The 285158-nt window shown below is 43.9% G+C and overlaps 3 protein-coding genes and 1 non-coding gene across 16 annotated transcripts; all 4 read left to right on the top strand.

Moving 5' to 3' along the window:
* Positions 1-358: 358 nt before the first annotated feature.
* Positions 359-49776, top strand: STRIP2 (striatin interacting protein 2). Of its 5 annotated transcripts, XM_057733601.1 has the most exons (23): positions 359-514; positions 6038-6107; positions 11791-11865; positions 12877-13011; positions 14398-14518; positions 15279-15347; positions 15544-15650; positions 16384-16511; positions 17408-17611; positions 18824-19059; positions 19320-19385; positions 20072-20135; positions 20995-21066; positions 23798-23872; positions 24556-24653; positions 25116-25242; positions 27790-27890; positions 31220-31286; positions 39843-39947; positions 40771-40975; positions 42984-43062; positions 47679-47818; positions 48926-49776. In XM_057733601.1, exons 1-22 carry the CDS (start codon positions 386-388, stop codon positions 47752-47754), a joined length of 2409 nt encoding a protein of 802 aa, XP_057589584.1. In that variant the 5' UTR covers positions 359-385; the 3' UTR covers positions 47755-47818; positions 48926-49776. The 5 variants fall into 5 exon arrangements, with proteins under 5 accessions (XP_057589584.1, XP_057589582.1, XP_057589583.1 ...); XM_057733599.1 differs by lacking the exons at positions 47679-47818; positions 48926-49776 and adding an exon at positions 47509-47570 and having other exon boundaries at positions 42984-43186; XM_057733600.1 differs by lacking the exons at positions 47679-47818; positions 48926-49776 and having other exon boundaries at positions 12882-13011; positions 42984-45393.
* A 1295-nt stretch (positions 49777-51071) lies between these two features.
* On the top strand, positions 51072-60302 carry SMKR1 (small lysine rich protein 1). Of its 2 annotated transcripts, XR_009053329.1 has the most exons (4): positions 51072-51385; positions 57773-58104; positions 58650-58848; positions 59338-60302. XR_009053329.1 is itself a non-coding variant. In XM_057733249.1 (2 exons), the coding sequence occupies exons 1-2, from the start codon at positions 51383-51385 to the stop codon at positions 57965-57967; spliced, it is 198 nt and encodes a 65-aa protein (XP_057589232.1). In that variant the 5' UTR covers positions 51072-51382; the 3' UTR covers positions 57968-58409. The 2 variants fall into 2 exon arrangements, 1 of the variants encoding a protein (XP_057589232.1); XM_057733249.1 differs by lacking the exons at positions 58650-58848; positions 59338-60302 and having other exon boundaries at positions 57773-58409.
* Positions 60303-95644: 35342 nt separating this feature from the next.
* On the top strand, positions 95645-95717 carry TRNAG-CCC (transfer RNA glycine (anticodon CCC)). The gene has a single exon. It is a non-coding gene; the product is annotated as a tRNA-Gly (tRNA).
* Positions 95718-102843: 7126 nt separating this feature from the next.
* On the top strand, positions 102844-223299 carry NRF1 (nuclear respiratory factor 1). Of its 8 annotated transcripts, none has more exons than XM_057731596.1 (14): positions 102859-102960; positions 139559-139635; positions 146273-146501; positions 153566-153680; positions 156562-156688; positions 168253-168393; positions 180919-181077; positions 181897-182094; positions 182690-182791; positions 188670-188827; positions 191447-191542; positions 195829-195953; positions 219174-219215; positions 221330-223299. In XM_057731596.1, exons 3-14 carry the CDS (start codon positions 146279-146281, stop codon positions 221491-221493), a joined length of 1650 nt encoding a protein of 549 aa, XP_057587579.1. In that variant the 5' UTR covers positions 102859-102960; positions 139559-139635; positions 146273-146278; the 3' UTR covers positions 221494-223299. The 8 variants fall into 8 exon arrangements, with proteins under 8 accessions (XP_057587578.1, XP_057587579.1, XP_057587577.1 ...); XM_057731594.1 differs by having other exon boundaries at positions 146270-146501; XM_057731595.1 differs by lacking the exon at positions 139559-139635 and having other exon boundaries at positions 102844-102960; positions 146270-146501.
* Positions 223300-285158: the final 61859 nt, after the last annotated feature.

Here is a 285158-nt window from a genome sequence, read left to right as displayed (position 1 = left end):
GACTAGAGCTCCCCGAAAAGGTCGCTATTTGGGAGGGGGTGAGCGCTGAGGGACACCAAGAGAAGCAGAGCTCAAGGCCCAGGATTTGGGAGGTGGAGCCAGGAGCCGACCCAGGAGTGTCAGGCTACCAGCATCGCCGCAGGACCGGGGAAAAAAAGGGGGGGGGGGAGTCCCTTGAATGAGCCCCCTCCTCCTCCAAGTCCCGCTCTGAGGAGTCGAGCAGCCAATCGCGCCGCAGGGTGGGGCTGCGGAGCACGGTCTCAGCCAATAGCTGTGGAGGGGGCGGGGCCGGCCCCCGGGCGCGCGGCGGCTCTGGGGTAGCCCCGGGCAGAGAGCGGTGAGCGGTTGAGGGGAGCGGCTGAGGGGAGCAGCTGACGGGAGCCGCATGGAGGACCCCGTGGCTCCCGGGGCCGGGAGCCCGCCCGCGAATGGCAACGGCAACGGCGGCGGCAAAGGGAAGCCGGCGGCGCCTAAGGGCCGGGAAGCGTTCAGAAGCCAGCGGCGGGAGTCGGAGGTGAGGAGCCCGGAGAGCTTTCAGTTGGGGCCGGGAGACGCCCGGCGCGGGAAGCGTTGGCTGAGGTGCTGCGGCCGCGTCCCCCTCCGCCGCCCGGAGCCCCCGGCGCGCCCCGGGCCACCCCTCAGAGCGGCTGCCTGTGGGGCCCGCCGCAGCCTGAACTCCAGGCTCTGCAGCCCCTGACCCTCTCCGCCCGTCTGCTGCCGCAGGTCGGGGGCTTTCTAGCCCTCTGGCCTCCCCGCCGGGGGCGCGAAGACAGCGCGTGATATCCAGCGTCCCGGACACTTTCAAATATTATATCTCATTTAATCGGGGTACCCCCTGAAGTGGGAATTCGTGAGGCCGATTCACAGAGGAGGGAACAGGCGCCGAGAGATGCAGTGACTGGCCTGAAGGGTGGGAGGCCGGAGCCCAGCGGCAGTGAAGAGGGGCCGGAGTGGGAGGCAGCCGCCCTCCCCCCCTCCCCCACCCCCCGAGGCTCCCCGAGCGGATCAGAGGAGCCGCGTGACTTTGGCCCCTTCCCCTTCCCACCGTGTGCGGCAGGCCCTGGAGGGAGCACTTTCTAAAGACATCAGGACCCCTCCCCGTAAGGGTTAAGGATACAGGAGTCAGGCGGGGCAGTACCGGAGCGAGTGGATGGACCCCCACCAGGATACAAACCCACAGATAGGAGTATGAATGTTCCCTCCTCTTCAAAGAAATCCTAACTAGGAGGATGAAAGGAGTGAATTAACATCACCCCTCCAACCCCCTCATCCCGCCAGTTCCCATCAACTAGCCAAGAGCAGAGCTGGATCTGAGCGGGGAATCAGGAGAACAGACCATAGAATGTCAGATGTGGAAGGGTCTGTAGAAATCATCTGGTTTTAGCCCCTCCTTTTACAGAAGTGGGAGACAGAAGCAGCTTGCTCAGGATCCTACATCTGGCATCGTGGCTAGGAAGGAATACCAGGCTTTGGGGTCGGTCAGACCAGGTTTTGAGGTTTTGAATCCCAGCCCTACAGTTTATGCTCTGTGTGACTTTTGGCACATTGCCAGCCTCTGAGCTCCAGTTTCTTCATCTGTAAAATAAGGTTAATACTACCTACCTCAGAAGGTTGTGATAAAGTCAAAATGAGATAATTGAATGTGAAATGTTTGATTCAGTGCAGGCACAGTACATGTAGTTGGCTAGCACATAGTAGCTCTTAGTACTATATTATAATCATCCTCAAGGGACAGAACTGATACTAGAAGACAGATCTTAGGCATCCCAGTCCACGGTTTACCATTTGAATTGTATTTCAGTTCCAAAGGCATTTCCTGTATGCTTTCCATTTTGACACAGACAAGTAGGAATCCATTCCATCTTATAAAAGAGAGAAGTGGAGGAGGTAAAAAGACTGGCCCAAAGTCACACCACCTTTCAGAGGCAGAGCTCAGCCCTCCTGCCATACTAGATCAGGGTTTTATGCACCATGTCATCTCCCTTCCTGCCTCAGTACGAATCTGGCCTTTTAGGTCACCCTGTGCCTCCTTCCCCCATAGAGACATTGTTCCTGTTCAAATGTTTTTTTCTGGGGGGAGGGGGATGAGTCTTTTAATAATTCAACAATTATTGAGTCCTTTCTATATGCCCAGCACTGTTTTAGGTGCTAAGGATACAGCAGTAAAAACGACAAGGTCTTTGCCCTGTGGAGCTAACATTCTAGTGGGGGTGGAGAAACAGATAATGTGGGAGTGAATAAAATAATTTCAGAATGATATGTTCTATGGGTAAATTAAAACCCCTCTTGAACCAGAAGGCCTTTTCCCTGTCTATCAAGTCTTCCTTCAGGAAAAGGCTCTGATAGTACTTTACTCCTGCCGGTGAGTTCAGTATAGAGGGGCTCAGAGCTTTCCACCTGCACCGCAGTTTACCGCCTGATTGTCTGCAGCTGCACTTTTTATGTAGACATGAACAACTGCAGTGATCCTCTCCATTTGAGCTCATTGCCTGCCCAAAGGCTGGCTGGAAACATTAGCTTTCCTTCACCTTCCACTGCAGCAGGAGAGCTGCTCTTACCTGTCAGTACATACCCTACCACTGCAACACCCAGGTGCTAGACTCTCTGCTTGACTTTTTCAGATAGATGACTTTCTGCTCTTCCATCCCTCTCTCCTTTCGCATTCCTATGAATGCAGTCCTGGGAAAGATGATGTTTTTCCTGTCTAGGGCTTCAAGACTTACTGGAAGAGAATGACTGTTGGCACATGTCAAGAGAGCCTCATACATCACTGTGTTTATAGAGGCACCATTGACCTACCCTCTCCTGATGGCTTAGTGTATGGATATCCTAATCTTAAAAGGAAGCTAGAGAATGATGTTTGCTTAATAAAAAGATTCTTTTTTTAAAATTAATTAATTAATTGGCTGTGTTGGGTCTTCATTGCTGTACTTAGGCTTTCTCTAGTTGCAGAGAGTAGGGGCTCTAAGTATGCAGGCTTCAGTAGTTGCGGCTCTTGGGCTCTAGAGCTCAGGCTCAGTAGTTGTAGCACGCGGGCTTAGTTGCTCCGCAGCATGTGGGATCTTCTCAGCCCAGGGATTGAACACCCGTGTCCCCTGCATTGGCAGGTGGATTCTTAACCACTGTGCCACCAGAGAAGCCCAATAAAAAGATTCTTAACCTAACTAAAGGATTTACCTCAGACCCCTCACAGCCAGATTCCTTGGTTCAATTGGTTCCCAAAGTCCTTGCCAGAGTTTAACTAGTTTGTAGCAAAATGAGAAAAATTCAAGGCTTTGAAGTGTAGTTCATAAAATGTAGTTCAGTACATTAAAGGATGTATGTAATTTAAAAATTACATACCTACAAAATTTAAATGTTTTTCAAGCTGTAGGGAGTAACCTGTGAGTTGAGACCAACATTTTTTTAAAGAAATAGATTAATAGGAAGTACTGGTACATCACATATGGTAATGGTAAATATTATTTTGTTAAACTTTTGCACCTGTTTTGTGTGTTGAGATATGATGTAAAAATTTTTCTTATACTTTGACTTACAGTCAAAAAAGCTTGAAAAACACTGCTTTTTTGTCTTTTCCATTTTGGGGGTATTAAACTGTTTTTTTTTAAATATATATTTAAGAGATTTTTAAAGTTTCTACTTAGCAAAATAAAACATCAGCAACCTTATGTCATTCTCCACCATGCACCTTTTTGTTTTCTTACTGGTCTCTGTAATCCAGAAGTTTGGGAATCTTTGCTATAGTGAATTTAAACATGAATCACCTTTTTGGCAGTGTAAACTGATAAAGTGGTTTTGGAAAACAACTTGTCATGTACAAAAAGCCATACAAATATTCCTAAGGTTTGATGCATTCATTCCCTTTATAAGAATGTGTCCTTAGAGAAGATCCTAAATATGAAAAAGTTTATAAGTGTATCACAGCTTCATGTATATAGTAAAGAAAAATTAAAAACAAATGTACAGCAATAGAGAATTGGTTAAGCCAATAGATATCTGTCCACTTAGCTATTTACTTATTTACTTATTTATTCATTTTTAACTAATTTTTTTGCGGGGCCCATGCTTCATGTTTTGCGGGATCTCAGTTCCCTGACCAGGGATTGAACCCCGGCCGAGGCAGTGAAAGCCCAGAATCCTAACCACTAGGCCACCAGGGAACTCTCCACTTAGCTGTTTAAAGTCACAGTTATAATAATATGAGAAAGGGACGTCCCTGGTGATCCAGTGGCTAAGACTCCACGCTCCCAATACAGGAGGCCCATGTTTGATCCCAGTCAGGGAACTAGATCCCACATGCATGCCACAACTAAGAGTTCTCATACCACAACTAATGATTCCACATGCCACAACTAAAAACCCCACACACAGCAACTAAAGATCATGCACGTGGTGACTAAGACCCAGCACAGTCAAAATAAACAAATGAATATTAATTTTTTAAAAAAGCAAACCTTTATCTTTAAAAAATAATATGAGAAAAATGCCTTTATAATATATTAAAATCGTAAGTAGAGTATGTAAAATTCTAAGTAGAGTAACCATCTACATAGTGCTACCAAGTACTGGGTGGTATGCTAAGTGCTTTTCCTATATTAACTCACTTAGTCCTTACAATGACCCTATGAATTATCCTCATTTCACAAATGAGAAAACTGAGTACGTCATTTTCCAACAATTCCCTGATACCAATTCAGTACTGACACTACCTGTAGTTACCACAAGACGGCTCCCACTTAAGATGCCAGCCACAGTGGGACCCCCAGACTACCTGCACTTCTGCCGGGCCAACTACAGATTCAGGGGTTACCATGACTGTCCCTCTCAGGTTCGTTAATTTGCTAGAGCAACTCACAGAACTCAGAAAAGTGGTATGTTTATAGCTACAATTTTATTATAAAGGATACAACTCAGAAACAACAAAATGAAGAGAGGCATAAGACAAGCTATGGAGGTGGAGTGGTGCAGAATTTCCACGCCCTCTCTGGGGCATTTACTCTCATAGCACATTGGTGTGCCCAAATCATGTTTCAGGATTTTTATATGGAGTTTCCTTACCTAGGCATGGTTGGTCAAACCATTGGCCGTTTGATTCAACACAGTCTCCAGCCTCCTCCCTTCCCTGGAGCCCCATTTTTGAAACTCACTCTAAGTCATTAGCATAAACTCAAGTATGGTTAACAGGGGCTCCTCATGGATAACAGACACTCCTATCACTCAGGAAATGCCAAGGGTTTTAGGAGTTCTGTGCCAGGAAGGTGGGTGAGGGGGCAAAGACCAAATATAGTTTTTATACCACACTGAGGCACAAAGAGGTTGAGTAACTTGTTCACACATAATATATGACAGAGTATGTGACAAGAGCTGAGATTCAAAATTTTTTAAATTCATATTCATTAATATATTGGGGTAGGAAATACCCCAAAATGCTTTAAAGAGATTAAGGGGTAGGATTATATTAAAAATACTTTTAAAAGGGTTTTATAAATTTATACATACAACATCATAGGAAATCTAGCCTTTAATACAATTTGAAGTAGAAATGCTACCTTGTTTGACAGTCCTAAAATTGTGGAATATTGGAGCTGAAGGACCTCTTTGTAGATGAACTATGATCCACAGATTGAGATACTACAAAATCACACAATGGGTTAATGACAGAGCTGAGGTCAGAATCCAATTTATTTCTTTTGTTTTCGTCTGTCTTGTTTTTCTAGAGATCAGCTAGATGTTCTTCAGGTCTGTGTCTATGTAGAGCAGATATGGGCACAGATTGTGGCTTTCTTATGTCTTCATGATGCTGGTTCTTTGCCCAGAGTTTCAGATTCTATATAAGAATCTTCAGCCCAGCCCTGCACTGAGCCTCTAATTTTGGTTTGGAGGAGGGTACTTCTTGGATGAAAGGCCCAGATGGGACTCTCCTAGTTGCCTTCTTCATCTAACCTTGGCCTCCAAGAGAAGAAGAAGATGAAATGAGAGTAGAATCTGCTTTTGTCAACCCTTTTCCTAAGTTACCACAAAGATTTCTCCATTACAGGGCTCTGTGGACTGCCCTACCCTGGAATTTGAGTACGGAGATGCAGATGGGCACGCAGCAGAGTTGTCAGGTATGAGATAGATGAGTCTGTAGAGAGTGGAAGGATGGCCAGGAGGAGAGGGAAGATGCCTGTGATCTCCCCTGGCAGCTTGTCTGTTCTCAGCAAGACTGTTCTCCACCTTCCCACTTCTCTCCACCGTCCAATAGTAAATATCTCTGTGTTTGCTTTCACATTTCTTCCTGTGAATGCTTCTTGGCTATGTATGGTATTCTCCATCTTTCATTCTATCACTCTTTTCTCCTCACCCTCCTTTATTCTCTTTTGGTGCACTCTCAAATCTGTTTTCTCTCCACCTTCTCCCCATTTCTCCTTTCTTTCTCTTCCCATATTCACCTATATCTTTGTGTGCCCCCTTCTTTCTGCCACCCACTCCATTTCTTTCCCATTCCATCTATCTCTCCTTTTCTTTTCTACATCCATCTCATCCCCTTCCCCTAATACCTGACCCTTATTAAAGTCTCAGCAATGTCTGAAGAAAAACTCTGTAGACAACTGGCCAGCTGAGCAAGGATGGACATGTCACCTATATCCATCAGAGCAGAGCTCTGCTTGGATGTTTCTGAGCTGGGGTTAAGTGATCCCATTCTTCTTTCAGTGCTGGGCTGCTTTCCTCTGTCTGGATTTTTAGCTTAGGCTAAACGTGATCTCCCTGCATTAAGGGCCTCCATGTTACACGTGCTACAAATGCCAGTTATTAATAAACAAGCTTTGGGTGGAAATGGTGTGAAAGTTAAATATTCTTTTGTATGGAAGTGACACTTTAAGACATGCTTTTTCAGAGAAAAGAGATAAACACTTTTAAAGTAGTTCTTGTGAATAAGCATAGGGAATAAATTTTGTGATGAGTGACAGAAATGGAGAGCTAAGTTTAATAACCAACAAAGGATTAGAATCCAGAATATGAGTACACACATACACACACACATATAGAGAGAGAAAGAAATGAACATCCCAAGAGAGACTGTGGATAAATGGTCAAAGAGTATGAATAGGAATTCACAGAGTAGAAAACCATATGGTCAATAAATATATGAAAATATATTCAATTACGTTAGTAAATGGGGAATTGAAATGTTGAGATATTGTTCAACAATCATCACATGCAAAATTTAAAAGCCTGCGGTTGAACAAATAAAAATAAAAAAATAAAAGCCTGCAGTTGTTGAGAGTGCAGAGAAATGAGTACTTTTTTTTTTTAATTTATTTATTTATTTTTTATTTTATTTATTTACTGTTTTTGGGGGGTACACCAGGTTCAATCATCTGTTTTTATACACATATCCCCGTATTCCCTCCCTTCCTTGACTCCCCCCCACTCAAGTCCCCCCCACCCTCCCCGCCCCAGTCCTCTAAGGCATCTTCCATCCTCGAGTTGGACTCCCTTTGTTATACAACAACTTCCCACTGACTATTTTACAGTTGGTAGTATATATATGTCTGTGCTACTCTCTCGCTTCGTCTCAGTTTCCCCTTCACCCCCCGCCCCCTCCCATACCTCGAGTTCTCCAGTCCATTCTCTGTATCTGCATCCTTGTTCTTGTCACTGAGTTCATCAGTACCATTTTTAGATTCTGTATACGTGAGTTAGCATACAATATTTGTCCTTCTCTTTCTGACTTACTTCACTCTGTATGACAGATTGTAGTTCTATCCACCTCATTACATATAGCTCCATCTCATCCCTTTTTATAGCTGAGTAATATTCCATTGTATATATATGCCACATCTTCTGTATCCATTCATTTGTTGATGGGCATTTAGGTTGCTTCCATGTCCTGGCTATTGTAAATAGTGCTGCAATAAACATTATGGTACAAGTTTCTTTTGGGATTATGGTTTTCTTTGGGTATATGCCCAGGAGTGGGATTACTGGATCATATGGTAGTTCTATTTGTAGTTTTTTAAGGAACCTCCAAATTGTTTTCCATAGTGGCTGTACCAACTTACATTCCCACCAGCAGTGCAGGAGAGTTCCCTTTTCTCCACACCCTCTCCAACATTTGTGGTTTCCAGATTTTGTGATGATGGCCATTCTGACTGGTGTGAGGTGATACTTCATTGTGGCTTTGACTTGCATTTCTCTGATGATGAGTGATGTTGAGCATCTTTTCATGTGTGTGTTGGCCATCTGTATGTCTTCTTTGGAGAAATGTCTATTTAGGTCTTCTGCCCATTTGTGGATTGGGTTATTTGCTTTTTTGGTGTTAAGCTTCATGAGCTGCTTGTATATTTTGGAGGTTAATCCTTTGTACATTGTTTCATAGGCAATTATTTTTTCCCATTCTGAGGGTTGCCTTTTACTCTTGTTTATGGTTTCTTTCTCTGTGCAAAAGCTTTTAAGTTTCATGAGGTCCCATTTGTTTATTCTTGATTTTATTTCCATGATTCTAGGAGGTGGGTCAAAAAGGATCTTGCTTTGATGGATGTCATAGAGTGTTCTGCCTATATTTTCCTCTAGGAGTTTTATAGTGTCTGGCCTTACATGTAGGTCTTTAATCCATTTGGAGTTTATTTTTGTGTATGGTGTTAGGAAGTGTTCTAATTTCATTCTTTGACATGTTGCTGTCCAGTTTTCCCAGCACCACTTATTGAAGAGGCTGTCTTGTTTCCATTGTATACTCGTGCCTCCTTTGTCAAAGATAAGGTGCCCATATGTGTTTGGGCTTACTTCTGAGTTCTCTATTCTATTCCATTGATCTTCCTTTCTATTTTTGTGCCAGTACCATACTGTCTTGATCACTGTGGCCTTGTAGTATAGTTTGAAGTCAGGAAGCCTGATTCCACCAACTCCATTTTTCCTTCTCAAGATTGCTTTGGCTATTCGGGGTCTTTTGTGTTTCCATACAAATCGTAAGATTTCTTGCTCTAGTTCTGTGAAAAATGCCATTGGTAATTTGATCGGGATTGCATTGAATCTGTAAATTGCTTTGGGTAGTACAGACATTTTCACGATGTTGATTCTTCCAGTCCAGGAACATGGTATGTCCCTCCATCTGTTTGTGTCGTCTTTGATTTCTTTCATCAATGTCTTAAAGTTTTCTGCATACAGATCTTTTGCCTCCTTAGGCAGGTTTATTCCTAGGTATTTTATTCTTTTTGTTGCAGTGGTGAATGGGAGAGTTTCCTTAATTTCTCTTTCTGCTCTTCCGTTGTTAGTGTATAGGAATGCAAGAGATTTCTGTGCATTAAATTTGTATCCTGCTACTTTACTAAACTCTTCAATTAGTGCTAGCAGTTTTCTGGTAGAGTCTTTAGGGTTTTCTATATATAATATCATGTCATCTGCAAAGAGTGACAATTTTACTTCTTTTCCAATTTGTATTCCTTTTATTTCTTTTTCTTCTCTGATTGCTGTGGCTAAAACTTCCAAAGCTATGTTGAATAATAGTGGTGAGAGTGGGCACCCTTGTCTTGTTCCTGTTCTTAGAGGGAATTCTTCCAGTTTTTCCCCATTGAGAACGATGTTGGCTTTTGGTTTTTCATATATGGCTTTTATTATGCTGAGGTAATTTCCTTCTATGCCCATTTTCTGGAGAGCTTTTATCATAAATGGATGTTGAACTTTGTCAAAAGCTTTTTCTGCATCTATTGAAATGATCATATGGTTTTTATCCTTCAATTTGTTGATATGATGTATCACGTTGATTGATTTGCGTATATTGAAGAATCCTTGCCTCCCAGGGATAAACCCCACTTGATCATGGTGTATGATTTTTTTAATGTGCTGTTAGAGTCTGTTAGCTAGTATTTTGTTGAGGATTTTTGCAATGAGTACTTTTTATACATTGCTTGTCATGAGGGAACAGAGTATAAAGTTGGAAAGCAGTTTGGTTTTATCTAGCAAAGTTGGGTTCACATATATTTTAACCCAACAACTCTAGATGTACACTTTAAAGAAACTCTTGGCCCCAAGAAAACACTTACAAAGATGTTTCTTGTCACCACTGTGAACAATTGAAAAGGGGGAATAGATAATCTGTAGTATATCAATATATTAGGCTACTGCATAGTCATTAAAATAATTGATCTATATCAGTATGCTTCAATGTCAGTAAATAAAGACATGTTAAAGGGGAGAAGAAACAGTGACAAAATAATTTATACATGCATCAAAAAAACTGCTTAAATAGACAAGTCTAAGAGGATGTTTCTAAGAAGCCTAGTTGCACACTTGATTGAGAACTGTGTCAGTTAAGTGAATGGATGTGTTCATCACACTGCTTTTCATGTAAACTATTGCAAAACATAAAAAATGCTACTAAGAAAAAATAATTTATATAATATGATACTGCTTGGATAAAAGATTTAAAAACAGAACGATATCATGTGTTGTTTACAGGCACATACATATGTACTAGAAGTATAAAAATAGGCATGTGAAGCATACATACCAATTTCATCATAGTGGTTACCTCTAGAAAGGAAAATAAGACTGGGGCAGAAGAAGGGGCTCTACATGTCTGAAGCAAATATGACAAGTGTTAACATTTGCTTAATCTGAGTAGAAGATAAACGCGCTGTCTTTTATGTATTCTATATTTACCTGTAATACATGAAAGTTCATGATCTAAAATTTAAAAGTAGGACAAAAGCAAAGTTCAGTACCTAAGAGTCTTGCTCCCTTTTTTAACTGGGTTTGTACTCTACTCTTAAAATATACATATCTACACAACTCACTAATGACTGAAGAATTTAACAATCAGAACTTGGATTTGTTTCTGGTCACTCCAGGATGCTGGAACTCACAACTCAAAAGCCCTGGCTCTCAGACAAGGTATTTATTTCTTGACCATTAGACAGCTGGCTAGAACATTAGTGAATTTCTCTTGCTTTGTGAATTATCTGTGACCTAGTTACATTTCCAGCAAGGTCTTAGTTAGGAAACAGAGTTATGAGGAAGCACCTATTGACTTAATGACTTCACTTCTTCATCCTCTGTAAGATGAGGGTACTGGTGTAATTCCGGAGTGAGTGTGTGTGTGTGCGCACGCACACACACGTGCGTAGGAAAGGGCATTTTTATTTCTCACAAGCTGTCTGCATTTTGTATTGAGAGGCTACTGTCAGCAAAGTTAGATTTTCCTGGGCACAGGCGGTCCTTTGGCAATCGAAGCTGCTTCTACATGGTTTGATGTTGCCTCTGCCCCGGTGGCCGTAGGCAGGAACGTAAACTTCTATACTCTTCGAGGAAACTCAGCAGGGAGGGAATGAACTGGCTCCAACCCCAAAGAGCCATCTAATGCATACTCTGCAGCCCTCCCCCTGGCTCCTGGAATAGCACGAGGATCTTGCCTCTAAATCAGGAGTTGTGTTGCCCTCTTTCTCCCTAGAGACAGGATAGTCCCATTCTGGGTTGACAAGCAGAAGGAATTGCAGCCCTAAGAAACAGGAGTGATGACATTAAGCCCTTTCTGTTCCAACCCTCCTCCTGGCCCTCACCAAATGTTGAAGGCTGCCTTCTCTGCTGTAGCAGCCAGCTGGCAGGAGGAGGACAGGTTTGATGGTTTAATCACCCAGGGACACAAGTGGCTATTTTTAACTGCTCCGAAAAGGAGGAAGCTGGCTCTGGATTGAATTGGACACAGGAATGTGTTGGAAGCTTTAGCTCTTTCATGCCACCCTCTCCACACCAGACCCCTTCTATAAGGATCTGCTAAATGTTTGTGACTCTGTCCTATCTTTCCTGCCACAGAATTGTACAGCTACACTGAAAACCCGGAGTTCACCACTAACAGGAGGTGCTTTGAAGAAGATTTCAAGACCCAAGGTGATCCCAGATCCTTATTCATAGAGATCTACTTTTTCTCTCCATGATATCCAAGCCTGATCTAGAAAAAGCCTAAAACAAAGTATGATCCTTCTTAGTCTTCTCCATAGCCATATAACTTCTCTATTCCTTTTTGCATATGGGACACAGAGTTTCCTATATCTCAAGTGGAGAGGTCATGGAGTGGAAGCAAGAGAAGCCTGAACTGGGTCCCTTTCCCTGATGTCAAGGTCTTAGAGAGCAGAGGAATGGGGAGGTGGGGCTGGACTGGTTCCCTGCTGTCTGGTAACCCTGTGCCCAGCCTAGCCTTTGACCTTAGTGTTTAATCCCTGTCTCCAACTCTGCCTCACTCCTCATAGCATCTGGTAATAATTTCATGTGCCCACACTGTGATCCACTCAGACCTCCATTTCCTTACTTGGTCAGTGGCATTTCAGTGTTCAGTTCAGCAAATGTGTGGTGAGTACCCATTTTGTGCCGGAGACGCAGGAGGCAGGGGTGAAGGTGAATTTACAGTATCTTTAAACAGATGATAGTAAGATAGCAGAGGGGAGGTGTGTATGTCACAAAACTAGCTGAGGCCAAGAGGAAATGGGAAGTGTCATTAGAGAAGTAAAAAGTATCATGGGGGACAAAGCTTCCGGCTGGAGCATTAGTGGGAAAGAGGTGATTTTGTATTGCACCTGTAATGATGAATAGGAATTGGATACGTAGGGAAATAGAGGGAACTCCTTGAGGAAAGGCAGAGAGAACAGTATAGGCTGGGGGTGGGGGGCTATGTGGGGAATGGAGGGGATGTGGAGGAAGATGAGGCTATAGAGTGGGTTTAGGCCGGAACATTTGGGTTTTTTACTTTTCCCATCCCTTATTCTTTCTCAGCTAAATAAGGAAAGCTTTTGAGGAGAAGAATTTGTTGGGGGACTGAGATCAGAGGTACAAATGCTATCAGGAGCCTTTCCAGGAAGGGGAGGCAACAGCTGACACTAGATCTGTATGGCCTTCTGTCCCCAGTGCAGGGTAAGGAGTGGCTGGAGTTGGAGGAAGATGCCCAGAAGGCCTATGTGATGGGACTCCTGGACCGGCTGGAGGTGGTCAGTAGGGAACGGCGACTGAAGGTGGCCCGAGCTGTTCTCTACCTGGCCCAAGGTGAGTGGCCACCTTTGCCAACTTGAGAGGGGTGAAGACTAGAGAGAGGGATGGTGTTATCCAGACTAGGATGAGGCAAGCCATGCTGGGAAAGCAAGGTCCCTGCCTCTCGAGGACAGATCTTGTCATGTGCTAGGAGTAACCTTGTGCTTATGTGAAAGGTGAGGAGGTGATGGTAGGTACTGTTCTGGATCCCTTGGAATCAGCCTTTATCTTTCCAGGCATGCCAGGATTTCTTATAGGATTCTTTTTTCCCTTAACCTGGACTGTAATTATATGTGGAGACTAGCAAGAGGGTCATCACTGTGGCCAGAGCTGACAGTGTTCCACGAGCTGAGCATGCAAGTTTCTTTTAGTAGATGTGGCCTGGCCCTGACACTGAGGGGAGGCGGGGCAGGGGCGGGGCATGCCACCAATTTACACATGGACCCTCTGCATTGTTTCTCACTGGCATTTAGAAGGTTCAAGCCAACATAGCAGCAGGAGTGGATGCTGTGAGTAATTTGAAGATGATCAGAACTCAGTGAGAATAACTGCGGAAAGCTTCCCAGAAGAGATCTATTAGCCAGGTGTTGGAAAGAGAAATGAGATAGCCTAGCTGGAGTTGTAAAAGAAAACCTTGAGGTCATAAATAAGAGGACTATTGGCAGAACCAACTAGTTGGGAGCTAAAAAACTGTAAAAGAAAAATCATCAATGGGGAGGAAAGAGAGTGGACATCTGGCGAAGGGAAAACTATAGCAAACAAGGCAGTGCCCAAGAGTATCTCTTGGGTCTGGTGTCTGGTCAAGTTCCAGCTGCCAGTGCCTTCATCTTTTTGTCTGAGCGCTTTCTGTGCAGCCCATATAGGGCAGGCAGGAAGTGCTAGGGAATTAATGTGCTCCCCTAGTCCAGCAGCACTCCTCAGCGACTGCCAGGAGTTAGTGGATGAACAGCCCGACTACCTCACCCTTGTTGGGTGGGATGATTCTGAGTTGTTCGTTTTGTAATGTTTTCCAGAGCTTCTCCCCACTTGGGATTGAGCTCTTGGCTGCATTCTCTTCCCTATGTCACTTCCCCACTTCTCTACTACTGCCTGGGATCAGTAGTAGTTCCTGGGATCGACTCCCAAATAAACTACTTGCATTTGAATCCTTATCTGTGGATCTGCTTCTCAGGAAACTCAAACAAGACAGGCCAGTGATGAGCCCATTGGACCTAACCCTGGAGACTGCTTCTCCTCTCCCCTGCCTCATTCCAGGAAGTTCTGGGGGGCTCTTGCCCCACCTTTGTCAACCTAATTGTTGGGCAGAGTGTTGGAATATAGTCTTAAAATCATGGGGCAGGGTGGAAAGAACTGGGATAACCCCCTCCCCCTCAACCCCTATGGCACTGTCTGGTCCTTTAGGCACTTTTGGGGAATGTGATTCAGAGGTCGATGTGCTCCACTGGTCCAGGTACAACTGCTTCCTGCTCTATCAGATGGGGACCTTCTCGGCCTTCCTGGAGCTACTCCACATGGAAATCGAGTGAGAAGCCTTAGGGGAGGGCTGGCGACCCCCTTCCTTGAAGGGTGCTTCATGTCCTGTGCTGGTTCCCTCAGTGTAGAGCCCTCTCTGGAAGCTGGGTCTATTCACACCTCATCCAAAGCTCGCTGACAGTTCTCCTCCATCCAGTCATGGTCTCTGATAATCTGTCCTCCTCCCTGAAGTTGGGCTCATCAGCAGCTTCTGCCCCACTTATACCTTCAATCCTGGGCTTCAGAGGCCTATCCTGTGTTGCTTTTTTATCCAAACACCTTTTCAGCTCAGCCTAACTCTGGAATCCATGAAGGAAACTGTTCCACCTGAGAACATGACCCAAGAGGGATGGGACCAATTCCTGTTGCTGTGCACAGTTCTTTCCCTCTAGCTCTAGAGGGGGCCTTATCTTCTGCTACCGCTATAGTGACCCCTCATATTATCTCATGCCTATCACCCAGGGGGCGAATTCTGTTTATTATTCACCAGGTATTGCTTAGCATCTATTTTGTGTCCAGCACAGTACTAGACATGGTGGGGATTTTAAGAGGAGCGAATATCATAGACCCTGCCCTTGCCTATCTTCACCCCAGATAAGGGTTTGCCTAGGTGGCAGGAAAATTCTATGGGCTTCTCTACCTTAGACCAATTTCTTTAGCTACATAGCCAGGGAATGGCAGGTACTCATGTTTGTGTATATGATAAGTGTGGAACACAGGGAGTAAAGAGGCCTTATAGGTTCCCATTTTTTCCCTTGTGCCTGTGGCAGCAACAGCCAGGCCTGTAGCAGTGCTCTTCGGAAACCAGCCATCTCCATTGCTGACAGCACAGAGCTCCGGTGAGTGGGGCTACCCATGGGGTTGGAACAGGGGATCGTTAGCAATGGGTTACCTTTGCCCAAATTTCAGATGCACCCAGACCACTAGAAGTTGTTAATCCACTGGGTTGGGCCCCCACCAAGACCATCCCTGAGGTCTCACACTACAGGTTGGGAACTGCCTTGGGAACCTCTTGTGACCCTTCTATAACCTCAGGGTGCTGCTGAGTGTCATGTACCTAATGGTGGAAAATATCCGCCTGGAGCGAGAGACAGACTCCTACGGGTGGAGGACAGCCCGGGAGACCTTCCGCACCGAATTGAGTAAGAAGTGGCACTTGAGGTGCCTGTGGCAGAGGGGAAGCGTAGCATCTGCCTAGGAGAGACAGACAGTTGGTTTTTTCTTCTTCTTCTTCTTCTTCCTCTTCTTCTTCTTTTTTTTTTTAGAATTAACATCCCTTCTTTTAGGACAGAGATACTTTGCGGTGGGTATGAAGGCCTGGCTTAATTGCCCCTGTGTCTGTGAGCTAGGCCCAGTCCTAAGTCATCTCTATATCTTGGTTGTCTTGGCTATAAATGGGAACAGTCATCCCTCTCCCATTCCATCACAAATCCCACATGGGAAAATGAGCTGACTTACCTTGAAAATATGAGTTGGTGTTGTCATCAGTCAGGGATAAGATATGAAGGCCTGTGGGATTTTAAAAAATATACTGTATTTGTTGATGTGGGCAAGTGAGTTGTGAATACAAAGTGCATTGAATTCCTCAGCCAGGAAGCATCTTTATTGCCATTTATCTTTATTACTGTTACTTCTAATTTGACATCCACCTCCAAGCTTGGGGAACTATGCCATTTTAACTCCATGACCTCTCTTATCCTGCCCTTGGGGGGTTCACTCTGGTGGCTCTCTAAACCTCCTTCTAAGGACCAAGTACTCAAATTCTTTTGGGGGAGATGAGTGCCTTCCTCAGTGTGTCCAGAAACAGGGTTACAGGGACTGGGTTTCAGCTGCTTCATCCTCACTTTCTCACTTGCCTCTCTCCACACCCCCCAGGCTTCTCCACGCATAATCAGGAGCCTTTTGCCCTTCTGCTTTTCTCTATGGTCACCAAGTTCTGCAGCGGCCTGGCTCCCCACTTCCCCATAAAGAAGGTCCTGCTTCTGCTCTGGAAAGTAGTCATGGTGAGTGGCTGATTCACCCCTCTCCCATCTCATCAGATTCACAGTGCCCTCTGCCACCTCAGTTTCTTCTAGCCTGATCCCAGGAGGCTGGAACTAGACAGAAGAATAGGGCAGCTGTTAGCCAGTGGAGGGGCAATAAGGCTGTCCTAGAGAGATCAGATATTCTGTTTCAGAGCAGGTTACCTATTGCTGTTGGACTGATGGGAGATGCCACTTTTTGGGTTGGGGTGTCATTGCACATTCCCCTGATAGAGCTAATGTTTCATGGAAAGAACCCTGGTTGAGAGTTGGGAGATCTGGCCTCCTCTGATACTGAAGGACCTCGAGCAATTCTCTGTGTCTCAGCTGTAAAATGTGGGGTTTAGTGCCTGCTGTCCATCCAGAGAAACAGAGGACTTGCTTTTAAAAAATGAAGTCCTCCTAAGTGTATGTTTACAGTTTTGTTACTAATTATTCAACCCAATCTTTCCTCTCCGGCTCCCACCCCACAGGACTGGCTGAACAACATACCCTCCAGGGCAGGCCTTGGGTGATCCTGGGGGTTTATAGTATCTAGATGTGCTCCTTTAAAGGGAGTACATTTTTCTGTTGTTGTTTTTTTTTCAGTGGAGGCCCCCAGTAGTCCCTTTACTAATTTCTGGTGATGTTTCCAGCCTAGGTCAGTAAATAATGCTTTATCCTGACCCCTGAGCTCTGAGGGATAGTAACCACCTCTGAGACTGGGGATAGTAACCACATTTTTTGCCTCTTCCTGTTTTATTAATTCCTAATTAAGGAGGGGGTCTAAGGGGACTGGAGGTTGTGGCTCTTCCTCTCCATCCGTGCTTCCCTGACCTTGCTCTCTCTGACTTCTCTCCCTTCCTCCCTGCTCTGCCCCTTTCCTGTTAAACCCTTAGTTTACCCTCGGTGGATTTGAGCATCTGCAGGCTCTCAAAGTACAGAAGCGGGCAGAATTGGGCCTGCCTCCACTGGCTGAGGACAGTATCCAGGTGGTGAAGAGCATGCGTGCTGCCTCCCCACCCTCTTACACTCTCGACCTGGGGGAGTCTCAGCTGGCACCGCCACCCTCCAAACTGCGAGGCCGCCGTGGTTCTCGAAGGGTATGGACTAAAGCAGACAGTAGTGTTGTGACACTGACTAGCCAAAAATCAAGATTCTAAGCAGCTCTGGATATGGTAGGAAGGAGCAGTAAATGACTCAGCTATCCTGCCCCTGATTGGCCCTGTGACCAACCTGAAATCTTTGGCCTCTGTCCCTGAGCCCTGATAGGGTCCTAGGCTGTCAAGTTGTAACATTGTAATGTCCCATCATAGATCCATGTCTTGCTAAGGATCGCTGGCCTAGACCTCAGTGCATGGAGTTCCCTAACATCCTGAGCAACAGGGCATAGATACCTGATTGAGGCACTTTATCATTTTCTTCGCAGTAAGAAGATTTACTCTGAGCCAGCCATGCTCTCATCTGGCCTTGGAACCAGAGCCTTACATTTACAAGACGACTGGTTAGGGTTCTAGATATAGTCTGCCTCTCTAGAAAGGTCACAATGACAAGCTGTACTGAGACCTGACCATGCTCCCATGAACTTACCTGCCTGATGTACCTGAGTTCACCAACTACAGGTGACAGTTTCAGACTGTCACACTCAGTAATCTAGTCTACATTATTTGGAATGTGATTTTTTTAACCTTTATTTCTTGTTTTATAAAGTAATGCTTACTCATAATAGAAAATTTAGAACAAATATAAAAATGTGAAGAAGGGAGAAAAAAAAGTCACCCACAATCTTAACAACCAGAGGCAGTCACTGTTAACTTTTTGGCCTATTTCTGTCCAATCTTTTTTTCTTTCTGTGACAAGATTTAAAATTCCAAACTCGCTTCCCTCTGCTTAGCAGCAAGCTTCTGTCCTCCTCTTCCTCAGTTAGCCAGCTGGTGTATGCTCACAGAAGGCAAACTAATTGAATGTTCACCAAGGTAGAGCATAATTAGGAAGGAAAGTGCTGGCCAAAAAAAAAAAAAAGAAGGCATCAGTGCTTTCTGAGAGCTAAGTAACTATGACTTTGGGATTATCTATGCTCTGTTTCCCAGCTGTTGGCATGGTTGTGTGAGAGCTGCTTGTCCTGGAATTGGGCCTTTTGGGACAGTAGGGTTGAGATGGGAAGGGAAGGTTCTCACGAGAGGTGGGCTCTTAATCCATATTCCCTGAAGTCTAACAGCCTGTGGGTTGGGGGTGGTCTCAGACAAGGATGTCCAGGGTGAGATCTCTGCATACCTTCCCTCTCTCTTTCTACCCACTCTCCCCAAACCCCCCAGCAACTCCTTACTAAGCAGGACAGCTTGGACATCTACAATGAAAGAGATCTCTTTAAGACTGAGGAACCAGCCGCAGAGGAGGAAGAGGAGTCTGCTGGCGATGGAGAACGCACCTTGGATGGAGAGTTAGACTTGCTAGAGCAGGACCCTCTAGTACCACCTCCACCCTCACAGGCACCCCTCTCTGCTGAGCGGGTGGCCTTTCCCAAGGGCCTACCGTGGGCCCCAAAGGTCAGGTAGGTTTGATAACACCAGGGACCCTGAGCTTTGGGGTTTCAGGCACTGGAGGCCCAGGGTGGAGTGGTCTATGTATTCAAGGCTCAATAAGCTGGGCTGGGACTCAGAACTCCTGGGTTTGAAGTTCCCTCTGTTGGCTGCTGTCTTCCCCTACTGTTCCAGTTCTCCAGCTGGAGGGGTAGGAGGCCAGTAAGGTTCTCTCTCTCAAGGTTTGCTTTTCTTCCCTTCTCTGGGATTTGTCTCTCCACCATCCTCTCAGACAGAAGGACATAGAGCACTTTTTGGAGATGAGCAGGAACAAGTTCATCGGATTCACGCTGGGGCAGTAAGTGACTGGATACTCAGAACTGGCTATAGAGTGGTTTTTAGGGGGCCGGAGGAGCAGGTAGCTTAGAGTGAGAGATGTTGCCTGGTTGTGGTGATACAACCAGAGCCATGGACAGCTCCCAGTGACTGCTTTGGGTTCTTGCCATGGAGTTTTTTCCTTCCAGTTTCCTAGAACTTTTATGTTCTCATCCAGGTGTAGGACCTTGAGCAACAAGTTATTTCCCTCTTGAGCATCAATTTCCTCATCAAAGTGTTATTAGATGGTCCCTGCAAACCCTTCTCTAATGGACCAGAATTCTGTGAAGAAGCGACATGGTTGGAATAGATCTAGTCTTTCCCCATTTCCCCACTCTCATGAATCCTCACTGGTTGCTACAAAAGCTGAGAAACCATTGTTAACTACTGTTTTACTGTCAAAAGTGTTGTTGGGCAACATGCCCTTTCAAGTAGGAACCTACTCCCAGACAAAGTGAGACCCAAAAGACTATACAAAAATCCTAATTTTCAGGGACACTTCTCTGTACCATTATTCTTTTTGTGTCCTGAAGCAATGATGGAGGACCTGGTAGCTTGCAGTGAAAGATCCAGGGTACCAGATGGTGAAAGTGGCATGGTCCACGTGACTCCAGTGGTAATTCTCTATACTTTTGACCCTTATGATCTGGTGTGTCTTGCACTTCACAGGGACACTGATACCTTGGTTGGATTACCCAGGCCCATCCATGAGAGTGTGAAGACCCTCAAGCAGGTGACCAGGGTGGGCTCTCAGTCTTCAGGGAGAGGGAGCCATCAAGGCAGGTTGGATGACTGGGGTCCTTGGTGGTGTTCTTCCACCAGACACACTCTTAACCTGTTACTCTGTACTCCCTCTGCAGGCGTTTTGGCCAAAGAGGTAAAAAATCAGGTCTCTCCCTACCTACTCAGTGTTCTACATTTAGATAGATGAAAAAGTTCTCCTTTCTTCCTCTCATTCTTTTTCCCTTCTCCCACCCTTCTCTCTCTTGCCACTTATCACTTCTTTTCCTCTCACTTCTCTCTCCTTAGAGGCTCGCTAACTTCCACAGGCCCAGGATTGAGTCTGCTCTGTATCCAAAGTGTGTGTAAGCACGAGTAACAGTAGTCATTCCTTGCACAGACCTTGAGCCCTACCCCACCCCATCACATCGCTCCATACATACATGGAGCAAGGGCCTATTGTTAGCTGCCCCTTGCACTTTATTTTTTTTAAGGCCGCACCATGCGGCATGCGGGGTCTTAGTTCCCCGACCAGGGATCGAACCCACGCCCCCTGCACTGGGAGCGTGAAGTCATAGCCACTGGACTGCCAGGGAAGTCCCTCGCCTTGCGCTTTGGTTGAAGGTAAATACTAAGGTGTTCGCTGCCCTTCAGATATGGAAATATGGAATAAACAATACTGTATTGAAGCACTTTGCTGATGCTCATGATGCAAAGGTAAATAAGACTTCTGCCTTCAAAGAGTGTGTGGTTTATTTGGGGTGACAGACCCATAAACAGGACATTTCCTTGTCATTGGGGAAGTTAAGCAAGAAGCTGGTACACATGTGATCGAGGCCCTCAGCCCCTTGTTGATGTCTTATGTTTCCTAGCACAAGTACATCTCCATCGCAGATGTTCAGATCAAGAATGAGGAGGAGCTGGAGAAGTGCCCCATGTCTTTGGTGAGTCAAGGGGAATCCTGCACAGGAGGAAATCTGTCTGCAGTGCTGTCACAGAACATGTGTGCATGCTGTTGGACTCTTACTGTATGCTAGGCAAAGCAAGGTCTCTACTTTCACGATACATTAAAGTTGGAGAAAAACAAGGAAACAAGAAGACTTTCAGAGAATGGTAGATATAGTTAAGAAAATTTAAATAGGATGACATATGTAGTAGACTACTTTATATTGGGCAGTCAGGGTATGTAGACCTCTGAGAAGGTGACAGTTAACCAAAATCTGAGGTACAAGAAGGAGCTGGCCGTAAGAACATCAGGGGAAAGAGCGTTCCAGGCAGAGGGAACAGCCTTATTAATAAGGTGAGAGCAAGCTCAGAGTGTTAGAGGTAGTACATGAAGGCTGGTATGGCTAGAGAACAGCGGGAAGGGGGAGGGTTGTCTGGGATGGAGTCTGAGAGGTGGCCTGGAGCCACTTTACATAGGACATTTAAGCAAAGATAGGGAGCTTGAAGTTGATTCACATGACAAAGGGAAGCCTTTGGAGATTTTAAACAGGGGAGTGACATGATCTGATTTATCTTTTTATAATAAAAACCATTGGCTCTTTTGTAAAGACTGGATGAAGAAAGAGTGAAAGCAGGGAGGTTGGGAAGCTCTTAAAATAGTCAAGGTGAGAGATGATGGTGTTTTAGACTGGAGTAGAAAGTGTGGAGATAGGGAGAAGTGGATGAATTTGGTTTATATTGTGGAGGTATAGCTGGCAGGAGTTGCAGTTCGATTGGATGTGAATAGAGAGACATAAAGGGCAATCATGAATAAATACCATTTGTCAAGATGAGTTCTGGTTGTTTTTGCTCATTTGTTTGTTTTTTACCCTGTTTTTATTTTTCTTTTCTTTTCCTTTTCTTTTCTTTTCTTTTCTTTTCTTTTCTTTTCTTTTCTTTTCTTTTCTTTTCTTTTCTTTTCTTTTCTTTTCTTTTCTTTTCTTTTCGGCCATGCTGCACAGCTTGCAGTATCTTAGTTCCCTCACCAGGGATTGAACCCCGGGCCTGAGGAGGGAGTAGAGATGGAGAAGAGAATGGAACCCAGGACAGAGCCCTGGGACACACCAGTGTGTCGAGGATGGGATGAGTCAGGAAAGGAGCTAGAAAAAAACACTCAGTGAGGTGGGAGGAAATCCAGGAGATTGTGATGCCATAAAAGCTTAGAAAAGAAAGTCTTTCAAGAAGAAGGGGGTGATCAGCTGGGTCAGGTGTTGCTGATAAATGAAGCTTGATAAGACCCGAGGTGCCCATTGGCTTTGGCAACATGGAGATGACTGGTGACCTTGATAAGAGCAACCTCAAGTGAACTGGTGGGGCTGGAAGCCTAGTTAGAGTGTATTGACAAAGGAATGTAAAGAAAGGAGGTAGACTTAGTCAACATAGAAAAACCACATAGAGGTTTTGTTGTGAAAAGGAAAGTAGAAATGGGATGGTAGCTGAAGGAGGATGTGGGGTCAGGGGAATGCTTTATAGCTAGGAGATACTGGAGTATGTTTATGTCCTAAAAGGGATGATCCAGGAGAAAGGAGATAATTACAGAACTGATACATTCAGTAAAACAAAAGGGTGTGAGCACTGGTGGAGGGTAGCCTTTGATAGGAGCACAGGTGGTTCATCCATCACGTCAAGAAGGAAGGTAGAGACTCTCCAGTAGATTTGGTGTGAAGAAAACGAGGCTGTGCCTGTCTGATTGCTTCTATTTTGTCCATGAAGTGAGAGGTAGGGTCAGCACCTGTTGAGGGGCTGTGGGATGAAGGAATTGCTTTGAAGAGAGAGGAGAAGGTATGAAATAGGCCTTTTAGAGAGCAGGAAGGCAAACATGCAGGATTTCTGGGGTAATTATTCCTTTAAGCAGCAGCTGAGTTGTGTGGGATAGAAGGGTCCTGGTTATTCCTCCTCGCCTCAGGGCCTCATGGCAGTGACTCTTGTCCTGTAATAGAGCCACCTGGGAGGGGGAAGGACTTGAGCACCAGAGGCCCCTGTCTCCCCACTCTGATAAAGGGCTTAGATGGGGTCATCACAAGGACAGAGTTGTACATGAGGGGGCTGGTCAGAAAGGAGGAAGGGATGTTGCAGAGGGTAATGGAGAAGGAAAGTTTCCACCTAAAATCTTCCCTGCTAGTACTCCTTCCTGCCTCTCCAGGCCTTTATTAACCCTCTCTATTGAGTCACCTACCTCTCCTTTCTGGCTTTGGAGCATCCCAGAGCTCTCAGATGGCCTCAGATTGACACCGTAGGAAGCGCCTCTGTGAGGGGTGTCAGTTCCAGTGTCCCAGGCATCCCTGTGGCCTGAGTTAAGCCCATGTATGTCCAGCAAAGCAGCAGTCTGAGCCAACTCTTCGGTGGGAGTTCTGACTCCTGACCTAGCAAGTGGCTAGGAAAGAATTCTGGATTGATTCCAGATAATGGGACAACCAAAATCTTCTCAGGGCTGGAAGAGCCCTCAGAGGTCATCCAGACCAGCCCACTGATCCTAGGAAGAGGAAATTAGGTCTCAGAGAGGGAAAGTCACTTACTCAAGGTCATACAAGGAATCATTAACACAACTAGGTTAGATCTGATCTAACTCCCAGCTGTGTTAGATCTAGGTCTGACTCCCACCTCTTTCCCTGCCACCGTCTACAACCAAGGAAACATAGGTTTTGGTCAACTGAAAAATGGCCTGGGCAAACTATATGCTTCTTGCCATAGGGGGAAGAGGTAGTACCAGAGACGCCGTGTGAAATCCTCTACCAGGGCATGCTGTATAGCCTCCCCCAGTACATGGTAAGGAGATGGCTGGCTAGAGCTGCCCTTCTCAGCTACGAGGAATAGATAGCTGAGAACCCTTTTAAGCTGAGCTGTCATTTGAGCTTGCTTCCTGAGCCTTCACCCTTAAGGCAAGGCATTCTCTAACACTTTAGAATTCTGAACTTTCCTTGGGGCTCCTCCCAGAGGAAGGAGGACTTGGCTGTGCTCCCAAGTCCTTCTGTGGGAGGGGTGGAGAATGAGGTGCGACCCATGCAGGATGCATTGGGGGCCCTGCTCCTAAGGAAGTGCCTTGGCCCCTCTGAGTCTGCCGTGGCCTCTGGTGCCCTAGTTGGCCTCAGGCTGCAATGGTGAGGATGCTGATGGTCTGAGGTAGAGGAAGGAAAAGGGTGGGGGAGGGAGATCTTGCTTATACCTCCCCCGTAATTTCTAGGCATTGCCCCTCCCACTCTGTTCCTTCCATTCTCCTTGGAAAGAGCAGTCTTGAAGCAGAACGGCCCCTAAGCTCCCTTCTGGCTCCTTAGCTTCACAGACAAGCCTGTCAGGACTGGGCACCTATTTGCGCTGCTGGAGGCTGGGGAGATTTGGTTATTGAGGGAAGAACTTAGCGAAAGGCTTTAAAACATTTCTCTTAGGGCTGTTGAGTTGTGGAAGAATAGCCTTGTTGAATGGGGTGGATTTCCTCATTCTCTACTTCCCAGATTGCTCTACTTAAGATTCTACTGGCTGCAGCCCCCACCTCCAAGGCTAAGACAGACTCTATCAATATCCTGGCAGATGTCCTGCCTGAAGAAATGCCGTGAGTGCTTCAACTGGGGCAGCTACTAGATATTAGCTATCTTGTCTGCAGGGTCTCTCTGGTCCCCACCTTACCTTGTTAACACTTACGGGGATTATCTCCAAAGAGATTTCCTCTCTGCCACCAGTAGCCCCTTTCCACTGCAATGCTCTGCTGTGCTCTTTTTAGCTCAGAATTGAGAGTCTGGAGGGTATTATCAGTGCCAGTGACTGGCTGCATATGTATGTGGGTGGACATTGCCAAGGGAGGAGCTTGCCAAAGGAAAGAGAGAAACAAAGAGATCAGAGGAGCTTTTCTCCAGACAGACTCATAAGTGGGAACTCTGGAGGTTTCCCTAGCACAGTTCAGGCTTCTCAAGTTCTGGCTCTCTTGTTTATATTGTATCTGACCCAAATACCTGGGTCCTTGTAGGCCTCGCTCTAAGGCCACCCTCTGCACTGACTTTTCCTCTCCGTGTTGTAGCATCACTGTTCTCCAGAGCATGAAGTTGGGCATCGATGTGAACAGGCATAAGGAGATCATTGTAAAGAGTATCTCTGCCCTGCTCCTGCTACTCCTCAAACACTTCAAACTGAACCATATCTACCAGGTGAGCAGCTTAGAGCGCTTCTCCACACGTCTCAGGTGTCCTCCAGGGCCTGTCTCCTGAAGGAGGGATGCAAAGGCCTTTGAGGTCCAACTGAGCATCTTTCAGCCTTTTCTTTGTTTCACAGAATCCAGATACCTGTTGCACAAGCTTGAGGTGGGATGTGCGGAATTGTCCTAGAAAGTTGCAAATGTCTGTTTCCTTTGAACATTATCTAGGGGTGTAGGTAGGAATCCCTAGCTTCTTGGGAATATGCCCCGCCAGCTCTGAAGCAATGGAAGACAAGATTCAAGCATGCCACAAAAAGGGGAGGGAGGAGTGCTGCGCATAACTTTTCTGTATGTGAAGCACTTTTCTAACATTTGAGATGTAATTCTACATAAGGCACACTTCTGGCTCTTGAGGGCTTTGAAGTTTTGTGAAGGATACAGATGTATAAATAGCCAATTATGGAGTGATAAGTGCTGTGATACATTACAATGCATGTAAGCATTGGCTGCTATGGAAACACCTAATCCAATCTGAGGTGGAGAAAATGTAACTTCTAACCTGAGTCCTAAAGAAACAGATGTTAGCCAGGATGCAGGAGTTGTCAGGGAAGGATGGCAGGAAGCATTTCAAGCAGAAAAGCTAATTTCTGAAAGTCCAGAGGGGAGAAAGCAAAGTACCTTTGGAAACTAATTAAATGTTGCTGGGGTTCTGCCTGGGGTGGAGGGAGATGGGAAGGCCTGGTGATACATGGAGCTGGAAAGGACGGCAGGGAGCAGATCATAGTACCTACGCCAGCGCACGGTTACTGAGCACTTAGCAATGTGGCCAGCACTCTGCTAAGTTATTGTGGGATCTCACTTACTTCTCTCAACCCTACGAGGTGGGTCTCATTTTATTCCACTGAGGCTAAAAAAGGTTAAGAACCTGCTTCCCCATGAAAGCATCGTTTGCCGTGCTAAGGAGTTTGAACTTGGTGCTATGGGTGTTGCCAGGATGTGGAGAAGATGGAGGCTGTGAACGGATGTTCTCTGTGGTGAGACACGGAGAGGAGAGGGAGGCTTCTCATTCCTGCACAGTGGTTCTGCCCCACTTTTCTCCTAAGAAGTCAGAACCAAGCTTGCTTGTAGAAGAGCAGGACCTCAGAGTGCAGGGAAGCCCCTGGAGGGCTGTGTCCATGGCAGGTTTGACCGTACAACCAGGATATTTCTCCACTTCAGTACATTCAGACACATCTTTGGGTGTGTTAGGGTGCCCCAAGCACTCACACTTCTCCTGCCAGTGTTTGCTGAGCAGCAGCAGGGCTGGGAAGAGTAGGGATGGATGAGAAATAGTGTTCCTAGCAGAAAGAGAGCTGTGTTGTGTGTGTGTGTGTGTGTGTGCGCGCGCGCGTGCGTGCACTTCTGTCTGCTTCTCTTGGTGGGCAGTATGTAGATCAGCAGTCAGACAGGTGAGTGGCTTGATGGGTCTTGCCAGTACGTGTCAGTGCATCCTGACAAGGCTGCAGACGTGTCTTAAACTGAAAAATGTTTTCCATCACTTGATAGTAGGTATGTATTGGCTTCTCCATCTGAGGCTTTGGAAAATGCCCCAGGTCAGCTGCCAGGGAGAAGATATTTGAGCAGAAGAGAGAAGTGGGCAACACAAACTGACTCCCCACCTCTAACCACACATCTGGGCGAAGGGCAGCTTAGCTGGCTGCCATGGCTGTTTCTCAGTGATCAGGAAGAGCTAAGAGATTTAAAACACTACAATTTTCTGCTTTTCAACCCAGTTTCTACACTTCCCAGCAGTCTAGGTTCTGGATCTGGAGACAAATTGTGTCTGATGTTCCTCAGTGTATCATGGGCAAAGTCCAGTTGACACAACTCCATGGCACTGCCGCAATAGGTCTTCCTGGATCTGAACTCTGTCCAGATTCAAGAGAGCAAAATGGAGCCCTATGTTCTGGTGTTTGGCCCATCAAAAAGATCTTGGACTTATTCTCAGTGCAGTGTCTGTTGACTGAAGGACTCTTGTTGATTCATTTATTAAAATACTGATGTTTTAAGCATGGGGGTAATACAGTGAACCAGATTCGCGCTGGAGCCCACATTGCAGTGGTTCATTTGGTTACTGTGCGCTGTATCCATCCTGACTGAGTGATGCCAGCAGTTGCCGGGCTGCACCTGTTCCTGCTGTATCAATCACAGTTGAAACCCTATGAGCCAGAGCTTTGGTATGGAAGACAACTCCCTAAGGGAGCCTTCCTTTCCTGTAGAGCTTAGGAACAAATCTCACAATTCTTTCTGTTTGTCTGGAGTGGGATTTTCTTTCTGGCTTGTTTATGTTTTGTGCTTTTGGTCAGGCGCTTGCAACATACACACACTACAGATTGTCCCTTTCTATGTAGGATGGGCTGGCTGAAGATGGTTCTCCCCACTTCCCAGACAGAAAGACTGATAACACAAGTGGACAGTGGATATTCTTAGGAATGGATATTAGAATTGTACTTGCCTTTTTTTTTAGACCTTCTATTCTCCCCCAAATAAGCATCCTTTCTGCTTTGATCTTTTAATTCAGTTTGAATATGTATCACAACATTTGGTATTTGCCAACTGCATTCCATTGATCCTGAAATTCTTCAATCAAAATATCTTGTCCTACATCACTGCCAAAAACAGGTAAGGACTCTCTGGACAGGTCTATTTCAAAGGGCTATTTGGGATGGTTGAGAAATTACAACTTCTCTGAGCCGCCTTTCTGTTCTCCTGGTGTCTCTGGTCCTTTCTGTCTTAAAGCTGTCACTGTCAAATTTAACTTCCTTGAAGTGTTACTTGTGGGGTGTATGGTTTGGCCTCTTCACACAGATATTTGTATTTTAATAGTTTTGAAAACTGAAAATGCCATGACTCAAAGAAATGAAACTGCAATGATGAAATTTCAGCCCTGTGGCAGAAGGATCCAGAAAATATTTTTTGTGAAGCATCCTACTTGTTTGGTCAGCTCTGATTTTAGTATAAATCATAAGTTGGATCAATTACTCTACTTTGTAAAGTATTATACAGAATTTGTAATTAAAGATAGCTTCTTACTTAGATCAATTTGTATTTTAAAAAAATATAGGATTTTCACATCCATTATTTCATTTAATCTCCTCATTAGTACTGAGACATATCACAAGTTTTATTCCTGTTTCACCAATGAGGAAACAAATTCAGAGAGGTTAATTGACTTACTTGAGGATAACATGCTAGTGAGACCCCTTAAGTAAGCAGCAGAGGCAGGGTTAAAACATAAATTGCTTTCTGATCATAATTGCTATGGATTGCTCCAGCCAAGTGGGAACTTGTGGGTTAACAGAGTAGATCCTTGTTCCTTAGTTTGCTACTTACACAAAAACTAGAAGCACGATAATCAGTAGAATTAACCAGAAGTGCTTTACCAGAGTCAAAGTTCCTAAAGCAGAAGAAGGCTGACCTGACACTTGAGGTGACTCGAGAGGGGCTAGGAGATGTTGCCCTCCCAGTCTGTCAGCACTGCCAGAAACTTCACCCTTGAGAGGCAGCCTACTCATATGTAGTTTAAAACATGCACACAGAACCTGAAGTCACAGGACTTGGATTCCTGACCTGGATCTGCTACTTGCTAGCTGTGTCATCTCAAGTGTAAGACACTTTCTTTTCTCTGAGACACAGTATTTTCATCTTTGAAATGAGAATGATACTTACTCTAACTATATCATCGAATTTTTATAAGCATTAGTTTAGACAGACATATATGAGAGTGCTTTACTTTTCCTATTTGGAGGAAGCATTAGAGAATGGGTTTTTCATAACTATGGTGAGACTTGCGTACAGACCCCCTTAAAAATGGCACTTAAGGGAATTCCCTGGCCAATGGTTAGGACTCTGTGCTTTCACTCCGAGGGCCCAAGTTTGATCCCTGGTCAGGAAACTAAGATCCCACAAGTCACGTGGCACAACCCGCAAAAAAAAGGCACTTAAAACATGCTAGTTGGGCTATTTGGGTTACCAGGGAAAATGAAAGTGTAGGTCAGGCTGAGTAAGGGCCACAGCTTCATGAAGGCACCTTCGTGTATCAGGTAGCCCTCTTAGTGATAAGTAACCGAAATGAGCCGGACCTGGCTCACACAGGATGGGAATTTGTTAGGAGAAAATGGACGGTCTATCATCTTGAGGAACCTAGGACAGAAATGTAGTTCTGCGCCTCAGGGTTGGTCTATAGCATAGGGAGCCCAGGAAGCCCTCCACCTCCATCTGTGGCCACCAAGCCTCTGTATCTCCACTCCGGTTTTTCCTCTCTCATTGACAAATAGTTTTGTCTGCTTCCTAGACCACTTAGTGAAATATGCCCACATGTGCTAAACATATTCCTATGCCACTTCAGAGACTGAATTGGCTCTCAATCCCGTTCACATTCCCAGGGTTCGAGGTCCACCCATGGATCAATCAACTGTGGCTGGGGAGTGGGATTCAGGAACTAAATACCGCCTGCAGCATGGGCCTAGAAGCAGGATGCAGACAATCCAGTAGGTGTCCATCAGGTTCAGTTTGGAGTTGGAAGAGCAGTAGTGCCAAGCTATGCCATTTGCTAAGGTTGGCCTGGATACAGTGGTCCTCTCATGCATTACCTATAAGCTTTACTGTTGTATGATCTCAAGAACTTGAGCACCTACAGCTCATTACTGCACAGTTTCCTCATGGCTCTTACAATCTAGATATGCTAGAAACTTGTAACTTTATTTTATGCCCCCTTAGGCTAGAATTCAGTACAGTGAGATTGGAACAAATCCATCTTTGATTTGCCACCCTCATTTCCTGGTTGCCGGTACATACTTTGCCATGGGGCTTTGTCACTGGGAGGTGGGTAGATAAGTAGATGAGCCTGCCAAGCATGTTTATCCTAATGGAGCAGTACAACCTGGGAGAATCCAGTAGGTAGATCCACTGCCCTCTCCTCTCCTCCCCTGATTCCCATAGGTTATATTTGTGGGTTTCTTGGACAAAGGTCAACATTTCTAGCCAAATAAGTTGTTGCATTTTGCTTGAATAGAAGTTTTGACTTTGAAATGTAGAGACAGGAAGGAGGGAACCCCATTTTCCTCTTTACAGCCTATGCTTTGCCAACATCCTTTACCCATTTCCGACTACTCTAGATCGGAGGGATTGTGTTTAAAACCTCATGGAATGCCGGAACCAGAAGGAGCATTAGAGATTAGCTACTCTAAATTCTGCATTGTACCAGTGAAGAAGGGAGATGAGGAGAGAAAGAAAGCTGTCATTTGAAATGACCGTGTCCCTGTCATCATGTGGTGCTTTATTTCCCCTGCTGACTCATGCCTGCTTCCCTGGGCTCACCGCAGGGCCTCCAGCTCCCTCGCAGTCCCCCACTGTCTGTTTTGGGGGCAGATGCTGTTACCATTCTTGAGCTACCAGATTGGCCCCACTGCAGGAAGCTGCCTCTGTCTCAAGCTTCCTCTAAGAGTGGCTTCTGTGATCATTCCCCAGAGCTCCTGGGTTTCAGAAACATCTGGTAAGAGACACAGGAGAGGTCTTCATTTCATTCTCACATCCACAGGTTGTTATTATTGGGATGAGTTTGGGCAGCATCTCTGGGAGCACAATTAGGTACATGCATACACACAAATTTACACTTAAACACAGAAATACAAGTGCACACAAACTTATGTATTCCTTTAAAGAAAGGAGGAGAAAGGTGGCTATACCGAGGCTCTCTTTCTGATTCCTCTTGCCTCTGCCAGGTGGGGGCCAGCCTGAAAGACTTTTGTTGGTTCCTCTCATGGCTATGAGGAAAGGAGACTGGATCTGGAGTTTCCTGGCACCAGCACCCTCAGTTTCAGCTGAAGTCACTCAGCAATTTTGGAAATAGATGGGGCCTGCTGAAGAGAAATACCTCCTGCCCTTTCAGATATAGCCATTGCTGCCATTGCCATTTACCTAAAGCCTGTCCTTATCTCTGCCTCTTGCAGCATCTCGGTCCTGGGTTACCCATGTTGTACCATCCAGGATTTGCCGGAGCTTACTACGGAGAGTCTGGTAAGCCAGTGGGGATTTGGTAGCCTTTGAAATTGCCAGGTGGCAGAGGTTAGCATTTCCTTTCTTTTCTTCTCTAGCCCCCCAATGGCCTCATTTGGGAGTCTCAGGTCAATAAAGGCATATTGGCAAGAGCACAGAGGTAGTAAGGGTTTAGAGCTATGACCCAGTTGAGAAAGATTTGGAAAAGCTGAGCATAGCATTTTGTAGAGAAAAGGGTCACTGAAAAACACTAAGGAGGAGAGGGAATTTAAAAAGATAGCCTAAAAGAATTATGTCTTCTTTCTGCTGTGCTGCAGGCTATTCTCATTTTCATATAAGTTATAAAACCCAGCGATGTGTACTTCAGAAACTACCTTGCCTAGGTTTCTCTGAGGCAAAATTCGGTATGGCCACAGAACCCAGAAAGTTCCTCATGCTGGAAACAGTTCTAGGCAAATGAGAAAAGGCCCACAGTTATTCTGAATCCCATGAAACTGACTGATGAACAGCATGTTAAAATCAAGTCTCTACCTCATCATGTATTGCTACAGCTCTTTAGATATACCTCAGCCGATACCCTTACCCTGTTGCACTGTAATTGTTTATGTTTCTTCATTTGACTGAACACTCCTTGAAGGAAGAGATAGTATCATCTTCATTTTATATCCCCAGAGTCTAGCACCATGTTCAGCATGGGAAGGAGCTTAACAAATGATCAGGTGATGGCACCCATGTGTGCCCCAACCCCTTGTTTCCCAACTTTAATACCTGCAAAATGTTACATCAGAAAAGTTTATTGTGCAAAAGTAGAATGGTACCTTTTATGGCACAAGTTTTACAGAACCATAGGATTCATGGCTGGAGGGGACCTGAGAGCCATTTGGCCCAACCCCCAATTTCAAAGATGAGAAACCTGAGGGCCCAGTGGATGAAGTGACTTGTCAGGTCCGCTCCTCATAGGTGACAGACCCTGAGTTAGCAAAAGACCCAGGTCCTAAGACACCAAGTCTAGCACCTTTTTAAGCACTGGGGCAGAGATTCCCTGTCTTACTTAGGTGTGGTCTCAGCAGCCAAGGAAGCTGGGAGCTTCTTACCTCTGCAGAGGGGGGTAATAAGTTGTCTAACCCTGTTTATGATGTTATTCAATCTTTAAAACAACTGTATGAGGTCGGTATTAGTGTTTTATAGACAGAGAAATTAAGTAGCTGCCAAAACTAATAGTTGAAAGTAGCAGAGCCAGGGTGGAGACATGCCACCCTGCCATCCAGAGTTGGAACGAGCAATGCACTTTCCACAGAAACGGTGGTACACAGATAGCATCAAAGCTCTGCTATTAGTAGTGTATTTCCAAACATAAAGTCAGCTTTTATGACCTGAATCAATTTCTTGATATAATCCTGTAAGTAGGAATTGATGAGAACTATACTTTCATATCTCTTCTGATTAACCTTTTGGGATATGAACATAAAATTATTGAAATAATTGTTATGCCTCTGAGAAGACTATTGTTATCTAAGAGTGGGTAAAAGCGTGTATCTATTAATGAAAAACATTCCTGTCCTTTCTGCAAAGCAACAGTGGCACCTGGTGGTTTCATTTGGTAATCACAGATTTTTTTATTTTTTACTTGAACTAGAAGTACTTCCATGAGCTCAGTCATGGACTTAACTAGGAAGTTTACTCCACATAGATCCTTGATATGGTGGTTTGTTTATCTAAACTGATGGCTTCTGCACTCAGAAAGAACTAGTGTTTATATGAGTAAGATTTATCTCTTCTTCAGGCTCAGTGAATTAATTGTAAGCACAGAAAATGTACTGGCATTTTAAGTGTATAGGATTTTCTTTAAAAAACATTTCAAGGTTTTTTTTCTGAATTTAAAATCGATATATACTATTGCAGAAAATTGGGGACATACAGAAAAATGTGGGAAAGAAAATAAAAATACAAATATGCTAATTATACTCCCTACATGCAGCCACTGCTAATATTTTGCTACAATTAACCATACATATTTATATATTCACTCATTTATATACACACATATTATTCAAGAAAATAAAGACTTTACATGTTTCAGTTCACATAGTAAGAATTAAATGTTCACAATATGATTTTATTAAACATTCTTAGAACATAATTTTTAATAGCTACACATAATATTCCACTACTTAATTTTTTTTAAAATGGTTGTTTTCTACTATTGTTGGACATTTATTTCAGTGTTCTTCATATAACTCCAAAATGAACATCCTTGCACGTGAATCTTTGACCTCATCTCTGATTATTTCCTTAAGATGGAGTCCTAGAAGTGGAATTACTTGGCTAAGGTAGTCTTGATTCATATTTTCTCAGTTTTCTAAATTTGAACTGAGTTCAACTTCATTTGGAACTCCAACGACACATATTATGGACATGAAATAAAGGCAAAGTTAATGGCACATTAATTTCTAAAGTCTTCTCATTTTGTCAAAATATTTAGCTCTACAATAGGCCATCTTTACTTATGTACTGAACAGTTTCCTCACTCACCTGGTGCAGGAAGGCTTACAATTTCTAGATCTCCAAAAGTCTATATTCAAATTCAATCCACTAAATTAGGGGAAAAAATAAAATAAAATTCCAAACATAAGGGAAGGATGGTGAATGTATGATTGTGTGGAAGTTAGGTATGGTCTTTGGAAGAAGGTTGCTACAGAAGGCAGTGGGTGGGCCTCAACAAGCTTTGTAGGATGCTCAGCATCTGGGTGGTTGTTTAGAGCAATGGTATGAAAAATAAGAAGTGCAACATGATGGTTTAGGGGTGGGATATATTAGATCTTTTATATGTATTAATATCCTTTTTCTTTATGTGTACTTTATTTTTTTAATATATTTATTTATTTATTTATTTATTTATTTATTTATTTATTTATTTATTTTATTGGCTGTGTTGGGTCTTCATTGCTGCACATGGGCTTTCTCTAGTTGCAGAGAGTGGGAGCTACTCTTCATTGTGGTGCGCGGGCTTCTCATTGCAGTGGCCTCTCTTGTTGCAGAGCACGGGCTCTAGGCACGTGGGCTTCGGTAGTTGCGGCACATGGGCTCAATAGTTGTGGCTCATGGGCTCTAGAGTGCAGGCTCAATAGTTGTGGCACACGGGCTTAGTTGCTCCGCGGCATGTGGGATCTTCTTGGGGCAGGGATCGAACCCATGTCCCCTGCATTGGCAGGAGGATTCTTACCCACTGCGCCACCTAGGAAGTCCTTATGTGTACTTTATAACATACATCATGTTATTATAACAATGCATTTATAATTTCTAAATAAACATACATTGTATTTTGGAGTCATTGACTATCAAAGCTGGAAGTTTCTTAGTCAGTATCTTTGCCCAGTCTTACCCTCTACTGATAAGGAAACAGGTGGAGTGAAGTGTTGCCCAAAGCAGAGGGTCAGAATTTGCATGAGCTAGCCATTTGCAAAGAAATATTTGGCATTTCCTTTTAGATCTAGGCAAGTGAAATTATTAATTCCTTTTTTTTTTAGTTTTATTGAGATATAATTGACATACATTAGTGTTTAAGGCATACAGCATAATTATTTGACCTCTGGATATCATGACATGCTTACCACAATAAGTTTAGTTTACATCCATCATCTCACATAGATACAGATATCTATATACGTGTATTTCCTTGTGATGAGAACTCTTTGGATATACTCTCTTAACAACTTTCTTGTATAACAGACAGCAGTGTTAACTGTAGTCGTCATGCTGTACATTACATCCCTAGTTTCTACTTATAACTGGAAGTTTGTGCCCTATTAAAAATTGAGATGTAGTTAATGTGATGTACAATATTATATGTTACAGTATACAACATTTTGTATACATATATACAACATTGTATGTTACAGGTATCCAACTGATTCACAGTTTTTAAAGGTTATATACTGCATTTAGGGAATTCCCTGGTGGTCCAGTGGTCGGGACTCCTCACTTTTTCCTGCAGAGGGCCCGGGCCCCATCCCCAGTCTGGGAACCAAGATCCCACAAGCTGTGCAGCACGGCCAAAAAAAAAAAAAGTTATACACCATTTATAGTTATAAAATATTGGTTATATTCCCTGTTTGTTAAGTTAATTCCTAAAAGGTAGTTCATTGCAAAATTCCTCAAATTTGGGTTTGATTTGTATTCAGAAATACCTACAAAAACATGTACATATCACTTAAATTTATGTACCTGATCCTTTCATCTATCTTTATTAGTTTTTATTACTTCCTAATCTAGATATTCCAGAAGATTTTTGTTATTGTTTTGATTTTTGTTTTCTTTATGTTCAGATATTAAGGTCTCTAGCATTCCTTTTAAGGCATTATTTAACCAATGATTTGTGACTTCCTAAATAAAGTCTTTGTTTTGACATTCACTATAACTGTTTAAAACCAATAATGCCTTTAGCATTATTGTTTCTCTATCCTAGATAAAATGTGAACGTATCATAAGGTATACATCCATTTTCCACAAGGTATTTATACAGAGGAAGGACCACGGATAAATGTGATTTTTTTGCATTTTGTCAATTTTCCTAGTTGTCACCCTTTCTGTAATGGGTGCTAGAAGAGATTAGAATCTCTGGGGTGATTTTCTTAAACTCACATGCCCAGGTCCTTCCCCAGGGCACAAGTAGTTTGCTAAAGCTCCCCAAATGACTTTGAAATTTTCTTTTCTCCTTCCTCCATACCTCCTCACATCACTTTTGAGAATCATAACTCTTATGATAACTAGATCTAGGTCCTTAATCTAGCAGTAATTTAATTGTCAGAAATCCATATGATAAAGGGACTTCCCTGGTGGTCCAGTGGTTAAGACTGTGCTTCCACCACAGGGAGCATGGGTTCTATCCCCAGTCAGGGAACTAAGACCCTACATGCCACGTGCCATGGAGCACGGCCAAAATGTAAAAAAAAAATCTATATGATAAAGAAATTACTCTAAAACAATGTGGGAAAAGAAAATCTAAGCTAAAAATATGATTTCGTTTTCAGTTAGATGAACCATAATGAAAAATTAAAAGAATCACTTACCAGGAAATGGCTATTATTGTGAATTTTCAATCACTGAGTATTACAACTTAGCAGATGTTTTTGCAAATGGATTCAAATAAATGCAGGGCTGACATGGCATGAAAAAATCTGAGTTTTTAATATAGAAATGGCAGACAGACCTGGCTTTGCCACTATAGCTCTAATTGATTTTAGACATTAGATGAGCATCAACTTTCCTTAGACTATAAAATTCTAGATTCATTGTAGAACAACTAAGTTAATATTAATAATTTCAATTTCTCAGTGAGGAGCTGGTTTTCAATCTGAAAGTAGTGTCATCACTTAGGGACTTTAAAAAGCTGTTGAGAAGGTTTGAGATGTCTTAGATTTAACACTTAGCAGCACTTCTTTAAAGGCTCAGTCGCTCCCCTTTAAGGCAGGAAAGCTCACTATTTTGTTGTTGTTCTTGGTTTTGGGTTGTTTTTTTTTTAATGTTTATTTATTTGGCTGCGCTGGGTCTTAGTCGCAGCACAAGGGATCTATATTGCCACATGCGGGATCTTTAGTTGCAGCATGCAGGAGTCTTTTAGTTGTGGCATTTGGGATCTAGTTCCATGACCAGGGATTGAACCTGGGCCCCCTGCATTGGAACCTCGGAGTCTTAACCACCAGAGAAGTCCCTGTTCTTGCTTGTTTGAAGTAAGAATTATAATAGGACATAAGAGCTTCCCTACCATTAGGTCTGGAAGAAGCTAAGAAAGTAGGGGATCAAACCCAATTGTCTTTCAGGAATTTGTGTCTAGGATTTCATAAGTGTAATCAGAAGATGAACAGTAAATAACGACAAGGTGTTAGAATTCAGTGAGTACTGGAAGTCTAGGTTCAAGTCCTGGTTGGGGCACTAACCATGTGACCTTGGCCAAACCACCTTCCTCTTTCTGGCCCTCAGGTTTTGCTTCTATGGATAACAGAATTGGACTAGAACAGCTAAGTCTCTTCCAGTGCTCAGATTCTAACCCATCTGATTTCCTCAGTACAAGAGGAAGAAACACTCTGTTCGTTCTTTCCACAGTCATCTGAGTTAATTATCCACTTAATTGTCTTAAGCCTGGGTTTTTATTTGGCTTGGCTCACTCAACTGAGGAATGGCTGAATCTTTGAGAACAGAACCCTTGTAGTGCCTTAGATGTGCTCTGAAAGGGTAGGATATGGTTGCTGAACTGAATCTTCAGACCAAAGGTGTATGCAAACAAATATTGATTTGTGAGAGTGGAACATGGGCAAATGTTTTCTTTTTTAATTTTAGCTCGTTGAAAGTATGTAAAGGTCTTAACTTTTGATACTATTAAGTACCAGGAACAAGAGAATATAGCCAAGTGCTGCTGTTCACAAAATATATCCCCTTGCAGAATTTTGCATCTTACTTGATATGCTGAGTCCTGCAAAAAAAAAAAAAAGAGAGAGAGAGAGAGGAAGGAAGGGAGGGAGGAAGGAAGAAGGTGACCTGCCTTAAGTGACATAAAAAGAAAAAATCCTCAAGACTGGCAAATCTGAAAAGGCACCCATGGACCTAAAGGCTTTCTGGGAAAAAGATTATTTGTTGAGTTGGAAGAAGGGAGAAGGCTTAAGCAGGACTCCAGCAAAGAAGATGAGAAGCCTGGGCTCAGCTCTCCAGGGAGAGCCACTGACCAGCGTGTATGCTTTCATTGCCCACTCCAGGAAACATCTTGTGATGCTAGAAGTGAGGCTAGTTATAGACATCAGGGAAGCATTATCAGAAAGAAAGGAGAGCAAGGCCCTGGGCAGGTGAGACTACCTTCAGCAGGGAACTGGGGCAGTTCTTGGGACTCTTGAGACTCAGCTCTGAAGGCAGCCACAATCAGCATTCTCTCACTCAGAACTTTAACTTCTAAGCCAGCTGGAGAAAGTAAGCCACAGAATTATTGAATGGTCAGAGATAAAAGAATCTTAAAGGTTATCTTAGTTCAACCTCTTACAGGAAACAGGGAAATTACATGCCTAAGATGCTACAACCAGGGCTGAAGCCATAACCCAGGTGTCCTGGTGCCTACTCCAGTGCTGCTTCTACAAGACCATGCTGCTATTCCCATATTCCATAAGGAATGCAAGGCTTTTTATTCTGCTACCATATTAGAAGTCAGGATAAAGGAAGCTCACAGCAGAAATATACTTACTTCTCCTATATGCTTTTTGTTTCCCCTGGTTCTTTTTAAAAAATAAACATTTAAAAGTCTGTCTCCTCTGTTAGCCACACAAGATGTAACATCTATAAAACCTGATCTGTTTTGGGCAAGCCAGATTAGCTAATGCACTAGGGTGGAAACTCCCATGGAAGTTTCTTTTAGAACAAAACAGATAGCTTTCCTGGAACTAGTTCTAAACACAATACTGAACATTTACTAGAGGAAGGAGAACATTATTATTATTATTTTTGGCCATGCCGCGTGGCTTGTGAGATCTTAGTTCCCTGACCAGGGATCAATCCCTGCTGAGTCCTAACCACTGGACTGCCAGGGACTCCCCAGGAAAACATTATTTCTAAACAATGTTTTTGAAAAGTTTCCCTGCAACTTTTTGATCCTCAGTCTTATTTATTTCTTAGGAGAGCCTAATATTCTCAAAGGTTTTGGCTGTTCGTTCCACAGTTGATGTATGTCTGCCTTGCTTCCTTCAAATTAATTTGAGAGGGAAGGAGGTAATCTTCCATTCACCAGAAAGCAGTTCACTTCTATACATCTCCCGCTCCTACATTCTCCTCTTACATTGTAGACGAGGAATTTCCAAGATGTTAGTTTGACCACCATGTGTGTTAATTCATTTATATAGCTTCTGACACCAATATATATTTACACGCCCCCAAACCCATAAAGACTCTTATTTTTGTCCCTGAAAGATGTTTCTACGAGTAGTTACCTGTTTCTGATCTAACATCCATCTGTTATCTCTGGTTGGGAGCTCACAAGCTATCAAGAAACATTCAAGAGAAACACCTGGTTCGAATTAACCATCTGCCATTTTTCCTTCCATTCTAGAGAATTAAGCAATTTACTGCAATATGGTTTGATAAAGGAGGGTGGAGGTTGATTTTTTAAAAAATTGATTGTAACAAATATCAGATCCATCCAATACAGTTTGAAATCTACCAGAGTAACTCCTAGCAATTTTACCCCAAACATAGCTTACTTAAGTGCAGAGTATATAGGGGTAAAATTCTGTCATCTCATTTCTGATCCTAAAGCAGAAAGCTACACAAGAAAGCTTGCTTAAATGAAGTTCCTATTTTCGTGAATCATCTTTCTAACCAGTACTTGCTCTAGGTACAGAGTCTTCCAGGATTGGCAGCTGTGTGTTTTCAGACGAAGGATATTGCATGCCTTCAGGCCTCAGTATGTAAAGAGCAGGATGGGAAGGAGGTAGCATTTCATATGGAAGGCCTCACCTAAACTGACCAACAGTGACTTCCAGATTTCTGCGGGAAGGAAAGCCTTATAAGTATTGAGATAATGATGGGCTTGCCTTATTACAGGAAGCTGGAGACAACAACCAGTTCTGCTGGAGGAACCTCTTTTCCTGCATCAACCTTCTGAGGCTGCTCAATAAACTGACCAAATGGAAGCATTCCAGAACCATGGTGAGTGGAGCTTCAGATCGTGGTGTCCACCTAACTGGATTCTTTTTATCTTTAGTAAATATGGACTTCCTGCTTTGTGAGCTCTATAGATAGACACTGAATGCTCCGTAAGACTTAGCTCCTCCTAATTCTGGGCACTTATTCTATGATGATTATTTTCCGGTCCATTTCTTTTCAGGGAGCTGAATATGGACCCTCCCTCAGGGCAGCTCTGGTAGGGAAGTTAGCATTGTTTTTAGATTATAGTCTTGCATCCCAAATGATACAAGTCTAAGATTATTCACTGCAGCATTAGTTGTAATCGTGAGAGATTAGAAACAACATAAATGCTGATTAACACCAACTGGTTAAATGATTTATGTACATCCTTAGAAGATTAATACAACCATTAAAAAGAATAAGACAGTTCTATACTGCTGTGGAATAATTTTCAAGATATATTGTTAAATAAAAATCAAGGTATGGAACAATGTGAAAGGGTATGTAGTTGTCATCATTTTTCTTAATAAAAGTAATCTCCACATACATAGGATTAGCTTCAGAAGATAACTGGTAACAGTGGAAATGGGATGTGTGGCTGACAAAATTTTTTTGCACTTTGAATATTAGAAATTTTGAATTGTGAAATAAAAATGGAGTACTTCCTTTCTGTTCTTAAAGGCTAAGTCTCAGTGGAGCCTGGACCATAGATTTCTCAAAGCTCCCCAGAGTAGTCTGAGTTTAGTCAGGTTTGGCTTAATTTGTCTGTGAGTTTAGGAAATTCCAAGAAACTTTAGGTCCTTATCTGTCTTTCTTCACTCCTACCCCCTCTTTAAATGGGCAGATGCTGGTAGTGTTTAAATCTGCTCCAATCTTAAAGCGGGCCCTCAAGGTCAAACAGGCCATGCTACAACTTTATGTGCTGAAGCTGCTAAAAATACAGACCAAGTACCTGGGGCGACAGTGGAGAAAAAGCAACATGAAAACTATGTCAGCCATTTATCAGAAAGTACGGCACCGCATGAATGATGACTGGGCTTATGGGAATGGTGAGTATTCTCAGAGCTTTTCACCTCTAGGAGTTGCCCGGGGTTTAAATACAACTAAATAAACATCTCTACTCTTTTGGTATGAATTGTTACATATTTTAGATGAGAAAATATGTGATTATAGTCAGGTGCTGATATAACAAATGTTAAGGCACTGCCTCAAATTCCAAAACATATCCTGTCCCATGTAAACTGTGAAAATCCATTTTATAAAACAAGTTAATTGAGGGATAATTACCCCTTTTTGAAACATTCCTTTAAGTAACAGGCTTGTCTGAGAGATTTTTAAAATTAAAATAACCTTCTATTATTACAAGGCAGTTAGAAAATACAAGGAAGCAAACATTTTACTGTATTACCATATTTATGCCACCTTTGTACCATCCAGATTGCCACAAAAATCTTATTGTATATCCTTACAGATTTTTTCCTCAACATATAAACATACATTTTATTTAAATAAAAGCAAATTGTGTATGCTATTTTTTAATCTCCTCTTTTTACTTAACATTATCTCCACCTCTGCATATCAGTACATTTTCATTTTATCTAATAACTAAGTCCATGTTCAGAGTTTCTCAGTTGCCCCAAAATGTTCTTTAAAGCTATTTTTTCCAAGTCATAATCCAACCCAGGACCACAAATTTCACCTGACTTTTATATCCTTTTATTTGTTTTGAATCTAGCAGGTTTGGTGTTTTGTTTTATTTTTTTCTGTAACAGTGACGTAATTGAAGAACGAGGCCAGTTGTCCTGCAGAATATCTCCTTCTGGATTTGTCTGCTTGCTTCTTTGTGGTTTCATTTACCTTATTTCCCTATCTCTGATATTACCTGTAAACGGAAAGGTAGATCTAAAGTTTTGATTAATTCAATTTAAATCTTTTTGGCTATAGTACATTCTAGGTAATGTACTGCAGTGAACCGCATATTGCTTCACATCAGGAGACGTTATATATCTGACTGACCTACCAGGATATTATAGGCTTACCAGAGTTGGAAGAATTTATTTTGGAGAGCTGTAGTGGGATTTGACCATTATTTGCATAATTGTGTTTAAGAGTTCTTGGTTAGATGACTAATGATTTGTCTTTGCTGGGATTTGTCACCTGCCTGAATTTAGAGGATGCTGCACTAAAGAGTTCAGAGAACTAAGGGCAGCAGATGATCAGCAGATAACAAGCCAGTATGCAACTTCTATAAGACATAAAGCACAATTAACTATTTAAATTCTTGTAGATTTTTAAAACATGGAAATTTTTTATACTGTAACTGGCACGTCTGTTGCTGCTACCATCATGAGTCCAAACCCAAACTGCACCTGTTGAGTGTGGGACATAAGAGATCTGGGAAATATGTACCTCTGACCCTTAAATAAATGTCTAAATAGGATAAACAGAAGGAAAGCAGATTGTTTTCTGTTTTTACTTCCATGGAAGCCTTCACCTCATAATCTTAACATAAGCTGCATATAGATTTATCATGTGCTGGGGGAGGTTCCAGGGAATCAGGAAAGTCTTCAGTAATTGGTCCATTCTGATTCTTCTTGCTGTGCCCCTTCCTGCCTCTTACTATTCCTTGAAAACTGTGATTTCGTTCAAATGGGAGACTCCCATTGCCAAGGAAAGTTGCATAAAGGGAACTGAGTTGCTGTTTTGGAAAATATAATACATATAACTAGTAAGAAAGTGAAATAATGAAAAGGAAATACAATAAAAAGAAGTCTACTTCCTTCAGGGCCCTCATTTCCTTCTCAGTGGTAATCACTGTTAACCATTTTCTAGAATCTTCCAAAGATAGTCTCTGCATACACAAGCATATGTATGTGGGCATGTGTGTATTTTTTAAACCTGACTGACAGCATATATACTTACTTTGTACATTGCTCTTTACAAAAAAGGAAATTCTGAGTGGTTCCATTGTTGGTATCCCATAGACCATGCTCTGTGCTAAGAGAAGCCATGTCCTGAGTTTTAAACATCTTTTTCTTTCTAATCCTCCCAACACAGACATCGATGCCAGGCCGTGGGACTTCCAGGCAGAAGAATGCACTTTGAGGGCCAACATTGAGGCTTTTAACAGCCGCCGGTATGACAGACCCCAGGACTCTGAGTTTTCACCTGTGGATAACTGCTTGCAGAGTGTGCTGGGGCAGAGGTTGGATCTGCCTGAGGATTTCCACTATTCATATGAGCTCTGGCTGGAGAGAGAGGTGTTTTCACAGCCCATCTGTTGGGAGGAGCTGCTTCAGAATCACTGACTGAGCTCTTGTCAACAAGCATGTGATAGATGGGGGTTGGCTCCAATAAATGGTGCTCTGCCTACCCTGTGCACTCAGCCTTTGTTTCCAGCTCTAGGAGAGCTCGTCCAGGGTAGAGCTGGCCCAGCCTTAGGACATCCAGTGTAGTTCAGGACTATTCTAGGGGAGGTTAGGCCTGGAGATAGTACAAGGCTGGGATCCTGGGTGATAAAAAATTGATCTACTTGCCCTGGGGTCATTTGGGTGCCCAGTTGCCTTTGAAATCTCCTGCTGGATCAGTCCTGGACAGGCTCTTTTGTGGGACTGCTCCCTGCTTTAGTCTTGCCTAGAAGCAGGCTAGCCTTCGCTGGCCCCAAGAGTGAGAATAAGTTTATTACGGCATTTGACTGATGGCATTCCTTGTAGGTAATGGGAAGTGCAGGTCATAAAATAGGGAGCACATTCTCTTCTTGCTCACCCTGAATTACTAGAGGTTTGGCAAACCCAACTTTGAAATTGAGTTTGTATTTTAAATTTAAAATTTTGACACTCACCTCTTTCTAAAATCATTAGCTCTAAGATGATGTTTAGAGCACCTGCATCTTCTTTGTGAAGGATGATGATTTACTGTTGCCTAAATACTGCATGTTATAGAAAGGTATATTGTGTGAAGTGTTTTTTCTTTGTTCCTTAAGAGAGCTATGTTCAGTGTGAAAATTATTTCCTTGTGTACTCTGTATAGGGCCTGGAGTGCTCTGCCACAACCCATATGAAACAGGCCTCCTCTAAGGATGTTTCGTGTTTTTCTGAAACTATTTCAGTCTTAAAATGACTGAGAACATTGCAGATCCTTTTCATCCAATTCATTTTTAAATGACAAGTTAACTACAGAAGATTTTATTTACTGAGATGGCATGTCCATTTGTGCTCGTGATCGATTTATTTTTTAATTGAATAGAACAGCAAGAGCATCACAGCTTACCACTTTTCTTTTTCTCCAGTGTTGATCAATGATTTCTTTCCCTTTTTACTGCTAGCAGTTTCAAAGTGTCATGTGGATATTTAGCAATACTGTTTCCATCTAAAAGTATTACACATTTCTTTGAAAATATAAGCGTTGATGTACCAGCCTCTTTAAATTTCTCTCTATTATAGCAGAATCACATGCTTCCCAACCGAAACATGGTTTTTAGAAAAGTTTCTGATTCAGTCAGGATCATCTTATTTATCTTCTGTCCTCAAAATTATGGCATCTACAGTTTCAAGCTTTTTTACTTTAAATGCCCCTGCCCTGAAACATGGACACTACTGAATCTTTTTTATGACAGCACCAGGCCACTTTAATTTTGCCAGGAGGTATAGTCAAAATCGACTTATTTACTCCATCCTTTGTCAACCACAGTCTCTTTTGGAAGTCATGATAGATTGCTAATGATTTCCAAAGGAACTATACCAAAACTCTGATTATGGCTTGGATTTCACCTCTTTGTACTTTACGGGTAGCAGAATTTCTGTTTTTATGGTGAGGTCATGAAGAATGTAAGTATGTAATGGATGAAACTTAAAATAGTCTGTAAATTTTGTCTGAGTAAGACAGCAGTCCTCATTGCAATTAAAAAAAATTTATTGAGCATATCATTATTGAATCCTGTTAATCTATGATTTTAATGTGATTTAAGTGAAAAGACAACTTTCAAGGAAAGAACAATTATCAATCTATTTTGAATAAAGAGTATATAGTATTTAATTTAATCAAAACCAGATGTTACCTTTTTAAAAATATGCACGTGAATTCTTTCTGAGGCATAGATGTATGCTAAGCTTTAACATTTCATACTTTTTTATAAATCTTCTCTAAGGGAAGATTAATTCTCAGTGCAGATGGAAAAACTGAGGCACCAAGGATAAATGATTAGTTTCAAATCACATCATTTTTCTACTGACTTGCTGGAACTAACATTCAGGTACTGATAGCCAGCCCCATATGTTACAGTAACTGATTTGAATCTCCCAATGTGAGAATACATATGTGTGGTTAGGAATAAATTCAGAGTAACGAACCTCCAGTGGTGATTACTGTTAGAACATAGAAGAACATTATTTGAGTGATTTATAAAGTAGGAGATTTTTGTGACTATTTCGTAAAGTTTGTGTTGATTGTCGATAACACTGTTTATCTATTGAAGCACTTTAATAAAAACAACTAAACTGGAGTTAGAAATTTGGTCTTCAATTTCTTCAACACAAGAGAATCTTAAAGACCTTAGATCTATAAAGAAAGGATATAATTAAAGGGGTGAATATATAAAATCTTGTATTAGTATTCCCTGGGGGGTAGACTAATATAAACAACTGCGAAACCTCAGTGACTTATGACAAATCTTTTTCTCTTGTTCTTGGTTCTGGCAAGCAGCTGCAGCTCTACTCGACTGAAGTTGACTTGCTAGATTAGCTCTGCTCTGTGTGTTGTCTTATTCTGGCACGAGGCTGATGGAATAGCCCCTACCCAGGGTATACTGTTCTCATAGTGAAGAGAAGGGCAAAAGACCAAACCATATCATGCAAACACATTCAAAGCCCCTGCCTGGATGTGGCACAAGTCAAATTGCTCATATTCCACTGGCAAAAAGCAATTCACATGGATGAGCCTAACAATGGACCAGAGAAGCATACTACCTATAGAGAGGCAAGTTGCAGCCAGACATAAGGGTAGACAGTGAGTCACAGCAGCTTCCCAGGGAGCTCTTAAGATTGGTGGTGGGGCTTTCTGAGAGATTTTTTTTTTTTTTCAGCCATGTTGTGCAGCTTGCAGTATCTCAGTTCCCCAACCAGGGATCGAACCCAAGCCAGGGCAGTGAAAGTCCAGAACCCTAACCACTAGGCAATGTGGGAACTCCCTAGAGAGTGTACTTGAGAATATCACCAGCTTTCCAGTGCATATTTGAAACCACTCATTTCAGTGCTGATATTTGCAGTGTGGCTTTCTAGACCTTCCTTGTTCATAGGTCTCCAGCTCTTCCACCTAACAATTATTAATCATTGTTATATAAAGACAAGTGTTTTGATGGTTTCTGTTTTTCTTCAAGTAGTGGTTCCTCTAGTCCTTCTTGAGATGACCCATATTTACAATAAAACTAGCAGAGATTAAGAATGCACCTGTGGGGAACTCCCTGGTGGTCCAGTGTTTAGGACTCGGTGCTTTCACTGCCAGGGCCTGGGTTCAATCCCTGGTTGAGGAACTGAGATCCCACAAGCCGCGCAACACGGCCAAAAAAAAGAATGCACCTGTGATTTTGGAACAAAACTGACGCTGGTTCATACAATAATCAAACTCACAACTTTGATTTCATTGGATGCTATATTTGATGAGCTCTGAAACCACCTAAATATCCTTAACTTAGTTACGTCTTTTGCTGTATTCATAGGTTCCAGGGATGAGGGCATGGATATACCTTTTGGAGGGCCACCATTCAACCCACTAAAACTCATCAGACACTAACAAACAGCAATATTGATTCATTTACTCTATCAGTATTAGAGGTGTAAGGCAGACCCAGGGAAGTTATTTTTATTTAGAAAATACTTGCAGCTATTGATGTAGTCAAAGGAGATTCAAGTAAAGAGTTTTAGGCTTGGGTAGAGGATATGACATGAGGGAACATGTGTAAAACTAAAGAATATATTTATGAATTGGTATTTTTGTTAAGAAGATACACGTAAAAAATTCAAATAATTTTCAAAGTACATAATGAAAAATGTAATCTCTCAACCCAGATTTCTTGTCTCGTTCCCCAGAAATAATTACTGTCAATATTTTTTTCTATTTTTATTCTTTCAGAAAATTCCCATGATAATACCCATTTTTTCCTCTTTGACATTTTTTTACAAACATCATTTATCCTGGAGATGTTTTTCTATATGAATATTCTCTTTTATGACTATAATACACTGCTTTCAGACATTTTCCAGCTAGGAGGAAATATTAGAAGAAAGGGTATGGATGGGAAGAATAGGGTGTGTGGGTGCATATGTGCATGTGTGTATGTTGTGGTGGGGATGAGGTGAAGGGAGACTCCCTCAGTTCTCATAGCAATAGGCCAAAGCATTCTGAAATATTATTTCCTACCAGCAGTTCTTCGGGCCAGTCAGACTCCCAGATCCTGTAAATGGAATGAGACTGTGCCTGAGTGGGCTATGGGGAGATGTTCGGCCTGTTTGCTCCTTTAGTGATTAGGCAGATTTAAATTTCAAAAAGCAAGAATTTTAAATTTTTTATATATACTTTTATTTTATAGAAAAGAAAATAACCAGTCTTTCTAAGGAAATGCAAGAGTACAAAAGTCACTGCACCTCTGCTCAAACACCTTTGGTAGCATTGACTTTTTTACTAAATAAGATAGCGCCATCTGTCCCCTTGCCTCCAAATGGAAACATTACTTTGAACATTCTGTAACTTTTTGTTCAGATGCTTAAGGGAGCTGACGGGACAAAGATCCTCCATGTGGATGCTTGTGAAAATATGTTTTTGCTGCAAGATGTGAGATATTTTGCCCAGAAAGGCTGTACAGCATAAGGGCTCAGACTGACAGTGCTGGACCCAACTTGGTGAGTTATTATATGCAGGCTCTGCCTCCATGACAAGTTATTTCATCTCTCATGCCTCGGATTCCCCATCTATAAATGGGGATAATAATACTACCTACTTCCTAGAGTTGTAAGGATTAAACGTATCAATATAATAGTGCTTAGAATAATGCTTGTTAAACATGTATTCAATAATTGCTGGTTATTCCCACCTCATTCCCCTCCCTATTAAAGAATCCCCCAGCAAGAATAATAAATTCTCTAGCTCAGGGATTAGCAAACTATAGCCCATGTGCCAAGTCTGGCCCACCAGTAGTTTTATACAGCCTGTGAGCTAAGAATGGTTTTTATTACATTCTTAAATGGTTGGGGGGGAATTCCATAGATGAAAAATAGTTTATGACACATTAAAAGTCTATGAAATTCAAATTTTAGTTTCCATAATAGTTTTATTGGAACACGGCCACGCTCATTTGTTTACATGTTGTCTATAACGTTTCATCCTACATCAGCAGATTGAGTAGTTGGAAAATGAGGACATGAGGCCTGAAAAGCCTAAAATATTTACTGAGTTTGCCAACCCCTGCTCTAGATAGTTTCCTGAGTCTGCCCCCCTTGGTCTAACTGCACCCCAAGGTTCTCAATGCTGGGGCCCTAGTGACTGACCAGAGATTATGTACAAAAAACATTCTACTTTTTCTGTAACCACCTCTTCAAAATTAGGGCTACAGTGGGTGAAGTGAATGCAGTGCTATGCTGTTAAACTTGAGATAAAAAGAAAAAGAGAAGGAAGGGAGGGAGGGGAAGGGAAGGGAAGGAAAGAAAGGAAAGAAGGGAAGGAGGAAGAGACCACCAGAATAGAAAGGAAGAAATAGGAATTCATAAATGTAACTTCTAAAAAAGATAGTAGTAGAATATTTTAAGTTTGAATATTCTAAGAATGCACACTTTAATTCTGGTAATTTTTGTTTAAAGAAGAGCACAGTTAATGTTACTATTTATAAAGAAGACATAAGGATGTGTACTCATAAACATAAAATTAATACTTTTCCAATGTGAATTTGAATAGTTATCTAAATTTAACATCATTTTCCAATTTACACAGAAAAATTTGTTTGGTTCTTGTAGAATAAACGGACCTTGGACTTCCCTGGTGGCGCAGTGGTTAAGAATACGCCTGCCAATGCAGGGGACACGGGTTCAAGCCCTGCTCCAGGAAGATTCCACATGCCTCAGAGCAACTAAGCCCGTGTGCCACAACTACTGAGCCTGTGCTCTAGAGCCCGGGAGCCACAACTACTGAACCCATGTGCTGCAACTACTGAAGTCCTCGCCTAGAGCCCATGCTCCGCAACAAGAGGAGCCACTGCAATGAGAAGCCTGCGCACTGCAACGAAGAGCAGCAACGAAGAGCAGCCCCCACTCACTGCAACTAGAGGAGGACCACATGCAGCAACGAAGACCCAAGGCAGCCATTTTAAAAAAACAAAACAAAACAAAACAAAAAAACGGATCTTACTTCCTAAACATTAAGTGATTCTTAAGTGGACTGGTATTTAAGAAAAATGGTTATGTTATGTTGTCAATGACATTTTTCTTTGATTCTAACAGTAACCTGTATTTTTTGTTATAAGGAAGTTTGCCTTTCAGCCCCACCCCTCCGCAGCCCTCCTCGCCTCCCTGCAGGTCAGTGCTAAGGCTTTCTCCAGTGCAAAGGCTGACGACCCATTTGGTCAATGGAAAATGGTGCTGCCATTGAAGTTGTTCCCACTGTCACTAGACCATTCATTTTATGCTCCACCTGTCCACTGTCAAATCATGCTTTCTTGTGCTTTATATCTTTTTTCTCAAACCTCCCACCTGGAACTCACGAAAAGCAGGACCAGAACAGATTTGGGAATGAGCCCGACAGGATTAAGAGAGGGGCCAGCAGAGGAGAATGCACAGGCAGAGGGCAGAAGAATCTGCCATATCAAGGGCATAGGTACTCAAAAAAACTACCACACAAAACTAGTTGGAACTTAGGTTTGCTTTGTTGATGAAGGATTAGAAAAAGCAAATATATGAGAACCTGGTACACAAATACTCCCCTTTGGAAGCCAGATCATCAATCAAAAGAAGGAAAACAAACCAAAAAAAACACCCTACCCTTGGTGGTAGAGCCTTTCAGGACCCACCTCTGCTTCTGGATCCAGACTCCTTCTCCTGCCCTGGGTCTGCAAGTCCTGTGCCCTGACCTTGGCATAGCTGACTCCTCCTTATCGCCCAAATCTCAGTTAAGCCTCAGAGAGACCTTCCCCATTCACCAATCTAAAAGAGTAGTCAGCCATCATCACCCCAGTTTAATACACCCAATGTAATACATCCTGCTGCACCCACCATTTTTAATGTCTGCCACGTCCCCCATTTGACGCCTCCCCGCCAAAAAAAGAACTTTGCTGCATTCAGGGCTGAATTCCAAGGGCCCAAAACTGAGTGGCAGGCACATGATAGATGCCTAATAACTTGAATAAAAAGGAATGAGTCATTAAAATAATGAGGGTCCTGCTCCTTCTCTCCTCTTCAGGGAGAAGGATATCAGGATCAACTCAAGGTTGGAAGCAGAACTGCATCTACTGTATCCTTTCTTGTTTAATCCCACGCCGGGTATGAGAACATCTTTCAGGCGCTTTTAAAGAACATCTTGTACTATTGGTATTATTACAGGCTCTTTTACAACCATTTCCCCATATTATTTTCACTTCGACCGTCAAAGCCTTTATCTCATTTTCCCAAAAAAGGTCATGGAGTCTTGGATAACAACTTCTCCAAGGTCAGCCAGTGAGTGGCCGAGTCCGCCCACTCCAAGGCCAGTACCGTACACGTGGAGCACCGCCCGCCCGCCCGGCTCCGGCCGGGAGCTTGCCTGCGCCCTCCTCGGTCGGCCAAGCCAGCCTTCCCCGCGCAGAGCCCGTTTTCCGGGAGCTCGCAACCTGAGCCGCAGTCGCGCGAGGTGAAACGACCCAGCCAGATCGGCGCTGTCAGTAGGGCCAGTAGCGCGCGGCGGCCGCCAGCAGGAAGGCGCGCGCGGGCTCTGCGGGCAGGCTGGGCGGCGGGGCTCGGCGCAAAGGCTGGGCGCCAGGCCCCGGTATCCTGGCAACAGGTAAACGCTGCGCGGCCCCGTCACCCCACGCCGCGCGCCACCTGGCGTTTGTGCGCGCGGCCCTCCCGCGCCCGCGATTCCTGCGCGCTAGGCGGTGAGGCGCCCTCGAGCCCGGGCGCGCTGCCGGCAACCTCCGTGCAGAGGACGCCCCAGCCCGGCGCGGCGGCGGCTCCGTGGCTCACTGCCCCCTCCCGCGCCGGGCTCCTTGAGCGCCTCGGCCTCCTCGCGCCGCCCGGCGCCGCGGGCACGGGCTCCTGAGAAGCGTGGCGAGGCCCCGGGCCTGCGGCGGTTCGCGGGCGAGTGCGGAGGCGGCAGCCCGGTGAGCCGCAGGAATGGGCGCGGGGGCGCCGCCCCCCAGCGATGCGGAGAACTGGGGTCTCTCTCTCTCTTTCAGGATTGGAAACGCACGCCACACTCACCTGCTCAACTGAGAAAGCATTACCATGGTAACACACGTCTTATTTCAGTGTAAGAGGTTCCGAGGCTCTTGTTAAATTAGTTTAATACCGTTTGCCTCGTCGAGGCACGCTTGCTGAGATGTGTTGCCCGGGCCACGAGATTGGCGCCTTCATCTCCTCACGTTGGTGGTGGTGTCCAACCCAGGGATCTGAACGCTTTTGGTAAACAGGACGGGGGAGAGGGGTTTCCTAGATGGTCTGTGGCCGCCCAAGGGGATAGCAACCGCAGAATCAAGCTGAGCCCTTTGTGTGTGTGTGTGTGTGTGTGTGTGTGTGTGTGTGTGTGTGTGTGTGTGTGTGTGTTTTGTTTGGTCGAAGTCCGTTGATTCTGTTGAGCAACTTTCACACCCAGAAAATGCCCAGGACACCAGTACATGCCAGTGGTGACTGGCCAGGCACTAGCTTGTGCTGCCCCCGCCTAGGGCCCCAGGTGGGATTCTTTTCTGTGGATTAAGGAAATAGAAAATGAGCCCTGGTGGGACTCGGAGTGCCCGCTCTAGAGAGTGATTCTTCCTTTCAACCTCAGTTTGAGAAAAGGCTTTGGAAGGAGATCTGTTGTGCAGGGAGTTCTTAACGTTTATGCCCAGGAAATCTGGCAACATCCTCACTTACATCTGAACTCCAAGTCGTTAGCTGACAGCTCTATCTTAAAACAAACCTCGCTGAAACGCCAAACCTCCATTTCCAACTTCCTGCTGGATCTCTCCACCAGCGAGCCTTTTCAAACTGTGTTCAAAATCCAGCTCTTTTAACCACCACCATCTCTGCACGTCCCAAAGGCACCTTCATTCTCCTGGCCACAAACTCGAAAGCATTCCTGTTCCCCGGTCCTCATCCAGCCTCTTGTGACCTGCGTGCCACTGTTGGTCAGGCCCTCCTTATTACCACCTGCCTGTTCTTGCAGTAGCACCCTATCACTGTTCAGGGGCTGTCCATCTCCTTTGTCCTTCCCTGCCAGTTTGGTCATCCCAGAATGACTATGACCTTGTAGCTCCCATCCCAGGTCCTCATAGGCTTCCACTGTCTGCTGCACTAGGTCCTGCTCTGCTTGAGCTTGGCGCTGGGAGCCCTTGGTAAAGGGGCCTCAACCTCTTGAGCTTTATCTACCATATTATCTTCTCAGCTTTAAAAAAACAAACAAAACCAAATCCCACATAGACACACATTCTTCCGGAAGTCTCCTGCATCTTCCCCATCTCGAACTATCAATCTACTTAAAGACTGACCCGTCTCTAAAGTACCTCGTGCTCCCCTGTTGCTTCCTAAGTGCCCATAGCCCTCTGCACCTTACTGTGCTTTGCTTGTTTCTTGGAAAGTCTTTCTCCTCACCCCCATTAGACTGTAGTGTAGAAATGTGTTTGGTAAACCTGTGTTTCTTCCAGTGTGTTGCATGTAAAAGCACTAAATAAATATCTAAACATCTTTTTTTTAAGAACTTTTATTCAGGTACAGTTAACAGACAATAAACTGCATGTATTTAGAGTGTACAATTTGGTATCCCAATCTCCCAATTCATTCCCCCCCAACCCTCCCCTCTTTCCCCACTTGGTGTCCATATGTTTGTTCTCTACATCTGTGTCTCTGTTTCTGCCTTGCAAATGGGTTGATTTGTACCTAAATAAATATCTCTTGATTTAAATTCAGAGCCATTCCCTGGTTACTTCACATGGTTGACACTTCCATTTTCTTTCAGAGGCCAGGAAACTGAAGCAGAATGGTTTAATAAGTAAAGCCATTTAAGCTGATGGCTTCTGACTGCTCCTTGGATAAACGTTAAACACCTTAGCTTACAAAGGCTGCAGGCCAGAGCTATACCCAGCCCACTTTTCCAGCCTCAACTCCTCTCTCTGACCCCATGGTTGTTGCTTATGGGCCAGTCACATTGACTTTTTTTTTTTTTTTGTCCCTTTAACTTGAAAGGTTATTTACTCTGCCTGGTAATTCCCTACCCTTCACCCCATAGGCCATTCTTCAGGAATCCTTCCTTCATGTCCCAGACTAGGTCACTCCCCACCTATCCCATGTCATCATAATGCCATGTACCCTGGGCCTTACTTCACAGCCTGGTGAGTAAAATGTGTTTGCAATTTTCCCCCTCACTGGACTGTAATTCTCTTGAGGGCAGGAGCCCAGATCTGCTTTGCTCTCCATCTGATATGAGGCCTCATGCACAGGAAGTATTTGTTAAAGAGTTGTCAAATGAATTAAGGAGGCATCTTAAAATCTGGAGAAGGAGAAATATACATTTGCTTTCCCCGAGTTGCATTTTATTCACTCAGCATCTTTTATTCACCCCTACAATTGGTCTAGGTCCTGGAAATTCAGTGAACTCATAGACAAAACCTCTGGTTAAGGAAACGTACAATAAATACACAAACAAAAAAGTATTATGAGATAGTGAAGAGTGCTTAGGGTAAGGAGATAGAAAGTGACACTGCTGGGAGGGTTGTTGGGAGGTTGTCTGTACCTCCTCCCCCTTTGCCTGAGACAGTCCCATTTAGTGTTTGTTGAAGTGTCTTGTTTGGGGCAATAAATTATATGGTCACCCTAGTTGTAGACAGAATATAGGCATGATGTCTGGGAGGCTTTTCTGAAGAGGTGGTATTTGAGCAGAGGCTAGCACAAAGATAAGAAACAAATTTTGCCGACTGTAAAGATCTGCAGGAAGAGGAGGGATCAGGGAGGAAGCTTGGTGAGTTTGGGAACTAGAAAGAAGGAATGGTCTTCATTAAAGAGTCTGGAGTTTTAAGTCAGGAGCTAGTGTTCTGAGCTCAGGAATAGCCAAGAGCCATGGAGCTGTGTTCAACCAACCCAACCAGCTCAGAAACTGAAAAATTTCCCTCCTGTACAATAATCTCTTAACAGGTTTATTGAGGTATAATTGATATACAATAGATTGTACTGTTTGATAAGTTTGGCATAGTATACACCTGTTAAGCCACCACCACATTCAAGAAGCATGATTTACAAATATTTTCTCCAAATCTGTGACTTTGTTTTTCATTCTCCTAACAATATTCTTTGAAGAGCACAAGTTTTAATTTTGATGTTGAGTTTATCAATTTGTTCTTTTACAAACATCATTTGGATGTCAGGAAATCTTTGTCTAACCCAAGGTTACAAAGGTTTTTCTCCATATTTTCTTCTATAAGTTTTATAGTTTTGGGTTTTATGCTTAGGTCTGTGAGCCATTTTGAGCTAATTTCTGCATATGGTGCAAATGTGGATCGAAGTTCATTTTTTTGCAAATGGATATTCATTGTTCCAGCACCATTTATTGAAAAGATTGTCCGTGTTCCACTGAATTGCTTTGGCACTTTTGTTGAAAATCAGTTGAATTGGTTGTTTGTATGCGTGTGGATCTATTCTGGACTCTTTATCCTGTTAATCTATTTGTCTGTCTTAACACCAGTACCATACTGTCTGGATCCTGTAGCTTTAAAATAATTCTGGAAATAAGGTAGTATTAGTCCTTCAACTTTGTTCTTCTCATTCAAAGTCCTTTGCATTTTCATATGAATTTTAGAATCTTCTATGAAAAGATGAGAACTTTGAATAAAAATGTCAAACCTCTATGTAATATCCTTTGAATTTCCATATGAATTTTAGAATCAGTTTGCCGATATCTACAAAAAGATGAGAACTTTGAATAAAAATGTCAAACTTTTGTGTGAATCTTAGTTCTCAAACCATTTTAGAGATTAAAACACACACTTTTTTTTTTTTTTTTTGGCGATTATTCCAGGTAAGTCAGGTGTGTTTGACATGCACAAAAGTATAAAATCAGAAAGGAAGCCAAGACTCAAAATCTTTAAGAGCTTATGGCAGTGCACATGCCACACCCCAAGGGGATGCTTTATCAGGAGATGCAGTTATCATATGGGGCTCCATATTGTTTCTGTTCATTTGGGTTTCCTCACAGAAGCTGGCCACTGTGTTGCAAGATATATCTCATCTTCATTCCTAGGTTCTGTATCTAGGAATGTCCTCCATTTCACTTAACAAAACTATATTTTTGTGTTTTTAACACATTGACTATGTTTCTCTGTGTTTATCTTGGGACATTTTTAAAGTGAGATGCTATGAACAGGACATCTGTTTTACACAAACATTTAGCCCTTGCAGGCATCCTTGATAACTTATACACTCCTTTCCCCTGCCTGGAAGAGACACTTTTTTAATAATACATTCCTATCTGTTATTTTCTGTATGGGTAGGTCATAGGACATAGAGAATTCCACTTAGCTTTGTGCAGCTCTAGCAAAGTTTCAGAGATAGTTTATTCCCAGGTTATGATGGTATCTATTAACCAGCAGCATGTTTGTGGCAAGAGCCTGGTAGATGCTGGTTTGCACTGTGACCTTGCTAAGCCTTTGCATTTCCATTTCTAAGACAGGAATAATACCTCCCTCCCTTGAAACACAAGCTCTGAGGATTAGCACTGATAAAAGTAATGGCAACATCCTTTACTGAGTGCTTGCTTCATGTTAGATACTGGGTAGGTGCCTTACATTCATGTCTCACTTAATCCTCGCGACTGCTTAATGAGGTAGAGACTATCATATAACAGGTGCCAAAATATGTATTTGATCCTAATTATCTAATATGTTTAATTTTTATTAGGAAAATTTCCAAACATGCACAAAAATAAAATAGTAAAATGAATCTCTATATAGCCGTATCTCAGATTCAGAAATTATAAGCGTTTTGCCACCTTTGCTTCATCTCTCTTTATTTGGGAGGGGAGAGGGGAGGAGGAAGGTGCAGTATTTTAAGGCAAATTTCAGGTTTTTTTCATTTCATTCCTACAGATTTTAGTGTGCATCTCTGAAGTGTGTGAACATTTTCTTCTGTGACTCAATGCCATTATCACACCTAACAGAATTAATAATTACTTGGTATTGTCAAATTTCCTTAATTGCCTAAAAGAAGTCTTTTCTTTTTAATTGAAGTATAGTTGATTTACAATGTTGTGCCAATCTCTGCTGTACAGCAAAGTGACTCAGTTAAGCACATATATACATTCTTTTTTTATATTTTCCATTATGGTTTATTGAGTATAGTTCAATATAGTATAGGATATTGAGTATAGTTCCCTGTGCTATACAGTAGGACCTTGTTGTTTATCCATTCTAAATGTAATTGTTTCCATCTACCAACCCCAAACTCCCAGCCCATCCCTCTCCTTCTCCCTCCCTTGGCAACCACAAGTCTGTTCTCTATGTCTTTGAGTCTGCATCTGTTTTGTAGATAGATTCATTTGTGCTGTATTTTGGATTCCACATATAAGTGATATCACATGATATTTGTCTTTCTCGTTCTGACTTACTTCACTTAGTATGATAATCTCTAGTTGCATAAAAAAAGTCTTTTTATGGGTTGTTTGTTCTAATCAAAATGTAAAAAAGGTCCACAAGTGAGTTGCATTAGATTGGGGTTTTTTTGTTGTTGCTTTTGTTTATTTGCTTTGTTTTGTTTTGTTTTAAACCCCCGGTGGGTTTTTTTTATAATGTTTTATTGGGCTTTATTTATTTATTTTAATTTATTTATTTGTTGACTTTGTTGGGTCGTCGTTGCTGCACATGGGCTTTCTCTAGTTGCGGTGAGCGGGGGGCTGCTCTTCATTGTGGTGTGCGGGCTTCTCAGTGCGGTGGCTTCTCGTTGTGGAGCCCGGGCTCTAGGTGCGTGGGCTTCAGTAGTTGCGGCACACAGGCTCAATAGTTGCGGCTCACGGGTTCTATCGCGCAGGCTCAATAGTTGTAGCACATGGGCTTAGTTGCTCCGTGGCATGTGGGATCTTCCTGGGGCAGGGCTTGAACCCGTGTCCCCTGCATTGGCAGGCGGATTCATAACCACTGCACTACGAGGGAAGTCCCTGTTTTGTTTTTTAAAGAAGGGAAACAGGAGAATGCTGCTTCTCTGCTCAGAGTGTCCCCTTTGGGGAGGTGTGTGAGAGTTGGGGGAGACGTGAACGATGAGAATTCTCCTTCATGCCAGCCTTCCCTTCCCCCTACACATGTCCCTCGGAGCCCTCTCTCCCTGCCCTGGCTCATCTCATTGTAGTTCACCCTCAGATTGAATGACACAATCCGCAACGTCTGAGTCTTAAGTCGTGCCTCAGTTTCTCAGCCTTGCTCTCCCAATCTCTGGGTGCTTGAATCAGGTTGGGGCTCTTTAAACTGAGGGTCTTGATAGGCATTTGTTGAATCAGACTGCATATGACTTCTCTTCCCACTCCATGCAGAAGTTTTAGTTACTACAGTTTTTTCCTTTTAGGAATTTTTTGTCTTAAGCTCGGTAGGAATTGTTGAAAATTATATATATCAAGATTATAAAAACTAATTTTTGCCCCGTATATATACTTGTCTTTGAAAGCCAGGTAAAGGGAAAAGAAAAGGCCGGGGCAAGTCCCATGGGAAGAAGCAGAAGAAACCGGAAGTGGACATCCTCAGCCCCGCGGCTATGCTGAACCTCTACTACATTGCCCACAACGTCGCCGACTGCCTGCACCTGCGTGGCTTCCGCTGGCCAGGCGCTACCAAGTCAAAGAAGGGGAAAAACAAGACTTAAGCGAGAGCGTTTCCCAGCTTCTCTCTGCCACAGTGAACAGAACTTGGGGAAGAGAAATCAGGCTAATACCACTGTTGCAAGCAGAATAGACTTTACTGAAGACAATTTGAGATACAAGCTAAGTGTGCTTTTCTAAGGTAGTTAATGATAAACACATTTTGCTTTCTCAGCTAAACCCGGGAATGTGAGCCACTTTGGTTTTTCAGAAGTTAAGGGGTAAACAAAAAGTCCGAGTAATTCCCACACAGAGTGGTGGAATTGATAGGACTTTTAAAAATTATTATAATTCTGGGTCAGAATTAAACCTCGCTCTCCAAAGGCAGTTCTAGCTTGCATGTGTTTTCTTTACCAAAGGGGGTCTGTTATTTAGAGAAGACATGGCAGAAAGCACGGAATTTGCTTATGTGTCCCTCTTTTGGGCACAGTTTCCATTCCTCATCTTTTTCCGGAAAAATAATAAATATTTTGTTTCTATCATTTTCTTCTCAGAGGTCTGACTCTTGTCTGATTTGAATTAGCCACAGACACCATGGAGACCAGGGTTGTCAGTCCTGCTCTGACCTTGCGAGGGTGCTCGGACAGCGTCAGTGGTTGGGCGCAGGGAGGAGGGGACAAATCAGCCCTCAACCCTCCCTCCTTTCTCTTTCACACGACTCTTCTTCGTCTTTTTCTCTGCATTTAGATCTTCCCACCTTCTGCACCTTTCTTTTAAACTTGGCTGACCCTGAGTTTTGGAGTTGGTGCTGGAAATGTGCCTTGGGCGTTCTGCTGATGATATTCTGGGATCTCCCCAGCCTGTGTGGAGACACTTAAGAGAGAAAACTGCAGTTGGTTCTGCTCGGCCCCAAATGTGAAACTTGGAAGGAAAGGCGTTTTTAAGTGTAAGCACCATCTCTGAATCACGTAGCCTCCCGTCCCTGCCTCCTGCTCTGTCTTCCTGGGACGTCTTGCCACCTCCCCTGGCGCTGACACCTGCACTGTTGTCTCCATTCACAATTCTGAGCTCGAAACTGATTCCTTTAGGCAGCACCTGTCCAGAGACGACCTAGTTTGTTTGAATTACTTATAACGATGTCACAGGCTGCCTTTTGAGGATCTCAAAGTTTCCAAAGCTTGCTAAGGAAGGCTGCAACCCAGGACTCAGGATTTCATAAATATCAGAGAAAAAAGGCAATCCCTTGAATCTTTCTACCAGAGATGTGAGGTGCTTGGAACCCACATGAGTCTGCTGGGGATGACACAGTCTGGCTGTACCGTCTGTGCGGATTCAGTGTGAGCCCTTGGCTGGTTGCCAGAGGAGCCCTGGCTCAGCTTGGGTGAAACTTGGTGTTCCTCTTAACCTGAAGGGACCTTTTCTCTTCTGTCTACAGGCCTGGGAAACAGGGCCACCTTCCCACTCTGCTGAGATTGCTGGGCTGGATCCGAGCAGTTTCTGTTTGTGCACGCACCAACTCTAGTCCAGTCCTTCTCAAACCTGGGGGTGCACCATGGTCACCTGAGGACTCCTGAAAGCACAGATTGCTGGGCCCTACCCAGCAGGAAGGGTGGGGTTCAAGAATTTGTGTTTCTGCTAACCTCCCAGGTTGTGCTGCTGCCGGACCAGACCCTTGGAGAAGCACTGCTCTAGTTCATGCTGCCTCACCAGATGCTGAACGACTTGATGAATCTTTGAACTTATAGGATGTCTAAGGCCCTCCTCTGCCTTACCTGGGTTCAGGAGCTCATGTCTGAGCTGTTATGTTTATTGGAACGTTGGGGAGGTGGCACCTGCATTGCTGTCTTCTGATCTTATCCGCAGCAGAATAGCATTGCTGAGGGGAGGACAGACATGCCAGTGAGCAGACTTTTACAGGCTTAGGAGATCACCTGGAGGTGGCAATGCCTTCTTCTTTTGAGATGGTTAAATGATGAGCAGAAAGGACCTTAAGCATTGGAATAAGGAAGTACCAACCTGATTGGATGGGGTGCTGTGTTCTCGGGGTCTCCACCCAGGTTTTAGCAGAGTGGCTAAAGGCTATTAGTATTGTCCTCATTGCAGCAGTGGGGTTCTGAGAAGCTATTAGGAATTCTGAGTTAAATAGCTATGGTGGTGGTGTAGTGAGTGCATGACATGAACTATCACGCAAGCCATGTAAAAGTTGTGGCACGTTTTATTTCAAGAGAAGTTCAATTTTTTTGGTGAAACACTCCATTTAAAACTTTCTTCAACAAAAGTATCTCATTTTAACAATTTATTGAGTATGTCCTATGCTTGGCACTAGGAGGATAAGACAGGGTTCCTACCCTTCAGGTGCTCCCAGCCTGGTGAAAGGGGCCGACACCCAGGTTCCGTTGTGATAGCAGCTACATTTCTATTTCAACTTCAATAAAGCATGTTCATCATACAGTTTATGAAGGTGATTAAGAGGAGGGTGGGACTGCCTTTATAGGACACTTGAAAGGCCTCTGATGATAAAATAGGTCCTTGAACCCTGCTGTTTTTATGCCCCATAAACCCAAATCAGTCAGAATCCTGATCCTTCCTGTGGATGAGGGTTCCAAGGGGAGTGTGTAAAAGGAGTCGTGATGGGAAAGTCCACACACAGGCCACACGTGGTCTGTGTGAAGCAAGATTCCTTGCTGTGAGGCTACTGGAGCTTTTTGTGAGGAAGACTCTGTTCAAGTGTGAGGGGGGAGGCAGCACCCTGTGAACAATGACTACAGGAACACGCAAAATGTCCACAGAGCAGGGAGGAAGATTTGGCAATGCATGTGGAGAGAGGACTTTTTTTTTTTTTGGACGCACCATGCAACTTGCGGGATCTTAGTTCCCCAACTAGGGACTGAACACAAGACCTCAGCAGTGAAAGCACAGAGTCCTAACCACTGGACCACCAGGGAATTCCTGAGAGAGGACATTTTTTAGACTGCAAGTGCCCCTTGCAGAATCGATTAATTAATAAGGACTATAACAGATGTTGGCAAGGATGTGGAGAAAATGTGACCCTTGTCCGTTGCTGCTGGAAATGTAAAATGGTGCAGCTGCTGTAGAAAACAATTTGGCAGTTCCTTAAAATGTTATAAGTAGAGTTACCATAAACCTTATACCCAGCAATTCCACTCCTAGGAATATGCCCAAGAGAATTGAAAATATACCTTCACACAAAAACTTGTGTATGAACATTCACAGCAGCATTATACATCCTAGTCCCAAAGTGAAAACAAGCCAAGTGTCTTATCAACAATGGTTCAACTAAATGCGGGAGGGGGAGAGGGAAATAGTGACTGCTAATGGGTAGGAGTTCCTCTTCGGGGTGATAAAAGTGTTCTGAAATTGACAGTGGTGATGGTTGCACAACCTTGTGAACATACTAAAAACCACTGAGTTGTACACTTTAAAATAGTGAATTCTATGGTATGTGAATTATATCTCATTTTAACAAGCAGATGACAGCTAGCTAACAAAGGTCCAAAAAGCCTGGGAGATAAGGAGGTGAGGGTGGGTACCAGATGCCAGAACAGGTGCCCAGGACAGTGGCCTTTTCTCCATCCTCTTGTTGTTCTCTGTTTCATCCTTCAACAACATGTTTTCAGCAGCCCCGTCTGGCAGGCACGGGACTCAGGGCTAAAAGGGAGACCACGGCTCTAGTCCCAGCCACTTATCCAGTCTCATCCTTCACCTCCTCTTCCCCTTCATGGGGAATCAGAGGCTTTCAGGGCTGAATAGGTCCCTTCAACCTTCTGCCCCCTCTACCCTCACATAGTCCTCAGGGAAGATTGCATGTTTGGACTTAATTCCACCAGGCTTCTGAATGCCTTCACTTCCATTTTTGGGTGTAGAGCTTATTTGATTTTCCCTTTAATAACGTACACAGGGAACACTCTGGAAGAACAAATGTCACAAAGAGGGTAATTAGATTCACCCCAATTAACCCATCTGGAGATAAGCTCTGCCAACATTTTGGCATACTTGGTATATTCTTGGGCTTTTTCCTACGTGGTGATATGAATGTATCTCCATATGTGTATTTTTGTTTTAGGGCAGGTCTTTCTCCTTTATTTTCATGCTCTCCCTCTCTGCCAGCTCTTTTCCCTCAGCCTAGAAAAGGAAGGACTCCTCCACCTTAAAAAGCAGAGATGGGGACTCACTGAAGTCTGGGAACGGGGTTTGAAAGGAGATGCCTCTAATTGTAAGAATGGCACAGTTGTTCAGTCATTTAATGAATGTTCACGGAGGACCTGCTATGTGCCAGGCACTGGGGTGACAGTGATCAGGCCAACAGACATGTGATGGAGCTCAGCCTTGAGGTGGACGGGGGTGAGTAGTCGCTGGGTAGTGCTATGATGATGTGGACCAGCATTGTCTGAAAACTTCCTGCAATGAAGGGAATGTTCTGTATTCTTGCTTTCGTGCTCTCCAACACTGTGGCCACCCCCACATGTGGCTCTTGAGCGTGGGAAATGTGGCCAGTGCAGACTGAAGAGCTGGATATCTTATTTGATTTACTTGGAGTTCATTTAAATTTAAATAGCCTCATGTAATCAGTGGCCATTGGGTTGGACAACGCAGAATTACATATGGAGGGATTTGACCTAGTGGAGTAGGGAGAGAAGACAAGTACATGTTACCAAGGAAGTGATGCTGGAGTTGAGACTGGGAGAGGCGGTGTCAGGGAGAGCTGGTGAAGCCCTAGTGATCTTGTATTCTGGCTGTTGTTTTCTTTTTCTTAAAGAGGGCCCTAGAAAACCTGGATCTGCCCCAGGAAGGCATTAATTAGGATTAAATTAGGCAGGGGGCAGAGCCTGTGCAAAGGCAGGGGCAGGAAGTGAACAAGAGCACAGAGGCCGAGGGGACATGAGATGAGAACCTGCGGGTCCAACAGGACCCTTGGGGCCAGGATTTAGGTCGGAGTATGGGAGCTCAGCAGCTGGCGGTAATCCTCACTCCTGTGCCGCTGTAGTGCTTCTGCCAGCTGCTGACCCCTGTCCCCGCAACCCGGGGCTGCGTGTGTCTTTTCTCCACCTCCTAAGTTCTGCTTACTCCAAGTTTCTGTTTTTCTGCAACCTCAGCTTGTCGTGAGCCCTGTGACTGCAGCTCTACCCTGTGGTCTCGCTATGCTTCCTGCAAGCATCAGCTTCCTAAGGGCCTTGTTTTTGGGGTCTTTATAGGTGAGAGAATCAGAGACCTCGTCTTACCATAGACCAGGCTCTGTGGTAGCAGCTGGTGGACGAGCTGTTGGGGGTGGGAGCCTCCTGCTGGTCGCACCTCTGTGCCAGAGGATGGTGTAGGTGTGTTGCTCAGGTGCTATAAGCAGGACATGTAGGGTGCCTCTTCATGGTGGGACTGACAGTGTGGTGAACAGGAGTGCTTCTTTCCCTCCAGCTGTAAACCATCCTTGTATAGACAAGATCCTGGAAAGAACCTGCTCACACTTTTTTCTTCACTTCCTTACCTTTGTATCACACATTTTTCCTCTCTCACTTTTTTTTGACATCAACTTTGTATTTTTTTTAAATTGCAAGCTTATGAAAAGGTTGAAAGAAAGTGCAGTGACACCCAGTCCCTTTGCCTAGACCAGGGTTCTCAACCTTGGCACTATTCTCATTTTGGGCTGCTAGATAATTCATTGTGGGAGCCTGTCCTGTGCGTTGTGGGATATTTAGCAGTATCCCTGGTCTTTACCTACCAGATGCTGGCAGTACCCCTTCAACTGAGACAAACACAAATGTTTCCAGACATCGTCAAATCTGGGGGGCAAAGTCGTCCCCAATTGAGAACCATTGACCTAGATTCAGGAACTAACGTTTTGTCACATCTACACACACACACTCTGTGTATATATGTGTATATATATATATACATATAATAAGTGTATATATTATATACATATATAATACAAATACACACATGTAAACAAACATGGATATCTGTATATATTTCTTATATACAAATAATCAGAGTAAGTAAATGTCACAAACTAAGTTGTGGATCTCTATATAAAACATATGCATATTATACATATAATGTATATGTAGTAGATATGCGTTTACGTGTATTTTACATAGCAAATGTGGCAAAACGTTAAAATATATAAAAGTGTGTGTGTGTGTATATATATATACACTTTTCTTTCCTGAACTATTTTAAAGTTAGTTGCATACATCATTATCCTCCATTCCTAAATACTTTAGCTCCTGAGGATATTCTCATTTATAACAATAGGATTTTCATGGTCAAGAAATTGATGTCAATACAATATTAGTCTGTATTTTTTTCCTAATTATCCGAGTTAGCTGTATTATTTTTTGATCAGTGATCTAATCAAGGATCACATATTGTGTTTAGCTGTCCTGTCTCTGTGGTCTCTGTTAATCTAAAACAGTTTCTTCCCTTTTAGGAGAGGGAGTCTTTTATGACATTGACTTTTTTTTTTTGGCCGCGCCCCACATTGCAGGGTCTCAGTTCCCCAACCAGTGATTGAACCTGGGCTACTGACAGTGAAAGCCCAGAATCCTAACTACTAGGCCACCAGAGAACTCCTTGATGTTGACATTTTAAAAGTCTAGACCCAGTTATTTTTTTGGTTTGATTTTTTTTGGTTTGGTTTGGTTTGGTTTTTTTGATCACACTGCTCAGCATATGGAATCTTATTTCCCCAACCAGGGATCAAACCAGTGCCCCCTGCAGTGAAAGTGTGTAGTCTTAACCATTGGACCACTGGGGAATTCCCTAGACCCAGTTGTTTTGTGGAATGTCCTCTTTTCAACCCATTACATTCAGGCTTCTGCCTCTACTGCTCCAGCGAAATTGCTTGATAAATGTCATGGTTCCATAATTTTAAAATTCCAAGGACTGCAAACCCTACCACTAAGAATGAGGCAGGGAGGAGAGAGACTCACCACCAATTAACAATGAAGTGCCATCAGTTGTATGACACATTGTGTTCAAATGCGAAAAAAAAAATGTATCTTTGAATGGATGGAATTTGGTAATTTCCAAGGCCAGTGTCCTGTTTGTGTCCACTCCCTTCTTCTCAAGACTCTTCTATCCGGGCTTCTTTGACACTGTCCCTCCCGGCTCTTCTTCTAGCTCTGCCTGTGCTTCTGTATGTGTTTTACTTCTCCTCTTCCTGTGGACCCTATTTGTATGTCAGTTCTCCCCTTGCCGCCCCACATTGTCTGGGCTCTCTACCACTTCCACCTCCTTCCCACCCCCTACCTCCCACCCTCCGTGACTGCACTAGGGTTGGGCACCTGGCTGTAAAACATGAGCTAGGTGAATCAGACCGTCTCCCTAAGGGACGTGAGATGGCGCGCAACACTCAGCGAGATGCTTTGCAGGCACTCGGGAGTTGTGGACCAGAGAGCTGTTGGCCAGGGGTGTGGGTTTAGACGTATTCAACTTCAGTGCAAGCGCATGGTTGGGATCGAGAGCCTGTCAGGATGAGAGATGAAAGATAAAGAAGGAGCGGCGGGTTAGGAACCTTGCGGACAACCTCCTTTGATTTAGGAGCAGAAGAAAGAAGAGGAACTGTCACAGATGGTGTCGGAGAATGAGAAGGGAGAGGAAACCGGGAAGAAGGGGGGGCGGGGGGCGGTCTATGGGGCTGCACGCTGCAGAGAGGTCAGAGAGGATGGGGAATGCGAACAGGGACTGTGAACTGTTGGACAAGGGGTCCTCTAGGTCTCAGGCTCCTCTATAAAACCGGAGATGAGAGTAAATGTACAAGAGAGGAACGGGGGCTGCCGTGGCGCACAAACCAAAACCTGCGGCCGTCAGAGTCGCTGGGTGCGCCCCGCCCAGCAGGCTGTGGCCCGCGTCTCCTCATCGCCCCCTGGTGGTGGGAGGGTGCAGCGTGTGTCCCTGAGCCGCGACGTGCCGCGACGACGCCTGCTGGCTTGCAACAGGGTCGCAGCAGGGGCCGGAGGCTCCTGGAGGCTGGACCCTCGCGCAGATAGAGCCACCGCGGCTGCGTTTGTGGACTGCGTTTTGTCTTGCAGGTCAGGGCCAGCTAGGGATTGATTTTCTCCTCACCTGACATTTACTACACGCAAATCCTGTGTTGGCCGCTGCTTTTTAAGAATACGGTTAAGATCACATCACTTTTCTGCTTCAGACATTCCCCTGGCTACGCTGTCACTCTTGGGATAAGACCAACCTTCCCACCGCGGCCCAAAGCCCCCGCGTGTCAGGCCCCTGCCTCCCGGCCTCCCAGCAGCCCCCTGCCTTGTTCTCTGCATCCCTGCTGCTCAAGCTCCCTTCTACCTTAGGGATTTTGCTCCCGCTGTTCTCTCTCCCTTTCACCCAGGTAACCCCTGTCAGCCTTTAGAGCCCAGCCTTACATCCTCCAGGAGAAGTGTCCCTGACCCTGCGCCAAGTTAGGTCATGTGCTGTACACACTCCTCAGGGCCCTGTGCTTCTCTGCACTTTTACAATTGAATGGTTAATTGTACAATTCATTGCTTAATGGTTACCTTCCCTCCTGGGAGGTAGGTCTCTGATAGCGGGGCTCGGCAGCTTATTGATGGGTTTCTTGTTCTCAGTTATACTGACAGCACCTTGGCACATAAATATTTGTTGAAGGATTTTTCTAACAAGCTAATTATGCTACGGTAACAAACTCCCGGTCTCTGTGGCTTAAAACAACAAAGGTTCTTATTAAGGCTGCAGTTCATTCTTTCTTTCTCCTTTGGGCTCCGTGCCCACTGAGGGCAGGCTGAGGGCCTGTTCCTATCATCCTCACTCAGGGATCCAGGCTTACGCAGCAGCCATCGCGTGGTGCGTCACAGGCTGCCAGGTGGCAGGAAGTGGAAATTGCACGTAGGCCCTTAAAGTTCCTGCCTTGAAGTGATCCAGGTTGCTTCTCTCATTTTATTGGCCAAAGCAAGTCACGTGGCCACATGTACCTTTTAGGCAGTGGGGAAATGCAATGCCCAACACTTCCCAGAGGAAAACCAGAAATATTTGCTGAAGGGCACTAGTAACTATGTATCAGTGCGTTACTTTTATTTTTTTTTGGCTGCGTTGGGTCTTCCTTGGGGTGCGCAGGCTTCTCTTGTTGCCCAGCATGGGCTCTAGGCACTCGGGCTTCAGTAGTAGAAGCACACGGGCTCAGTAATTGTGGTGCTCAGGCCCTAGAGTGTAGGGGCTTCAGTAGTTGTCAAGCATGGGCTCTAAGGTGCATGGGCTTCAGCAGTTGTGGCTCAGGCTTAGTTGCTTTGCGGCATGTGGGATCTTTCCAGATCAGGGCTTAAACCCGTGTCCCCTGCATTGGCAGGAGGATTTTTTTTTTCTTTTAATAAATTTTTCTTTTTTTTTCTTTTCCTAGAATTTACTTATTGGCTGTGTTGGGTCTTCATTGCTGGGCGTGGGCTTTCTCCAGTTGCGGCAAGCGGGGGCCACTCTTCATTGCGGTACACAGGCCTCTCACTGCGGTGGCCTCTCATTGCAGAGCACGGGCTCTGGGTGCATGGGCCTCAACAGTTGTGGCACGTGGGCTCAATAGCCATGGCCCGCAGGCCCCAGAGCAAAGGTTCAGCAGTTGTGGCATATGGGCTTAGTTGCTCCGTGGCATGTGGGATCTTCCTGGAACAGGGCTTGAACCTGTGACCCCTGCATTTGCAGGCAGATTCTCAACCACTGTGCCACCAGGGAAGTCCCTAGTGCGTTATTTTTGTAAGAAATAGAAAGGACTCGGGAAACAATTTAAAATGAAATAAGGCTGAGAAACAAGTGGTACTGAGAGTCTGATTAAAGAAGAAATGCATCCTGAATATGCTGCATCTGTGTGCTCAGGTTTTGTTTATTGAGCTGCCCGTAGAGGGGTCCAAAGCTTTAAGGACACCTGAGTAAGCAGTTTTCAGTCTCAAAATTCTTCTCTCTGCTACCATTTTCTTCTGTACCTCCAGCTTCTAGAGAAACTGTTCAAATGACTCTTCAATTGTTCATTTTGATTGTTTAAATTTATCAAAGTGAAATCCATAATCCAGCAATTACATTTGTATTGCGACTGTGTGCTTCCTGATTTCCTGTGCAAAAAAGAAAGATTTTTTCAGTTGCAAAAAAATCCTTCCAGCTCAACCTTCCCATTTGTTCAAAGGCAGAACAATCACAATGAAAGAAGCCCAGGAAGTGTGAGCTACTGCTCTGTGCTGTCTTCTTCTCTGGCTTCCCAAGGTCACGGAGCCTTAGCAGTGACCATCCCAGGAATCCCCTCTACCACCTGCCGCCACTGCTGCCACAGCCGGCTCCCGCCCTCAGAGCAGTGAGGGCCAAAGTCTCCTGGTTTGTTTCTCTGAGCTCTCCTTCTTCCTCCGTGGCTGCAGAAAGGCCTATCCACTCTGCCACATCACAGACTTTCACACCCCTGAAGACAGCTCCTTGAGGAGTGGGAAACCTGTTCTTCTCCAGGTGCTGCAAGGCTTGCGAGACCAGGGACTGAACCCGTGTCCTTGGCAGTGAAAGGGCTGAGTCCTAACTACTGGGCTGCCAGGGAGTTCCCATCAACCACTTTTACTTGACATGACCCCTCTTGGTCACCCTCTCCCAGGTGCCACCAGTTCTCCTTTGCCCCTGTCGTTAAGATGGGGCACCCACATCCTTCCAGGCCAAGGGGACATGAGGCTTTTGGAACAGATTCTTTTTTCATTTAAATAGCTCAAGGCATGGTGTAGTCACCATGGAAAATTTTGGCGATTCCTCAAAAAGTTAAACATAGAATTACCATATGATCCAGCAATTCCACCTCTAGGTATACACCCAAAAGAATTGTAAGCAGGGAGCCAGACAGACACTTGTACACCCGTGTTCACAGCAGCATTATTCACAATAGACAAAAGACGGAAACAACCCAAGTGTCCATCAACAGGGGAACGGATCAACAACATGTGGTTTATACATATAATGGAAGTTTAGCCTGGAAAAGGAATGACATTCTGACACAGGCTACAACGTGGATGAATGTTGAGGACATTGTGCCAACCAGACACAAAAGAACAAATATGGTATAATTCACTTACATGAATTATCTAGAATAGGTACATTTATAGAGCTAGAATAGTAGAATAGTAGTTACCAGGGGCTGAGGGGAGGGCAGAATGGGAAGCTGTTGTTTAAGGGCTACGGAGTTTCTGTTTGGGATGATAAAGTTCTAAATGGATAGAGGTGGTGGTTGTACAACATTTTGAATGTATTTATTTATTTATCCACGCCAGCTTGCGGGATCTCAGTTCCCCAACCAGGGATCGAACCCGTGTCCATCCCCCCTGCCAAAGGAAGCTTGGGGTCCTAACTGCTGGACCACCAGGGGATTCCCATGAATGTATTTAATGCCACTGACGTGTAGACTTAGAAATGGTAATGGAATGTTAATAAAATGATAAATGTAACATATATTTTATCACATTAAAAAGGAAAAACTTTCCCTTTTTGCTGTAGATCTCTGGTACAGGTGGGAGGGGAGGGTATATGCAAGGCAGACCCCCCACAAAAAGCTTTTTCTTTCCAGTTGGGCATGGTGGCAGCAGGTGTGATCCCCCTCCAGGACCGACCCCTCACCTGGCTTGCTCCCTCTGCCCGCAGCCTTCTTGCTCATCTTCTTGTGATGTGGAGAGAACAGTGCTCTCTCTGTCCTCCTGCACAGCTTGCTCTCCAGGCCCTGAACCACACTAGTTGCCACCGGACCACCCTTCCCTTTACCTGGCACCCACCTCCACCCACTTCTCTCAGAAAACTCTCCCCCCCTTGCCTTCCCTGGTTCGGAGTCTGCACTTCCTACCTGCTAGTTTTCACCTTGGATCTGTTGCTTTCTGAGAAGCCTCCTCCAGTTATTTCAACCTTGTGTTTTCTCTCCCTGCTTAGGACATGAAGTGGGTTAATAAGTGAAGAGGAGACACTGTGAATGAGTGGTCAGGCTCGCCGCAGTCTCAGGGCAAGGAGAGTGCAGACTGAGGGCCGCTGCCCTCACAGGGGTCCCTCAGACCACGTCTTCTTGGTCCCTAGCTTCTGGGGCAACAATCACCGTTATATTTTGCCACACGGTAACGCATCTGGGTCCACCCTTTGGCTATGAGAGTTGAACCGCCCAGAGCCATTTGGTCTCTTCTTGGTCTCCCTATGCCCTTCACCTTGACCTCTTCAGCCGTCTGTGGGCTTCTGTTCTGTAAGATTGCTGAGCTCCATCCATACCGCTGAAGTCAACCTCTGAGAGCCCACCAAGGGGTGACGGCAGCCTGTTGCTATGTTGCTACAGTACAGCCAGGTTGTGTGTGTGTGTGTGTACCACCACCACATGGGCACAGATGGAAACCACTGTCCAATCAGGAATGATATGGAGGGTGAAGATGTGGCTACTTGTTGACATTGAGACAATGAAAGGAGGGGAAGGGGTTATTGTGCGAGCAGTGGTAGGACAAAGAAAGTCTTTGCCCAGCTTTGCTTTGTTTGACAGATCAGCTCAAGTTCCCCTTCTGGTTTCAGACTCTGGTCAAAATGAAGTGGCTTTTCTTTTTTTCTTCTTCTTCTTCTTTTTTTTTTTTCTCTTTTTTGGCTGCACTGTGTGGCATGTAGGATCTTAGTTCCCTAACCAGGGATCGAACCCTTGCCCCCTGCGTTGGGAGCGAGGAGTCTTAACCACTGGATCACCAGGGAAGTCCCTATAGATTCATTTTGAATACTTTTCTTAGAATAAATTCCCATGAGTGGGAATATTGGGTTAGAAATTGAAATCCTTTTATGGAGCCTCCTGGTTTTTTAGGGGCCACCTTGTTTCCCAGAGGATCAGGAATTGATTCACAGGGCAGTGATTCTCACACTCGTAGATGAGCCTAGTTTGCTTCTGCCAGGGCAAGAGAGGCAATGTGGTAACACAGAAAGATGGAACGCAGGGAGTGACCAGTTACAACAGGGTCTCTGTGCCGCTGGTGTACAGCTGGCCACAGATTGAGGATGTCTTTGTAGAGCGTAGGGTTGCTTGAGTTGGTAATCAAGTGCATGGATTGTGGAGCAAGACACTTATAATCAAATCCCAGCTCCTCTGGGTAGTTAGTGTGTGACTTGGGTCAAGTTGTCTAATATCTGTGACTCTGTTTTCTCATTCATTAAATGAAAGATTAAAAACAGAATTTATGGCATAGGGTATTATGAGGATTAAATGAGATAATACATGTCACATGTTTCAACCTGTGCCTAGCATGTGGTAAGCACACGATACATTAGTTATATCAACAGGACTAATTAAAGAATGTGTCATTGACACAGCCTGCTATTCAGACTGTGGGGTTGGTTTCTTCCTCCCTTCATGTTTGTACCCACACACAAATCCTCCGAAATGACTTAAAGTTCTCAGCTGAAGCTTAATTCTGTACATCAGAATGGAAAGCTTAAATTCAAACCAATTAACAGATAGGACTGTGCAGAGAGTTCTGAAGATTCATGTGTTACGTCCTTGAACTCAAAGGGCTTACATTTTCCACACATTCAGCTATGAAAGAAAGGATAAATGCGCAGACCTTGGGTCTGAAATAGCAGGGAACACCTGGTCAGTTGGCACTGCCTGGTCACCAGTGGGTCGCCAGGTCGGGCTTGGGAAAGTAGAGCGAAGCATGGCTCAGGGAATTACAATCATGACAAATCTGCCTTCAAGGCTGGGGGTAGGAATATGCATTTAGAACTCATCTATTCACTTAAGAGTGACAATTAATAGAGCAACTGACTCTTTAAACAAGCAAGCACGTAGCTCTTCTTTAAAATACAATTCAGAGAACAAAGAAAGTGAACGTCTAGCGGTTCCTAGGGTCCACTGACTAAGGGTGGCATCCTTCCATCAGTAAACGACCTGAGCTCTGCTGAGGCTGTCCCTGTGGACGTGGGTTTTGTTTTTCACAAGACACAAACATAAGCACCACAAGATTCGCTGTGTTTGAAACCATTCCTGTTCTCATGGTAACTGATGGTCCATCAGCCCTGAAATATATAAAAGGCACCAGGGCAGCACGAAGATGTTACTACGACAACTGGATTTTAAAGTATACATTTTTAAAGGAGTGTGGGAGGGTATAATTTCACTTCACTTTCTTCAAGAAAGCCTGGGTAGGATGAGTCAGGCATTGCAGAAAGCGGGGTGCCCTGGGGCCTCAAGTCTGAGCTTGCTCCCTCACAGCTGGGAGACCGGGGCTGAGAGCCTGTCGGCTCCAGAACTCTGTGAAATCACCTCAGCAAAACGTTGCTCTCTCATCAGAAATTATACAAAGATGTCTTTGTGTTGGGAGCAGGCAGGATTAAGGAGAGTTACAGGAGGTGAACTCTAGATTTTCAGTCTTCATGGAATTTGTTGAGAAGAGATGACCAGGGAAAAATCAGCTTATTTTTTAAAATGTCCATTCTTAAAGGAATAAATAAGTAAATGGCCCATTCTCCGCAGTTTGGAATGTACAGGTGCTACCAGGAACTTGAAAAGGATGTGATATTTCCATTTTCCTCTGAGGATGTGGATTTATTTCTCATCCTGGGCCTAACAGAGCTGCAACTGGGTCTTTGTCCTGTGTTCACTGAATACATGTGACTTCAGTACTGGGGCTCAAGCAGGTCTGTGGACCAAGCAACAGGGTGCCGGCTTCTCATGCTCTGTTTTCCAGGGGCCTCGGAGTCCACTTCTGGCCTAAGCGCTGAGGCTCACCCAGCCTGGCCAGGTCCCTGCTCGCCTGGAGTGACCGGGCGTTGGCCCCGGCATCTGCCCCCGCTCCCTGAGACACCTCCTTGACACAGTTACTTCTAGTCTGGCTATCTCTCTACCCTGTACTGAGTGCCACCCCAGTACCAGCCACAAGAAGGTCTTGGAGGAGCCAGGAGATCTGCGTTTTGTTGCCAGAGGGGTCTCTGAGGCAGGAGTTGTGGAACACAGAGCCAGAAGCCAAAGTAGAGAAGCTGTTGTAAGAGGATTCTCTCGAGCACAGAGGGGCGAAGTAATTTACCCACAGTCACACAGCAGTACCTGAGGACCGGGTGAAATTCAAGTCAGGTCTGGCTGCCACCAGAGCTCTAGTCCACCCCCTACTGCATCCTGTAGAAAAGGGGGACAGTGCAAGTTTCCCCCAGCTGCAGGCTGAACACAGGAAGCTGGGTGCATGCTACTTTCAGGTCCCTATTTTGGCTCTCATGCCCTACCCCACTGGGTGGGGAACTTGGAGAGCTTACAGCCCCCGCAAAGACTCACAAGTGCTCTGCCACATTCTGACGTTCTGCTTTTTATGATATTTGACACCTTGGGGCCTTGTAGACCTGGGGGTGGTGGGGAAACTGCCCCTCCCAAGGTTAGCTACTTTCTAGAAAGCGCGAATAGCTTGCCTGTGAGCACATCTTTGATACCGCCCCCTGCCATGCTCCTCCTTTTATCAGACTCCTGCAGTCTGGGACACTACTCCCTACCCTAAGTCACCCCAGGGCCAAGGACCAGACAACTAGGGACCACCCCTATAGCCAGAGCCCACCAAAATTATCCCAACCGTCCCATCCTAAGCCTGCCCAGCTCTCCTGCCCTGCCTCACCCACAGAAACCACAGTAAAGGTGCTGGCCCAGGCTTTCCCCTCACTCCTGACAGCCCTGGGCCCCCCCTTCGAGCCCCTGAGTGGCATGGAGCACCCCTCCTCTTGGGACCTGTGGGTAACAAATTTTGTCAATGGCAGTCGTCTCCTGGTCTGTTGGCCTCACCATACCTGAATAAAAGCAAAATCCTGGGTTCATCTGAAAACGCAGGAGACAGGGAAGAGGAGGGGCCAGGGTGGTAGCCCGTCCTCTTCCACTCAGCCTCTCAGCCTCTGCTCTCTCACTTTCCTCTGGTTCCTGCCTCCCCTGTCCCCTCCCCTAAAGTCCAAAGGCCAGGTCTGGTTCAAGGAAGGGCCAGGCCCAGGCCCTGATCAGGACACGACCTTGACCTCATTTCCTCTATTTTCCTTTCCTCTCACATCAGCTCCTGCTGGAATCTACCAAGGCTCTGGGGAGAACACATTTGCCTCCAAAATGTTTGGGTGTAAAAACTCCTTCGTGTGAAGTTGCATCTCGTGACATTGTATATTTGGCAGAGCGGGGAGGGGGGTGCCTGGGCTGGGAAGAGGCCAGAAACACTGGGGGGTGCTCCTCTGCTCCCATTACCCACCACCTTCCAAGCTCTCCGGGCCCTGGTGGGCTGAGCAGGCAGCCTTCCGCCCAGGGACACTCAGGCACCAGCAGGTCCCCCTGCTTGTCTCCCTGTATAATTTTAGTCTGTTTGTTTTTGTTTTTAATTGGCTGTGTTGGGTGTTCATTGCTGCGCACGGGCTTTCTCTAGTTGCGGTGAGCGGGGGCTACTCTTCATTGCGGTGCGCAGGCTTCTCTATGCAGTGGCTTCTCTTGCTGCAAAGCACTGGCGCTAGGCGCACAGGCTTCAGTAGTTGTGGCACACGGGCTCAGTAGTTGTGGCTCGCAGGCTCTAGAGTGTAGGCTCAGTAGTTGTGGCATACGGGTTTAGTTGCTCCGCAGCATGTGGGATCTTCCCAGACCAGGGATTGAACCCATGTCCCCTGCATTGGCAGGCGGGTTCTTAACCACTGTGCCACCAGGGAAGTCCCTCCCCTGTATAATTAATGTATGCAACTTAAATTGTCAGCTCAGTTTTCAGCATTTTTTGGTCTTATTTTCCTCATTTATAGTTTGGAATGTTAGTAAGAGTAACAACATCATGACACAGGGTGATGGCAGCACCAACCAGACTGATAGAGCATGTGACATGGGCTGGTTTTTCAGTCATGGAGTCACCATGCAGATGATTTGGCTGGAGCGGGAAAGGCTGTGGTGGGGAGGGAAACATTGGCTGGAAGAGGAGGCTCAAGAAGAGGCCCACGGCCTGAGCGTGAGGCCTTGGAGAGCCAGGCTGAGGGGCTCAGTCTGGGTCCTGGAGGCCTGGCTTCCTCCCAATGGCCTGAGAAGAGCGTGGCCCAGGTGTGTGTGTGAGGAGCTGCTCGGTGGGGGCCGCGTGCGCAGGGAGAGGAGGGGAGAGAGGAGATGCTGCCAGAGCCCAAGTGGAGATGGGCTGGGGGAGGGGAAAGGAGAGGGACCCCACAGACACGACAGAAGGGAGTGGGTCTCTGTCATATAAGGGTGATGCTTCACGGACTTTCTGAAATCCCTGATTTTAAGGGCATTGCTCTCTGGGTAAGGGGGCTGCAGGCTGTCTGGTCTCACATACTAAATGCTGTGGCCTAGATTCCTGCTGGGGCTCTGCAGCACCTTCTCGGGTACACCTGACAACACCCGCTACGTGGTGGATGGTGATCCTGTTTTGAATGTCTGGAGGTCACAGACTTCAGAGGTGCTCCCAAATAGTAACCCTTGACTATGTCATTTGTGAGGCCAAAAAGCCTCCTGTATTATCAGGGTTTGGGGATGGTTTGGGTTGCAGACAGGAAAGTGGTGTCAACCTGATTGCTGACTTTGAGCCCAGATAACTAGGAGGGTGGAGGTTTGACCTTCAGGGCTCTCGAGGACCATCCCTGTGATACTCACTGAACAGGGTTGAGAAGAAGCCTCCGTGCACGACAGCCTCTCGGCCCTTCTTCTATGCAAGGCTGACTGGCCTTTACTCCCATACATCACACTCGAGGAGAAGGAACATGGCGGAGTGGGCACAACGTCCCCAAAATGAGATTAGCGTTACTTTCTAGGATGGAAATTAAGAATCAAAGTGTGACAGAAGACACGGGCCAATTAGAGAAAGGAAATAACACAAGGCGCTGGCCGTAAGAGTGACTGAAAAGCAGGGACCACTCACAGAGCAGTTGAGGTGGCCAGACCAGAAGCTCAGGGAGATATAGGATGAGCTCTGCTCCAGAAGATGAGAAACACGAGTTTCTTCTCTTTTCTGGGCAGGTGCATCACCTCCGTGTGTGCCTAGGACACAGTCCACACCCAGCTGCAAGGGGGTCCGGGAGAGCGAGTGTCTGGACTTGCAGCTTCTGTAGTGGAAAGCAGCCTTTTTAAAAATTTTTATTTTTTATTTTATTTTTTAAAATTAATTAATTATTTTTATTTCGGCTGCATTGGGTCTTTTTTGCTGCACGCAGGCTTTAGTTGCAGAGAACGGGGGCTACTCTTCGTTGCAGTGCATAGGCTTCTCAGTGCAGTGGCTTCTCTTGTTGCAGAACATGGGCTCTAGGCATACGGGCTTCAGTAGTTGTAGCACATGGGCTCAGTAGTTGTGGCTTGTGGGCTCTAGATCGCAGGCTCAGTAGTTGTGGCACATGGGCTTAGTTGCTCCATAGCATGTGGAATCTTCCCGGACCAGGAATTGAAGCCATGTTCCCTGCATTGGCAGGCAGATTCTCAACCACTCACTGCGCCACCTGGGAAGTCCGAGAGGCAGGCTTTGAGACCCAGAGGATGAGGAATACCCCCAACCCAGAGAAAAGGTGTTCAGGAGCTGAGTGGCTCACAGGATAGACAGACACCCACCAGAGCCCATGCTCTGGCTGCTTGGCAGCAACATAAATAATTCTCCCCATTCTTATACTTTGAAAATGAAAATTTTTTCACAGACACAGTGACAGCATCCCTCGCATAATCAAGAGTGTGTGTCTTCCCCTTGCCCCCGAAAGGGAAACAACCCAGCGTCTCATAGTGCCCACTTCCGCTTCGGGGTCAGGATTTCTGGGTGGTGCCCACCGTCCTCCTGCAACCTGTGTTAAATCCTCTAACCCAGTGGTCTCAACCCTCTTCCACCCCAGGGCCTCTTTGTAAAACAGATACTTTGTCACATCCCTTTTACTACCCTGAAGATGAAATTCAGAGGTAAAATATCCTAAGTATAAATATAATTTTTAAGAATATACATATATGTTATACGTATTCCTAACTGTATAATAAAAGGGAAAGAAATACACGTTTTATTAAAAATAAAATGTATTTAAGTAAGTAAATGCTGGGACTTCGCTGGTGGTCCAGTGGTTAGGACTCTGCGCTTCCAGTGCTGGGGGGACCACTTCGATCCCTGGTCCCAGGATCCCACAAACGGAGTGGGTGGCTGAATAAATGAATACTCAGGCACAACAGCTCTAGACGTCACAATAAAGGAGTCAGATGCTGGCAGCTACGTGAATGTGGTCAGCCTGGCACCAGGTAGCTGGCTTCCACCTTCTGCCCCCCACTCAATAAATATGTCAGAGCAATACATTCACATGTGGAACAGTGTGGCCTCTAAGAGACACAGAGCTTCAGCAACTGTGATGCCGCTTAGTGGTAGCGCCAGAGAGGACAATGGCCACTGAGCTATGAAAAGATGCTGGTGTTTCCCTCCCTGATGCAGTTCTTCATGCCTCTGTGCCTTGTTACTCAGGCGGGTCTGCCTCAGCAGGACTGGCATCCCTTGGGAGCTTTTAGAAATACCGATTCTCGGGCCCTACCTCGCACCTACTGAATTCAGATCTACATTTTAATAAGATGCCCAGGCTACACATGTGTTAAGTAAAAGCTGAGACGCGCTGGACACTCCCTGGGGGACATGGTCAGGGGGAGGGTGAGCCAGTGGCACATCATACCTCTTGCTCAGTATTCCCATCTTGGGATCCTCTTTACGGGGAAAAACCTAGACCAAGAATGTATTAGTTCAGGATCTACGCAGGATCGCAGAAACCACTTTAAAGTACTTTCAGTAGAGAGAATTTAATGGCAGGGAACAGACTACACGTGTCATAGAAGCCCTGCAAAGCCAGACAAGGGATGTGAATTCAAACAAGCCAGAGGCAGCAACAGAAGTCGCCTCTGCCCCTACGCTGAGGGGGAACAGAGAGGAAGTGGGGTAACTGGAGCCCGGGGTGACCCAGCTGGTGTCATGGAGGAAACTCATTTGCTGCAGGGACATCACCTGAGGCGGGGGAGGAGGAGAAATAGCTTGACTTCTCCCTGCTTCCTGTCTTCCAGTGTCTGGGCAGCGTCTCCCATCGGCTAACAGCCAGAACTCAGCGGACACCGGAGACCTGGAAACGCAGCCTCAGGGAGCAGCCCTTCTGATTTACAGAGCAGAGCAGGAGAAGAGCAAGAAAGGCATCCAATGATAAACAGACTTAGAATGGAGATGGAAGCCAAGCGCTCTTTACCAGAAGGAGAAGGATTACTTACAGAAAGAGACATACTCTTCTCCAGACTCCTGGAGCTTCCATGATGATTGCCGGGCCCCAGGAGGCATCCCAGACAGTCTCAGAGCCATACTTCAAGACGTGTTGGGTCCGCTGGGTCATATGGGTCACAGAACGGAGCTACTTTCCCCCACCGCCACCACCGCTGTGACCCCCCCACCTCTGCACAGTGTCAACGCGGCCTTCTAGCCAGTCTCCGGGAACCACACAAGCCCCTTCAGATGGTGTGGTGCCTGCCTTCCTGCCACTTAGCTGCTGAATGTAGAAACTATGAAAGCCACTGTGATCCCCCAATTCCCAGGAAAGGCCGTCACTGACCTCTGGGCTCGGAAACCTTCTCCTGGGGGCCCAGTGCTCTCTCTCATCTTCACAACCTCATTCTGGCCCCATTTCCAAGTCTCACCCTCTTTGCTGGAAGGCTCTGCCTTCTTTTGGTATCCCCTTCTCCTTTTCCCTCTTGCAACTTATTTATTTATTTATTTATTATTTTTTGTAACAAAGCTATTTTTACATTTTTTTAAAATTTTATTTCATTGATTTATTTTTTGGCTGCGTTGGGTCTTCGTTGCTGCGCACGTGCTCTCTCTAATTGCGGCGAGCAGGGGCTACTCTTTGTTGCGGTGCACAGGCTTCTCAGTGCAGTGGCTTCTCTTGTTGCAGAGCACAGGCTCTAGTCACTCGGGCTTCAGTAGTTGTGGCACACAGGCTTAGTAGTTCTGGTTTGTGGGCTCTAGAGCGCAGGCTCAGTAGTTGTGGCGCATGGACTTAGTTGCTCCACCGCATGTGGGATCTTCCCAGACCAGGGATCGAACCCACGTCCCCTGCACTGGCAGGTGGTCTTAACCACTGCACTACCAGGGAAGTCCCCCTCTCACAATTTAATCAGAAAAGCAAAATGGCGAAAAACCGTCTTTTCTCCTCATCTGTCCCCTTGCAATTAGGAAGTTTTCCTTAGGTGGCTGGGAAGCAGATCGTCATGCCACCCAGCATGGGTAGCAGCTGCTTGTGTTTTACAACCTGCCATGCACCTTTGGCAGACCTGCTTAATTTTTTCTTTCTGTAAAAATAATATGGCACATTTAGAAAGTATAGAAAATAAAGGAAAAAGAAGAAAAAAAAAAAAACCCACCTCTAATCCTGCCACCCAGAGGCAGTGCCTATTAACATTTTGATATATTTCCTTCCTGGATTTTAAATGCATTTTTCTGTAGCTGAGATCATACAGTATACATAATTTCATGCTCTAAATTTTTTCACTTGTTACAATATTTTCCCATATCGTTAAAAATTGGTTGAGAGCATTAAAATTTTTCCATATTATTTTTTAATTACAAAAGCAACACACACTCACTGTAAAGATTTAAAACAATTTAGAAATATAAAAAGGAAAAAGGAAAATGTTCCTTTCACTACTTCTCCTGCCATGCCTCAGAGGTAAACCACTTTGAACAGTTTAGTTTTTATCCTTGCAGACCTTTCTCTATACTCATGCAAAACAGCTTTTTAAAAATGGTCCTACAACTAGCTTTTTTATGTCTTGAAGACATTCCCTTATCAGTACATAGGGATCCACTACATTTTAAGAAAGCTGTCATGTAATTCATCTATAGATGTTCCAAAATTTATTTTGCCATTCCCCATTAATGGAAATTACAATGTTTCCAACCACTTGTATGACTGTCTTTATGTATGTGCAGTTTCTCTTGGATGGGAGTAGAATTGTGTGACCAATGGTGTGTGCACCTTAACATTGGGATAGATGCTGCAAAATTGCCTTCTTTTTAGAAGATTCTAACCATTAGAGCCCTGTAGTGTAGTGTGCATGGCTATGAAAACTTACCATGGTTGTGTGACAGTGGGTTGTCTGGTAACCTCGTGGTTGACAGTTGGTGGTAGGACCTAACAGTCCTGGGTTCAGATCCTACCCCTGCTACTAACTAGCTATGTAGTCTTTGGTGAGTGGCTTAATGTCTCTATGCCCCAGTTTTCTCATTTAGAAAATGAAAATGGTGATGACTATAGTCTTCTTCTGTTGAGTTATTTTGAGCACTTAAACAAAATGAAATAATGCATATAAAACACTTAGGCTAGTACCTAATACAGACTGAAGTGTACAGTCAGTGGTTACTCATTATAACTGTGATTTACTTACTCCCCTATTGTTGGACATTTAATTTAAATGGCCTAAATTCTTTTAACAGGCTTTCCTCAAAGGGTTTTATTCATTTTCCCCTTTAACTAGACAGTTTTTTAAAGTTTAAATGTGTATTTAATATTTAAATAACTTAGTAAATAACACCCATGACCCCTGTCATCTCAATACGACACTTCTAATAACTAAGTACTCCCCCTCCACGTACATCCACACGTATAGTTTTTGTGGTAATATGTACCACCTACACTTGTATATCAATTGCTCTAGGCACAAGTACATAGGTATTTCGGGGCAAAGATGGAGAAAGTATGACAGTTATATCACAGAGCAGCCCCAAGGCCACATAGAATTTGAGAAAACAGTATTCATCTGAACTGATGCCATGTTGCTTCTCTGCATTTCCAGGAAGTGACCCAAAAGTCTGGGATGTAACACTGATTTCCATCCCCTTCAGAGCTCCCTGATGATTTCCTAGATGGACTGTCTCCAGGGCTTCACCTCAGAGGAGCTGAGAAAATGCCAGCATCTCCACTTACACAAGTGGGGGCACACAGGGGCATCCTGCCCTGTGGAGGCCCTTTACGGAGAGTGCAGGATTCCACCCTGGGTGGGGTGGGGCTGGAACAGAAAGTCAGCCCTGGCATTCAGCTGGCCCATAATGAGGACTAAACGGTTTGCCAAAGCCACACATGCAAAAATTAAACAAGTTTACAATCACCCAGGTAGGCTGGCCTCTGACTTCTGGATACGCCTTGCCTCAGGCATGTGGATTATAGGAAACCCGCACACAGATGCTCCGCAGCAGAGCCAGGGCTTCTGGAGTTTACAGGAGGAAAGAGAGAAAGCCTCGTGTCTGGAAACATGCAGTCTGGAGCTGGGCCACAGGCTCTACTTAAACAAAAAGCTCAAAAAAGCAAAGGGCCTCACCTCTCCTTGTCACTCTGTGAAGACTGAGGCCTCCTGGCCCGTTGCTCTGTGGCTGGTCCAGGCTTCACTAAGATGCCCACGAGTTCTGCAGCCCACAGAGCAGGTTGCTGGGACTTTCTTGCCAGGTGTTCTTTCCTTAGTGGAACAACAAACATTTCCCGTGAATAAAGGTCCCTGTGTATACTACACAATATACCACATGTTCTGCTGAATATTTGTCACTCTATATACTACACAATATCCCATACGTGCAGCTCTGTGTATTCCCAGAATCCAGCATGGCTCCAGGCAGGGTGAGTGCTCAAAAATGCCTTTTCCAAACCTAAAAGATGCTCAAAAATACCTTCTTTTAAATTATTTCATGTCATCACAGTCCCAGGAAGCATTCACATTTTTATGGCATGCTCAAGTAAACTGGAGGGGATTTGAGGACATCTGTATGGGGCTTGATGGAAAAATAATTATGTTTTCTTTACATTAAAGAGTTATAAAAATAAAATATAAAGTAATTAGAGAACATATTAAATACTGAATTTGTATAAAATTTTCCAAATAAAATATTTTCAAATTTTAATGAGAAACTCGAGCTTACTTCCATGAACATAACTTTGAAAAAATTTATGTAACACAGTTTAACCTTAATATATCCACAATGTCATGGTTTCAACACGTCATCAATATAAAAATTATTAATGAGACATTTTATGTTCTCGTACTAGGTCTTCGAAATCTGGTGTGTATTTTCACTTACAGCACATCTCCATTTGGACCAGCCACAGTTCAAGTACTCGGTGGCCCCACGTGGCTGCCTGACTGGGTGGCACTGCTCGGCAGCGAGGATGGTAAATACAGCACGAACATCTTTCGAACATTCTTTTTCATATGCTTGCAATGGTGATAAATAATTGCCAGTGAAGACTTTTGAATAATGATTTATTCGAGTTCTTAGTAATCACCACCTGCGCATTTAACAGCTCTTATGGAAATTTCTTGTGATAAGGCAAAGGATTTCAAACCCATCAAATTTTTAAATACTAACTATCTCAAGATAATGCTGCTGGTCTGGTTAGCAGCACATGCACGTGTCCTTCGTGCAAGCGCCACGCAGCTGGCTCGGATACACAGCCAGAAGGGCACATCGGCACAGAAGGACAGATTCCAGCACGGGTGAAGACAGAGATTTGCGACCCAGCCTGGAGCTGGCCCTTCAGCAGCAGCCGACTCCCCACACCCACTCTCTATCGCCTTAGTTGAATGCTGGGCTCCTAAGGCATCTGCAACATAAGCCCTCCTGCAGCTCCTCCAGCCCCTTCACCCCATGCATGGCTGATCTGCAGCAACTACTACTGTAGCCATCCACCTGGTGGAGCATTTTTGGCAGGGGGCTTCCTGTGATAGATGTCACCCATTTTTCTCACTCCCATTCCTACTACTCCCTCCACACCCCCACACTGCTAGGGCCACTCTCGGAGGAGCCCAGAGGCTGCTGCTCCCAGCGAGAAGGACTGCCCAGAGAGCTTGCCCACCCCAGAGCCCCCGGGGTGCCCAGAGACTCAGGCTGTCAGGGACACTGAGCACCTCAGCATCTGCCGCACCCCAGCAGGGGGTTCTGGTGTAGCAGACACTGCAAGCATCCACCACCTGCTTCTTTCCTGCTGACAACATCCTGCCACTTTGTACCTCTGTGATCTTGGGCAAGTTATCTAACCTATATGGACTTTAGTTCTCTCTTTTAAAGAAGCTTTGATAACCTTCTACACAATCGGTCATCACTGTATCTCATATACAGAGACTGGGTATCTACCAATTTTTCTATAAATAAATAAATAAATAAATAAACTTTGCAAAAGTATTCACTTGCCATAAAAGTACATTTCAACGGCTTTCAGTACATTCACAAAGTTGTGCAGACTTCTGTTTCTTGTCTGTAAAACAGGATGATTGTATATAACTTCGTAAGATCGCTGTGAGAAAGAAATGAGATGACGAATACCCAGTGCTTGGTACATCGCCTGGCACATGGTAAACTCTCCATAAGTGGTCATTGTTCTTTGGACGAGGATGATGACAAGGATGACGGATGAAGAGAGAGCGGCTGGAGTTCCTGCATTGAGGGACGCTGAGCAACGGCCACAGCCTGGGAGTTTGTTGCATGGCAACAAATCTGTGGAATTTGGGCAACCCCAGCTCTCTCTGTTCCTCCCACACTGGACACCAAGCCAACAGTCTTCCCATTAGGTGCTCACAGCCACCTCTGTGTTGGAACAGGATGTGACAGCTGCTCAACAGCTGCTCAGGCTACAGCACAGTTTAAGGCAGGAAGTGGAGAGATGCCATTTCTTACAAAAAACTGATGGAGAGAGAAATTCAAGTTGGCAGCAAGAAAAGTCACTTCCTTGGCTTAAATTTGATCAGCAGCTACCTGGTTTCATTTGGCTAGGACTCTTTTTTTTTTCCAGAAAAGTTTTACACTCAAGATTATTATAATAAAAATGTTTACTGTTAATTTTTTAGTATAATTGCCTCTCCAGAGGCAGTCTGTATTAAAAGTTTAGACTATTTTTAGACTATACATATATTTAATATATGTTTATTAAATACAAAAATGGAATAAGATAATACAATTTTGCAGCTTGTTTTTTCACCTAAGAGTACAAGGGTGAGTCAAAAATTATCTGCACTCCAGTTATATTAAAACTTCTATTGTCCACACCGTCTTATCAGGGCTTTCCGTTCAGGGCAACTGTCTCCCCAGTCACTGCTGTGCAGTTGTGAACATGTCACATCAGTTCATTTGTAACTGCGGTGCGAGCAAAAATGGATGCCCCACTTGTGATTTGCACAAAAGAAGAGCAGCGTGCAGTGATTCGTTTTGTGGTCTGAGGGTATACCTGGTGCCGTTATTTACTGAAGACTTTGTGCACAGCATGGAGAATGTGTTTTGTCGCAAAGAAGTGTGTATGAATGGATAGAGAAGTTCAAGGAAGGTTGCACAAGTGTTAGCCATCAAGAAGGAGCTGGACGCCCATCCATGTGAAGATGTGAAGACAGCGGTGCATTTGTGGCTTGCAGCTCAGCCTAAAACATTTTTAAATGAGGGAATACGAAAGTTTGTTGACAGATGGACAAAGTGTATTGAAAAGCCAGGAGATTACGTCGAAAAATGATGTATTTATCTTTCCTAGAAGTTAAATAAAATAAATTCTACAGCCAGAGTGTGGATAATTTTTGACTCACCCTCGTATATCTTGAATACCACTCTGTGTCAGTAAATAGGCTGAGTTTTTAACAACTTCATAGTATTCTTTGGTGTGGATGTACCATTATTGATTTATCAGTCCCCAATAGATAAGCATTTAGATGGTTTTATACTTTTTAAAAATTATTGTTACTGCAGTGTCTGCCATCCACATGGCCCTTTTAGGAGCCAGGCGCTCCTTTCCCCGGCTGCTGGAGGTTTGCCTGCTCTGTCCCCATCTGGACCAGTCCTCTGTGAGGGGGCTGTCCAGCACGCAGTGACTGACCACCGACACGCATGTGGAGATGGGAGCACAAAGGCCTGGCCCCCGTGCCTCAATGGCATAATCCAAAGGGCCATCCCAGTTCCAGAACTTTCTGCAGGATTGGGTGAGGACTCACTACAACTGCATTGGAGCTTAACGTCCCCCTCCGTTCAGTCCTGCTTCCCCCACTCCTTACAGGGTTGTTCCCGGGAGCACATTCCAATAAACCTCCTGCACACAAATCTCTGTCTTACCCAGTCTGTTTTCTGCTGATCTCAAAGATAATAGGTTTTCTTCTCTTTTCTTTTTTCTTCTTTTTTTTTTTCTTTTCTTTTCTTAACAAATCTTTTTGTCTGAACAGTTGCTATTAGAAGTCCTCTTCAGAAAGAAGCTGTCTTTTGAGGAAAATAATATTGCTGAGTCTCCTGGAGATTTGGTGTGACCTGTGGGAATAGTGAGCAGGAAGAGGAGGGGAAGCGGTTCGCAAGAGGCCAGGGGGGTAGTTACTGGCTCTGCTCCTGAACAGGGAGATCAGTGAAAGCAGAGAAGAGTGAGAGGGACAAGCAGAAGACATGCAGAGGAGCCAGAGAGGTGACGGGAAGCCAGCGCAGGTGAGAAAGGCGAAGGACTTTGGAGGGAGGTGATGACAGCGTGTGGTTTTGATCTGAACCTCTCTGGTCTGCCCTCCAAAATCATCAGGAAACACAGCTACACCAACAGACGCTCTGGGAAAGTGGTGTGTTCTGTGGAAGTCAAGGAAGGAGCCAAGTTTGAGCCCTGAGAGACCCTGGGCCACTGATGGTACATATGAGGACACAGGTCCCATGGCAAAGAGGAGGCATGTGAGTGGAGTCCCGGACTCTCAGAAGGCTTGGGACTCAACTGAAATGTGGGGCCCAGAGACCCCCTGGCCACAGACTTCTGCTCCAAGCAGGTGTGATTACAGTAAAGAGCTGTCAGTGCAGGTCTGCAGGCCCCAGGGAAACCAGGAAAGGAAAAGTACTATTTTCTGCCACCTCTCTCCGTTTGGAACCCAGGACACGAAAGCCCAGATGCTCAAAGTGGCACAGAGTATGATGACAGCTAGTGGAGGACTGTTACCCATGAAAGCAGAGAAGAAAATGCCCTGTTCTGGAATTCCTTTAACAATTGTATTTAGAGAGAACAACTTTTACTCATTTCACTAAGATGACCCCCTTACTGAACCCACCTGCTGTAGTCATGGCTGGCATTTTCCCATAGTCTCAGATTTCATGTGATTGTTATTCTGGTGAATAGCAGTTTTTTTTGTTTGTTTGTTTTTTTGAGTATCAGTTTTGTGCAATACTTTTTACCTTCCAGTCTTCAGAGTTAGGATAATTCTTAGGTGAGAGCTTGGGTCCTGAGATTAGATGGGGTTGGGTTTCATATCTACTCCAGTTAACCTTCTAAGGCTTCTGAGCCTCAGTCTCCATACCTATAAAATGGGCTCCTGCAAGGATCTCCTTTAAAGGGTTGTTTAAAGATTAAAGGAGGCGATGTATGTAAAGCACACCTGGAGATGGCAAGCACTTAGTAAATAATGGTTATTATTGTTATTTATCCTTTCTGTCTGAATAAATTCCATGGCTTTAATATTCCCTATTATCGGACATTTAGGCAGTTTCTAGTTTTTGTCTATTATACATAGTACTCTTCACTTTCTTAGGTGGAAATTGGCATATAGGATAATCCAATGCTTTATAAACTTTGTACTCTTTAGCTAACTGATAATAACCCCATAGTGTGGTTATGAGAATTAAATGAATTAATGCATATAAAGTGCTTAGAACAGTGCCTGCCACATGGCATGCTTTATAAGTGTTTGATGGTATTATTATTGTAAATATTCTTCACACCTTCACCTGTCCTCCTAAGCCTTCCCTCTCCCAACCCCCACTCTCCCAACTGGATTTTAATGATATGCTGATGCTCTCTTTGCCCTCTGTCAAGTACTTGTCATTTCCTCCAACTCCTGCAGGGAAAGAATTGGATTTGCATCATCTAAAAATTCAGCTAATTCGGAAGCTGAAATCAAGTGGAAGGAGCCTCCCGCGGAGTAGCTGAGACATCTCAGAACTGCATGACCCCCTGCTGCAGACGGTGCCGGCCCTCGTGGACGTGGCCTCGTGGGTGAGGAACAGACCGATGGACCCCCTCTCCCAGAGCTGCTGAACGAGGGGGAATGTTAATTAATGAGCCTGACTTCAACATTTGCTCACTTCTCCAGGGAGGAGTGCCAAGCTGGCAGAGGGCAAAATTGTGAGACTCTAAAGGAAGACCTTGATCCCCTCCTGGAGCTGATTCCTTCCATTTCATTTGGCATTTACCTTACCGCCCGAGATCTCCCAGAGGGCAGAAAGCCACTGGCTTTGAACCCAGACACACCTGGCTCAGGCAGCTACTGGCTGGGTAGTTTGAACAAGTTGCTTAATTTCTTTTTTTTTTCTTTTAAATAATTTCTACTGAAGTATAGTTGATTTACAAGTGCTTAATTTCTTGAGTCTGTTTCCTCTTCTGAAAAATGGGGACAATACTTTCCACACAAGGTTTTTGTTTTAAATTGTGGTTAAATACACATAACGAAACTTACCATCTTAACCATTTTTTTAGTTTTTATTTTTATTTAAAAATTTTTAAAAAATTTTTATACAATTGTGAAAGGTTACTTTCCATTTACAGTTATTACAAAATATTGGCTGTTTCTCCCATGTTGTACAACACATCCATGCGAACCATTTTTAAAATTAATTAATTAATTAATTTGTTGGCCTCGTTGGGTCTTCATTGCTGTGCGTGGGCTTTCTCTAGTTTCGCTGAGTGGGGGCTACTCTTCGTTCTGGTGCACGGGCTTCTCATTGTGGGGGCTTCTCGTTTGCGCAGCACAGGCTCTAGGCATGCGGGCTTCAGTAGTTGTGGCACTAGAGCTCAGTAATTGTGGTGCACGGGCTTAGTTGCTCCGAGGCATGTGGGATCCTCCCAGACCAGGGGTCAGACCCTTGTAGGCTGCATTGACAGGCAGATTTCTAACCACTGCACCACCAGGAAGTCCCCATCTGACCCATTTTTACGTGTAGTGTTTAGCAGTATTAAACACACAGGGTTGTTTTTGAGGATTCAATGAAATAATGTATGTAAAGCCTCTAGCACTTAAACTAGAGCATAGTGAATACTCAGTGAGTGCGGGTTCTCATCCCTCCTAACTTCTTCCAGTAAGCCTGGCCCCCAGCATGGTGAAGCTGCGTGGGAATGCCTTGGTGGGTTGGGTTTTAAGTTCAAACCCTGTCCCATCCCTTATCTTGGCCCCCAGGCTGGCCATCTGTGCTGCTGCTTATCAGCCAGTTGAGTTGGTTCTGTGAGGAAACCACGTCTAGCAAGGAAGGGTCGAAGGAGCTGGGCTGTCCCACAGTGTCTTTTGAGAGATCTGCTTCCCATGCCTGAGGCCCTTCACAGGGAGGAGAGAGCAGCCTTCTCTGGATCTTTCCAAACAGCTGAACTAGGCCAATGGGTGACCATGACAGGGATCCAGCTTTCAGCTTAACAGGAGATTACACCTCTCTTTGCTTGTGAAACTAGGACATGAGAGGTCACTCATTGGTTTTTCAGTGGTTTTTGTTTCCTGTTTTGCTTTTTGGTTTTGTCAGAGCAATATGGTGTATAGTTTTAAAAATTGCATCACACTAAAAGCCTTAAAATAATAAACAATGGTCTCCTTCCCCATTCCCTCACCATCCAGCCTGGCTTCTCTCTGGAGGCAACCACTGTCAACTCTTTTAGTTATTTCTTCTGGTGTTTATCTCTATATTTCCAAATAATATGCTAATTCTTATATTGCTTGATTTACCAATTTCAGATGTTATCTATTGACGTTCTGTTATGGTAGGTGAGGATTTGACATCTTTGCACAATCTCCATCTTAGCATGAGTTTTGGTTACCTCAATATTCAGCACGTACTTTATCACGCTAATGAATCCTTCAAGTCTTCACCATTCTCCTGCAGAGCACTATAGGATCTAGCCCCTGGCTCCCTCGTCTTCCTGCTCTTTCTCTCTCCATCACTTCTCCCCAGCACCAGTGGCCTCCCTGGTTCCTCAAACCTGGGACCATGCTAAGTGCACTCCTATCTCAGGGTCTTTGCACTTGCTCTGCCCTCTGTCAGAACACACTCCTCTCTGATGTTTGTCTGACCTGCTTCCATATTTCAGTCAGGAATCTGCTCAAGTATCACCTGATTGGAGAAGTCTTTCCAGACTATCCTAGCTAAAATAACACCCTCCCCCTCCATCTGCTTTCCCAGCTTTACTTTTCTTCACAAACCTATCACACATACACTCTGATATTATTTTCTGTACTTATTGACTTAAATACTGATTATGCATTTGTTAAGAGAAGGGACTCTGTTTACCACCGTGTCCCCTGGGCCTAGGAACGTGCCTGGCACGTAGAGGGCTATCAATAAACATCTGGAGTGAACGAATACTGAGCCTGCTGATTTACTGTGCTTTAATTTCATTGTTTGTACAGTCTCCTTTCTCCATACACACACTCTAAGTTAATATTTACCTTGGTTTTTCATTTAATTTGTTTTCTATGAAGCGTACCCTCCAACAGCCTTTCAATTGAATTTTTCATACAAACACATCAGCTAATCTGCTTTGTTTAGAATTTCCCTCCATCTTAGTCCATTCAGGCTGCTGTAACAGAATACCATAGACTGTTTTATAAACAGCAGAAATTTATCCGTTACAGTTCTGGAGGCTGATAAGTTTGAGATCAAAGTGCCAGCAGATTTGGTGTCTGGTGTCTTACTTCCTCATTCATAGACAGCCATCATTTTGCAGTGTCCTCAAATGGCGGAAGGGGTGAGGGGGCTGTCTGGAATCTCTTTTATAAGGGCGCTAATCCTATTCATGAGGGCCCCACCTATTATTATTCTTATGGCCTTATCACCTCCCAAAGGCCCTGCCTTTAATTCCATCACATTGGGTATTAGTTTTCAACATATGAATTTGGGGGGACCCACATACATTCAGTCTATAGCACCCTCTGAGTGTAGAAGCAATGCAGAAATAGAGATAAAATATTAACATTATTAGACAAAGGAGATTGGAGAACAGGACTTAGATCTGTAGCCACACACTTCCTGCTAGGTCCTTTCTGCATATTAGAGTGACCACATAGAACCACCCTCTGCAGGGACAGAGCGTGTTCTGGAGCTGACCACATGGAGGCTAGGGGCATCTCATCCATAGGATAACCTCTCTAAAAGGTCCTTCTCCAGCATCGCCAATCAATGAGTGTCACCTCCTTCCCTGGGGAAGAGGGAGGGAATGGTTCATGGGTGGAGATTTCTCAGGCGGTTTGGAATGTTAGAACACCATAGACTGGGTGGCTTAAATAACAATTTATTTCTCACATTCTGGAAGACGGAAATCTGAGATCAGCTGTCAACCAAAAATTGCAAGAAAAAATAAAATAGGAGAACTTATAGATTAAAAGAAATTAAAGATTTTAAAAGAAACGTAAGCCATCGTAATATATATTCTTTGTTCAAATCAAGATTTAAATAACAATGAGAAAAATTTTAAAGAGGCATCAGAGGGAAATGAACACTGATGGTATTTAATGATATTAAGAAATTATTGTTCCTTTTTTTTAGGGTAGGATAATGCTAGTGTGGTTCTGTCCCTGTATTTTATAGATGCATCTGGAAATATTTATAGAAGTGATATGAAGTGTGAGATTTGCTTTGAAATAGTCCTGAATAGGGAAGATGTGGATGAAATAAGATCCACTATGAATTAAGCTGAAGCTGGGTAAGGGAAGGATCACTTTTATATAATAAAAAAAAATTTAATTTTAATTCCACTTATGGATAAAGTTTTAATTTTTAAAAATATTTATTTATTTTGCTGAGTTGGGTCTTAGTTGCTGCAGGCGGGCTTTCTCTAGTTGCAGCTAGCAGGGGCTACTGTTAATTGCAGTGCACAGACTTCTCATTGCAGTGGCTTCTCTTGTTGTGGAGCATGGGCTCTAGGCACACAGGCTTCAGCAGTTCTGGCACTTGGGCTTAGTAGTTGTGGCTCGCAGGCTCTAGAGAGCGGGCTCAGTAGTTGCAGCGCATGGGCTTAGTTGCTCTGCAGCATGTGGGATTTTCCTGGACGAGGGATCAAACCCATGTCCCCTGCACTGACAGGCAGATTCTTAACCACTGTGCCACCAGAGAAGTTCCTCCAAGTACATTTAAACTATGAGATGTATGCTCCTACTGTTGTTGGAATCTAAAAATTATTTGTATATAAAATGCTTCTTAGATAAACAAGTCTCTAATACAGCATTTAATCTTTCTTGGCATAATTTTGAAAGATCATACTCAAAGCTCACTGCCTTAAACAGTTGGCACAGAGTGCTCCAGTGGAGAATCATTTTGAGGTTTGCTCTGTTTGACCTCATCACCCCTTCATCTATAATGGTCTATAGAACTGAAAGAAAAAATTAAGTGGTTGACAGTTTATGTTGCAGTTTTGAATGTTTGTTTTTAAAAAGTCAATAACTTTGAAATTAAAGCAAATAAAATAATAGTAATGATTTTACTATTTATGTATGTTTATAATGAATGCCCCAACCCTTCCCTTTTTCTGTCGTAAAGTTTTTTGTTTTGGTTTTGGTTTTGGTTTTTTTTTTTTAATGAATTAAAAAATCTGTGAAGTCTAAATGCACAGAATAAAGGGCCTAAATCTGGAAAAGACTCACACATAAACGATCACTTGTGTGATGAGGAGGCAAGGCAGAACACGGCAGAAAGGACAGGCAATAAAAGATGCTGGGTCCGGTGGATATCCTCATGCCTCATGTTTAAAAAAAAGCAGCAGTTTGACCTTTACTTCACATCGTTACACAAACATACAGACCATGTACGTGGTAGCGCTAAATGTGAAAATTAAAATAATATAATTTTGAGAAGATAATATAGGAAACTCTCTTCATGACCTTAAGGTAGGCAAAGATCTCTTAAACAGGAGACACAAAGCACAAACCATTAAGAAAAAGGTTGATTTTCCTCACTAAAATTCACCACGAAGGGAGTCAAATGACAATCACAGAAGGGAGAAGAAATTTGCACTCCATGTAACCCACAAAGGACTCACATGGCCTCAGAGGTGTTCTCACATGAACTTCTCTTCCTGTCTTCTTTTTTTTTTGTTAATGGAACTACTGTCACCAGCTCCATACTTCAGCATCATCTTTGGGGTTTAAGGTTGTTTTTATTTAGCTATTTTATTTTATTTACTTTAAAATTTTTATTGGAGTATAGTTGCTTTACAATGTTGTGTTAATACAGAAAAGTGAATCAGCTGAATCAGGGGATACACATATCCCCTCTTTTTTGGATTTCCTTCCCATTTAGGTCACCACAGAGCATTGAGTAGAGTTCCCTGTGCTATACATTAGGTTCTCATTAGTTAGCTATTTTATACATAGTATCAGTAGCGTATATATATACATGTCAATCCCAATCTCCCAGTTCATCCCACCCTCACTTTCCTTCTTGGTATCAATATGTTTGTTCTCTAGTCTGTGTCTCTGTTTCTGCTTTGTAAATAAGATCATCTATACCAATTTTTTCCAATTTCACATGCATGTGTTAATATAAAATATATGTTTTTCTCTTTCTAACTTACTTCAGTCTGAGTGACAGTCTCTAGGTTCATGCACATCTCTACAAATGACCCAGTTTTGTTCCTTTTCACGGCTAATATTCCATTGTATACATGTACCACATCTTCTTTATCCATTCCTCTGTTGATGGACATTTACGTTGCTTCCATGTCCTGGCTATTGTAAATAGTGCTGCAATGAACATTGGAGTGCACGTGTCTTTTTCAATTATGGTTTCCCCTGGGTATATGCCCAGCAGTGGAATTGTTGGGTCATATGGTAGTTCTATTTGTAGCTTTTTAAGGACCCTCCATGCTATTCTCCATAGTGGCTGTATCAATTTCCATTCCCACCAAGAGTGCAAGAGCGTTGCCTTTTCTGCACACCCTCTCCAGCATTTATTGTTCCTAGATTTTGTGACGATGGGCCATTCTGACCAGTGTGAGGTGATACCTGATTGTGGTTCTGATTTGCATTTGAATTAGTGACGTTGAGCATTAACGCTCTCCTGCTACTGACTGCAGCCACCCATCTCCCCTCTCAGTGGCCACTAGTGCCATAATTGTGTGGGTATTCCTTTAGGGATATATACCAATATTTTGCATATGTAAGCAAATATGTTTATTTAGGTGTCTTTCTCCTTTAAAAATACAACTGGTAGAATATCATATACTTAGTTCTGTCCCTTGCGTTTTTCATATACGTATCTTGGACACTGTCTCATCAGATGCTTTTTCGTGCTTTGTTAGCTGCATGGAGTTTGGCAGTATTTCTGTTTTCTCTCTTCCCTTGTCTCCAATAGCCAAATCAACTGCCAAATTATATTAATTGTATATTATTTTTCCTACATTCTGTCCATTCCCAGTGCCAATTCATTTAGACTTTCACCTTTCTGCCTGGATTCACACAATAGCCTCTACTGTTTGCCCCGACCTTAGCCCTTCCTTTAGTTCATGCTACTCTGTTCACCTAATATTCTTTAGCACCACTCTGACTATGTCATTTCCCAGCTTAACAGTCTCACTATTTTCTCAGTGCCTGCAGAATCTGACTCTATGTTCGCCCCTTTTTTCTACCCCCACTTCCCTCATGCTCTGAACACTTAAGTCATACTCAAGAGTCTGATGATCCTAGAGCAGAGCGTATGAGTTCTCATGAGAGTACTTCCTATTATGTTACTTTATCTTGAGGTACTTGACCTTAACACCAAGTCCAAATCCTCCTTGTCCCTAGGTTTAGCTAACTAACTTTTCTATGAAGTTCTCCTGACCCTGGCTGTAAGCCAGGGCCAGGAGGGGGTTGAGCCTAGCAAGGCACTTAAGGTGCAGAATTTAAGGAGGCACTCACTCTGGGGGTTGGGCAAGTGCCAAACCCCTCTAAACCCCCAAAGAGCTTGCTTTGTACATCTTTAATGGGCTTTCTCTTCCTACCTGTATCACGGTTATTGATAACAGAGTTTATCCTCTGCCCAGTGCTCAAAGTTTCCTGAGTAGAGAACCAAGCCTGATCCGGGTTGGATCCCTGGTGCCTTGCCCAGAGCCCCATACACAGCAGATGTGTATTCATTAGAACTCTAGGTTGGGAGCATCTGCCGTTAGAAACTCTACTCAAAGTGCTTTAAGCAAAAAAAGGCAATTTATTAGGAGGATACTCAGGAACTTATGGAATACCAGGATAGGGATCCTGTGGGTCCCAGAAAGAGAAACAGAGACTAGAGCACTGTAGGGACCCCAGGTTATCCTACCTCATATTGGTGTATCTGCCTCACTCTTCTCTCACTGCTCTCTGTTTCCCAGTTCACTTGGCGGAAAATGGCCTCTGTCTCCATATCCCAAAGTTAAGTAAGTTGTAGGTCAAGGAGAGAGAGAGAGAGAGAACAATTTCAATTTTTTTTTTTAATTTTTTACTGTTGAGTTTTTTGTTTGTTTGTTTTGGCTGCATTGGGTCTTTGTTGCTGCACGCAGGCTTTCTCTAGTTGTGGTGAGTGGAGGACTACTCTTCTTTGAGACGTGCAGGCTTCTCAGTGCAGTGGCTTCTCTTGTTGCGGAGCACAGGCTCTAGGTGCTCAGGCTTCAGCAGTTGCAGCACGCGGGCTCAATAGTTGTGGCGCATGGGCTTAGTTGCTCCACAGCATGCGGGATCTTCCCGGACCAGGGCTTGAACCTGTGTCCCCTACACTGACAGGGAAGTCCCCACAATTTCAATTTCAGTATCTCCATGAAAGGATCTGATTAGTCCAGCTTTAGTCAGGTACTTCCGTCTGGACTAATCATCTGTGGCCAGGAGGCACAGTAGGAATACTGCAGCCTTGAGGCCCTCTCTGGTGTTCATGGACTTTTTATCTGTAACTCCATCCCAATGTGACCCAGCTCCAGCACACTTCCAGTCTCTGTGTCTCTTAGCCAAACATTCTAAATTTCTAAACTTGGCACAGAGTAGGTCAGATGATTTTATGTCTGCATCGCTTACCAATAGGGATGGGGGGAGGTGTTTCTGAAGTACCGGTGTGACTTCTAGGGGCCACTCTGTAAATGTGGGCAGTTTCTAGAGAAGGGGGAATCTGTTGAGCTAGTGCCTTCCAAAGCCACACTCAAAGGTGATGGTTACAAGGTATTTGTTGAATACATAAATGAAATGAGTGAATAATCCCATTGAAAAAGAGCAACGGTCCAAAGCTACGAGGTAAGTCTTAGGGAGTTATTGGATAACTCACTCACCCATCACTCTCAAAATCGAATCAGTGTCCAAGCCCTGATTAAGCGTTTTTCCCAGGGTCTCTCAAATCCTTCCCTGCCTTCTGTTCCGCAGCACCTCCAGCGTGACACCTGCACACACTAGCGTTTGCACTCAATGCCTGATTGCTCTGCCTCAGCCTCCCTGCTTCCATTCCATGCTGCTGACTGTGCCCAGAGTAATCTTCCCACAACACACAACTTCCCTGTTGCCACCCTGTTGTCACGCAATCCATCTGAAACCTAACACATCCTCTTTCCATCTAAACTGGCTGTCCCTTTAGAGGACTGTCTCATTAGATGACAGTCAGTGACACCACCCTCTTTCCATCATTTAATTCTTAAAACCTTGGAATTACCTCTGACCTTTGTCCTCCTAGCCCCTCAATATCTCATCGGTTATCAAGCAGTGTTGAATTTTCCTTGATTTCCCTCATTGGTCTTTCTTTTTCTTTTCATTTATTTTAGCCATCTCCAGCTTAATTCTGGTCTGTTCAGCTTATCTTTCAAGGGTTGGTATTAAGATAGCAAGGAGAGGAACTTCCCTGGTGGCTCAGTGGTTAAGACTCTGCACTCCCATTGCAGGGGGCCCAGGTTCAATCCCTGGCCAGGGAACTAGATCCCACATGCCACAACTAAGAGTTTGTATGCCATGCAGCCAAATAAATAAATAAATATTTTTTAAAAAAGATTAAAAAAAAAAAGTGTGAGGAGAAGATATTTGGTTCGGGATGTAGGAATGCCTAAGTCCTGCCTTAGCCAGCCATCTCCCCTTCCTATGAGGTCCCAGGGGACATATATATATATATAGGGAACAATGACACAACCAGGCAAAAGAGAACTTTATTATTAGCTGGGTATTTGGCTTCAAACCACAATGCAGAAGTCAGGAAAGATAGGCTGGACTCGTCATCTCTGTTTGCCTTTTCTCCCCCATCAATACCCAAATACAGAGAGTCTTAGAATCTTACTTCCTAGTGGGATAAAATGCCACTCAACAGAGAAAATGAGAAAGACACATCTGCAGTCTCTTTGCCCAAAGGCGGGGGCTGTCCCAAGCCTTCATATGTGGGCAGTAGCCCCAGGGGCTGGTGACCTCATGGAAGAGGAAAAGAAAGAATGCTGGCTGGGGTGCCTCCGAGTATGGAAAGAGCATCCCTTGTTACCACTCAGAATGTGTTGAAGATGGGAGGAAGACTGCATCTACTCGTACTGAACCTTTTACCCTTTAAAGGCTCTACCCTTAGAAAATGTACCTTGTCCATATTCTCCAATTTTAGCAAGCTTTTCTTCCTTCATGGGGGTGGGGTGGAGTGGAGTGAAATTTCTTGTTCATCACCCTGACTTCACACTAAAGAGGGTGAAGAAGGGGAGAGTCTTGAGTGCCCTCTAGGGACTAGTGGCTCAACTCATATTTGGATTCTAGAGAATCTACACTATTTTGATCTTGTTAGTGCCTTGCTGAAAATTGTCATAAGCTATCTGTTGCCTACTGAATTAAGACACAATTCCTAAGGAGGCTATTAGGACCCTCTACAGTCTCAACCTACCTTTTTTTTTTTTTTTTCCCCTTAGAAGGGTTTTAGGATTACAGCATACAGGGCAAGAATAGGAAAATAATGCAAATATAGTCATCCAATAAAGAGATCAGTTGGATCTAATCAAGAAGGGAGGGAACCTGGGTTGTTACCAGATTTTTTCCAGACCTCATAACCTGATCAATACATCCAGAAAGAACTAGGTAAAGCATCATGGGAATCAAATCTGTGCTGTAGGGTCTGGGAGAACCCTGTTGACATAGCATCACATAGAAGGGACTTGGCTGTTCACAGTGGTGGCAGAAGAATCTCTCTGACACATCTTGGCCAAAAAGCAACCTCAGGCTGTTGAGACAGGAATCCCCATTCTCCCACAAAGGTAAGCCCAGGAGGCTTGAGGCAGTAACTTCAGTGTACTCAGTATGGTAAATGTCATTTAATGCTAAGACAGTTCAGAATTAAATATGAGAATGATGAAATACACCAAATCCATAGTATTCGTCTTTGTGTTAACTTTAGCAGAATTCTGTGTAATTCGGCATTTTCAATGTTTGTAAGATTTAGGTACTGTGTTAATTAGAGACTCTGAAAAATTAGCCTGTGATTTCAATGTCAGATATATAATTGAATAATTGGTTTTAGACTCGCATTAGAGATTCTTACTAGTGTGCAAATAATATTGAAAGAGAATCTGACGTTCTTTATAGTCATAAGTTTAATACATTAGATTTTTAGGAATATTCGATTAATAGCTATTTGCTAGATATCTGACTAAGAGCAAGTAACTTGAACTTTTGCCTTGGTTTTCTCACTTGTAAAATAACTATGATAATAGTACCTGCTTCATAAGGTTGTGTGGGAATGAATGAATTCACACAAGAGCTTGCAATACTTTTTGACTTTTAATGAATGCTCAAGTTAGTTATTGTCGTTATTAAATACATGAGGAGGTTTTGTTTGTTAGATCAGACATTCAATTACAGTATTTAAAAGGCAAAGTGAATATATTATGTACATAAATGCTGTTTAAAACGTTTACGGAAATTTATTAACAATGTTGTAAGTGAAGTAGTTATTTAAGGGGGTTTAGTGTATTCCAATTGAGTTGAAGGAGCACTAATCAGCCTCCTCTCAAGGACAAGGTCCATGTTTTCCACTGTAACCCCAGCACCAAGGCATTTGGTGCCTAATAGGTGCCCAATAAATGTGTTGAATTGAACTAAGTCATGTAAAAAGAGATTCTAAGATGTTATAACCCACAGACACTGAATTGAGACAGGGACCACAGGAGGAGAAGGAGCTCTGAGGGAAGATAAAGAAGGCAGGCTTTAACCTACTGAACTTATGGCATCTGTAGGACATGAGCTCCTGATCACAGTTTGAAGTCTCATGTGCAGGGCAGACCCTCGGGAAACAGTTTGGAACAGGAGATATATATTACGGGGGACCATCAGCAGAGCTTGGGTTCAGTGAGAGGAGGGCCCTTTGAAAATGACTGTTAAAATTCCCTAGATATATAAATATATGAGATTAGTGAATTAAGCTTAAAGGTATAAAGAAAGATTAGTTTTAAAAGGTGTTACCTTAATATAGCAAATATTAATTTTTTAAAAAAGTAACAATAGTCATTTCCATCCCCCTCCCACACATCACCTTTAGATATAAAAGAACTCATCTTGACATTTTTAACCTTGTTACACACTGCTCCCTGACACAAATCCCTTGTCTTGGCATCCCTTGAATGTTCTCCCCAACTTTTCGGGGGGAGTCCCCAGGGATATTGACACGTGCTGAGGAACACATTCATCAGCACCATCATCATCACCATCACAGCAGCCACCATCTGTCATACCTATATTCTGTATCAAGCAATTTACATGATTAATGGTAATTGGGAAGACCTAATAATACCCAGCACTTACTATGTGCTTCCTGGGTGCCAGGCACTGTCCTGAGTCGTTTGTGAGTATTATCTCCTAACTTCCATGTCATGGCTGAAGAAAAGGAAGGTTAAAATGTTAAGCCACTTGCCAAAGTCTCACAGTGGTATGGCTGGGCTTTGACCTAGGAATTTGACCCCAGCACCCACGTTATGATGCAACATGCCTCCCCGGTGGTGGCCTGTGGCCTCTGAAAGCATAGGCCAGCACTCTCTGGAAATGCAGACCCTGCTTGGGCCAGCTCTCGATGTTCCCAAAGAGGCAAAACTCCCTTGAAGTTGCTCCCACAGTGCCAGGCTCTCATCCATCCTCTGGGGCTGGGGGCTGTGCACATTCCTAAGTAGAGGTGGGGAGGCTGCTGCTGCTCTTGGAACTCCATGCAGATTTTTTTAAAAAATAAATTTATTTCTTTATTTATTGGCTGTGTTGAGTCTTTGTTGCTGCGCGTGGGTGCGCTCTAGTTGCGGCGAGCAGGGGCTACTCTTCTTTGCAGTGCATGGGCTTCTTATTGCAGTGGCTTCTCTTGTTGGGGAGCACGGGCTCTACGCTCGTGGGCTTCAGTAGTTGTGGCACTCAGGCTCAGTAGTTGTGGCTCGTGGGCTCTAGACCACAGGTGGATTCTTAACCACTGAGCCACCAGGAAAGTCCCAGAACTCCACACAGTTTATCAGTGGGTCCTGAAGAGTCCCCAATTACTCAGTTCATCTCTCTTTGTTTCTATCTCCCCCTAGGAGTTTCTCACAAAACTTCAGTTCTGATTACCTGAGGGCTTACTATCTGTATCACCACTCACTTGGTACTTAGCACACAGCATAATTTTTTATAGGTAACCAGTCAATCAAATGACCATTCCAACTTTGTTGGAATCTACTTCTTCTTGAATCTCTTATGTTAGATTCTTCTGCATTTTTTCTGAGACTGATTCTAGAATCTCAGGTCATTTTGAGCCTTTTGAACAGAGCGACTGGGGTGTCCAGGCTCACTTGTCTAGGAAAGTACAGTGGCCTCTATATCCACAGGTTCTTCATCTGCAGATTCAACCAATGATAGATCTAAAATATTTGGAGAAAAATTACAGAAAATTCCAAAAAGCAAAACTTGAATTTGCCATGCACTGGCAATTATTTACATCGTATTTACATTGTATTTACAACTATATACATAGAATTTACATTGTATTAGGGGTTTAAAAAAATAAATTTATTTATTGGCTGTGTTGGGTCTTTGTCGCTGCACACCGGCTTTCTCTAGTTGCGCAGAGCGGGGGCTACTCTTCGTTGCGGTGGGCGGGCTTCTCATTGCGGTGGCTTCTCTTGTTGGGGAGCACGGGCTCTAGGCCCACGGGCTTCAGTAGTTGTGGCTCAAGGGCTCTAGAGCGCAGGCTCAGTAGCTGTGGCACATGGGCTCAGTGGCTCTGCTGCATGTAGGATCCTCCCAGCCCAGGGATTGAACCCGTGTCCCCTGAATTGGCAGGCAGATTCTTAACCACTGTGCCACCAGGGAAGCCCTGTGTTAGGTATTACAAGTAATCTAGAGATGATTTAAAGTATACAGGAGAATGGGAAGACGTGAGTGGGTTCTATGCAGATACTACATCCGCTATTTTATTTAAGGGACTTGAGTATCTTGGGATATTGGTATCTGTGGGGTCTTAGAACTACACTCCCTCAGATACTGAGGGCCACAGGCTGACAGTAATTTGTATTTCTTTTTCTTTTTTTGTAATTTGTATTTCTGAGGAGGGTAGACACGGAGGTCTTCCATCATACGTTTATTGAAGATCTGGGACTTCCCTGGTGGTTAAGACTCTGTGCTCCCAATGCAGGGAGCACAGGATCCATCCCTGGTTGGGGAACTAAGATCCCACATACTGCACGGTGCAGCCTAAAAAAATAATAATAATAATAAAAAAATTTAAAAGAAAGATCTACTATGAGACTGGCATTTCACAAGATGTTAGTATACAGTCATGAACAAAACAAAATCCCTGCCCTCCTGCAGTTTTTGGATTGTGGAGGATACATGGTTGGAGAAGACTGTGTAGAAAGAATAATGCAGTACTGTCAAGTTTTTTTGCAACTGTAATCCAAGAAGAAATGTATTTTAGCATGATCTAGCACAAACACACACACCTATGCACATACATTTATGTATCTGAAATGAATTTCACAGAACAAGAGTCTTAAGTTGAACGTTCTCTGATATTTTCTATTTCTTCTATGAAACGTTGGTCATGACTCACTAAGTTAATTTTGTGCTTTGTCAGTGGGTATCAACCTGCCATCTGAAAAAAGCTGGTTATGGTTAACAGCACAACTCTGAGGTCAGGCTGATGGCTTTCAGACCTGGCTCCACCTTGTACTGTCTGGGTTTGAGCAAGCAATCTCCACATACCCTTTTTTCTCCATCAGCAAAATGAGATAATAATAATAGTAGTACCTGCCTCAGGGACTCCACTTGAGTATTAAATAAGAAAGGAGATAATGTGCGTAAAGCACTTAAAATAGGGCCTGACACAACGTGAGGGTTCAATAAACATAGGTGGTAAATACTGGGTGTGATGATGAAAGGGGGAAATGAGGGAATGTTTCCTGGAGGAGATCTAAAGGAGTGGTAGGAATTATTCTGGGGCAGGTATAAGTAGATGAATAGAAGGAGAAGAGAGAGAAGTTCTGAGCAAAGACAGCAATCCTCACAAAAGGTGTGAGGTGGGAGAACTTCCTGTCTTGTATGACCTGAGAACTTCCCAGTTTGGTTGTAGCCTGAGGGAGAAGTCTGTGACAGATGAGGTTAGAGATGCAGCAGGGGGTGAGATCATGAAGGGCCCTGAGGCACCTCAAAGAATTTTAGACTTTAACTTATGTGTAATGGGATCTTACTAAGCCTGTTAAGCAGAGAAATGACATGATTTACATTTTTGAAAGACCATTCAAGCCAGAGGGTGCAGAAAGGATTGGAGAGGGCAAGTCCTGTGGCAGGAAGACCATGAAGGGTCTACTGCAGTATCTTGATGAGAGATGAGAGTCACCTGGAGCAAGGTAAAAATGACAGGGAACAACAGTTTTAACAGATGTGACTGGATAATGGCACCTTGCAGAGAAAGGAGTAATGGATCATTCCCAGGTTTCTGGCTTGAGCACCTGGGTGGTAAGCGGTGACACTCACTCTCTTAGAAACGGTGGATAAAAAAGACATTCCATTCTTAATTATGTTGAATTTTGAGGTAAATGGAAACTTGTTGAAAATTAAAGTATCCTGATTTTGTCAAAACTGTTTTCTGACACCCTCTGGGATATTTAGTAATTTCCTAAAGCAACGGTTCTTAAACTATGGGATGCATGACAATCACCAAGGGAATGTATTTGGGGGTGGTGTGGGATTGGGGGGGGTTGTTAAAAATGCGGGTTCTTGGGCTAGGAAGCCAAGATGCTGGCGAAACCATTTGGACCCCAGGATTTAAATAATCAACCTGAATGACTCCGATGCAGGCAGTCTCCAGATCACAATTTAAAAAACAAAGAACAACAAAAACGACCTCTCCTGTGTCTCTAACAGCAGTTTTTCTACTCTCCACGCCTCCCTACTTCTCAGGCACTTGCTTGGGGGTCCCTATGGCTTCTGACTCCCTCCACTCATCGCTCACGAGAGTGAGGACTTCCTTTTCCTAACAGGCACATCTCCAGCGCGCCCAGAATAATATTTGGCACCGAATGGGCCCCCTGGAAGCGTTTGCCAAACAAATGAATGAGCGAAAACATTTATATATTGTTTTGTACAAAAACTTCAGCTTTTAAATACTTGCGCAGGGTTTGAAATAGGGAAGCAAAGGTCATTCCAAAGACAGAGTGATGATGGGACTGGCAAAGCACCGCGGAGGAAAAGGCGGGGAAGCCCCTCTCCGATTATCGAGGAACACTCAGGAGGTCCTATTTCCCGGGGTTGGGGGGCGAGAAATGTGACTATTTACAGATTAGCAACCATCTTGGGTCGCCTGCGTTACTTCCCCGGGGCGTCCACATTTGACTAATACAGCTGCTTCCGTGATTCCGGCCCCATCCAAACCTCTGAAGGGAAATGGGAACGCGGGGAGACCTCGGGGGGCAGCGAGGGCCCGAGTCCGAGGGCCCGAGTCCAAGCCCCCTTCGGAATGCCCCGCCGAGGTAGCGCCGACCTCCCCATCATGGCGGCGGCCGGGCGGGGAAGTCGAGCCCGTGCGTCGCGTGCGTGCCTCCTCTCCCTCCCCTCCCCCTCCTCGGCGGCGGCGGCGGCGGCGGCTTAGGCGGCAGCGCTCGCCATTGCCGCTGGTGGCAGGAGGCTGCGAGGAGCCGGCGCGGTCGCAGTCTCCACGGCGCAGGCCCACGGTAGCGCAGCCGCTCTGAGGTGAGTGCCCTACCGCGCAATCTCCAGCTATTTCAGCCCCGGCGCAGCCGCAACACGCCGCCCGCCCGCCGGCCGGCCGGCCCGCCCCGCAGCCGGCACCCTGCCGCCCCCGGCTCCAGGCCTGGGCCCCCGCCGGATTCGGCCTGCCTCGGGCGGGGGGCCCCGGCCCGGCCCAGTCAAACCGCCACCCCGAGGATGCGCAGGCCGCACTAGGCCCCAGGCGTCCTGGCGGGCTCGGGAGGGAGGCGCTGCCCTCCCGAAAGCCCCAGGGTTCCGGCCTCCCCCGCCGCCTGAGGCTCTCGGGGCCGCGGCCTCCTCTCCGCAGTGGAACCCGGGGCCCGGGCCCAGCCTTCCCGCGGGCTCGGGAGTAGGCGGCCAGGGAGAGCGCGCCGGCCTGGGAGCGGGAGGTGGGCGGGCTGCGCGGGACTGGAGCCACGGCTCCCAGCTCGCCTCCTTGGCCCTTCCCGGGTCTGGTCCGCGGGCGGCGCGGCGGGCTGGGCCCGGGCGCGGGAGCTGCTGTCTGCTGCGGGAGAGGGGGCTGGCCCTTCGGACGACCTCCGAAGCTTCCCTCCCGCCGGGGTGGCGTGTGCTTGTTACCCAGGTAGACCGGGGGACGCTGGAATATGGCGCGTTGCCCACCTTCTTGCAAGTTAGGAGGCGGCAGCGGCGGCAGTTCGAGGAGGAGGGCGCAAAGTCCTTTTGTACGCAGCAATAAGGAGCGACATTGTGTTTTCTTCCTTAGCAGAGATGCTGTCCGTGGAGGGGGCTCAGTTCTTACTGTGCTTGGGGTGTTGGTCCTCTGGGTGAGAGACAGGGGGAGTGGCGCGACCTCGGGAAGGAACCGAACCTTTGCCACTGGAAAGACAGGAGCTCTGGATGGCCTTGTGCACGGATATCATCCCACATCTGCAGCTTTTCGGGGAACTCAAGGGTTTGCCCTTGCATGTATCCACTTAACTGGAGGATGATGTCCACCGCCTCTCTCACCTGTTGTATCGTTGCTGTTGGTCCTAAAGTTTCTCGACAGTCCATCTGACTGCCCATCAGTACTTGAAGTTGCTTAAAAATCTTAATATTTTTAGGGCTTCAAATGATACCCGGTCCAGCCAGTTGGAGGAGCTGTTGCCTGGTCTCCATCCCTTTTTGAGCATTATATTATATTATATTATATTATATTATATTATATTATATTAATTGCTTACTTTAGAGCTGGTGTCACTTGTGCTTAATTGTTTCTGTGGTCAGAGCGGAATTCACATTTTCTTAAGTGTGTAGAGACAATGTATTGGAAACTCTTAAGGTGAAAGGTAGTGTGAGTGAGACTGTGAGCTCGGACAGTGCACTGCGGGAGAATGGGTATGCACATCTCACACCTTTTGTGGCTGCTGTCACAGCTCACAGTGAGCCTTTCCCCATTTCACCTTCGCCCAGCCTTTAAAAAAAAATTCCTTTTCCTTTGGCCTTGAACAGTAAGTTATTGGGTCGTTCCTCACTCAAGGGAAGTCCGGGGGGAGGGGACGACCTTGGAAATGCTGGGATTTTTTTCTTCCCTTAATTCAGTAGTAGCCTGACTCCCTAGAATTGTGTTTGAAAGTTCTTGATGTGTTATTTCATAGGTAGTGAAAATATGACTAGCTCTATCTGTGCATCCGAGTGTAATTTCTTTATTTTATGAGCGCAAAAGCAAACATACAGTTATCAAATCTAATGTAGTATACTTATTCTTAACTTGGGTCCAGAATTGTGTGCAGAATTTTTTGTGGGACTTTTTTTTTCTTCTGACAGGCGTTAGATGTGGCTTTCAACAGGGTCCATCAGAGTAAAAATTACTATCTTTTGTTTCCTCTTTATTTGAAGTTCTTTGATTTCATCTGCATACCTTCCTCCCCCAATCTCATACTCAACATACATGAGGAAAATTACTTTTTGCTTGGGAGTCGTGGCCATATTCTCATGGGGGGGGGGGGGGGCAGGTTTCTTATCCCCAAGCCAGGAGTTTTCTTACCAGATTTTAAGGAAATTCAACTCCTGGATTTAGGGAAGTAGGAGAACTATAGGAGCAGGAGATAATGAGGGCCATTCCCCAGGTATAGAGGGAATTAAAGGAGAAGGGATTTCAGGTTTCCCTCCCAATTCATGTATATTCCAAAGGAACCCAAAATTGTAGGATTTTTTGGTTTTATGAAATCACAATTATGTCTCCATCTCTAATTTTGTTAGGAAGCTAAAGACCAACTTCCCATGATTTAAATATCTGAGTTTGTGTTGCCTCTGTATCATAGGTTCAAGCAGACTTTCTTCAAGAAGTATTTTATGTGAAATGATAGAAAATGGGTGACTTTTAAAGGAAACTTAAGCTCCTTGTAGTCTGGGGTTAAATTTTTTATACCTCTTTCCTTATATGTAATAAGGTATTCAGTAAATGTTGGGGAATAATAATAACAGTAATTATTGAAATTAAAATTTTTTTCACAAGTATTTGAAAAAGCATGCTGATTTTTTGCTTTATGAAAGGACCCTAAACTGTCAGGCTTTAGAAGCACACCCTCCAGCCTCTGGAGAACAGGAAGTTATTGCATACATTCAGCTTCTGTCAGATATCTTTAGGCAAGCCCCGTCCTTCATGCAGCAGTGGGCTTATTCATCTACTCAGTGCCACTCTGAAAAGTTGGAGGGTAAAGGGGGAGCTCTGTGGGTTGTTGAGTCTCAGAAATGTCTACTGTAACCTCAGAAGTTTTGACGTACTCCCTCTGGGGCTGTAATTAATCCAGGAAATTCGGTGTTTGAATTTAGATGTTTGTGTGTGACTATGTGTGATGCTTAATAATATGTATATAAATAGTATCGGGAAAATCAGTCTTACAGATATTTAGAGCTAAAGCCAGTGTTTTCAGCCTGAGTTTACCCAAATATAATTTTCAATGAACGCTAGTAAAACAGCGGTGAAAAAGAAACCCACTTGTTAACTTTATTTTAGAAACATTTTATTTAGACCAAATCCAATCAGTATTTTTTTAGGCTCTGGATACATGTTAATTTTTGAGCATTATGTATCATTTAGTTCCTTCCTTATTAACTGAGGGTTGGATTATCCACTTTCTTGCCTTTTCAGCTAGTACTTTTATCCATCAATATTTTACTAAGGAGAACAGGCTGGAAGAGAAACAGTAAAGGAGGTGAAACAAATCAATTTCAGGTGTTTCCAGAAGATTACAACCACATTGAGCTGTTGGAAACTTTTAATCCTGGAGCAACAAGAATGCTTTGTCTGACGTTATTTTGATGTAATATGGACAAAACTTAGAAAATGAACAGAATTTTTGATTGCTCAAGGAAAATAAGTGGATTATGTATACCGTGGAATATATATATTTTTCTGCAGTGCAGTTCATAATTAGGCTAAAATGTTTTCAGACCCACTCAGTGCAGTTACTGAAGCTTCAAAAAATTTCATCACATGGTCTTTAGTCCTAAAATGTGAACCTTTATAGGAACTGAAGAAAAATCAGGCATACAACTTCATAGAGATATTCTAGTATATTTTTAAGACCCCCCCCCCCCCCAGAACAACAAAAACCAACCCAAAACAGGGGGCAGTTAAGGCAGGCCTACCACATTTGTGATCCCTTGAGGTCAGTTTGTATTTTATCATCGTCTGTCACTTAGAAAATAAACCGACCATAAGGAATCTTCTCCAGAATTCCAGACCTGGTAGCCTTTGTTATCAAACTGCTCCCGAGCTATCAGGTAATTTCCAAGGAAGCCACATCTAATAAGGGAGAGAGAGAGTGTGTGTGTGTTGGGGGAGAGTTGGTGGGGAGCAGAGGGGGAAAGGGTAGATGATACTGGTAAAAGAATCCAGTTTTATATATAGGGATGATCAGTGGAGTTTTGGAGATGTAGTATTGTTAAAAGAAGCTAAAAGAGCTACTTTTGTTTGGGTCATCAGTTTGGTGATATACACTGTCTGCTATTTGTAGTGTATTGTTTAGTATATAAGCACTAAAGTATTTACATTAGTTCATGTATACTGATTTCTGTGGTTACACATGTGAAAAGTTTGGCTGACAGTTTAAGTGGACATTTTCTTCAGAACTGTTAAATGGTGCCTGTTGGATAAACTATGCCAAGCCTTTTTCAGAATCATGAAGAATGAACTTTATATGCATAAATGTTAAGACCCATTTTTTTAAAAAGAGCTTGTATTTTACTGTTGGTAATTGTAAAGTCTTCTCTTTTTAGAACTTGGAGAGTCTGTTTTGTTGCTGCCACTGAATGCTAATGTGGTTAGGCTGGCAGCTAAAACTACAAAGAACAAGAGGAAGTGAGGAAATGTCCCCATGAAACATTGCTTAAAACTACCAGTGGACTAGAAAGGGGACTAGAGACTAGGGGACTTAATTCATTTTATGTTCAAAAGAGGATGAGGCATACCCTCCACTGAGAAATAACCTTAAGTGTGTCCTCTGGAGTTTTGCCATTCATTCACCAGACATTGATTAAAGACATACTATGTTCCAGGCATGTTTTAGGTGCAAGAGTAACATATAAACCATGGGCTTTGTCTGTAGGGGAGAAAGATAAGGGTGCAACTAACTATAATACAACTTGTTGAGAACTAAAATAAAGAAAGAGTGGTGTGGGATTATAGAAGGAGGGAGTGAATTCTGGGGGAAGGAGTGAGTGATACAGGGAGAGTAAGTGAGGTTAAGGAAGACTTTTCAAGTAGTGGATGTTTAAGTAGGACTTTGAAAATGAGTAGCTGTTTTACTGATGAAAAAGAAGAGGCTAGAGGAAGGGCATTGATAGTGTGATTTGAGAAAGACCAAGCCAATTTTGCTGTTCTTGGGGAGTAGTGGAAAATGAAGCTTATGAGGTTGAGGCCTGATTGGGAAGAGCGTGGGGGAGTTAAGATTATAGTTGGTTAATGGATGGTGATGATGCCTTTAATAAGGTAGGGAATGTATAGCGAGAACAGAATTTGAGGAGGAAGGTAATAGGTACGATGGTAGGTGTGGGAATCAAGACACGTTGTTGAATACATTAGGTACCTGAAGGTTTGGGCTGGAGCTCAAGGGGAAGTGGGGATCTATTAGGAGATTTGTATTCACTGGCATAATGTCATGCAAAAACTGCAAAGAGTATAATATCAAGAGTGAGGAAATGACTAAGGGCAACCCTGGGTAGCATCTGTATCTGAGGGTCAAGTGGAAGAAGAGAGTTGAAAAACAATGGCTGAAGAGATAAGATAAATGGTATAGGGTTGAAGAAGCTGAGGATAGGGATTAAGGGAATTTTAACAGAGGATTTAGCAGCGTGAAATACTACAGAGCTCGTTGGGATAAAAACTAGATTTGGCAATTAAGAAATAAAATAAATTTTCTGAATGTGTTTATGTCTGTATGTGTATGTTTCACTATGAATCATGATAGTTAAACACAATAGATTCCTGGAGTCTTATTGACTATAGGGGTAGGGCCTTTAAACATAATTTAATAGGTGACCAGTGCTTAGAAATATGTCCTGTTACTCTCCTTCTCTCATGGGAATTATAGCATTAAAAACTTTGGGAGATGACTTAAATTTTAACAATTAGAGTTTATGTATTTGAGTATATATAGTGTAGTATATTTGAGTTTATAATCTCTTAAAGTTTATAATCTCTTTTGAAGGATTTTGAGGTTTTATGATATTTATATTGTTAAGTGCAGGGTTTTTTTAACCTGGGTTTTATAGTTCTAGGGTTCATGCATGTATTTTGGCTGTGTAATCCTGAATCTTGAAATTGTTTGAAAAATATTGTGTGGTCCTATGAAATTTTTCTGGGGAGAGGGTCTTTAACTTTTAGGGGATTCTCAAGGGGTTCTTGACACACAGAAAAGTCAAGGGCCTTTTTGGTAATGTTAATGTTTAAGTCAAATGTTGGTTGTGTTAGTTGGTCTGAGATCAGTTATCCTGACTGGGCTAGATCAAGCAAGGGAAAGAAATTTTGAGTAGGTGTCTGGGGTAAGGAACTTTGGGAAGATGTAAGGTACCTTTCTGAGATAGGAGTAGGAGCACCAGAAGGAAGGTGGGAGGAATGCCAAAGTAAAGCTTAACTAGTTTCAAAATTTTGTCAAGTCATCTGAATTCCTTGCTTTTTTATATTCCAGAATTCACACTTGTCCTGTATATGACTATTCATGCACTCTATACAGTAGGCTTTGTGGGGGGATCAAATTACTATTGTTTTAAAGAGAAAGTGAGTTTTGAAAGAAAGCTAAATGGTTCATTAGATTGCACTCAAGTTCATTATTTTAATTTTTATTTTATATTGGAGTATAGTTGATTTATAAAGTTGTATTAGGTTCAGGTGTACAGCAAAGTCAGATTCATTTTTAAGGTGGTAGCTGTTTACATGCACTTTGGAAAACTTCTGAAATGCATGTGTCAATCTAGTGATCTGGGACAAGACATTTATTCTCTCCTTACTTAATTTTTCTGACCGTAAAATGAAAATACCATTGACCTGTTTTATAGAGTTTGCGTGAAATATGACAATTATGAAATGTTTTGAGATCTAACATGATAAAATGGTAACATATTGTTAGTATTCACATTTCTTAAGCCATTGATAAAATCTGGAAATTTAAGCAAATTATTTAATAATGTTTCATACTAGAACTTACTTGATTCCTAGAATATTTCATTCTGAAGTTTTAAATAATTGGTCATTTTTGCTTTCTTCTTCTAATCTTTTGGATCTTTGAAATTAGATTAGGAGACAGTTTTGTCAGCTAGGCCCCAGATTCTGGGCAGTGATCTCCAATTTTTGTCACCCTAACAAGTAAATTTTGAGCACATATTCTGAATCACATTTATTTATAAATGGTATTCCTTTTATTGTGCTAATACATTTATGTGCATTATAAAATATGTGGAAGGTAGAAATTTTAAAAGAATCAGATAAAAATGAATATTTTCAAATGTCTTGGTAATTGAGTTAATGATGGTTCAGTAATTTATGAGTTTAATTTGCTTGCTTTTATAAATATATTTGCTCATAACATTTTATTTCTGTAATTAATGCCAGTTGGCAGCTGTATAGGATAACCTGTAAAAGTATTGGTAAATACAAGAATTACATGAATAAACATAATGGGTAATCTTAAGAAAATTTGTGTTATGCAGCTTGCATTTGGGCTTGTGTTTGTGGATTATCTTTACATTCACTAAATCTATAAAGATTTAGAACAGGAGTATTTTCTTTGTTTACCTTTTTTTTAGCCCTTTGTCTTTCATTAAACAATTGTGAAATAAAATTTTCAGTAATAGATCTTTTATATGGAAATACTCACAAATGAAGGAATCAGCCAAGGTTTGCTACATAAAAACACCATCATAGAACTAGTCTGTTGACCCCAAACTTGCTTTAGGAACTAAGTCTAAAGAAATAATTCTGGTGTCATCAGTCATGTGATTGAGTGTTAAAATTTTTGTTTTTCTTCCTTAATTTTTAGCTCTGTATTTTTAAAGTTTTTCTACATTGAAAATGTATTATTTTTGTAGTGAAAATTTTTAGAAAGGAAACAAACTTTTTAAAAAATCCCCAACATCAGTGGTTATCTTTGGTTTGTAAGCATATATGTGATTTTCATTTTCTTTCCTGTAGCTTTCGTTATTTTTCAAATTATTTTTAATGAAGATGCATTAACTTTTATAATTAGAAAAAAATAAACGTAAGTATGGATAATATAATTATGGCCCTAGGAGTCACTATCAGATTTTGGGCAGGCAAGTCACTTATCGTCACTGGGCCTTTTTCCCCATTTGAAAAATGAAGAGGACAGAAATGGTAAAGTTTCTTCTAAGTAAAAATTCCTTCTAAAATTAGTTCTGAGCCTTGTGTTATATGTTAAACAATAAGTATATTTTCTTAATGTAAAAAGGTATGTTTATATGTTCATTGCAGAAAAGCAAAGAGAAGAATATTTAAAATAATTGTAAATCAACCATGCATAGATATTTAACAATCCTTTAATTATATGGTTTTAGATATTTTCCCAAGTATACATGTATGTACTTGCATGTGCGCACACACTTGTGCATATGTGTACTGTATATGATGATATGGAATAATACTCTGTATACTGTTTTGAACCAGAAATGTCTAAAGATGTTTGATTTGTCTATTTTTGTCCTGAAACATTCTTAATGGGGCAGTTATAAATCCATTTTAATGAAATATAAAAGATATTTAAAGTGTCTATCCAAATATAAATTTGTCCAGGAAATGCTTGCTGTCTGTTTCATGCTCTGTGTGGTTTTGCTGAGCTAAGGGTAACTAAGAGTAAGGGCGGAAGGACTTGCCTATGAACACTTACTTAGTGAAGAATGAAAGCTAAATCCTGGGTTAACCTCAATTTCATTCACATATTAACTTGCTTTTTCTCCATTCTGCCCTCACACTTTATGAGATAAGATTCCTATTTGTAGGATAGTTTCTGAAGGGAAAAAGTTTATCTCAGTGTTATTAGTCTTTTATTTTACCCTGGGACCTTCTGAGTTGTTATATTCCCATTGAGAGCAAATTGATACTAGTAGCAGCAATCATATAATACAGGAGTGTTAAAAATGATTTTTTTTAAAGCATTATCTCTGGGGAGTTCAAAAGATTTTATGTACGTAAAATAAAATATCTGTATAAATATAAAGTGCTATGTAGTCTAACTCATGCTCTGCCTTAATGAAGTATGTGATATATATAATTCCAGTTTTATGTAAAGAATACTGGCTCTTCCTCAAAGTTAACTTTCTTGAAGCTTTTGTGCAGTGGATTCTCTTTAGAAAAGTTAGTAATATAACCCAATTTTCTTGCCTACTCATTTAGTTCTGTCTTTAATCTTTCTGGTAGCTGGTTGGTTTGTTTGTTTATACAAAATGGAAAGCAAATCTAGGGTAAATATTTTCTTAGTTATCACAATATCTGAAGTAGTCTAGTCATTTTTCATCTAAGTATAGTATAAAGCCTGTGGCGGCATGTGTTGGAAGAAAAAAAGTCTGATTTGTTTATTCTCTTCCAAGAGAAAATTAGAATCTTTTCCAAGAGAAAAACTTTATCATTTATACTTGACAATTAAGATGCTTAAGTCAGTATCTTTCAGACATAGGGGAAGGTGGACAGTCTGGGAATAAAAAGTACAAACTTTTTGCCTCAGACTTTTTTTTTCAGTTTTTGTGTCTGAAAGATGTGAGAGCAGTAGCTAATTCTAACTTAAGAATCCATGAAGATGGATTGTTTTCATTCTGAAGAAATCCATTTTGTAGCTAAATGAGTGGTATCTATCCAATGTCCTTTAAATAGGTAATCTTTGGTTAGCATTGATTCAGGGCCTTTGGTAAGGTGGTAATTCTTGTCTCTCAGGCTAGCACAATTTTGAAATTATCTTTTTTAAAGAATAATGATTATTTTATAACAGTAATTGTTTTCCCTTAAAGAGAAGAGAATATGCAGCCATTCCATGTAAATGTGTGTGCTCAGATTTGGCCTACCAACAGAGTTTAAGAGCTCCATATCCAGTGGCCTAATTGACATCTCTTGGATACCTTAGATGCACTTCATCTGAAAATGAGATTCGCTTTTCAGACTTGGTCCTGTTCTGTTCTTACTTACCTCAGTGAAGGGTATCACCATTTCATCTGTTTTCTCAGAACAGAAACCTTGGTCTTTCTGTATTGTCAAATCCTGTTTAACTTTCTAAATAAGCTCAAATTGTCCGCTTCATTTCCACCATTACCACTTTTGTCTGAGTTGCTTTTGTTTCTTTTCTGGTCTGTTGCAATAATGTATACTGGTCCACCTGCATCCACTCTGGCTGAGCACTAGTCCATTCTCCACATTGCAGGCAAAATTGATCTTTTCTAAATACACAAGTTTGATCATGTCCCCCACTTAGGATGAAGACAAAGCTCCTTGATGTGACCATACCCACCTTTTGGACTCATTTTGTATCAAACGTGCTGCCCTAACCATTAGACCTTTCCTATTGCGGTTCCTTCTGCTTGGAAAGCTTTTTCCTCTTTTCTATCTGGTAAAATCTTATAGATTTTATTCAAGTCTCTACTCAAGCATCATTTCCTCAGGGAAGTTTTGTCAGATTTCCCTTATTGTTTTACTTTATCTTCACCATGTATGTCTTTACATGTCATTTTACACTCGTTGGTATGTTACTTGATATATGTCTGTCCCTCCCAGCAGCCTGTAAGCTTTATGAAAGTGGACATCATGTTTGTGTTCATCACCAAGCACAGTGCCTGACACATAACTGATAGTATTTATTTGACTAAATGATAGTAGAAACCTTGCAGAATTCACTTGTAATATTTTACCTTATTACTAGGTGTTTGTGGTGCCATCTAATATTTTATATTTTTTAGGAACTTAGGGATGGGAAGAGATTCTAAGTCATCTAAGCCAGCTCAGCTCCCCAAAGTTACATGGTCATCAGTCTTCTTGAACACATCCAGTTGATAGGAAATCATTTTGGTGGGTACTAACTACTAAAACTCGGTTTAGCCTTTAATACTTCAGATGGTTAGAAAGTTTAATTTCAGCTGAAGTGTCTCCCTGTAATGTTTACCCTGGTCTCACTTCTGCTCTTTAGGACTTCCAAAAATAAGTGTAGTTTTTTTTTTTTTTTTTTTTTTTGAATACAGTGCTTTGAGTTATCTCTATTTTGATTTAAATATCCCGAGATCCTTAAACCTTCTTGGAAAGGTATTGGGGTATGCTGGAAGGATAGAGTTTGGGGGCCATGTTAGTTTCCCAGGTCTACGATAACAAGTTACTGTAAACTTGGTGCCTTAAAACAACAAATCTGTTCTCTCATAATTCTGAAGGCAAAAAGTCAGGAATCAGGTGTTTATAGGACCATAATCCCTTTGGAGGCACTAAGGAAGAATCTGTTGTTTGCCTCTTCCAGCTTTTGGTGGCTGCTGGCATTCCTTGACTTGTAGCTACATCACTTCCGTCTCTGCCTTCATTGGCATATTGCCTGCTACTCTTCTGCCTGTAATCTCTGTTGGCCTCACTCTCATAGGAACACTTGTCATTGAATTTTGTATCAACCTGAATAATGCTAGATGATCTCCTCATCTGATAATTTTTAACTTTGTTACATCTGAAGGAAACTTTTTTTCGAAATAAGATAACATTGATAGTTTTCAGGAGTTAGCATGTGGATATATCTTTTTGGGAGCCACCATTGAGCTCACTAAAGGGGCTCTGGGTTTAAAATCCTGTTAATGCTACCTCCTAACTTGTTGCAATCTTGAGTATGTTACTTAACCTTTCTGAGTCTGAATCTCCGTAATTTTAACACAAGGATAATAATACTTATGTCACTGATATGAGGAGATTGAAGGAAAATTCAGGTGAAGTACTTGACACATGGTAGCTAACTTTACACATTGCCTTCCACATTAGCAAACCACCCTGACCCTACTGTACTTTGTCAGGGCCCCTAGATATCAAGTGTGGCCTAGAATCCAGCACAAGTGGAACTGGTCTGATAAGTACAAACTACAGTGGGTCCATTTTTTTTTTCTGTTTTTTGGGCAGTGTATAGCCACTATGATTAATGTAGTCCAAGTTTGAATTATGTTTATTTGTAGCTGTCTCATAATATTGGCTCGTTAAATTTAGGATTGATTAAAACCCCAGGTCTTTTTCATTGATGTAACTATTAAACTTCTATTGTATAGTTAGGTGTTTAGACCCAAGTACACATTTTCACATGTTGTGTGTTACAAGCATTACATTATCAAATCATACTGCCTGGTGCATAATAGGAGCAAGATTCATGCTGAATTTGATGTTACTGCATGGTTTAAAGGAATCCCCCCCCCGCCCCGGCTGTGCTGCACGGCTTGTGGGGATCTTAGTTCAGTCTTAGTTCCCCTGACCAGGGAACTAAGTGGAAGTGAAAGTGCAGAGTCCTAACCACTGAACTGCCAGAGAATTTCCTAAAGGAATCTCTAAACTTATCTACTTTGGTGGTGTTTAGAAAATATTTCTTAAAACAAATGCTGGGGTGAATATAAAAAGGAAAAGAGTTACCATTGAAATAGCAACTATATCAATTATATTGGGCAGGTGGATGGCATCGCTAGATACTCTTTCAGGTAATCAGTGGCTGATCACTTCCAGGTTGATGGATGGTTGATTCTGATACTTCCATCAGGTATATGAGATGTGTGTCCATTGCTTATGTAACAAATATGCATTTAATAATTTCCATCTCGACTAGTATTTGGAATTTGCATTTGAGATAAAAGATGGAGAAATGGATGATGTAGAAATGGTGTTTTTAAAATATTTATTTTAGAGTATTACTTGCACATTGTTAAATGATCAAACAATATAAAAGGAATTTAATGAAAAGTGAGTTTCCCACTCCAGAAACAGCTACCACTATCAGTTTTCTTGTGTATCCTTCAAGGTAGACTAAGCAAAAGTGTGCATGTGTGTGTGTGTCCTTTTTAAAAAACAAATGATTGCTTATGTACATATGGTCCTCTAAAAAGTGTTTTTTGTTTATTTTTGAATGTCATGTTTTGTATCCTGATCCTTAGCACCAGTGTAGGATTTCTAGTGTTTTTGCCCTGTTGTTGAGAGGCAGGGAACCAAATTCGATAGCTTTCCATTAATGATTTGATTGTGTGGGATGCATTTCCAAGAGAGTTGTATATTATATAGTTCTTCGTGAAAGAATTCTCTTTATAGGCTAAGTTTATACCAGGGAAATAAAACCGGTTTTAATTCAGGCCACTTATTTAGAAAATGACTGAAGAAAAACTCATCAATTCAGATTGGTTAAAACATTATCTTGGTATTTCTTGCTAAATGCTTGCTAAATGAATTACTCGTTTTGATTATATTGACAGCAGGGTGAAATAAAATTATTTCAAGAGCCAGGTAGGTGGTATAGGTCTAGTTTTCTTTTGTTTTGTTTTTGTTTTTTTAAATGGGACAAATCAACTGTTTATCCAGCTTTTATTCTTTTCCATGTGCAAACATATTTTAGGTCTAGTTTAAAAAGAGCTAGAAAATTCAAGAATAGAAGGGCTATGGTAGCCATAACATTCTACCTTGGGTTATTATCTGTGGGAGTTCCCTCCCACCCCTCTTTTGTTACAGTGTAACCCAATAGTTTTTTTTTAATTTTTATTTTATATTGGAGTATAGTTGATTTACAATCCTGTGTTAGTTTCAGGTGTTCAGCAAAGTGATTTAGTTATACATATACACATATACATACGTCTATTATTTTTCAGATTCTTTTCCCATGTAGGTTATTACAGAATATTGAGTAGAGTTCCCTGTGCTATACAGCAGGTTCTTATTAGTTATATATTTCATATATAGTAGTGTGTATATATGTCAATCTCAATCTCCCAATTTATCCCTTGCCCTGCCCCCCTTATCCTCTGGTAACCATAAGTTTGCTTTCTACATCCGTGACTCTACTTCTGTTTTGTAAATAAGTTCATTTGTAGTGTTTTTTTTAGATTCCACAATATAAGCGATATCATGTGATATTTGTCTTTCTGTGTCTGACTTACTTCACTCAGTATGACAATTTCTAGGTCCATCTATGTTGCTGCAGGTGGCATTATTTCATTCTTTTTTATGGCTGAGTAATATTCCATTGTATGTATGTACCACGTCTTCTTTATCCATTCATCTGTTGATGGGCATCCTACCTTGGGTTATTATATGTGGGGTTTTCCCCCTTTTTTGTTACAGCATAAGCCAGTGGTTCTTACTCTTTGGGTTCAGGACCTTTCTTAATAGTCATTGAGAACTCAGGAGCTTTTGTTTATGTGGGTTGTAACTTTTGATACTTACTGTATTCAAAGTTAAAACTGAGAAGTTTAAAAAATATTTGTTAATTTTAAAATAATAAATCCACATGTTAAAATAAGTAAAATATTTTAATTAAAACAACTATTTTCCAAAACAAAAACAATTTAGTGAGAGGAATGATACTGTTTTACAGTTTTTGCAAATCTCTTTAATGTCTAGCTTGCTAGAAGACAGCTGGATACTCCTATCTGCTTTTGTATTTCGTCTGATGCAGTATGTTACAGCTTTGGTTAAAGTATGAGAAGATCTGGTTGGAAAAGGGAAGAGTATTTTAAGAACCATTTCAGATTATTGTGGATGATATTCTTTGATATTATACTGAAACTCAGCAGTGTTAATTTCTTAAAGGTGAATTGCAATGTGAAATCTTAAACCATATCTGTGCTTTGTTACATTAAACTCTATTAGTTTATCATGCGCTTTGAATGGATCTTTTAACCTATGCATGATTTTATAACATTGTACATTGGTCATTTGGAAACTATTAGTTTACTGAGTTATACAGATCTTCCAAACGTAGACACAAAAATCACATTTATTAACACTACCACTGATCTCATCAGGAAAGACATGGAAAGTAATGGAAAGACTTATGAAAGACTTATGGAAAGTAATGGAAAGCTATCAAGCTCACTGTGCCAGATACAAGTTTTCCAAAATTCTAATTATCACTTGAATTTTCCAATTTTATCATTGACAACAAATGCTCTCAGTTGTTTTCCTTGAAATGATGGGCTCACTGTGTTAATTGTTGAGAAAATGTCTGTCAGTTACCCAGGTCTAAATAGCCATATAGTTGGTCTGTCAGCCACTCTTTCAAGTAGAAATGGTATTCCTTGGGAAAAAGTGGGTAATCCAGTTTGCAACTCAAAGCATGGTTTATGTGCTTTCCGAAATAGCCATCACACTTCTGAATGCAGAAGTGCTCGATGTATACTTTACATTTGATTACACAGAATAGTAAAAAGACATGAATTCAAGGGTGAAGATTTAATAAAATTAAGAATTTTTACTCTTTCATCAACACTTTTTTTTAAGGAGTAGCATGTATATTTTATTTTTTTTGCTTCATAATCAACACATTCTTAAATAATAAAATTGACTCTTACTGTGAGTACATGAAGGTGAAGAATATGCTGACTAGTACAGTTTAGTGCCATTGCCTTAAATTATGCTAAGATGCCAGTAGTTTTACCCTACCATTGCTTTTGCATTCTGAGTGCAAATGTAAGTACAGTGAAAAAAGGCAAAGAATGTCTTAGTTATTATGAAAATAGCTTTGACCTCATTGATCCCTTGAAGAAATCACAGGGATTCCCAGGGTTCTAAGGTTCACTTTGAGAACTGCTGCTGTAAGCTATTTGAGGGTTAAATTAATCATCCCACAACGTCCCCCTTCAGTTTCTGGTCCAGGATTTTACACAGAAAAGGTGCTCAAGTATATTTGTTTTATGAATGTGGTTTGATGACATTTAAACAGGACAAAACTTGGTGAGTAAAATTATGTAGTAGCCTACATCTATGCAAGCAATCTTGATCAGGCAGCTTTCCCATAAGCATTGGTGAGAATAGGGTGAACTAATGGAATTTAGATGATAATATACTTGGGAAATGCAAATGATGAAATAACTAAATATAAGGTGACATTGAAATTAGAATTAACTGATTCCAGGAACGCACAGGAAGAGGATACACACGTACAAGTTCCTAGGGAGCCAACAATTTCAGCCTTGTTAGGTTTCTGTTAATGAGTCCTCTACTTTTTAGGTCCTTAAATTTGTAGTGGTCTAAGGGAGGATCCTCAGGTAAGATGGATCTGATCTGAAAAGCAAACATCACATTTAAATTTCAATAGGTCGCAGCTTGTGCTTGATCTAGTAAAGCCTTTTCAAAAAGGGTTACTGAAGGTGAATGTTAAAAACAAATCACTTTTTATGAAGAATAGTGACTAAAGTGCAGACCCAGGTAGTCATTTTCCTCTTTAAGGAAACCTGTTCTATGAATACCCTACTATGTATTTTGGAGGCAAAAAAGTGGGCAATAGATATACCCTCTTCTATTAGTGTGGAAGCCTCAGTTCATCTAGCTACATTTTGATAATCTAAAGTTTGTTGACTAGTACTCCTCCTCTTGTTTTCAAGTTTGTTCGTTACAGTCTATTTCTTGTTTAGGGCTAGAATGTAGGAATGGGTAGTAAATTGGGGGTGGAAATGGAAAGGAACACTATTAATTCTAAACCATCTCAGGTCTTTCTCTGCCCTCACCCCCAATCCCTACTTTTAAAAAAACTTTTTACTCCTATTTCAAGTAAAGATTGTAAGAGGTAAGTTAAGGCATTTCTAACAATCAAAACCACACACTTTTTTATTCCATGTTAAAAGTTACTGAGTACTTTTTTTTTTTTACTTCTATCACTTTTATTATCATATTGTTATTATGCACTCCAGGAATCATTGACATGTACTTTACTATCTTCCCAGTCTCTTGCCCATATATAAATTTATTTTCTCCAGCCCATCCTTGCATTACAGTCATTCAGTGCTAGAATGAGGCGTATTTCCTCCTGAGTCTACTTTAAGAAGTTTCTTCAAACATCTTGTGAATTTATCTTTTGTCCTTGAAGGTCATTGCTTCAAGTTACAATGGATACTATCAAAAAGTTGGGTAGGGTAGGCATTACCTAAGCTTCGGTCATCAGCTTCGGTCATCGTCATGCCTATGTAAAGGATGTGAGAGGATTCAGCTAGTACAGAGATGCATTACTATGTGAGAGCCACTTATATGCGCTTCTTGTCATAGGTGCCATGTCCTGGTTAGAAACCATTTAAAATCACCAAACTGGAAAATACCAGTCACCTTTCAAGGATGTCATATAAACATAAGGGTTTTTTTTAATGACATCCTTAAAAGATTGAAAATACTGTTTTAAAACTGACCAAAGTAAAAAGTCTGCTTTCAAACAGAGTTGTAAGTGGAAGTGTAAAATAAGGTCAAATTAAAAATAATTTGTATGTTACATTTCCTGAACAAATTTCATTTTGAGCTCTGTGTGCAAGGCACAGATTGGAATGGTTGCTACAGATATTTTATGGAATAGAGGTTTCAGATTGTTATTTGCTTGTAAGTATACACAGGAAAACCCACTTTCAGGACTCCAACTTTAAATTTTCCAAAGAATTTTCTCATTTATAGAAGATATATTTGCATCTATTATTCCTCTACTACCATATCCCAGTTAAGTAGTTTGAGGAGATTGGGGTTAAGTACTACTACTTTGGTATGACTTCTGTAGCTGCCACCTTTAAAATTTTTTATAATACTTAAGGCATAAATAAGGATATAGAACAATATAATGAATACCAAGTATCTTCTACCCAGCTTAAAAAATAAAATATCAGATAATATTGAAGCCTCCTAGGCATTCCTGCCTCGTCCTTTCCCTTCCCAGCTGTGACCATTATTCTGAATTTGATGTTTAACATTCCCCTGCATTAAAAAACAAAAACAAAAACTTTACCTTTATGTATTGTATCCATAGGAAAGATACAATATTGTTTTGCATGTTTTTAAACTTATATGAGGTTAATCTTTATTGATGCATGTAGTTATAGTTTACTGATTTTACATGCTGTATAATTGATTTAATGGAATGTGAAAGTAATATATGATCTTTGTAGAGAATTTTGAAAATAAAAGAAAGTATGAAGATGAAAAAATTTGTAGCCCTGCCATCCAGAGATACCACAGTTAATTTTTTCCCCTTTGATTCCCCCCTTCCCACTTAAATTTATGTATTTTCTGGGTACCTTTTAATAGGAACGGGACACAGTTTTATGGATTACATAAAATTGCAAAATAGCCACATAAGGGCAGTAATCCTATTTTAGTTGATTCTTAGTTGAAAAATAAAAGGAAATTAGTTTTCCATATTAGGTATCCCACATATACCAGATATTCCACATATACCCAGTAAATTTACTATCTATATCTAGTATTGATGACATATTTCTTAAGTATGGAAACATTGCCTAAGTGGCATCTGGGAAGAAGTAGTATTGTTTAACATGTTTTTAAACTTATCTGAGAGATTTTTCTAGTAAACAGAATTATCAGATGAGTGATGCTTATCTCTAAACATTAAGTACTCTTTTGGTTTTAACTTTCTGATTAAAAATGAAAAGGATGAAATATTTAGGTATGCATCTAATATATGTACAAGATCTGTGTGAGGAAGACTACAAAGCGCTGACGAAAGAAATCAAAGAAGGACTAAAATAGATATTCCATATTCATGGATAGGGAAGATTCAATAGTGTTAAGATCTCAGTTCTTCCCAACTTAATCTGTAGATTCAGTGCAGTCCCAATTAGGATCCCAGCAAGTTATTTTATGGATATCAACAAACTGATTCTAAAGTTTATGTGGAGAGGCAAAAGACCCAGAATAGCTGATACAATATTGAGGAAGAACAAAGTTGGAGGCCTGACACTACTTGACTTTAAGACTCACTATAAAGCTACAGTAATCAAGGCAATGTGGTGTTGGTAAAAGAATGGACAAACAGATCAGTGAAACAGAATAGAGAGCCCAGAAATAGATCCCCATATAGTCAGCTGATCTTTGACAAAGGAGCAAAGGCAATACAATGGAGCAGAGAAAGTCTCTTCAACAAATGGTTGAAACACCTGGATATCTACCAGCCAAAAAATGAATGTGGACACGTCTAGATTTCAGACTCTTTATAAAAATTAACTCAAAATGGATCATAGACCTAAGTGTAAAACACAAAACTATAAAACTCCTAGAAGATAACAGGAGAAAACTTAGATGACCTTGAGGATGGTGATGACTTTTTAGATACAACACCAAAGGCATGATCCATGAAAGAAAGAATAGATAACTGATACCTCCATACAATGGGACATTATTTAGCACTAAAAAGAAATGAGCTATCAAGCCATGAAAAGACATGGAGGAATCTTAAATGCATATTACTAAGTGAAAGAAGCCAATCTGAAAAGGCTACATATTGTATGATTCCAGCTATGTGAAGTTCTGGGAAAGGCAAAACTGGAGACAGTGAAAGGATCAGTGGTTGTCAGGGTTTGGGAGAAGGGAAAGAGGGAGCAGGGGGTTTTGGAGGCAGTGAAACCGTTTCTATATATACTCTAATGGAGGGTATGTTATAATACACCTGTCAAAACCCATAGACTGTAGAACAAAAAGAGTGGACTCTAATGTAAACTATGGCCTTTAGTTAATATTGGTTCATCAGCTGTAACAAAGTTACCGCTAAAGCAAGATGATAATAGGAGAGGGAGAAGTGGTGAAAGGGCTTTATGGGAACTCAGTGTACTTTCTGCTTCAGCTTTCTTTAAACCTAAAACTGCTCTAAAAATAAAATATATTAATGGAAAAAATACATTATGTCAAACACCAGTGTTCCTATAAGAAATCACAGTGAAGGAGGGGGACAGGGATTTTCAGGCGTAGTCAGAAACTCCTCCAAGCTAGATCATTATAGCCTATAGTTAGATAATGCTGAATAGTTTTATAGTTATATAATGTTATAGTATATATGTATTTTATAATTTATATATAAATATAAAATATAATTTACATACAATGTATACATAATGTATAGTTAATAATAGTTATATACTGTTGAATACTACGTATAGGGTGCATGGTGGTGGGGAAAGACTGAAGAAATTGGGGGTGGATCAGCTTCATCTAATGAAGAGACAGTGTTGCTGGTGGAGCGTTCCTAACACTGCCCCTGGTGAGAGAAATGCCTATAACTTTTCCTTCTTCACTTTAAATAATAATTTGATTGAGCTAATGTTTGCCAGCAGTAGCCTATGATGGCACTTGTCTCAAAATTTTTTAAAATTTTATTTATTTATTATTTTTGGGGGGTACACCAAGTTCATCAGATTTTATATCATGCTTTTCCTGCTCCCTTCCCCCTAGTGGAATGGTATGCTAATAAAGGTCTAACTAAAAGTGCACAGCAGTTCAGAGGCACTTAGGTCAAAAGAAATTGCAGTACTGTTCAGTAATCAGTGCTTTTCACCATGACGTTTATTTGCCAAGAAAAGATAAAATTATAATCAGTACATAGTATTTTGGTTTAAACGTCACACAAACAGTCATTGTAGGCTTCTTTTTCATTTTTTTTAAGATTTCATTTTTTAAGAGCAGTTTTAGATTTACAGCAAATTGAGAGGGAGGTACAAAGATTTCCTATGTACCCCCTTCCCCCCACACATACATAGTCTCATCCATTATCAACATCACTGACCAGAATGGTGCACTTTTTTTTTTTTACCAAGGATAAACCTACATTGATGCATCATAATCACTCAAAGCCTATAGTTTACAGTTTACTCTTGGTGTTGCATACTCCTGTGGACAAGTGTATTAATATAGTGACACATATCCATCATTATATCATGAAGAGTATTTGCACCTCCCTAAAAGTCCTCTGTGCTCCACCTATTCATTCCTCCCACCTCCGCCCACAATCCTGACAACCATTGCTTTTTCTTGTCTCCATAGTTTTGCCCTTCCCAGAATGTCGTATAGTTGGAATCAGAGTATGTAGCCTTTTCAGATTGGCTTCTTTCACTTAGTGATACGCATTTAAAGTTCCTCCTTGTCTTTTCATGGCTTGATAGCTCATTTCCTTTTAGTGCTGGATAATATTCCATTGTATGGATATACCACATTTTGTTTATTCATTCACCTGTTGAAGGACATCTTGATTGCATCCAAGTTTTGGCAGTTATGAATAAAACTGGTATAAACATTTGTGTGCAGGTTTTTGCATGTACATCATAAGTTTTCAGCTCATTTGGCTAAATAACAAGGAGTGTGTTGGATCATATAGTAAGAGCATGTTTAATTTTGTAAGAAACTGCCAACCTGCTTCCCAAGTGCCTGACATATGTATTTTTACATTGCTCATGCTTTTTCCAAAGCACATTTGTCAAGTATGTAAAGGAACGCCTGTCCTATGATAGGATGATGCCCTTACAAGCAGTTGAGGTCTTAGGGCTGGTTGTCCCTTCATAAATAATACCAGTTGTTTGTACTTTCCTTGTTTTTGTCTGCTTTTTCTTTTATTTATTTATTTTTTTTCTCCCTTATTCTTGCTCTCTTTATCCTGCCTTACTGTTTCTCCTTGCTTTGGCCTGGGGAATGAGAGAACTACACTTGTTAGAATAGTGTACTAATTTAAAAGGCAAATAAGACAAAACTAAAACCCTTTCCCAGGGTCTCTTGGCTATGTTATGGACGGTTGAGATTGCAGCATTCAGTAAAGTTGCTGCGTGATTAGCTTTACTGTACATAAAGGAGCAGTACGTTAATAAAACCTTGTTTCTTTATAATTTAAAAATAAGGAAACTGATTTAAAATGGTTTAAGACTATGCTAGCAGAAGAGTTTTGGGTTTTTTCTACATTTCTCTAGGAAAGCCTTTCCGTTTCTACTGTTACAGTTCTCAAAGAGGACCAAACCTTTAGTTAAAGCTTGTTTTAGGAACTTCCTAGGTGGCGCAGAGGTTGAGAATCTGCCTGCCAATGCAGGGGACACGGGTTCGATCCCTGCTCCAGGAAGATCCCACATGCTGTGGAATAACTAAGCCTGTGTACCACGACTACTGAGCCTGCGCTCTAGAGCCTGTTAGCCACAGCTATTGAGCCCATGTGCCGCAACTACTGAAGCCCATGTGCCGCAACTACTGAAGCCCACGCACCTAGAGCCTGTGCTCTGCAACAAGAGAAGCCACTACAATGAGGAGCCCTCACACCACAATGAAGAGTAGCAACTAGAGAAAGCCCGTGTGCAGCAACAAAGACCCAGTGCAGCTAATAAATAAAAAAAATTAAAAAAAAAGCTTGTTCTATACTATCTATGTAATTCTCTTTGTGTGTACATTTGTACATACCCCAAACTGCAGCAGAATTTTGTATCAATAGATTATATTCTCTCAGTAGGTAAGAGCAAGGACTGTATCAAATCTTATCTGGGGTATGTATTCAGTTCACCTGGGACAGTCTTCCTGATACACATTTGTGGACCCCATGGTTCGAAATTTCCTGGTACAGAATCTTAGAGTTGTTTTGTTTTGTTTTTTGCTCCCTTACTCTGCAGGCTAGCTTGTTAGTATATGTTCAAAGCGTACCTCTCCAGTGCCCTCAAGTGGTTGTCTTTGTTTTGCATGAAGATACCTATTGATGGGAGAGCTCACTGCTTCCTGGCAACTCATTGTGTCTTCACACCCCTGTTAGAAGAAAGATCTATGTTGGCTAGACTTCTGCCCTGTCTACCCTAACTTCTTGCCTGTTTGTTCTTATCCGGGCCACAAGATATTTATAATTCCTCATAATAATTCTTCAATATTTAATGAGGTCGTTTTCCTAAAGCCCTTTCTTCTCTAGGTTTAGACATCTATTTTTTTTTCAACTCTTCCTTATAATATTGGCAATAATATATATTCCCAACGAAATATAATCTACATCTGTAAAAAGTAAAGTGTCCACAGTCCAATGACAAAAGGAAATGTCTAGTTCTGAAGTTTGGTCTTAAGGTAATATAAATATTCCCAAAATGAGAATGTCAAAACATAACCCCCCAAAGAATATAATTCCTGACTTAAAGACAGTGGTGAATATTGAGTAGTAAGGGAAGGGAGGGTGAAGTGCAGGTAGAATATCCTTTCATACCCACATTAAAATTACTGTTCATTTTCTTCTAATCAACAGATAAGAAAGAATAAAAATAAAACATTTTCCTCAAAAAAAAAAAAAAGTGTCCAGCACTAAATATAAGTGTGATCAGGCTGATGCTTTCATTATCCATATTTTACATGTGATACTTGTCATGATGCTTATTTCCACACTAAATTAAGTGTGAACCAGCACCCCTTTTTTTCTGTTTGTTTGGTTTGTTTTGTTTTTTCTGTGATGATGGCACAAATCTTCATCATCCTATGTTCTTCTGCAGTGGGGTTTTTTTTAAGCCAAAGATCAGAATAATATGTTTGTTTATTAAAATTTATCCTATGAGATTTTGCTCATTATTTTAGGCTGCGTGAGTTTTTTGGAACTTAATTTTACCCTCTGAGGGCAGACTTCATTATCCCTTGCATCTCTAGTTATCCACCTATTTGATTAACATATCTTTTCTGTCTCTTTTCAGTTTCCAAAACAATGTCCCTCCGTTGCCTTTTTCTCCACTTGTTTTTCTAAGTGGCAGATGCCAGCTTGTGTTACTTTGATGGATATGTATAGCTAAACACCAACCTCAGACAACAGAAGAACATGCGTTTGCAGAGCCACTTATGGAGCTGTAGTGTGCTTGAATCATGTTGGACATCAAGAAGCTTTATATCTACCTTCTTTTTTTTGGACATTTATTAATTTTAATTATTCATTCTTTTGGTATTTTGGAGCCAATTCTTCTGTGTTTTCGGCTTTCTCTAAACTTTTCTGTATGTATTTGAAAAGCTGGCAGGCCCCAAGGACTGTGTCTATAATGCCTAGTATATAAAATGACCCTGGGGCCAGTCTGTAAGGCAGAGATCTTAACAGGAGGCTAATTCTTGGGCCTCAGTTTCCCAGCTGCATAGTGGAAGACTTGGCATTAATCGGGGAGTTTCCACTTGTGCTCTGTGGAGTCCTAAGGAGCCTCAGAGGATATTGCAGGAGGTGAGGGGAATGAATGCCTATAGCTGTCAACATTCCCCAGCTCCTTCAATAATGTGTTCCACTTTTATATTTTGAGGTTCTACATAGGGTTCTTTTTAAAGAAAGAGTTCCCAGAGGACATTGGGCAGCTTCAATGAGTCTTTCTGATTCCATGAGCTCAGAAGTGACCCTCAGATTTTTCATTTGGTGAAGGGGGAAAGGGGCTTATCATTCTATTTGTCTTTTCTTTCCCAGATCTGGGATTAACCACACCCCCATCCCCTCATTATAAAAGTAACTACATGCTTATTTTTTTTTAATTAATTTATTATTTTTTGGGGGGTACACCAAGTTCAATCATCTGTTTTTATACACATATCCCCATATTCCCTCCCTCCCTCAACTCCCCCCCCAACCCTCCCTCGAGCCCCCCCCCCTTCCCGTCCCAGTCCTCTAAGGCATCTTCCATCCTCGAGTTGGACTCCCTTTGTTATTTTAAAGGGAGAAAAAAAAATCTGTAAAACGATAAGTCTTTATAATTCCATTACTCACAGAAGAAAAGCATTCTTAACAGTTTCAGTATACCTTTCTCGATTCTTTTGTTTTTCCATAGCCGTATCTGTAACTTATTTATTTTTTTTAATTTTATTTTTTTATAATTTTATTTATTTATTCATTTATTTATTGGCTGCATTGGGTCTCCGTTGATGCATGCAGGCTTTTCTCTAGTTACAATGAGCGGGGGCTGCTCTTCATTGTGGTTCACGGGCTTCTCATTGCTGCGGAGCGCGGGCTCTAGGTGCGCGGGCTTCAGTAGTTGCAGCATGTGGGCTCTAGAGTTCAGGCTTAGTAGCTGTGGTGCATGGGCTTAGTTGCTCTGTGGCACATGGGATCTTCCCAGGCCAGGGATCAAACCTGTGTCCCCTGCATTGGCAGGCAGATTCTTAACCACTGTGCCGCCAGGGAAGTCCCTATTTTTTTAATTTTTTTTCATGAGACCACATACATTCTAGCAGATTTTATAACCTGGGGCGTTTTGTTTTGTTTGTTTTCCCAGTTTACAGCAGTATATTGTGGACATTTTTCTGTGTCAGTACACATCAGTCTACTTCATCCTTTAATACTTCCGTAATATTTCTCTAATGATTTGTAACTATACTAAGTGTGAATATTTCTTGTTGCACAACACATGGAATCTGTTCTAAAGTATGAACCTACTTTTATTTACATATTACTACTGGCATACTCTTTTTTTTTTTTTTTTTCCAATAGTTTACTCTTTATTCACTCTGGGGGGTTATAATATTTGTTGATTTTTTCCGGTTGCTTCTCTTTCCTCTGGTTTGATTACACATCAAGACCTCAGAAGTATTATCCCAATCAACCTACAGATGCAGATAACCCTTTTCTTTTAGGCAGTAGCTCTAATTTAATGTCCCCTTTAATAGTTACAAGACTGTTCTTAAGACCAAATCTTGGCAGACAGAATTATACTTTTATTCCAGTATATTACTACTGATGAGAAAGGCAGTTGACTTGTTTTGACCCAAGTGAGCTTAGTTCTAAGGTGGATGACAAGCAGCTTTTGGTGGTTTGACAGCCAGCTGCGGGACGTCTATTGTGGCCAGGACTAAGCGGCTGCTGATAAATGTATGTGGTAAATCACATTTTATGGTCCCTTTTCCCCTTCTGATTTTTAGAATTTTTTCAAAGATCATGCTGAGAAATTGGTAGTGAGAAAAATATTTTTTATTCTTATAGGATAATTATTTTTTCGTTGTACAGTGCTCTATAAATTTTCAAATAACTTATTCTAAATGGATGCAACATTTCTGTAGTCATGGAAAAATTTTGGTGATTTTTTTTTTGAACAGGAAATATAGTGTAAATGTTATTGAAGCAGCTTATATTTCTTTAGAAACTTAAGATAGCATTTCTTCCTCCCCCTTTTAAGTTTAGGGATATCTTGTACAGGTTAAACAAATTCTACAATGGAAATGTTATTCCCAGTTTTAAGTGAAGTCATTTGAATTTTATATTCAACCACTTTGTAAATTTTATTCTTAAAACACATGTGCTGTTTTACTTTTCTCTAACTTCCTTTCCTTATCTAGGATTCTGAGATAATTTTTTCTTCTTACTACTATGTTGGAAACTTTGATTAGTTGCTATTCTTATTTTCATTTTGGAAGTAATTCAAGATATAATTTGTTTTTAGTGAAATACTATTCAGATTTAGATGTCTGACACTTTTTGAAGTGTTTGTGGTAGGGACCATTATTATGCTATTTAGAAAGATTTGTTTATTGTTTTGTTTACATTACAAAATCTCTGAGTACGCTTTTTCTTTTTTTTCAATTTTCAGGCTTTGGGAAGTTTATTCCATCATTCAGTGATTTTACATCCTTTTATGCACATTTATGAAATGCATTTTTTTTTTACAATAAACTGCATATATCTAGAGTGTACAATTTGGTATCCCAATCCCCCAATTCATTCCCCCCCAACTCTCCCCGCTTTCCCCACGTGGTGTCCATATGTTTGTTCTCTACATCTGTGTCTCTATTCCTGCCTTGCAAACCAGTTGATCTGTTCCATTTTTCTATAGTCCACATATATGTGTTAATATACGACATTTGTTTTTCTCTTTCTGACTCATTTCACTCTGTATGACAGTCTCTAGGTCCATCCATGTCTCTACAAATGTCCCAGTTTCATTGCTTTTTACAGCTGAGTAATATTCCATTGTATATATGTACCACATCTTTTTTATCCATTCATCTGTTGATGGACATTTAGGTTGCTTCCATGTCCTGGCTATTGTAAATAGCGCTGCAGTGAACATTGGAGTGCATGTGTCTTTTTGAATGATGATGTTCTCTGGGTATATGCCCAGTAGTGGGATTGCTGGGTCATATGGTAGTTCTATTTTTAGTTTTGCAAGGAACCTCCATACTGTTCTCCATAGTGGCTGTATCAATTTACATTCCCACCAGCAGTGCAAGAGCGTTCCCTTTTCTCCACACCCTCTCCAGCATTTACTGTTTGTAGATTTTCTGATGATGCCCATTCTAACCGGTGTGAGGTGATACCTCATTGTAGTTTTGATTTGCATTTCTCTAATAATTAGTGATGTTGAGCAGCTTTTCATGTGCCTCTTGACCATCCATATGTCTTCTTTGGAGAAATGCCTATTTAGGTCTTCTGCCCATTTTTGGATTGGGTTGTTTGTTTTTCTGGTATTGAGCTGAATGAACTGTTTATATATTTTGGAGATTAATCCTTTGTCTGTTGATTCATTTGCAAATATTTTCTCCCATTCTGAGGGTTGACTTTTCCTCTTGCTTATAATTTCCTTTGCTGTGCAGAAGCTTTGAAGTTTCATTAGGTCCCACTTATTTATTTTTGTTTTTATTTCCATTACTCTAGGGGGTGGGTCGAAAAAAGATCTTGCTGTTATTTGTGTCGAAGAGTGTTCTTCCTATGTTTTCCTCTAGGAGTTTTATAGTGCCTGGCCTTACATTTAGGTCTTTAATCCATTTGGAGTTTATTTTTGTGTATGGTGTTAAAGTGTTCTAATTTCATTCTTTTATACGTAGCTGTCCAGTTTTCCCAGCACCACTTATTGAAGAGGCTGCCTTTTCTCCATTGTATATCCTTGCCTCCTTTGTCATAGATTAGTTGACCATAGTTTATCTCTGGGCTTTCTGTCCTGTTCCATTGATCTATATTTCTGTTTTTGTGCCAGTACCATACTGTCTTGATCACTGTAGCCTTGTAGTATAGCCTGAAGTCAGGAAGCCTGATTCCACCAACTCCATCTTTCCTTCTCAGCAAAATCTCTGAATACTCTTTATCTTTGTCTTAAAATGTATTTCATATGTTATTGTCCAATTTAGGAAGTTCTAATTTCTCATTCATTCAATAAACAAATTTGAGTGATTATTGTGAGCCTTGAACAGTTCTAGGTGCTGGGATAAAGCATTGAATAAAACAGAAAAATCTTTGCCCCCATCAGCTTACTTTCTAAAGGGTTGAGAAAAAAGATAAATAAACATTACATAGTGGGTAATGAGTGCCATGGGGAAAGTGATGTCAGCTTGAGATTGTCTCCATATCTTTCAGAAGATTAATCCTCAAAAATACCAAGGCTGCAAATGGAAACCTGGGCTGGATATATAACAGACTTTTTTTTTTATAACAGACTTTTGATTGACTATTGGTCCTTAATTGATGTGTAATTAGAATGGATTCCCGTATTTACTGTCTGTTCCCATTCGTACTACTTTCATTTTCACAATTGTGTTAATTCTTAGTATAGTTCTATTTATTGTTGCTTTAAAATGATTCCTTCCGTAGTGCTTTACAGTTAAAAACCATTTTCACATTTCTTTTTTTTAAATGGCTATAGCATAATAGTTTTGGTTGAACTGTGTGAAATTGCTGATATTTGACTGCTTTGGACCTACAAAAAGCAATTGCACATTGTTCATTCTAATATTGTGCTGTGCCTACCTTTAAAAACAAAATATGAACATGTTTTATAAACTGTAAAGCACTATTATGCACACTGACAAAACTTAAATTTTGTTTCTGTCACTCATTTCCTATTTGCTTTAGAATAATTACTTAACCTCATTGTGCCTCACTTCATCATGACAGTGAGGACGGTAATAATACCTTGTAGAGTTGTGAGGGTTACATTGTAAGTTATAAATGTGATTACGTATGTAAAAGTACTTAGAAAAGCACCCAGCACATAGTAAAGGCTCAATAAGTGTTAGCTATAATTACTGTTACTACTCTATGAGGGAGGCATCATCCTTGTCAGTTTTGCAGGTGATCAAACAGAAACTCATAGAGATTTTATGGTTTTATTCCAAGGTTATGCAACTAGAAATCAAAACCAGGCATTTCTGACTCCAAGTTCTGGCTCCTTTCTGCTTACACTACAGCTGTCAGGGGAAGAAAGAAAAGAAAAAAAGAAGAGAGAAAGAATATTCATAAAGTAATTTATAGAGCACATCCTTGAATCTCTCCAACATAGTTACTTTAAGTTAGTTATCTTGTTTTCATAGACTGTTTGACATCCATAAAGAAAAATGTTTGACAGCAATCTACAATGATAGGTAATTGTGACCAGTATTATATTGTTACCTTAGAAAGGGTAATAGTGGCAGTTTTATAGCTGATTTGTCCAGAAGTGAATGAACCTAAATAAGTGTTTACCTCAATATTTCTAAGAATATAAGTGCAATTCTTAATTATATTCTTCCAGAAAGTAGCAAAAATAAATGTTAAAAAGCATCTAAAAGCAGTTAAAAAAAACAAACTTAAGCCTCCAATTCACAGCATCCTGCTCACCCTTTCCATGTGGATATGTATAATAGGCATCTCAGTTGTTCCGCTGACATGTATTCCCATCGCAGTAAATGTCTATTAAGTTCTTCCAGTTGCTCAAACCAAAAACCTTGGAGTCATTTTTAGACTCCCTCTTTATTCTACCCTGCATCCCAATTGTCAGGAAATTCTGGCAGCTCTACCCTCAAAACATGCAGCATCTAACTACTTCTTATCACCTCTGATGCTGCTACCCTCAACCAAGCCATGCTCATCTTTCAGTAGCCTTATAATTGGTCTTCCTGCTTCCACCCTTTCCTCCTTTCAGCTTACTCTCATATAGCAGCCCAGGTGACCCTTTAAAAATGTAAATCAGAAAATCAGTGTACATCTTAATCCCTGCTCAAAACCTTCCAAAGTTTCCCCATCTCATTCAGAGTAAAATGCAAAGGTCTTATGTAGCCCTCAAGGTCCCACAAGCCTGACCGAGGCTAACCCCTTCGACCTCATCTGCCTCTTCTCCCCTAGCTGAAGGTGCTTCAGGCACATGGGCCACTTTGCTATTCCTTGATCACACTAAGCATGCTTCTGTCTCAGTATCTTTATGTTTGCTGTTCTTGCTGCCTTGGATACTCTTCCCACAAGTATTTCATGCTATCTGCCTCACTTCCAGCAGATCTGAGCTGGGAGATCTTGTCAGAAAGGCATTTCTTGGCCTACACCCTCTCTTGCCCCCACCTCTCCTCTCCTTAAAATATTTTGTGTATATTTGTTTAGCTTATCTCCCTCTGGTTGGATGTAAAATCCAAGAAGGGGAGGACTTTTTTTTGTTATTATTCCTTGCTGTCTCCTGTGTCTTGTCTCCATCAATGCTTGACACACAGTAGGTGATTTTTATGTATGTATTGAATGAATGAATGAATGGAATTTCTTGAAGTCATTAACTCAGTTCTTCTTCCACCTCATTTGATATTGTTGACTTCTCTTCATTTGCCTTCTGTGACGCTTACTATCTCCTGATTCCCATTTTTCCTTCCAACTTCTCATTTGTCTTCACACATGTTTTTCCCTTCCTCTATATGTTCCTTTGAATATCTCCAAGTTTCCTTGCGGCTTTTATCATCCCGTTTTACGTATTGTTCTTAGTCAATTTTATTCATGCTCTGTGTTTTCATTACCATCTCCTTGCTGATGAGTCCCAGACTTACACTTGAATCACAGTCTTCCTTGAATCACAGCTTCAGATCTGGGTATCTCATTGGACAGTTCATGTAAATATTGTTATGCACTGTCGTCCTCTGTAGGTCTGCTCTTTTACTATTTCTTGCCTTGGTTAATGAGCCACTCTTTAATCCAGGCCAGAACATTGGCATCATCCTTAACTAGCCTTTCCTCCACTGTTTGCATCTAGTTGTTCACTAAATCCTTTCCATTTTCACCTCCTAAATATTTCACATGTGCTCTCCATCCCTATTGTCTTATATCAGGCCCCCATTAGTGCTTCCTCATGGACCATTGAATTAGTTACCTGACTGATTTGACTACCTCTAGTCTCAGTCCTTACCAAGATTTTCACACAGCTGGGAGGAATGTTTGCTTCTTATCACCTTTAGCAGTGCTTCATCCTGTAGCCTAGAACAACCCTAAGGGTGTCCAGGAGTTATTGCAGTGGGCATTTGTGACCTGTGGTTATTTGTAGACTCAATAGATAATACTATCTCTCAAAAGTATTGCTTACATTTGAGTTTTCAAATAAACTAATTTATAGTGTACTCTTTTCATTATCTGGTTTTCTGAATAAATACAATTTTCATGTAGTAGAGGTATCTCTCCCTCCCTCCCTCCCTCCCTTCTTTCCTTCCTTCTGTTGTTATAAACGCACTTTCATAATATTGAGTACCACTAAGCTATAACATGAAGTAGAAATTAACTGTGCACAGCGCATAGGCCCCCACCATCTGGCTTCCCCCCTAGCTGAACCTCTGGTATACTCCATGCTTGGTCATGCTCCATATGCCACACTGTTTCCTCTGCTCTGAATACTTCCACTCCACCCTCCTTCCTAGCTCCCAGCAGCGCCTCTCAAATAGCTACTTCCATAAAATCTTTCCTGATCAGGGTAAAAATCCAAACTCCTCTCCAAGGCCTACAAAGGTCTTACGTGATTTTTTTTCCCCAATCTTGTCTCTCTCTGATGTTTCCCTTTTTACTAGGCTTTTCCTGTGATTGCCTTCTTCTCACCCATTCAGGTCACAAGTCAAATGTGCCTCATCAGAGACCACCCCTCTCCCCAGTCATTTTCTTATCATATTGCCTTATTTTATCCTCTGCATAGCACGTCACTTCAAGAAATTCTCTTTATTCCTTTATGTCTTTATTGTGATGGCTCCCTCCTCCGGAATGTAAGTTCTTTGAGGTGGGACTCTGTCTTCTTGCTTATCACTGTGTCTCTTCCTAGAACCTGGTCCTCGGTAAATTTTTTTTTAAATTTTTATTGGAGTATAGTTGATTTACAATGTTGTGTTAGTTTCAGGTGAACAGCAAAGTGAAGCAGTTATACAACATCTACTCTTTTTTAGATTCTTTTCCCATATAGTCCATTACAGAGTATTGAGTAGAGTTCCCTGTGCTATACAATAGGTCCTTATTAGTTATCTGTTTTATATATAGTAGTGTGTGTATGTCAATCCCAGTCTCCCAATTTATCCCTCCCCCCACCCCCTTACCCCTTGGTAACCATAAGTTTGTTTTCTACATCTGTAACTCTATTTCTGTTTTGTAGGTAAGTTCATTTGTACTCTTTTTTTAGATTCCACATATAAGTGATATCGTATGATATTTGTCTTTCTCTGATTTACTTCACTCAGTATGTCATTCTCTAGGTCCATCCATGTTGCTGCATAGGGCATTATTTTGTTCTTTTTTATGGCTGAGTAATATTCCATTGTATATGTGTACCACATCTTCTTTATCCATTCCTCTGTTGATGAACGTTTAGGTTGCTTCCATATCTTGGCTATTGTATTGTAAATAGTGCTATAATGGACATTGGGGTGCATGTATCTTTTCAAATTATGCTTTCCTCTGGATATACGCCCAGGAGTGGGATTGCTGGATCATATGGTAGCTCTATTTTTAGTTTTTTAAGGAAGCTCAATACTCTTCTCCAATTTACATTCCCACCAAAAGTGTGGAAGGGTTTCCTTTTCTCCACACCCTCTCCAGCATTTATTGTTTGTAGATTTTTTTTTTGATGATGGCCGTTAGGATCGGTGTGAGGTGATACCTTATTGTAGTTTTGATTTGCATTTCTCTAACGATTAGTGATGTTGAGCATCTTTTCATGTGCTTTTTAGTCATCTGTATGTCTTCTTAAATATTTATTGATTGATTGGATTATCAACCATTCCTTTGAGCCCCGTTCTCCCTATAATTTTCTTTCTTAGCATTTCTACATTGCATTGCAGAGTCTTTGTTGCTATTAGAGTTTGCAGTCTCTGGTGCTGGACTAAGCAGGCATTACAAATGATCAAGGCAGCCCAGGAGTGAACGTCTTGAAGAGATTATGTTGAGAAGAGCATGTTCTTCTCCCTCTAGCCAGTCAGTTGTCGCCAGTCTGAAATGATAATTCGCATTTGCTGGGGGTAGGGGGGGCACTTTGATGAGTCCTTTACTTAATTACTTCATTTCACTTAATCCTCACAATAACACTATGAGGAAGGTATTAATACATTATCACCAGTTTATAAATAGGCTAACCGAGGCATGTACAGAGGTTAAGTATCACCACACTAGCAAATGACAGAACTGACTCTGCAGCCCAGACTTTTAACACTGTACTCTTACTGGTGTTCCCAGATCTTCCTGATTTCAGAGAAGTCAGAAACCTGGAACTTTTACTGTGTTTCACTATTTTAAAATGTTGGCAATTCATTCACATTAAAAAACCAAACAAAACCACTGCAGACCAAACAAAGCAGGTATGAAGGGCTGCTGTGGTTTCTATGATTTTTCTGTGACTAGACCTGGAGCTGCTTATGGTCCAGTCTTAAGATCCTGGTACTTAAATGCTGGATGGATGGTTGCATAGACAGATGCGGCAATCATTTCCTCTTCTGCTTCACTTTCTTGTTTCACAATAAAATAAAGTAAAATAATGCTTTATGTTTCTGTATCATGTTTCAGTTACAAGGTGCTTTCATATACATTGTACATTTCATATACATTTTGTATACATTTTAAAAGCCTCCATTGATGCTGCCACCATCACACTGTATGTATGTGTCCCTTTGCCCTCAGTTTCACAGTGGATCAGAGGAAGTAAAATGCAGGAAGTAAACCAGGAAGTAATGAGTGTTAGACTCACTGCTCAGCCTTCTTTTCAGTATTAATCAGTACTGCTGTTGCCCCACTGATCCCATTATGCACAGCTCCATGTGTAAGAAAGCATGCTTTATAAACATTCAGTGTTATTTATTTTAAATTAGACAATACGCTATCCATAAATTGTGCACAATTTATGGAAAATTCAGTCGATACTGGGGTTTTGGTTTTTAGATCTTTTTAAAAAATTAATTAATTAACTTATTTTTTTATTTTTGGCTGCGTTGGGTCTTCATTGCTGTGCGCAGACTTCTCATTGCAGTGGCTTCTCTTGTTGCGGAGCACGGGCTCTAGGCGTGCGGGCTCAGTAGTTGTGGCACACGGACTTAGTTGCTCTGCAGCATGTGGGATCTTCCCGGACCAGGGACTGAACCCGTGTACCCTGCTTTGGCAGGCGGATTCTTAACCCAGTGCACCACCAGCGAAGTCTGATTTTTAGACCTTGGCTCTACTGCATGTACTTGATTTACAGTGACTGATCTGGCCCCCATTTTTACGTGTTCTTTTTTATTGTTTCTAAATGTACATGAGTAATAATCTGTACAAATAATAATTTATATAAATAGTAGGGACTGTCATACCATTTAAAATTCAGTTTAAAAAATATTTTTATAAAATGGTATAATGATTACAAACATTAAAATGTGAGCACAATTCTCCATTGTTTTTCAAAAAGTCAATCCCTTGTCCTCTTTTTTTAAAAAAACAGAACAATTTTGTTCCCTTTGCATCTATTGGAAATGAGAATGGGTAGCTAAATAAACCATTTAATGTGGGTAAAGAAAGACATGAAACTCTTTGACTGCCTTGGTGCTCACAGAAGACAGTACCATGAGTTGCATTTATTCCTGTGTCTGGGAAGCATGCTGTCAGGCCTCTCAGTTTGTAGAAACCATTCCTCAAGGTAGCCATATCCTCTGAGGCAGTGGTGGTGGGGGTTGGAGGGTGAGGTGAACAGAAGTCATGTTAGAGGGACTGGGATGGGTGACTGCAGGTGCAGTTTGAAAAATCAATTCACGCATATTATTTCAGAATACAAATTCACTGGCTCCTCAGTAAAACCCTTGGGTTGAAAGTATGCTCATGATAGTGTGGGATAGAAGTTAACGTGCCAAGCCAGTAATGGTTAGAGACTGTACTCGGGGACAAAGGGTGGGTCTCTGACCAAGTGTTTGGAGCACTTGATAGAAAGCAGGAAATGCGGGTTCTTGGTTTTTTGCCAACTAGAGCTGTGACTTTGGGTAACTCACTTAGTCTTTCTGGGCCTCAACTTAATCTGTAAAATGAGAAAATCAGACTAGATAGTCTCCAAGGTCTTAGGCATGTTAAGTTTGCTTCTGGTTAAAGAAAAGCTGTGTGACCAGCTGCGTCTGACTGGTTATCAAGGTAAGACGATATATGTAGCTAGGGGATCCAAAGTGAATAATTACAGGTTTTTCAGCCAGTTTTATCAGGGCATTCTTTGCTTCCTAGTAAATTAAATAACAGAGGCGAGCTTATGATGAAAAAAACACGTCTCCTGCCTTTTCTCTTTCTTTCTTATCCCTAGCTCTACAGTCCAGAGACAGCCTTTGAAAACCATTTCACTATTTCTATTTTCAGCTTCTCTTGGAATTACTTCTGTTAGACTTAATGATATATGTAAACTTCTGTTTCTTGATTTATCAACTTTAGTAGGCAGTATCTGTGGACTTTTTTTGATATGAAAAGAAGAACTTAAGTCACTTTTTCTACTCCCTCTTCTCCATCTCCCATTATTTGATATTTGTATTCTTTTTGAAAGTTTTATTATCTTTATAATTTTAAATGATAAACTTATTTTTGATCACTTTCTCAACTTGCCATGTTGTAGAATGGCATTATAAGTACCCCTGCACCACCCTCTTTCTATATTCCAGCTTCTGGGAGCCATGCTTTGCTTTTACATCATTAAGGTTAATACTTTTATTTTGTCCTCCATCCCGCAAGTATTATGTGCTTATCTTTATGTTTAGATTACTGTTTTTACCACATTACCTTTCTGTGCCTGCTATAATAGCTTGGCCAGAATCACAACTATATGATTACTCAGTTTTATGTCTCTTAAAAGCTAAAGAAATAATTGGATATGTACCTGAAGACTTAACTTAGTAAGCCATTCATTTATTCATTTATTCAACAGATATTTATCGAATATCAAACTTCTCATTGCAGTGGTATTTATAATAGTGAAATATTGGAAGCAGCCTAAGTGATTAATTTTAGGGAATTAGTAAAATACCCACTGTACATATATAGGGAATGCTCTGTAAACATTAAAAAATGACATAAAATGTTAATAACATGAAAAATTCTGTTCTATATTAAATTTTAAAATATTTCTAAAACAGTATAAAATATATATACTGAAACGGGGAAAATGCTAGAAGCATGTATACCAAATTGTTAATTTGGTGATGTAGCTATCTCAGGTGGTGGTGATTTCTGTTTCTTTTCTTTCTCTCTCTCTTTTTTTTTTTTCTGATTTGTATTTTATCAATTACCTGAAAAGAACACGTCACTTTTATGATAATAAAATTTTTTAACTAAAGATAAAAAATTAGAATTGTCAGTCATTTTTTCTTGGAATACTAATGTTAAAATAATCTAGGAGTACCTGATAAGAATTCAGTAAATATTTGTGGAATGAATGAGAGAATGATTAAATTGCAGAGAGTCCTAGGTCCATAGTATTGACACTTAAACATTCATAATTTTATCCAGAAACAAGTCCTAGTTCAGTTATCGCAAAAGAAAAGTCATGCATTGAAGAATCTAAGAAACAGCTTTAAGTGAGTGTTGGTTGTGTAATGGCAAATCCAGCAGGATTGAGGCCCACCACAGAAGCAGCCAGGCAACAATTCTATATTTCACAGTAAGCAGGATCTGAATAAAAGTGTCCTTTGTGCTTGTGAGATTGAGGGGTGGGACTTGGGGCAATTTATGTTACTTCTCCTTAATGGAAATTGAGACAGCCTCTAATCCTGCTTTCACATGACAGCTACTTATTTGATTTTTTGGTAATTTGGGGAGCAGCTGTGGAGAAATGATTTTTCTGCAGAAAGAGCCAGCTGCATTCTTAGCCATTTGCAAATGGCTTGGGCATTGCTAAACTTCCCATCCACCATGTTTCTGATCCAGGGATAGTGTCAGCAGCTCACCTGCTTTTTATTGATATTTGTAGCTGTTAATAAGCATCTGAGTATTTGAGAATGCATTTTCTAATCCTTTTTATCATTGTCCTCAACATTCATTAGGTACCTTCCCACACAGGGCACTGTGACAGACACAGGGTTGTAAGCTGTAATGTGGAGACGACTTTCCTCTTTGACAGGTGGGTCAGCATTAGTGTCCTTAGAATCATTTTATTTTTAGCAGATTAAATTACAAGGTAAAGAAAGAATCCCGTGTGAAGGCAGCTGAGAGCTGTGTGCTTCTGGTCCCCAGACTCCTCCTGAGTCTGCTGTCTGGGTGTTCATTCAGGTCCTCTTGCTGTGCCATGTGCTTTCACAAGCTGTTGCCGCAGCCTGCAGTGCCCTTCTTTCATTCTGGCACCTGACGAACTCCTGGCTGAAGACTCTCCTCCCCTTCGTGATCCCTACTCTGTGTCCTTGTTGTCTTCTCTTCCCAGTGCTCTCTTAGCCCTGGTGATGATTATCACTAGAATATGATTTTTTTTCTTTCTGTAAGAAAAGGCTTTTTTATTTTAACTTTAAAAAAATTTTGGCCATGCCATGAGGCATGTGGGATCTTAGTTCCCTGACCAGGGATTGAACCCTCACCCCTTGAATTGAAAGCACAGAGTCTTAACCACTGGACTGCCAGGGAAGTCCCGGAAAAGGCTTTTTTAAAGGCAAAAGCCTTCTAAGTTAACTTTATCAATTTGAATTTTTTTTTCCTGTAAGCTCTTTTAAACCAGGGTCTTTAAGAAATACAGTCAAGGAATTGGGTAGGCAGGGTTTCTATAATGAGTAAAAGAAAGCTTTATTTTTGATTGTGAACACCTGTAGGGTGTGGGAGAGACAGGGATAGTCTTTTTCTCTATCTTTGCAGTGTTGAATTATCACAAGGGATGGATTTGTTTGAAATATTGTATGAACCTACTCTGTTAGAAATTTCTTTAACAACAATGAGAAGCAAGTCATTTTAAAACTTTAAAATAGAATATGGAAGAACTGCACTGTTCATTGTGCTGGTCACAGCCACATGTGGCTGTTTATATTAAAATTATTAAAAACTAAATAAAATTTAAAAATTTATTTCTTTAGTTGCAGTTGTCACATTTCATGTGGTTAATAGTGGTTGGTGGCTGCTATTTTGGACAGTGCAAATTTAGCGCATTTCCATCATTGCAGAAATTTCTACTGGACAGTGATTATCTAGAACCTATAGAAGAGTTGATGTATTTTGAAGCATTTGGTGAAGTAGATGCACCTAACTGTTTTCTGTGGAAGGATGTTTATTCCAGTTGAAGAATTTTAAGCAGCTTGAAATTCCCTGTGCTTTCTTTACATTTTTCCTTGGTTGTGGCACCCTCTAGTGTTTCAGCATTGGTATAGCTATATCATCATGAAATAACCTTTGTGATTTGAGTCCAAGAACATTGAAATATTTTTGGAAAATTTTGTGTGTATATACATTTTTCTAGGGAGGAGTTCTATAGCTTTCACACATCCTCAAAAGGGTCTATACTTCAGGAAAGAACTGGTTCTAATAAAGGTCCTTGTATGGTCAAAACTCCCAGTTTGTGGTTTATAAGCATTTTTTTCTCCCAGTGTAAAAATAAATCATGTAACTGTTCCTTTGACATTTCTATGCTTTATCTGTCTTTACGTGGAATAGTGATACTACTACTAATAGGTTACACTTATCTAGCTGTTATTATATACTGTGTCCCATTTTAAGCCCTTTTATAAAAATTAACTCATTTAGTCCTTACAGTAATTCAATGAAGTAAGTTCTATTAATCCCCCCAACTGAGAGATGATAAAACTAGAGTGTAGAAGTCAAGTGGAACTTGTCTAAGGTGGCAGAGCAAGGATTTGAATCCAGTACTCTGGCTCCAGAGTCTGCACTCTTAACCACCCTGCTATGGAAGTGAGGCTAAGCCCTTAAGCAGGAATGAGGTAGAATGGAGAGGAGACTTTGCATACTCTTGGCATGTTCTTGTATTAGATTCTTTGGGCCTAGTTGTATAGTAAGAAAACAAAGTTCTAAATCTCTGCAAGCCACAATGGAAATTATAGTTAGCACCTACTGTTGATTTTCAACAGATATGCAGAGATCTATCTGTATAGTCTGCCAAGAACTTGGTAGATGAAGGTCAAAGCTGCCATTGCTACCACATTTTCTTTGGTTTGTCCAAATACCAGATCCAGTATCTTCATTGAATAATATAACAAATCTTTTTGTGATTGTCACTATTATTTCCTTAAAAAGGCATTTATTTTATTACTGTGATGTCAGTTTTGAGGTTTGCTAGAATGTTAGACTTATTAAATACCTTATTTAAAGAGCAGGTAAGATAGATTCATAAACAGATAAAAGTTTGTGTTTGCATATCTCCTACTTCTCTTTCTGTCTGTACCCCCTTCTCACTTCTGTGTCCCATATCTCTCTTCTTGAGACATTTTATACTCTCTAACTTAGCCTCTTTTTAATGATCCAACTCAAGATTTTGTATTCAAGTTCCTTTGGCATATGGAAACAAACCCTAGTGGTAGCCTTATAAAAATGTCCTTAGAATCACTTTATTGATAGTATAAAAATGTCAATACATTGTATTGTGTTATTATACAAGTCAATGTAAAGTTTGTTGCTTACCAGCATTTCATGAGTAATTTCAACAAAGGTACATATTTTCTTCCCTTTGTATCAGTCAGGACCTAGTAAACCATGTGAGATATTTCAGATTACACAGGTGTTGGAAGACTAAAAGAGCAAAAGTAAACACTGAGGTAATGCAGATATTAATAACCACAGGAAGTAGCTACCACCCGTTGGGCTGGGGGAACGGAATATAAAAACTTAGGAGTTCAGAGGGGCCCCCACAGCTGGTAATCTCACCTTCAAGTGGGATGCCAGGCAGCTGGTGCTCAACCAGCAGGGGAGAAGGGGCGCAGCTGAAGTTGGGAGATGAGGCTGTCCTCTCGGTGGAGCAGCTTTAATAGGAATGAAAACAGCAAGGAAATCCCTTCTCCCTGCATCTTCCCATCTTAACGCATTGCCTCCCCTTGGTAAAACCTAACATGAAGCTGGCAGACAAGTCTGGTAAATAAGGTTGGCCGACCCAGCTCAGAGTTGGCTATAGTGCAGCTCAGAACAAGTATAAAATAGAGGACTTGGAAGCTGAGAGATGAGATGAATGGCCAGCACAACCTTATAGGAGAATTATGGAAACTGTAATTGCCTGAGTCTAGCTTTACTAATTATGATGTGTAACCAATTATCCCCAAGCATTTATTAAGGAACAAATTATGATGGCTGCTATTCATAGAGACTTTATGTACCCAGGCCCTGCCTTCAATGAACTTATAATATTGTTTTCACAAAACCATTCACTCAATCTGGTCATTATGAAGTTGTGTGGTAAAGCTTGTTCTTCTCACATACTGTATAAAAGCATCATTATTAACTGGATTCTTGGGTTGTTATTAATACTAATGAATATTTACAAATTTTATCAACATTGGAATGAAAAATATTATGTGGTTGCAGTCATAAATTAGTTTCAGATGCTCCAAACTAGGAAGTTAGCCTTACCCAAGGCAAGACTATTTCTAAACTTGAGCTGTGCTGTTCTCTTTGTTCTTAGCATGAGAAAGGGACTTAATTTTTCTTGTGACAGTTTGTTCTAGCATGTCATTTAATTTTAAGTTTCAAAATGATCGGTTTGGAAGTCTATATTACAGTTATTTGTTTTTAGAGTTCATTTTGTTAAAAGTCAAAGCAATGCATTCATATGATAAAAGTTCAAATAGAAGGATTTATAATAAAAAATCAATGGCCTTTTGCCACACTCTTCCCCTAAACCTAGTCCCACTTTTTAGAGACAGTTACTTTAACTTTTTCTGTTTATAGTTTAACTATTCTGTTTATAGTATTTAGCAAACAGTATTACCTCCATAGTTTTAAAAACTATGTCTATACTACTTTTTCTTGATTTGTCAAACTTGAGCATTTTAAACTTTCTTCTGTATAAGTATTACCTCACAGTACTCCCTTCCTTTACCTTCTCTTTTTGAGTTGCATCGTAATATGAATTCTTCTGTCTGCTTTTGGTGTGATTCCCTCACTGTGTAAAGATAGGATATTAGTGCTCCTAGACATTCCTCCATCAACTTTTACATTCTGCTTTGTATTTTATTTAATTTTCTGTATGTTTATCTGTAGCTGGAGTCTGAAAATGGAGAACAATAAACTACATCATGACTATGGCGGCGGTGGCTGCAGCTGCTGCCGCCGCCGCTGCTTCTTTGGTAGATCCCAGTGATGTGAGGATTTTTTTTTTTTCCTCTGCAAGTCCTATATCACCCTTGGGCTATTTAAAAGAGGATATTCCTAGGAAGGTCAAATGGATTCCTCATCCTAAGCTCCATTTATTACTCAGAATTAAACCACATTTTACTTTGCTTCTATTTTCACTTTGGCTTTCTTGTGCAGTTGTTTTAGTTTTTCCTACTCTGGCAAAATTTTGACCCATTACCCTATATCCCCCCCAAGAATCAAATATTGTCTTTGGCTTTAGGCTTTTTTGGGAAAGGCTGTTCTGTTGAGCAAAATTTCGATCCTAGTTATGAAGTTTAGATTCTGGACGTGTCTAGGAATTAAGTTGAGCCTCTTGGTTTTCCTGTTCCTGGTTTTGGCTGTAGACACAGTTTTGCTCAGAGATTTTCCCCTAGGCAGTTCTTGCAGCTTTTCTTTTGGTGTGATAATGCTATTGATGAGACTAAGGCTTTCTCTTACTTGTAGTTATACCTTGATTAGATATCCTGGATTGCTCTTTCAACTTTGGTTTTTAAAATACTCTACACTTAATCTCATTATGTGTGGATTAGACTAAATTTAACCCCCTTAGATATTTCATCCAAATTCCAATAGCTCCTTAAATACTGTTGACTACAACTACCAGGGTGCTCCTGACCAGAAAATCTGTTTTTCTGAGTTCTCTCCCATTATCTTTAGTCCCACTGCTGGTCCACAGTGGCAAAAGTAGGAACTCCTCTGTACAAAGCTGCCCCTCCTCCAATCCCTTATACATCATATATTAAAGGAGAACCTTTAGGTGCAGTATATGTTGCACCCCAAGTGATGATCCAGGCTAAGAAACAGGTTTTAGTGAAATTGCTACCGTGTTATGTTATTGCTTTGGGGAATGATTTTTTTAAATGGAGTGTTGACTAATCTGCTGAACATCACTGGTTCCAGGTAATAGACAGATAGGCTTTTTTATTTGGATGTGTTGTTTAGAATCACAGTTCATTACATGTTGCCCGTGCTTTCATCTTGCTTTTCGTATCTGTTCAGAGGAATCACTGTCAGGTCCGTTCTCCATTTTGTGCACTCTCATGAACTTATGTTAGGGGCATTGGTTCCCTATAATTTCCTTATTTTAATGTTTTGGAGAACAGTATTTGAGTCGTTGGAGTTCACATAATAAGGAAAGCCTTTTTAGATGCCTGACTCAAAGTCTTTTGCATGCAATTAAGGAAACCATATCCTCAGAGATGGATATCTAATTTAAACATGAGGAAACTGAGCACAGTCCTTGCGAGACTAGTCAGCTAATGAGTCAAAAAGGCTAGAATCATAAAGACATAGGAATTCTGGCATCATAATAATTAGTGTTGAGCATTTATGTGCTCCTCACCGTATCTGGAAAATCTCATTTAATCCCCATCCTTTTGAGGAGAGGTACTACTTTTTTTCTTTTTCATTAAAAAAAAAAAAGTTGAAATTGAGGCTTAGAGGTTAAATAACTTGTCCAGGAGTTCTGAATAGCTGGTAATAGTCTGCTATTTTTTAAAATTCATATTATCTAATATGTTTTCATCTACTAGCAGTTCCTATCAGTTTTGCTGTCCGGAGAATCTGACTCCTTGAGGATGAAAGCTAGAATGCCTCACTAAAAATGACTTCAGTGGGATGGGGTTTGACGATCTCTAGCAGTATGTGTATGCCAGTCATATCTGGCTTTAGACAACTTGTTTTATGTATTATTTTATGAAACAGTTGAAAGCATCATTTACAAGTATCCCACTCTGTTTCAAAGAAGTCTGAAATGGCTTTACCTTTGCTTTTTACAGAGTGTCAGCACACAGGTTAGTGAGGCTGAAAGATGGGGTGGGAAAAGAGGTAGAAAGAGATGAGGCGCTGGGTATAAGTGACAGGCCTGTGAAGCAGACAGCCCTATTGATTTATGCTGTGGACTGCATTCTGGAGAAAAGAGCTGAAATCCATTATGCCACTGCAAAGCGTACAAATCCCTTTGAAAAGCATTTAGATGCCATCTAATCTCAGATCATTTAAAAACAATTTTGGAGTACCCAGAATTCTAAATTGCCCTAGGCAGTTTGTCTCTTAGATTAGAAGAATAGTGAAATGGATGGAAAAATAGTATTTTAATGATGTCTTCCTCTTGTGCATTGTGTTTAATTGTGTGACTTAAATGGTGTGTTAAATTGCATTTTTAGATATGTACAAATCTGGGGGTATCTAGAATCTTCAGAATTCTAAAACACACCAAAGAGAATATGGAAAAAAGCCTTATCAGGTACCTCTTTTTAAATAGTTTCACACAAGTGTCACATTGGAATGATGCTTCCCATTTCCTCTGACTTGGTGTGGGGAGGTATGTAGTAAAATCAAAGGCTTGTCAAAGTTCCTCTGCTCTTGAGGAAAATATCTCTTAGTTTAAGCATTGGACTATATTACACACTGAATCCTGTTCTTTACCTTTTTTCTGACAGTAGATCTTCATGGAGGAACACGGAGTAACCCAAACTGAACACATGGCTACCATAGAAGCCCATGCGGTGGCCCAACAAGTTCAGCAGGTCCATGTCGCTACCTACACTGAGCATAGTATGTTGAGTGCTGATGAAGACTCACCTTCTTCTCCCGAGGACACCTCGTATGATGATTCAGACATACTCAATTCCACAGCGGCTGATGAGGTAACAGCCCATCTGGCTGCTGCAGGTAATGTTTGTATTGGAAGCTCTTCATTTTTGCCTTAAGTCTGATACTGTGCTTATCTGAAAGAGCCTAGGATACAGGCACTCACACTTATTGTCATATCATATCTTTATGATTTCTTTTAAAGCCTTACATTTATAAATTACACTGAGGCTTAAGTTCCAGACTCATATACCATTAGTGATAAAACTTTGGTTTTGTTTTTTCCTCCATTCCAACACTCTTCACTTTTAGCTCAAGCATTTAGTCCATTTACATTAAATGTAATCACCGATATATTTGGGTTTAAATTTATCCTGTTTACTATATGCTTTCTCTTTGTCTCACTTGTCCTATTTACTTTTCCTTCAATTTTCTTTTGGAGTGATTGAAAAGTTTTTTTGGGTTTTTTGGGGGGGGGGGGTTTGTTTGTTTTTTTTCATTTTTTTTCTTGTTAGTTTGGAGGTTGTATATACTTTTGCTATTAGTGGTACACCTAGAAATATACATCCTTCACTTATTTCAGAGTCTTATGTAATTGATACTTTGGTCTTCTTTAGGGATAACGCAAGTTTCTTTAGAGATAATGCAAGTTTCCCTCAGAAGCAGGGAAATGAAACTTATATGCTTTTGTTGTCCTGTGTATTAATTCTGTATGTAGTTTAAGCCCTGTAAGACATTATTTTATACATAGTTAATGTTAATTTTTCCCCTTATATCCAACTTGCCTTCTGAGAATTTTTCTTCTGCCTGAAGATACCGTTTTATTTCCCTCAGCATGGATCTGCTAGTAGTAAAGCCTCTTAGCTTTTGCTTGTCTGAAAATGTTTTTATCTAACCTTCAGTCTTGAAGGATGTTCTCACTGGGTGTGGAATTCCAGGTTGGGAGTTATTTTCTCTCCTCATATCGAAGATGCTCTTCCACTGTTGGTTTCCATTCTTGCTTTTGAGCATTCAGCTCTTTCATTCTAACAGCTGTTCCTTTGGAGGTTATCTCCCACACAGGCCCCTCCTCCACTGCTTTTAATATTTTCTCTGTCTTTAGTTTTTGTGCTGTATCTGGCTCTGGATTTCTTCTTCTTTATTCTGTTTACAGTTCTTTTAACATCTTGAATCTTTGGATTGATGTCTTTCATCAATTCTGGAAAATCTTAGCCACTACATTTTGCTTGTTTTGCTTCCCCTCTGTTCTGTCTCTTTTCCTTCTATGACTCAGTTAAATGTATTTGTCTTCCTCACTGAATCCTTTATGTCTCTTTGCTTCTCTTCTGTATTACCACCCTTTTGTCTCTTCATGCTTCATTCTATGTAGTTTCTGCAGACAGTCTTCCAGTTTATTAATTTTCTTTCTTCAGCTATGTCTAAGGTCTTAGCTTTTAAGTCTGTCCATTGAGTTATTAATTTTGATAATAATTTTGTTTTCTAGTTTTAGAATTTCTAGTGTTTTTTTTCTCCCTCCCAAATTTGCACTACTACAGTTTTCAGTTATTATAGAAAAAAGTTTTTTTGTTAATATCCATAAGTAAAGTAAACATTATGATTTTACAGGCCATTTGGTCATTCTGCTTTATAAAGTGCCTATGGGTCTGTTTCTGTTATATGTTACTAGTGCTGTTTCTTGTTCATGTTGGTATTTCTCTTAATGTATTGGTCATATTTGGATGAATGCTGGATGTGTGTGTGTTTGGAAAACTATTTTTAGAAATAATTTGGGATCTAGAATAATATTATCCTCCTCCACAGAGGATTTTTGTTTGCCTCTACCAAATGCCTGAGGACACTAGCAATCCTGGACCATCTTAATCCAATTTAAGATTTTGAGATTTTTCCAGACCTCTAAATGACTTAAAGCTGAGTGATACTTTGTATCATTCTCTTTGCTATTTACATTGTATATTTAGCACTGTGTGGAAGACTACATGTAGACCATTCCTGGATGGGTCTAATATTGTATAAGGAACAGTATCTTAGGAGATATTTAGGAAAAGCTGAACAGGAAATCAATGATCAGAAATGGCCAAAATACTACATTGTTTTTTAGTATATGCTGTATTTAAGAGGAAGAAGATGGCTACAATGAAAATAAACTTACTCCTTTCAGGTGTTATCTACTGTGTATTTCTGGAATGCTGAATTTAAAAATAAAGCTTAGCGACAAAACACACATAAAATGTTTGTGAAATATATTTTTGAAATTTTTATACTTCCCAGAAGAGGGCATCCTAACATAATGATTCCAGATCAACTTCTTTCCTAGGAAGGAAGTTGCTTTTTGAGACACAGTTTAGCCATATTACTGTACTGCATTGTTATAGTGTTAAGATTAGCAAAGAACTTTAATCTAACCCTTTCATGTGGCAGATGTGGAAACTGAGGCCCAAATGGTAGAAATGATTTACCATTTAATCATTCAACAGTTGTTAAGGAATCATCAGTATTATATACCTTATATTAGTATATATAGATACTATGAACAAGACTGGCAAGAGCTTGCTCCTAAAGGAGCTTACAGACCCGTGGTGGGTAGAAGGTACAAATAATAAAGTAAAATAATTTCAGAAAGCACTGATTGTTCTGAACAATATAATGAAGTGTAAGGTAAATGGAGAGTGAAGAGTAGCTGGTTACTGCTTTTTGAATCCTGTTTCCCTCTCTTTCTCTACTGAAGTAACCACTATTCTGAGTTTGGTCTTTACCATTCTCTTGCATTTCTTTCATATTTTTTTGTATGTGTATGTATCAGTAAACAATATTTAGCATTGTCTTTGCATGTGTTAAATTGTATATAAATGATATCACTCTGATAAAACAGTGTTTATTTTATTCAACATTATTTTTCTGAGATTCATTTATGTTGATAATGTGGCTAGATGTTTTCATTTTGACTGTTATTTAGTATTCCATTCATTATCTAAGCATGTTGTATATTGGGAGGACACTTAAGTTGTTTATAAATTTTTGCTATTTACAATTGCTGCAAATGAAAATTATTTTATATGTTTTCTTGTACACATTGTGAGATCTCTTGGCTTTGTTTTTCGAACTTCTTTTGACAGTGTCCCACAGTAATAATACATTGTGATCTAAAATAAACAGATGCACATATAGCTAAAATAACATTTTTTCATGAAGCAATACTTACTCCTACTCCAAGTGACACACTCTCTGATATGTTCTAATCTCTTTCACTTTATTCCATTTTATTAAAAAAAAAAAACTGCTCATGAGCCACCAACAGGTAGAAGTCCGCAGTTTGAAAAACACTGCTTAAAAATACAAAACAAACAAACAAACAAACGCACTGCTTGAGGGTATACTCAGGAGGGATATTGGAGGGTAAAGATAGACACATTTTCAACTTTACTAGATATCCCAAATGTCTTTCCAAATAGTTTTATTCGTTTGCATTCCCACAAGCCGTGTGCTAGAGTGCCTGTCGCTTCTTATCCTCACCACATTTGGTATTGTCAATTATTTTTCATTTTTGCCAGTCAAGTGGGTGTGAAATAGTGTCTCAGTGTTGGTTTAATTTGCTTGTCTGAACAAGAGGTTCCAGCCAGTGAGGGAAGATAAGATAGAACATCATCTCAGAACTTTATTGACTATTAACTTTTCTTATTTTGCATATTTCCTTTATCCACTTTCCAAAGGGGTTGTTTGCCTTTTTTTTTTTTTTTTTTTTTTGAGTTATTGATATTTTTTAATACTGGTCTTTTCTTAGGAATATGCATTGCAATTATCTTCTCCCAGTTTGTTCCCCATTCCCTCCCCAATTTTTTGTTATTTCTTTTTGTCCATAAAAGTTTTGATTTATATTATTGTGAAGTTATTAGTGTTTTACCTTACAGTTTATCCTTTTAGAGTCTTGTTTAAGCAGTTTTTCTTAACCCTGAGTTTATAAATACTTTCCAGTAGTTTATTGTAGAAGTTATAAAGTATGTTGTTGTATTATTGATGTTTTTGTTTTATACTTAGGCTTTTAATCCACTTGGAATTTATTTTCATGTATAGTATGATGTATGAATCTACTTTTATTATTTTTTCATGCAGTCGGTTGCTCCAGCATCATACTTTTAATTCTCCATTCTTTTCCTACCTCTGTCTTCTAACACTGGAGGGTGTTTGTGGGCTCCTGAGTCAGTTGTGTTGGTTTGTTTGTCTATCTCTTAGTCAGTTCCGTGCTGTCTTAAAGGCTGTGCCTTGGAGTAGCTATTGATAGTTGGGAGGGTGAGTGCCCCTGCCTCCTTGTTAAAATCTTCAGAAATTGTTTTAGCTATGCTTAGACCTTTGCACTTCCATTTAAAATTTAGAATCAGTTTATCAAGTTCCACACAAAAAAATTGGGATTTTTATTTGAATTGCATTAATTAATTAAATTAATTAAGCTGCTTTATTCGTAATCCCTAAGACTGGAAATAGCCAATGTGTCCATCAGTAGAATAATGGGTAAACTGTGGTTTATTCATACTCTGGAGTATTACTTAGGAATAAAAAGGAACAGTCTACTGATACATGTAACAACGTGGCTGAATCTTAAAACATTTTTCTAAGTGAAAGAAACCTTACACAGAAGAGCATATTTACTGTATCATTCCATTAGTTTGAAGTTCTAGAATAAGCAAAACTAACATTGGATGAAGAAAAACAAGAATTGTGTTCTTATGGTGGGAGGTACAGTGGGAATTGATTGGGAAGGGACGTGAGAAAAATTTTGTAGTGATGATAATATTACATATCTTAGTAGGGAATTGGGTTTCATAGTTGTATGCATTTCTCAAAATTTATAGAATGATTCATACGTTTTGTTATACGTAAATTTTACCTTAAGAGAAAAAACTTGTAAACAAGCTAATGATATTCCTACTGAAGTATTTAGGAGGCTCATACTGCAGTTTACTTTGAAATTTACTTTACTTTAAAAAGAAAAACCCAATATGGGTTGATGAATGGGTAGAAAGATGGATAGTTACATATAGTAAAATGTTAATGGTAGCATCTGGGTGATAGATATATGAATGTTCACTGTAAAACTCTTTCAAGTTTGCTATATATTTTATTTTATTTTATTTTTTTGCTATATATTTTAAAGTTTTTTAAGATATATTTGAAAGTTTTAATAATAAAATGTTGGACTCCAACTCAGTCGCACAATAACAAATAACCTGATTAAAAAATGGACAAAGGACTTGAGTAGACATCTCCCTAAAGACATACAAATGGCCAAAAAGTAAGTGTATGAAAAGATGTTCAATATCACTAATCATCAGGGAAATACAAATGAAAACCACAGTGAGACACCACCTCACACCTGTTAGGATGGCTGTTATCAGAAAATCAAAAAATAAGTATTGGCAAGGATGTGGAGAAATTGGAACCCTTGTATGCTGTTGGTGGGAATGTAAAATGATACAGCCTCTATGGCAAACAGCATGAAAGTTCCTTTAAAAATTAAAAATAACAACTACCATATGATCCAGCAGTTCTTCCTATGGATGTTTATTCAAAGGAATGAAATCAGGATCTTGTAGAGATATTTGCACTTCTGTGTTCACTGCAGCATTATTCACAGTAGTCAAGATGAGGAAACGACCTAAATGTCCATTGATAGATGAGTGGATAAAGACAATGTGGTATGTACCTATGGAATAGTATTCAACCTTAAGAAAGGAGGAAATCCTACCATGTATGACAGCATGGATAAACCTTGAGGGCATTATGCTAAGTAGAATACTCCAGGTCAGAATGACAGGTACTGCATGGTTCCACTTATACGAGGAATCATGTTCAAACTCTTAGAAGCAGAGAGTAGAATGGTGGTTGTCAGGGGCTACGGTGTGGAAATGGGGAGTTTTGCTGTTCAGCAGCATAAAGTTTCAGTCATGTAAGATGAATAAGTTCTAGAGATCTGCTATACAACGTTGTGCCTGTAATTAACAATACTGTAGTGTACACTTAAAATTTTAAGACAGTAGATCTCATGTTATAACCACAATTAAAATAAAATAAAGTGTTGGAAAAAATGCATCCGTAAGGTTTTTTCCTCTCCCAGCTGTTTATGATGAAAAGGAAGTTTAACGGCATTAATTTATTTTTTAATTAGTTTGGGGCTCTTTAGAGGGGTTTATTTAAGTCAGACTGAGTATACTAACAAACAACATGCAGAGAAGCTTATCTAGATTAAAATAGGGAGGCCTGTTTTAATTGAGCCACTTATAGAATATATATGCCAGGATAATGTGAGCGCTTAAACCTAATTTTCATTTGAGCCTTATGCAAATAAGGATAAATGTGGATCATCTGTTTAAAAAAAAAAAGTAATGCCCTTGATATGTTGAGATTGCATGAATCAGAGACTCTAATAATTCCTTAAGACCTACACTTTGTTGTTGTAGTCATTAGTTTCAGGGCAAACCAGACCAAATTTTATTAACATTTTTTTTCTTAGAGTGGGACAGTTTTTATCTCTTTCCTGCCAGGATGCTTTCATCAACGTGACCTTGTGGTCAGCAGCTCCATTTAGGGCATAATTCTCAGATATACAAGAAAAAAATTTCCAATTAAGATGGTATTCTTCTAGATATTGCTCTTATATGTGGTGATGGTGGTGTTGGAGTTCCAAGTATGAATAATTATTTCTGACTTCCTTAATGTGGCAGTGTGTTGGGGTAATGGAAAGAGGGGCACAGGAATGGAAATGAAATTCGAAATCTGTAACTTTTTTGTTCTGGCAAACTCTTCCTCTCAATGCTGCAATTTCATCTAGCATCTTTGAGGATGTTGCCTTAACAGTATGGGTATGCTGGCAAAACAGAACAAAACAGAAGACAATATTACATAAAATTCAAGCTGGTATGTGGTAGGGAGGTATAAGTCATTTACTTTTTAAAAAGATTAGTTGTAAGTTTTAATGGTAAATTAAAATATGATCCATGTTGAACAGCAGTGAAGTATATTGATGATATCAGGAATATTCTATATTTATTGATAACATTAGGAAATAAATGTTACTTTTCTGTACCTCTCATTGTTTTCTGCCTTGTACAGTTAACAGGCTCTGCCTAATCTCAGCACATACATTATTATTTCAGGTCCTGTGGGAATGGCTGCTGCTGCTGCTGTGGCAACAGGAAAGAAACGGAAACGGCCTCACGTGTTTGAGTCTAATCCATCTATCCGGAAGAGACAGCAGACACGTTTGCTTAGGTGAGGGCTTCCTTTTCCATAGTGTTGCTATTCGTCAAATACTTTATGGTGTGGATGACAGAGTTAGACTATACCTTATTAGATTCATCAAGGGATACCAATTAAATTCTTTGATGACAGAATTAGACTTTAATGTACTCGTACAAAATTAAATAAATGAAATTAGAAGTATGATTAACAGATGAATAGTATCACATTCATTCATTCAGAGAAAATGTATATGCCTGCTATGTGCCAGGCATTGTTCTGGACCTTGGGAATATAACAGCTAACAAAATAAATTCCCTTAACGAGCTTATATTCTAGTGGAGGGAAAAAGAAAATAAACAGATGTGTAATACATCAGATGATGAAAGTGCTATGGAGAAAAACAAAGCAGAGTGAGGAGAATAGAAGGGTTAGGGGATTGGGGGGTATATAGTAGTTTTTCTTTTCCTATAGAAATGGTCTTCTTTGCTAAGGCAACGTTTGAACAGAGACTTGAAGTAAGTATGAGGGCAACCATATTGATGTCTAGGGGAAGAACTTTTAGGGCAGAGGGAATAGTAAGAGCAAAGGTTCTGAAGTCAGAAGGAATGTGTTAGACATGTTTGAGGAACAGCTAGGGAAAGAATGAGAGGAGGTGTGGTAGGAGTAATAGTGGAAAACCACACCATGGCATCTTCTGGTCCAGTATAAGTGCTTTGACTCTTACTCTAAGTGATGTGGGAAGTCAGTGAAGACTTTTGATCAAAGCAATGATATGATCTGACTTATGTTTTAAAAGTATCACTCAGGCTACTGTATTGAGATTAGACTCCAGGGGTATAAGAATGGAAGCAAGGAGACCAATTAGGAGAGTTACTATAGTAATCCAGGCCAGAAATGACAGTAAGAGGTAGTAAGAAGTGGTCAGATTCTGGATGTATTTCAAAAGTAACCCCAACATGATTCCTTGATGAATTGGATGTGGTGTGTGAGAGAAAAAAAGGAGTGAAGGGTGACCTCAGGGTTTCTGGTCTGATTCCTGGAAGGATTGAGATGACACTGGAAGAGGAGCAAGTATGAGAGTGAGGGTAGGGCAGAATCAGGAATTTGGTTTGGACACATTAAGTTAGTGATGCCCCTTAACCATTAAGTGGAAATACAGAATAAGCAGTTGGATATATGAGTCTGTAATTCAAAGGAGAGATCTTGGCTGAAGGTATAAGCACATAGGTAGTATTTGAAACTATGAGGCTGGGAGAGATCACCTAGGGAATGAATATGGACCAAAGCAATTTACCCCTTAGGGGTTAGAGAAATGAGAGGAGTTATCAAAGGAGTCTAAGAAGTGACCAGTGAGTCAGGAAGAAAACCAAGAGAGTGGTTTCCTGGAAACAAAGTGCAAAAAGTGTTTCAAGAAGGAGGACATATGATCAGCACTGTCAAATGCTGCTGACAGCATTTGAATAAGGCGCAAATTGACCATTAGATTTAGCAACATGGAGGTCACTGACTGAACTAGACGAGTGTTTTCAAAGGAACAGTAAGGATGAAAGGATTGCAGTGTCTTCAAGACAGAATGGGAAGAGAGGAATTGAAGACAGAGAATATATTTTCTATCTTCATTCCTTCAAGGAATGCCATCAAATTTCTTGTTTGGCATGTGGTCCTTTGCTAATATTTACTTCTGAAGAATTTGTAGGTTGCAAAGAAAGATTATTACCCAGATGTGGTACCTGGAGGACTTAATATTTTGACAGGTTGCATAACATGCATTCATATGTGATAAGAAATTTAGTCTATAAAAAGTTCCAGAAGTTTCTTCATGTAGTGTTTTAAATACTACATCCAAATATTTAAGATGTTTATTGGAGTGTTGAATCCAGCATGCCAGCGCATGTAAATGATATGTGACAAAAGCTAGAAAATATAGTCTATATTAAGAACATAAATAAGAAACTGAAGGGAAAATCCAGAAAGTACTTAACGGTATTCTTCAGCAAAGAAGTCATATACCACTAGATGGGCGAAAAATTTCCTTTCCTTTAATGATAGTACAGGCAGGAGGAATTGGAATGTATTATTTATAGAAATATTTTTGCTATAATGGGCATAGACAGAGTAGTACATGCTTTTAGAGAAAGATGGAAAATTTCCTTGTGATATGTTGGCTTTGCTTCAGTTGAATTGGCATGACTCACCAGTCCCTGGAAAGGGTAGATCACGTTTCCAGAAGAATTATAGGATGTAGAACTTTAAAATAATCTCTCATGATTTCAGAGGGAAAGAACAGTTTCTATTTCATCCAGTGTTGTTGTATTTGAAAAAGTTCTTTTACTCCATCCTCACTTGTAAAATACTTCAGAACTAAGAATTATTGTTTATATCACAATGAAAACCTGAAAATGGCAACATTTTTGAAGTAGTATTTTTGGATAAAATGATGTCAGTAAGATATAAACAGTGATTATATCAGTCAAAGAAATTAGTAGCAGGTCATTTAAGGCCTCTTCATTAACTATGGAGATATAATAAAGTCTATAGGAGGACATCGCAGCATTAATCTTTATTATTATAAGCAGCAGTAAGAGAAAATCCCTCTGGTATTGCTGACATAAGGAAGTGTGATACTCGCTGTATTCAACATTGTGTCATGGCTGTGTCCTGAGGTAAAACCTGAGGTAGACCCTTATGTCGGTGAGCTGGTTGTGGGTCTTTAGGACAAAGGTATGTACATATTTCTATTGAACAGGATATTAAACCTCCCTTTAACAGAAAAATTCCCTTTTCACAGTTCACATAAAAGAAACATATCTAATCAGAATAAATTGTCCAAGTCAAAGTAAATCTTGTGTCTGTATCACTGTAATTTCTGTCTTCTTTAACTGTTTTTGTTTCTTTTCATTCTGTGATTCAGGAAACTTCGAGCCACGTTAGATGAATATACTACTCGAGTGGGACAGCAAGCTATTGTCCTTTGTATCTCACCCTCCAAACCCAACCCTGTCTTTAAAGTGTTTGGTGCAGCACCTTTGGAGAATGTGGTAAGAAAACTGAGTTCTGTTCTCAGATGCTCTTTGCTTTCTGTGGGTTGTTGTTCACATCCTTTTGATCCTTTGTCCAGCACAATAGTTATTCTGTCTTCCCTTCACCCAGAGGTGGGAGTTGGGACTGGTTTTCAGCAAAACCCAATTCTGTTCAATTTATGTGACATACTTACAGTGATTCACAGATCTTCAAAGTAGCTGCAAATGATACCGTCAAGAAAGTGAAAAGACAATCCACAGAACGGGACAAAATATTTGCAAATTATACATCTGATACAGAATTTGTATCTAGAATATATAAAGAACTCTTATAACTCAATGATAAAAAGACAATTGGGACTTCCCTAGTGGCTCAGGGGATGGGACTCCACACTCCCAATGTAGGGGGCCCGGGTTTGAACCCTGGTTGGGAAACTGGATCCCACGTGCATGCTGTGGCTAGGAGTTCACATGCCACAACTAAGGAGCCGACAAGCCACAGCTAAGACCTGGTGCAACCAAATGAATAAATAAATAAATTAAAAAAAAAAAAAGACAACCTAGAATTCCCTGATATTTCAGTGGTTAGTACTCTGCACTTCCACTTCATGGGTCACAGGTTCAATCCCTGCTCGCAGAATTAAGGTCCCACAAGCTGCACAGTACAACCAGAAAAAAAAAAAGTAACCCAATTTAAAATGGCAAAGAATCTGAATAGATATTTCTCTAAAGAAGATACAGAAATGGCCAGAATCACATGAACACTTGATAAATAATCATTAATCATTAGGGAAATGAAAATCAAAACTGCAATGAGATACACTTCACACCCACTAGGATGAGTATAATAAAAAAAAAAGGACAATAATAAGTGTGATGGGGATGTGGAGAAATTGGAACCCCCATACATTGCTGTTGGGAATGTAAAATGATGCAGCTGCTTTGAAAAACAGTTTGGCAATTTCTCAAAATGTTAAAAGCAGAGTTACTATATGACTCAGCAATTCTACTCCTACATTTACCCAAGAGAAATGAAAACAAAACTTATACACACAGTGTTCATAGCAGCAAAAATTACATACAAAAACTTACACATAATGTTCATAGCAGCATTATTCATAATAGCCACGAAGTGGAAATAACCCCGATGTCCATCAGCTGATGAATGGGTTAAAAAAAAGTTGTATTATCCATACAGTGTAATATTACTCAGCAATAAAAAGAAATGAAGTACTGATAAATATTATAGCATGGATGAACCTTGAAAACAATGTGCTAAGTGAAAGAATCCATTCACAAAAGGCCTCATGTTGTGTGATTTCATTTATATGCAATGTCCAGAATAATCAAAGCTGTAGAGACAGAAAGTAGGTTAGTGGTTGCCAGGTTGGAGAGGGGGGATGGAGGAATAGAGAGTGACAGCTAGTGGGTATGGAGTTTCTTTTAGGGGGAATAGATTATGATGATGCTTACATGACGCCACAGATATTTCAAAGGGTGAAGTGCACACTTTAAATGGGTGAATTGTATGGTAAGTGTGGTAGGCTGATTAATGAATGGCCCCCAAAGACACACAGATCCAAATCCCTGGAACCTTTGAGTGTTACTTTATATAGCAAAAAGGACTTTGCAGGTGTGGTTAAGATAAAGATTTTTGAGATGGGGACTTATCCTGGATTATCCAGGTGGGCCCTAAATCTAATCACAGTGTCTTTATATAGGAGGGAGACAAAGGGAGATTGATGTAGAAGTAGGAAATGTGTGGGTGGAAGCAAGAGGGTGGGTACAGGGAAGGGGTCAAGAGTGAAGAAATATGTGCTAGACAGCAGCTAGGCGAGATGAGAAAACAGATTCTCCCCCAGAGCCTCCAGAACAACCAACCCTGCCAACAACTTGAGCCTGTGAAACTAAGAGAATGAATTTCTGTTGCTTTAAGCCACCGAGTTTGTGATACTTTGTGGCAACCATAGGAAACTAATATGTATGGTATATGAATTGTATTTCAGTAAAGCTGTTAAAATTTTAAAAGCAAATTAACAGGCAAAGGTATGTCAGACAAATCCCTACAAAAATAAATCATGGATCTCGGCATTAATATCAGACAAAGCCAAATTTTCAAGACAAATGAGCATTAATTGAGAACCATAGGTCTTTTAGTATTGATAAGCAGTATTGATAAGCAGTTAAATTTATAATGAACATTTTATGTTTCAAGTAACATTAAAGCAAAGAATGTAGGTTAAAAAGTTAGAAATGGGTGAAAAAAATAAAATGACAGTGCTAGTAGGAGGCTTTAATATCTTTGACAGATCAAGGAAGAAAAATATGAGAATATATAGTTCTGAATAGTAGAATTAATAAGGTTAGTTTAAAGAATAGATATATTTACATTGATATCTTACAAAGGGAAAATATACCATATTTGAAAAATTGCATGAATGGGTTATAAGAATTGATCATATGTTATCATTAGGTCCCAAAGAAAATATTTTTTTTAATAAATTTATTTATTTATTTATCTATCTATCTATCTATTTTATTGGTTGTATTGGGTCTTTTTTTTTTTTTTTTTTTGCTGTGCGCGGGCTTTCTTCAGTTATGGTGAGTGGGGGCTATTCTTCGTTGTGGTGCGCAGGCTCCTCATTGCCTTGGCTTCTCTTGTTGTGGAGCACGGGCTCTAGGCGCATGGGCTTCAGTAGTTGCAGCACATGGGCTCAATAGTTGTGGCTCACGGGCTCTAAAGTGCAGGCTCAGTAGTTGTGGCACAGGGGCTTAGTTGCTCCGTGGCATGTGGGATCTTCCTGGAGCAGGGATCGTACCTGTGTCCCTTGCATTGGCAGGTGGATTCTTTACCACTGCACCACCTAGGAAGCCCAGAAAATCTTAATAAATTGTAAAATGAAGAAAATTACACAGGCCATGTTTTGACCAAAGTGTAGAAAATTTAGAACTTAATATAAAAAAGATTGACAGGAATTTTCAGCCACATGGAAATTTTAAAATACTTCTTAAAAGAACAAAATTTGCAGACTATTTAAAAACAATTTTTTTTTTAAAATTTTTGGCTGCATTGGGTCTTCATTGTTGCGTGTGGGCTTTCTCTAGTTGTGGCAAGCAGGTGCTGTGCTTCATTGTGGTGCACAGGCTTCTCATTGCAGTGGTTTCTCTTGTTGAGGAGCACAGGCTCCAGGTGCTCGGGCTTCAGTAGTTGCAGCACAAGACTTAGTAATTGCATCATGTGGGCCCTAGATTGCATGGGCTTCAATAGTTGCGGCGCCTAGGCTCAGTAGTTGTGGCACACTGGCTCTAGAGCATAGGCTCAGTAGTTGTGGCGCACGGGCTTAGTTGCTCCGTAGCATGTGGGATCTTCCCAGACTGGGGATTGAACCTGTGTTCCCTACATTGGCAGGTGGATTCTTAACCACTGCACCACCAGGGAAGTCCCTAAAAACAGTTTTTAAAAAAACCTTAAACATTATGATCTATGCTGGTGCTCAAAGGAATATTTATTGCCTTGTTTTTTTTTTTTTAATATACAAGAAAGAAGAAAAAGAAACTACATCTAAAACAAGAAGCCGGAAAGGGAACAATAAAATAAGTCTAAGAAGGAAATAGACATGTGGAAGAAATTGATTTTGTAAACAGAAATAGAATTGTTACATTCAAGAAATGGTACTATGAAAAATCCAACGAAATAGAAAAGCTTCTAGCATGCTAATTGAGAAAAAGGATGAAGAAAACAAATACAGTCTTAAAAGTGAGATACAAGTTATAATTGCAGATAAGAATAGATTGAACATTGTAAGGAAATGCTATGCATTAATTTTGTTCTTTTAAATTAAATACCTTAACTAAGTGGATAATTTAATAAGAGAATAACTAAAATATATCCAAACCTCAGTAGGACCATAAACACGTACAAAACTGATAAAGTAATTAAACCATATCCCTCAAAGGGATACTATGCTCCTGATTATTTGGGGTGACTTCTGTTTAACCTTCAAAGTATAGACTATTCCTTAATCTTATGTATATACTGGTATACAGGGTGGTATTAAAGAATCAGAGATCATGTTTATCATAATCAATTATGCAGTATATTCCACTTAATCTCATATTAACAGCAGTAAAAGAAATTATTTGGATTTTATAATAATGTCTAACATTTATTGAATGCTGTGTTCTAGGTTATAAGCACTTTGCATGTATTATCTCATTAAATAATATTAAAACTTTGGTGTTTGCATTTTGTCCTCCTGCCTGAAGCTATTATTAATCTTCCTTCTTGCTCTTCTTTCTGGAGGCTTCTGGGAACTCTGGAAAATTAAAGTTCAATAGGGCTGTCATCTTTAGAATATGGATTTCAGATTGAAGATTGTCAGTTATTTTACATATTTGTCAAAGGGGGATCGAAAAATTTACTAGGCTTTTTAATAGGTGGTGTTGAAGTTTTTCTTGTATTTTCCAGGGTTTTCTTTATTTCTCCATACTGTGTTCTGCCCATATTACCTCCTTGTCTACAACTGAGATGTATGGCAAGGTACTATAAACAAAAACAAAAACAGCAAACTGGAAAAAAAAATTTCAAAATAATAACAACAGCTACAATTTACTGAGTGTTTACAGTGTGCCTGGTTCTGCTAAGCAATTTATGATTTTTACTTGATCATCACAGCAACCCTGTGATGTATATATATCTGTTATTATCTGGCTTTACAGATGTAGAAATTGAAGATTTAAGAACTTAAGTATTTTGTCCAAGTTCACACAGTAAGTAGTGAACTAATGATTAATATTCTTAGTATATAAAGAGCTCTCAAAAATCAATAGAAAATGAACAGATTAATGAATAAGGAAGATCCAAAGATATATTTGAATAGGGGTTAGATATTAGATGATATTAAAGAAGTATGTTATTTTTGCAGGTTGTGATCACTGTATTGTAGTTATATATCAGAATGCCCTTATTTTTCCAAGATGCATATTGAAATATTATGAAATGTTGCAAAGTCTGTACTTTAGGTGGTTAGTCCCAAAAAAGTGTGTGTGTATAGATGGCAGATAAAGTAATGATGCCAAATGCACAATTATTGAATCTAAGTGGTGGATGTAGAAGTATTTATTTTACTGTTCTTTCCACCTTTCTGTATATTAAAATTTTTTCATTTAAAAAGTATATTTTTTAAAATACCCAAAGACAAAAGAGAAAAACACATAAAAGGAGAAATTACATATTTTTAACAAACATAAAAATTTTCAAAGAAATGGAAATTAAAACAAAAAGTCATTTTACATGGCTCATGTTGGCAAACATGAAAAAGATATATAACCAGCAGTGTTGGCATATCAAACAGGCAATGTAAATTGGTGTAATTTTCTAGAGGGCATTTTGGCAGCTGGTATAAAAAGTGCCCTCAGTGTACACTTTTTAATCTAGCTTCCTTTTGAAATTTTCTCTGAAGGAAACAATTGATTAAGTGAGCAAAGATATTAGTTACTGTACTATTTATAGTATTTTTAAAAAATTAAGAATATTCTAAAAGTTCAGAGATAAGGGATTGGTGAGATAAATCGATGACTTCTCCATAGATAGGACTGCTACACTGCCATTCAGTGTGATGACAAAGATCTTTCTACTGATACTTTCAGATGCTGCTGATGAATTGTTCAGGAAGAAAACAGGCTATAGAACCGTACGGAATATGATCCTACTTTGAAAGTAAATCTGCACTTTCTACATGTTTATAAAATTGTTGAATGCAGAGGATTATTATAACTAACATTTATATAGTATAGCGGATTTATATTTTCAGTAGTTCTGACAATAACCCTGAGATGTAGGTATTTTTATTATTATTAAATAATAATACTAGCAGGTGAGAATACTAGCTCAGAGAGGTTAAGTAATTTCCCCAAGATTCCCCAACTTCTGAATAGTAAAGCCAGGGTCCAATGGCTGGCTCTACTATTTGGATTCAGGTGGTAGAGTATTACATCTCCCATAGATTTGTCCAGGATATTGAATATGTGGTTCCAAATTTAATCTCATTTTCTTAGTCTTTCCCCCCTCTCCTATAGGGAGACAAATAGAGCTACCTTCCAGTTCTTCCCAGTTCTGTGAAAGGTCAGTATGGTTGATATAAGCAAGCACCCACAGTAGCTACTACTAGCTTCTTTGTGGGGAGGGAAAGAGGTAGTTTAAAGAGCATTGTTCTGGTGCCACTGAACAGCAAAGTTCACTTTCCCTTTCCCTCCTCTTGGTCAGACCAGCAGAATCAAGAGAAGAGGCCAGAGCACCTTGGGGGTGAGTAAGTGATAAGGTGAAAGATAGCAGGAAGTAAGCATCTATATGTGCATATGTTGGTATATAGTTTTTAAGGAAGAAAGACAGTTATTTCTGTATATATCAAAGATGCAAATAACACAAAACAGATATTACCAAAAATACTTTCAAAAGATTAACTGAAAGAGAACAGGAAAGAAAAATCTCCTCCTGGATATTTTAATAGCATCTCAAGTTCAGCAAAATTGAAGTCTTCTCCTCCCCCGCCAAAGAAATTAATGTCCCCCTCATCCAGTTACACAAGGCAGAAACTTAGAACCATTTTGGCACTTCCCTCTCCTCTCCTCCAACCCACAGCCCATTATTTTGTTCTCCATTCATTTCCTAAATCTCTCTCAAATTGGCCCACTTTTCTGTTTCCATTGCCACGACCCTAGCTACCAATCTTGGTGTCCATCCAGTTCCCTTTTCAGTGGCAGGAGCCCTCTGCTTGACTCCCACCTGTTTCTAGCCTCATCTTTTCCCATCCCCCATCTTCTGTCTCTGTTCCAACCACAAGAGTCTTTGTTCACTCCCTTACTTCATCGCTCCACAGCGCTGTTGTGTATGCTCTTCCCTCTGATTTGCCCTCTCACCTCCTTCTTCACCTTAACTTTGGCTCATATATTTAAGAACTCAGCTCAGCCGACACTTTCTCCGTGAAGCCTTTCTGACCTCCCTGTGCAGATCAAAGCCCCTTGTTCTATCCAAGACTCTCACAGCACCTCTGAGCACTTATTACAGATGCATTATTACTTACTTATTTGTGTGATTAATTGATTAATGTCTGTCCCCAGCTAGATTGTGAGCTCTTAAGATGGCAGGGACTGTATCTACTGTATTCTCTGTTATGCTCCCAGTGCCGAGCACTGTGCCTGCCATGAGCAGTTGCTCAGTGATATTTGTTCAATGAATGAAGCATCCTAAACATTGGCAGCACTCAGAAATTCAGAATGCAGATTTGGTTTCTAAATTCTAATCCAACATTGGATCAAAATTGAGATCTTGAGAAGTAAAGATCTGTTAGGTTAGATTGTGTTATCCTTTATAGTACTTGTCGCAGTTTGTAATTACACATTTCTTTTTGTGATTATTTTTGTGTTTGTCTTCTCCACTAGATTGGAATATGTACAACAGTGGGGCACTGTGACTGATAACTTTGCTTACCATTTTGTCCCCAGCTCTTTCTTAGTACAATGCCTAACATACAAATGAATAATAAATATTTTTTGGAAGGAGAAGCTGCTAGTTCAGAGATTACATATGCCATGTCTATATTTGTAACATAGGGGTAGTGAAATAACTTAAAACTAGGCAAACTCTCAGAAGGGGCCTTTGACTATGATGGAGAATTATATTTCCTTAACCTAGAAACTCAAGGTTTCTCTAAGTTGTTGGGATTTACTACCTTCAGATCTAATATCCTCTGCAGTTTAAAACTCCTGTCTTTTTAAGCCTCTGCTCTTTAAAAGAATGCAAATTAAAAGATCTCCAGAATAATTCCGTTGAATGTGTTGGGTTTTTTGAATATCATTCTTAGTGAATGAAGGTGTGGCTCCCATAGTAAAACATGGAGTTATCAACATTTAGACGGGCTAATTCAGTCCTGCCCATGGATTGGTGTTAACTAGAGTGGGCATCTGTAGCTAAGAACTTCACTTTCCTGAAAACTGTGCTTAAGCTTTGATTGCTTGAGTGGTTTCCCATGTTGATTTTTCCTGTATGTGGCTCAGTGTCCTCATGTGTAAAATAAGGATGATAATAGTACCAGCCTTACTGGGGAGCAGTAGAAATTAATTAAAGTTTATTGTCATTCTCCTGTATGTAATGTTTATGGAGAACTGGCATAGAAGACATTGGCAAATGGTAGATTTTAAAGTTGCTGTGCCCTAAGGACATTTTCTTGGTGGCTTACTGCCATATCACATACTTTTATAAGCTTTGTAGGAATAGGCCTAGAAATATTTTATTGAGGGACAGAAAGAATTCCCATCTTTTTTCAGAAGAACCATGGGAGTTTCTGATGGTGGAGCTCTTTCCTCAGAGTCAGTAGTCGATAGCACTTAGATGGGGTATGACTTAACCAGTTCTACAGGTACAGAAATTAGTCACAGTCACGAAAGCAAGCGGTAGCTCTGGGGTTATCACCAGCTTCTTTGAAATCATCCTTCTTCCTTTATTTAATTATACCTTCCCAATTGTCTGGGAACTCTGGAGTTGATAATTGAACTCTGGAGTTGGTCATGATTTCTTTTTCTAAGTCACTCACTTCTTTAGATAGGTTTGAAAAAAATGGCTTCAAGTTACAAGATACCGTCAATTATAAGATGCACCATTATTTATGTACCACTAAAAAAATTAAAAAACGACAAACTCTGACACAGTGCTTATTATCACTTAGAATTTTTATACTCATTGAAAGAGTTCTTTCAGGCTTACTTAGATATAGATTTTAATCATACTGCTTTTGTAAATACATAAAAAGGAAAATGTAAGTGAAATCAATTTCCTATCTAAATTTTTTTTAGCTATTCCTGAAACTTTTTCATTCAGCATCCAATTCTTCTGAATTACTTCCTTTTTCAGAGTCCTCATTGTCAGCGGTTTCGTGTAATATTGTCCTCTGTACCATCAGGAGCATGGGTGGTTCTTCATTTCTTTAAAAAGAGCTCTAGTGTTGTCTCTGAGACTTTTTCCAAGCTGTGACAAGTTTGATGCTGGTGCTTTTTGGTCTTACCAGAAAGATCACTAGGGAAGTTATCAGACAACAGCCAAGACTCATATTCCTTTCTGAATTGGTGCTAAATAGTTTGTTGATTTAAAAGGCCAGGGGCTGTAAAGCAATTATATTCCAATAAAGAGCTTAAAAAAATTTTTTTTTTAAATAAAAAAAATTAAAAGGCCAGGGGTTGCAGTCATGCCTCCAGGGATAACAGCCATGTTCACATATATGCAGGCAGTGACTACTGTGCCCCATAACACCTGCTCTACAGCATTTTAAAGATGTATTCCAATTTTAGACGACTGATAAATGGGGGAGGGATTCATCTCAGGATTGATAGATCAGGGAGATTTTTTTAAATTACTTAATTTTTATTGGCTGCGTTGGGTCTTTGTTGCTGCGCACAGGCTTTCACTAGTTGTGGCGAGTAGGGGCTACTCTTCATTGCAGTGTGAGAGCTTCTTGTTGTGGTGGCTTCTCTTGTTGCGGAGCACAGGCTCTAGGCGCACAGGCATCAGTAGTTGTGGCACGCAGATTCAGTGGTTGTGACTCGTGGGCTTTAGAGCGCAGGCACGGTAGTTGTGGCATACAGGCTTAGTTGCTCCAAGGCATGTGGGATCTTCCCGGACTAGGGATCAAACCCGTGTCCCTTGCATTGGCAAGCGGATTCTTAACCACTGTGCCACCAGGGAGCCTTAGCTTTTTAATTCTGGGGAAGTTAGTTAACTTTACTAAACAAACTGAGAAATGTTGTGGTCACATCTGAAGTTGTAAATTACTCTGAAGGATGTTCTACCAGCTTTTTTTTTTTTAATCAAGATATTTTTAAGGAATTATATAGCATGGACAAGTTTAGCAAAATGCCTGAATTCCTAGAATTCTACTGACCCATACAAATCGCTGAAATTGTTTGAAACTAGCTAATAATGTAATAATAGTAATAATCTAATACTTTTTTGTCTTTGAGTGCCAGCTGTTTCTTCACAATGAATTTTATTTTTATACTATTTTCATTCATTCTTATTAAGAGCATACATACTAATATGATTTAACCTGTAAATTAAAGTTCAAAGACCATAACCTAGGCTTACTCAGTTTTTCTGAGAGTTGGTAGTATAAAAACTCTACTTAGGATATACAAACCTAGAAATCAGAAAACATATATCCTTAAAGATGCCATGACAACACAGCTGTTTAGTTACAATAAATATATCAGCTATAATTTTTTAAACTTTCTCTTTTATTGGAAACCAGGGTAAAACTGAATCTAGAGTAATAATGATTCTGCATGTTTTCAATATTTTTCTTTCATCACCTGTATTGTTAATCTATTTGGAAAATTCTCTAAAAGTTGTACATTGTAGCCAACAATTTTTACTTTTCCATATGCTTGAGGTGGAGTCTGGGAATCTTTCCCTTTTAATCTTCATAATGAGATATTTATAAGGAAGTGTGTGGTAATTGAGAGTTCAGTCCACTTAGCAGAAAACCCAGGACTCAAACATTGTCATAACTTCTGGGTAAACCTCATTTTTCTCTTCCCCCTTTTTCTAAGATAACGGCCTGAGCCCTGAAAGCAAGTTAATTTTTTTATCCCATCTTGTTACATTTCTGTAATTCCATGGCTTCTTTGTTATCCCCAAGGTATCCTCAACCCCCTTGTGTATTCTTGTAAGTGAATGAACCCATTATTGGTGGTGGTAGGATCCAATGTCTGTCTACCATTTCTGCTCATGATAGAAGAATGTGTACATGTACAATATGCTGCTAAGTTCTGTTTTTTGAGAAATCTTTCACAGGCGGTGGAAGGAATGGAGTCAGAGCAACAGTATCTGGGTTCAGACCTGGGCTTGTCAGAGCTACAGAGGCATCGTGGGTTTGAAGTGTACCTCTGTCACCAGGAAGTACTAGAAAGGAAGAGGACTTGACCTGTGGTGCTCTCTCTGGTCCTGGGCCTTGCTGATAGTGGCACCTATGACACCCAGCTACAGTATACACCTCTTGCTTTTTTTCTCTGCCTTTCAGTTCAGCCTCTTGTATACTTGAATCTCCTATTTGTTTGGTAGTCTACCCTTATAGGAAAGTAATGGCATAGGAAAGTTTCAAGTAGGTTTCTTAGAGTTTTAGAGACATAAGTCCTCAGTGATCTTGAGAATGATTTTGGTAATTAACTGCCACAGCTGGTTTTATCAAATGGGCTGGGAAATGCAGAATAATGAATGCCATTCCTGTTAGAGCTGGAACAGCATTTACGGAGAAAAGGTCATTTTAATTGAGGAGCGGTATTTCTGTAAAACTTTTTCCTCTGGCTTCTTTCTACTATTGTTACCTATAATTTCATCATCTTTTCATTTACTTCTGTACAATGTGATGTGTTTGGGGCCAGCGGGTATTTTTACCTGCTAGTTATAAGTGTGTTTGTTCTTAAGGCTCTGCAGTGGCTGAGGGAGGCCGGCCCCACCCACCTTCTGGTTGCTTGGCACCAACCCTCCCTGGTTGTTGGGCATCTTGTTTACTTCTGCTCTTAATTCCCTGCAGGTGCGTAAGTACAAGAGCATGATCCTGGAAGACCTGGAGTCTGCCCTGGCAGAGCACGCCCCTGCGCCACAGGAGGTTAACTCAGAACTGCCGCCTCTCACCATCGATGGAATTCCCGTCTCTGTGGACAAAATGACCCAGGTGAGGGGCGGGGAGTGAGGAGGAGACACAAAGACAGGTGGCACAGGTATGGGGCAGGCCTCAAATCACTTTTTTAGTTTTGTCCTCAGTGATATACCAGAGTGAGATGCCAGCTGGAGTCTGATAGTGAAACAGTAGCAGCCTTGGAAACGAAGATGTAGTGCCAGAAGAATGCTCTCAGCTGAGGGCATGCATATGGTCTTCTCTTTCTTTTTTCCTCTCACTTGGGCCCTTGGGTTAGATAAAGAAACTTTTAGCTGGAGTTGGTTTGGACAGGAGACTGTCAGGATTTTAATGAATCACAATCCGGTAGGGCAAGTAAACTTTCAGTCTCTTTCGGGCTGAGCTGCTCCTCTTTCCATATAAATTCTGAATACCACCACACTGTTGACAAAGAAGGCTTGCCTCTCCAGGGAATAAATGGAAAACTCAGAAGGACATCCTTCTGAGCCATTGCTTCCCTCCTCTCCCTTTGAGAGGGGAAGTCAAAATGTACTTAGCCTGATACATCAGCATACCTCAGAGATTTTGCTGCGACTGTCCCTTTTAAGTTTTTTTTAGCTTTAAGAGTGATAGCTTGATCAAGATCAGATGCCTTTTTTATAATGTATCTTCCTACCTTTTTTCATTAATACTTATAACTTTAAATCCAGTTGCCAGTTTTCTTTCCTTATCTTATTCAGACTTCCTGCAGCATTTAATATAGTTGCGTTCTCCTTCCTTCTTAAAATACTTTCTTCTCTTGGTTTCTGTACCCCATGTTCTCCTGAATATCCTGGGTGCTCCCTCTCAGCTCTTCTGCTGGCTCCTCTTCCTCTTCTCACCTGATCAGTATTGGTATGTTCCCGGGCTCTATCTGTAGTTTCCCTCCAAGTGATCTCATCCTGTCCTGTGGGCTTTATATTTCATCCATATGCTATCTACACCCTAGCTCATACCACTATTCGATCTCCAGTACCTAACATGCCTGAAACAGAACCTTTGACTGCCCCCACTCTCCACTCCACCTGTGTTCCTCCCCCAGTATTCCTCACATGAGCTAATGACACCACAGTCCATCTGGTTACTTGAGTCCCAGCAGAGGAGTAATCCTTGGCTTCCCTCACTCCCCTACCAACCACATCTAATTCATCAGCAAGGCATGTCATTTCACCTCTGAAATGCACAGTGAATCTGACCGTTCTTCTCAGTTCCCATCACCAGCCTTGCCCAAGCCTTAAGCATCTCTCACATGGACTGTTTACATTGAGCATTTCTATTGATCTCCTTTCTGCTGCAGTCCATGCTCTACAGAGCCACCAGACATTTTTTTAAAAACTTAAATCAGGTAATATCATTCTCTTGTTTAAGCCCTTTAATGGCTTTCTACTATTCCTAAAAGGAAATTCAGACTCTGCCATGGCCTCTGAGGCCCTGTATAACCTGGCTTCTTCCAACCTCATTTCTCATTCTCCCCCTCAGTCACTGTGCTCTGGCCACACTTGCCCTCTTTGTTTCTGTCAAACACTCTGAGCTCTTTCTTTCACTTTTTCTATTTCCTCTGCTTGAAACATTGTTCTCTCGGATCATTGCATGATTGACCTTATCTTATTCAAAGTCTAGCTCAGATATCACCTCCTGAGACAAGCCTTTCTTGATTATCCCATCTAATGAAGCTTTCTCCTCACCACCAAGTCACAGCCTAATACATCCCCTATTTTATTATCTTTGTAATACTTATCAGTACCTGAAATTATCTTATTTGTTAACGTTTATACTTATGTGTGGTCTGTCTCTTCAGCTAGAATTGGGAGCAAGGGCTTAGTTTCTCTTCTTCACTGCTACCCAGTACAGCTGCCTGGCACCAGATAATATCTGCATTCTAAATACAGTTGATGGGGAGGGCGGGGGGGAGTCGAGGGAGGGAGGGAATATGGGGATATGTATATAAATACAGCTGATTGACTTTGGTGTACCTCAAAAACTGGTACAAGAGTATAAAGCAATTATATTCCAATAATAAAAAACAAAACATAAAAGTCACTTGAGACCGGATATATATGAAAGACATAGTTTCTCTTGGTATTTAATGAGGTGACTTGAGTATGAATTCACGTATATGATTTACAACTGGAATGATATCTTTATGAAACCTTTACATCTGTGACAACACCTAATAAAACTTTTTATTATTATTAGAAAAAATAAATAAATAAAATAAATACAGTTGGCCCTCCATATCTGTGGGTTCTGCATCTGTGGATTCAACCAACCTCAGATTAAAAATTTGGGGGGGCGGAATTTGCAGAAAGTTCCAAAAAGCAAAACTTGAATTTGCAGCACTGGCACCTGTTTACATAGCGTGTGTATTGTATTAGGTATTATAGGTAATATAGAGATGGTGCAAAGTATACAGGAGGATGTGTATAGGTTATGTGCAAATACCGTGCCACTTTATATAAGGGACTTGAGCATCCTCGGATTGTATCTGTGGTGGGGTTCTGGAACCAATTCCCTCAGATACCAAAGGATGACTGTGATAGTATCTGTTCAGTAAATGACCTAAGGGTCAGAGCAGAAATGAATCCAGTGTAGTGGGTAACTGGATCTCGAGTCTCCCGAGTGGGTGTTCACTCAGTGCAGACATTGATGCTGTAACTCAGGAGGTGGCACTTTTTCCCCCTAAGTCCAAACCAACAACTTGGTCTGAAGTAATACAGTATTTTATAAATATAAAGCTAAATTGTAATCTTTTGATTATTGGATTCATAGATCTTTCTGTGAACACTTGAAAGAGCTCTGGATAATGGTTCCAAAGGAAAGCATTATCCAAACTTTTTTCCTGTCATTTAATACCTACTGTTATTCCATCCCTCGGACTATTCTGACTGGTTAAAGAAAACATAAAGTGATTCTTATCTGATTACTGTAAAGAAACTATTTGTATCTCAGATATAAAGTACATATAAAGCTGACTAAGCTTCTGATTAAGAAGCTTACTTAATCAGAAGTAAGGAGTAGTCATTAAGAGGAAGGAGTGCACTATGTTTAGGTAAACTCCTCGGCTGCCATGGGAATGTTTTGCTTATTTGTCACATTTGGTATGTTTGGTTGAAATAATCTGAGGTTTTTATTATATTAAATCATGGCTACTGACAATTAGGAAAATTTGCTGATGGTCACAGAAGTCAGAGCAAACAGTTTAATTATCACATTGGAGGTAAAACATTTAAAACTATTGTTTTCCATTTTTATGAAATATGCGCTCAGTAGAGCTTGGTGCGGGGATGTATCCAAGGGGAGGTGGTACTAGGTCATGAGTCAGTCTCAGAGGTACTGTGTTAGAAGAGCGCATCCTTATCGTGGTACGTTCCCTCGTTACCCTTCTCACCACAGATGATGAGTAAGTAACGTGTGACAAGTGAGACAGACACATGGCGAGGAGGGGCTGCTGGGCGGCGAACCCAGCTCCCAGCTGAACGGGAATTTCTGCGTTCTCATCCTGGGGTTACTGCCCCCCGATCTTTTCTTTTTTTTTAACTGTGTTTTATTTTGTTTTCCTCAAATATTTACTTTCTTCTTAATGTGAGCCAAATACCTCTTTTTTTTTTTTTTTAAACTTATTGATCCTAAAGCCTTTTCACTATTAATGGTAGTAAACGCAGGGTTTTATTTCAAACCAAACCTTGATAGGCAAGGTTATGGGACTATAAAGCATCATCAATAGAATATACATTGGTACAGGTTGGCAAAATTTTAAATGTGCATATCATGCCCTCCAAGTTAGCAAAGATGTATGCTCATGGCATTGTTTACACTAGGAAAATTTGAGAACAATGTGATTGAATAAATCATAGTAGTGATGTTTAAAATTTACGTGGAAAGAAGACCAGCTTGGCCTAAAAGAGACTAGAAGTGAATATGCAATGAAATATTAGGCACTAAAAATGATGATTTGCTCTCTATTGCAGTAGAATTATACTGTGGTATATTAAATTAAAAAACTGGTTATAAAATAGCATTTCTTATGTACTCTCCTTTGAGGGGTTTAGGGCTTTATTTTTGTTTGTTTCTACTCAGGGATGCAGGGCTAGATTTTCCCCCCAGGGAATGCAGAATTGAGTTAATTGATCTCATTTGTTTAAAACACGCACACAAAACTTGCCTGTACATGTGTAAGTGTGTGTGAAACTTGAGGGATATATACCAGTATATTAACAGTGATTATGTGTGGTGGCATTATGGGTGATTTTCATTGTCTTTGTCTAATAAACATGAATTACTTTTAGAACCATAGAAACCCCAAATTGGAATTTTTAAAGTGCAAGTTTGACAGTGTTTCTGCTTTGTTTTGTCCCATGGATGTTTTTTTTCTCCAGTGTTCCAGGTGGCGATGTCAGCTGTTCCCCCTCACCCCGCCTCTTATTTTTCTCTTCTGTAGCTACTATGTATTGGAAGGCACAATACCAGGTTCCTTATAGGGGGATCTCATTTAACCCTTGCTCTCCAGTGTGACTCTGTGTGTGTGTGTGTGTGTGTGTGTGTGTGTGTGTAACTTCTATTTTACAGTCAAGTAAGAAGAGCTCAGATATGGTCTGTAGCATAAAAGACAAAGTTAAGTTTAAGTGGACCCCAGTTCTAGAGTTGAAACCATATCGATAATTCACGACTTTCCTTAAGTGATAAAATTCCAGAATTGTAAAAATGCACTGGAATAGAGATGGACTTGGGTTAACCAGACAGCTCTATTAATCATCTTATCTGCACTGAATGCTATGAAGATGAATATTGTTTATATTGATGACCCTAATTTACAAGTATAATTCCATATGCAATCCTAAGATGAGTTCTGGATCATCCAAAGAGAATAAATTATGTTCAATGTTGTTCTAATGTTATGTGTTCTGTCATTTTAATTCTTTACAAATTAGACATTTAGCATGGTTTGTTAGGGTCAGAAGATCTAGTCTTTAAGTCCCAGTTCTACTACATAGTAGCCCTGGTCCTCAGTTTCATCTTATGAAAGTGAGAATAATACATGCCCTCCTACCTTATGGAGTTGGAGGAAGAAAAAATGAGATGTTTTATTGGAGAGTACTTTGAAAACTAAGGAATCACACAAAGGTATTATAACTAATTATTAATGCTAGTTATATGTATTACCTATATTAACTTTTGAATAATCTGAACATACCATTTCTCACCCATTTTTCACTTAGAGAAAGTTAATAAACCTAGTTTTTTGTTGTGTTTTTTTTTTTTTTGCTCAGCAATGAGGTGGGACAGTACAGGTCACAGCGTATTAAAAAATTGAGGCGTAAAGAGAGGAAGCAACTTATGACTCAAGCTAGTGACAAACAAATAGAACTTAGGGTGGAGTCCATATTGCCAGTGCTCTCTTCTCCCTCTCTGTCCCCCACCCCCACCACCCGTGTCTCCCTCTCCCTCTCTTTTTCTATAAAACTATATTGTGATCATCACTCAGATTGAGTGTTTCAGGTAATCTGTACTGAACAGTTACTGTTATAAAATAGTTTCTTGACTTACTGTAATCTATACTAAACAATTACTGTTATAAAATAATTTCTTGACTTGCTCTAACAGCCATCAAAACCGTCTTCTACAACAGGTTGAAGTGACATATAACATAGTATCTTAAATTCTGTGTGAACTGAATGCCCTGATTCTTTTAGGAAGCAGCTCTGTAGTTTTGGTTTTTGTTGTGTTTTGCTTGGTTTTGGTTTTGGCAAAAGTATAATTCTGTATAAATAAATAGTATCTTAACCTGAAAAGCTTCTGTTTTTACTATTATAAATATATCTTGATTCTGATAGAGTCTTTTGTGTGTGTGTGGTATAAAAACACATAGCTCTGTAGTATTTTTAGTGAAAGTAGTATTTTTAGTGAAAAAATGAAAACTTGAATTTCTAGACACCTTTAAGAATAGTGGCTAGTGGCTAGAACTTATCCCATTTCTGTCCACCTCTTTGTATAAGAGTTGAAAGAGGCTGAGAAAAGGCTTAGGAAAAGAAACCATTAATTAGGTATATTTTCTGCAACCCCATTTACAATTAAATAATGAAGTCATCTTTTTCAGAGATTTTAAAGCCAGATTAGCAAAATTTTCTAGGTTACTTCAGACCAGAGACCAGAGGATAGGCTAAATTGTGCTTCTCAAACTTCTGTATGCATAGGAATCACCTGAGAGTCTTGTTTGTTTAAATGCAGATTATGAATCAGTAGGACTGGCGTGGGGCCTGAGATTCTGCCTCCTAGCTTCTAGGTGATGCCAATGCTGCTGACTCACAGACTACACTTTGAATTTAAGGACTTATATCGTTTCTTGTGGAGTCTTTAAACAATAATTAGGATTTTGCTAGTGGAAAATCAGCTGTATTCTTTGCCACATTTGAGTCCTATAGGAATCTCTTGTTTTTGGGAGGTTGTTCATCTTTTTTGGAATTTGTTAGAAGAGATCCAGGCAAATATCTCTGGAAAGACCAGTCTGGTTTTACTGGTTAAAATCCACTCCTTTTTCCCCTCTCCCTTTCCTCCCTTGAACTTACTGCCCTCCTTTTACTCTCACTGGGGCAATCTTTGTTGCTTTAATATTCCCTTGGAGTGATGATGCAACAGGATAGTAATTCTTCACCATTTTTCAGGGGAAACTTTCAGCAACATTCAGCACAGTGATTGCTTCTTTGAAAGAAATTATTCACAGGGATTGACATGTTCTACTTAGGAAACATACATCAGTTATCAATTTAGGTTTTTTGAGTATTGCTTTGTTTTGTTTTGAAAAGCATAGATCTGGCCTCTTCTACCCAAAGAGTAGAAAATTATGCTAAGTGAAATATGCCAAACACAAAGGACAAATATTGTGTGATTCCACTTACATGAGGTGTCTAGAATGAGCAAATTAATAAAGACAGAAAATAGAATAGCAGTTACCAGAGGTTGGGGGAAGTAGAAGTGGGGAATTATTGATTAATAGGTACAGAATTTCTGTTTGATGATGAATTAGTACTGTAAACAGGGATGATGGTTATACAACACTGTGAATGTACTTAGTGCCACTGAATTGCACATTTTAACATGGTAAATCTCCTGTTATGTATATTTTACTACAATTAAAAAAATTTTTTTTAAAGAAGAAGGGCTGAATAAAAAGTATTTAAATTAGTTCGGTGGTCCTCAAACTTGGCTGCACAATAGAACCATCTGGGGAACTTAAAATCCTAGTACCCAGGCCACACTCCAGACCAATTAAATAAGAATCTTTGGGGATGAGAGCTAGGCTTCTGCAGTGTTTAAACTCCCCAGGCAATTCCAATGTACAGCCAACTTGGAGAACCGCTGTTGTAGATCACAGTTCCTAACTGCTTCTCCTACTGTAGTGTCAGAATCTATGACCAGAGAAGGCTTTTCTTACTGTCTAAAATGATCAAAAAGTGTTTATGGATATGATGCCACTCCACATTTTGTAAATGTTAGGTAGGCAGGATAAGATTAAGAGAATATAAAGGTAACAAAAACATTGGCTGTGTTTTTAAATAGAACACAGCATATTTTGAGTAGAGTAAAATAAGAGTATATTCAGGAATACTAAGAAGAGGAAACATGCATATAAATTCCATATTCAGGACAGAACTAGATTAGGGGAAAATAGTTGCATATTATATGACAAAGAATGTCTAGAACAGGTTAATATTTCAAATTAATAAGAAAAAGATAATTAGAAAAATAAGCAAAACATTGTGAACAGTTGTAAAAGGAAAAATAATCAGTAAACATGTGAAAAGAGTCTCAGCCTCACTAGTAATGAAAATTAAAATAAATCATATCCCCCATATCCGATGAGCCAAAATGAGAAAGCAGGGTAATTAAAAAAATGTGAAGGCGACCCCGGGGGCTGCATGTCAACTGGAGGCAGCTGGCAGGCAGGGGTCAGGACCTGCCCTGGCTCAGGGGCTGTGGACAATGTACAGGTAAGCTATGCTCTCCTTTCCTTTTGGAAGCAAAATGAAGGAAGAACATGGAAACAAAGATTTAAAGTTTTTTTAAAGTGCGAAGGGAGGTTTTGAAATAATTCTGCACCTGTGAGAATAGGATTGACAAAGTCTTTTAGGAGGACAGTTAGGCAATACCTATTAAAACGAAAAATGCATATACCCTTTAACCAGCAATTCTACTTTTCTCCAAAGAAATACTCACAGTTGTGCTCAAAGAAGCATGTACAAGCACTGTAAACAACCTAAATGTTTATCAATAGGAGAATGGTTAAATAAAATGGAAAAATCTATACTGTGAATACTAGGCAACTATTTTTTAAAAATGAGATTATTCTAGTTGTACTACCATGAGAAGATCTCTGTGGCAAAATGTTGAGTAGAAAAAGTGAGTTATACTAAAATATGTAAATATGTGTGTTTTCTTTCATCACGTAAAACTGTGCCTTTTCAGCATATATTTATGTAAATGCATAGAATTCGGCCTGTAAGGAATGTTCATCAAATTAATCCCTCTGGACAGGTGACTAGATTGGGAGGGAGTAGATCAAAAAGAGAGCTCTGACTTTATCTGTGTTACTTAAATTTTTATACAAAAGAGAACAACTAGGATAAGGCAGCAGAAACTGACCATTCTGAGAATCCCTCAAAGACAAGGTGGAATTTTAAGAGCATTTTGATTAATGGGAGGGAGACAGTGTAATGGGTTGATGCGGTGTGCAGATACAGAAGCAGAAGTGTTGGCTTGAAAGAGTGTCTTCATTGGCCGTCCCTTGAATTCTCTAGTTGTATCTTTCCTTCCATACTTGCTCTTCGCATGTTTCTATGGGAATGTGTTTTTTTTTTTAAGCTCTTTATTGGAAAATAATTGCTTTACACTCTTGTACCAGCTTTTGAGGTACACCAAAGTGAATCAGCTGTACTTATACATATATCCCCACATCCCCTCCCTCCTGAGACTCCTTCCCACTCTCCCTGTCCTGGCCCTCTGAGGCATCACCCATCATCGAGTTGATCTCCCTTTGTTATACAGCAACTGCCCACTAGCTATCTATTTTACAGTTGGTAGTGTATATATGACTATGCTACTCTCTCACTTGTCCCAGCTTCCCCTTCGCCCCCCCCGCCCCCTCAACCCCGTGTCCTCCAGTCCATTCTCTGCATCTGCATCCTTATTCTTGCCCTGTCACTGGGTTCATCAGTATGGGAAAGTGTTTTATGGGAGAATGAGATTAAGAGAAACCAGTGTTTGTGCTGGCACTACTAGGGAATGTGGGGGTATAGGATTGGTGTTTCTAGTCACGAAAGCCACTCTCATTATCTCTATAAGCAAAGGTCAGTGGTACAAACAATTCCCAAACAGTGAGCAAAGAAATCCTTTTGCTTTTATTTTCTAATGCCCTTTAACTATCCATTTGAGTATGATTAGGACCGTCAGCCTGGAAGTTCATAATTTTAAATTATAGTAATGAAGCCACGATCTGAAAATTCTTTAATTTTCCTTCCCTGCTACATTGCTGTTTTCCTGTAGGGTATAGAAAATATCACTTTTCAACGTGATTTGATTTTAGTTGCCTTCTCTTTAAATCTGTTATGTATTCTCTGACCTCCTCATTAGATACGGAGTTGGCAAACATTTTGGTTTGAAAGTCCTTTTCTTGTTAACTGAACCTAAATAGACATCTGGAGCCTCAAAATTCCTCATCTTGGGTACATGCAGAGCAAAGAGAGAGGAAATGAGAGGAGAAGGGTATTTGGGAATATATAAGGATAATGCATTGTTGGACAGCAAAGAAGTAACTGAATTTACAAGTGGAAAATTTCTAGCATAGTAAGAAATATGGTTTTATTTTGGCCACATTAAAACTTTCAGAGTTTTAGAAAAGTCTTTTTTTTAAACCATCTGTGGTTTCCACATAATCTTTACTTTTGATTGCCACTGGCATGAATTTAATACCTTTTCTCTTTGCTGAGTTTGCCCTAGAAGGAGTGGTATTTTCTACTCTGCTGGTTTGAGGTGGGCTTACTGACCACGCTGGGCACTTGAAGCCCATCTAGAGCCCTAATTTAGAATGAGAACCCGGGAAAGCTTGTTGTGGCCCAATTACAGGACAGCCAGAGAGGACAGGCTTTACCTTTGCTGACCCTGTTGATTGTCTCCCCTGCGGATTAAAGACGAACCTTCCCTAACAAGCACGTTGAGTAGCTTGCGTTTCCAAAACTCTCCAGGACCAGTAATTAATCCAACTGGTAATGAAAGCACAGTGCTGAATTCTGGAAAGGAATCATTTAACTCTTTCTATACTGGACAGCTCATTTACCCTTATTAGTGTCCCTTTATTAGCACTCATTACTTGGGACAGTATAAAAATAGTCTGGTGGAAAATTGCCTCTTTCAGTGAAGTCACATTGTCTCTGTGCACTTAAAAGCAAGATTGTCCCCAAACTGTACAGGCTTGAAAAGTTAACTTCCATAGTAGAAAGTGCTTTTTGCCTCTTGTTTTGATATAGGGGCAAATTTTGAACAGTTGATAGTACTTTAAAAAGCTAAGATCTGACTCTGAATTGGAACTTGTGCATTTCACTCTGGGCCCTTTTTTTTTTTGAACTTAATCATGTTTTTGCCTGTGGAAAAACCCACAGGCAAAACCTTTCCTTTGTGCTGCTTCTGTTTCTCCCACCTCTCGGGTTAGTCTCTACTGTCTTCTTCCTAGGGCTTTGAAACATTTCCCATCCAGAAATTCTAGCACATAAAACATCTTTTAAAACTTAAAAAAAACCCAAACTTTAATTTTTTGTTAATTTAGAGATATTTGGCCTTATTTCATTATCTCCTCGCTCTGCTAGGTATGGATATAAAGAACTCCTTTTAGAGACTGTTAATGGGATTGAAAGAAAGGGGAAGACTTATAAAAGTCTGTGGTATGAGTTTATTTTGTTTATGCATCTGAGAAAGCTATCGTTTCTTCATATGAAGAAATGTAAATGTGGTGTGTGAGGATTAAGCCTTTTCCTTCTCTGTATAACTGAGGCTAGAAAAAGACACTCCCAGGATAAAGGGGGAAATGACTTTGAGATGCACTTTCTTAAAATAACTGAAGAAGTGACCTCATGAGCCAGCTGATAGCCTGGGTTTGCAAATGGATACATTTCTATTAGCCTGCTGCTTGATGCCACAGAGCCAAATATATAACGGAGTGTATTATATCATATCCTGTAGGCAGGAGACTGTCTGGGAGATGGGGGGGACTTAGAGAGGTGAAATGGCAAGCTCGGGACGAGAATTAATAATGTAAGTACTGTCAACCAGAACTATCTTTATTATATAAACGTTACTGATTTGGGTTTGTGATTCCCTACTGTGTACTAATTTCTATCATCCTCTGGTAAAATAATATTTAAATGAGAACACTTGATATTTAAATAGGCTCTTTAATACAAGTGTTGCTGTACTCAATCTCTCATTAATACTTAAGTATACCCCTTTCTTTTTTTTTTCTTTCTCTATTTTACAGCTACAAGCCCATGTCCTTGGGTCTGACTCATGCTAAAATTGTCCTCTCCTTTTGGTCCTAAGAGGCTGTATGAGATGGAAGATGCTGCTTATCTCTGGAGTCCTATAGATCACAAGGCTCAGAGGAAAGCAGTAGGTCTGAGGAGGAAGATTATAGCTTGATAAACTCTTCTTTTGCCAAAAATCATTGTCAACAATTAAGAATATTCACAATGTAGGCTCCCCTTCTCCCCCAGTATACACACACAGTGTGGTTACCATGCCAGGAGATAAAGAATGGTAGTTGTCCCTGGGGTTTAACATCTGTTTGGTCTGGATTTGATTTGTAAAATAAATTTTAATGAAATCCAATATGTGTTTAAGATCAACACACGCTTCATTATGTGTATCTATATGTCAGGCTCAGACACTGGACTCGCTTACTAGAAACTCTTCAGACGAGTTTTAGGGTTATTTTCCCTTTTTATTAAGTAAAGCCCATTTATTTTCATATATTTTGTGACCAATCACATTGCCAGATTCTCTTATTTAAGTTTATAGTAGTTTTTCATCTGGGGATTTCCAGGTACACAGTCATACCATTTACAGATAATGGTGACTATATCTGTTCTTCATCTCTTATTTCTCTCATCTAATTGTTCTGATTACTACCTCCAGAACAACATGTTGAAAACATGTTGCCTTTGTTTGACACTGTAAATGCGTGGATGTTCTAGAAGGGAAATAAGCTATAGCATCAGTAGTGCCTTATGGGATGGAAATCAAATATGGGGGCAGATACTCTTGATCTTATAGGAACAAGTGTATGAAATACAGCTTAAGATGCACTTTACCAACACATGTATAATTCTCCATCATAGAGCTATAGTAACCTATGGGAAATAGTCAGTTCTCACAGTCACATTTTGGAACTTTCCAAGACCCTCCAAGAAGGCTGTTTTATAATCTTAGAATTTGTTGGGAGAAATGAACACGTCCCAGATGTCTTTCATGACTACTGATGACCACACTCTTGTTTTCCAGGCCCAGCTTCGGGCATTTATTCCAGAGATGCTGAAGTACTCCACAGGTCGGGGAAAACCAGGTTGGGGTAAAGAAAGCTGCAAGCCCATCTGGTGGCCTGAAGATATCCCATGGGCAAACGTTCGGAGTGATGTCCGCACAGAAGAGCAAAAGCAGAGGGTGAGGGTTCCTCTGGCCTGAGTTTCCTGTTGCTTTTCCCTTCTGAATCAACCACCTCATTTTTGTTGTTCTACTTTTATGCTATAACGGCTAAAAACATTTGTGTAATAGTCAAACCTGTCCTCCAAAAGAGGTTTGATATTCTCTGATTTATAGCCTTTCCCGTTCATCCTTCCATCATTGTAAAGACTTGGGATGGGTCTGTGAATTTATACTTCTCTCTGTGTAGTTGCCTTTTGAAGCCATTTTAATCTTATAAGGTACTTGGAAAAACTAAAGAAACTTGAAGTAAAAGTATTAATGACTTTGAAGACTTGAAATATCCTTATTTCTGGTTAGCAAGAATCACTGTTGAAAATATAAATATAGAGAGATGTAAAGTTAGTCAAGTCTTCTGATAATGAAACTTATTTTAAAAAAGAAGAAAGACTAAACCGGGTGTCCTCCCTTAGTTGTTCTGCATATTCATTTTTTCAGTTAGCTTTAAAAATTTACTGAGAATCTTAAATAAAATAAAATTCTTGGCAAAAGAGTAACCTTTTTTTGTGAGAAGTTTAAGAGTTGGCCTCAGGTTAAAATAGGGTATAAAACCCAAAAGCTAAACCAGACTTTGATCAGGAAGGAAACCAGTGTGAAATCTTTGTTGCTTGGTGCTGAATTTCTTTATTTCCAAATCAGTCTGTGGGAAATAATCCTGAGAGAGTTACTCCGTACAAGTTTGGTTTGGTTTGGTAAGTAAGCAGCTGCTTATTCCATAGTAGAACTAAATAACCAACATTCTTTGTGACTTAATGTGCTTTTCTGGTCTTTTGATGACAGGTTTCATGGACCCAGGCACTACGGACCATAGTTAAAAACTGTTATAAACAGCATGGGCGAGAGGACCTTTTGTATGCTTTTGAAGATCAGCAAACACAAACACAGGCCACAACCACACACAGTATAGCCCATCTGGTACCATCACAGACCGTAGTCCAGACCTTTAGTAACCCTGATGGCACTGTCTCACTTATCCAGGTGAGTAAACCTTATGGTTACCAGATTGTGGTTTTTGAGGCGGATCAGACTGTAAAAAGTTTTTTAATATAAATTCTTGTATGAACTTTATACAGCTCCTCAAGATCTTCCTACCTGAACTTGATTTTTTGAATAATATTTTAAATTGTTTGCATTTTGCTAAATGCAAAGCTTTAGATAGCTTTTCTGGACATTTCCAAATCAAAGCACTGTAAAAATGGCTTATTTTTTTTTTTACGATTTCACTCTGTCAGTGGCCAGGAAATATTCCTTTTGAATTACCTCTTCTGAGGTGAAACACAATTTGTTGGTCGATAGGGAGCCTCTAAAATTCAGATTGGGGTGAGAGTAGAAAGTTAGTTGGGGACCAATGATGAAACATGATGGCTTCTAATATTGACTTATTTGGTTGAAATAAAACTCTGAAACTCATGTTAGTGTCTGAGATATGATTTTAGTAATTCATTTCATACAATAAGGCATACTAATTATTACCTCTGCTGAATTTGGGATTAAATGAATCTTAACTTTTGTGTAAAGGAGAGGTTGAAGGATTCACTCACCAACACTTATCTCTTTCCATGTTTTTCTTTAGGTTGGTACAGGGGCAACAGTAGCCACATTGGCTGATGCTTCAGAATTGCCAACCACAGTCACTGTTGCCCAAGTGAATTATTCTGCTGTGGCTGATGGAGAGGTAAGAAAGAGGATTCTGTCTGTTTCCACTTAAATACTTAAATGTATAGGTGAAGGAGAAGGGAGGATCCAGAAGTTGAAGAGACTATAAGTAGCCTACATGTCTGTAGCATTGTTTTTTTTAAAACTTTTAAAACATCACACCGTGCCAGTTTTGCAAAGTAGCTTACTCTGTGTATATTAATTATAACAGTCGAAATTTTGGGATCTTTATGATTCAGACATAACTGTCAGGAACTTACAATTGTACATTTGCAACATAGGATTTGGTATCCATTTTGTACTTTTATGCTGTGAATCCCAAAGAACTTAATCTTTGGATTTTATGAAAAAAATTAGATCATTAAAACTAAAGCTGACTAAAACCTTCTTTTATATATATATATATATATATTTACATATATATATATATTTGTAAATCAGTAAACATGATTTATTGCATTTTAAATGAGCCTTTGAAAAGACTTCACAAGAAAATCCTTCCCTGGGAATTCTCTGGCAATCCAGTGGTTAGGACTTGGTGCTTTCACTGCCATGGCCCAAGTTCAATCCCTGGTTGGGGAACTAACTTAAGATCCCACAGGCTGCGTGGCATGGCAAAAACAAACAAACAAACCCAAAAGCCAAAAAAGCAAGAAAATCCTTCCCTATCAAAAATGAGTTAATTATGAGATTTAACTTAAAGGTAGCTAACCTTTATTGAGCACTGGGTAAACTAAGCACTCCTCAACTCTAGGAAGTACAGGTTCTGTTATCGTCTTTACTTTATACGTGATAAAGCTGAAAGGTTAGGTGACTTCCCAAAGGCACAGAGTAAGTGTTGAAGCTAGGTAATGCATTTAGAAAAATGTCTAAGCTCTGAGCCATCAGTGAACTTCAGGAAAGGGTTCGTTAAGTCACTGTGGACTTTTCCCCTAAAGGTTGTACTGCTGAAGTGTGAAAAATAGCCAACAAATGTCAAAGAGCAATGTCAGAAGCAAAGCTAAAAGTATTATTTCACCCTTGTTCAAAACCATGGAATATTTCCACTCAGAACACCACAAAGTCACCATCATTTGTGCATCTCAGGAAAGGAAGAAAACTGATACAGGTTCATGGCTAGCAAGGTAAAGAGAAATACAGCAGGCTCCTGTCAGCCAGCATGTGTTGAGCCCCTGCCATGCTGCAGTTGAGGTGTTAGATGCGTAGAGTTGATTTGCACAGGAACCCTGCTCTCAGGGAGAGAGAAATGTCTACATAAAGGAACTGTGATCCCCGCTGTAAGAGATTTTGCAAAGTGGTCTGTACTTTCAGGAGAAAATGCTTCCAGTGAGAGAGACCGGCAGGGTTTGGGGCAGGAGCTAGCCTTTGGTTTTCCAGTACAGAAAGGTAAAAGTCAGATTTACTTTTAAAATTATATAAACATCGTGAAAGAGAATGGATTAGCTGAGGGAAAAGTTCATCAGTCCCCAGACACTAAAACTAGAGGACAGACACTTCTTGAAGTGTGAAAGAGGCAGCAAAGACAGTAGTGGTTACATTTATGAGATTTGTTACTTTTTGATTTAGTCAAAGTTATTTACCATATCTCCCTGCTGAATGTTTCCTGGGTACTATTTAGGGAAAATAACTTTGGGTTTCTTAACGACTTCTCTAGAAACTAATTCTTTGAAACACATTTAAAAAACTTCGCATAATCAATGCATCTAAAAGTTCATGGAAAATATGAAGGATAAAAAAGTCTTAGTCATCTGTGTGGAAGTGTGTGAATGACCTATACAAATAACCTGTTGGTTAATACCCAAATTCAGTCAGATTTAAAAAAATCTAACCCTTCCCACGCTTCCAATGAAACAAAAATGATACAAAGAAAAGAAGCACAGGTTATCTCATAAAGTGGCAAAATGTTTTAGATTTTATAGTTTGCTTCTGTATGCCTTCTGATTTCTCTTAGATGTTGACATGGCTGTTAGCATCTTAGTTTTGAGCCATGAGGACTGATTAGTTAGAATATCTCACTGACTTGGAACAGGTAAGACCGTAGCAAGTCAACAAAGGATTGCATCAGGTGGCTCTGTAGAAACATCCTACTGCCTGTATTTAGCATAGTTTCTCCCAAGGAACAGAAAGTACTTTACAAAAATAAACAATACCTATACTTTTAGAAGTTTTAGGGTTATTTTCTTATCATAGCCTTGCCAGTGAGAGCTCTTAAATTAATACTGCATTTAACATCCAGTTAGTTGCATTTGGTTACATTTATAAGAAGGACCTTCTGTGCGCCTGTCTCTTCTGGTAATAAATGGTCTCCCAACTCTGAGTACTCTGTGCGCTGAGAATATCCAATAATCTAAGTAGTTACAAAGAAACAAACAAATGAAAAATCTCTAACCTTTTGCAACTTAAAACTAATTAGGGACACAGAACAAGTTACATAAACATTTAGAAATGAATAAGGAAAGAATTTCAAAATAGTATGAAATAAACTATATATTGATTTCAAAATATTTATACAGTTTCTGTTTTGATGGCATATTTACAAATACAAATGGATTTGAGAATTTGTTCTGTTATGTGATAAGACCACCAATTGGTATGAGTGATATTAATTGCATTATGTGTCAGAAAAGTTGCAATTTGAATATCTGATAATAGTGGTACATGTGATTCTGTTAGAAGAAGCAGCAGAAGAAACCAAAGTACAGAGACATTAGAGACATGAATTTTAAACTGAACCATGAACACGTGTAACAGTTTTGAAGTAGCACAGCTTATTTTAGGTGGGTTTTTTTATGAATATCAATTTATTTGTAATATAGATACACTGAAGAGCAAGTAGGGAAATATGAATAAAGGAACATGTTCTTCATCTATCCATTAAGTAAATGCTTTCTGAGCCCAGTGCCCAGGCACTGTATATACTGTAGGTAGAGGAAAGTAAAGACCATTCTTGCTCTTAAGGAGCGCACAGGAAGGTGGTAGAGAAAAACACACCAGAGAAAATGGCAATGAAATAAGGATATAGTAGAAGCGACCCCAGGGTACTATGGAACACAGAGGAGAGGTCCTGAGCCTTGGACTGTAGGGAGTTGTCTTTAAGTGGAGTTGTCTTTAAGTGGAGCTGTCTTGGCCCTAATCTCACCTGAGCTTAGACTTGAGGGGTGAACAGGAAGCAGAGGCTGGAAGAACGGGAGTTGTGTTCTGTCAAAGGGACCAGCACATGTAGTGCATCACAGTGTGAAAGTGTGAAAGAGCCAGAGTGGTTCACGGTAGCCAGAGGGACAAGGGTAGCCACAGTTTGAAGGGCCTCACTGTAGTGCATCTCTCACAGAAAAGCACAGAAGCTAACTACATCCTCTGAATATCTTTCCCTTCTAGAGTTTGTGGCCCTTTCTCTGGGCATGGTGACATCCAGGCATAGATAACCACACAGTGGCTCCCAAAAGATGGAAAGGGAGCAACAACAAGAGCTCAAGCAAACACAACTAAAGCACTGAGACGCAAGAATAGGAAATTCCAAAGAAGCATTAATACCTAAGCTGATTTATTTATTACTTGTCATTACTCCGAATAGAAATCTCTTCATCTACTTCTCATTTCTTCTCCACCGTTTACCACCATCCATTCATCTTTCGTGCTATAAATTTAACTTCCTTAAAGTATACTGTATATGGCCACATTTCTGATATCATTTTCACTACAAATATAGCTATAACTAAATGTGTAAGTGTTAAGTTGCTGCCATTAGAGTGTGAGTACTTGGGAGAGCTGCCCTAGGCCACACTCAGCAATGGGATGGGCAGAAATACAGAGGGGCAGATCTGGAAAGAGGAAAACGCTACAGGGCTGGCCAGCTTCAGCTGATGTTCTGAGTGGGATCATCGACCATCTGTGGATTGGCAGTATAACTGCCATCTAAAGTGGCATTGTTTGCAGTGATGCTCATTGAAGTAATGAGATCAAAAAGATAACACCTTAAGCAAGAGTTTTGTGAATTCCTGAATGGGCAACTTTGCAGCTCTAAAGGTAGGATATCTCTGGTTCTTATCTGTTGGGCCCTGAAGGCTTGCTGGAATAATCCACTGTCTATAAGAACTCAGGGCAGATACTAAGGTAACTCAAAGGAATGTCTCATTCTCTGGGGGGCTTTTGACAAACATTTGGAGAAGCACCATGATAATCTAAGTATAGCAATAGAGCCAAAGCAGGAGATTTTTTAAGTATCTACATCTCCTAGAGCTTGTGGTACTTTCTTTGGGACACAGTAACATGCAGGCACAAGTTAACCACTCACTGGGCCCCAGCAAGAGCTCCAGTAAGGGCAGCTAACGTCCTGAGACCTGAATCCTTAGAAATATTATACCTGAGCTGCTTGATTATCACTGACTCTATTTTAGGATAGAAATTGCTTTCAGTACCCCTGCTGCTTTTGGGGGTTTTTTGGGGCGGGGAGGAGCAGGAGGCAAGGGGGATACCTAACTAGTATTTATTGAGCAAAACAGACTGAAATCGCTAGATTCAGGTATCCATAACTTGAAAAAAAAATCTCTAAATGCAAAGCATTTTTCTAAAATTAGTGTTTCTCAACTAGGGGTTGAGACTACACCCCTCAGAGAGGACATTTGGCAGTGTTTGGAGATATTTTTTATTGTCACGACTGGGGAGGATGCTATTAGCATCTACTGGGTAGAAGCCAAGGATGCTGCTAAATATCCTACAATGCAAAAGACAGACCTCACAACAAAGAATTTTTTAACCCAAAATATTAATAGTGCCAAGGTTAAGAAACCCTGTGCTAGATCTAGAAACGCTGTATTCTAATCTACTCTATATAACCAGATAGCATGGTTTTTTTTGTTTGTTTTGTTGCTTGTTTTTTTCTTCATAATTCCTTCCCAGTAAAAGAAAAGTCATTTTTACTACATTAAAAAAATTATTTACTGAATTTGGCAGTTTCCATCAAAAATAAAAATACAAAATACTTTTGACATATAATAGGAATTTACTCAATAAGCAGACTCACATAAACTATACAAAGTAGTGTATAAGGATATTCATTACGGTAGTGTTTGTAATAGCAAAACACTGGAAACTACTTAAATGTCCATTAAAAGGTGGCTGTTTAAATAAATCATGGTGTAACTGTATACCCTAATGCTGTGCAGCCATGACTATGATTCATGAATGTATGAAGCAGTTTGATACATTCCAAAATAAAGTCATTTCAGAGCCGTATTGTTTGTGAAAAAAGCAAGGTACAAAAAGATATGTAGCATGTACTGCCATTTTTCTTGAGAGTGAGTGTGTGTGTGTGTGTGTGCGCGCACGCGTGTAAATATGCTCACATTGAGAGAATATCCCTGCAAAGACACATGAGAAATAGAGAAATAGGTAACAGCAGTGGCCTTTGGGCAAAGGATCTGGAGTACTGGCATCCTGTTCCCTTTGGTACAGTTTGAAGTTTTTTTAGAATTATACTTACAGTTTATTCAAAAACTTTAATTTTAGAATAGGTACTATATTGATATGACTTAGATATTTCAAAAATTACGTAAAAGAATACAGTGGAAAATCTTGCTTTCAGTCTTCTATCCAACCTATTCCCACAACTCCTTCCTCTGCACACACTGAGGAAAATATTTTCAATGGTTTCTCTTGTGTCCTTCCAGAATTTCTTTATGCAACTATAAGCAAATTAAAATATATATTCTAATACCCCCCCTTTTAACACAAAAGATATCATGCTAAAAACCCTGTTCTATACATTGTGAGTCACGTTAATTTAAAAGTATGTATGTATTTGGCTGAACACATAGCAATTTTTTAGAAGAATGACTTTTAAAAATCATAATCCTCTTGTGACTTTGATTTTTTAACTATCATGTCCTTTTCTGCCTCAGGTGGAACAAAATTGGGCCACGTTACAAGGAGGTGAGATGACCATCCAGACGACGCAAGCATCAGAGGCCACCCAGGCGGTGGCATCACTGGCAGAGGCCGCAGTGGCAGCTTCTCAGGAGATGCAACAGGGAGCCACAGTCACCATGGCACTCAACAGGTGGAGGCAGGGGTGGGCAATAAAAGAGGAGGGCGAATCTGTCCATATATACAGGTGTAAAGAAAAACGTCGTACCGCACTTTGTCAGAATTGGCATTTGGAACTTAATACTCTTAGCCCATAAGATATTGTAAGTTGTCTTATAATCAGCCCTCACCCAGCCCACTCCCATCCCATCCCATCCCCCCTCCCCCCCCCCCCCAGCAACCAGTCCAGCCATTCTGACTTCGAGCCCAAGCCTTCTGGTCAAGGGACATGGGTCCCTTTTGCTTTATCCTGTTCTGTGCTCATTAACAGACCAAAATCAGCAAATGTGGGTACTCTGTGTTTTTAAAGCGATCAAAGAATGTAATAAAAAATCAAGAAGCTTCAGCATTGATTTTCCTTTTACCCTACAAAAGAAACTGCTTTTTGTTATAGGTATTAATCCATGTTTTAGCTGGTCAGGAGCTGACTTTACTGACTTTTCAGGAAATTTGTTTCTCTTGCTCATCAGTGACTTCAAAATAAAATGATCTTTGGATTATTGGGAAAAACTGATTTTTTTTTTTCTTTAGATATGTTTAGGAAGGATACTACAGAATGGAATACTCTAGAAAGAGGTAGTTTCCAAAACTAAATTGTATTGTTCCCTGCTTGGTTCCTTCTATTGGTTGTTGACAGAAAAAAATCATCCCCATATTATTCTTTTTATTGTTCATTGCTGACACAATTTTATTTTGAATGGATTCAGACGTTTTAACTGATGGTTAAGAGTATGTGCTTTGAAGCCAGGCTACCTGGGTTTGAATCCCAGTTTTGTCACTTATTAGCTGTTTGACCTTGGGCGATTTACTTGAGCTTAATGCCAAGGCTTTCCTCTTTGTAAAATAGGGGTAAAAACAGTGCTACCTCGTAGGGGTGCTACATGAATTGGAAAAATCAACGCGTGTGAGATCCTTAGATCAGTGCCCAGCATATGATAAGGTTGCTGTTATCATTATGTGCAGCAGCTGTTAGTCTCAGTCTTTGAACTCCTATGACATGCCAGCATTCTACTAGGTAAGGCTGTAAATAAAGAATGTGTTAAAATATAATGTCTGCCTTAAAAGGAATCGTACCGTGATTGGGGAGATTGATTTAAGTGAAACACTTAGCAAACATATTACACAGAGTGTAATTCACTGTCCAGTTGTATAGTGTAGACTATGAACATAGTAGGAATTCAGAGGAAGGGGATCACCTCCTCCAAAATATAAAAATCAGCTAAAGTTTAGATTGGCTGTGGTAGACACTAGAAAGCCCCTATAGGCTTATGTACATAAGGTTCCTTGAGGCCATATAGTATGGTGCCTGAGAAGAGGAGTCTGAGATTGTATAGATTCGGGTTTGAAACCTACCTCTGCCATTTAGTCGCCATTCGATCTTGAGAAATATAACCCCCAAGCATTGGTCTCATCATCATTATAAATAAGGATAATTGTAATCCTGTAGAATCATAAAGATTCAATGAAATGATGTATATAAAACTCTCATCAAAGTGTCTGGCCTGTAATTAGCATTTCAGGAATTATACTTATTATCATTTAACTTAATACTGAGAAGAGATTAGAAATAAAAGGCCAGTTAAGAGGAGGTGTGACTTGTCAAAGACTTGGCAAGTAGAGGTTAGAGTGGAGATAGTGGCTGGTTTTAAGAAAGTATGGCCAGGACTTGGTTAATTAGATGTAAAAAACTGAAATGTACACACACTTGTCCTTCCAGAGTTACCAGTGAGTCCGTGAGTGACCTGGGATGGAAACTTTTTTCGTAGCCCATTGAACCATATTGCTTTTCAGTAACATGAAAGTCTAATTTGATTCCTTATACTTTGAGTCAATCCCACTTGTACTTTTGAGAGAGGACACACAGATAAACTTCCTGAAAGCTGTGGCCAGAGTGAGACCCTCCTTCTTTTTGGTCCGGTAACCCCTTACTGTAGTATGGGGTCTAAAAAGCCACCATTAAAAACTTCATTTCATTGCACCAGCACCTTGGATATTCCAGTGAAGTGTGAGTGTCCTGGGAACCCTGTACATAGTGGAAAATATGAGGCACGTTCTGGCTCCCTTTAGTGTAAGGACCAGGGCTTATTTCTAAAGGCAAGGAGGGTAATGGTTTCCCCCGAGGGCTTGTTAACAAACTCAGATGCAGCTGAGGTGGCTACAGTGTTTACTCCAAAGGAAGGAGAATATGGTTCACCCTGGCATGCAGGAGGAGTAAAGAGATGTTGAAATCTGTTTGCAATCATATAGTTCAACGCCCCAATGAGTGTTGGGGGATGGTGTGTTGCAGCCTCTGCTGGGGGTGAAGAAATCAAGCCTGGCAGTGGAGACTAGACTGTAGCAGGCTACTAGGGGAACATCGTGGGCTTCTAATTCCAAGAGCCACTGTCTCACTGTCTAATGTCAAGAGGATTGGACCTAAGACACAAGCCCGTGGTGTTTGCTTCTCTATAGGATAAGACCCATTCCCAGCCTCTCCAAAGAATTTGTTGTGGAAGTCACCTTAGTGAAAAATACACTGTGAATCTGGTCTTTGTTCCTGTGGTAACAAAACGATTTCATAGAGCTGCTCCCTTCTAGCCTGTCTCTTTTTCAGGTGCAAATGGAACAAGCACCTGCACCTCTGCTGCACTGTAAACAGCAGATGTGGGCACAGCATGAAGAGAGAGAGGCAGGGTGCATGGAATGGCAGGTGGGAAACAAGAAGGGAGAGGGCTCCCTCGGCTGTGGAGGGGAGAGGGGATCAGGACTGGTGCAGGACAGACAGTTTTTTTCAACCATGCTGTTAAAAGAATTTTGTATAGAAAGTTAGAATGAGGTCCCTGGGCTCAGACAACCTGTAGCCCACCCTGGCATTACAATAACCCAAAAGGGGTATGGAGAAATAGTCATTTAAAAATCTGGAAACTAGTTAATTTTAATTATTTTCAAAATACAGAATAAATTAACACTTTCAGGAAGGCGATGGAAAGAGGCTCAAAGTGAACAAATGAAAAGCAGAGCCTTACAGCCCCCCCCCCCCCAAAAAAAAGAGCTCTTCACCCTGAACAACCAGACAGGAAAGGAAGTGAAATCATCATTTGCTTGTTACAATGCAATGATTAATTTGAAGTTTCATTTTGTTGGTTAAGTTGTCCTAGATTTACATTCCCTCTTAAACAAGTCCTGCAAATTCAGTGCCGTCCTTGCACATAGAGATACATGATAAATATTGGTAGACTGAATCTACACTTGCCCTGGTAGAAATTTGTGCTGTGTTGTTGACAGCGAGACAGTTTTTACTGTCTACTGTGTGTAGTGCTGTGACTCAGTGCTGTGGGGAAACAAATGCTCAAGGAAGTTAGAGTTGCTGTTCTTTTGCTGTGAAGAGACTGCTTAATAAAAAGTGAATTATATTTTTAAAGAAAAATTGAGTTTTACTGCTTTTAAAAGGAAAATATTGGCTTAAAATTAGAGATATTACTAAAATAAAACATGGCTTTAATATATGAGCTTGTATTTATTTGTCCAGTGACATGGGATGGACCACCTAGGTCAGAAATCCTCTCTGGAAATGGAGGGCAGCAGGGACTGTGCAGCTGCCTCTTTTTCCTATAAAGCTGGACACTTGCAGATAAAATGTTGATGAAAAAAGGGGGCGGGGGGAGTTGATGGAAACTTTTCATTGGTAACTCTGGTTTGGAAATGACTTTTGTCAAAAAATTGTGAAGTGGTAGCTTAGAGATATTTTGATCCCTTCTCACCTTTTAAGTAAAGGTAATTTTTTCCTCACAGTATAGTTTGATCGTTTCCCATGAAGTTTAGTGTAAGTGGTTAGAATAGATTTGGAAATGATAGTCTGCTGACCACAGGCGTCACCGTTGTCTTTTGTACCACGTAAAGGATCCATCCATCGCTGCTTTGCCCCGGCCCCTGACAAGGCATGCAGTAACTGACCTCAACAACCTGTGGGCCTGTCATCCCCATCAGACCCCTCATCCCTGGCATTCCAGATTGCTCTGGTTGTTGCTGGTTCACAGCTTTTCTTCCAGCATAATATATTTTAGGAAGGTATTAAAGAAAATGACTTTATTTAGAGCTTCAGACATCATAAAATGGATATGAGTGGATACAGGGACACTTGCGGGTCAGGGCTGCTCTCCCCTCGTAACCTGTGAAATTTCACACTGCAAGCATGTGTCCAAGAGTGGCAGGATGTCACCTGCCACTCTTGCACGTAGAAATGGTTTAGTAAATGGTCATAGAAATAAGATTATTGTAGATTGTAATAAAAACTGGGGGGAATGAGCAGTTGCTGAGGTAACCTGTAAACACAGCTCATATTTCCATATAAACAGTTCTCATATACCAGCTTTCTTCTTCAAAATACCACACAGCGGAAGCATCTTCCAAATAATATACTTTTTAGCTTTCCATGAAGTCTCAGGTCAGAGTGTTAAATATTTTTATTGTTAATCAGTGATAGCTGAACACTATAGAATTGGCTGGTAGTATTATTTGACAGATTTCTCAGAAAAATATTGAAAGTTGAGGGTCTAGGCACTAAATAATCATTCATTTCGCTATTTCTAATAAATAGTTATAAAGCATCCTAAAATTAAAATCTACCTTTTGTAAAATGTAAAGAATAGCCTTAGTAGTAATTCCAGATGAAGGGTCCACTTTGGCTCTGAATTCATGTTACAGAAACTGTGGAATGACTGGCTGTGAGTATCAGATCTGAAGTACGTTTTAGCATAGAGACTGATCTTAGCTTTTAAAGGGGCTGCATGGAAACTATGCAACTTTCTACAACTTTTCACTCAACCTCAATTCCATCCCCAAAGTTTTTATAAAGGAAGTAAATAAATTTGAAATATGTAATCATGATCTTGAACTAAGTCAGAGGAAGCCTGGGAATTAAAAGTTACCACAGCTGAACCACTTGGGGTGGAGGGGATCACAATTTTACATTTAACTTATTTTGAATAATTGTCAACGAATATTTACATGGGGAAATACAAAGTTAGGTAAGAAAACCAGGCTATAAAACTGTATTGCACTATGATCCTGATTATCTGTTTAAAGTTGTGCTTAAGATTAGAAGGAAAATAAGTTATCTCTGCACGATATTTAAAATTTTTCTTTTATATTTAGTGAATTTTTACACGTTTCTACGTGCATTGTATTATCAGAGATAAGTAACTTTTTAAACACACACATAACAAAAAGTAAGGCGAGACAGCAAGAAAGGGAGAATTTTCTATTTAATGAGACTTTTCTGTCCGTTGGATTTCTTAAACTGCTTCCTGATATCCTTATAGTGACCAGGAAGTCTTCCCCAGAAGAATGATTATGTGGGTTGTTTTACTTGTTTGCTGACTTTTTTAGATGAGAGTGACATTGTTAAGCGTGGTACACGTTGCTTTGCCCACAGTCATGATGAGTTTGCCCTAACCAGTCCACAGCCCCCCTCCCGTCTTTGCCTCCTAGCTTGTGATTGCGACATGACTGCCATAGTTATGACAAAGTCTCCAGCTTCAGAACAAAGGTGAATCAACTGGCTTATTTGGCGTCAGACTCGGGACTTTGTCCACCTCTGATAAACTAAATGATGCCACCTCCTCTCCTCCATGCCCACTTTTGATACTCCCTCAGTAACCATGCAAAGTGGTACCTGATACTTTCCCGGGAGAGGTACTGAATTAATCTGGTGGTGTTTTTTTTTCCTTCCACATTTTAACATCGCTGAAGTTTGGATGGGAAACTATAATCTTATGATTACAATTGTCAGAAACTTTTTTTTTTCTTTTTGGCTGTGCTGTGAGGCTTGGGTATCTTACTTCCCTGACCAAGGATCAAACCCGGGCCCTGGCAGTGAAAACACGGAGTCCTAGCCACTAGACCACCAGGGAATACCCAGGAACTTTTCTTTTTTACTGGCACATGAAACAGTAATACATTTTATAGTTTGTATCATCATAGAATCAAAGAAAAGTGGATATTTATGTATATAGTAAAAGCATATAGTAAGGAAAAGAAAAATGGGACACACTGCTATAATAGTGTTTACTATAAATAGATGGCTAATATCTTTCTATTCTTAGAGTGTTTGATTTGCAGTGAGGGGGTTTATTGTTTCATTATGTTTGTAGAGTCAAGGAATTTGGGCTTATAGTGATAATTTAAACTTTTAAGTGTTAATTTAGTGCTGCCTACATGTACGTGAGGCAAAAGGAAGGGCTGAACTTTGCAAGGTATTAGTCAGCCATTACTTTGTGTTTGGAATCATGGATGTAAACCAAATCGCTATTATTTAATATATTTTATGTGTCTTTTAAAAAATTTTTACTTTATATTAGAGTATAATTGATTTACAATGTTGTGTTGGCTTCAGGTGTACAGCAAAGTGATTTAGTTATACATATACACATACCTATTCTTTTTCAGATTCCTTTCCCATATAGGTTATTACAGAGTATTGAGTAGAGTTATTATTTAATATTAATTGAATAGCAAGTCCAGGTTGCTGACTCCTCATGTTACCATCCTTGGCTATAAAAGTGCAGTTTCAGATGGTCTGCCTTGTGTTACCGTAAAGAGAAATGAGAAAAAGGAAACCCTGTGATTGACAACCAAAATAGCTTTTGCATTGTGAATGTGGATCAGAGCTTCCACTGTGGCTTGCAGGCACTCAATTGATATTGATAAAGAAGAGACTGGGAATGAGTGCCTTCTGTCCTCAAACACGCATTTCCTAGGCTTAAAGAAAATCTCACATTAGCTGTATAAATAAGAAAGACGGGATTTCTCTAACTTTTTATTGTTATCATTTAGAAATTGCTCTGGTTCTGTCAATAGCACTGGGATCCCTTATCTGCTGGTAGGCTCACAAACATGGAGTCAGCGGAGAGATCCTAGGAAGGGTTGAAAGGCTGGTTTGTCTTGCTGCAGTTCTGTTCAGCTCACACATCCCTCCTCCCGTTTCTGTACCCACAGCGAAGCTGCTGCCCATGCTGTCGCCACCCTGGCCGAGGCCACCTTGCAAGGGGGTGGACAGATCGTCCTGTCTGGGGAAACCGCAGCAGCCGTCGGAGCACTTACTGGAGTCCAAGATGCTAACGGTAAGAGCGCATAAATATTTTATTGAATTCTTCCCTGTTTCCACTTAAACCTTCATGACATGACTGACAACAGACCCTTCAGAATGAGGTTGAATTTTGATTTGAGTTTTTTATATTGGTAGGCAATTGATACCTAGGAAAATTCTAGGAGCCTCTGATTCCTTTCCCTAGTAGGAGACTCGGGGTTTCCTGGGGGAAATAAAAGCCATAATAATGGCTACCTAACTGAATGACTTATTTTTGCTGTGACAGTACTTGCTGAGAGGGATTTTAAAATTTTCTGTGGGGCGCATTTTGTCCTTTTTCTCTCATGGGGTAGATCAGCGTCCTTTACTATAGGAGAGACTCTCCTGTGGGCAAGTGCATTGTGGTAGCAAGGAATGTTCTGACCATCTCCCCACAAGGTCAGCCAGCAGGCTGTGATGAAGGCACTTTTCTGATTGATGCTATGGGTTCTGCTTCCTGTTAAATGTGGCCTCACCGAGGGCCTCTGGATTGAGCCAATAACATGCCACCACCCTGCCCTTCTTTCCCAGCTCTTTGACTTCCTGGATATTGGTGATATCCTGAATAAATAAAAGGGATAAAGTTCATAGAAATATGGTGACAAAAACTTACAACTCCAGCCCAGCTGTTTGGATCCACTTCAGCAGGCTCTGGGATTCAGTTACCAAGACTTGGGCTGCCCGGGGAAGGGCCTCTAAAGTCTGGATCAAAGAGGAAGACCAGCTCTGTTCTGTGAGACTCTGTGTGAATGTTTATTAAGCTTTTAAAATATACATATAATTAGGTTAAGTAGGACAAAGTAACTACTCTGTGGTTTTTGGAGATTTGTAGTCCTGTTTAGGCAGAGAGTTCCTTAATGGCATTTAGTGGCTGAAGGAAAAGTTCCTTGCACTTTTTTTGGGGTAGATCCCTAGGAACTAAAATAACACGTTAGTTGGAAAAGTCTTTGGGGAAAGACACAATGCTGCATCCTCCTTCGAAAGTGAGGAGAAGAAAACACCTCTGTCTCCCAGAGAAGAATAACGGGAAATGTGAAAAGCCATGTGGCTTCTGAGAATCATTTTCTTAAAACAAACAAACAAAAAAACAAAAAATCAAATATTAAAACTACAGCCTGCTTTTTCTGTAGGGCTAGGGGCTTCCGTGAACTAACCCAAATAGAGATAGAGTTGATCTTAGCCAGAACACTGCAAGGTAAAGGATGTCTTATAACCATGTACATTCAGAATGAAATAGACCATAGTTGGAATTAAGGAAAACCTTCCTCTTTAGCTCGAATCCTAACCCTATTTCCTTATCTTTTTCTATTCCTCATTTGAGTCTTCATCTACCTTGAACAGAAGATATCTGACTATGTCACAGTCTTCTGAAGTGCAGTTGCTGTTATTCACTATGGAACTGCTAAAAATAATGCCCTGTGTGGATTTGATGGGAGGCTTTGTTATCTGTTTAGTGGTCTTGACCTGTCCGGGTGAGGAGAAGAGACTGCTTTATAGTTCTGGCTCCTCCCCAACCTCACCTTTTCAGGTAGATGAATTTATAGGTAAGTGTAAGGACTCTCTGGGACTCCCGCCAAGTAGATCTATTCAGCCATGAGATAAAGGTGAACCACACCCACTACTATTCATTCCTGGAAACTGCTTCTTTTCAGTAGCTTGGGTTGTGTGAATCAGTTGTATTGACTTTGTGTTGTTGGCTGCATTTGTGATAAGCAAAAATTATAATCTGCATCCAAAAAGCCAGTGGTTCCCCAGAGCAGACCATTCCCCACTTTGTGACCTGCCAGCACCTGTGAACTCAGACTTGAGAGTTGGATTTAGCTGTATCAGATCAGACCGTTGAGTTGTGCCTTATCCTAGTAATATTAGGTGAAGGCACATATCATGTCATCTATCCCTTGGGAATCCAGAGGATGAATCTAATATCAGATATGAACCAAGAAATAATGATGCTCCTCTGTCTTCTAGCATTTTTACCCAGAGTGCTATAGGATTTACTCTGGGACTTGGAACCAAAATATTCTCATTTATCCAACTAATTTATCTGTCTGGAATTTTAAGGGTTCTTTTTTTCATCATTCTTTCCGATTGTGCTCTATTGGCATTGTTTGTCACTTTTGTGATGACCAGCTTATGGTGTCTGCCAGTAGATCAAATTTATTATCAGGAAGATTTTATTATCAGGAAGAACCAGATGATAGCAGAACATGGTGCTATTTGGTAACAGACACTACTGGGGAAAAAATATATCCCAGATTCCAGAGCATGGATTAAATAAAAATCCTACTAGTAGATGACTCTTCTAAGAAGAGTGTGGATACTCGCCTGTTCAGGCCTGAAGCAGGAGTTTCAGCATCTTCTGGGATGGAACTAGAGGGGATGGAGGACCATTGCGTGTGGCGCTTGATAGAGTACAGTAACCAATGTGAGATGGCTGGGGCAATGTAGGTCCGTGGTTTTCAAGTTAAAGATAATGACACCTGCATGGCAGAAGTTTAAACTCCAAGCTACCAAGGCAGACCTGACAGAGACCTTGTATCTGAAGATTTCTCCTTTTTTCTGGATCCTATCCCACCCCAACACTGAAGGGACTACTCAAGCACTAGCATCACTCTATTTCGTTTATGTTCTCCCTTTTTTAATAGTAGTAAATGAGTCTTTGGTCTCTTATGATGGTGTTTCATGGTTTGGTTCAATTTGAAGATCCTCACAGGTGCCTTTCTCTTCAAAATGCCTGAGTCTGGGAAAGGCCTCTGGTTGAGTTCCTTCCTTTACCTCTTTTCTTTCTTTCTTCTTTTTTTTCTTTTCAACACAGTTATCCCCTGCTTTCCACCCCCAAAATACCTTAAGAGGTTGTACAATTTTAAATCACCCATTGGTTTCCTTTTACTCTGCCATACCCTGTAGACTCCAGGACCAATGAAGGCGGGCTCATGGGTTGAAGAACGCTGTGCGTGATATTCACCTCTCAACTCAGCCTTGCCACCCATTGTTAGCAGTTCTCAGGGAACCAGATCTACAGATCTTTTATCTTCCTTCCTGTTTCAACAAAAAATAATGCAAAAAGCTAGATGGATGGAAAACAAAACGAATAATTGAAGTTCATAGTTAATCAATAAAAGTAATAGGATCATCTGCTTCAGTTATTGTCCATCAAGCTTCTTACCAGAGCTGCTAAGAAAGGATCAACATTTTCTAAAATGACTGACACTTTTTCTAATAACACCACAAGAAAAAAGGGGAGCATAGCATTTGTTTTGGTTTGGGTTGTTTTGGTCCTGATTATAAAAATAATCTACGATGCCACTACATAGAATGTTAATATTTTGAGGGTTTGTTTTCGTTTTTGTTGAGTTATTAAAATATGGCCTTTTTTCCCCGTTCATAAAATTTTTTAACCTAATTAGGATTGTGTTATACTGTTTCATAACTTGTTTTGAAATATCTTAACCATTTTCATGTGGTTAAATATTTCTTGAAAAGATCACTTTAATACTTGCTAACATATCATCATATTATCCATCATAATAACCGATCTCCTATTGTTGATAATTTAGGCTATTAATTTTTTTACAACAAATATAATACTGTTTATCTTGGTACAGAATCTTGCCCACTCCTTTGACTCTTTGCTCAGAACAGAACTATTTAGAACCTGCTTTGTTACCCCTCACCAACAGTGGATATTAGCATAATTTACTTTTTGTGTGTATGTGCCTATTTGGTAGGTAGTAAGTTGTACTATACTTTAATTTGCATTTTTTAATATTCATGATAGATATTTTTACCTTTTTTTCTTCCTGTTTTTATCTACACATGTGTATTTCAGTATTTGTCTGTGTTCTTCACCCACTTTTCTGCTGAAGTCTCTAATCTGTGAAGAGTTTTTCCAGATCAATAAGAGAAAGAGAAAGATGTAATCCCTTTATTGTCTGTTACAAGCTTTCCCAGTTTATTTTTATTTCACTTCTGTTACTTTCACTTTTATTTCCCTAATTATTTCTCTTTTACCTTTATGTTTACATAGGCCCCAAATCAGATCAATATCTATATGCCAGTTCTTCTATGGACTCGATTTTTATTTTAAATACTACAAAATATCTGGAATTTATTTTGGTATATGGCGTTAGGTAGGAATCTGAATTGATTTTTTTCCCCTACATAATTATTCCAACACCATTTATCCTATAAGAAGGTAGAAATCCCTCATTTTAAACTGATTTGAAATGTCATCTTTATTAATCAGAATTCTTAAATAGACTGTGTCGGGTCTAGTGTGGGGCTCTTCTGCTTCTATTCATCTGTTTGTTCTGTTCTTTGTACTGTCATATTTTATTATTGTGATGTTATTCTTAGCAATTAGTGAAAAGCCTATCTCCAAATTGGAAAAAAATTCAATCAAAATTCCAAAGAGTTTTTTGTGGAGTGAACTTTACAATAATTTTAAAGTTCATCTGGAAAAATTAAGCCTCATTTTAGTCTTAAAAAAAAAAAAATCCTACCAAGGCTGTTAGCAGAACTGGTAAGAAGTTTTAAAATTGACTAATTTTTCTCTTCTCCTTCTGCCCCAGTTTTCCTTGGGGCAGGGGACATGGGGAGTGTTCATCATGACAGAGATGGACCAGGAGTAGGAAGCAAGTGCTCTGAATACTGCCCCAGTGAATTGAATAGTGGGACACTAATTGTTGCTGGAGAAGACATTGTCCTTGCTGCAGTGGTGCTCGTTCTCTCAAGACCAAACCAGATGTATCTTTCTGGACTAAGAAATTGTGGCCATCCTTTCTGTTTATGCAACATCCTATGACGGCTCAGTTCTTGCACTTTGAAATTTTAATTTCTCTTTTTTTTCCCAACGTCAGTTTCATTTTTTGTACTAAAGATGATGGTGAGGGTACTCCCCATTTATTGTGTACTCCAAGATAGGACATAGCTTTCTTTTCTGCTGTGGACCTAGCATTCTGCTCTCAATCCCATTGTCCCATTAATTTTATTTATTTAACAAACATTTCTATAATGCTTGCTTATACAAACACTCTGCTAAGTTTTTAACATGTGTTAACTTATGTAAAGCACAGAAGAAATCTATGAGGTAAACACTATTATCCCCATTTAACATATGGAGAAGCTGAGACACAGAAAGTTTTAGTAACGTGACCAGGTTCACACGGAGAGTAGCAGAAGTGAAATTTGAATTCAGGCAATTTGTTTCCAAACCACTCTGCTGTGCTGCCTCCCTTTGATGGGAGCCATTTCTGCCTGGACTCCACAGGTACAGAGGGATGATTGTCTCCCGATGTTGAACACATAAGCTTGGAAATGTCAGGGCCTTTCTCCCCATCTCTGCTGAAGGCCACTTGCCTTTGTCTAGTTTAGCCACAGTGCCCATCTGCCCCAGCAGTTCCTGATGGCTGTGGAGATCCTCTGGTGGTTTCTGATGCCTGCTCAGCAGCCCCACCCACTACCCGCACATGCACAGCACACACAGGCTTTCCTTTGCTAGCGTGGAGAAGCCCATAGGTCTGTGTGTTTCTCTGGTTCCAGAATTCACAGAACCACTCAGCAGCTGGCTGTCAGATTTAAGTATTTTCAGTGAGCTGGTTACTTTGCCCTTAGTGAATACAAGAGGGATGGGCTGGTACTGTTTATTTATTTTATTTAATTTTTAATTTTTATTTTTGGCCACACCACACAGCTTGTGGGATCTTTGCTTCCTAACCAGGGATCGAACCCGGGCCCAGCAGTGAAAGCGCTGAGTCCTAACCACTGGACCTCCAGGGAATTCCCGGGTGGGTGCTGTTTAGAACAAGGGGACATTGTTTAGGGAGAAGTAAGTGATGGTCAGAAGACAGTAAACGCAGCTGAAGAGTTATTTTCTCACCTTCTAGAATCCTCTGCCCAAGCCCTCCTTCTGCCCTTCAGTTTATGCCAGGGTTCTTTCCGCCTCTCCACCTGTCTCCAGGGAAGTGGAGACTGAGGTGTTAGGGTTGGGGAATGTGGGAAAGGGCTCTGGGAATGAGTGTACATTTCTGCCTGGAGCAAGTTGACTGGCTAATTTGCTTCCTCTGCTGCTCACTGCAGCCTTCCCCTTGGCTCTGCCTCCAGCCCTTGATTTCATTCCTCAAAGCGTTCGTAAAGTATGTCTTTCTGTATTGTCCGACACCTGCGGCCATCCACTACCTGGGCTGTCCTGGTTGAGACCGGGGGCCAGCTGCCTTCCTCATGCCCTGGATGAAGAGACGTGGTCTAGAGGTCTGGTCTGTTTAAAAATTGAAGCTGGTTACAAGGCATTCACATTATACTCACAGAAAGAGTAGCCCTTCTCATTTCTCTTTAGCGCTGTCCGTCCCTCTTTGTTCTGACCTGACCCTGGCAACAGTCCTGCTGCTGAGGTTCCCCCTTAACATTGGTAGAGAGAAAACTAACTGCAACCCAGACCCCACTCAGTCTTGCTGCACTGTAAACAAATGTACATTTTACTATGCATTCCAACTGCCAGATTAAATTAAATCAGTTTTCAAATTCTTTCAGAAAAGATGCTTTATCTTCCTTTCACATTGACCATGTCATCACCTTTTCACCTCCCTGTTTTCCTTTGACCTTTTTAAAAACTTTAAAATATATATATGTATTCCTAGTTGAATGTAATCTCAACCATGCTCACTGGAGTACCTATTTTTTTTTTTTTAATGGCTTTTTTAGCAAGGGGGATGAAAGGGTAGATGGATGAGGACAGAAACATGGAGTTCAGATAAGGGAGCAGGACTTTTGGTCGGGGTCCTTGCATGAGAGATTGGAACACAAATTCCTATTCTGCAAGGCCTCCCAAGTGAGACACGGTGGCCAAAAGGTCTGTCCTGTACTTATTATAAAGAGGTAAGCCCAGCTGGACCCGGAGGGGGGCAACATGTGTGTGTTTTAATTTTCTGTGGAAACCTACTTTATGTGTCTTATACGAACCTTAGGCCATCCTTAACCTGGGTCTGTGGACCCTGAGAAATTCTGCACAAAAGTTTTGTATTTTTCTGGGGTCCATACTTTGATCAGATGCGCAAATAGATCAGAGATCTCCCATTTCCCCAACCTCTGCCGTAGAAAGTGTGGCTAGGGCCATTTAGCTTTGTGGGTATCTGGTATGGCACTGAGAGTACAAAGAGGGGCCAGGGAGCTGGGAGGACCTGCAGGCCTAGATGGGTACTCTAAAAGCTGCACCACTACCAAGCTCTGTGTTCTTGGGCAAGCACATGAACCTCTCTAAGCCTTAGCTGTAAAGTTAGGGTGACGATCGTTCCATGCCCATAAGTTGTGAGCATTAAACAGAATGATTCCTGTGAAGTGCTTAGCACAGTGCTTGGCACACAGGTGCATCATAACCCTGAAATCAGTATTAGCTGTCAGTATCAGTTTCTTCTCCAGTGTTCCCCCAAATATGTTGTTTTACAGAGCGCATAGTACTGTTCTAGACCCTGCTTTCCTGTCTTTAGGGCAGCTCCAAATGCTTACCTTATGCAGTTGAAGAATTTATGCTCCAGAGGTGAATACTGTAAAAATGGGAATAGATCAGAGTCTTTTCTACAACCTTGAGTGAAGGAAATTGAAGGTGACTTTGTTTAATGGCTCCTGCATTTGGTTATATCACTCTCCTTGGGCCAGGGCTGCTGTTCTCTTCCAGCAGCATTTCAACTTCCATCATGAAGGGTGACTTTTTTCTCTTTTTCCTTATTATCACCACCACCATCATCCGTTATTACTTACAGCATGTCCTTTCTGTTCCAGCTCTTCTTTAAAAATAAGAGATAAAATGCCAGTTCTCATCTTGATAAACTATAAAATATCTCTCTCATTCTCCCTTTTCCTCATTCTCTGGGCACATTTGTATAAAGACTTGTTCCCAAAAGAGTCAGCGGAGATGTTAAATTAATTTAGGAAATATGTCAGTGTTGCTCCCTCCAAAAGACGCTAACATGCTATCTTAGTGCACACGAAATCACTTTTTGCCTCAGTATTTTAATTAAAGTTTAAATAAGGTAAGTAAAAGTTTTACTGTAAATGTGTATATTCAGTCACTGTAAAGCATGATAATAGCTATAAAAGAACTGTTGTGTTCTTTGATACTGTACCTTTAATGCAGAGACGGGAAGTTCAGTGCCTCTGGGACTGGAAGCAGGCAGCTCCTGAGCACCAGTGTTTAGTGTGAGCTGAGAGTCCCAGGCTGCAAGCCCCCCGTCCTGACCGTCCCCAGAGAGCAGTGCCTGTGGAGCTCTGGGTTTTCAGGCCACCCTCCTATAAAGTACATGGCCCTCTTTGCCACTGACAGGGAGACCTGAAGGGAAGCTAAGATCCTAGGATGGTGTCAGTCAGACCAAGCCTAAGGCCTTGCCTGTTCTGTAAGAAAAAGCACATGAAGATTCATCTGTTTCCCCTTCAGAATCATGCCTTTTTTAAATGGAGGTGGGGGACATACTCAGAGACCTGAAAAGGTTACTTCATGGAACAAATACGATAAGGAGAACTCTGAGCTCTGGCTTAGGAGGAAGAAGGGTGAGGGCTGAGTATGTGAACAGGGCCTTGCAACTGGAGCTGCCTGGGAAGCTGGCGCCGCACTGGGGAACTGCCACAGCCAGGGCAGCGCTGGGAACAGCATGCTTCAAAGTGTCTGTCCTGTGTGGGCCACTCTGGGAAACACACTTTGTTTGCAGACAGGGTTTTCCCCATTTAAGTCAGCTAACTTTTCTCCTAAGATAAATAGTGTTCATTCTGCGAAACGTTGGTAGATGTCATACCGGGAAAATAACTGTTTCGGTTTTGTTCTTTATTTGCCTTTTGACTGTATGTGTTAAGCATTATTATTTAGGGCTTTCATCTTTTTCTTTTCTTTCTACATTCTTTCTTTCTTTCTTTTTTCTTAAACCAGTACTCCTACTGCTACTACCACCACTGCCACCACCTCATAGTCGACCAAGGAAGCACTCTGTTCTGTTCTGCCTTCACCCAGTAAGGTGGGCAGAACAGAGCTTGTAGCCCTATTTTGTAGAGGCAGCTAAAGCTAGGACTTGCCCAGGGTCACTCAGCTACTAAATGGTGAAGCTGGAAACCAAACCCAGATCTCCAGGACTCTTTCTGCTGCCTCTGTGGGCTCCCTTTTTCTCCCTTCACCCCATCTTGCCAATTCACCCAACCAAGAAAGTAAAGAAGGTACAAAACAAATGAAAATCATCTTTACTATTTATCTGATTAAACTGTTGCTCGGTGTGGCTCACTGTTTTGCAGGCTTATTTTGAGGAATGGTCTAGCCATATTTTGCTCACTTTAGAAGTCAGTGTCATGATGAATCTTAACAGAAGCAAATAAGTAAATGACATCAAAACCCAAGATCTAAAGGTGTGTTCCTGGAATTCCCTGGCAGTCCAGTGGTTAGAACTCAGCGCTTTCACTGCTGGGGCCCAGGTTCGACTGACTAAGGCCCTGGTCGACTAACTAAGATTCCGCAAGCCACGTGGCACAGCCAAAAAATTTTAAAAATAAAATAAAGGTGTATCCCATATGGTAGCTGCTAGCTAATATGTGGCTATTTGAATTTAAATACAAGTTAATTAAAATTAAATAAAATTTAAAATTCAGTTATTCAGTCACCTTAGCCACAGTTCAAGTGCTCAGTAGCCACATGTGGCCTGAGGTGCTGGATTTTTTATTTAATTTTAATTTATTCACATTTAAATTTAAATAGCCACATGTCGCCAGTGGCTACTAATGGACCACACAGATACAGAACACTTCCAGCACTGCTGAAAGCTCTGTTGGATAGCGCTGATCTAAAGACTACGGCAAAAATACTGTGGTCTTCTGGCAAGTTGTGCCCCCTCTGCACAGGGGAAGGCAACAGAAATACATCATGAGCCTCCCTTCCCAGTGACCTTCTCAGCACAGAGACAGCAAGGCTTTGCTAAAAAAAACCTGCCACGTGACTACAGTAATCCACAGCCAGTAAACAGCTGGGCAGAAGGTTGCACGAAGAACTGGCCTATTTTTGTGCACTGCAGAGTCCTGAGCAGGAAAACCTGAGACAGGAGGCAGTGGCGACACCTAGACCCACTTCCTCCTCGCTTTATTCATGACCTAGGCCACTTGCCCATTTCCACTTGGCTGCTCTACAAGTGCAAATTTCTCTTCTCAGCTATGGCCATCTTCAGGTCAGGTGCTCTAATGGATTTATTGTGACTCGAAAAAGGATTAAATATCCAGAGCCTGGGGGGGTCACAGGCTGAAAGAAGCCATTACCACTGGATGAATTCCAGATTTCATAATGAAACACGGCTGCTTCTGAGAAACGGGAACATGGAGATGTGTGCTGGGGCTCTTGATTCTAGAACCCAAAGGGTGTTGCAGTTCTCTGCCCCATGTATGTTACTCCCCCAGCCCTGTCACAGCATAGACGCTCGTCCTCCTTTCCTACTCCCTTCGTTATGACCTCCTGAAGTCCAGAATGCCTTACAGGATAGCTCTCAGAGGGAAGTGGCAGTTTTTCTGACTCCCCAGTCTCCGCTCCCCAGGGAGATGTATTGATGGCACTAATTTTAGGGGCATTGTGAGCACACAGTAACTATTAACTACTACTCCTGCCCCTACTACTATTACCATTATTAAACACTCACATTGAATGGAAAGGGAATTAATCTTCAGAGGGATCACTCATAGCATCTCTGGGACACATTCTTAGGATCTGGTACAGTAAGCCCTTTTCTTTTTTGGAGAAAGCAGGTAGTGAATCTCACACTGAGATTCCTTGCTTCAGAAAGCCTATGTTACTGATAGACACATATTGTGTCCCTAAGGCATGCTGGGGCAGGCAAAACCGAGATTCAGTTCTCTGGAATTACCAAGCCTTTTCTGTCACTCATCAGACATTGCCCACACAGCTGGAGGGCTTTCTAGTTGTTGGGGTTCTTTGGTGCCTTTGTCTCCTGCAAAGATGCTGAGCTGTGGGTATCTTCAGAAGGAGCAGGACTGCCTCTTGAAAGTGTCATTTTGGGGAATTCCCTGGTTGTCCAGTGGTTAGGACTCTGCACTCACTGCCTAAGGCTCGAATTCAGTCCCTGGTAGGGGAACTAAAATCCCACAAGCCACATGGTGCGGCCAAAAAAAAAAAAAAAAAAGGTGTTATTGTGGTGTTTAGATTCATCTTTCTCCTTACAGAGTCTGCAAGTCCAGAGGGGATATGTCATCTCCCCTACACCATCATAAACCAGGGTGGCCTCAGGCATTCATCATTTTATACCAGGAATTGCTAATCTAGGCCCTGCAGAGAAAAAGAGGGCCTTTACAGTGAAATGACCACTATACATTGGTCTCTACTCTTAGTACTCATCTGAGCCATGGCTGTGTCCTTCAGCTGCTTTTAGATGCTTTTCCATGTTAAAAGCTGAATGTCTCCAGAGTTGGCTCCTCAGGGCCCCAGAGGGAATTAGCACACATGGGAAGCCAGGTTGGTTTGACTGTGTCAGGTATTCTCAGCTTGGGGAAACTTTACAAGCCAGGGATATTCTGGGCAGAGGACTCAGGTCAGGGCTTCAGAGCAGAGATTCCCAAGAAGGTGCCTGCCATCAGGCAGATAGACACCACTGACCATGGTACCTTGTCCATCCCCCATGTCCTCAAGGCCAAGTTACATGTTTCGTTATCTCATTCTCCTTCCCTTTAGGTCCCCAGATCTTTCTGAGTCTTTGTATTCGAAAGACAGATTCTGGTCTTAGATGATTCCAGCTCCTTGTAACCAAGACAGAATCTTGGTGCCTGTCATTGCAGGTAATATTCTGTAAAGGGATTTTTTTTTTTTTTTCGCATACCAAATCCAGAGCCATAATTGGACAAGTTTAATTGCAGTCATTTCTATTCAATATGTGGATGAAAAAGCAGTTTTAATTAAGCACATACAAAAGGGATTAGTCACTGTTCACACAAGAACCAGAATATCATAACAGGAAAAATTCTTACAGAGTAAAGTTTTTAAGGTTCTTGGGTAAAGGGGACTTTCCTCTTTTTATTTATGCTTCCATTAGGATTTTGAAGGAATGTCGGCACACTGTCATTAACTCTAATAGCTTGCACATCACAGCCAGTATGGTTTGGGGCCCTCTAGCTCTCAGATTACCTGTGTAAATACAGGGATTCACTTCCCAGCTCTACCATTTGCTTAATAAAGAGCAAATGTGCAGAACCCAACAGCAGCAGCCTAGCAGAGCAGTAATCTGAACAGGATAAACATGCTTCCTTTTTGTGTGATGCTCTTTCCCCATCCTCCTGCCAAGAGCAGGATATCAAATGAAAGGGAGGTTGTGGTTGGAGTCAGTAAAGTGAATGTCTAAGTGGCACCTGCTTCATTCAGCAGATCTGCTTTCCTGGGGCCTCCCACTGCACATCTGCTCCTGACAAAGCCTCTTTTCTCCTCCTGTTGGTCAGACTGAGAGCAAAGGCCCAGCAAGGAGACATATTGGTTTTGCTTTGTCAGCACAATTGCCTGTGACATTATAATTATACCAAATCTTCATTATTAGAAAGGCCCCAATTTAGAGATTTTCAGAGCCTAAATGGGATTTTCGAAAGTAGAATTGATAAAAACATCTTTTCTGTAGTAAAGCTAGCAAATGGATCTGAGAATCATTGAAGGGGTCTAAATATGGAAACTGAGACACTGCTCTGAGCAAGACTACAAAGAGACTGCTATCAGATTGGCTCACTAAAGAGGCGTCCAGCAATTCTCTGACTGCCCAGACCAGCCTCTCTGTACTGCTTGTAGCACTATAATGTATAGTGCTATAATGTTTAGTGCTCTCAAATGCTGATAAAGTTTCTCACCTAGGGGCCTAGGAGGTAGGGTTTGTTAAAATAAGTTGATGGGGGTAAGGCAGCAAAGGAGAAAATCTGTGATATAAATGAGAGAAATGCCAGGGAAATATATTTTAGGTGAATGCAGAGCATTCAATTTCAGATTGAGTTTCCATCTAAACAGAAGCAACACTTATCATGTTCTACAGTGTGTGTGACTGAAGCATGCTTATGGTGTGGAATTGGCTCGCTGGAAGCTCCGGGAAGGTTTTAGAGCTGTGCCCCGGCTCTTTAAACTGAAATTAATTACAATCAAATAAAATTAAAGACTGAGTTCCTCAGTTACCTTAGCCACGTTTCAAGTGCTCTATAGCCACCTTACTGCCATTGCACAAATACAACGTGCCCATCTTCTTCACAGGGAGTTCTCGTGGACAGGACTGTTGTAGAGATTGGTCTGAATCTCCTGAAATGTCTTGACTGCTTAAATGAGCCTTGGACTTTCTATTTCAGCCTTGCTGGAAGGGGAAAAGAAAATTTGCCTGGGTGTTTTTGGAATAACTTCTTCTAGCCATGTTATTTGACAATGATCTTTGTCTTTTCACCTTAAAATTATTTTTCCTCCAAGAATCTCATGTCCTTTCCCCACCTCCTGCTCACTCCTCACAAAACAATAGTACTGATAATAACGGATTGTAACCATGAGAAGGGACTTTAATTTTAGGAATGTCTACTTACAGCTAACGTGCTCTCTGGCCTTCCCTTCCTTAAGTGTTCACAGCCCTACTGTTTGACTGGAGAGTTCTTTTCTCATGAAACAGAGCTTCTCGTTGACAAGAGGGCATGTGAACACTCAGGGGCTAAGTGCGTGCACATGGCTTGTTCATTTTGTGCACGGCGTGGGGCGTGGACCACACTACTGGGGGTCGAACACTGAGCTGGTGGCATCTTCCATTTTCAGCTCCTCCAGGGAGCAAGGGTGGGACTTTTAAGCTTGTTTCTTCCATTTGTCTGCCCCTAGCAGCTACTACACGGTTGCTTTGACTCCTGGGGAAAAACGTATATGAAATAATAATATTATCTCATATTTAGACAGTATCTCTTTTCTCAAGATCTTAAATCATATAAATGTTATTTATCCTCAAAGCAGCCCTATGAGACAGAAATGGCCTGTTGGTTTTATAAATGTAAATATAGTCGACTCTTAGTTGCCACACACAGATTATCTGTCATGCAGATTACTCATGACACATTTTAAATCCTTGGATAGTTTCTATAAGCAAGCCATGGTAAGCCTGGACCATCTCCTCCATCCCCAGCCAGCTGCTGTGTACTTAAGGAATACAAATTAGTTTTTCTATTAGCTTAAAGAAGACATAATTAGAAAGTAAGTCTGCTACAGGAAAAGTACATCATAAATTCCAGTTTAGCGGGGTGGTGTGGAGGAAATGACCTATCTTCCCTTTGGCTCAACTAAGAGCTGACTATAAGGTCTACTTTTATACACGTGTGCATCACTGACACTCAGTGTGCTGGCATGTTTCCCAGAGGATTTGTAAACCCACAGGTAGATGTCAGAGACATCTTTGTACCCCAGGCACCAGGGTGTGCATGGGAAGCAGTCTTTCTACAACTGTCCCTCCACAGCACTTTCTGGCAGCCCTTCTTGCCCAGTGTTTTTTAAAAGTTCTGTGTTATTGTCAGGCCTTGCCCTAGTCTCTCTGTGTGGCAGATTGCGCATTGCAAGTGGATGCTGACAGAATGCCACAGGGGGTTCATCTCTGCGGAAAGAAGGAAGCAGCTGGAGGGAAGGGTAACTAAGAGGCCACCCTTCCAGGCACTGCATCTTGCTTGGGTGGTGGGATTCCTCTGTTCTACAATTCTTATCACCTGATCACCTAATGGTTTTAGTAACCAGTGATGGTTTTGTATAGATCCATTATTTCATTAAGAGTTTCAAAACAGGGATTTCTCTAGTGCTATCATTCCTTCCGCCTTGCTTAGCTGGAACTCTTTTATAAAGGACTTGTCCCCATTAACAGTTTGATGATGCTGAATACAGTCCAGACAGGAGAGGCAGGGTAAATAATCGAGTAGAATGAAGTTTATAAGATAGATTTCTTCCTTTGTGATTGTCAAACCCCATAACTGTTTATTTCCACTTTCCAATCTGCTATCTCCAGGTGTCTTACTGCCTAAAGCAAATTTAATTCTGCCCTTTGTGTGCTCTTAGAAAGTTCTAGTGATGTTTGTTTGCTTGCTTTCTAAATGGTGCTCTGCAGATTGAGCTAAGTGAGGGGTTGAAAAGTCAGGAGAACATCTTTGGAAGCTTTCTGCCTCCGTCTATCCCTGTTAAGATAGAGGAGGCAAGGCCTGGATGGTGGGCACATGGTGGGGTGGGGGGAACCTTACCCTAGTCTCTCTCCTTTTGTGCCTAATTTGAAATTTTCCATAACAAAAAATTTCAAAATAATAACAAAAATAAATAAATCTCCATTCTTAACTCTGGGTAGCTACTGATTGGCCCTTGTATTCATTTCTACACCTAACTGTTGCAAACTCTTAAACAGCTTGGTAGCTTTCTCCTGAGGTTTCTGTCATGAGGGCTCTATTTCCTGGTTAAAAACATCAGCTCTTCACATATTACTCACACCCAGTCCACTGCGTAGACTTTGGAGACTTTGGGTGTTCTCCCTGCCCTGCTTCCCAGTGATCTCTGGAAATTTATGAGATAGCTCCTGCCTAGAGCTATACATCTCTGGGTGGTCAGAGCTATACATCTCTGCTCAGATGTCCTCCTCAGCATAAGCATGTCCCGCAGGCTTTCGTTGAACACTTTTCTCTCCTGCCATTTTCAGTTTAAAGCCCTCTTGGTCAGACAGCAGGCCTTGGGGTCAGCTTTTTCAGTCTCACATTGGGAGTTCAGTCTCCAGGATGTAAACCATGGTGATTCTGCACTCTGAAGCACAAAACTCTGATTTCGTTAATATTCCTGGGCACTTCAGTAATTTCAAGACGGAATCATGAAATTATATCTCCAAAATATGTTTTGAAATACATTCACTAATAAAGTAAAAATGAATTCACTTTTAACATTTGGCTTATGGGATGCAGGCAGGCAAGAGGATTTTCTTGGTGGTCGGCAAAATCAAGGCTAAGGACACAGTGACACTGTCCTACCCAGACGGAGTCACTGCTGTGAAAGTTATTCCAGAAAGTGATTTTTCCAAGAGAGGCTTGAGATTGTCTAGCAAGAGGGGAGAAAACCTTGGATGATGAGTAGTGCCTGTTACACCAGGGTACCTGTGAGGCTGCTATTGGCTTCATGAGAATATTCAGTACTTGCCAGATGTAATACATATTTTAATCCATAAATCCCTCAAATGCCCTCAAAAGCCACGGACTTAAAAAACACGGAAAAGGAAGATTAAATGTCCCAGAAGCAGCTAATATAACAGAAACAGAACTGCTGAGAGAGAAATAACTTCTTTTCTTTCCCACTTGTCTCACTATTATGAGGGTTACGTGGGTCTCCTTTCCATTTGATATCAGCATTCTTTTCATGACCTTCCTTTGCTTGCCCTCATCTGTCCTCTTTCCACCTGGTCCGTGTTTGTTATTCTCAGCCTCTTTATCTGCCTGCCGCCTGCCTACTGCACTAGCTTCTTTACCTGATTTCCCTTCACGTTCTCCCATTTCTATACCAGGACACACCATGCCTGTTTTTCTTCATAATAGTGGCTTTCCTTAGATGTCAGGCACTGAAGTCAACTTCTTTCCAGGCCTGAAGATAAGATTTTTTAAAGGATGTTCCTCCTGCCTGTCATCCCTAAAAACACCTATAGATACCCTTTTTGGCTCTTTTAAAAAACTGCAGAAGTGACTTAGGTAATACAATACATGGTTTCATTTCTTATTTATTCCTGTCCTTTCCTGTCGCAGTCTTCTGGTTCCCCATTTAAGCCAGCATTTTCCTAATATTGATACATACAGTTTGCTTTCATGTCCATAAACCAAAGAAGGCATTTATTACATTGTGAATTTTTCCTTTGGGCTTTAAGAATTATTGCTCTTCCACCAACTGTTGTGTTTATTTGATAATTTATTTATTTAGCTATTTTTCTCTAACAACCATCAATATTTTCCTCCCAACTAAAGATACTTCCATGACCAACTTGGAAGGCCTTTGGGCTGAAAGATTCAGTTACAGCAAACAACAATTCCCAAAGGTTTCCCAGATTGTGAGGGCAAATGAAAGGCCCATTCTTCTTCAGGCCGTCTGTCCTGCTCTATCTCATCGTGGGGTGGGGTAGGGGGAGGGCAGTCGGTGGTTCTGGGTGACCCTGACTAGGCCTGCAACTCTGTGCTCTACTGGGCTCCAGCCTGTATTAGTTTTTAGGTTTAGAAGTTTATCAGCATGATGACATCATATCATACTTTCCCTGATCATATATTTAACATTCTTAATATTGATTAGTGGTTTAGCCTAAGTTGTTTATTTACTGATGCACTGAATCAGCAGCTATTTCGTACATGTCATGGTGCAGTTCCAGTGCCTGTTCTGACCATAGCTGCATTCAGAAAGGAAGCTACCCGCCAGTCCATCTGCCCTGATTTCATGGCTTTTATCTCTAATCTTTACATCTTTGAAGGCCTTTGGCAAATGATGTGCTTCCTGGCAGGAGCAAATCGCTGCTGAAAGGAGATCTGTGCTCTCTGCTTTCCTTTCTGCTTCCTGAGAGCTTTAGTCTAACATCTGTGACCCTAGCCAGACTTCATCAAACCTCTTATTCAAAGTCATCTTTGAAAGCAGCTGACATTTATTGTACACCTACTATGTGCCAGGCACTGTGCCAGACTTTAACGTCAACACATCCAGTTCTTGACAACCCTGTGAAGTTAGTAATTACCACTTTACATATGAGGGAAGTGGGGCTCACGAGCCAGTAAGTGGAGGAGCCAGGAGTCGTATGTAAGTCTTTCTGACGGGGAAGCCTTTAACGGAAATGAAACCCCTATTTTACCCTCACATAAAATGCACTGAACTACCATACAGCATTTGGCTGTGCTACCTTAAGAATGTTGTGGAGAAAACTCTACTCATTCTGGAGCAGAGTAAAAGGCTTTAAGGCTCTTCGGGCTGTAGAGGCCAAGACTAATGGGAATGTAATCAAGTTTCTGAAAATCATGAAGAACATGATCAGTTGTCATATTCCATTATTAACATCTCCTATGTTCATGTTGCTCAGTATTCAAAGACAGTCCTGCCAACAATCTAAGGAAGCAGATTTGTATAGAGAAAAACTAATTATTTGGAAACAGGTTAGCACAGATCTGGTGCCAAACGAATGGTGAGGCAGTAAAATTCCCTGAAGGAGAGAACCTGGTGGGCTGTTCTGTCTGGGGGAACCCCTGAAAGACAGGGAAATTGTTAAAAGAACAGGACCTAGGTTGGCAGGGGTAACTCTAGGCCAGAGGGATCTGCCTGAGTAAATGCATGCGGTGGTTCGGGTATACTGAGCGAACAGATACGGTTGTGGTGAAGGGATAGTGTAGAGTAGTGATGGGAAAGGCTGCTTTACTCCCTCTTCTAGTAGCTATTTGAACTTCATTTTTCCCTTAGTAGAGAGTCACCGAAAAGGTGGAGGGGAGACGGGGTGGCCATTGCCAAACAATCTTTCAAGAAGATTTAGCTGTGATGTATAGATTTATTCATGAAATCTCAGAATACTGGAAGAAGTTAGTCTTAGGATAAATGAATTAATTCCCCTAAGTAAATAAATTCCAGCTGTACACGTATGTGTGTGTGTGAGTGTGTGTGTGAGAGAGAAAGAGATCCATTACTCGGTAGGTGAGTGATAAAACTCATTACCTCAGGAGAGATCAGGAATAGAGTAGATCAGCTCATGAATGATAAATCCAGAGTGTGCAAGACAGTGAACCTAACCTTTAATTTACTCTCATTGGCGCCCATGGTCTACCACAAAGCCTCCCTGGTGACACCATCAGAGACAGACCGCTGCAGAACCTCATGACCTCCTGTTTTGCAGAAAACAAAGCCAAGCAAATGTCTGAATTTTCAGAACGTGTCCTCATGTCCATCACCTCGTGTGGAAGTTTTAGAAGATCCCTCTGGCTTCTGCTTGGGGGAGAATAGAGTGCAGTGGAGCCAGGACTGAAGCAGGGTGATCACAGGGGAAGCTAAAGTGTAGTCCAGGCAGGCAGGATAGGAGTGTGTCCAGGGTGGCGGCAGTCGACATGGTTGAATTCTGGCTTTATACTTGAAGGGAGAGTTGACAGGATTTGCTGATGAATTGCATGAGAAGTCGGAGATGGCTTGACTTCCAAGTTTTTGGCCTGAGCAACTGGAAGGTTGTAATTACCACTTTACTGAGGTAGGAGAAGAGTGGGAGGAGTGTGTTTGACCATTTGGGCTCAAGAATAATACTCAGCTGGTAGAAAAATAGGGCAGGGTCAGGTCTCATTTTCTTTTACAGGGAAATGTGGTCCTGGAGCCAGCGCAGTTCCTCCAGGGTTGGGGGCTGACTGCTGTTTGACAAGGAAATCCTTGGGCTGGGACCTGAAGTTCCTGAGTCTCTTTTGGCCTCTTTTTCCATTTTGGCCAATTCTGGAAACCTTACCAAGAAGCCTGAGAGGAGACACAGCAGTGAGCCCAAAGGTGATACTCCTCTTCCTTCTGGGTTCCTGCTGGCTGTAGTGTTCGATGGTGAGGGCTTGCTGGTGCGTGCAAAAGCTCCCAGATGCCTCGCTTTACCACAGACTCGGTCATCTTGAGGGGAAAAAAAAGTCACTCAGTCTTTCTCAGTCCATGTTTTGTTTTAAGTAAAGTTTTCATCTGTTTACTTCTGAATGTAAAGAAAAGGGGAATTAGATTTTCTAAACTGAAGAACTCTAAGATTTTTTATAGCTTTGAAAGACACAGGTACTAGAGATTGGGGTACTAAAATCTTCAGGATTTTATAAGTATGTGCCTTTATGAGAAGTCCATGGTCTGCCAAATGAGCTTGCCTATTATTTGTGAAAGGGAAGAATACCTGCCCTGCCTGCTGCTCCAGAATCTTAGCAGAAATCTGGTGATGTGCAGTGGGTGCAAGAGGGCTTTGAAAAGTGCTATACAATATGCCAGGAGAGTCTTATTGCTAGGATTGTGCAGGGTCTCTCTGAAAAACAAATAGAACTTCAGGTCCTTAAAGTAGAATGGGAAGGGCTTCCTATTGCCTAATCAATCAAAATGACCCAGAATACGAGCTTAGATTACCATACGCCTTCTAGATTAGGGCTAATCAGGGGCAGGCTGAGCAGATGCAGGGACAGTCCTGGCCTGATTACTGTATCTCAGCATTTAATCGTCTCTCTTCCAAGGGCAGCCGGCCGATTTAGCGCGCACTGGGTTTCCAAGCCTCTAGCCCCCTCCCCCTTTCCCTGGCCGCGGACATAAAGGCTGCTGGGTCAGAGACACTGAGACGGTTTAATCTAATCCCATGTCAGAATGGCTGTGTGTGTTTGTGAGAGAGAGAGAGAGATTCTAAAATCCCCACAATGGGATGGTAATGCACTTATTTAAGGTAGAGGTAGACTGAAACTGCACGTAGAAAATAATGGACCTGGGATTTCAAGGCATTCGAGGTTATGAAATTACCCTGTGTATGGAATGTCTCCCTCCAAGAAGCTTTTTAAATATGTAGTCACTGTCACCAGTTATTTACTCTCGAGACAGCTTTGTGTGGGAGTCATTTTATCACCCAGTTGTAGAGGCCAAATTTACTCCTTCCCTGACTGTGAGGTGAAGTACAGAAGATGAAACCTTTAAAAATGGTTTTATTTGGATGAACTCTGAATGTAGTTGTTTTCCTGTTGCTTTTTCTGGACTGAGAGCGCCCATTCTGACACAGCCTAATCACCTGAAGACTCACCCACTTCAATCATTGAGTCCCTAGCTGAAATCTCAGAAGGCAAGTTTCATTCATGAGTGCAGAAAACAGCTATTGAGCACCTGCTGATTGCTAGGGACTTAAATATGGAGACTCCATCTCTCCCTTAAGAATTGTAGTCTCCTTGGCAATAAGACATGCAAACAGTGATAAAGAATGTGACCATTGCCTGCCCGGAGGCCAGTGCAGAGTGCAGTGGGCTTTGGGGGGCTAAGAGAGAGGAGGAGAGACTAGAGCTGACTGTGAAGGAAGAATAGGAGCCCATTCAAGGAACAAGCCGAGGACAGTCATTCCAGGCAGGGGTTACAGTGTGTGCGCACTGTGGAGGCGTGTGTGGAGACAGCCTCCATCAAATAGTTCCCCTGCCTGGAGGGTACGGTGGCTGGGGATTCATGGATCACCAGGCTGAAATGAACAACAGGGGCTGATTTGAAGGGCTGAAATTTCTGCAGAGGATTTGAATTTATATCCCATGGGCCACTGGAAACCACTGAAGAATTGTAAAAGAGGGCAACAAGATCAGTTTGTGTTCAAAAGATCATTCTGGTTATAGCAGTGTCAGCCAACTTGTATTTTTGCATTTGAACCTTCCTCCATTTTATTTTGGGGCAAATCTTCCATGATACTAAAAAGTGTTTTAACAACAGTGTTGGCCATGGGCCTGCATCATAGGTGACCCAAACACATCATAAACCGGGGAAGAAATTTGACAAGTCTTCGTTTCTCTCTACCCCATCGCTAACCCAGGACAGTTGCTCAGTCCGGAAGAAGCTTCCCACACTCACAGTATTCACTGTGTTTGCAAAGTATGTAACTTGTTCCCCAAGCTTGGAGCTTTTGGAACTGAATCAAGCCCAGAAGCAACACCAGTGAAATGAGAGACTGATCTTTGCTGGTTTTGGTTGCTCTTTGCTAACATGTGGATTCTTTGGAGGCATCCTGGTTTTGCCACAGGGTATTTTGGGTTACTTCATTAACTTTGCCTGTTTTGACCAGAAGAGAGGATGAAAGTGAAGATGATCAAGATACACTGGGGTAGCAGAAGGGGGTTGTTTGGTCTTCACATACGCTCAGGCCCATGCCTGGAGACTAGACACTGGGGACTAGAGCCCAGCTGCACGTTGGTTGAGGCCAACAATAGAATCCCTTGGCCTGCTGCCCTTGAGGCTGTGTTGATGCCAGTGTTTGGCACACCTTGTATCTCATACTATGGGGAATAGAGCATGAACCGGAGCCAGGCCTGGCCTTGAAGGAGCCCTCAGTCTAGTGGGAAGGCTTATCTACATTCGTTAACTGGGCCAAGCCAGATTATACCCTACTGTCTAGTGCTTACTGAGAACCCCAAGGAGACTGCTATCAGCATTGACTAGGCTGGGATAGGCTTCCAAGAGGAGGGTTTTAAAGGGGAAGGAGTGGGCAGCAAGGGAATTCCAGGTAGTGAACAACTTGAGCAAAGGCCCAGAGAAAGGAATGTGACCAATATGTTGGGGAACTGAGACTAGTCCTCGGTGATGCCCAGAGCGCAGGGAGTGAGGGAAATGAGACTGGACAAATCACAAGAGGTCCTGAATACCATACCCAACATTTGACCTTTATTATAGGCTTCGGAAACCTTTTTAACAAAGACCTGAAAAGTTTGAGGTTGGAATGACGTATTCTAGAAAGATAACAGGTGGCAGGAAGGGGTGAACAGAAAGAGGAATTAATTAGAGGCATGTCAGAGCCATTTGCAAAAGTCTAGATGAAAGAAATTGAACCCGACAGCCTTCTGAAGCCAGTGCACGGCCCCTCAGCCTGCTTCCTCCCCGCGTTATCTCCCAGCATCGTGTGTGAGTGTGAGCTGGCCTCCTCCTTCCTCCTTTTACGCCCCAGCATCTCAAGTGTGAGGATGGTGGGCCATGTCTTCCATTCTCGTTAACACACACCAGGGTGAGCCTGGATTCCCAAAAACGTGGACAGAACAAAACATTAGGCCCAATTTCAGGTTACATCATCAAATACTTATTTCTAAACTGGCAATACTTACCCTTAGAAAATAATTAGATACAATAACATTGTAAAATAAGATTTTATTTTATGTTTGAATTTTTTTTTGCATTAGGAAGTATTCTGGTAAAGCATCCCCTTTTAAAATTAATTTTTATTTTCATCAAAGTGATATACAGTTTTAAATGACAAAAAGGACTAAAAGGCCTTTTTTAAAAAAATGCTTGTACTCCAGGGGCAACACTGCATTCTCTTTTTTCTGGTATGTATCTTATTGCTGTAAATAATAGACATATCATTGTTTCTTAAATTGAGACATTTGTTATCAATTTTTGATAACTCAGTTTCTATGTTTATATTGTTATAAACATAAAATTTGATAAACGTAAAAATTGTTCACTGCCAAGACGAGTGGGTATGGTTAATCCTTGCTTTTTTTTTTTCTTCTACTTTTTAAGGAGTAATCACCGGTTCTACCCAATTCTGGAAGACCCCTCGAGGTACTCGATCCCACAAGCTCATGCCACTTCCCCTCTATGCTCTCAGACGTGCTGCACAGCCCCCGTCATGGGTCCTCCTCTTGGCCCCGAGCTCCCTACAGTGGATTCTCTGTCTCCTATACCCCACGGCCACTTACTTCTTAAGTTTTCTCTCTCATTTCTGTGGGGCACATCCTTCAGAGCTTCCAAAGAAAGGGTGCACGGGGGGCCAATTGTTAGAGCCCTTACAAGTCTGAAGATGTGTTTATTCTGCCTCCACACTTAACTGACCTGGGTGTCATTTCATGGGCTGGAGAGAGAATTCTAGACTGAAAGCACTTTCAGACACTTGAAGCCATTTGTTCCATCATCTTCTAGCCTCCAGGCTTGGTTTCAAGAAGTACAACAATATTATGATTTGCAGTTCTTTGTATGTGACTTTTTTTTTTCTTTCTTTCTCGAAGCCTTTGGGATCCCTGGTGTTCTGAAATTTTGTAAAGCTGTGTCTTAGCGTCTGGATCTTTTTTCATCTGTTCTGCTGGGCATCTAGTGGGCCTTTTCAGTCTGAAACACATGTTTTTCAGTTCTAGAATTTACTTACAGTGTGTCTGAAAATTTCCTATCTTCTGTTCTTTCTAGTCTCTTGAATTCTTTTTTATCAGAGATTGGACCTCTTAAGGTCTCCTATTTTCCGTGTTTTAATCTTTTCTACTCCCTAGAAAATTTCCTTGACTTTACCTTCTGATCTCTCTGGAATGTATTATCTATTTGACTTTTTAAAATATTTTTCTCTAATTCCTTTTTAATAAAAGTGTGCACTTTTATGATACAAATCTTTCTCTGAAGATATTGGAGTTTGGGGGCATTTGTCTTTGTTTTCTCCTGCTCCCCACATTGTCTCTGTTACCTCTGTGTTCCTTAAGAGTGAGACACTGAAACACTGGTTGTCGGGGTGTGCAGGGCAGAGCTGGGTGACCTGTAGGCCTCGGGGTGGTAAGTGTTAGGACCACAAACCAGCTTTTTTTCATTGTCTCTGCACTCCCCACCTACCAGATAATCACCATAGGTCTTTTCTGGAACCTCCGCAGGTCAGTTTTTCAATACAGTGGATGAACTTCAGTTGTCCTGTCAGCAGAGGTCTCGGTGTTGGGGTTGGTGGGACCTACTGGTCCAGTCAGTTGAATACAAACTGTCGCCTGACTCCTCATTTTGGCTTCTTCCTCTTGTTCTGCCATAGCTGATCCTCCGTGGCCTGAGTTCTCCAGGACACAGGAGTTGCAGCTTCCCCTTCTGGGATAAGTCAGAACTACTTTACGTTTGCTTAGCATCTTCCAAAAATATGTTGACATCCCTCGTTTATATCTTTTTTTCCTCCGTCACTATAATTTTTATTTTAGGAGGAAGAATTCTATATGTGCATTTATTCTCTTATTTAATTGGAAATTTTTTTAATATGTAAAATTATCAACTTTCCTTTCTGAGGAAGGTCTGCCCTTTCCTGAAATTATTTGCTTCCTCCTTTCTTTCTGTTAAGCCCTCCTTTCTACTGTGAAATAACAGTGATATTAGGAGGTAGTTGGGGGTTACCTAGGCTTTTTTTTTTCTTTTTTTTTTTTTAAATAGGCTGATTCTGAGGAGAAGGACTATGGCCAGAATACAAGATAGGGTTGAGGGAGAAGTTTTTTCAAGCTGAGAGAAACTTGAGCATAGGCATAATTAGGGTTGAAGAAGTCAGTGTAGCAGAATATCAAAGAAAATTAATGGTGGCCTTTCCTGGAGAAGAAGGCAGTCAGAAAAGATGGGCTTCTTGGGAGGAGAATTCGTACCAAATGGGCCTGTGTATGCTTCCTAAAGTTGAAGGTAGGCTGGCAGGCAGGGTCATCTCTTGGCAAGTTGGGGAGGCCCTATTCTGAGGCATCTTTCTACAATTTCTCCAGATTTTCTTTCCTGATAGTCTGTTTTAAAGAATTAAAATGGGGCGAGAAAAGGGTTGTATTTGTGCCTGGACAGTGGGTATGCAATTACCTGAGGCTGCAGACAGTGATACTCTGAGGGCTGGAGCTGATTGCCCTGTCCAGCCAGCATCTGGGAAGCTGTACCCAATCTCCACCAACGGTGTACCCTTGTCTCCCCAGGACTGGTCCAGATCCCTGTGAGCATGTACCAGACTGTGGTAACCAGCCTCGCCCAGGGCAATGGGCCAGTGCAGGTGGCCATGGCCCCTGTGACCACCAGGATATCGGACAGCGCAGTCACCATGGACGGCCAGGCTGTGGAGGTGGTGACGTTGGAACAGTGACATGCAGCCATATCATGGCATCGTTTTCTAGTCTACTTCAAAATTTTTTACACATTTGCAGAGGTGCAATCAAATGGAATTAAGTCTCTTGACTTTGGAAGAAAAGTTTTGTTAACCTTTTTTTTAAAAAGGAAGAAAGACAGCGGATTTTGGAATTGCATTTTTTTAAAGCACCACTCTTGATTTTCTGGGATTGGTGGAACAAGATACTGCATTGTCAATTTCACTGTCCCAAAAAAGCCAAATTGTGGCAGGACTTCTTTCTGCGGAAACATGTGTCTATATTTCTGTGTGTGTATGTGTGAGTGTGAATATATGTATATGTGTACATATGGATATACACATTTACATATATATATAAAGTATATATATATATATGTGTGTGTGTGTATGTATATATATATATATATATATATATATATATATATATATGAAACCCGCATGGAATTATCTGTATGAAATCAAGGTGAGCTGTGGAAAAAATAATTCACCCAGTTTAGTGGGTGTTGGGTACGTGGCCAGACACAGCCACCAGTTTTTGTTCATACCAGGGTCATGCGTTGAGCTACTGACAGACTCAGGCGGAGGTGACCATGTCCTTCACCAAAGCTGCCTCCCAGTGGCCACCCAGAACCCTCCCTGCTGGACTCACCTGAGGAAGGATGTTCCAGAACGGGGTGAGGTCTAGAAAATGTGCTTGCAAGGTCCAGGGGCCCTGTGGTCTGGCAGCTGAGGCGCTCCTTGGGCTGGCCCAGGTGCTGACCTTGCCACGGGCAAGCGAATGTCCTTGAAGCTCCCAGGCAGGGACGAGAGGGTTTTTCCTCAGCCTCCCATCTCCTCCCCTCCCCAGGAAACCTTGATCTCATGACTATTAACACGTCGCTTTGGTTTTAAGGTCAGTCCTGAATTGGTCATGTATATGAACTGAAGGTAACAGAAGTATTAAGGATTTGAGGAGTGCGTGCGTGTTAAGTGTGCTTGGGTGTGTGTATGGTGGGGAGAGAATGGGAGGGGGGGTGGGAGGGGTTGGAAGGGGAAAGGAAGGAGGGAGAGAAAAATCTACAAAGACCAGGGTACATCAATGGGAGCAATTTTTTCCTTTCCTGTAACTTTCTGTAGCTTAACAGAGGAGACTGGCTGACGGGGCACCTGGCGCGAGGAAGGCTGGCCATCACGCTGAGAGGCATTAGAGAGAAGAGGGCAAGGGTGCTTCCTGTGCTCCTGGATCAGACCCTGTTTCAGAAGGGACCCCGCAGTTTTCCCAGGTGCATCGTGCTGGGCCTAGGCCCCGCACAGCTTTCTTTCTCACAGGTGTTGATTGGTCCGGACGTTCTCTGTAACTAAAGTCTGTGATTTCTCAGCTGCAAGCCCTGAGTCTCCAGTGGCTAAGTTCACCTGACTTTTTGACAGGCCAAATCTCTGCTCCTTGACTACAGGGACAACTCTTCCTCCCTCCTCACGGGCCCCCCATGTGTGATAGTGTATTTAATGTGTTTTTTTTTTTTAAATGGGACATTAAAAGATTCTTCACGTCTTGCTCAGCCTTTGAGAAAAGTTTCAGATTCTTGTATTTGCTTGTTTTATATAAAACTATCCAATGTTCTTTGTATTTTTTTTCTGTATGTAATGGGGGGCGGGAAGGGAAATTTACATAAAACAGTCCTAGTTCTACAATTTGTTATTTTTTTATTATTATTTTTTATCGTCGTTGTGAAACTGTCCAGGGGCTTTAAAGTCCTGTGTTCCATTGTGGTGAAATAACTTCCTAATAGTTTGAAAAATTGCCAAGAAGAAGAAGAAAAGCAAAACCCCAGTAGCAGAGCATGGATTCTGTGTCATTTTCCATTCTGTCTATTGCTGCCTCATTCAATAAATAGTTAACAATGTGGCAACAGGAAGTGGAACTGTTCATCTCTGTAGGAGCACTTAGCCTCTTAGGAACTCTCTTTTGGAGTGGCTTGTTCTGCTTTATAAAAGGAAAAGGTGCTTGTACTGAAGCTCAGTGATCTTTGAACTGTGCTCCTTGGCGCTGTGGAGCCCTGTAAGGGGAGTTCTAGGGTGGGGCCGGGGCCTCCTGCCTGTCCCCCATCATCAGAGCAGCTCCGTTGAATCAGTTTTATAAAATGCTGTCCTGGGGGATTAGGGGATCTAGTTTGAAAAATCCTAAAGATGGTCTGAAAACCTCTACTCTGGAGTTCCCGTTTTAAGGGTTAATTGCATTCCACATTAAAAATCAGGGTGGGTGCTGGTGCCCGTCCATCCGCGTCCTCCCCAGGTGAGTGTTGTTCAGGATTGCAGCGGATTATCCTTCTTGAAGCAGGGCCCCCAAGCCATTAATAGTTTCCTTAAGCCCTCACTCCTTGGGCTCTCTCACAGCTTACTACTTTAACGTGGCAACTGTCATTCTTCCACCTGTACCTCCTGCCACACCCCCCGCTTCAGGCCCTTCCGAAACCCCCCAGTGGTTTTGCACCTCCACGCTTGTGCCCACTGCGTGCCTCGTCCTGGAATGATGTGCTGCTTGCCGCCTCCACCAGCCCTTTCTTTCCTTTTGTCGTTGGACGTTTGGGTCAGTTTCCTGGTGATAAGGATTGGAATCGTGGAATGTGAAAGGCCAGAGGTGTCTTCCTTGCTGACTGACAGTGGCTTGATAAAGCCAGTGCCGCCTTTCCCCCTTCTTCTTGCACAAATGGCACATCATCACCTATTGTTACCAGAGAGGGTGGACCAGAGAAAGGCTTGATGGCAGCCAGGTCAACCAAACATCATTGCCATCAGCCCCCCATGGAACAGCTGGGTTGTCTAGAGTAGGTCTGTGGGGATGGCGTCTCTTCAGAGGCATAGCACCTCTCCAGGGGCATAGCGCATTCTGTTTGCCTGGCAAGACCCAGATGCTGCCTTTTCAACAAACGTATTGAAAGTTTCTTTGGTGGGGCAGATGGAGACCTTTGCTTCTATTACTGTCCAAACCACCAGCAGGAGCTGCTAACTCAGCTGCCTACAGGGACCAAGCAGATGGAATCAGTGAGTAACATGGAAGCCATTCAGCTGTGAGAGGAGAAGGAGTGATGGAGACGGGCAGAGTAGAGAGCATCTGTCTAAAGGAGCAGCCTTGGGGACGTCCCTGGTGGTGCAGTGGTTAAGAATCCACCTGCCAATGCAGGGAACTCGGGTTCGAGCTCTGGTCTGTGAAGATCCCACATACTGTGGAGCAACTAAGCCCGTGCACCACAACTACTGAGCCCACACACCTAGGGCCCATGTTCCACAGCAAGAGAAGCTACCGCACTGAGAAGCCCGCGCACCGCAACGGGAGCCCCGCTCGCCACAACTAGAAAAAGCCGGCCCGCAGCAATGAAGATGCAACGCAGCCAAAAAATAAATTAAAATGCTATCTTTAAAAAATTATAATAATAAAATAAGTAAAAGGGAGCAGGCTCTCCTGAGTACTAGCAGATTGTCTTCAAGTGGGAGGAACATGGGCCTTGCAGCCCCATCTTTTAAATTTTCCAGAGAAACTGGGGAGTCCAGATTTGTGTATGCATCTCCTAATTTCAGCAACAAATCAAAAATCCTTTACATACTCTGCAGGCAAAATAAAACCCACCTGCAGACCAGCTCTGGCCCGTGGGTCAGTTTTGTTTAACTTGGTGAATGCCTTCCATGCCAGGTGAATAAATCATGGCAGTTGCCTGAGAAGAGATGAGCTATCCATGTGACCAGATCGCGGCAGCCCAGTGTGACAAGGTGCCATCTGGAGAGAGTGCTGTGGCAGGATGAGTTATATTTTCTCATTTTATCTCCTTAAGGGTCCCCTGCACTGAGTAGTTTATCATCTAGGCTGCAGACAAGGATCTGGTGCTCACCGAAACCAAGACCTTGGGATAGGAATCCTTGGCTTTAAGTTCTACATTTGAGAAGATCTGTTGACGATGCTGGTGACCACTGGAGTCATCCAAACTCAGATGAGTGAGCCAAGGAGAACCAGAAGGGCAGGGAAGAGAAGGGACTGTTCGCTCTGCAAGAAGAGCTCAGGCTGCCAGGGCACACAGGCCTCACTCAGACCCAAGCAAGGCACATTTCCAGCCACTTCTCAGGTGGAAGAGGGCCTGCCCCGGTGTTCACCTTCCTCTCTACCTGCCGCCATTCCACTTCCCTCCTCTATTATGCCCCCCCAAAGCCTCAGCTGTGGGCAGAGTTGTACTACACCTGTGGTGGGTCCCTTCGGTGTCGGCACCAAAACCCACCAGGGGGAACATCAAAGCTTATTTGGAGCACAGGTGACGTGGGATGAGGAACGCAAGCCCACATTTCCCCTCTCGCCTCCATCTCAGTGGGCTGTGGGCCGCCCAGGTCATCAGCCTAAGCCAGCCTGTGGCCTCAGCACAGCTCATGCTCAGATGCCAGAGTCAATGGCACCCGTCCGTGCATTCCCATCTGGCCTCTGCTGTTTGCTCCAGTTGGTGGCTCTCGGAGAAGATCCACTTGGGCCAGTGGAGGCCGCATAGAGGAAGGAGGTGCACAGAGCGGGGAGATACAGCATAAGGACTGGACTCTGAAGTAGCTGGAGAATGTAGGTTTTTCTCTGCCTGCCATTCTGCTCCTGGTGCTGCTGGGCCCCTGAATGAGTCCCCAACCCACTCTGAATTGAGTTTCTCCCTCCTGAAAACCGCTGGGCTGTTAGCAAATGTTTGTTGAGTGCTGGAGTGTATTTCTGCAAAGAAATGGGGGCGGGGTGGGGAGGGGGGAAGGCAAAGGAACAGGGATAATATTCATCTGCAAAGGGGGGAACCAGGCTCCCCTAAGAACCCAGGTCTTACCCAGAGCCACCTTGTAAGGCAAGGACAGGTCTGCAGCCCCAGCGCTGTTCAGAGGCTTGCCTAGCTCTAGTTTAGGAGGACTACGGCTTATCTGCAATTGAGTGTTTATATGGTAGCAGTAATAATAGTTAACACTTATACAGCCCTTACGATGTGCCTTGTTCTGTTCTAAGAGATTTACCTGTAAACTTACTAGTCTTTACAAAGTACTGTTATCATCCCCACTTTACAGATGAACAAACTGTACCACAAAAAGTTTACAAGGTAGCTTATTTAATATTTGGGGGGAAAAGCTAGAAACTGTCCCCCAAATTTCATGCACTTGTAAATAAAATTGTTGGTGTAACTTAAGTTAACTGGGTCGCAACTCAAATTTCTTCTGAATTTACCTTTTAAGAAATTAATAGTTAAAATTACCAGTTACTAAAGGGCTGCTCTGCACAGGACACTATGCAAAATGCTTTACACCTTTATTTCTGATCCTTTCCACAACCTCAGATGGAGGTTAGATTCCATTTTATAGATGTGGGAACTCAGCAGCTTCCCAAGGTAAATGCAGAACTAGTAAATTGAGAGCTTGGGTCAGACTCTGATATGTCTGCCTCTAGAAGCTCTGGCCTTTGTGCCAACCACTCAGGGGGCAGGTGACAGAAAATGGGCTGCGCATCTAGATTCTCATTTTTAACGTAACCTCCAGCTGAGACCTGAGCTCAGCCCATGTGCGGCCTCTCCCAGTGGCCTATGTTTTCTAAGCAGGTCATAAGGACCATGCCACGGTCCTTGCCCCGGGCTTGCCACACCCGGAGCAGCCTCCCAGTGGCTGGGCCTTTTCACCACATGCATGCACACACAGGAACTTGTATACAGCAGGTGCCCAGTACCGCCCATCGAATGAGAGGCTTTAGTTTCCTAGTGGTTCCTTACTCAATCAGAAAATCCACGGAACCCAAAACATCCATTCCCACACATCATAACTCAAAACATTTCTGCAAAAATCCAGTATTAACAATGTTAAATAGTCTGATGTAAAAATAATGTTGATTTTATTCCTAAGAAAAACTGGCCCTGTGAGATTGTCCCAAGGGCGGAAGGTAGTGAAGTTGCTGGTGCTTGAACACATTCTTGGGCATGAGCAGTCACATTACGCTTTTATTTATTTATTTATTTTCTGGCCAGGCAACGTGCAGGATCTCAGTTCCCAGACCAGGGATCGAACCCGTGTCCCCTGCAGTGGAAGCACAGAGTCCTAACCACTGGACTTGTCACGTTACACTTTTTTTTTTTTATTGGCTGAGTTGGGTCTTCGTTGCTGTGCATGGGCTTTCTCTAGTTGCAGCGAGCAGGGGCTATACTCTTCATTGCTGTGTGTGGGCTTCCCATTGTGGTGTCTTCTCTTGTTGCAGAGCATGGGCTCTAGGTGCATGGGCTTCAGTAGTTGTGGCACATGGGCTCAGTAGTTGTGGCTCACGGGCTCTAGAGTGCAGGCTCAGTAGTTGTGGTGCATGCGCTTAGTTGCTCTGCAGCATGTGGGATCCTCCCAGACCAGGGATCAAACCTGTGTCCCCTGCATTGGCAGGCTGATTCTTAACCACTGAACCACCAGGGAAGTCCCACATTAAGCTTCTTTAAAAGTCCCAGGGCCCAAACGCAGAAAGAGATCAGTTGGTGTTAAAACCTAAGAAGCTCTGGGCAAGGAGGCCAGGCCAAATCTTGGCAAAGTAGTTGAATTGTGATGTCTTCAAGTTGAGCCTAAGCCCCAACCAGTCTTTGGGCTTCCCTAGGCCGTTATGTGCAAGATAATTTTTTTTTAAGCTCTTTATTGGAATATAATTGCTTTACACTCTTGTACCAGTTTTTGAGGTACACCAAAGTGAATCAGCTGTATTTATACACATATCCCCTCCCTCCCGCGACTCCCTCCCATCCTCCCCGTCCTGGCCCTCTGGAGCATCACCCATCATCGAGTTGATCTCCCTTTGTTATACAGCAACTTCCCACTAGCTATCTATTTTAGTTGGTAGTGTATCTGTGTCTATGCTACTCTCTGACTTCATCCCAGCTTCCCCTTCGACCCCCCCCCCATCCCCATGTTCTCCAGTCCATTCTCTACATCTGCATCTTTATTCTTGCCCTGTCACTGGGTTCATCAGTGGATTGTAGCGATGGTTGCACAATATTTTTAGATTCCATATATATGAGTTCGTATATGGGTATTTGTTTTTCTCTTTCTGGCTTACTTCGCTCTGTATGACAGTCTCTAGGTCTATCCACCTCATTACATATAGTTCAATTTCATTCCTTTTTATGGCTGAGTAATATTCCATTGTATATATGTGCCACATCTTCTTTATCCATTCATCTGTTGATGAGCATTTAGGGTGCTTCCATGTCCTGGCTATTTCTTTTTGGATTATGGTGTTCTCTGGGTATATCCCCAGTTGTGGGATTACTGGGTCATATGGTAGTTCCACTTTTAGTTTTTTAAAGGTAGGAGGGACATTAGCCACCACCTGTCATTTAGGCCGTGCAGGTTAAAGCTCAGAGGCACAGAGAGGCCCAGGGCCCCATGACTGGTGGCCTTGCACCCAGACTGGTGACTCTTGGCAGAAGTCATCCATCCCCCTCCAGTGAGCGCCTCCTTCTCTGGCTTCATCATTCAGATTCTCGAAACCTGAAATTTTTAATTTATTTCCCTTACCGGATCTACTTCTGTTTTGATATTTATTTATTTATTTGGCTGTGCCGGGTCTTCACTGCGGCACACAGGATCTTCATTGCAGGGTGGGGGATTTAATTCCCTGACCAGGGATCAAACCCAGGCCCCCTGCACTGAAAGCCCAGGATCTTAACTGCTGGACCACCAGGGAAGTCCTCAACTATTTTTATAGAGAGCAATTTTTATTTTTTTTTTAATTCACAAGAGAAAAGTTAAGGGAGACTAATCACATAATAGGATTCTTTATCCTGGCCCACAGTTCTCATCTACACAAAACATTGGCTAAATTCTGTAGACAGTGAACATTTCTGGGGACCCTATCACCAACAAGATGTGGAGTCGCTTGCTTCTCCCAGTGAGGTAGCTGAGTCGAGTGTCTGTCCTGTTCGACGCGATGAGCCACGCGAGCTGGATTAGTCCAGACCGAGTATCCTGGCTGTGAGTCCTGGCCTCAGCGTCCTGTCCATTACCCGGCACTGCCCCGCCCGCCTGCGCAGACTGAATGAGATGATGTCGGAAAGCTCCCGGTGCCCACTAGTTATCAAAACCTCTCCGCCTGTAAACAGCAGCAACCCCGAGGGGCCTGACACAGAAGGTGTCCTTGGAGCCGCAGTTCGCACCTCCCCAGCCGGAGCTGAGGCCTCGGGGAGGGCACAGCTGATTGGCCAGCTGAGGTCACGTGTCTGTCACCGACTTAATCAGCGATGGGGCGCAGTTCCCAAACCTGGCTGCAGGGCCGGGGTGGGGGGATCGGAGGGGCTGGTTCCCACAGGGACAGAAGCCCCAAAAGGGGCTGGAATATGGGTCTACCAGATGGTAGTTGCCATCATTTACACCGAAGCTGCGGCAGTCAGGAAACAGTGAGGCTGGAATCCTAACAGCTTCCCCACTTGCCCCTCATTGGCCTCTACCAAAGATCCTCCCGAGTCTATGAATGTCTTAATTCAGAAAATTAGGGGTCATTGGGTAACTAATGGTGCGGCCCATCTCACCACTCCCACCATCCCCCATAACCTCAAGGTTTTTAAAAACAGCTTTATTGATATATAATTTACATACTATTAAGTGCATCTGCTTTAAAGTGCACAAGTCAGTGGTCTTTAATGTATTTACAGTATTGTGCAACCATCGCTACAATCCAATTTCAGAACATTTTCGTCATCCCCAGATGAAAGGGTTTTTTTTTTTTGGTTTTTTTTTTTTAAGTATTCTATCCCAGCAGGGACATCTTTTCTTTTTAAAATTTGTTTATTTATTTATTTATTTTATTGGCTGTGTTGGGTCTTTTTTTGCTGTGCGTGGGCTTTCTTTAGTTGCGGTGAGTGGGGGCTACTCTTCGTTGTGGTGCGCGGGCTCCTCATTGCTGTGGCTTCTCTCGTTGTGGAGCACGGGCTCTAGGCACGTGGGCTTCAGTAGTTGCAGCACATGGGCTCAATAGCTGTGGCTCATGGGCTTAGTTGCTCTGCGGAAAAGGGGTTGTTTTTAACACTTTTCTCCAAAAATAACTGGAAGCAGATTACATGAAGGATGTATGCAATGAAATATAAAAAGAACAAGAAATCAAGACCAAATAAAAGGAGGCCACACGTTTGCCAACTGTGGGGTCAGCACAGTGATATGCTGAAGGCTCCTGTGTTGCTCCTAGCAAAGGGGTTTGTGTTACTAGAAGAAAGGAACAAGTTACTCAAAAGAAACAAAGCACTAAATACTTTTTTTAAAGTTTTAAGGTAACTACATTCAGCATCTTCCACATTTTTATAGCCAAAGCAATAGCTTTATTATTTTCTGGGGCTTTTAAACCCTTGAGCATTACTTTAAAACACCTCAATTTTGAAAGAATTATGGGAGAGGCTAAACTATTGTGGCATGTAGGTATTTGTTTGCAGATCACTAAGGAAAGGGAGGAGGCGAGACAAGCATGGTGAGCAACTGACCACTGTGAGTCACCTGAAATGGCTGCAGCGGGAGGCTGTGCGAGGCTTGCCCATTCCCTGGAATTACCATTGGGAAACACAAAGCCCTACATTCCCTAGAGAATCACTAATCATAGGAGCCACTCTCCTCCACCTGAGCTTACTAAGAGGCAAAACCAACCCTGTTGCCTCCAGCTGCCACCCCAGCTGGTCCCTCCCCAGTCTATATAAGACCTGCAGGGAACTGGAGAGGAGATACTGGGGTCCTTGGTCTTGAGGAAAGTGCTTATAGCTAATAGGATTTCTGCCTTCCCTTTCCCATCCATCCTCCATGCCTGCCCACCACGCTCCTCCCCACATCCTGGAGGATCTGGACCACACCCCTACCCCAGACACTGCAGGTCCTGCCTTCCCTCCAAGCGTGGAAGAAGTGAAGTTGAACTCCGTATTCAGACTGAAGCTTCCAATAGTTTGGACTTAATGGTGGACTGTATTTACAAAGTTATAGAATTCACTCAAAACCTCATCAAGGAACTAGAAGGAAGAGTCAACAGAACATGGTAAAGGCAATGACTGCAGAAAGTAAAACCACTTTGTGTTTAAACCCACCAAAGCAAGGTGCCTTTGGTTTCATGAAGAGAAGACACCTCAGACTTGTGGGTTCATCAGCGGCAATGAAGGGTTCTATTTCCACACAAGGGGCGCCTCTGCCTGCATCTCACCTCCCCTGCTAATCTCCACAGGAGGCTGTCCTTGTTCTCCTGCTCCTAAACGCCCCCACCCTGCCCTCATGCCGCCTTCCCAGGAGAGCTGAGGAGGCAGAAGGCTGGCTCCCAGACGGTAGGGACCTCCAGGGCAGGGCAGGGTAGGGCAGATAACATTGGAGGGGGAACACACACTTAAGACCCTCCAGAAGTGTCTCTGTTGATGGAGCTGGGCAGGGGGCCCAGGCTGGGCAGGAGCCTTCATTGCCACCTCCATCACCCTCCCCAAGGCCTGCTGCCTCCTTTTCTGGCCGGCCTCTCACCCTGAGAAACCCTCGTGGAGCCAGTGCAGGGGGAGACCTCCATTCCTGGAAGGTTCAGGTCAGGCTTCGGCCAACACTTATGGCAGAGCTTTGAGAACCCTTACACGGGACCGATTCACCACCAAAACCCCACAGCCCACCAGCCCTACCATTACAGCAACTGGCTTTCCAGTATCTGGTGTTTGAGAAAAGACACATCCACCATGAATGCAAAACTCTTCAATTAATTTGTAGTCTATTCATCGCAACAGCACTTACATACATTTAAAAAGCTGTGTGTCAGCTGACTAATGCCTAGATTGTGGCCGGGGAGTTTAAGGAGATGCAAAAGGGCCCCATCCCACCTTGGCTGAGAAACCAGCCTAAACCTACACTGACACTTGGCACAGTAGCATCTGGTCCAGCCCCCATCTAAGGCTGCCATCCCCTGCAGCACCCCAACACCTTGGCTGGAACATCTCCAGAGGTGGAGCGTTAACCCGTCTTAAGTCACAGCCCAATATACCAGTTAGGAAGTTCTGTGAGACAAGCAGAATCTGCTCCTCTGTAAACTCCACCCATTGCTTCTGGGGCCACAGAGAACTGTGAAGGTCTGCATGCCTTCGAGTACTTGAAAACAGCCTTCACATTCCCACCCAAATGTTTCCAGAACTAAAATCTACAGTTCCAACATCTCCTAGAGATTAGTGAGCTGTTTCCAATTATAAAGTGGACTAGATTTCCTGAATGACCCTCCCAAGGAAAACCAAAAAAGCTGCATTAAAAAAAATTTTTTTTAAATACCTCTTTAGGGGACTTCCCTGGTGGCACAGTGGTTAAGAATCTGCCCGCCAATGCAGGGGACATGGGTTCAGTCCCTGGGCTGGGGAGATCCCACATGCCACGGAGCAACTCAGTCCGTGGGCCACAACTACTGAGCCTGAGTTCTAGAGTCCGTGAGAGACAACTACTTAAGTCCACGCACCTAGAGCCTGTGCTCCGCAACAAGAGAAGCCACCACAAGGAGAAGCCTGCTCACCGCAGCAAAGAGTAGCCCCTGCTCGCCACAACTAGAGAAAGCCTGCACGTAGCAATGAAGACCCAATGCAGCCAATAAATAAATAAATTTATTAAAAAAAATAAATAAAACACCTCCTTAGGAACTTCCCTGGCGGTCCAGTGGTCAGGACTTCACCTTCTAATGCAGGGAACGCAGGTTCCACCCCTGATTGGGGAGCTACGATCCCACATGCCTCATGGCCCAAAAAAAACAAACCATAAAGCAGAAGCAATATTGTAACAAATTCAACAAAGACTTTAAGAACCATCCACATCCAAAAATAAAAATCTTAAAGTAAAACAACTGAAACCTCTTTACATGTATCAACGAGCTAGCAACAAAGTAATCAATCTAACCTGGGTCCCCGGGACTGTCACTGGTCTGGTCCAGACCTCCGAGGCGGATGCTCTGAAGACGGCACCAGACCCTGACCAAGGCAGAGATATGGTGTATTGGCACCCCCCCCCCCCCATGACCTGCTGCTGTCCCTCCTTCAGGGCCGTCCCGGGTGAATATGTAGTTAACCAGAGTCATCAGCTCTTTCTTCCATCTACACTTCAGTACAGTCTGGTCTCCTCTATTCTTGCCCTTGTACAATTGATTTTTCTTCTAACCTAAACATATTTACACTTTCTCTTCTCAGATGCCAACTTGGTGCTTCTCACCTATCACTCAATACTGGGGTTTCTCAAGCTCTCCTGACATCTCGGCCGATCATTCTCTGTCGTGAGATGCTCTACTGTGCGTTGCAGGGTGTGGGCAGCATCCCTGGCCTCACCCACTAAATGCTGGTAGCAACTCCCACACCAGTCGTGACCATCAAGCCTCCGGATATTGCCAGATGTCCCACAGAGGGGCAAAAATTGCCCCCATGAGACCCCTGTTCTGTACTCTCCTGGTCGTGTCAGCCACATGCTCTGACTGTAGCCTGTGGCAGATGACTGTGGTGGGAACAGGATCATGTTCTCCAGACCGAGCAGACTGAGGGGTGAGTCCAGGGCTTCTCAGCCTTATCTCCTACTACTCCCTTCCCGGCTCCTCTGGCATCTCTTGGCCTCAGCTTGGTCCTCGTGGAGCCCACTGCTGCCCAATTCTCTCTCCGTGTGATCCTCTCCCCTAAGGCTCAATCTAGGTGCTACCTTTACTCGAAGCCCATGGGACCAGCCCTGCCTTGGGGGACCATTCCTTCCTCTGGGCCCCGTGCCTCCTACCATCTCCACCTGCTCTCCATCTACAGGGCTGTTACTGTACCTGTCCTGCCACCCCAGCTGAGCTGTATGTGCCGGGACAGGCCCTGTCTTACACCCCCCAGCAGTGAGCCCAGCCCTTTGCCATCAGGGTCCAATGCCATTAGCGAGTATCGGTTGCCTCCAGGGAGCACCTCCCTTTGACCTAAGGGGACCAATGGGCTACCTGCGCATGAGTGTCCCTTCCAGTTGTGGGGAAATTGGGGTGACCAGGACCCTGGAGGTGCCCAAGGTCACGCAGAGTGTGGAAGCTGTAACTCCACGCCGTCAGAGGCCGGGGCCTCCCCGTCACATGCCCTGATACACGCTGCCAGCCCTGGGCCTGAAAGTATGCGTGAGACGCGGCCTGGCCCCCAAACAGCTTTCAGCGGACCGAGGAGCAGACCTGCTAGCAGACGCTGTCAGCGAGGTGGCCAGGACTGGGGGAGAGCTGTGTCCTGGGCCCCTGAGTCCCTGCCAGACCGCAGATGCAAGGGCACAGACAGAGGTGAGGGGCAGGACCTCCATATGGACTCTGCTCCTGGCAGAGCACGAAGGGGAGCCAGGAGCAGTGGCGAGGTGGCAGGCCAGGTCACGTGGGGTCTTATACACCAGGTAAGGCGCTTGGGTTTATGCTGGGGTGGGGGGAGGGGCGGGGTGCGATGGTCAGATGAGCGATGAGGACCGTCCGGGGACCAGGCTGGGAGGCAGCAGTGGTGACGGCGCCCAGGTCCTCCCCACCCGTCCTGGCTCTGCTTCCACCACCCCGGCAACCGTGGCTCCCAAGGGAGGGCGCAGGCCTGCAGCAGCTGAAGGGGCCGCAGCCTGCGGCCGCTTCCTCCAGGCCTGCAGAGCGGCGTCCGCAGCCTGGGGAGGCAGGTGGCCGGGGCTTGGCGCGCCTGCTCCTCACCGGGGTCAAGCCGCGTCCTCACCCGTCCTGACCCCGGCTGGCCCGTGGGTGTGAGGAGTAATCACGAAAATACACATAAAGCTGCTCAAAGATCGGTCGCTTTCACCTTGACGAAATCTGTCCAAAGCCCCCCACCTCCACCCCCGATTTCCTCAACTCCCCGCCAAGGCCCCAGAATCATCTCATTCCTGTCTGCCCCTCCAGGCCTCAAAATTGCCAGCCTGGAGCGGAGAAGAGGCCCAGGGTGCTGGATGTGAGCACCGTGACCTCCTGCTCTGCTCACCTCCACGGCTTTGACAATAATGTACTCTCACCGCGCCGTTACCCCGGGGCTGGCCACGCAGCACCGCAGAGCCCGTGCCCAGCGGACCACAGGCTGCCCCTCGAGGGGGCCTGCGGTGTTGTTACTACAGCACACCCTCACCCCACCGCTCACAGGCTTAGGAAAAGAGTCCTTCAAGGCAGGGGACATACGTTCCCTCACTCACCTGCCCAAGGAGTCTGTTTCTGGTTACTTTCTCGCTCCAATCCAGCCCCACAGCCTCCACTCATCCACCATCGGCCCCTCAAATCAGCACCCCCACCAGGGACCTGTGCCCCAGTCTCGTCCCTTCATTCTTTCTCCACCAACTGCAAGTGATCTTGCCAAATCACACACCTGATCACATCCCCTCTCTCTGCCTTCCATGGCTCCCACTGCCCTCAGGTTCAAGGACACACATAACCTCCGAGGCCCTCAACACTGGCCTGCACTTTCTCCAACAGGCTCCTTTCCTCCTCCTCTTCCTCATCCAAGTCCCATGTCACTCATTCTCCAGGGCGCCCACGTCCCAGCAAGTGCCGCTCACACCCTTCACACTGCCTGTTCCAGCTATACAGTGTGGTATGCAGTGAGTGCTTAATAAATGTCTGGCACAAGGAGCAAACCCAGTCTCCCCATGCCTGACCATAATTTATTAGGTTTTTTTAAGCTCCTGTGAGAGGACAGTGCCCTGCTCTTTCTTAAGAGCTAAGGACTCAGATGCCCTCTTCTGGGGGACGCACCCTCAACAGCCTACTTCCCCCCAGACTTCCTCACTCAGCCCACCTCCTCCTGGAAGTCTGCAGCTGCATGGACCACGGCAAGCCTGGAGTGGGCTGCCCGGCCCTGCCCACCATCAGCCCCAGTGTCTGGAACCACTGGCAACCATCTGAGGGCAGGTGAGGGGGAAAGACAGCTAGAGCTGCAGGGGATGGGGTCTTCCCAGAAATGGAGGGCTGCTCAGGCCTGGGGAGCAGGGGGAAGGGCTTTGCATTTGTATGTGTAGTGTGCACTGTGAGTCAGAATACGCGCGCAGGCACGTACACACACTTGGTGTTCTAGTCCAGCTGCCCCCGAGCCTTCTGAAGGCACAGAAAGTTCCCCAGTAGGCCTACCCACCCACCTGCCCCCACTCTCCCACCTATCCTGACCCAAGCCAAGCCCTTGACCCCATGGTCTGTCTCAAGGAGCTCCCGCTGCCGCCCGGGCTCTGGAAAGTGGATGCAGGGTCTGTCATCAGACTGAGGCATCAGCAGCCCATCTGCACAGCAGAGCTGCAGCTGGAGGCAGGGGTTCAGCCCATGGGCCACCAGCTCCCCAGGGAGCCCGTCCTGTATTTACGCGAGTGGCTTAAACGTCACATCTCTGGGGCCTTTGTCCCATCCGTCCGTCCCTCCACTGCCTCAGGAAGATTACTGGATGCCTGTGGCTGGACAGACAGCCCTCTCTCTGCCCTCATACCCCCCGCCAACAGCCCAACGGGAAGACCTGCTCTCAGTGTGGAAGGGAAGGAGCCCCTCCTGGGGGCCTCAGAGCCCACCCTAAACAGGGCCTCCAAGGTACAGGGTGAGGCGGCCCATCACCTAGAAGAGCCAGGTGACGGCACCTGAACCCCAATGTTCCTGCCTTCCCAAACCCAGCACCCTCACCCCCTCCCTCACCTCAGCCTTGACCTCAAGCCCTCTCCGTAGTAGCACCAAGGGCCTGAGAACAGCTTTCCAGCTGATTCAGAGACCTGTGACCTCAGGGGGATGCAGGGAAACACTGAGTGTCACTTCCAGCTGCACCGGCCCTCTGCCACTGCCCAGTGGTCTGGGGACCAGAGTCCCCTCCTCCTTCCCAGCGGCGCAGCAGGTCCGGGTAGAGCGTGGCCCCGCCCTTGGCAGCTGGCTGCGGAGACGCGTGCTGAGGCCCTGCACCATAGTTGGCAAGTCTAGAACCACCGGATCCCGATACCTCACCAGTGTGAGTTCTACCATTGCCAAAAATGGTGGGAGGCAAGCGGCGGCAGACCCGGGACCCCGGGAGCTGGGGAGGCCGAGGCCTGTGCTGAGGGAAGAGACAGAGACAGTTAGTGCGGTCCAGGGATGGCCAGGAAGGAGGCCCCTCCCCACGGCTGTGATGAGATCACTATGGCGTCCTTCCTGGTGGCTGTCCAGGAAGCGCGGCCCCTCCCGCTCCTCGCGGTCCCTGTGCAGGATGGAGGGGATGTGGGGGGACAGCTACTAGGACCCAGCCCAGGGTGGAGGCTATGCCTACCTGCTCTCGGGGGGAACTTACAGGCAGGGCATCTCCACGCCAGGCCACCACCAAGGGGTCCAGCAGGGGACCGGTGTGCCCCAGGGGACGGAGGGGGTTCCGGGACTGGGGCACCTCTCTAAAGCAGGGATTCCCCCGCCTGGGCTCTAGAGAAGCGACAGCTAAAGTGGCAGTGCTTTGCTATTTCGCAGACATTCCATGTCACCGGTCCCATTTGATCCAGGAAGACCGCCCCCGTGTCGGTCCCTAGAGCCTAAAATTCACCAGCTGCCCCACCTCACAGGGAGGAAGGTAAGTTTCTGTACATAATACTCTTCCCTGCCAAGCGCAAAAGAGGCAAACCACTCCACTTGCTGCCGTCTCTTCCCTGAGAATGGTCAGTGAACACCTGGGCAGGGCCTTCCACCCGTGACTGGGCTCAGGTAGCTTCTGGGCCCACTGACATCATTCATCTTGGCCAGACAATGGCAGGAACGGGCCAGGCCAGAACCAGCTTATCCTATCCCCGCAGCATTCTCTGACCAAGGAACCCACCACACACACCCATACCAGCCCCACCGTTCCATACACCTTTGGAGGGTTAGCGCAATCTGATTCCCCAAAGTAGCACCTCCTCAGGCCTCCAGGTAACTTACCCCAAGGACAGCACACATCTGTGTCCCACATCCCCCAGATGTGGTCACGTCCTTTCCTAAGGGATGTCGAAGCCCCTTTGGTCCTCAAGTCTTCAATCAGCGTGGCAGCCCAGCCGTCCAAGGCTGGAAGGATCTATTTGCTCTTCCAAGGGCAGTAAGACTAAATCCCAAGTGGGCCCACGTCCAAACCAGAAGCCCGGGCTGGAGAAGCAGCTGATCCCATCCCACAGGGCTGTGGCCCTCAGCAGGGGCCAGAAGACAGCGGCCACCGCCACTGGGAAGAACAGAGATGCAAACAGACCCAGGCCCTCCTCAGCTGTGACTCACCAGGACAGATACTCCGCTGGCGTGGCGTGGCAGTGGCTCTGGGCAGGGCCAGGGGGCCTGGGCCTGGTTGTTGGGAGAGGCTCCCCTGCGGAAAGAAATCTGCTTGGTGGTGAACGTGACCGCCCTGAGCAAGGGCAAGGCTTGTGGGGATGGGTAGGCCTCTTGGAGGCACCAGCACAAACTGGGCTCTTGGTCCCGGAGAATTCCCCAGGCCAGCGACTCGGCCAGGAAGCCTCCCTGGGGCTCCCAGCAGAGTGTGTGTGGTGGGAGGGTCGGGCCCCTTCCGCCTGCAGGGCAGCCGGGACCCGTGGGCGCCGCCGGGAGGGTGGGCCACGTTTTGGACGGGGGGGGGGGGGGGGGGCCGGCCTTCTCAGGCACCGGCGCACCAGCCAGGCTTCACTGGCAGCACTGCGGCCCCCACCCGCAATCAATGGAGCCGGATCGCGTTTCGCGGGGCCCGGGCAGGGACTGGGATAATGGCCGGGATTGAATAAGCAAATGGAGTGTGGGGGCGGGGCGGGGAGTCTGGAAAATCCATTTCACACGGCCCCTCCAGGGAGCGGCCATCTCCCGCGGCTCTAAGCCCCCCCAGAAGAGGGGCCCTGCTCCGGGAGGCAGACACCCGGGCGTGGCTGCTCTTGAAAAACACCAAAAACAGAGCAGAGGGGCTTCCCGGAGACCTTCCCACTCTGACAAGAGAGTGCTTTCAGCCGCAGTGGGAGAGACAAGTCAGGCTGCAGGCACTCCTGTGGGGCACAGGGCATTGGATGGACTGGGTCTCCCACACTGAGAGGTTCCCCTGGAAAGCACGCAAAGGATTCAGGCCACATTGTGCAGGGTGGTGAGGAACAGAGGGGGAGGGGCGGGGAGGCAAAGGAAGGCCTTCCCTCCTCCACCCCAAATGACCGGGGAAACTGATCTCCGGAGGAGAGCCGGCTGCAGGGGTCCCATCCTAGGGTCGTCGCTACTGTGGGTGAACCCATCTCTCAAGCCAGGAGCTGGGGCCCGACCTGGGGCGTAAACCAACTGGGGCCTGAGGTCTTCCCTGGGGATCCCTGAGCTGGGCCCCCAGAGGCAGCAGGGCATGGAGGCTGGCTGGAGGCCCAGAACGGGCCCCTCCACACCCCCAACGGGCACCTGCTACGCGCGTCTCAGCAAAGGCGCCCACCTGGGCAGGTGTGCGGAGCAGAAGCAAAGCCACAGGAAGAAGTGGAGCCCAGCTGCAGACCACCCAGGGCCTGAGGGGCAGCTGCAAGGGCCACCCTCCAGAAGTCCCAGGGACGCTCTGTCACACCCAGCAGCCTTCCAAACCCCCTGCTGGCCAGGGGTCACTCCCTTCTTCCCTGCCCCTCAGACCTGCAGCCCCAAGCTCTGGAGGGGCAGCTCGCGGGCAGGTCAGGCAGCCCTGTGTGGGGCTGGGCCAGCAGAGGGGAGATCCAGCTGCAGGGGCAGCTAAGGGCAGCGGTCCCCTTGCCCTCCCCGCGTGCAATAAGCAAACAGCTTTTTTCTGCAGGGCTTGGAAGAACTTCTGCCTAGGGACACCATCACCACACCCAGGAGGAACGCGGAGGGGGCTCCTCCCTGTGTGGGAACAGGCAGAGAAATGGCCTGACCCATCCCAGGGGGTCCTGAGGCGCCGGGGCAGGAGGGTTTGGGAGCAGCCCATTGGATCCAGTCGTCCTCCACTGACGGCCTCCCCCACCATCACCCCCAGGCTCAGAAACCAAAAATGCCTCTTACTGAAACAGACTGAGTCACCAGCCCTTGCCTGAGGCTGCCCCCCACCTCCACCCCCACGCCCAGGGGGACGCAGCTCCCTCAGGGCCAGGGCCAGTGACTTCGGGTCTGACAGCTCCCGGTTGGTCACTAGCCCAGGTCAGCTGGCAGGCCTCTTGCAGGCTGCTGCCCCCAGCAGGGTCCGGGCCTCTTGGCCCCAATCTCTGCTCTCTGGGGCATCCTCGGGAGCCCAGGCCTATAGGTTCAAGAGCTGAGGTGCCTCCAAGCCCTGGGGTACAAGAGGCGCCCACGGTATAAAACCCAGCAATGAGGCTGACCCCACACACGCTGTGGCTGGTGGCTGAAGTGCCACTCCGCCCCAGCCCTGGCACTCGCTGCCCGGGCTCTTCAGCCAGGCCTTTCCCCAAGAGCCTGCTCGTCTGTCCGTGACATGACTTTAGAACCCACACCGCACACCCCACGGGGCTGTGGTGGAGATCCACAAGATGCCTTCTGCGATGTCGCCTGGTACATGGACGCCAGCAAAGCTCCAACAACCAGCCTCAACCCAGGCAGCCACGCGCCAGCGTGTGCTGTGTGGCCTTTGCCCCAGAACCTGCCAGCGGCAGGGCCTGAACCACACTCCAAATCCAAGCTCACCAAGCACCCTGCTCTCAGTGCTACCCAGATGACCCACCCCCCGGCAGCCTCTCCCCCAGGGACAACAGCCCCCCGCAAACACCCAGCCTGACCTCAAGGACACCCCAGTGCCGGAAGCTGCCTCCCTCAGTTCCTGCAGCAGCAGGCCAGGCCCCGTGCTGCCCCAAGGGTGTGCTGGGAGCCAAGCTGGGCCCTCCTGACCCAGGCACCACCCAGGCTGGCCCCACAGATGGTGGCACCCCCCCTTCCCTGCCGTGGGCAGCCCCATCTGCTGGCCCAGCTCAGATTGCGGGGCTTGCAGCTCCGCTGTGGCCCCAGGCAGCGTAAGGCGATCTGGCTGCCCACGGGCCGCGGCCCTCACAGCAGCTGAGCCAGATGGGCCAGGGAGACAGCGAGGAGAGCTGGGGCCCGGACACAAGACGCAGGAGGAGGGGAACGGCTGCAGCGTCCTGCTTGTCCCATATTGGCACTGCACATGATTGCTCAGGGCGGAGAGACACAAGCAAAAATGTGCTAGTGCCAAAATGGGCCAAGCAGATGGTAGTGGTACGGAACCTCTGGGGACCCGCTGCAGGGGTGGGTATCCTGAGCATCCCTGCACCCCCCGGAAGCAGCCCGTTTCCGACGTCCAGGCCCACCGGGGGTGGGGGGGCCAGAGTGGGGTGAGGTGCTCCTGAGACACTCGCGGATCTGTCTCTGCTCTGTTTATGGCCCTTCGGTAATTCACTGACCGAGACTGTTCACAGTGAATTCTACCAGTGCCATACACAGAACAGGAGTCGCGCTCTCCAGCATGCGACCCTGTGGAGAGACTCCCACTCCCAAGGCCCGGCCTCCCATCCTCTGCTTCGCAGCCCCTTCACCCCACACCTTCACAAGCTGGACAAGCTGTGTGTCAGCCCAAGATGACCTTTGAGGAGACAATGACAGCAGGGGAGAGGGGCTGAACTCCTGGCTTTGAAGATGGTGGGGGAGATGTCCATATCAAGGTGTCGCCTGTCTCAACCTGAAAGCCCACCGCAGTCCCTCCCCCGTCCCCTGCCCACCCTTCCTCAGGCTGGGGATGGAGTAAATCCAGCTCAGAGTAGCCAGCAGCGCTCCAGAGTCTCCTCTTTGTCCATCACGCCAGGCCCCAAATGAACAGTGACCAGAGGGACACCCGAGGCACCTCTCCTGGCCTCTGAGCACAGACACCAGCAGTCCGGTTCCAAGATGCCTTGGTCTCCACCATCCTCCATCCACAGCCTTCCCTGTAGTGGGAGAAAGAGCCTCAGGGGGCAAACCAAACCTGCTGCTCCTGGATTCCCATCCCAAACAAGACCAGACTGTGAACTGCCAGGCTGGGCATCGCTGCTGCTGGCCAGTGGCTAGGACCAAGGCAGGAGAAGGCCAGGATAGGAGGGCAGGTGGGCCAGAAGACCCATGGCCAAGGAGGCAGCCTGGAGGGAGCTGGAGGCACCGCTGCCCTTCAGCAAGGGGAGCGGCTTCTGGCTGGCTCCGAGAGAACTGCAGAGGAAAGCAGAGGAGGGAGGCAAGGGAGGGGCCGGGAAAGGTTGCATCAGTGGTTGCCAGAGCGGCTGCCTCGCCTAGAGAGAAGGCGCTGTGCCGGCTCCTGCCTCTGGTGCCAGGTGCCCTGGGGAAGGAGGAGCAGGAAGGCAAAGGGGGTCGGTCCCAGGGGAGCTGCTGCCCAGGGCAGAGGGCTGGGGGTTCTGCAGAACAGTAATTCTGGCCTACTCCAGGCCAGCCTGGAGCCCAGAGGCAGAGTGGCTAGAAAAGTCCCCTGGAAGGGTGAGAGGGAGATGTCTGGTCTGGAAACTATGAAAACCCCTGGGCGATGCTCCTACCAGGGGCCTCAGGGCTGCTTGCACCTACGCCAGATCCTCACCCAACCCTGCCTTTGTCACTTGTGTCCAGGGGGGCCCAAGTCATATCTCTACCCTCCACCCTCCCCACCCCCAGGGACTCCCAGGGCCTCAACACATTCCACTGCTGGGCTCTGGTCTTCCAGAGGCCAACCCAGCCTGGCAGGAAGGAGGTTTTCAGAAGTCACTCCCCGGCAGTCTGCCTCAGTTTCCCCCACTACAACTCTGAACTCTGCTAAAGAAAAGGAGAAGAGACGGGGTCTCTCCCAGCCTGGGGACGGGGGTTGTTGAGAGCCTCGTTACCAAAGACAGTCGGTCTAGGGGAGGTAGTTTTCCACAGCACTCTGGGTGTTACCAGCAGACTCACCCAAGGGGCCGTTGAAATGCAGATTAGTGCCACACCCAGAATCTGCATGTTAATAGGAACCCAGGCCACGCCACCGCAGGGGATGCAGACCCTCTCTGAGAAATGTCCCAGAGCTCTTTCCCAAGGCCTCCGCTCTAAGCGATGAGAAGCCTTAGCCGGGGTATTTAAACAGAACCCCGAATTCCTTTTTCTTTCTTTTCTTTGGGGGGACAACATTGGGCACTAGCCTAGCACCAGGCAACCAAGGAGCAGGCAGAGGTCTGAGGAGAGGACTGTAGTCATGGATTCTGCTCCCCCCAGCCCTGCAAATAAAAGCGACCACAGGTAAGAGCGCGATCGCTATCACAGGCCTCCAGCTTCTTAGGTGCCCTCCTGACTAATGTGGCATCTCTGTGGAGACACCCGGTCTCTGTTTCGCTCCTCTTTGCAACCGACTCGGGAGAGAATGCAGAGAACAGCTGACGAGGCCAAATCCCCTTCCAGCCTCCGTTTCTCGGTGCAGAGCTGGGCGAGGCTCCTCCCCTGCGCCTGCCTCACCCCTGCGGGCGGGAACGCCGGCAGGCCCCGGTGCCGCAGTGCCTGGGCGGCAGGTGACTGCCACTGCCGCCCCGGCTGGGGTCAAGCCCCAGGGCCCTGCAGTATGTCTCCAGCTGCAACGAAGGTGGGCTCGGGCCTGGGCCCCGGGAAAGCAGGGTCTCTCCGCTCTGCGGAAATGGGGGGCAAGAGGAGCTGGAAGAGTAGTAAGCATCAAGAATCTCGTTTGAGAGGTCAAGAGGCAAAACTGAGGTTTGAGAGGAGTCCTCAGGGCAACCTCCTCTTCTCTCCCTGCGGTGGCTGGGAGGGGGGGCGGACACAGCCCTGACCTTGACATCCAAAGGCACAGAAATCCACTCTGGGAGTGGAGAAGGTGAAGATAAGGTCCCCAAGGAGCCTGGTCCCTGTCTCTCCGCCCCCAGCCGTGAGTGAGCTCCTGGCAAAGAAAAGAACATCCCGAGCTGGCGCAGGTCCGAAGGAGACCTGACCTGCAGGCTGGGGTAGGAGGCAGGTTTGACACCAGTGCCACCAAAGTGCCCGAAATACTCGAGGGTTTCATGTATCCTACACACCCTACAAGGTCTCTGCTGACAGACCCCTTCCTCGGTGGTCTCAGCCCCACCTTCCTGCACTGTGCTAGGACTGTCTTGACACCCGAGTCTCACCTCCCCTAGAGGTTTCCTTCCCTCAGCGCAGGCGCCCTGGAGCACAGAGCAGGTCCCATGTTCCCCTCCTGTGCTAGGGGCTCCCGAGAGGTCAAGAGGTCGAGCCCTCAGAGATTCCAGGTCTTTGGCCATCCTGAAGCCCTGAGTCTTTCCATTTGACTTCTATATGACAATTCTGGAGTTCCGAATCCCAGCTGCGCCACCCGCTTCCGGCAGGTGAGACATTCCCGGGTCTCCATCGAATTTCCCCGAGGTCCAAGGGGCTGGAGGCTAGGGGTAGCTGGGGCCCTCGGACACGCCCAGGGCGCAGCACCTGCTGTCGTTTCTTCCCATGAGGCCCCAGGGGAGGGGCCCAAAGCTGCTTTTCTCGCTGCCCTGGACGCCAGTGCACCCACCATTAACACAGTGGTCGGAGTTGTGTGGCCTCAAGCCAGGAGCCACTGGGCCCCATTAACCCGCTTGGTAGAGAAAAAGACAAACGAAATTCTCACAAGCGAGACTGGTACCCCGGAATTTTTTCTTCTTTGCATAAGACTGACTCCAGAGTCTCCCCCTTCCCTCCCAGTAGCAGCGCCAGGGCCTCGAGTGCAGGAAGGGGCAGTCAAGAGCGATAAAGAGACAAGCAGCGGCGGCTGCAGCTCAGCAGCCAGGATTTGAACCAAGAACCAACCTCACCGGGAAGTGCTGGCCGCTTGCGGCTGAGAGCTGGGCGTGGGGCCACCACGTTTCTTTGGGTGCGCTCCGTCCACAGTCAGAATCGATTTCTTTCTCGGCTGGGAGACCTGCCGACTCGGTGCCCGTTGGGCCCACTGCGGGCAGGGCTGAGGGTGGTGTGCACCCGGTTCAGCCCAGTGACCCTGCCCGAGAACCAGGGGCATAACACAGACATCCGCCACCTGGCCCCGGGGGAGGAAAGTCGGGCTTTTAATCCTCAAGAGCTTTGCGAAGCCGGGCAGAATACAGAAAAGCTCGGTCCTCACCTAACTGATGGGGGTGACGATGGGGGTGGGGAGGTTGATTAGGGCACCGCCGGCTCCCTGTTCCTAATCGCTCTGAGCCAGTATTAGCACTCCCGGCCCCTGGCGGGTACGTCTATACACAGCGTAGGGATGCCAGGCCTGGGGGAAGGGAAAGCGAAGGGCTCAGCCTGGAGGGGGTCGCGCAAAGGGGCGATCCCCGACTCCCGGGCGGCACCCTCCCAGCCCAGTTCCTAGGATGTGCTCACCGGTGAGGCTCCGGGGACAGAGCAGAGCTCAGGGGCCTCTGGTGCTCGCGAGCGCAAACAAGCATGGGAGTAGGGGTAAGGGGGGAGAGTGTCAGCCGCGTTCTCCGAGGCTCCCAGGATGGGTGGCAGCGAAGCAGAAGGGAGCTAGATGTCCGAGAACTGCTTGCCCCCTGAGACTGGGCGGGGCCGCCCCGGGGCCACAGAACCGGTAACGACATGCAGTGATGCCCTGCGAAGGGGCTTAAGAAACTAGCCCTCAGAGCAGGAACTCCCTCCCAGCCCTGGTTTGCAGCCCTCCTCCCAGCCTCGCGCTTCCGCCGGAGCCCACCAGGGCGGCGAAACGCCGACGCGACCCCCGCTCGATTCCCCAGGGAGGTGCGTGGGCCCGCACCGATAAGCACCTCTCTAAACACCGGTCGCTCTCAAGTCACGCTGTCGCTCCGAGTCCGGGCACAGCCCTGGGCGCACGGCAGGCTCCACCGGAGGACCTGGGACCACGGGGCCGCGTGGGCGACTCCGCCTGCAGGCGCGGGAGAGCCAGGAGGCCGCGCTGCCGCGTCATCCCCGAAGGCCGGCCGCTCCGCGCAGCCCCCGCCCGCTCGGCCACCCGCCTGCAGCTCGGGTTCTAGCCCTGCTCGCCCCAGGGCGGCCGCCTCCACCTTCTCTTCCTCGCCCAGCGCTGGCTCCACCTGGCTCCGCCCCGGGACACTCACCTGCGCCGGCTCCGGGCTGGGCGCACCGCCGCCTCCCAGCTCTGCGAGGAGTCCATATCGGAGAAACAAGGCAAAAAGGACCCTGGTTCGGAGCCGGCCGATGGACGGAACCCAAGGTGCGCCAGGGCCGCACCGAAGGCGGCGCCCCGAACCTCCACAGCGCGACGCTGGAGGAGGCGGCGCCCGAGCGCGGAGCTCGGCGGGGGAACAAAGAGGAGCGGGGATGGGGCCGCGCGCTTCCTGGGTGTCGGGTGACAGGTCTGCTGGGGGAGGCCCCGGACCGGCCACCTGAGGAGGAGCCGCCTCCGCGCGGCAGGCGGGGTAGGGCAGGAGAGGCAAGGGGGCGCCGGAGCCCGAGGAAAAGTACGCGCAGGGTGTCCTCGACGGCGCGGCCGGAGAGAGGCTAGCAGGCTCCGGCGCAGAGGTGCAGGGGCTAAACCGAGGGCCGAGATAATGACTCTGGGAGGGTTTACCGCCCCCTGAGCCCCGCCCGCCCCCTGCGCCGCGCCATTGGCTCAGGTGCCGTGAGGCGGGGGAGGGGCAGGGGGCGGGCCCGGGATGATTCACCTTGAATGTGGCTCCGGTTGGTGCGCAGCGCAGGGCACGCCCGACAGGGACTGCGGAGACACTGGGAGCCCCGCCTGCTCGCCCAACTCGGCCGGGTCTGGACCCAGGGGGGGTCTCGTCGCCCGCCCTCTCTTCTTGCCTCCTGCCTTCAGGCCAGGGTGCAGCTGGCCGAGGTGCGCCCCAACGCCCTGCCACCCCACCGCCCTCTGAGCCGGGAGCTAGTCGAGGTGTGTGTAGCGTAGCAAGCTTGGAAATCCGATCTTGGACTGGGGGAAGGGAAGTGCGTTTGGAGCTGGGACGCACGGTGGGGCCACTGGATGGATCTCCGCAGTCTCCCCCGCAGAAAGGTGCGCAAGACTGAGTTGTCTCAGTGGACCCGCCGGGGGCACAGGGCTGGAGTGGGTACGAGGGGCTTACGCCACGTCCTCACCCACCTACGCTCGGGCATTTCTGCGGCCCCACAGGTGTCTGGCCACTGCCGCCACCGTGAACAAAGGCTGCCTGTCCCAGAAGGGGGAGGGGGAGGGGAGCCGCCCCCAGACCCGTTCCCATCCCCCTCCCTCCCCCTGCCCCCACTCTCCCCCGCCGAAATGGCTTCCCCAGGAGGGGGCGGGGCGGGCGAAGGCTGGGGCGCGGACGCGGATTAGATCCCTTTCAGCAGTCCTTCTCTCGGACACCACCCCGAGAATTCCGAGGGGCGGGGCAGGGCTAGGAGACTCCCAGGCTGTCAGCGTTGGGGTGGCCTCTTCCTTCTTCCCCAGCATCCTGAGCACCCGAGCGCCCCCACCACCTGCTGTTTTGGGCGCCCTTCCCTTTCTCAGCCCCGCCTGGCTGCCCCAGACGGCAACCAGAGTACAAAACCAGATTAAAATAAAACGTTAATCCGTCCTCCCTTTTAGCTCCTAGTTCTCCCAATCGATCCCCGTATGTCTGGCAATTGAGAAGCCCCTAAAAATGGAAGTGCCCATCAGATCTAAAGGTCTCTTGTGTTGATTGAAGACCGTTAGCACCGTCCCCTAGGCTCGAGCGAAGGAAGGGAGTCGGCAGTGGTGTTGGGATGCGGGTGGGTGTCTATGGTCCTCCTCACCCCCGCCCCTGCCTAGCCGGGAGGGGCAGAGAGTGCTGGTGCAGATACGAACCCTTCCTTAGGTCTGACTCCTGGGCGGGGCCTGTGCCGGCCCTGGTTGCCGCAGCCAGAGGAGGAGGCAAGACCCCCACCCCAGGCGGGCTGGCCAGACGAGTCGCGGGGACTCTGTGTCCCTCTCAGCGCAGCCTGAGATGGGGCGCAGTGCGCCAGGGCCGGGACTGGGGAGATCAGGAGCAAAAGGCACAGGGCCCAAAAGGCCAAAGCGCGGAGGGGATTGGCTCCACATTAACCCCTCCCCGGCCCGCACGCATTCCCTCACCCAGCCAGGTGGCCCTGAACTTCCCCAGCTGAGTCCCCATCAGCGCCCTACCTGGTCCCCGAAGACTGTAGGATGCTGGGTGGTAAGCGCGCCGTGTGGCTGAGACCTCAAAGCGGGAGCGCAGGCCACGCAGGCTTCGAGTGGCCCCCGCGGCCTGCCGCGCGCCCCCTTTATAGCGCGCGCCCCGCCCCCAGGGCGCGGCGCACCCCTCCCGAGCCCATTCACCTGCTGTTGAGAACCAGACACCGCGCAACGCAAAGCGAGCCACCGGGCCGCGCGGTCCGGCCGTCGGGGCTGGCGGGGCGGGGGCGCAGCTGAGACGGATCCAGTTTCCACCTTTTCTTAAATGCGCGGCTGAAAGTCGAGACGGCCCCAGCCTCAGGAGCCAGCGTTGCTTTCTCCCCCCGTGGCTCACCGAGCACCCCGACGTCCCCAGCCCCACTCCGGGAGGGGCAGCGAAACTGCACCCGCAAGGGCTCATACATATTTTAGGGAGCAGACCCGGCCAGAAACCGGAGCTGGACCCCGACGGTGAGGGGGCGGCCCCTGGGGACCCGATACCCCGGATCCCTTTCGGCTCCGGGCTCAGGCGGGGGAGGAGGTGGCTTCGGCCGACCTCTGGTCCTCACTTTGCTGCTCAGTCCCGCGCACCCTACGCCCGCTTCCTGCCTTCCCTCAGCAGGTCCGACGTCTGTTTGGCCCGCGGCGGCGTCCTCCCCTTACAAAGACCCTTTCCGCTTCGGCACCGACATCCGATTCCGCCTGAAGCCCTGCATCCGCAATGTGTAGTTTTGGGTTCCTCGACCCTCGGGTCAGGCTTAGGAAGGACTCCTAAATCTTTAGGAAGGACTGCCTTGCTTACTCCAACCTGGAGGACTCGGCGCCCTTAGCTCAGACATCGGACACGGCCCTTCTTTCTCTTGGCTTCTCGACTTTCCTCTCTGACCATCTTAGTTCTTTCCTGGCCCTTGCCCCACTCTGCTTCCCTAACCCCCAACCTCGCCCTCTGCGTGGCAGTTCCCGTTGTGCTGTGGACGTGGGGCGAAGAGGTCATCCATCAACCCTTGGCCTCCCGCTCTCTACCTGCTCTACAAGGCAGGGCTGGGGGGCGGGATGTGTGGGAGGCAGACCTCCCGCCCCCACCTAGACCCGCCCGGACCGGGGCAATTCTGTCCTGGCCTCGCTCAGACCGGCCGGTTCCCGGGGCTGACCCTGGCTCTCCGCCCCATGACATGCGTAGCTAGCATTCCCCAATGAGACCGAGTCGGCTTTGGGTCCTCCTGCGCTTTAGTTACCAGATGGGCGTTCTTCAGTGATTCACTCCACTTCTCAGAGCCTCAGTTTCCCCGTTTGCAAAATGGGTGGAGTGACTCCCACCTCTCAGGAAGAAAAAGAATGCACGCGTAGGCACGTGCGTATTTCGTGACTCGTAGATCTCTGCAAACTACGGACCCGGTATTACCACTGTCGCGGACACTGCATCCCGGCCTGCGGGATGCCTTCCCCGTGCCCCACCCCGCCGCCGCATCCCAGGCTCCTGGTGCCGCCCCTCGAGATCTCGCCGCCACCACCACCACCACCCACCCGCCGCCCGGGCCACGTGCCGGGGTCTCCAGTCCGCTGGGGGAGCAGCAGCTCTGTCTTTCGATCTTGGCCCAGGCCCAGCCCTCGGGGCTTTGTTCTAGAATCTTAGATGTGATATGCTTCGGCCGACATTCGCAGGGATGTTCGAAACCCAGCTAATCTCCCGACATTTTTCGAAAAACGGTGTGTTTGTACGTCTGTGCGTTTTTTCTTCTAGCAGCGCACGGGCTCTGTAAGGTTCTCAAAGGGCGGGGAACCGCAGAGATTCAGCTCGGGCTGGGGACAGCGGGTGGAGAGTGAATGAGAGGATGGAGAAAGAACGAGAAAAACAGACAAGTGAAAGGAGATTCTGTCATAGGAATCTATCTAGCTTTTAAAAAGAGTGAGGAAAAAATATATGGTCGTTATATATTCTGGAAAATATCCCGGATGTTAAGTGAAAAACGCAAAGGATACTTGGGCTTCTGTTTGTGTAAAAATATAAACGAGGGACTGTCTAGGTGTCGGTTATTTTATGCGCAAAAAGTCTCTCCCCGGAGATCCAAGACACAGCAAATGGGGTGGTTTCCGTGAGAGAGAACTGGGAGCCAGAGGGCAGGGGACTTTCTGCTGTGCGCCTTTGTGAACTATTTGAAATGTATGTTTTTACTACATGCTTGTATTAAATTTTCAATTAAAAAAAAACCTGCAGGAATTGGTTTTTAAAAAATCTGATTCGGGATGCTGAAGCCTGTAGGAGGCAATCACAGAGCGAGAGAGCTGAGTCCCAGAGACGGCGAGTTGGGTCGCGGAGGGCGGAGAGAGGCGGGGGGGGGGGTGCGCCTGGGGCTTCTCGGCTCCGGGGGACGCGGGTCCAGAACGCGTGCTCAGAGCGAGAGCGACCGGGAGGGAGGGAAGTTAGCGGGCACCGCCTGTGCAGTTTTGCAGCATTCCGTCTTCTACCTTCCCACCAGCTGACACCCCGGCTGAGTTTGGCCCCAACAGCAGCCAAGGCTTGAACGCCCACCCCGGAGGTGTCCTTGAACAGAGTCAGCGGAGGAGGCGGCTGGCGGGGATAGGGGACCGACCACTGGGTGGGAGGCTCACCGCTTAGGGTTGAGTATAGCCTCGGTTTCCTCTTCTGCGAAATAAGCAGAGAACACCCGCCGCACCTTCCCTCTGGAGGACAGAGGGAAAAAATCGGTGCATGGCCCCTGGAGACGAGCCCTGTGGGCCAGATCTCGGCCAGGGTGTCTCCTGGCTAGAAATCTAGTTTCCCACCCCAATCTGAGGCCCAGGGATGGCTCCAGGGCTCCAGGGCTCAGGAGCTCCGAGGTTCTAAGCAGAGATTGTGTCTGCAGTTGGTGGGGGAGGGGTCCCGAAGCCTTCAGCGGATTAGACAAAGGTCGGTGACCCAGATATGGTTTTGTCCACGGGCTGTTTCACTTCCTATGTCCAAAGCAGAATTCAGCCGAATAATTCAGCCCCCAAACCAGGAAAACGCTTTTACCTGTATTTCTGTTTTGGGATGCTTCAGAGTGAGGATTTGTCTCAAAAGAGAATAATCTGCATTTTAAACCACTTGGCACGTATGTATTTGTTAGGCGCCTGCCTGACCTTTCTAAGCGTCAGTTTCTTCGTCGGTAAATTGGGAGCTTGCCCAAGTCAGAGAACTGTTGGGGGGATCGAATAATGAAATGTTTTTGCAAGCGCTTTGGAACCTGCAAAGTATTTGCTTAGGGGACAGTTCTTTTTAGTACTCCCAAATTCGATTTGCAATCACCACCCAAATTCGAGGGGGTCAAGTTGTCCGCCTCTCTTGGTTGAGAACCTGCAGCTCCTGCACGGGCATGGAATGGCCTTTTCCTAGCTCACAGGCAGTCGTGGAGGGGGCGACGGGTTCCATTCACGGGGGTGGTGTCCTTCCTCCCTCGCTCCCAGCGGGAAGCATTTCCCGGCGGGCACCCTCCTGTGCCCTGTGCCTTCGGTGCGCGCTTCCCCGCAGACTGTTCCTGGATGCCCTAAACCCAACCGGCCCCCGCTTGGGTTCCTCTCAGCCTCCGCATTTTCGTGGACACTCGCTGTTGGCATTGGGATCCGTCTGGTTTGCCGCGCGTCCCCTCCGACCTTCCCAGGGCTATGGAGGTTGTCTGATCCAACCCCTCAGTTTTTTCACAGGAGGGATCAGAGACCCAGCTAGGCGCCTAATTCGGGCCAGAGCCGCGACCAGAGCACAGTTCTCTGGATGCTTGCCTGGGGCTTTATACTCTGGGCTGAGTTGGGCAGATCCAGAGAGAACTCTTAGAACAGTGGTTAAGAAATAAACACTGAGGGGAAGCTGAGACAAAGCGAGAGAGTAGCACAGACATATATATACTACCAACTGTAAAATAGATAGCCAGTGGGAAGTTATTGTATAACAAAGGGAATTCAACTCGAGGATGGAAGATGCCTTAGAGGACTGGGACGAGAAGGGTGGGGGGGGCTCGAGGGAGGGTGGGGGGGGAGTCAAGGGAGGGAGGGAATACGGGGATATGTGTATAAAAACAGATGACTGAACTTGGCGTACCCCCCAAAAAATAATAAATTAATTAAATTAAAAAAAAAGAAAGAAAGAAATACTGAGGGTGGGCCACTCCCCCTTCCCCTCCCCCTCCCCCACAAGGGGCTCCAGGCCTCAAAAACATCCAGGTCCCCCAGGTGGGCTTTGGTATCTAGCCAAGGGTGGGCTGAGGGAGCCTAAGAAACTACAGAAATTTTCCAGGGGACAAACCTGAGGGGTGGGTGCAAAGCAAGTCCTGGAATGTCTAGAAGTAAGGTAATCTTGGAGTGGTTACAGGGACTGCAAACTGAGATTCCCTCCTGCCTGAAATGGTGCAAGGGTATAGGGGATGGTGACTGGGCAAATCAGGAGTTCCTCAATCTCTTTGATTCTCCTGGAGTCTGCTTTTCACACAAAGCTCTACCAAGAACTAGAGTCCAGCCTTGGCTGCTGCCCTGTGGGAACCAGTTCAGATTGGCACTCCTGAGACTGACGGCAGCTGAGGGAGGGGCTGGTCAAAGTGGTGAAGATGCAGTTTATACAATAACTGAGAGCCCTGCCCTGAAAGCTGTGGGTCCCTACCATAGGAGGTGGCCTTTGGCCTGAGTCAAGGATGTGGAGCTGCTATGAGCACCTTGTAGAGCTAGATCAGGGCTGGGCCCAGCCTCCTTGCGTGGATTGGATTGAGGGGATTACCTTCCCCAGCCTTTGGCACTAGTCCCAGGTAACATAAAATGCAGGCTTCGAGAAGGCAAGGGCCACATCTGTCTTCTTCACTGCTGTATCACCATGCCTTGACTCTTGGAAGGCTCTCCATAAATATGTGTTTGAGTGAATAAAATGAGCCAGGGTAAAACAGAGTGCAGTCACAACCAGGGTCCCACAGGAATCCCCCTGCAGCACAGTGAGACCCATCTTGTAGAGGAGCCAGGCAGCAGAACAAGGACCAGAACCTGTCCCAGGCCTCTTTCTCTCCATCACAGCTGCCTGCTCTACATCACCCCTTTTAGCTAGGAATGACCAAGGTCATCTCAAGGGAGGTGGAAATTGCTCAGTGTGACTTCTGGGGATCTTTTCTCTTCCCATTTTCCCATCTCATGGGCTTTGGACAATTCTATTCCCCCTCTAGGGTTTAGTTTCCTCATCTGTAAAGGAAACCCTAGAGCTATGTCTTCTTTTCCAAAGCTGATCTAAAAATGCTGTTACTTTTTCTCCTTCATCCACTTATTTTTCTTGTTCAAGACACATGGAGGAAGTATGCTGTAGCTATAGAAACAGAGGCAGATGAGCTGGGCTGGACTTGGACCAGAAGAGCCCTACTGTGCTTGATATGAAGCTCCCACTGCATGCTGCACGGTTGGGGACAGCAGGAGTTCAGGCTGCTTCTGGATGTCACATAAATTAGTACATGGCATGGTATCCCAGAAGCTGAATCAAGTCCTGGAATTCTACATCATAAAACAGACTGTGGGCGTTCAAGGAGTTCACATTCTCTTTGAGACAGGAGGATGAATGCCAGGTAATGCTCCAACTTCCACTTCAAAGAGACCAAAGTTGGCCTAGATCTCCCCTTCCAGCAGAGACTGGTTGGGATGAGGTAGTCCAAGATCGAAGAGCCAAGAGGCTCAGCAAACACATTCCAACAATGTTCCTCATTCTGTCTTACTGACCTGCAGAGCCCCTGGGGGTATGGGCGTGGAAGCCCCATAGTGGGTGACAGAAGGAGTATGTGAGCCAGAGCTGGAGATCTGGGAGCCCCCCTCCGGTTATATCCTCCCGCTCCCCCACCTCCCCAGTCCCTGCCAGGGTGCTGGGAATCTGCCTTCTCTTTGGACTTACCCTGGGCCCCAAGCCTTGGGTTCCCTTCCATCCTCCACTTTGGAATTAGGAAGCTGCCCCCGCCCCCTGCCAGTTTCCACTTCATTGGGACCCTATCACATGCCCAAGCCTTAGCCTTAGGCCACCTGCTAGCTGATGGGGTCTTTTTAAAGAATTGATTTCCACAAGTCCCTAAAGTGTTTCCTCTGCAGTAAATCTCCTGCCACCGGGCTCTTTACCCCATGAATGATTTAACACCTCGGAGGGGTGGGAGCAGTCTTCTTATGCACTCGGAAGCCTGCAGCTGTGACATCACCATCCCCGCTGGTGATGGATAGTCTTTTCTGCACTAATGGGGAAGAGAGCGCACAGGACCGTCTGGGAGGGGGTCGGGCCATGGAAGTAAGTATCCATCTGGCTCCACAGACTTCTGGGTTAGGGGTGTTACTGATGAACCAGCCAGCTAATTGCCCTCCAAGGTACCTAGAGAAAGGGTCTGAATCCATGGCTCTGTCCTCAGCCCAGAGGGACCCAGGCTCATTTCAGAATGAGGTTTGTCTTTCCAATTCCTAAAGTGTTCCAGAGAAAGGAATTATGTGTATCCAGTGCCCTCTTCCCCTGCTCTGGTTTTACAACACGTACACGCCCTTGCACACACATGCACCTACATGAGTGAGCACACGTGTCCACTTTCTCAAGACCTCGCTCAGGAAGTTCATCACTATGTCCCCCCTAAACCTTTCATGCTACCAACGGAGGCCGTTCTTCTCTGAATCCATCTGGAACCGACAGAGAACAGCTGGTCGTTATCTGCCATATGCTAACCCTCTAAGCACACATGGTGAATAATGACAGGGTCCTGGTCCCTCCCTGCCCTCACCCCCCTCCCATCATCTTTCCTCTAAGTTTCAATGACCCCAGTTCTCTCACTTCCACTAGGCTTTGGGGGAAACATAAGTTTTGTCAGCCAGCTCCACAGGTTAGCAACTTCTTCAGGTGCGGGGCAGAAGGTGGCGAGGATGGCCACTGAACGAGACAGTAGTTTCTGCCCAGTCTTGCCATCCCTGATTCCAGTGGGCCCTGGCCTACCTTGGAGGAGGTGTAACTTGAGATACATCTCCTGCTTCAGAATTGCTTCCCCATTGGCCTATCCTATAGACATCAGGTGAGTTTTCTCTAAGATTGGTCCTGTAACCAGTGAACCCACCAGTATCCCATATACATCAGCAGAGAGAAGGACCTAAAGCAGTGGGATACGGAATGCATAAGTTTTGGGGTTTTGGTTTTCACTTTTTGGGGACAATTTTGTTGAGGTACTATGTTCATACAATAAAATGAATCAATTTAAGCACACAGTTAGATGAGCTTTGACAAGTTTATGCACCCGTGTCACCACCACGACCATTAGGATATAAAATATTTTCATCACCCCTAAAATTTCCCTCATGCCCCTTCCAGGTCCGCTTCCTTCCCCTACCTCCCCACCCCCCACCCCATCTCCAACCCCTGGCAACTACTAATCTGCTCTCTATCACTGTAGTTTTATCTTTTCTAGAATTTCATCTAAATGCAATTATGTATGTAATCTTTCAAATCTGGCTGCTTTTACTTAGCATAATGCCTTCGAGATTCATCCAGGTTGTTATGTGTCTTACTAGTTCACTCCCTTTTATTGCTGAGTCATATTCCAGTTGCCTGGATGTACCAGTTTGTTCATCCGTTCACCAGCTGGTCAACATTTGGGTGATTTCCAGTTCGAGGCCGTCATGAATGTTACTATGAACGTTCATGTACAAGTCTCTTTGTGGGCATGTTTGCATGTGATATTGTGCTGCTAACTGTTTCACAATCAGCTCTTTGAGATGGGGGAAGCCCTGATTTGTAGCCTCTGCTTGTTTCGGAGGTGTAAATACTCCCATCGTGGCGATTTGAAGCAATCCACGTGCCCCCAACAATTTTCATTTCCCTTGACTAATGAGAGAAGTGAGAGTTCCTGTTGTTCCACATCTCTGCCAGCACTCGGTCGGCCAGTCTCCCTCGCTTTAGTGTTCTACAGGCTGTGAGGCTACATCGCCTTGTGGTTTCCACTTGCATTTCCTTGATAACTAAAGATGCTGAGCATCTTTTCACGTGCTTGTTTGCCTGGATTGGGTAAGTTTTGAGGCGGCTGGGAACAAGGGCCTGACTCTGTGTTCTTTTTTTTTTTGGCCTTGCCCAAAACATTTTTTTCCGAATTATTTTTAGCATTAGAGCCTGGAAGCGTCTCCTTAAAGGAGGTCTTTCTTGGGAGCCTTAAGAACAATGGATAAAAATGGAGCTGTGCAAACTGACAGCGGGAGGGAGAAGCTCAGGATTTGATCAGCTTCCCCTCTTGTGTCTGCCCTGGGAGGCTGTTTGACAATCTCTGGGTTTGGTATCTGTCAGGATAGCCACTCCGTGTTCCTGACCCCACCCCACGACGGTCCCCTGACCCCCACCGCCCATCCCCAGCTCAAGCAGGTGACCCCGCCCTCGCGCTGGCCCCTCCCCGGCTGTCGCTGGCTTTGGAAGAGGGATAAATGTGAGTGGCAGAGCTGAGACCTGAACCCTAGATTTTTGGCTGTCCGAATCCCAGGAATCCACTCCGCCCTGCTTGAGTCTACTGGAGGCCGCAGCAGGAGCTCACTCAGGCCACCTGCCCTAGGCCTTAGCCGGCCCCAAGTGAATTCTAGCTGAGCCACATTTATAGAACTGTTCTCTTAACAGGGTGGCTTTGACCTTGCCTTGAAGACCCCTGGACACCTTGCTTCAGGTTGCGCTCAGTCTAGAGGTTAGAAAACCAAGAAATTCCTCCCGAAGTCTCTTGTCACATTCCCTAAACCTTCTGTTCTCCTCATGAAAATCCAGACACGAAATACCTCACGCCCACAAAGCCTGTGTGTTGCTGTGTGTACTTCCCACGGGCAAGCTCAGACCCCCACCCCCGCAACCAATTGTCTGAGCGCTCGGGTGTGAACGGTACCTGTCTAGCACAGAGTAGACACTCGTTAAATGTTTGTTGAATATATAAATGGCATTTGTTAATGAACTTTTTTTTTCTGGTCTGTAATTAATTAAAAAACCCAGGAGGTAGGAAATTACATTTTGGGGTGGGTGCATTACACTCCTCCCACAGCTGCATGAGCTTAGCCTTATTATACCCTCATTACGGGTGAGAAAACTGTCGCTTGAGAGGTTCAGTAATTTGGTCACTCAGCCAGGATGGGGTGGGGCCAGGACTCGAACCAAGTCTGTCCGCGTGCCATGCCGACCCTCTGTCCACTATGTGAGGAGAGGGAGTGTGGATATCCCTGGAGGGACCCTCTGGCTTCCAGCGGGAAGGGAGGCGGCCCCATACCCTGAGTTCTAGAGGGGCCTTGACCCCACCTTGCCAGTTGTGCCAGTGAAAGTAAATGCCAGTCACAAAACTATGAGTTTCAGACTTTTTTCTAGAGCCGTGTCTCCAAATCCATACCAAGGAGAATGTCACTCTGCTCCAAAGTATAAAGTCCAGAGACTTTCTATCTGTTTGAAATCAAACAGGCCAGCCCAACCATTCCAGCCTGTGCAGGCAGCGGGCTGCACACAACAGCCATTTGCAGCCTGTGGCTTCGGCTGGTCACGGCCACCAGAGGCCTGGGTATCAGCGCTGTGGGAGGGGGAGATGGTGGTTGTTGTGGGGCTGAGAACGCTGCTCCATTAGCATCCAGCTTCCTGAAAACCACCAGGACACATGTCACTTATGCACTTGTTTATTTGAGGCCTGCTTCCACAAGGAGCGGATGATGAGAGACCGTCTGCAGAAGAGCAGTGCCCGGAAAACGAACAGCAAAGCCCTCACAGAAGGCGGGGGACAGAAACACACTGAACCACCAGCTAATGTAGCGGTGACTGAACACTTACCTAAGCACCGACCTCAGGGGTCCCAGTGAGTCCTTCCTACTTGCATTGTGAGGAACAGACTAAGGGTGGCCTTGCAACAGCGGGGGCAGCTTACACTCTCCCTCTACCTGGATGTCCAGGGGACAGGAGGAGACTAGGTCTTGGTCAGAGGCCAGATCTGAGCTTGGGCTATGCATTTGGGTACCTGAGTGTCTCCTTGTGTTCTGCAGGAGCCCTGGCCCTCCAGTCTGAGCCCATTGTCTGGCCATCATGGCCCTTTTTGGGAGAGACTAGCTCCCAGCTTGGGAGGAACATGGCATGAACAGAGGCCTGCCGGGCCTAGGCGCCCAGCCCCCCCCCCCCCCCCCCCCCCCCCGCCCCAGTCTTCCTGGGAGCCCTCTGCAAGAAAGAATAGCACCAGTGATACCTCAGGGCGCCAGGAGGAACCTATCATCTTTCTCTCTTTCCTTCACAGCCCATTCCATGGGGGCTTGGAAGGAGGGGCAGGGAGGCTGTGAAAGGCCACTTGAGGCTGCTTTTCAATGAAACTATCCATGTACAGGATAGAATTACTTGTATTGAGTACACAAGACTTTTAATCCACTTTGTAATCAAACAGGGCATCACTCTGGGCCGCCAGGAGCCTGAGCCGATAGCGTATTTCCACCCACTTCACAGGTGGGCAAACTGAGGTGCAGGGCAGGATCAGAAGTAAGCCATTCAAACGGAGCAGGCAGTGGGGAGTTCAGAGCCCTGGGCTCCAAGGCCAGCCACATCTTTGCAGAGACCAGGGTGGGGACTCAGCTTGCCAGAGAGGCGAGTAGGGGGTGCTGCTGGAGGCACCTCTGTTATCTTTCTCAAGTTGGCAGAGTCCCTTCTTGCATGAATTGGAATCTACCAAGACTCTCTGGGGTGGTGGGGAGGTTGTTTGCAAGTACACAAAATATTTCATCATCCGAGCATGCCCATGAACTTGAGTTCCTGTTTGCAGAAGCTAGGTAACTTCTGCGGGTCCCTACCCAAACTAGCTATAGAATTAGCAACAAGTTGCCCTGGGGTTGTTCACGTTGCCTTCAGCCAAGACAGCTCTGGTTCTGGTTAGAGCTTCACCACCAGCTCTCTGGAAGACACTGGGCTCGTTTCTTATATGTGCCTCAGTGTCTGCATCTGTAAAACAGGGCCAGTGCTGGTGGGTCCATCTGCATCTAGAGTGGCTGTGCACCTCAGACGAGACAAGGGAGGGCAGAGAACTTTGTTTTGCTAAGTAGAAAATGCTAGATCCCCACGAGGGCCAGTAACATGTCATGGCCACAGTGGTGCGGTGACACTCCACACTGCAGGGGAAAGCACTGCCAGGGGGGCCAAAGGGCCTGGGCTCTGCACCCAGAGCTGCTTCTCTGGGTCTCCGGACACTCATCCCTAAAGTGGCGTTGGAGCGCCCTTCCAGCCAAGGTGTTCTATGCTGTTCCAAGGGACTGGCTGGTGTGGGCTGGAGTATTACCCTGGTCTCACCCCGCTGTGCCTGGGCCCCCGGATGCCCTCAGCAGAAGCTGTGCATCCCCTGGGCTCTTGCACCAGACCACCTGCTGCCACTCGTCCTTTGAGGAAGCCCGCTCAGCCCACCAGAGCTCCTCGGCCTGGTCTCTGGGCGCTCAGGACAGGACGTCACAGGTCAGGGTAGAGTAGCTTCTACGTCCGAGCTGGCATTTGGGGGAGGGGCCCTGTCGAGGGTCAGCATTTCCCTGCACTGAGGGAAGGCCCGGCCCCCACGAGACTGAGCGTGTCACAGGACGGGAGGCCCCCTCCTGGCTGTGTGAAGTTGGGTGGCAGTGGCCAGGGGAGCTATTAACTGCCTTCTGAGTGGCCTCTCCAGCTGAGGAGAACACAGGCCCTGGCTCAGGGGTGCCAGAAGAAACACGGGATGCCAGTCAGATTGGAATTTCTGATAACAGTGAGTCATTTTTTAGTAGAAATATGTCCCAAACACGATTGGCTCTTAAACAGTGCGGCGGTCGGGCCGCCGAGCCTCCACCCAATAGAAACTCATAGTTGGCCTTCTGTATCTGAGGGTCTCTGAGGCGTCAACCTGCCTCAGGTGGTGTAGCACTGTAGTATTTACTATAGAAAACAATCCACATGTAAGTGGACGTGTGTAGTTCAAACCTGCGTTGTTCACGGGTCAACGGTACTGCACAGGACTCCTTACACTAAAAAAAGGTATTCGTTGTTTATTGGAAATTGACATTGGACTGGGAATCTTCCATTTTTATTTACTACATCTGGCAACGCGACCTGGGCTCCATCCCCCGCTGCACCCCCAGTCCCCGCAGCTGCGGGGCCCAGTGCGTGTCCTCCTGTGTTCTCCTGGAGTCTCTCTGGATCTTTCTGTTGCCTGCCCTTGCTGGCTCTGTTTCCATCTCTCATTCTTGTGTCCTCCTCGCCCCCCCCCCACATACCCTGCTGCCCTCCTAGGTGACACTGGTCAGCATGACTGAGAACAGGGCTGCTGAGGACTCAGACCCTCCCCAAAGGGCAGACCACACAGCCGGGAAGGCAAGAGCCTGGAGGGTGAAGGGACCATGCGGGGTCTGGCCCAGCTTCCCGTGATGTGAGGAACACAAGCTCGGACCATCAGGCCGCATCCCCTCCCCAGCCTCTTGGGAGACCCTTCCTCACCCGGGAACAGGCTGGGGCCCATGAAAGGCCAGCTGGGCACGTGCCCTAAAGGGGTAAATACGGTCCATTCTGTACCCAGTGAAGGGCAGGCAGCAGGAACAGCCTGTCCACAGCCAGGCTCCCAGGCCCACAGGCCCCAACCACCTGTGGCAGGGCTGGCAGGGCCTGGGAGCAGAGGGCCTTGTCAGACCTGTCCCACCCAGGGGCCCAGCTGAGCAGCAGCAGAAGGGACCTCCCACTGCCTTCCTGACCCAGGAAAGGGGCTAAGACCTGGCCCCATCAGAACAAGCCTAAGAGACTGGGGCTGAGCCCTGTCAGCGGCTGGGAGCGTCTGCTGGCTTTTGTGGCTGCTGTTACCTGAAACAAGCTACCTCACCTCTATGAACCTCAGTTTCCTCATCTGCAAGATGGGGATAAAAGCTTATCTACCTCATAGGAACGTTAGACTTAACTTCAATGATCTACATAGAGCTTTGAGCTCAGGGCACAGAAACGGGAGACCCTTGATATAGGTTTCTCCTCTTTGTCTCTGAAGGCCAAGGGCCATCTCCAGTGTCTTACTATAGGATAACTAACCAAAGGAGAGGAAGCTGTAGGCAGACAGGACCACTGGCCCAAACTCAGAAGGTCCTGCAGACCCACTCCAGTTCCTGCACGCAGTGAGTGTTAGAAAAGAGGATTTTCTGTACTGCCTGGGCTTGCTGTACAGCCTGAGGCAGCGTCTCCCTCTTCAGGCCTGAGGCCTGAGCCCTGAGCCCAGGAAATGCAGCTGGCCTCAGAAAGAGGAGCCCAGGGGGGTCATATTACCTGAGTGGCAGAGAGGCCGAGGGAAAAGGGGAGGGGAGGGCAGCCATGGAAGTGCCAGGCCCATGAGTGTGCCTCCTGGAGGGATTTGTTTGGGTGCTTTGGGGTTTTGTCTTTTCCTTTTTCTCTAATTTTTTTTAAACTAGTGTTTGGTGCCCCTCTGTCATAGAAGTAACCCCCAGACTGCAGGCAGAAAAGATCACGCAAACAAACCCCAGAAAGCCACCATCACCACCTGTGGACCACCACCCAACGCGGGCTCACCCGGGGTTTTTCTATCATGCATTTTGTTTTTCATTAAAAAAAAAAAAGAGAGAGACCGTTTTGTATATACTGTTTTGTATCTCATTTTTCTCACTGAGTAAGCTTTTCCTCTTGGGAAGATTACATTCTATGACGATTAGCTGCTGCAGTATTTCATCCTGTGGTTATTTCTTAATTTATCAAGCTCAGCTTAAGGACATTTGGGCAGTTTACAATTTCCTGCTATTACACAAATATGTTTTTGTTTGTTTGTTTTGTTTTGTTTTTTAAAATTTTGTCGGTGCCCCGCAGCTTGCAGGATCTTAGTTTCCCCACCAATGAGCCCTTGCCCCTACAGTGGAAACCCCGACTCTTAACCACTGTACTGCCAGGGAAGTCCCTTGCATTTTTTTTTTTTTTTAAGAACTTTTATTGAGATACAGTTAACATACAACAAACTGCGTATAGTTAGAGTGTACAATTGGGTATCCCAATCTCCCAATTCATCCCCCCCCAACCCTCCCTGCTTTCCCCACTTGGCGTCCATATGTTTGTTCTCTACATCTGTGTCTCTATTCCTGCCTTGCAAACTGGTTGAGTTGTACCATTTTTCTATAGTCCACATATATGTGTTAATATACGACATTTGTTTTTCTCTTTCTGACTCACTTCACTCTGTATGACAGTCTCTAGGTCCATCCATGTCTCTACAAATTCCCAGTTTCATTGCTTTTTACAGCTGAGTAATATTCCATTGTATATATGTACCACATCTTCTTTATCCATTCATCTGTTGATGGACATTTAGGTTGCTTCCATGTCCTGGTTATTGTAAATAGTGCTGCAATCAACATTGGAGTGCATGTGTCTTTTTGAATGATGGTGTTCTGTGGGTATATGCCCAGTAGTGGGATTGCTGGGTCATATGGTAGTTCTATTTTTAGTTATGCAAGGAACCTCCATACTGTTCTCTATAGTAGCTGTATCAATTTCCATTCCCACTAACAGTGCAAGAGCGTTCCCTTTTCTCCACACCCTCTCCAGCATTTACTGTTTGTAGATTTTCTGATGATGCCCATTCTAACTGGTGTGAGGTGATACCCCATTGTAGTTTTGATTTGCATTTCTCTAATAATTGGTGATGTTGAGCAGCTTTTCATGTGCCTCTTGGCCATCCATATGTCTTCTTTGGAGAAATGCCTATTTAGGTCTTCTGCCCATTTTTTGATTGGGTTGTTTGTTTTTTTGATATTGAGCTGGATAAACTGTTTATATATTTTGGAGATTAGTCCTTTGTCTGTTGATTCGTTTGCAAATATTTTCTCCCATTCTGAGGGTTGTCTTTTCCTCTTGCTTATAGTTTCCTTTGCTGTGCAGAAGCTTTGAAGTTTCATTAGGTCCCACTTATTTATTTTTGTTTTTATTTCCATTATTCTAGGGGGTGGATCAGAAAAGATCTTGCTGTTATTTGTGTCGAAGAGTGTTCTTCCTATGTTTTCCTCTAGGAGTTTTATAGTATCTGGCCTTACATTTAGGTCTTTAATCCATTTGGAGTTTATTTTTGTGTATGGTGTTAGAAAGTGTTCTAATTTCATTCTTTTACATGTAGCTGACCAATTTTCCCAGCACCACTTATTGAAGAGGCTGCCTTTTCTCCATTGCATATCTTTGCCTCCTTTGTCATGGATTAGTTGACCATAGTTTATCTCTGGGCTTTCTATCCTGCTTCATTGATCTATATTTCTGTTTTTGTGCCAGTACCATATTGTCTTGATCACTGTAGCCTTGTAGTATAGCCTGAAGTCAGGAAGCCTGATTCCACCAACTCCGTCTTTCCTTCTCAAGATTGCTTTGGCTATTCAGGGTCTTTTGCGTTTCCATACAAATCATAAAATTTCTTGTTCTAGTTCTGTGAAAAATGCCATTGGTAATTTGATCGGGATTGCATGGAATCTGTAAATTGCTTTGGGTAGTATAGCCATTTTCACAATGTTGATTCTTCCAATCCAAGAACATGGTATGTCCCTCCGTCTGTTTGTGTCTTCTTTGACTTCTTTCATTAGTGTCTTATAGTTTTCTGAGTACAGGTCTTTCACCTCCTTGGTTAGGTTTATTCCTAGGTATTTTATTCTTTTTGTTGCAGTGGTGAATGGGATTGTTTCCTTAATTTCTCTGCCAGGGAAGTCCCTTGTATTTTTTTTTAAAGATATATTTTGGTAAATACGTATATGTCAAAGGGTGTGCAAATTTTAAACATTACTGGTTCATATCACAGAAGCCATACACAGTGTCATAAATGCTAACGAGCAGATCGTGTATGTAGTAGGTGCTCGGCCATAGCCGTGCGCGATCCGACAGCGGCGCCTGGACCGGGCTCCGCGGGGGCGGGGCTGAGGGCTGCTCCGGAGGCCGGTCGGGTCCTGCGCGGGAGTCCCCGGTCCCTGGCGGGCTGCTCCTCTCCCCCGCTTCGGGCCGCAAGGGCTCTGGGCGCACAGAAATATGGACAGTTCAGTACTGATGCCCGGGAACTTGGGCCCCGGCTGACTCCTCCTTCTTTTCCGGGGCCAGGACTTAGGGCGTCTGTCCGTCTTCCAAAGCCAGCGACAGCCGGGGAGGGGCCAGCGCGAGGGCGGGGTCACCTGCTTGAGCTGGGGATGGGCGGTGGGGGTCAGGGGACCGTCGTGGGGTGGGATCAGGAACACAGAGTGGCTATCCTGACAGATACCAAACCCAGAGATTGTCAAACAGCCTCCCAGGGTAGACACAAGAGGGGAAACTGATCAAACCCTGAGCTTCTCCCTCCCGCTGTCAGTTTGCACAGCTCCATTTTTATCCATTGTTCTTAAGGCTCCCAAGAAAGACCTCCTTTAAGGAGACGCTTCCAGGCTCTAATGCTAAAAAAAATTTGGAAAAATGACTAGTGGTTTAATTTGCCCCAACCTATTCCCCCATTTTACAGATGAGAACACTGAGACTAAGTGATAGGAATGACATGGCCAAGGTAAGAGCTGATTTGTAACACCCAGTGATGGAACTAGACTCTGGCCCTCAGTCACCCTTCAGGTGTTTTGAAACCTCCACCTGAGGGAAGGTTGTCAGTACTGCAGCCCCTCAATACACCCTACTTCTCATCTGCCATGCCAGGGCTTCCAGGCCCCTCCTGAGGGTTTTAGGGAGCGTAGTGCCCACTCCTGTGCTCTGAAGGGCAGCTCTGGCTGACTCTCTTTCCTGGCCAGAGGCCCCCGGACCCCGTGTTCCTGCCTCAGCTTTGCCCACGCCAACTCTTCTGCCTCAGTGCTTCCTGACCCACCCCCAGCCCACCTCTCCTTCAGGACCCATCTTAAAAGCTGTGTGACCCCCGGTATGTGAGACTTTCAGCACATATGTGGTAAGTGCTCAAAAGCTAGTAGTGGGTATCCTTACTTCCAGGTGTCAGTAGTGGGGGGGCTGCTCTGGGACCCCGCAGGGTGCCCTTAAGGGGCTCTGCACTGTCGGCCCTGGAAAAGCCTGCTGAGTTATGACAGCGTCCTGCCCTCAGAGCCACGGGGTCTGGGAGAGGGGAGTTGGGGAGGTAAGTAGCCCGAGGCCCCCCCACCTAGGAAAGTGGGAGTTCAGGTCCTGAAAGCAGAGAAGGGTGTGGCATCCCCTCCCTCAGTTCTGGAAAGCACTCTTGGACCTGGGGAATCAGTCGAACAAGGGGGCCTACCCCTAGGGTATCCACGAATCTGCATAATGTCCCCCATGACCTGAGCCATGAGATTCACTAAGATGTTCCTGAACACAGGGTGCAGGAGCCCAGCCAGTCCTGGCCCAGCAGGAAGCAGGAGCAGCTCCTGCCCCATGGATGTTGGGAGAGTCAGGGCTGGGGTGTCCAGGTGCCTCTACGCCTTCTGCCAGTCTGGCCTGGAGGCTCCAGCTGTCACAAGATCATTGCAGCAGTCGCAGTACCACAGGACTTCCCATTTGCGGGGCAGTGAGGGGCTGGAGTAGGTGAAAGGCTTGGAAGTGGCAGGACGGATCCTCCTTGCAGAGCTGCGGCCCTGGCAGGGTGAGAGTGGCCCCTCCTCGTGGGATCCTGTGATTCTACCGCCCTGAATCTGGACAGAGTCAAGGAAGGGCCCTGGAGTCTTTCAAACAAGCAAGCCCGTCATCTGCTGAGCAAGAGTTGGGGGTGGGGAGGACCGCGTGGGCAGCCTGGACCTGGCTGTTTAGAGTTCAGATTATCTTTGTTTACCCCTGAGAGAGCATAAAGCCGTCCGCAGGTATTAACTGTGCCCACCTGCTTCCAACATTAATTTGCTCACCCCGGGTTCTAGCCAGTGGTGCTGGTAATAAAGGAAATTGCTTCTGAAGTTGATGGAGACTGAGAATGGAGCTCTGAGACTAGCCCTGTCTCCTCCAGGTGGCAGCTGGGTCCCTCCCCACCTGCCTGCCCGCCCCCCAAAGCCAAGGGTATATTGTCACCATGGAGCTGGGCAGAGTCCTCCAATTCTATTGTATGTTTCTTCCCCACCCCACCCCCAGAGACCCTCTGCCCATGTGTCCCAGCCTAACACAGAGCATCTGCTGGTGCTGCAGCATGAGGGCCTTTGGAGAGACACCAAGCAGAACTTTCTGATGACAGGTGTCTGGAATGTAAGGAAGCGCGTGGTATCTCCTCCCTAAGTTCTTCTATAAAACACTCTCAGGCCCAGGGAATCAGAGGTGAACAAGGGGTTATGTATTCCCCTAGGGTACCCACTAATCCACATGATGCCCCCCATGACCTGAGTTGTGAAATTCACTAAAATATTCCTCTTTCAAGGGGCTTCTCTGCTTTCAGGACATGAACTCTCACTTTTCTAAGTGGGGGGGACCTCAGAGAGATGGATTATCATCCCAGTGCCCCCCAGCGCCATCCCCCAAACCCTTGCTCCTGTCACCCTGTCCCTGCAGAGATGCTCGACTTTCCCTGCGGGCCACCTCAGTCTACTTCCACCTCCCCTGTGCTTACTACCATGGACTATTAGTTACCCACCACTAGTGACCACTTAGTACGTGTGTTAAAAGCTTCACAGCAACAGCCTGTTTACTCCCCCAACAATTGCCCTCAAGACTGGCACTATTACTGTGTCCTTTTGTTAGCGATCTGAGACTCCAACAATCTTCTTTGTCAGGCGACCTGGAAGGAGGTCTGCCCGTTCTCTCCAGGTTTTCAAGTGTCAGCTCCTTCCCTGCCTGCCTCCAGCCTCCAGCTGGGAGAGAACCTTGGCCGGGCTGGCCCTTGGCGCCTTCCCTTCTTCAGCACCAACCTGGACAGCTCGCTCACAGCATGGGAGGCTTGCTCACGTTTGCCAGCACCCTGGGTGGCTGATGTCGGGGGTGGGGAAGGGACTTTCTCAGCCTTCTTGGGGCTCATGGTCTAGAAGTCTCTTCTCCCTGGGCAAAGGCGGTGTCCAGAACTTGCAGGGTCTGGACTCCATCTCCCTCCCCTCCCCTTGCCAGTACCCGGCCCCCCAGCCCACCCCGCCTCTTCTCTGCCTTCTTTATTTCTGTATGAGCACCACCAGAGTCCAGAGGCTCCCTAGGCTGGAGGCCTTGTGTAAAGGACACCACTTCCTGGATGAAACAGAACCCTGACTCTCTGAGGCCGGGCCCTGGGAGGAGGCTTCCAGGGGAGCAGATCCTCTGCCTCAAAGAGCTGACTGTGCCCTCGTTTCCTTTCCGCCAGGGTCTCACTTTGACGCTGCTGACACCACCGCGGCCCAGGTGAGCTGAGCCCCCTCCGTTACTCTGATCTTAGAACCAGGTTCTCTGCAACACAGCGAAGACTAACTAGAACTTTCAAAAGAGACTTTGTTAAACTCCAAAGGAAATCAACCCAAGGAGTAGAAGTAGCATCAAAGCAAACAAAGCAGAAATAGCCACTCCTACCTTCTCCCGTCCCTGAGTGGGTCCCTCTGCAGTCCTGCAGTGTCTGAGGTCCAGCCCCGCAGGGACCAGGCAAGCTCCCACTCGCCGAGTTCTTGCCTGTTTCTTCTCCTTAAAGACTGGTGTAGTGGGTTGAATGGTGGCCCCCCAAAAAGCTATGTCCACCCATGTCCTAATTCCTAGAACCTGTGAATGTTACCTTATTTGGAAAAAGGGTCTCTGCTGATGTAATCAAGTTAAGGACTTTGAGACAAGGAGATCATCCTGGATTATCCTGGTGGGTCTTAAATCCAGCGACAAGTGTCCTTACAAGAGACACAGAGGAGACAGCCACCGCCGAGGAGGCGGCAGCGAGATGACGGAGGCAGAGATTGGAGTGACGCAGATACACGCCTAGGAGGGCCAGGGCTTGCCGGCTGCCACCACAAGCTGGGAGGGAGGCACGCAGCAGATTTCCTCCCAGTGTCTCCAGAGGCAGGGGCCCTGCTCACTGGATTTGGGACTTGTGGCCCCAGAACCGAGAGAATATGTTCCTGTTGCTTTAAACCAGCCAGTTATGGTCTTTTTTACAGCAGCCTCACAAAATAAATATGGTTGGTTTTCTGGAACATCACCCAGAATCCCTCCCCCCGCCCCGCCCCCACTACCTACCATAGGCTGCCATGGGCTAAACTTGTTTTTCTCGGTGGATCTCCAGCCTGAGCTTCAGATCTCTGTTCCCAGCAGCCTCTTGCCGGTGCCCCAGGAATCTCAAGGCCAACATTGTTAAGAAAAAGGAAAAAACCCATAGCCTGCTCCCTCTCTCAGGCTCCCCGCTCCCATGAATGGTATGCCTTGCTCTAACCTGGGAGAACGTCCTTGCCGCACATTCAGCCCACACAAACAGCTTCCGGTCCTTCCAGGTCTTTCCACCTCCAGGACTGCAACCTCACGCAGGTCGCTAGCAGTTCTCTGTGAGAGTGACCGCCTCGCTGACCACTCTGCTTCCCCTCCACCATTTCACATTCGCCCTGCAATACTGAGGATTGGTGAAGGTGACACGAAACACTTCTTTTTCGAGCAACTTCCTGTGTCCAGTGTGAAGAATTCACGTCCAGCAAAGGATTCCCCGGATACCTGCTGGCGAGATATGGCTCCTCCAGTCTCGTTTCTTGGTTCCTGGAGGACATGTTCCAGTTGGTGGCTACTTGTCAGCCTGTCCCAAATGAAGTTGTTTTGTTTTGTTTTTATTGGCTGCATTGGGTCTTTGTTGCTGCACACGGGCTTTCCGTAGCTGCAGAGAGTGGGGGCTACTCTTCATTGCGGTGCACGGGCTTCTTATTGCTGTGGCTTCTCTTGTTGTGGAGCACGGGCTCTAGGCATGCAGGCTTCAGTAGTTGTGGTGCACGGGTTTAGTTGCTCCGTGGCATGTGGGATCGTCCTGGACCAGGGCTCGAACCCATGTCCCCTGCATTTGCAGGCAGATTCTTAACCACTGTGACACCAGAGAAGTCCCCCCAAATGAAGTTTTATAGGAAATCCCAAGTGGGGGCTTATCAAGCCTCTATCCCCCGAGTACATCCCCTTGAAACTCCAGCATAATTGGTTTATATTGGTCCCAAAACTGCCATAAGCACACTTTCGCCCGCCTTGAAGGTTAGGATTCTTGGCACATTTGTCAGCATGCCACCAGGGCCTCAAGCCACACTGTCTGAAGGGTCTATAACAATGGCCAGATTTCACATGGGCCCAGTCCGGTGTGACCAGTGACTGTGACCAGCTGTGGCCCTGGCTGTCCCCTGCACGGCCAGGCGTCAGAGGGATGGAGCACGGCGGGAGTGGCAAGGTGCACCACAGCCCCTCTTCCTGGGACAGAGCTGACCCCAGAGCACTTCATGGTATGGCCCTACCCCACCCTCTCACCTCTCCACTCCCCAGTACTTCCTATACTTCGGCTTCACTGAACTACTGCAGTTCCCTGAATAAGGATGGTTTGTACCTCTTCTGGAACATTCTTTGCCTGGATAATTCCTGCCCATCTTTCAAAACTCAGAGCAAGCATTGTCTCTGCCAGCAGGCTTTTCCTGATTTCCCCAGCCTCCAGGTCCCTTGCCTTAGTAAGCTCAGGCTGCTTTAACAAAATATAGACTGGGTGGCTGAAAAAACACACATTTATTTCTCACAGTTGTGGAGGCTGGGAAGTCCAGGATCAAGGTGCTGGCAGATTTGATGTCTATTGAGGGCTCTCTGCCTGGTTTGCAGACCACCACCTTCCCTGTGTCCTCACATGGCAGGGAGAGAGAGAGCTCTGGTCTCTCCCTCTCCTTATAAGGACACTGATTGCATCCTCATGCCATCATCTAAACCTAATTACCTCCCAAATGCCCTCACCTCCAAATACATCACTTTGAGGTTTCAGGCTTCAGCTTATGAATTTGAGAGGACACAAGCATTCTGTCCATAACACCCCCTCTGTTTGAACCAGGATTCATATGTGGTCCACACATAGCTATTAGTTGATATGTCCCTTGTCTCTTCTAATCCATCCCAAGGCAGGTTTCCCTTCATTTCTTTTTAATATTTTATTTTATATCTTATTTTATTATTTTATTGTGATAAGAACACTTAACATGAGATCTACCCTCTTGCCCTACATTTCCTTTTATTGTTGTAGATGCTTTCCAAACTTTTTTTTTTTTTTGACCTGCCACAAGTGGCATGTGGGGTCTTAGTTCCCCTACCAGGGATCGAATCCACATGCCCTGAAGTGGAAGCACAGTCTTAACCACTGGACCACCAGGGAAGTCCCACTTTCCAATTTTTAGTTGAAGAAATCTGATCATTTATCTTGTAGAGTTTCTCACAGTCAGGATATTTTCAGTTGCATCCCTGTGGGGTCATTTAATATGTTCTTTTGTTCTTGTATTTCCTATAAATTGGTATTTTGATCATATCCAGGTTTTATTTAGGCAGGATACTTTATAGAATGTATCAAAGACTTTCATCAGATGTTAACAGCCATTGATGACATTTGCTTAGATCAATGGTTCTCAAAGTCTTTGGTTTTAGAATACTTCTATTCTTAAAAATTATTGAGGACCCCAAGGAGTTTTTATTTATATGGGTTGTATCTATTTGCATTTACTTTATTAGAAATTAAAACTGAGAAATTTAAAAACTATTAGTTCTTTTAAAAATAACAATAGTAAGTGTATTACGTGTTAACAAAAATAACACATTTTATGAAAATAACCATTTTCAAAAACAAAAAATAGCACTTAAGAAGAAGAATGGTATTGTCTTACATTTTTGCAGATGTCTTTAATGTCTGGACTGTCCTGTCGACTTCTGCATTCAATCAATCTGTTGTGATATGTTGTTTGGGTTGAAATATATGAAGAAAATCCTAAGACCACATGGCCCCCTGTGTCCAGGTTCACACTTTGAGAACTGCTGCCCTAGATCTGTTGCTTCATTAAAGGTTTCAAAACAGTGATCTTTTAATTCTATCACTCCATTTATTCACAGCAGTACTTCCATAAAGAGGCGTCTCCCCTCATCTAGTATTTGATTAGCTTCTTGGTACGTTTCATTTAGGAAAGGCAGGTCACAAACCTGACTCTTTCTCTTTATTTGCCAGTTTTCAAAATGAAGTGGTTCCCTAGCATCCTCCGTAGATTATCAGTGAGGGCTTTGTTGCGGGGGGAGGGATGGGATGGCATTGATGGGTTTTAACCCACTGCAGCTATTATCCTTAATAACATTCACATCATCTCACCTGTGGTCTCAATTTGCATTTCCTTAATAACTAATGATGCTGAGCAGCTTATTCAGGCTGGCTCCTGAGTCCTTTTGACTCAGTCCTATTGCTCCTTGAGAGCATCTTTGCTTTCTGGTATGACAAGTTCTGTATTTATCTTGGACATTTTCTGCCCCAGACCTGTAATCAACAGTTCCTCCAAGGACACCTGTTTCTTTTCAGTGGGGGATAATATTCAGAGTCTAGAATCTGGATGTCAGGGGTACTCATTGCTACTGGATTGGTCCTTATTTCTAGTCCTTTCCAGGCAGCAGAGCTAGGAAATATTATTTGTCTTAAAGAACAATTTTTTAAAAGAAATTCTTTAAAAAAAGAAATTTCTATTCACATTTAAGACCCAAGAGTTTTTAATTAACCTTATTGATCTTCTGTGTTTGCTTTCAACCATGCCAAAACCATGTCAGTTCTCAGTGACACCAACATAATTGCTCACTTGTTTTATTTTACAGTCCACGCACAACACAGCTCAGAGTAACACAGCCAACCCTACCACCAACAGCATGATCGCTAAACTTAAGTGTTTTCAGTTCTTTTGTCTGTTATGTATGTTCTATGAGGAATATACAGTTAAATTACATACTACGTTTTGAAGTCACTTGCTATAGTTTCTCTCATTGTGGATATGCCTTTTAACTAGAACATAAGGGTTCCTCTGTTTTACTCCACTTTTGATTTTTAGGAATTTCTTTCTTTTTACGTTTCATATTTTAAAAAATATTTATTTATTATTTATTTTGGCTGCACTGGGTCTTAGTTGTGGCACGCAGGATCTTCCTTGCGTCATGCAGGGTCTTTAGTTGTAGCATGCGAACTCTTAGTTGTGGCATGCATATGGGATCTAGTTCCCCAACCAGGGGTCGAACCCCGGCCCCCTGCATTGGGAGGGTAGAGTCCCATCCACTGGGCCACCAGGGAATTCCCTTACATTTCATTTTTAAATGGCACTTTGATTTTTTTAAAGGGGTAATACATTCACACAGTCAAAACCTGAGACAACGTAAAAACATATACAATGAAAAATCTGCCAGCCTCTCTTTTTCATTTTCCCCTTTCCAACCACTTTTATTAGTATCTTGAGTATCCTTTCAGAGTTTGTTAAAATGCAAGCAAACATGAATATAGATTATACTCATGATTACATAACTGTGGTTTATCTATACATGTTCAGCACAGTATCATTTCATAAAATTAATTGTCATCCTCATTCTTTTTTACAGCTGCATAGAATTCATTTTATGAAGCTAGCAAAAGTTATTTAACCAGTTCACTACTGACTGACATTTTAGTTTTCATACATTTTGCTATTACAAACAGTTTACATTTAATTTTGTTCTGTAATTTTATGAAATATTTACACAGCTCCATAGATAAATCTACCAAAAAAAAAATCTAAATCTGGTGTCCATCCCCATTCCCTCCAAGCTACAACCACTCTGCCCCTATAAGTAACCATTTAAAAAATTTGTATGGCTTTTTCTTCCATTTAAAAAAAAAATAGAAGCATATGTATATATGCATATAATTTCCCTTTCTTAGATAAATGAAGCATACAGTACATATGTCTCTCCACTTTGATTTAAATGTTTTCAAAAATGTGAAATAATTACAAACTTACAGAAGAGATCAGAGTACAGTAAAAATTCCATTTGAGAATAAGTTGCCAACATGATACCCCGTCACCTCTGAATACTTTTATATTTTCTATAAAAAAACATTCTTGTACCTAGTCACAATACAAACATTAACATGGAGAAATTTCCATTGATCGTCACCAAATCCTCGAACCCCGCTCAGTTTTATCAGCTGTCCCCATAGTGTCCTTTATAACGAAAGGCTCCAGCTCACAATCCTGCACAAACGGTACTTGTCCAGTCTCCTTGGACTCCTTCAGTGCGAAAGAGTGCCTTGGTCTCTCCTTAACTTTCGTGACGTCGACAATTCTGAACGTTCCACAGCCGTTGTTTTGTGGAATGGCTCTCCGGGGTTGTCTGAGATGATTCTTCATGACTGGATCCCTCAGGTTATGCGTCTTCTGCATAAATATCTCAGAAGCGATGCTGCCTCCTTCTTGTTGCATCAGGAGGTACGACTTCACTTGCCCCTGCCTCTTACTGATGATGTTCTTGAACAAGACGGTGTCTGCGGGGCTTCCCCACGGTGACCTTACTCTTGTCCCCTTTGTTATCAAGATGTATTTTGTGGGGAGATGCTTTGAGCCTATGTAAGTACCCTGTCCCTCATCAAACTTTCAATTTGCGTGTGTACATCAGTAGAGGCTCATGGATTCAGGTTTTATGCAATGGATGATGACTTCTACTATCGCTATTTGCTAATTGTCTTAGATTAAGCCAGTGGGACTCCTGTGTCCTTTTGACAAATCCCTATATTCCTTTCAGCATTTCCTTGTTTTTTGGCTCAAGATGTCTCAGACTCATTTGTACATTTCTTGCCCGTCTACTAAAATCAACCAGGGCTCCAAGGAGTCCTGGCTCCCTTCAGTGGAAAATGGTATTTAGAACCAATCTGGGCACTGGGGGTGGACACTGCCATCATAGGAGCATCATAGGCCCATCAAAGGTACAAAATAATTATCACTACTGTCGATGACCCCAGGCCCTCTTAGTGGGCAGAGCTAGGAAGTATGTTTACATTTATATTTATTTCTGGATCTATAGATGTAAATACATACTTACCTAGAATTGTATTTCTCTGTTTATGTATACATGACAAAACACCACAAATTTTCCAACTCCATAGTTTCTCCTAGTTTTCCCTCTTCCCATATTTGTAACTTCCTGTGCAACAGTGAGAAATCTGGCTCCTGTTACTCTTAAAATATTGACTTATTTGATCAATTCCTGTATGTGACCAACCTCGCGTTGCAGCCACTCCTCCCCGACAGACCCCCCTCAGTGGAACAGAAGCTCTCTCACCTCTATTGGGGTCCGATACCCTATTCTAGTCCACCCTTCTGTCGGGGTACCCTCCTACTCTATTTGGCCTCTGACACTCCATGATGGGTGGCTTCCATGGGGATGCCTTCCTCACCCTGTCTGGACTCTGACACTCTGAAGTGGGGGGCAGGATTGGCTGTCCAGATGCCCTCCTTACACTGCTCCTGCTCTGATGCCACAGCCCACACCCCTCCTGCACCGACGTCTTCCTTACCTGGCTCAGGGTCCCACTTACACCATAGCATGCATGCCTACCTTGTTCAGCCCATTTCGTGGCTTTTTTCTTTTTTAAATTTCTCTAACTTTGTCTTTTTATATATATGTATACTTTGATATTGCTTTATTTATTTATTGGCTGCCTTGGGTTTTTGTTGCTATGCACTGGCTTTCTCTAGTTGCGGCGAGTGGGCTTCTCATTGTGGTGGCTTCTCTTGTTGCGGAGCACAGACTCTAGGCACACGGGTTCAGTAGTTGCAGCACATGGGCTCAGTAGTTGTGGCACATGGGCTTAGTTGCTTGGTGGCATGTGGGATCTTCCCAGCCCAGGGACTGAACCCATGTCCCCTGCATTGGGAGGTGGATTCTTAACCACTGCACCACCAGGGAAGTCCCTATTTCATGGCTTTTGGAATGCATTGTTCAGAAAGTGAAGGGAAGGGAAAAGACGGAAGAGGAAGAAAAAAGTTCTACCTTAAACATTTTGAAAAATTTTATTTAATATAGCTGGCAGGTCACTCTATATCTATCTATGGAAGTAGAGACATTTTTCATTCCTTTTTTTACAAGTTGCAATATGTAAATATATCATGGTGTATTCAATTGCTCCTTTTGTGGTGGCCATTTGAATTGTTTTCAATGTTTTACTGTTACAAATGGTTGTCAGGTATGTTTCTGAAGAAGCTGGGAACAATCCAGTCTGCTATTTTAGAGGTTCTGTACCCTCAGCCATGTTCCGTATGAGCCACCAGGTGTTCCTTGTAGAACATGCCCCGGATTTCAGAGAAATCCCCCTCACCAGGCTGTCCAGCGCCAAGGATAGGTGCTTGAGCCAGTCATCGGACCACAGACTGGACCTCAGGGAAGCCGAGAGCAATGGGGAGGTTAGGAGACACATTGGCCAACTGGGGCTCTCCACGTTGAAGGCAATCAAGTATCCGATCAGAGCCCCTGTTTCAGGAAGCATGAATTCCTTTTACATACACGGAGGAGGGTCACAAGTGCTCTGGCTGTACCCAAACGGCCCTGGGATTTCTGCCATTAGAGGAGTCTCAGGACCCAGGGTTCAGCTGAGGAGACAAACTCCCATCAGCCGGTCTCCCTGCCACGAACTCCAAAGGCAACCATGAAGAACCCTGTGAGCATAATTCTCGTAGGATATTAAATAAGGCTTTTTATCTCAGTTATGCTATTTATTTACTCAACATATAGGGTGCAAAGGTACATTTCCTCTTAGTCTTGTTATCACAAATGTCAAATTATGAATTAAAAATGCTTTATGGTAGGGGCTCTTGCAAAGTGCATGAGTGAGTGAGCGTGTGTGTGTGTGAATGTCTCATATTTGCGTGTGGGCCAGAACTGAATGAATGATTTTATGAATGAGATTCTAATCAGAATGATGCAAGACAGCTTCAGGAGATGAGATGCTCACCTGAGAAGCAAGGAGACATTATTTGGAGGGGAAGGAATTGGCTAAGAATTTTGAACACACGGCTTCTTCAGCTCACAGATGTGGATGGGGAGCTGTCAGAGGGAGAGCAGAGAGGCTGGTGTAGATGTTCCAAAAAAGTGAGAAGAGGGATGTGATCGATGACTGCCCTGCCAGCCGGGTACAAATTATTCATGGGGAGGTAGAGAGTCTGGTGGAAAGAACCCTGGGCTGGCGATAAGGAGGCTGGCGTGTGACTTTGGATGAGTTCCGTTTGGCCTTAAGCAAGTCACTTAAACTCTGTGCTGAAGCACTTGTGGCTGCTCACATCCCCCCCGTATCTCAGAGGACCGAGTGGGTTACTAGGTACAAAATGCCAATGCCTAAAATCCTTTCTGCAACAAGGCACGGTATAAACAGACAGACAGACAGACCCATAAAACCCAAGGCATCGGGGTCCAGGGCGGACAGTGAAGACCAGCCCCAGAAAGTCATGTACCCAAGGATCCCAGGAGCACCTTGATCCTGGCTCCAGCAGGAGAGAGCTGTCAGCAGTGCGTGTGCGGGGAGCCGTGTGGAACACAGTGGCCTGCGGGGTGCCAGGCACCCTAGGAAGAGCCTGGATTGTCCAGGGTGGAGGCCCGGCAGGAACTCAGGTCATTTCCCTTGCAAAGATGAGATTCAAATCTCAGGTGGTATCAGTATAGAGAAGACAGCTGAGCACAGACGTGTCCGGGGAGGCTGTGGGGACAGGCGGTCCCACCACATGACAGCACTGCACAGGGATTCCACCTGACTCCTCCTTTTTGCTGGTCTGAGCTCTCAGAATGTGGGGGCTGGTTGCTTCCACAGACCAGTCTGGCACTTCCCCAGGGCCGTCTCTGGGGCCAGAGCTGGGTGAGCGTGGGCTCCTGAACCCCCAGCCCCCATGCACCCCGGACCCAGCTGGAGAGGCTGAGATGGCCGCTTGGCCACCGCCAGCACATGCATTAGTAATGGCCATTGATCCTGCTGGCCTTGCGCCCTGTTTCCAGAGTGGGGCAGTAACCGGAGCCCAGCTGCCCCCTGCTTTCCAGACTCCACCCTATAGTGGGGCTATCGGATACCTCTTCTTTTCCTGGTCCCCCATCTCTGCAACAAAATGAAAAGCAAAGAAGTTATTTCTCCTCTAACATCCTGAACATTCCTTATTCACATTGTCACTTCTTTCAGAGGTTTCCCCAAGATGGATGTGTTAGGAGGTGACCTGGGAGGCCTCTCAGGGCACCTTGGCTGGGGTGCAAGATCTTCCTGGGCTGGGCCTCAGCTTCCTCACTTGGAGTGTTCACGTCTGTTCTGAGGCTGGGTTTCTGGGGCCCTGGGACTTGGTCCCTGACCTAATAGCGGTTGCAGCGGGTGCGGTGGGGGTGGGGGCATAGCAGGGCCACAGTCAGACCACAGCAGGCTAACTCTGTGTGCCAAAGAGCAGCACAGGCCCAGCCGTGGGGGCTCCTGAGAGGGCGTCCTGGACCAAGTACATCTGAAGGATGGTACGATCCAAGGAGAGTGGCGGGGTGCAGGAGGCACTGCTCATACCCCAACCATCCTCTGGCCCAGGAGGAAGCAAGGAGGCTTTGGGGAGCTTCTCTCACCCTGGGCCTGCAGGAAGCGCCTCCTTCCTTCCCAGGGGCTGAGGTTCGGGCTCTGCCTGTCCCCCTGCACCACTCTTTTCTCCCACAGCTGCTCTGGGATGTCCCCAGGGGACTCCAGCTCTGTGCTGGGGCCTGGGACCTGTCTCTGGCAGTCGTCCTTGGGAGGGAAGGTCCTGGCCACCCCAAAATGCCTCCCCTAGGAGTCCTGTGATTCTCCCTGGGAGACAGAAGGCCTTGTTGCCTGAACACGTCATGCTGGTGAAAAAAACACCTCCAAGAATTAGGCCATCAGCAAGGGGATGGATAGGCCTGTGAAGGAAGGAAAACTCTGGGGGGAGGGGGTATATCCTAGGTGGGCAGTGGGGGCTCAGGGCAGCCCAAAGACACTGAGAAAGTGCAGACAAGAGGGAAGCGGGGGGGGGGGGGGCCAGCCCCCCGCTCCGTGGGTGACCAGCTGTGTGACCTTAGAGAAACCACGTCCCTCAAGGACAGTCAGGCCACTGCCTGCTCACCTGCCCGTGGCCTGAGTGTATCTCAAGATTGCTCTGAGCAGAGCCACCTTTACCTGTGGAGGCTGACGTCTGGGTCCACAATGGTGTAGGCCTGGGACAGAGACATAGGTCTCCAGGCAAAATGGCCAGAGTGGTCTTCTCTGGCTGAAGCTTTCACAAGGGCCCAGCGTTTCAACTGAGTGCCTGATACCAGGCTCCAGGGCTCAGGACCAGAGGCTGCTGTACCTGGCTGGCCTCGCCCCAGTGCCCACCTTGCCTAGTGCCTGCAGCTGCCCAGCACCACCACCCTGGGCCTGGGCATCCTGGTGGCAGAACTGGGTTCTGGGGAGAGAAGCAGACAGAGGCTCCAGGGAGCTGAGACCCTGGAACAAGGTAAGGACATGACCCACCCTTGGAGCTAGGTTCTTGTTGGCCCATCCAGGACGCCAGGCCCTTGGGCAGGAGGGAGGGTGTCTGAGAGCGCGCGTGCCCCAGCCCAGCAGCAAGCGAGGGGTGGGCTCTCTCACTGGAGACTCAGGGCACCCCTGCCCCCAGCTTCCCAGGCAGCCAGCAGAGCAGCCTGCGTGTCTAGCACCCACCACGGCCCTGCTAGTGCAGTCACAGCTGACAGGCAGCCGTTGAGGAATTCAGCAGCGCTGGGTACCTTGATTCCCGGCGGAAGGCCAGCTGCTGTCCCTGCAGCCCTCCACTCGGGCAGCGAAGCTGACCCCCGGCCTCCCCAGAGCGTCTCCACACCCCGGAGGGTCTCACTGGCTCTCTCAGCAGGTCCAGAACTTCTCTTCCGCCCCTGCTTTCCCCACAGCTGCGACTCTGCCAGAGCCACCTCTGTCATCTCCCTCTCCTCTGTCCTACATCACCACGTCTTTCCAATTCCATTTCAGAAACCCCTTTTCACGAGATCCATCTGCCTGGCCTGTACCCCGGTGCAGACCAACAGCCTCCTGGACCCCTGACAGCCCCTGACTGGGCTCCCCGCCTGCCGAAGAGCACCCATCCGCCCTGCTAGTATCCTGCCCTGCTTCCAGTGCATTCATGGCTCCCACGTCTTGGGATCAAGTCCCGCTTCCTACCCTGGTTCCACAGCCCCACCTGCGCCTCCAACCGAGCCTTTCACCCCTCCCCCCCAACCCCACTGCAGGATCCGGGAACAACACGCTGTGTGGTCCCCTCAGGCTGTTCTAGCCTCTCAGGGTTAATTTAGGCCTCTTCCTCAGCCTGGGATATGCCCCCCATCCTCTACCTCCCCAGCTGCCACTCAGCTCAGAAGATGCAGTTCAGGTCTCCCTCCTCCAAAGAGCCTTCCCTGAGTACCATGGCCCCACACCCCCGCCTGTGTCTCCATCACAGCCCTTTCCACAGAGTTTATAACTACCCAGTCCTGGGCTTCCCTGGTGGCACAGTGGTTAAGAATCCACCTGCCAATGCAGGCGACACAGGTTCGAGCCCTGGTCAGGGAAGATCCCACATGCAGCGGAGCTACTAAGCCCGTGTGCCACAACTACTGAGCCTGTGAGCCACAACTACTGAAGCCCATGTGCCTGCTCTACCACAAGAGAAGCCACTGCAATGGGAAGCCCACACACTGCAACAAAGAGTAGCCCCCGCTCTCTGCAAATAGAGAAAGCCCGCATGCAGCAACGAAGACCCAATGCAGCCAATTAATTAATTAATTAATTTAAAAAACATCACTGTCCAGTCCTGTGTCTGTCTTTTCCACCAGGGTATGAAATATATATACTTTTCCTTATGTGTTTATCAGGTATTCCACCTTTTCTTTCTTTTTTCTTTTTTTTTTCTTCACATTTTTTCATTCCTTTTTTTTAAACATTTTTTATTCCTTTTGGTTAAGATACACATGACATAAAATGTACCACGTTAACTATTTTGAAGTGTACTATTCAGTGGTATTAAGCACATTCACAATGTTGTGGAACCGTCACCACTATCCGCTTCCAGATCTCATGCTCCTCTCGTCAGATGGGCCTCCCCTGCTTATCAAGTCAAGTCAAGGCCCAGCTCATCCCCACCTCCTCCTCCATGCAGCCCTCCTGCACACCTTGGCATCACCCTTCTTGCTGAAGGAACACACATGGAACAACCTGCCACTTATTTATCTCCGATCTTGGAGTGACTGTGTGGAGGGTGGGTGTCGTTGCATTGGCACTGTCTGCTCAAATAAATTACAAACTGCTAGGGACGAGGGACAAGGTCTCATATGCCTTAAGTCACACTCCCTTCCTCTGTGACCCATAATGCAAATCTGGGCCCACAGAAGGATCCAGTAAGTACCAAGCAATGGAGGTGTCTAGCTAGTATCATGGCCTGAAGGGACATCAGATCATAGGGCATGTGGGCCGTGCAGGGGACACAGGTTCGATCCCTGGTCCAGGAGCAACTAAGCTGGTATGCCACAACTGCTGAGCCTGCGCTCTAGAGCCTGCAAGACACAACTACTGAGCCCACGTGTCACAATTAGCGAAGCCTATGTGCCTAGAGCCCGTGCTCCACAACAAGAGAAGCCACTGCAATGAGAAGACTGAGCACAACAAAGAGTAGCCCCTGCTCACTGTAACCAGAGAAAGACCAAAGCAGCAACGAAGACCCAACATAACCAAAAAAAAAAGAAAGAAAAAAAGAACTGACTTGTTTCAACAGATACCCAAAACACGAGATCCACATATTGCATTAGTAGAGCCCCAATTTTACTCAACAGGGCAATGTGCCCAGCTTAAGAAGTACATTTCCCCCACTTCCCTGTGTCTGTTTGGCCAAGGAGGTATAAGTGGAAGCATGGAAGAGGCTTCCAAGAAGACTCCTTAAAAGGAGCTGTCAGCTGGGAGTCAAAGACCTTTTATTCTTCCCTCCTTCCTTCTTCCTACTGCCTAGAACTTGCCATATGATTTCTGAAGCTCTAGCACCTCTCTTGGACTATGAGGTGACACATGCAAAGTGGAAGCCAAAGCTAGGATGACAGACAGAGAGTAGGAACCTAATTTCCCACTCCACTGTTATTTCTAGCCTTTATTATTAAGTAATTTAATATTAGGTTCAGTTGTAATAGATAGAAAACCAAACAAAAATTTTAAAGCAGTGGCTTAAATATGATAGAAATTATTTTTTTCTCTCATATAACCTAAGTCTTGAGATAAGCAGTCCAGTGCCAACACAGTGGTTCTGCAAGGTCATATAGAGCATTAGATATCTGTGGCTGTGTAACTAATTACACCTGGAACTCAGAAGCTTACAACTACAATCACTGCTTCTCTGTTTCAGTTCCTGAGGGTCAGGATTCTGGGACGCATGAGGCCTGGGCTGCCGTCACTTCCCAGCTTGACTAGGTCTGGAGGAGCCACTAGTTTAGGGCTTCCATTCCCAGTCACGTGGGTTTCTCCCCACAGGACAACTCAAAACAGATCAGCTGACGTCCCTCCCCGCACCGTCCACAGCGAGAGGTCCAAGATGGAAAGAAGGAGCAAGACAGAGGGCGCTCAAGGTGGAGGCTGTGGTCTTCCACTTAGCCTCGGAAGCAACACCTCCTAAGCCTCTCTCATCTTCCTGCCGCTTTCTCCCGCCCTCGTGTTCCAGCCCCCATCCCTCCTGCACTGCTGCCCTGCCCTACCTGCCCCTGGAACCTGTGCCATTGTCCCTCCTTGCCCAGCCCTCTCCCTTCCGGAGAACACTTTGGGCCCCTGTCCACTCTGTCTCTCTCCCGCCTTCTCTGTACTTTCGTGCCTCTGATGCCTGACTTGGCTCCAAGCCACCATTCAAACTCCATTCAGTCTCCTTTCCCTCCATACCTCCAGCCCAGCCAGAACCCTGAGCCTGCCCACTCCCTTCGTCTGCCCCCCAAATCCACTCTCACCTCCTTGCACACCCTCGCCACTGCCTTACCTGGGCTGCCCTGCGCCCTTCTCTCTTTATACGTCCCACTTCCAACCAGCCAGGCCGTGATCAAACCCCCTCTTCCAGGAAGCCCTCTCCTTGAGGTTTGTGGTTCTTTCGAGAACTTTATTCCTCCTTGTCCAAAAGGTCAGTTGGGGAGGCCGGGTCAGGCGGGGTGAGCTGCCTGCCCCCTCCCCGGAGCAGCAGAGGGTTTGTAGAGCAGCGGACACGGTGGTAGTCCGTGCATCGCCTTTGGTGTCTGCGTACTGAATCCCCTTTCTGCTCTGGGGGCTCTTTCCCTAGAGGGGTCACCTTGAAGAGGTCTACATCCCTGTCTCTAGGTCCCCACTCACTAGCACAGGGCCGTGGCTTCTGCTGGGACCTTTCTGTCCTCAGCACGTGATGCAGAGAGGAGGGATGGTTAGATTCAGGTCGGGTGGCCAGGCAGTCTGCTGGGGTAGACTTGTTCTGGCCGGGTTGCTCCTGAGGCCGGGTCTCCAAAGTCCCTCAGCTCCTTTCCTTTTCCAAGTCTGGTCGTACAGCCTCCCAGGAATTCTGGGGCCCCGCCTCGACCTTCCAAGCCGCTGCTTCCCTAAGCACTCTCACCTGTCGCTGGCTACCAGGAGCCACGGCCAAGGGTCAGTCAGGCTGGGAGGCTCTGGATCCTACCAAGATGGGCAAGGAGGGTCAAGGCCAGGGGAGGTGGGGGCTGGGGGGCGGCCTCTGCGGCACTAACGGGGGTCCCCGGGTGGGGCCCATGTCCCAGGCTCGTGTTTGGGTAACGTCGTTGGTCTTCCTTCGGGCAACTGCAAGGCACCTGGGCAGGGCCGAGGGGGTCCCCGGCGGGTGAGACGCCCCGGGGCTCCCGGTCCCACCCCCGCCGGCCGGGCGGGCGCAGAGGCTGAAGGGCGGGGCCGCCGGGGAGCCGGGGCCGCAGCGCGAGCCGCGCGCGCCCTCTGGCGCCGGAGACGGGACGCGCTAAGATGGCCGGGGCGGGCCGCGCCCCTCCGCGCCCCTCCGCGCCCCTCCGCGCCCGCCTCGGGCCCTCCGCCCCAGCGGGATCGAAGGAGTCCCCGGTCTCGCGGAGGAGCCCCTTCCGTGCCCGCAGGGGACAGCCGCGAGCCCCCGGAGTGGCGGCAGCGTGAGATCGCGGACTTCGGCCGGCACCGCGCAGCGGGGGGCGCCCTCGCGTCCTGGGAGCCACGCCCCCGAGGCGCGGGGCTGCTGCGGCCGGACCCCGAGGGCCTCCCCCACGCCGGCGGCTGCCCGGCTTCGCCCACAGCCTGCCTGTGCGGTCCGCACGGCCCCAGAGATTCTCTGCTGAGTGTGAGGTTCTGGGTTCTGCGCCCTGGCTTCTGCACTCGACTGGATTTATTTGCTTGTCCTGAGAAGGCTTCCAGGGCTGCGCCGTCCAGCAGGCGGCCGCGAGCCGCTTGTGGCTCTTGAGCCCCTGCCCAGGTGCCGAGGAACTGAATTTTTCATCTTATTTAACTGTAATTATTTAAAAGCAAGCAGGGTAAATTTTTCTGTAACCCAGCTTTGTCTTGGTAGGACTGTCACTTTTAACGTTGAAAATGTAAACGTCCAAATTGAGATGTGCTGTGTAAAATATACACTGGATTTCAGAGTTAGCAGAGTTAAGAATGCAACATATCTCATTCATTTTTTAAAATTCATTTTTAATAGTAATTACACACTGGAATAATATTTTGGATATATTGAATTAAAACATTAATTTTACTTTATCTTTTAAGAAATGTGACTACTAGGAAGTTTTAAATTATTTACGTAGATGGCATTCTATTTTTATATTTCTGCTCTAGGGTTCAATCTGAGTTTTTATATATATATTTAAAATATTTATTTATTTTTGGCTGCATCTGGTCTAAGTTGCAGTACCTGGGATCTTTCGTTGCGGTGCTCAGGCTTCTCTCTCTAGTTGTGGCACATGGGCTCAGTAGTTGCAGCTCGCAGGCTTAGTTGCCCTGTGGCATGTGGAATTTTAGTTCCTGACCAGGGACCGAACCAGCGTCCCCTGCATTGGGAGTCATATTCTTAACCACTGGACCACCAGGGAAGCCCCCAACCTGAGTTTTATTTTCTGACTCCACTGCAGGGCCCAGAGGTGGGGGTCACTGCTACCAGTGGAAATGGGGGTGTGTGTGAGGACAGGCCCCTGACCTGCAAGGACCAAGCCCACAGCACCGCTGGGCAGGTCAGCCAGGCTCACTGGGTCAACCCAGAGGCATCTGGTAGGAGCCCCAGGTGGCAGGATGAGGCTCACATATAGACACAGGTGCCCACAGCCCCAGTTGAGCGCAGAAAGAACACTCATCTATGGCCAGAGTGGGTCCAGCGTTGGTTGTACCACTCACTCTGTGTGCCCAGGTCTTTTGGCGCCTCACAAGGAGTTAATATGAAGTGGGGCCAAGTCCTGGTCTACTTCCAGAGGGGCCCCCAGGGCCAGTGTGAGGATCACCAGGGGAAGGCCTCTTGGGCCACTGCTGATGGTGGTTGCCTCCGGAAGCGGGCGCTGTGGAAGACTCTCACAAGTTTCTGGAATACTGATTTGTTACCAGCAGAGGATTCTTTTGAAATCTGTAGAAGAGCATCTTTTAAAAGCTTTGTTCCACACTTTTTCATGTACATTAGTGGACTGTGGCAGGCACCTGATCCACTGGTTATAGAGCTGGAGAGAACAGAACTTAGGCTGAAGCTTCTTAAAGGAAGCTGCTTGCTGTGTGCTGGCTGACTGAGGCGGTAGGAGCCAAGGGAGAGGGAGCTGAGAGAGATCTGAAGGCCAAACCCCACCAGCTGTCCAGCAGCCGCTTGCCAGGTTAATCATCAAAGATGGGGCACCCAGAAGGGCCAAGTTTTTCTTTTAGGGAGCCCAAGTCT

The sequence above is a fragment of the Hippopotamus amphibius genome, chromosome 4 (assembly GCF_030028045.1).
Source record: "Hippopotamus amphibius kiboko isolate mHipAmp2 chromosome 4, mHipAmp2.hap2, whole genome shotgun sequence".
NCBI classification, from domain to species: domain Eukaryota; kingdom Metazoa; phylum Chordata; class Mammalia; order Artiodactyla; family Hippopotamidae; genus Hippopotamus; species Hippopotamus amphibius.
Note: the sequence above shows the minus strand (reverse complement) of the source record. Positions and strands in the feature narration are given on the sequence as shown.

Coding starts and splice junctions, on each gene's coding strand:
- STRIP2 (XM_057733598.1), top strand. CDS start 386: ATGGAGGACCCCGTGGCTCCCGGGGCCGGGAGCCCGCCCGCGAATGGC. Junction 15,651..16,383: donor GACCTTCCGCACCGAATTGA/GTAAGAAGTGGC, acceptor CACACCCCCCAG/GCTTCTCCACGCATAATCAG. Junction 19,386..20,071: donor ATCGGATTCACGCTGGGGCA/GTAAGTGACTGG, acceptor TGCACTTCACAG/GGACACTGATACCTTGGTTG.
- NRF1 (XM_057731595.1), top strand. CDS start 146,279: ATGGAGGAACACGGAGTAACCCAAACTGAACACATGGCTACCATAGAA. Junction 181,078..181,896: donor CAGAAGAGCAAAAGCAGAGG/GTGAGGGTTCCT, acceptor TTTTGATGACAG/GTTTCATGGACCCAGGCACT. Junction 219,216..221,329: donor ATTCTGGAAGACCCCTCGAG/GTACTCGATCCC, acceptor TTGTCTCCCCAG/GACTGGTCCAGATCCCTGTG.